Source organism: Neolamprologus brichardi, chromosome 18 (assembly GCF_056152115.1).
Source record: "Neolamprologus brichardi isolate AB-2024 chromosome 18, ASM5615211v1, whole genome shotgun sequence".
Lineage (NCBI taxonomy): Eukaryota > Metazoa > Chordata > Actinopteri > Cichliformes > Cichlidae > Neolamprologus > Neolamprologus brichardi.
The window spans coordinates 10,980,819-11,222,377 of NC_142121.1; the positions used below are offsets into that span (position 1 = coordinate 10,980,819).

Genomic DNA, 241,559 nt, shown 5'->3' on the forward strand with positions numbered 1-241,559 from the left:
AGATGTGTTTGCAGTTACAGCCTTTACATTATACTCCAACCAGACTGTGAGTCAGCCTTGTGAGATTATTATAATTATTTACCGCACACAACCAAAAATCACAAGATTGCTTTAAATGATTTTACTCTCTGTACAAGAGATAAGGAGGAGGAAACTGCTAAATTTGGAAAACCCTATATATCTTGACTCTGGTACTTTGGGCTCGACCCTTATTTGACCACAGTGGATGGATCTGCATGTTGATTTGACATATTTTTTTTTACACGGGATGCCCTTCCTGACGCAAACCCTCCAATGTACTGCAAGGCTGCATTAAATACACCAGCTTTGTGACCCCTGAGGTTGATTTTGTGTCTTCCGGTCTCAAACCAGTGGACTTTCACAGCTAAGATGGACATGGGCGATTTTTTTAATCTGTGAAGATGTGACATAATTTGAGTCAAAGTCATCTTTTAAAAAAGCTGTTTTTATTGAATTGGTGAATACAGCTTTAACCTCATCTCATGGGTATGAATGTGTAACTGAAGCAATTTAAAGTAGGACAGTCTTTAGAAAGAGAAAGAATGCAAGCTCAGCTAAACTGTTTTCCTGGAAGAATGAAGGTGTATTAATGTGGGGCTTGAGATAAGAGCAATTATAGAGAATTCAAAATTCTGAAGAACTATGTGCATACACAAGGGCGTAGATTTGGCATGGACGGAAGGGACGTGTACCCACGAATATCGATTATTGAATTGTCCCCACCAATAATTTGATCTCTTCGAGTAAAGAAAAACAAACCCGATAGAAGGGAAAAAAACGATCTGTCAACGTCTCATTCACCCAGCGGTGCAGAGAGAGTTAAATTACGTTCTCTACTGGAGTCCTACCTCATGTGACCTACCTCTGTTTAGTTTTAGCGGCGGCAAGCCTGCGCTGCAAGGACCTGCAAGGATGGGAGGAGGACGGCAGCAACAAGGAAGAACCTGGATACAAGAAAGTATTTTTCAAAGAAACCTGCAAGTCACTTAAAGCCAAGTTCACTCATAAAATGTGTCCGTCATAATAACGTTACAGGCTATGCTAGGCTTTGGCCCACATCAGTCTAAAATTGTATGTAACCATGAATAACGTGTTTTGTAAACTAACTGCACAACAGGCAGCACTATTAGTTATCTCAGTCCCAGAGTAACATTTCTAATTTTGATTGAAACTGTCAGAGAAAACTGCAGCCTCGAGCAGCCAGGATATTAGTTTACAGAGGCTGTTAAAATTATATGTCTAACGTTAAAATGTTGGTGACACAATAATTTCATCCTAATGGCACTGACATATTCATAGGGTTGATTTTTGAGACAAAATATCATGAGGTAGTCATGATTTTGCAAATATTCCACCTTGTAGTGCAGTTTGCACAAATTGTTTTAAAATGCACTCACCCTACAAACATTACTGACGAGTCAAGATCTGCACAAAGTGACAGAAACACTGAAGCAGCTCCACATTTTATTCTTATTGTCATGTATGTCCTATTTGTCAGGTGACAGAGGCAGCTCTGCCATGTTGTAGCTCAGAGGTGAAGAGGTGAGGTCACAGGTGACTGACTGATGATTTGGTGCTATAGATTAACTAGTATTTATCATCATGACAATTGTTAGGCTGCTGATGTAAATTGATTCATTAGTGTATATTTGGCAAAGAATCTGAATTGACACGTCTCACTTTTTATATGGCACGAATCCATGTGTTATTTTATCAGGTGGCAATATGTCCTAGTGCAGTCAGAGGGGAAGAGCCAAAGGTGAGGCACATCAAGCACAGAATAATAATTTTAATCTGAGGATAAAACGCATGTACTGGGGCTGAAAGAAGCTTCAGTGCTCTCAGAAGACTAAAAAGATGGCTAAGGTCAACAATGACTCAAATGAGATTAAACAATGCTGCTGTGTGTCCACCAGGAGAGACTGGACAGTATAGATGTAAAACAAATATGCCAGCAGTTTATCTCATTTAACGAGAGAAGCAGGCATGTGTTTGGCTCCTTCACATAGTGGACATTGAGTTGTTGTGTGGGTCACCAGTAGTCCATGTCTGTTGCTGTAACAGTAGTTCATGTTTAGAGTAAAAAGTCCCAGCTCACTGATTTGATCGGGGCAATAGTGCCTAAAATGTTGCATAATTTTGCTGAGAGATCTTTTACTTTGTGGTAATCTTAGATGAGTAGTTTTATGGTCATTCAGTGTTCCCTTAGTGCTAATGTATCAGAGATGTTGGTGTACTATAACTGAAGTAATGTTGTTAAGTCCTTAAAGTCATATTATTTTATTGTCATGACTGTATTTGAAGCTATTTTTATTTTTGTATGATACCTGATTTATATGGAATATGGCTGAAGTAAACTAAACTCTAAAATACTTTAGTCAGTCATTTGTTTAATAGTAATTTAACATTATATAATTCACATATAGAACTATGAATTGTAATTTTAAATGGTTTAAAAGCCTGCAGAATAACATATGTATGCAAGTATATTTCTCCTTCTTTTATTAAGAAGCAAAGACAAAAAGGAAAAAAAAAAAGAAACAGGGCAGGGTTCAGTGGTTGAATCATCCATCCCCACCAATGCCAAAACTAAATCTATGCACTTGTTCATACATGTCCTTCATGCATGAGTTAACCTCTGGCTCATGCATGTTTTCATAAAAAAAACAAAAAAAAAACACGAGTCCTTTTTGTTGCCCTTTTCATTTTTAGATGTTATTTGCACGTGTCACATGGACAGTATCTTTTCCTTCTGTTTTCCAGCAAACAGCGGAGCAAGACGACTCCATCTGTGTGCATGTTGATCCTTTTTTAAACACTGATTAGTGCGAACACAAATCATCCAATGTGTGACTACAAAGCAGAGGTGTCAGCCTCGATGACCTTGATATATTTCTAATTAAAACTTCTTCTGTTTATTTCCCTGCTGAGTAGCACACAGACTGTACATGACCTACTCCTGGAATCATTTCTCTTGACAGTAAAGTAGCGTATATAAAAATATCCGCTCAGTTTCTGTGGAAAAAGCGTTCTGTCTGTCTGGAGTTTCTGACATGAAATGCTCTCGCAGGTTGTGAGCTGGATGTCTGTACAAGCCTGCACATCATATCGGCAGAGTCACAGTTTCTGAGCTGCATGGATCTGTCTGATCTCCACGTTATTTCACACGTGTCTGCTTCCGTGAGTCCTGCGATGGGAGGTGTGACTACACCTCTGGCTTCTGGTAGATAACTTCCCCTCAGGGTTGCTGTCATGCAGAGGTTTTGAATTATAAAACTAATCAGCATGAAATCCTGAAGCCTGCAGAAGTGCAAAAAAAACCCAAGACAACCTAAACTATTTGAAATAAAAAGGAAAATAAAGCAGGTCTGTGGCTCCTCACTCCTCTCCACCAGGTGTGTCTCATTAGCAGGATATTCACGGGTGTGATTCATCACCTTAATTAAGGCTTTGTTGCAGTACAGTGCTCCGCTTCTATAACCCCACTGTGCACACTGCCTGCTGGCTCCATGATCAAAAGCAGCCATTGTTGAAGTCATTAGTTACGTATTGTTTTGCTGCAACAGAAAGTCAAAATATCTCCTGTAAAAAGCCCTGCCCTGGCCTATTTATGGGCTCAAATTGTGGTCATAAATATTTTGTACTTCAGTTTTGTATTTGTAAATCAGGATTTGTGTGTGCATAAAAACAGATTTGTGTGTGGACTTAGCCAAAAAATACGTGTGAAACTCTGCACTCAAGTTTCAAGTTACAAGTACGGATTCTGACCCCTATTTTTCTTCCTTTCATCTGATTGGCCAATGTCATGTCAATCACAAATTTAACAATCCAATCACATACACATTACACATTTACACATACAAATCTTTTTTATGCACACACAAATTCTTTTTACACATACAAAACTGATTTGGAAGTACAAAATATTTATGACCACAATTTGAGGCCATACCTATTCTGACATTTTTATACGCAGAAAATGTGAGTTTAAATGTCACATTCTTGACACTGTGGAGGAAATAAAATCTATGATAAATAAAATATATGAACTTCTGAGAATAAAACTAATCTCACAGAAAATGAGATTGAATCAAATATAAAGAATAAATACAGACTTTTCATAAAAGATGATCAACTTTCTGGGTCTGAGAACTGACTCTGATGTGGAAGTGTCTTAACCCTGCAGTTTTTCTAATGGCCTGCAGGGGGCAGAGCCAAAAGGCTGATTGGATACAGGCCTACTGGGAAAACAACCCTTTGACTTCATTGATCTGAGTGCTCAGGAAGCAATTTCCTGATGAGTGTATGGTTTTTATTCCAAGTTTTAAGTCTTATTTAATGCAACATGTGATATATTTTGCAAATTATAGTCTACATTAGAGTAAAAAAGGACAATAAAGCTGGGTAGGTGTGCCTACTTAACTGGTACAACCCCAATTCCCACCCCAAAAAAAGGATCTTGTGTGAAATGTAAATAAGAGCTGAATGCAATGACTTGTAATGTTTAAACTTCGAACATTTCCAATTTTAAGACTGAAGAAAATGTTACCGCATTTTAAATTCGATTGCAGCAACGTCTCAAAAACGTTGGAATGGTGTTAACAAAGGTAATCGGTACCAAAAAGGAAACAGCTGGAAGAATATTCACAAGGTTAATTGGCAACAAGTCCAAGAGCAACAAAGTTTCTCAAAAGTACAGATGTGCAGACACCCATCATTCCACCAAAAATGGATCTACAAATTATGGAAAACCTTCAGAATAATGCTCAACAAAAAATGTGGCGAGTTTGAACATCTCATCCTCTATACGACATATCATCCAAAGATTCAGAGAATCTGGGGAAATCTCTGTGAGCAAGGAGATGCAAAATGGATCTTTGGGCCCTCCAGCCCCAGTGCATAAAAACAAGCATGAGTGTGTCATGGAAATCGGTGCGTGTTTCAGGAAATCCTCCAGAAACTATGAGGGAAGTGGGAGGACAGGGGTAAAGACCATTGTGCCACCAAAAAAGAAGTTTTCGAGCTTTACCGTGAAGAAAAAGAAGCCATATGTGAATATGATCCCACCGCTATCTTCCATTGACTGTTACTCATTTGAAATGGACGTGTGGCAAAGTGGAAAACTGTTCTGTGGTCAGAAAAACAAAACAAAAAAACAAACCAAAAAAAACCCCCAAACAAACCAAAATTTCAAATTCTTACAATTCATGGATGCTGCACCTTCTTGAGTGAAGATGAGGGACGAGGGTTCTCAGCTCTTGGTCCAAAAGAGGATGGGGTGCATATATTAGTGTCTATGGAATTGGCAGCTTACACATCTTGTGAGACACAAACACTGCTGTACATTTTACAGAAATATATGCTCTCATCCAGATGTCTTTTTCAGGGAGAGGCTTTTATACTTCACGAAGTTAATGCTAAACCACATACTGCACCTTTATTACAACAACATGACTTCACATAGAGGAGTCTGGGTATCTGCAGTCCAGACCTTTCATCAGCTGAACAAAATCTGAAACAATCATGAAACCAAATATTTGACGCAGCGACTGAGGACTGTTGACTACCTGTCACACAAGAATAGGACACCATTCCTCTCCCAAAGGTCAGCTGGTCTCCACAGTTCCCAGATGTTTACCGATCACTAAAAGACAGGTAGATGATTATGAGCATGCACCGTTTTCAGTTTCTCACTCACAGATCCAAACAGCAAAACTGAAAATCCTCAGCTAGAGTATTTAATAACCAGCTGATGATGTCACAATTGCCATGTCCATCTGCTGCTGAGTTTTAAAAAATGGTCCTACCCAGCCCTCTGTGTTGTGATGCGGTGATATCAGTGGTCACTAAAATACATGAACAAGTGCAAAATCAACAAAGAACAAAGCTTTAGAGTATCTCTTATTTGAGGTCTTTAATTCAGTTAGACGCCAACAGTACTGACTCAAAGGTAAACCTCCACATCCCAGTTCATAATTTTATTTCTCAGGTCTGTTGGTTACACAATGATCACACAATAGTGATTTCTCCCTTGCATCATATATATTTTTAACACTCCAGGCGTACTTATATTTACTATTTTTACAATATATTGCTATTTAATTCATTCATTCATGAATCCATCCACCCTCCCCATTCACATGCACACGCACAAACACTGTACAATATCGTTAATTTGTTTTGTCCCCCCCAAGATGATGTTCTGCCCACTGTTAGATGATTGGAAAGGTGGTGTGCAGATGCAATACCGGAGGCGATAACCTTTATGTGTTCAGAGGACCTTGGTCCTGTTTCTCAGCAAGAAAATACAGAGAAGCAGATTCAAAGAGAGGGGGGACGATCCACTTAAACTAAATGTAAAAAAAGAAAAACTAAACAAACAAAATTAAAAAAAACAACAACAACAAAAAATATTCTTCCCTCCTCTTCTTGTTCCAGCGTCAGCATGTTTCACCTTTTCTGTCCGAGGGTAAAGAGTCCACAGCTTGGTTTCCTTCTGTTGGTTCCTCAGTGTGGTTCATACAGGAGTGACTATACAGGTAATGAGATTTACAGTACAGTACATACAAGCTGCACCCAGCATCATAAACCTCCAATACTGCTGCCTCATCTGTAAATACAGCCTACTGGACCTGCTGCTGCTCCTTTGGCCTCAGTCAGTCTGTGCAGTAGTTCAGGCTAGCTTGGCCCAGTAAGTAATAATAGTTTTAGGAATCCAGTGATAGGACAGAAGGATGCCACCTTTGCAGTAAAGTGGCACAAATACAGCTGCGGGAGAAAACGAGACTGAAAAGTGCAAAGAGTCCAAACTTTTTGGTCGATAATTATGGATTTTTTCATCGTATATTTTCAGTTGGCTTTGTTGGTCTAAGATTTTGAAGATCGGAGAAGTCAGCGACCAGAGAAGCCAGGTTGGTAAGAGTTCAGGATAAGCTGGCCCAGACAGGGTGAGGCTGGGCCGGGTCGACCCGAGCCGGGCCTGCCACGCTGGGTTAGGAAGAGCTCTGCACTGGGAGAGGAAAAGGAAAAAAAAAGGGAAGCTCATCCTGTAGCATCTACCTTCCAAAAATGCTCTCATACTCTAGCAGTATAAGCTCTACAATCTGGTTCTGATAGACCATGTGGACCGCCATGTTCAACGTCTCCGTTTCAGGCCGCAGCAGCGTGGGGCCGAATACGATGGCGACGCTCTGGGTCGTCATACGGTTCTCCTCGCCGTAGTCAATCACTCTGGAAAAACAAGAGTAAAATAAACCCATTGTCAGTTATTTACCGTGCAAGGTAATATGGAAGCCAAAGAGTGCTCAGTACTCATTTGTTAATTAACTGAGCAGTCATCAAGTAGATCAATCTTTGTTATTTTCTTCCATTATTTAACACCTTTGAGTTTGCTCATGTTGAGAATGAAGCCCTCTTATGATTGAATATGATTTTTTTTTAATATTTAACTTTTGTTTTTCTAGGAGGGGAAAAAATCAATCAGGGAAAAATCAATAACATGGTGTGCTGCTCTTACTTCCTGAGGTGTTTGAAGAGAGCCTGCATGGTGTCGTGGTTGGGTTTGGGCAGCTGTCTGACCAGCTCTTTGATCGATTGAACTCGATGCTTGTGGTCAGATATTTCTGCAGAACAAAAGACAAAATCCATCAAAGTCTGGATCCATCACAAAGTTACACCAGCTCACCAGCTCACCATCCAACATATCTTTACTTTCAGTGAGACAAAGATGAGGAAAAGTGCACTTCAGTTCACTGAAACTGATTTTTAAAGCGTTTTCAGAGAGAGGTTTGGCGACTGCAGCTGACCCTGCCTGTCTTTACAGACCCTTACAGCAAATACAGATGAGTCCCTGGATAAAAACCCAGGAGCTGTAGTCCTTGACTGAGTTTGGGGCTTTGCTGTTTGGGTGCTGTGAACCAGCTGTTTAAAAAGTTAACAGGATTCCACTTAAGGGATACTACAGTGACACTGCATTTATTTACAGATACATACTGATGGCGCTGACAAAGTCGTTGAAGAGACTGTAGGTGAAGAGCGGCTCCGGCAGCTCTCTGAATAACATCTTCAGGGCTCCTGTGGTCACGTGGATGTCCTCCCACTTCCCGTCTGACAGATTCACCTTCTCATCTGGTGACAAATACATGTGAACACCCCTTAAGTATTTTATTGAGAATAAAAGAAAGGAATTCAAGTCAAAGTATCTTGTATAACACTGTATGTAAAATATTACGTTGATCTATGACCTGAATTAAGCAGTTTTAGCTTTCTCTTCCTATCTGTTTAGCTTTTGTCTGGTTGGTTTGAGCAGAAGGTCAATGGAGCTTCTAGAGAGCTGTGTGCTTGGAACGTCAACACCATAAAAATCATAGGGTTGAAAAAAAAAGTGAAAATGAGCTCCGTTTGGCTCATAGGGATTACCAGATTACCTGCTGTACTCCTAATGTAGAACTTTGACAATATTTAACATGACTTTAAAAAAATATTTAATGCTTTTTAAAGTGTTGTTCCATAAATAGGTGATGCATCACACATCAAATCGTGTTTTTAAAATCGTGTTAAAAGCTCTTTAACTGATCATTATTACAAAAAAGTAAGTTTTGAATATTTTTTGGCTTTACTTTTCATTTTTACTCCATTATTCACTTCAGTGGTATCTCTGCAATTAATGGCAGAGGCAGTTTCACTTACCGTGATTGATAGCAAAACGGAGTTTCTGTATGACTGCCAGGTTCCCGCTAACTCTGTACAGCCCGTCTACCGACAGACCTGCAGGGATCAACACCAGTTTATTAGTATCTGTAAATTAACCTTAAAGTCTGAGTAGCAGAAAAGCACAATCAGCTAAAAGGAGACCACAGTCGCACCTTATTTCAACAGGCAGTAAACCTCACCTTTCTTTTATGACAGGCAGGAAAACAGAGACTAGAATGATTTTCTCTTACCAGCAAAGTTACTCACCGTTGTTCTCCACATTGTCAATGCACATTTTGACAAAGTTCGGCACCGTGGTGTTCTCCCTTTGACATAAACTGGAAAGAGCACAGCCAAACACCTGATCTGGAGACACAGAAAATAAAGAACGGTACTTCAGTGCTTTTAGTTTTTATTAGAGGTTAAGGTACAGAAGGCGAAAACGAATCATAAACTCCTGATTTATGTGTGAAAACTGGACTCTGATGTCTTAAGCCAAAAGTCTTAACAGTAAAATAAATAACAAGAAACGCACCAAAGCACACGTGATGCATCCAAATGTACGGCTCTAATTAACTTTAAACGGCAAGCAGTGGTTAAAAAAGCACTGATGTGAGCTTCTTTACTGCTGTCATCTATCAGCTACATTTCCAAACCTTTGCTGCTTGTAATCTTTTCAACTTTCCTCAGAAGAAATGAAACCGAAAACATTTCGAGTGTTGCTGTTGTTTCTTTGGCACCTTTAATGTATCCCTTGTCCTTGACGGTCTGAAGGGTGGGACGGCCGGTCAGGAGCTTCTTCAGCTTGTGCTTGGTCTTCTTCTGCTCGGCGGAGTCCATGCTGGTTGAGGGCTTCATGGCTGTGGAGGAGACACGAGACAGGACGGTGTTATCCACCATTCGTCTCAGCACGCTGATCGCCATGATGTTTTGGAGGAGTGAAACTGATAAGCTATTGTTTTATAGGGTAAGGAGGGCAGATGAGGTTGCTGAGGCCTTTGACCAAATAGGCTTGTTGTTGTACTTTGTGCTTTCACTCATGTATCCCTTCCGCTCTTTGTTAGAGGAGTCATGCATGTTAGTCATTTACTGCTACTGTAAATATTTGGCATGAGATGATTTGTGGCTACTTTCAGTCATTTTTAGTCACGTTTTATTTCTCGAATCACACCCTGAACGAATGAATCCCACCATTTAACAGCATGCACACCTTTGGCTTTCTTGGAGTCTCTGCGGTCTTTCTCTTTGTCATGTTTCTCCGCACCAGGCGACTCGGGCATGTCCGCCTCTATGGGGTCATCAGACTCACTGGCCTAATACACACAGAAAAAAAATACACACACAAGGAAATAAGATACAACCGCTTGTAAAAGTCTCAAAAGGTGCTCTTTGGCCTCTGGAAAGGAAACAATAAACGCTCTATCTTCTCAGTTTAATTTTCACGCTACTCTGCCTTTATGTAGCTTTGAAGTGTTTATTTCCCTTACAGTTGCTGGTTGTAGGTTTTCCATAAATGTGAAATTGCATTTCATTCAGACCATAAAGCCTATTGTTGGTTAACGTTTTCCCTCAGTGGGTAAAAATGAGCAGCTGCTGTTTAGTTTGTGCTCAGAGCAAAAAGGTAACTGTGACACAGCAGTCCTCTTTGTTTCTCTTATCAGTCACCCGCACAATGTCAAACCCGGACGTATTCCTTCATGCTGAACCACAAATCTTCTCACTGCAGATGATTTAAAATTGACGTTATTCTGTTTGAAACAGATGGAAACTATATTGACAGAGTGAAGGTGTTGCTACTCACATGGTTGCCGATGGTTTCCTGCAGCGCCTTGAACCAATCGTTGACGACGATGTCGTTTTCTGACTGGATCAGCAGGTCTGTGCCCTGACGAGTCTTCAGCTGCAGAGAGGCACAAATCATTTTTCTCATAAATATTTTGAGTTTGTGAGTGCAGCACTGACTACTGACTAAATCACAAAACATCCAAATCCACTGGAGCGATTTCTATAGTTTATTCTCTAAACATTTTACAATAACTGCTGGATGTCCTGCATATGAGAAATTGTGAGACCCACCAGAGAAGCTTAAACCAGGAAAAACCTGTTATACTTCATAACTGAGAAATATTAACATGACTCAATGCTTTCTCCACCTGAATATGAAACATTTACTTCAATCAACCAAGCCGTCATAATCTGCAATAACATACATGTTACTGTTTCAGTAACTGTCTGTGTTTGTTTTGTCATTTATGTATTTAGATGCTTTAGCAACTCACTGGGGACAGCAGAGGAAAATTATAAAACTAATTATAGCCAAATCTTGCACATTTACAAGGCACAGCCAAGCACTAATGTTAAACAACATGCACAATCGCTTTTTGATACAATAAACAGAAATATAAGCTCAGGAGTAAGTGCTGGATTTTTTTGTTTTGCAATTTTGATTTCAACGCTGTAGCTTTTTCAATAGTTGAAGTTCTTTAAAATGTTTGCACAGATGTATAATATGACAGAGGCGAACAAGAGATTTTGGTCAGCAGTTAATAGATTGTATTTTGATTTTGAATACAAAATGATATGTAAACAGTGACGCCTCATAAAAAGCGATAAAAGCTAAAGACTGGATGTTATTTAAGATCTCCCTCACCTCTATAACGTGCTTCTTGCTGGACTTGTCTTTGGAAGCCCATTCCACTGAGCCGCCCTTCAGATCCACTGTGAACTCTGGTTTCGACTGACCGCCTCCAAACTGGACAGAGACAGAAAAACAATCATATTAACAAACGGAGGGCCTGCTTATATACAGTGGTCTCCTTTTTCTTTGATTGTTGAACCATGCAACAGCTCACATCAAAGAAAAGAAAAAGTCAAATGATAATGGTGCGCACGTCAGTCAAGTTTCTGCCCAACTGTAAAATTTTCTTAGCTTTTAAAGTTTGAGGAAGAAAACAGAAGAATAGTTTCAGTCGAGGCCAAACACTTAATGTATTTTCAGCTTTTTCCTTGCAAGTGTATTAGATGTGGTCGTCCTAGTTGCCTACTCAGTGCTCTGCTGCCTAATTTACTGCTGAAAACAAAGGCTTAAATATGCACTTCCCTTCAAAGCAAGACAAGAAATAACATTTAAAATGTCCAACTGCCTTTACAACAATGAGCCCCCCAAAAAAGCCCTGTGCGACAGAGTAAAGATAGAGTAAAGTGCCCATCACCACCTAAATCAGTACTAGGGACTCATTGTAATTGCACACACCCTACTTCAGTATTTTCTTTACTTGTCACACCAGGTGCCTTCACCCTTCAGCCAATCAGCTGACGAGACTGATGAGACTTTTTGATAGTAGAGTTTTAAAAAAAAAAAATCAAAACAATAAGAAAAACAAACAAACAAACAAAAAAAACATGCATTTGATCCAAATTCACATGCATATAAAATGTAACTCCAGTGATTGATCTGAAGTCTTTCTGTGTGCTAAACAAAAACAAAAAAATGACAAAATCCACCTTTCTGTAGCACTCGTTTCACATCAGGAGCTCATAAACCAAAGGCAGTCCAGAAAAGACTGGTTTGCACAACTACATCTAAAACTCAAGGTGATCCTGCTTGTGTGTGAAATCAATAATTGTGATGCCCTGCAGATCTCCATCCCAGTTTTCCATTTCTAACCAAACAACTCTATGATTAAATTAAATCTACATCCTGTTTGTCAACTCAAACAGTAAAAATACATCAAGTCAACCCAGAGATTAGCAAGTAATGACAGCAATATTGTCCCTTTTTTTCATGCCAGTGAATATTAGTCAGAGCATGACAGACAGCAGAAAGATGGCATGCAGAGAAGTAGGAAGAGTTGGAAGCACGCATAAGGAAGGAGGAAGAACATACAGAGGAGGCTCGGTTGAGCCTTGAGCAGCCAAAGGAGACATCAGGTCGTTTCTTAGCTGACGGCCTCCAGTTACTCAACAGTGACAGGAGCAATTCAGGGAAGTAGCCACTCTGATAGTATGGCTGAACAGAGGGATGGAGGGAGGAATGAAAGAAAAGGATGATGGGAGGATGAGGCCAAAGGTAAAGAGATGGAGGCATGGAAAGAAAAGGACACATACAGAAGAGAGAATATTCAACTCCCCCTCAGTGACCTAACAAACAGCCTGAAAAATGTTGTGCAAATTTTGAAGAGATGGGGTTTATATAATAACCCCAGATGCAGGGGAATAAGTACAGAATACAGATTATGAAGCAACACTTGACAACAAGGAGAAAAGATGAACCTAAATGTTAACAGGAGGTATGCTTAATTAATTCAGAAGTTTAACCCGTCACCGAGTTTCTTAACCACCAGCTAACTATATCCAACAGGTAAGGGAACAGTTAGCAGCCAGGCTGCCCTTGAGACCGAGATAACAGAAATCAGATAGTCATCCAATTCAAAAGCTTAAATGCACACAGTGTTTCTTAACACTCCTACATCTGCCCTTCAGATCAAAGGAACTGACCTGCACTATAAATAAGCAGAACGACCTTTCCACTGAGATTGACCTTTTTCAGGCCTCACTGAGTTAGTGAGACTTCACCAAAAGGAGAGGTTACCTCCAAAATATTCCATAATGTATGAAGTTATGTTATGTTATTAAGTTATATAATGAAAAGTACACTGCTGCGCATACATCTAATCATGAAAGTCGGTGTTCGATACAGGCTGTGTCAGAAGCGTAAGAAAGTGAACTCAGATGACAAAGTCACTGAAGGAGGTCTTTCAATGCAACAGAGCAGCAGAGCCAGATTAGTAGCTCTTTTCAATGGTCTTTAATGTTCACAAAACAGTGTGTGGCTCTGTTTTGATACGAAACGACAGCTTTTAATGGCAGCAAGTTTCTATCACTCACCCAGCTAGTTCCACCTCCCTGTCCTTTGGCAAACAGGAGCGTTGAACCTTGGAGGACGGTCCAGGAAGAAGTCCAGTTCTTCCTGTAATGGATTTAAATAATAATAATAATAGTAACAAAAAAAAACATACTTCATGTACTTTAAACATGTGCTGAGATTAGAGACAACTACATCATGTACATGCAAGACAGAAAAGAATTCAAAGTTGCCCTGTGAACTGGAGAAACATTCACGGGATCATTTCTATCGTTAATTTACTGAGAGTACTTAACTGCCTCCTTTTTTGTTTTTCAATCTTTTTGTCCTCTACTCATCCGACAGGGTAAAAGACAGACATAGTAACTTTAACATCACCCACAAGTTTATGAAGTCAAGTTTTAAAGTCTTGAGATAAGCATCGTTGCCATCAGCATGCCGTCTTGCTTTTGAAGCGAATGTAATGAACAAGCAGTGGGTCTAACTGTGAAACTCTGGCCAGTGACTTGCCCATCAGAAACCGAGTAGTATAACCTGGATACGTCCTTTCTGACCCTTAGAATGACCAGCATGTACCAAACAGACTTCAGTATAACCCGAGAGGAGTGACTGAGGACATTAAATCATCTGGTATCTCGTATACTTCGATAGGATCTTAAGTCTTTTTGCAGCCTTTTATTAGCTGTCCTCCTTGTGACTAATAAAAAGAATACAGGTTCAGGTTCTTCTACATTTGCTTCACTTTTCATAGAAAGAAGCTACGTCCATTTAATTAATTTTTTTTCTAATGGCGTCTATAGCCTGTATTTCAACTGGTGTAACAAAATAATTTCCAAAATATTGGAAAAACAGTATCTTGTGTCATGCTGCATTGTTTGGAATTTATAAAAAAAAAGAAAAAGTAATGACAGCATGCATTAATTTTGAAGTCACTCAGTTTATCATTACAAAGAAACCCTAATGTGGTAAATAAAAGAAAAAAAATAAAACATGACAGCACATCTGCATGGGCTAAACGCATTACATCAGCGTCGCATAGCAGGCTGTGATACTTATATTCATTTGGGAAGAAGTTCAAAAAAGCTTCTAAGATAGACTACCGTGCCCTGGATGACTCAGAACCTACACAGACAGGCTGTGAAATATTTGACAGTAAAGAGATGTCCTAGCAGCAGGATGGTGTCCAGAGACTACAGAACGTCAAACATTCAATAATGATGGGCAAAATAACCTCTGCTGAGCAGGTAGGTCCTTTATTCAACTTCCTCTCACAAAAAGTGAGAGCAAAGGATACCGCTGACTGACATTACAGGGCTGGTAAATACTTTCAAGGGTTACCTAGGCAACTGGAGTCTGACCAACCATCAGCCACAAAGTACTACATAAGTTAATTGTTTCCAGTGTGGACCCTCTTTGAGAAGGCAGATTAATTTGGACAAATTGTGACCTATTTTTAACAACACAATGATTCCTGGTGCAACTTACAGGGAAATGTGCAAAAAAGCATTTATTATTATTTTTTAAATCATGAGGGGACTAGCTGATGACAATAATACTGAGTCAGTATTACTCACTGGGGTTGGATTTTCTCTATAGTTCAATTGTCGTATCATGCCCCTGCGGCACTGCTGCCATGGCGGCAGAGAAGGTCAATGTACACCTAATAAGAGTAGTGATATCCAGCCTCCATAATGCACAACGTGTAAGTGACAAACAGGAGCGCCGGGTGTTATGAAACATTTACACACTGACAAACAGTACAATGTTGACTGATTTGGCTGACCACGATTATTTGATGTAGTGGTAGAGATATCAGCTGAAGAGCTAAAATGGTGTTAAGTCACAACATTAGCTCGTTCTGTAGTTTAGTTCTACTAAATAATTCAGTTTTTTTCACTGTGTAAAATATTTCACTCTCCTACAGTCTTCATTGCACCATCAATACACACAGCAGAGTCGTTCACCAACAAAAATAAAGGAGACGAGTTAAACGAGTACCTCTGCAAATACATTGTCGCCTGAAGCTCCATTTAAAAAGCAAATAAATAAATCCAACAGTCATAAATAGGAATCAGCTTTTTCACACACACTAAAGGACTGAAAAGTCCAGGTAGGAACCCGTTTACATGTGAGCCCATCTGAGCTACAGGGGTGGGTCAGATCAGCCACTAACCAGAAGGTCGGTGGTTCGATCCCAGGCTGCTCCTTGCCTGCATGCCAAATATCCTTGGGCAAGATACTAACCCCATGTTGCAATCCATCGGAGTGTGTATGAATGTTACTTAGAAAGCACCTAGAAAAATGTGCTGGTGTGAATGTGTGAATGCACAAGTTGTGTAAAGTGCTTTGAGTGCTCAGAAGAGTAGAAAAGCACTATATAAGAACCAGTCCATTTACCATCTGTGTCACAAATGTTGGTTATATGTGGAGACATGACCTGAAACTATGGCGAGGCAGCTTCAGTTTATTTTTAATCTTATATAATGAAATTCATTTATGGGGAATGGAGAAATTGACTGGCAAACTCATCAATCCCTTTAACCATAATCATCATGCTACTTACTACTACTTACCGCACTTTCTTGCCATTTTCAGTGATCTTTGTCACATTCAGAATTCCACATTTTTCAGATGGCTGCAGAGGGGGGAAAAATGAATGCACAGTTTTAACATTGATTAATTTTGATAATTCCCACAAAAAGAGACAGAGAGAGATGCTGTTTAATCTTGGTTGCTACTGCTGTATAAAAACACCACCACCGCCACCACCAAATATCCCACCACCAGAATAATAACAGCCTTCAGCTTGGAGGCAAAAAATCCAAAAAACTACTATACCACTTTTCTGAAAGGCAGAATTCACACACTGAATTAGAATAAACTAACGTTAAAACTACTTGTGCAACATCCAGACAAACAAGGTGATTTTTGGTGAATTAACCAACTCAGGAAAACAATTTCTGACAATATAAACACTTCTGTGTGATTAACCAAGGTCAAGAAATGCTTTTATAATCCACAGTGCTGCTTATTAACAGGATTTCCTACACAGGTTTAAGGTATTTGTTCAATTGGACTTTAGTTTTCCTTCAGGATGTTGAGCTTCTTTTATTTAACTGGGACAAAGACCTGTGCAGGAAACCTGCCATACAACATGTGTCACCATCCAACAATCTGAGACCACGTTAAATCCCTGCAGGAGGTGAAGAAGGTGAGGTTAGTGGTGAGTACTAACAGAGGCGGGGGGCTTGGGAGACGAAGGGCAGGAGTCAGAGTCAGGAGAGGGGGGCTTGAGACCCAAAGGAGCGTCCTGGTCAGGAGACAGGGATGAAAAAAAGAAACAATGTCAAATGGGCTAACAAAAGAAGGTTAATGAGAAAATGATGCAAGGTTAAGGAGACACGGACAACTGAAAGAGGGTGATGGTAATTAGCAGTGAGATTATAATGTGTGTCTAGTACCTGTGTGTTTTCCAGGAGACACAAAAGGATTATTAATTAAGATGCGGATGCAACTACAGTTTCTATGAGGTTTCATGCATCTATAACTACTTCACGTTCAGGCTAATCGGTACATTTTAAAGACAATCATCCAACATTGCTGCAAAAGTCCAGTTTGTGATTAATACAAATTATTTAAATTAAAAATAAAATCAACTGAGAGTTAGAAAGGAGGTTTAATAATCACTCGGTTGTGTGATTACGGTCATGCAGGCTGAAGGAACAGACACTGACTTGGTGTTTGTATGGATGTGGGCGTGCAGAGCCTGATCGGAAACGCCTGGTTTTTAACAGCCGCTGCAAAGCAATCAGTCTACAACTGAAAATCTCTTAACTCAACAAATATCTCAGTCTATTTTTAAATCCTGGCGAGGCAGGAAACCTTAAGGATAAGTAAGGTGCATGAGGCTAATAGTACAATTTGTTGTATAGGGGTGTCAGACCTTGTCAACTGGGTCCTGGACGTAGGCACTATGTCTCCACTTGGTCAGGACGATGGGATCCACATTTCTTCTGTCTAGACTGCGGGTCTTTGGAGCATCCCCAGAGGGTTGGGGAGGGGAGTGGTTGTACTTCATTGAAGAAACAAAGAATTGCATGACTTCAGTATAGCCATAAAACCATCTTTTCCTTAACAAAAAGAAAAAAAAAGCCCTTGCAATAATATATTAAATTATTAGGTGCAGTAGAGGTGTCGCAACTATTCTCTAGTTATCTCTTGTCGCATTGAAATATGAAGCTTTACCGCCCCATCACGTGTGGTCCATCCCGTGCGATTGTGCAGCACGTACACTGTGCTCACCTGTACGACACGTCAGTACGCCATTAATTCTCATCGCTCGACTGTTTTAGCGTCTCACCTTTGGCAGCTCCCATTCTGACCTGGAGCCGTCTGCACTGTAGTAATAAGGTCTTCCCTGGTCATCAACGTGCTTTAACCACTGAGCAGACACACCGGAGAAAAATCATTCAGTGGTTTGAATCCTAAAAATGTATTTTATTTATATATTAATTTTCAGCCTTCTGTTATATTGTCTTGACTGAGATTTTATTAATTTATTTTCTGAGTAGATTTGACCTAATTGGGTTTCCTTTTAGTTACACATAAAAGCCATTAAAACAAATTATGACAATAAGAAAATAATAGGTAAAAGTGTGTATAGTTTGGTATCATCATAGTTTCCTTGTTAACAGGAAACATTTGTGCTGTGCCCCCCAAGCAGAACTTTCCTGCAAATCAAATCAAAACCTGCTCCCACGTGGAGTCCCAGAAACCCCCCTGCAGTAAAGACAGATTGGAGCGGTGCAGCCGGTACCTTCTCGTTAGTATAGTCACTGACGTACAGCGTGTGACCGTACTCGTCCATCTCCTCGGACCAACCACGTGGCGGCGAGCCATATTGGCTGTCTGACTGGCTAGAGTAGGTGGAGTAGGTACTGAAGCAGGTGTCCTCCGATGACAGAGGCTGCAGTCGACCGATAGAAAGCGAGAGAAAGGGGAGGAAAGACGGCGAGAGCGAGAGAGGGGTGGTCTGCCATTTGTTTAAAAAGAGAAAGAGACAGGAGAGGGCAAATTTCACCACAGCGTTGGAGAGAAGAAAAGACAGTCATGCACCCAGAAACAATAAATCATCAGTAAAACACCCAACACCAGTTTGATTCAGTACAGAGACCCAGAAACGTCAACAGAGCGCTAAAAATGTTCATGCTTGATTTTGGCCAGTGATGAAGGCAGCTCCTGCACTGTGGCACAGAACAGATGAGGGGACAGTGCCTGCTTTGGGCCTGCAGGTGGCAGTGTGGTGCAGTCATTTAATGAAACAGAGGCTGAGTCAGTATTAGAGATGACTCAGGGGTATGTGGTAAGTCACTAGTGCGTTTATGTGTGTGAGCTGATTATAAAAATAGTCATTCACTGTTGATCAGCTGTAGTCATCTCATTTGAACTGAAATACAGCATTGTGGACTTTTACTCATAGCTTTTCGAGGACAAATCATTCTGTTGTTCCGTCAGAAAGACAACAAGAACTTTCATTATCTCCGAGATATATTCTGTCTGATAATCCAAATCTCCCAAAACAATCTGGCGGGGCTGAAAGAGCAATTTTGCAGTTGCCTCCATCTGTCTACGCGTATAGCAATGTGAGTGAGAAGACAGCCACAATATGTGATGAAGTACTGCCACGGCATATTTGTTTTCAGTTTAATATTTGTCTCTGACTCATGCTCTGACGCTGGGTGAGTATATATGAACAACTTCTGTGTACAAGCGGGTTTATGTAACTGTGTGCTTGTGAGAACCAGTTTGACTTTGTCAACATTTTTGCAACATCAGGTAATTGATGGCTCACCTGTTCGAAGGTTTAACAGTAACATTTCCAAGTTCATGTTGTTATAAAAATTGATGCGATAACAATTGGGAATTAATTTAGATTAAAGGATTTAATAAAATATAAACTTTGTCAGAAGAGCAGTATAAAGGCTGGCTGCACCTGCTTTATTTTAATGCTTATTTAAAAGGGACAGTGCATATTAATTATGCAGTGATTGATCAGAGGCTTACATGTGTGGAAAAAAAAGAAAAGGACCGGACCCTTTATGATCTCTACTTTGCACTTCTCATATTCTTACAGCCTGCATTTTTACCTGACTTGTAGACTGCTGTCTACTATGTTTCTGCTGATTTTCAAGATAAAATACCTAAAATGAAAAAAAGTATTGATTTCTGTAATGTTTGTAACAGCCATCTAAAGCATTTTTACAGGGATGGGCAGTTTCACGTCACTTTTATGTGCTCTTGCTGGGTGTTAAACAATTTGAACTTGCTCCAAACATTTTGATCATCTTACAGGCTTACTCATAGTCCAAACAGCTGCTTATATTTCTATTTGTTACTGTTTACCAAAATATCTATGGTTACAAAAGTGTCATATATTGCATTTACAAATCAGACTGGATTCAGTGAAACTGCTGCACATTTCACAGCGACACAACTCATTATTAAAATGTATTGTTATCCATCATTTCACATATTAAGCATTTAAAATGATGTAGATAAATATATCATCTGTAAATATAATTTGGTAGTTTGAGACTGTCTCCATGTCCAACACAAACTGTATTGATTCATTTCTTAGCATTAACTTGTACTGTCTACTTTTCATTCTAATTTGATGACTTGACTGTGACCCAGCTCACAGTCACTCCATGTTTTCATGCCTCAGTTTCTTATTTTTCTCAGAGAGCCGATCCTCAGATTTCTGCACAACCACCATGGAAATGCAGTAACGACACTGACATGCACAGAGGTGCCTGCATGAAAGGACCCACTCTGTGAGATGTGTACCATAAAATGGTTTCTTTGATATTAGGGGGGAAAAAAAGTCTAATGTTATGTCACTGCTTGTTAAAACTCAAAGTAATGCATCCTGATGCTAGGGCACATGGCTCAGGAAAAGGCAACCCAAAAGTGTTGCCAATGCTCGCGATACTTCACGAACCTCCACTACGGTAAATTGCGTTTACCTCTGAGCTCTCTCCGGTGCTGTGGCTCTCTCCTTGCAAGTTTCTGGTGCTATTGTCCCTGGTTCGAGGTGGCTTCCAGGTCCTCTCCTGGGTGGCGCGATTGTAGTAGAAGTGCCTACCATTCTGGTCCTTATGGGTCTCCCATTCTCCAACCACATGGAGCGGGGAGCCAGAGGGCAGAGGGGGCTGGGTAGACTGGGTGATCTTCAGTTCCTGGAGGTTGCTGTAGACGGGTGACTCGGGGCGGCCCTGGCCAGAAGACACAGTCTAAGGAAGGGAAAAAAGAAAGAGGGAACTGTGATTCATCTGTGACCGGATGTTACATAAAAGTTCCTGGACAGTGAATGAAAGGGCATGATGTAAAATATTCACAGCTTTCAGGCTGTAAATCACCAGCTGCACGCACAAGCTGGTAGACATTTTCATTTGAAACCTTTTAGAACGGCACGTACATCAAACAGCTCACCCCCACACTCCATTCCTACAGAGTTTCACATGAAGTCAATCATTTAATCTTCACAGTAGATTTGAGGTTTACTCTACTCTCTCAGCTGCACTGGAGCATTGAGTGACTGACTAAAGTCAGAGAGAAATTACAAGCTCTACTTCAAGGCTTTGTGAGCCGTGGAGGAGCAGATCATTGAATGAACTTGGAGAAGGACAAGGGAAGGAAGTTGCTGCTGTTATACAACCGGGAGTGCCAATAACCCATGTCAGGTAGAAAAGAGGAAGTTAAACTAGCTCAAGATGCATCCTAAACACTGGGATGAGAGTTTGTCCAACCTCATCTGAACAACTCTGAACACAGAAAAGGACTGTTACTGGTTACTGGCAAACCCTAATGTGTTGATTGACATTTTTACTTAAAAACTAACTGGATAACTGCTAACGATAGGAATTCCTTTTTAACTTGCATTGTCCCCCCCGTACACATCATTCAGAAGAAGTTTCTGCAGACAGTGAAAAATGATACTGGCTGGACTGAGCTATTCAAGTTCACAAGGAAAATATGAGTTACGTTTCAGATCCTGTTTTAATTTCAACATGCAGCAATCAGGTCATGATACTTATACACTTACAAAAATGTTCCTGTATAACAAGCTGGAAAACCTGACCAACCATGACCCAAATGTTTTTAAGGGTGAGTCTGTAACCGTCACTTTAACCAGTGGCAAACACGATTACAACTCTAACCTCCTAAGAACGTAAAATATGGTGATATTCAAGTGCCATGTGAACAAGAGAGCTCCTGTTCAGTCAAAGAAGAACATTTCTATTGCTGTGTAGTACAGCTCTGCTCTAATGACAGAGCATCCTTTAAAACCCAGATGAACCAGTGATCCAGTCAATGGGCTTCTTGTCATGATTATTTCATGTTGGCATTACAAAGAAGGAGCGCGGCTGCAGAGCGACAGGGCAGAGAGAGGCATGAATAATGACAGTACCCTGAGGCCTCCCAACGTTGGCTCTGTGATGTTTTTATTGCATGGCAATCAATGGGGATGAAATATGCAGGAGCCAAGCAAACAGCTGGAGGCACCAAGGAGAACTTGATATTCAATAGAAGTGCTAGCTGTTCAATACAGTATCACAGCACCACAATATACATACTGTATCTTATTATATAATTTAAACAGTTTCATCCCTCTATTTGTGAAAACATTTCACAGAAGTCCAAATTTTCTTTAAAAGTTTCTGACCACGCGGGTTATCAAGCAAAGCTCTAAATTTCAGTTACAGCCAGCATTCAGTAGAAAGCCTCTGCAATGCTGAGCAAATTTACACCCATTAATTAAAATGCACGACAAATTACCTCCAGTGGTTGACAAATAGTAAATACGTCATCCTCTTCGTGGACTGAAATGGCTCGCGAAAAACGTTTCATCAAACGGATCACTGCCATCGTCCCTGTTTAGTATTTTGAGTGATTTGATTGAAGCTGTCAGTCTGCTTTACTGCATGCAGCGTGCAACACTGGTGACTGTTCTGTGGTCTTCCTGCATAATGCTGCACAAACATGTGATTTAGTGCATGGATCTGTGAAAGGGGAAGTCCTGGTAGTCAATCGACCGTTAAAAAGCCACAGAGGTGGTCGCCCACTTCAGTTTTGGCCACGAAAAACACAGTTTCCTCAAGGCTGCTCGGAAATTTAAGCTTATGTGGAAAAAAAGACAACTCTGCGAATTCAACAAAGCAGTGTTGTTTTGTTTTTTCTACTAGCAGTACAGCAACAAGCCACATGCGATCCATGCATGTAATGTAGGTAAAAAGGCTATTTTCCTTGATACACAGCAACTATCATGTCTCAGTGCCTTAAGTGCATTTATTTTGTTTCATTTGTTTAATTGAAGCTGGATCAAACATTAGCTTCACTGCACTTTGGCAGGCCAGAGTCTTCTTTGTTATTATAGGCTTTTGCAATCGAATGAAGGAGGATATTTAGATGATGGTGATTTTTGTCATTTCTGATTATATGTGATATACATCCACATCCTTTTACTGCTATTACCTCCATGTAAATGACTATATGCGTCCTCCATCAAATCTGTGCAGGACAAGTAGACACTTTATTATATTGTATTACTGCCAGACCAAAGGGTTGTATTTTTAAAAGAGATAAGAAGATGAAGATGAGTTTGTTTTTGTATCAATTCTGTAAAAACACAAGAATAAAAATCCCCTTCATGCCTGTACTAATCTGACCATCTCAGCAGTACAGAAAAGCTGTATATGCTCTATCAAATAGACCCCTATTATGTAACTAAAGTCTTTACTGCCAGGTTGGCTCATTAAAAATGCACAGGGAGTCTCTTAACTCTGTTAAAGCAGCAGTATATCCCTGAGCAGCTGGTGCTGGACATCTGGTGTTATCAGACTGACCAGCTAATCAATACGGAGCTCTGAAGCCACTGAACATTAAGCGGTTGACCTCTCAGTATGAGGAAGCTGCTCTCTTTGTCAGTACACTGTGATTTAAGTACAGGTTGCAATGGAGTCAGGTGTCAGCGCCTACGCACATTTTCTGCACAGGGATTCCTGCAGTAAAATATCCGAAATAAAGTGCTCGCTGTGACATTTTTATGAAGCATAAAATTAGGAGGTTGTGTATTTATGAGTAACCCTAGTGTTTAAAGTGCTATCTTATAATACAGACAATAAGAGGAGAGCTTGTAGAATGCATCCGATGCAGCTCAGTGGGTGAACAGCTGATTAAGTTTGCTTTGCCACAATAAATCTGAGCCACTTGCGAGTCAATGACAGGAACACAGAAAACCTCTACAGTTTACAAGCTGGTAAAAGTGGAAACAAGTGTGGCCTTTGTAGTTATTGCAGGTGGGCTGTGAGAAGTATTTTAGAACAAATGATAAACATTTTTAATGTTTAATACTTTAATTCTGTCTGAAATGACCATGAACATTTATGATTAAATAAATTAAAGTAAAACAAAAATAAGGAATCATGGGAAATTAAGCAGGCAAATTAAATTAAGAAGAAAGAACCCATTTTAGTGTGCAGCACTCCTGAGTTTGGAAATGCTACACTATCAGAAACATTTAACGATGTTTTATGTTCTTCCTTGTGGAGGAAAATCAAATATTTCCCAAAACAAATATTTCAAAATATGACTGTGGTCATTTTCAGAGACGGCACGAACAGAAATCATTAAGAAACCAAACTGTGGGAAGAAAGAGGGCGATTGTGGCTCAAGATTTGGGAGTTTGCCTTGTAATCGGAAGGTTGCTGGTCCCCGGCTTGGACAGTCTCGGTTGTTGTGTCCTTAGACAAGACACTTCACCCGTTGCCTACTGGTGGTGGTCAGAGGGCCCGGTGGCGCCAGTGTCCGGCAGCCTCGCCTCTGTCAGTGCGCCCCAGGATGACTGTGGCTACAATGTAGCTTGCCATCACCAGTGTGTGAATGTGTGCGTGAATGGGTGAATCACTGGATGTGTAAAGCACTTTGGGGTCCTTAGGGACTAGTAAAGCGATATACAAATACAGGCCATTTTACACAGAGCCGATGATTACACAGGCTGACCAAACCACAGTTCCACCAGAAGTTAAGTACAACCACAACACCCGGTGTACAGGCCACAGTCTGAGCCTGAGGGTTCACTACACAGCAGCAGCAGCCAATTAACAGTTCTGATTGCAGCTCAGCATCTTAATTTCCTATTATAGGCCAGAACACCGCTTAATGGGTGGAGAAACGAAAGGGACTCTGAGTGATGCTGCCAGTTCTAAATGTACAGTCTTATCAGCACAGCCTGCAGTCTGAATAATAACCACCCGGCCCAGTGTTATTCAGCTCAGAGATAAACCGCATCAGGACCAGTAAAAACAGAAGAACCTAAGACTCCGCTTCAGGCAGTGAATCCATCAGCGCTAACACTGGAGAGAACTGGCTGCAGATGCTTTGGCATCACACTGTTTATATTTAGACTCGTCTGCTGAGAGATTCAGAGCAGTGTGTTCATTTTATGCAAAGTTATCCTGGTTCTCGTAAATTTGGGGTCAACTGTAAAACTGCTCAGCTGCTTTTTTAAAAACAAATGTCTGGTGAAGTTAGTTTCATTGCTCAATTCTGTTGTTTGTAGTCAAATCATTTCAGCAACACTCTGAAAACAGATCAATGTGCAACACTGTGATCATGACTACAAACTGATGGTTAGTTATATATATATATATATATATATATATATATATATATATATATATATATATATATATATATATATATATATATATATATATATATATATATATATATATATATATATATATACACATACCACAATTATTCAGTGGTGAAATGTAAATGTAATGTATCATTAGTTTCAGCCATTTATGAATTTTTTGTAATATTCACCATTCTGTTTCCACAGTTGCGGAAACACAGATAATCAAAGGTTAAGGTCGCACCGTCCTTTAGGTGGCAGTCTGACAACAAAGTTAAACCTAAAGAGACGTAGCAGTGATGCAGGAGGAATAGGAGGCAGAGGTGTGTCTGTCCACGTTTACCTCTTCTATTTGACACAGATGAACCTGCTCTGCCACATACCTGCAGGGATATGGGCCATGCAAACACAAACACACACAGGTACTTTGATGTGAATCAAGTGTGCGCGCTTGACTAGTGTGCATACATACAAGTGTGCACATGCACAATCATGCCCACAAAAACAAAAATAGACAGGCCGGCCCTTTCCCTCTTCTACTTCCTTGTCCATTCAGTTTTTTAGTTTCACTGAAGGGGGTTTTCACTGCAGTGCTTTACATGGTCAGGTTGGGTGGTTACAGTGTATTGCATAATGTAGTTGGAAGGATTTTATAACATTTCTTTTTGCACTAATGTAGCTGACGGAAGCAGGAAAACTCAAGGTTTCAAGTTACAATGAAAAGTTCACGTTTTAATCATTTTTTTGATCCAAACAAAATTACCTTAGAGTGTTAAACAGTATGTGGCTGTGTGCACATGCCAAAAAACACAGCTATCATAATAAAAATAATAGCAGCTGAAGATAAATCCATGATGTTAGCACAGGTTTATTCCCCCCCCCCAACCTTATGCTTTGTTTGTATTTTAGCTTAAGGTCCACTTTTGGATCAGTGTAGTTACTGGTATACTGGTAAAATTTAATTCACAGCTACATGTGACAGGTGAAACCAGCTAGGAAGCATGACAACACCTGATCGAAACAGGAAGAAAGGAGGCTATGTTAGAGCAGAGCTGATTACATCACAGATACTGCAACGCAGTGAGAACTTTACAGCACGAGCAGTGAACTAAACTTGACATTTTTTCTTCTGTAGGAATAACACAGAGGGAAAGGGACACAATAAAAAACACAGAGGGAAGGAGCTTGCAATCAAAAATAACATTTAATGTGTCTGGAAAAGTTACAAAGACACCCGGACAAACCCCAGGATTGTAAAACACATGCTCATTGCAGCTTGATGCCTATTTCAGTCTAGTCTGAGGTAATCTCACCAAATATGACCCAACTGAATAATAAAGAACAGCAAACCATGGACAAACACACAGAAAGGCCTTGAAACACAGGCCCCACCCAAGATAGTTACGCAACCCAAGAGAAGTGACATTCAACAGGAGAAAAGAGCAGACAATGCAGGGACAAAAAGAGAACAGCCTGAGGTGGGTTCAAGACCTGGGTGAACTCAAAATGCCTTCAGTTTGTGGTACAGTTACAATGTTGCTTTTAATCACATGCCAAAAAAAAACAAACAAAAAGAAGGTATAAATCTGTACTTTTCCCAGCATGCTACAGGATGTTCATTAATATTATTAAAGTCACTGATTTACAGTTATAACTTCAGATAAGTGTTCAATTCCTACAAATGGTCAATCTTATCCTTTTCAACAATACTATCCTACACCTTATAAATATCACATTTACAAATCTGTCTTTCACTTAAAAAGGCTTCTTGGTATTTTATTGCAGATAACTGAGCCGTCGTCTATTTGTCACATTGGTATAAGCAAGGATTCATAAACTATTATGTACAGTCTCCAAACTCTTCTACCTAAACTCAGTCTCCTGTCTTTTTCTCAGTGCCACCATCTCCAAGTACACATCATGGCTGGTCTCACCATCAGTTAAATTAATAATGTAGGCTTAAAAAAACTAACAAGTGAAAAATGCTTACTGCAGATTCTTTTATCTTGAGGTAACGTCTCCAAATTACTCATTTCAATTAATTTAACATGATAATAAGAGGAGAAAAAAAGCTAATCCTTACATTTACATAACTAAAACCAGTGAACCTGTGTAGTTTTAAGCATTTTTCCCCAGTGATTAATTACTAAAACAATGTCAACATTCTGAATCAATTAATCATTTTAATTAATTAATTTATTTATTTTTAAACATGAGTCCCCACTGGGTTAGGTGCTGGATTTAAAAAAGAATTACAGGGAAATAAGTGGAAAAATTACCTTGTATAATTAATCAGTCAATCAAGGACGACCAACTACTTAAACACAGTCCAATGGATAAGGCTGAACGTTATTCAAATTTTGATGCCAATCTTTTCCATAGGGAACTAGGGAAATCTCTACAAGCTGATAAACCAGAGAAACTGTGAACATGTTATTTATTTTTTTCATCCAATGCAGTAAAGTTCTCACACACATTAATGAGATTCATAAACAGAGGAACAAGTGAGCAGAAACAGCCTTGGTGTTACTCAGGGTCATCTTTTCACTCCCTGGGCTTGCAGCTGTGCCCACATTAACACATGTGTTCTTCTAATAAAGACTAAAAATACAATGGGTAATATTTGAAGAGGTGCCTTAGGATAAAGGATGTGGATAGTGTTGTTTTTAGACTCTGCAGATGCTGATTAATCTTCTAATTTCATGTACCTGACTGGTCACAGCTGATGATGCTAATAATCCAGCACAGCAGTTGGCTGAGAGCTGGAGGGGTCCATTAAGGACAGCTGGCATGTATAAATATTATAGGTGTGTGTGTGTGTGTGTTTATGTAAGAGGGTAGCAGGGAAGGGGGCAGGTGTGGTCACTGCTCAGGACACATAATGCAAATGGATGTGACTTCCGAAGATGTGTGCTCTATGTAGCTTTCTTCTCCAATCCGGGCTCCAGCAGAGGATTTAATGTTGTTATCTAACACACAGACATCGAGCCAACCATCCTGTTGCCAGGTAGGAAACGTTAGATATTCAAAGAGGGATTTTAAGAACAGCTAAGAAAGTAGTGTTTTTTTAGCCTGGAAAGTGCATTTGTTATCTTGGTTTTGAAAATGTATCAAAAAAAGAAATCCTTTAGACAAAAAGCATAAAAGGGAAAAACCAGATTGAAAAGATGATGTTTTCACCGCAGAAAAGCAAGCCGTGGTTGAGATTATCCTATTCTGGGCCGCTTCATTGTATCTTAAATAGATAAATGGAGGACTGCATCATAGCAGGCTTTCAGACACTATCTAAATCACAACTGACTGATGCTGACATCTTGACGCCTGTTATCTCAATCCAGCTCTGTCAATCCAGCCAACACAGATGAGGAGGATGAAGATATGAAGCAAAGATACAGAGACTCTTCCTTATCTGTGCCGTCCTACTGCTCAGCTAATCCCAGTCACAATATCATCCCACAGGCTTAGAGACCAGTTCACTGAATCGGATTCTCAGCCACAATAAACAGTTATGAACCTGAGTAGGTTTCCTAAGAACACTAAGCTTATCCAGAGTCTTTACAAAGTTTTGACTTTTTCCATAAGATTTTGGATTACTGCAAAAAAATAAGGTTTGAGGTAAATAAAACTTTTTGATACATGTGCTGTACTGCAAGATAACCGCACACTGACGCCACTTTTATAACATTAGGCTATCACAACTACTAACCGCCTGTGTTTTCCGTAAAGCCAAATATGCCCAACAACATCTTTAGTCTTAGCATTTTTTTTTCAAACAAAATTTGAAAATCTCTAAAACTTGAATCAACTGCGAATCTTACTCATATTACCACAGTAGCCAAACTGAAAGAGCCCAGATCGAGATGTGGGAACCGGAAGTGCAAATATGCTAACTCAAATCCAGGTGTTCACACTCAGGTCTGCTCCACTCTATTTAAACTACCCATTTAACTTAAGACGCTACAGCTCAGTGGACTGGATCTACTTTTATCAACCTGTTTTGCATTTATAAATTAACACACTCTCAGGCCTGAAGTAACAGTTTCCTACTGTTTGGTGCTTTTAAAAAAACTTTATTAGCACAGCTGGGCATTCAATGCTTTGCTTAAAGACTCATTTAAGTGGTGATGCATGGTTCACGAAAGAGAGAGAGTTTCTGGCCTATTTTCAATATTTTTTTTAACCTCATTATCTTCTGGTTACAAGACCACTACTATTCCAGCTGGCCTTAAAAAGCTTCAGCCACAGAGTTGCCTTAAAAAGCTAAAAAGCAAACAAAGCAGTTATTATAAGCCATCTTTTAAGGAGAGATTCTTAATTAATTCAACAAATTTCTGCACTGTTCTCGTATTATGTATAATTTACGTGTGAAATTCTGGTGACTTTATCTCAATAAGGTGGTTTCACACAGTGTGTCCCAGTGCCAACACTTTCCTTCGAATAGCTTGTGTGATGCACAGCAGCAGGCTGCTGCTATGCTGAACAAATCACTCATGCGCCTTTAAATTAACCAAATTTCAACCTTAACCGTGAACTGTGAAAACTGCCCATGCAGACACTCTGAATGAGTCATGTCATCAGCATATATCAGTCAACTATAAATTGCAAATTTGAGCTTGTTTAGGAGGAAAGCAAATTTTGGGAATGTGTCCTTCCATGTAGATATGTGAGGTGTGGGTTTTAACTGGTTTTCACATAGCTTGTTGTTGGCAGTCAGTGTGTTTAAATGAACTTTAAACCTGCATTCCTGTTAATTGCTGCCAGGGGCTGACTCCTGTGGTTGTGAAAAGACCACAGAAGGTCAATGGGAAAATGGCCCCAGCCCAGACTTCTGTTCCTGATGAACTTATGGGCTTAGTCACTCCTTTAGGGTCATACTGAATAAAACATTTTCCAAACGTATTGTTTAGGTAATTGTTTATGTTAGAAAGGAGGATTATCAGGGGTATTTTCATTGGCTAATGACCTGTGTGACATGACCATGAAACAAAGCAAACGGAGAATGTAACATCACATTTGCAGGGGGGAGATGAAATGAACATATTATATATGAAAATCAAAAGAATCTATAGTATTTTTTTAGTTAACATAGATAAATTTAAAAAAAAAAAATCTATCTATAATTTACATTTATTCATACTCCAATGACCACATGAGCTACAGCCCAGCCATTATTGAGGAAATAGGACATACATATACACATACAAAGGCTACGATCATTACAGTAAGATGATGTAAACACGGTTTAGCTTTACTATGGGTTTCTTACACAAGCTGTATAGAACTATTAAAGATTCTTAGTTAAGCTCATTTGGGAAAAAAAGTACAGTTTTTCCTGCAGAAAATTAAACCCCTGAAAATTCTGCCTTTGTTGGTGCTATAATGGATTGCAAGTCAAAAGTTTTATAATTTCTGTCAGTGGTTTTCTGCCAAGATGGACTTTTTGTGGTTAACGTAACAAATGCAGAAATGTCAGGGACAAAGCAAGCGGAGGTGGAGACAGCTACACTGACGAAAACATTTACTCGTCACTGCCAGCAGCAGAAAATGTCAACAGAGCTGCCCATACAGCATGCCAAACATTTCCTGCTGAACTGAAAATGGGAAAATGTGGTTTAAAGGGACCGTAAGAGAGGAAACCTGCAGCTTTGTGCACCTGTCTGATCCTTTCTCTCAGCCTTTTAGGCCTTTTTTGTAGAACCGTTTATCACTGGTGCAATAACTCAATCTGTGGACCCCTCAGTCTTTTATCAAGCAAAAACTGACAAGCACATGCAGAATCAAGCTTGTGTGTGTGTGTGTGTGTGTGTGTGTGTGTGTGTGTGTGTGTGTGTGTGTGTGTGTGTGTGTGTGATTTACACCATTATAAATGAGTGTTCCGCAGACAGAGATTATCATTTTCTCGTAGTCAAGATAAACGTCTAACGTGCCAACAGGCTGTTGAAAGCAAACGAAGTCTTTAATTCACTGTCAGATACTGTTTAACCTCAGTGTGGCTGCAGCAGAACTCTGAATTGATTTGTGAGTGATGAAGCAGATGGCTGTGCATGTGTGTGCGCGCTGTTGTTGTAGTAATCCTTCGGCGACAGGCAGGACACGTTCGGTTCATTTCCCATTCAGCAGCAGAACATCAGAGAACATTAACGGGACACAGCCTGTTCTTCAACTAGAGTCCACTAAAACAACAATCACAGCACATCTATCACAATTTGATCACATAAAACAACCAGTATGTAAACTATATGAACATATAATTCCCTTAAAATGCTCACAGTTAACCATGAATCAGACACGTTTCCAGCCTGGTACACTGTTCTAGTCTACATGGGTAATTCTCTGCCTTATGAAACTATGTGGGGTTAACACAGCCCAAAAGCCCATCCAAGAAATGTGTGCTTGGGTCTTCTCAGCAGATTAAATTCTAGCACTATTTTATTTTTATGTTAGCAGTAACCAACAGGTATCTCTGTCCATGTGATATACAAATACCATCTATGGTTGCCTTTCACAAGCCAAGTCACCTAAGCTAGCTTTGTTTATAGCATTCCACCTTCTTATGCCAACACTGTAACATCTGGCTTTGTAAAACAAAGATAGTAAATGCCACACTTTGACTTGAAAGGTAAATATACCATCTGTAAACACAGGTGAAAGGTCAATCTGAAAAACCTTACATTTTTCATGTCCAACTAACATAAATCACTAACTTTTTTTTGAACACCGAAACTTATTACAACTTTTAAAAAAAAGCTAAAAATAAAGAGACATAAAATTTGATAAACCACTGAATACTGTACAGCCACGCTGTACACGTTTTGTCTGATCTTATTATGGACAGACACAGCTTCACTGTTGTGCACTCTGACCCAGCTGGGCACACTAAAGCATTAAAAAACAAATCCAGACAGGACTGGGTATTATTTCTTCAAACACTGACTGGGGTCCTTCAAGCAGTCCAAATGTGTTGGGTGTCCATTCACTGACATTGAATGAAGCTATGCATCCATTAACCCAGACAACAGTGACAGACCACAGCCATGAAGCACTTGATTCAGCAAGAGTGAAGATAAAGAGGCTTGGAGGGGAGCTGCAATTATCTAAGTAGACTTTATTCAGTCAAAGCTAAATGGCTGACAAAAAACAAAAAACAGAAACAACACTGAATACTTACAAAGCTAACTGAACTAAAAGAAAAACATGCATGAAACAGTTAAAATGTCAGTTAAATTTACCAACACAGGAAGCCTGAGAAAGCATCAATACATACATTTCTTTGAGACTATTATACTGATCTGTCAGTCAGTGGCCTTAAGCGTTGTTTGTCTTGTAATAGAGAGTTGGAGGTTTTTTTGGGTTTTTTTTTTTAAATATAGGCCTTGTCTACTCTTTTTGTGCTTTTTTTTTTGTATACGACACTGCCATATAAATATTCACATATCCATCCATACTGTTCATCCAAACTAGGCTGCCTTCATTTACCACGCACGTCCAGAGACACTTCAACAACCAGACTGAATAAGTCAGTGATCGAATCCTCTGATTAGTAAATGACCCACTCTACCTCTCGAGTCAAAGTTTTCCCAGAGGGCAGGAAGTCCTTCAACAATCTCACTGGGAATTCCTTCTTTCGTGGGTAATGACTGCAATCCCTGTCACACATGGACTTCAATAGTTATCTACAGTTCACCAAATACTCAGTAGTACATCATATCTATTATGAACTTCTTAAATTTTGTCCCAATGAATATTTTAAAAAAACTGACTGTTAAACAAAAATAGCAAATAACAATTAACTTTTCTTATATTTAAGTCAAATTTGACATTTCACAATGTTAATACAGCCTTATACGGCTTTAGCCTTCTATAACATACGTGTGATGCTAGACACTCTATGAAACAAAATGTACATTAATAAAACCAGGCCATCTGAGATAGAAACAACACGGAGCTTTAAAATGTATAATTTAGATTTTTAAAAAGAATAAAAGTGAACATTAAATAGTTCTATTTAGCTGATTGCAGGAAAGAGACAAAAGTATTTGGATCTTTTTTTTAACTATTGGTTTTATCATCTGATGGCAATATATAGACTAAATGATACATGAAAACAGTAATCATGAGAATCAACCACAATTAAAATAGCAGCCTCTCTACTAGAATACAAAGGTTGAATCTGAACAGTTCTCTCATACTAAAAATATAAAAATCCATCATTGGTCATAAACCTAAAGACTTCCTGGAGCAACTGCAGAGGTCAGAAGAGCCTCTAGAATCACAAGCACAATGCTAACACTGATATAAAAACCTTGAGGTCATTACAAACAACTGTTTTCTATCTCAGGAGTCATAAAAAACAAAAACTCCTTTCTTCCGTGATACATCGACAACGTCTCTAAAGTCAAACATGTGGGTGAGAAATCAATTGGAGATAGGGCTGATTAAAGAGGCGGTGTTCAGACTAAAGCTACATGAAAGACTGCCTACATACTGTAAGATGACTCAATATTGCCACTAAAGTACAATATTAAAGTCACATAAAAGGACATCTATGGGCAAACATGAGATGAAAGTAATAACTAACCAGCTGCAAACATTTCAGGGCTGAGACAAAAGATAGAGGACAAAATAGTAGGAGGAAGGCGATGATTCACAAAGAAAAACAAACATGAAACATTAATATCTTAAATAAACTGCAGATTCAATGCATAAAAAACATTTTAAAACAAGAAAAACAAGAAATCTAAAAGAGCTATAGGTGTAATGGGCACTAAACACAGTGGACCTCAATAATGAGTGGGCACTGGAAAAAGAGTGAGTCATGTCTGAGACGTGACAAATGTGGCCTTTTCACTGGCAGCACACCCCCCAGAAAACAACAAGGCAGCACACAGAAGTTTAAGGATTACTGTAAATCAAAGGAAAATACTGCAGAGGAGCGGGGGCTTATGTTATAGCAGCACCATATAATACCATTTGTTCCTTTCCTCTTCCCCACAGACTTTATTTCAGTGACACATTTGCGCAAAACAAATCTGTCATCACCACCTGATTACCAGAACGCCCGTCAGCGTGGACTAAAAATAGGTTCAGAAGCTGATAAAAATTATCTGTGATATTTTTTCAGATGTCCAGACAACAGGCACAGAGGGTAGACATTCGATAGGGCACAGTGCTCCATGACTAAAACATCTGGAACAAAACACACCAAATCAAGTATAAACCAAATCATATCAGGTCAGTTTCAACTTTGCTTTCCATTTCTCAGACAAATCTGCAGTGGTTAAATGTAATCAACAGCCTGCATTTAAGAGGTCATTACATCTTTGGCCTGATTAGGTTAACTAGGTTACTGGACTGCCATGTAAATAGGACATTCTTATGGAAAAACCTAAACTGGCTTTATTTAGAAAGCCAAGAGTCACACACATCTCTCTGACTCTAACTTGGACTGAACATATAAAACAGCATCCACTCTTCGTCTACTGTTAATGTAGACACAGTAGTTCGGCACTGGCTTTTAAGTAGTGTTGACCTTTCCAGATTATGTAGTGAATCATCAAATCAATACTTGCTTAAACTTTTTTTTTGTTATTTTATTTATATATATGGTTTAAATGGGTGGGTTTATGTTTTCGAACCTTCAAGTTTAAATGTGCAGTGTAAACAAATTGACCTCAATTTACTTGGAAACGTCTTGCAAACAATCTGTTCCTCATACTCAACACAAAAATAAAATACATGGTCAAGAAAATATGTCCACTCACAACACAAACGTGAGGTCATGATGTCAAAGAGAGAGGATGACTATTATATATTATCATCAGGGCCAAAAAGCTTCAGCTGTTTGAGTATCTAAATCCCAGCCATGTGCTTCGAAAAAACCTTCTGTTTATGAGATGTAGCCAACCAGAAGAGAGCTGACTTAAAGAAAGTGGAATGAAAAACAGACAGAGAAAGAACTAAGGAGCTGCACCAAGTAGGGCTGTTCGATATAACGATATATATCAGATGACGATATAAAAACATCTATCGTTTCATTTTACGCTATCGTTTGTTTCGTGGTGTCGCAAAATAAACTGTTTACGGCAATATTTTTTCATCGTTTTGATGGTCACTGTAGTGGCTATATTAATTTCTTGAAGTTCTCTCTTTCTCTTATATTTAATACAACCACACTACGGACGGACAAGCGCCTGTTTTTATGCGTTGTGGTTAGCAACAACGACGGTAACACCATCGCATGTCCGCTTGTTTATGTTCCACATAAACCTTTCACAATAAAGCTCAAGATCCTGTTGAGACTTTTCAAAATAAACCGAATCACGTGAAAAAGTATTATTGACGGATGAGAAGCAAAAAACGAGCCATCAGGTGCTAAAAAATAAACCTTAGACTCAAACGTTAGAACAGGCTTTTCCCCAGAGCACGCTGTGTAATAAATACTCACAAAGAAAACGGCGGCCGTTACAACTTATGTCTAAAAATGTGTAGTTTCATGCATCGGTTAAAACACTCGACTCCAGTTACATGACGCCCAGCTGGACACCCACCCGAGATTCACAGAATTTACAGAAAATATAAAATTTTTTGTGATTTATATCGTTATCGGACGATAGATGTTTTATATCGGGATATGAGATTTTGGTCATATTGCACACCAAGGCCATTATAAGATGAATAGAGTGAACTGTGAACCCTGCAAAGCTACTTTAGCAGAGCCTTAAATAAAACCATGAAGCTAGAAACTATGTTCAGCTTAAACTCACTGTGCTTTTGAAAGCAAATATAAATTAAGTGCATTTCCTGATATACATTTATACACATATTTATACATATACATCATTAACCATAAATATTATAATATAGGGCAATGACCTTATTATGTTTCTGAGATGGTTTGAGTTTTTTTGCCATTTAAACAAAATGAAGCTGGAATGACCTGAAGTGAAGTGAAATTAATGATCTACAACTGATAGGAATTCACCATGAGACCACTCCATGCCTTTAGGTCCAGTGAGCCAGTTAAACACTGCATTACAGCTAGTGAAGGAGCCAATAATTGTGTGGCAGAAAAGTTAAGCAGCAGCATCCAACGACAAAATGACAGAGCAATTAGGAAAGCTCGGTGTAATTAAGCTCAACAATGCGCCCAAATGCTCCCTCCGAAGCCTTTTACAAGGTCAACGACAGTGCAGAGTAATTGGTGGAGAGTAATGAGAAAATAAATGTACAACTAGAGCAATCAGTCCAAGGATACAACACATACTCCCCAAATCAGATGCAGAGGCAGAAATAGAAACAACCTGATAACTGCTGGGAAGACACAATGAAACTGCAGTCTAGTTTAAATGCTGTTTTTTTTACTGAGATTGAGTCCATATAGGTTAGCCTGCCACAGTTCCTGCTGAAGCCTCATTAATCATCATCGTCATGTATCCCAGATAAGAAAACACTGAACATAGTTGTTTTTTCTTTGGAAAACAGGCCAACGTAACAGATTTGCTCTTAAAAAGGAAACTGCAACAGTTTTTAAAAAATGTTCTCTTTTTATGTTTCCTTTAGTATTAACTGGAGAAAGCTGTTGTTTTTCAGTAAAGTAATAAATCATTTTCTCATCTGATGAGGTGGTTTCACAAGTTGATGTGGTCAAGGATTTTGAATATCAGCAGAAAAAAAATCTTCTGTTTTGTAATCCTTCCATCACTCTGCATTTTTCCTAGCTCATTTTTCACACTCTGTTCGCCACAGAGCTGTGTATCGACCTGTTTTTACACACATTCAAGAGGTGTGGTGAAGAGCGAGAAAGGGAAGAAAATATACCCTCAGATTCTTCTCCCCTCCTCCAGGCTACAGAGATGAGGCCACGAGTCCCAGTTTCCTCACAGAATCATGCCTCAACAGCACACCTCTTTATGGAGGAGGAGGAGGAGAGTAAAGGCCAGGTATGAAGAAGAAAGAGTCAGGAAGAAAGATCCCTCTGGCTAAGTACAATCCTGTAGTCAGCCCGTAGCATGCCAAAACTCCTTTTAAAAATGACTTTGTGGGAGAAACTTGTGGAGAAAAACGAGACAGACGGTGATTGCAGTGAATTACTAAAGCAATTAAAACTTCTATAAAATAGTAATTAAGGCAAAATAGGCCTTTAGAATGTTATAATGTTAAAAAACAAACAAACAAACAAACAAACAAACAAACAAACAAACAAACAAAGATATCTTTGGTTTCTCTGTCCCAACATGAAGTAATAACAATGACCATGGAAGTAAATGAGGCTCTATCCTCAATTATCATTTATTGACACTGACTATTATACAATGATCATCTCATTATAAAATAATACACTTTGCAAGCTTGGGTCCTTTTATGTACGTTGCTGTTAACAACCATCTAAACACTGATGCAAACAAAGCACCCTTGCCTAAAAAAGGAGTGTAGTGGAGGACCCCACTACAGGTCAATGGCCCAACTAAACAACAGAAACTGCTCAGGAACAACTCAAGGAACATTATAAAGAGACCACACGACTGAGCTAGGCTTCAAAGTCCAGAGATCCAGTCTAAATTAACATTCAACCCATCTTGAAATTCAGAGGACTCAAAGGATCTGCTGTCCCTGCCGGTTCAGGGCTAGGCTGGCTGCATGAGGGGGCCAAACGTAAACGTTACTTTTAATGTTGCAGGTGACCGGTGTAGCACACATGTAGAGCATCCCCATAACAATATTTGTGCTGTTAGAAAACTAAAATATCGAGAAATCCTTTTATACATTGACCTCTTTGATTCCTAACAGGTAACTTTTTACTCACCTGTTAAAAACTAGGCTGAGCAAGGTGGCAAAACCCAGCAGTGACAGCTAACAAGCAAATAAGTCCACCAGATACCATGTTGTGAAACTAGAGTTTGGGAATGCAAAGCAGGCTACAGAAAAATAATATTTGATATTCAGAAAAGCTGCCCTGCTAGAGTAAACGTAGGTATTATAGTGAAGTTCTGGTAGGAAATGACAAAAAAGGAGTGGAAAATTGCATTGCACAGGTGCTGTAAACCACTGTAGCTTGTCTTCAAAATCACTCCTGGCAGTTTTCCATCTACTCTGGGGAAGCGGTGAAGCAACATGGAGAGAGAGAGGAGCTGCCTGCTGGCTGTGATTATTTCAATGACCATGCAAATTCTGCAAGGTCACTGTGATAGGCAAGCAGGGAGGCAGAGACATAAAAGGAGAGGGGGAAAACATCCACAATTTTATAAGGAGCTTGTAGAAAACTGCACAGTGGTATAAGTCAAACATGTTATAACACAACAAAAGTGAAGAAGTGGTAATGAGCTAAGAAAAAAAGATTTTGTAAAGGAAAGCTCCAAATCTATTACAAACTACCAAAGAATACTTTTTCTCCCCATATGAGAGATACTACAATCTTAACATTTGTGGACAGTTTGTTTTGTTCTTAACATTAACAGTGAAATTCTAAGAACAGTGCGATGTGAGTTAGTTTTGTCCATGAACAATAAAGGGTGGAATATCAGCTTCCTGCAATTGTGACTTCCTTTTGACAATCATAACTTAAAAACATCTGACTATGTTCTAGAAATCTGCACAATAAAGCAGCCGAAAGACAAAGTTCAACAACGAACTTCTTTGGTAGATGTTCAGCAACATTGACCCTAATGTTTTGCAAGTCATGTCAAATTTTGGTCGTTTTGACTACCCCTCATCCTTTATGATAATAATGTAAAGTTACTGATAAGCTTGGGAAATATGCAAAATTTCAACAAAGCCAGATGGGGCAAAGAACATTTACTTGCAGATACTGCGTGTGAAACCTCTATGATAGGCTCTCAGTACAATCGAAAGGCGTTTGTATACAGCTACAGTAAGCAGAAAAGGGTTAGCTAATTTACAGCTGAGAGTTTGTTTACCCGTTGCTACATCAGCAGTTCACAATTCTTTACTTTAAGAAAGCACTGACATTTAAAAGGAGCAGTGGCAACTACGACAAGAACAACAGCTTAACTTTAATGTTTATTTTAGCAATCATTAGGCAAACACTAATCCAATGTTTTCAGATTTGACATCAGTACAGACACCTTTAGCCTTGGTACTAATCTGAAAGTAGTGCTAAATTCATTAGGTCTCACTTTCTCACTGAGAGGAAGACTACAGATCTTTTATTTTTTGAAGGCTTGACTTAAACATGATCTTCAAAAGAGTGATAAAGTATACAGGTTACTTCTACTGGAGAATGTGTGTGTGAATGGGTGGATGACTGGATGTGTAAAGCGCTTTGGGGTCCTTAGGGACAAGTAAAGCGCTGTATACAAATAAAGGCCATTTACCATTTACTTCTTTGATTTCAGCTTGGTGTGAAAGTCTTTGCAGCTTGCAGCTATTGTTTATGGCCTTACTAATTTCCTTTTCCCAGCCCTGAACCTCACTGTGAGCTTACCTCCTCACATGTGGGACAGCTATGATGCAGATGAAGATTATGATAACCAAGCTGATGGCAACTTGTTATATTAACTTATAAGAGCTTTCTGATAAGTGTTAGACCAAACAACACTATGAAAGAAGGAGAGAAAACAGAAGAAGATTTGTTGCCAACCAACTTAGTCTCACTGCAGTTTGTGAAACAGTCACAACCTCTAATCTACTGATGCACATTTTTGGACACATTTTTTCATGCCTGAACACAATTTTAATCCATCTGTTCTCTCTCGTATGTGGTGATTTGTCTTCATGTACAGGAAATGAATAATTTCCACTTTCAAAAGATAAAAAAGTCACAAGTAGGGATGGGTATCAAAACCCGGTTCTTGTTGAGAACCGGTCCCCACTGTTTCAATTCCTTGGAATTGTTTGCCATTTTGCAAACGATTCCCTTATCGATTCCAGTCGCCCCAAATGACGTCACCACGTTGCAGAGCGTCATTTACCTGGCAGGAAACACAGCGCCTAAGCGGCTCAAACGCTCAAAAGTTTGGTTATACTTTACGAGAACGGATGACAACAGGGCAACTTGCAATACTTACAAAGTAGATATTTCATTTAAGGGAGGAAACACTACGAAAATGCAAAAGCATTTGCTTACAAAACACGCGATGACCTTAAATGAATGTTGTATTTTTAATTCCGCTCCGGACTCGTGAATCTCAACCCAGCAGCAGCGGTAACGTTTTGCACGTCCTCTCCCGTTCTTGTTCAAAGAGAAGATATTAAAAAAGTTCTAAGCTAATCGACCTTAGTGTTCCCTTTTTTAAAAAAATAAGAATCGATAAAGAATCAAATCGTTAAACAGAATCGAGAATAGAATCGGAATCATGAAAATCTTATCAATTCCCATCCCTAGTCACAAGAAAGTTGGAGGCTGGAGAGGTGGATGGTGGAGAAGTTAATCATTCTGCCTCTCACACCCAAGACCCAAGTTTGAGTCATATGCATCATATTTTCACACATAATTTACTTTTAATACATTATTATTCTAAAATATGTTACACAGTTAGTTAGTGCCTAACCCCAATCACAGATCACATGTCGGGTTCTTTAAATGTTGGGTTCTTTAAAGCTCAGTTCTCTTGATTACCATGATGAATTGTCTCCACTTTGCAACAACTATCTAGTTGTCGACGTGGTGAGTAAAAATTACCTCATAACTGATTAGCCTTTGCTATTAGCCAGCCTTCAGCTACTGGTGCACTACTACTGCCAAATGTCTTAGTAAACGTAGAACTAACCTGAAATTAACTGTCATGAAATCCTTATCCAGCTTTTTAAGTCAGGATTGGACTAATATCTGATGCAAATATCAGTGCATCCTTAGTCTGAATCTCTTTCTCACATGTTTTGGGGATTTCTTCTGGGGGGGAAAGAAATATGTCTTTGTTATGCCCCTCAACTACAAGTCTGGGTAAAAATGAATCGTATTTTTAGTAACATTTTTCTGTCTGCACACATTTTATCTCCAACCATGCAGGTAGTCAAAGCTGCAGAGATTTGCACAGTGGAAAGATTTAAGTGTCCCGCTCGACACTTCCCTGATGCACTTACTCTAATACAATGTGAAGTAGAGCAAGAACTACAAGAATCAGATTAAGCTTGCATTTTAATAACCACCTGAATACAGTGAGCCAAACCGTCGACAAAGACAAGCTTCTGTGAAGTCACAGATAAAAGGTTTGTGTATAGGAAAATCCAGTTGTCCTTGGCGAAAAACTCCTCCTTTTTATTCTACTCAGAATACCAGCACTGGTGCTGAACCTGTATTACAGGTCTTGAATGCAAATGAACAAAACTGTGGATCATGTCTCTGACTTCTCAAACAGTTAACCTGAGCAAGGCACAAAAACCTGCTCGAGCAAAACCAGTTTGACAAAAACAAAGGGGGTTCACTGGTTTTTCTCTGAGGAACAAAAGCACAACATTATACATACAATGGGTGCTTTGGTGTATTACATCTGCTTTGTACTTATTATTGAAGACAGGAAGAGCAAAAGCAGGAGGGAAGCGCATACAGGTCTCCCAGAATAATCTACTAATCTAATCTGAAATGGAATTACTGCAGGAGCCCAGTATAAACAGGAAGTTAAGGAGCTTTTATCCTGCAGGAGAAGAGCTGACAGTGTGCAGCCAGCTCCCCAGAATGACCCTACTCCTTCTGTGTGTTCATTTATGTTTTATTAATCCAAAATTAAACAGGACATCCCACATATAAAGCAAATTTCTTTACCAATTGTTTATTTAGAAATGTGCAAACCGACATTCATGAAATTCAAGTTCAGAGCATGTGTATAAAACTGTATAAAACTTGTGTATAAACTGTGAATGCTGGAAGAGTTACCAACACATACCTAGCACAGTCATCTGAGCAGTCAGCCAGCCATGCAGTTGCCCTTCATAGTTCTAACTTGTTCCTAGCTTCAAAGTGCAAGATAAAATCATTCAGGATTAATTAATCAATCTTTGGACTGCACTTTAATAATGAAACTTGCTGAACCACATCTGTCTGATGACAGCAGATAAGCCTGATTTCAAGAAAAGATCTCTGAATTTCAATTACTAACTCTGCAACTCTCAGACAACTATGCCTACGCTACAAGCTGCTAACTCAGCTATGCCAAGGCATTTCAGCAAATACATGCCTAAACCTGTCATAGATACATCAGGTAAATAAGGAGGCCTTGAGCTATGAAGAGATGTTCGAACCTGTCGAAATTCAAGTACATGATAACCAGGAAGAGGCACAGAGTATTTCTCTTTACCGGCAGTCTGGCTATTACGATGAACTGATAAGCTAAAAGATGTCTGGCTATTATTAAGCTGCTATTCTTTAAACCACCCTTTCTTTGTCAACCTCAAACAAGCAAAATTTTTAAATTTCTCCAAAAAACTATTCATCTTTTGGCAGATTTTTTTTTAAGGTTTGAATGATCAGGTTTCATTTTAATCAGACAGCATTTTTTCCATCAAACCTTCATACTGACGTGGTTAAACAGAGCATCGTCAGGCTGTGTTTCAGTTGACTGCCTAAAAAAGCATTCCCATCCTCAAGAAACATGCAGGCATGCTCTTTTTGCTTTTGTGGGGAAGAAATTATACTAGGTGCATGTCCCAACTTGTTTCATGAATTTGTCAAAGGTTTATATAACTACAAAATAAGAACCCGATGCCACCAGCAATTTGCCATTTAAGTTCAAGCCAGGGTGACTGTAAGAAGACAGTTAACAATCAGCAGGGGCTCAACTGTGGAGCTTTGTGTAAGAGTTGAAAAAGAAACTCATTTGCCGAGAATACAGTGTCCCACTGACACATTAGAAACCCACTGTAGACTCTGAAGAGAAAGTAGGTCTTTGTTGGTACAGACTAAAGTCTGACTCCATTATCCGCATCTAAGCTTTAGCTGAAGAAACGCACTGTATATACAGCTACTGTATATGTGTGTTCTGTGAATAAGGAAATCTGGCAAACAGTTATTATAAAAATTGCAATAAAGACATAAAATCTAGAAAAGCGAAGACACAACTTTGATAAATTGCAGAGGATGAAAAGGCCCTTAAACACATCTTATTGACAACTCCTGCACCTAGAAGCTTTCTTTGAGGGGGGTTTAAAAACAGGACAACGGCAGACGTTACTTAGTTATAGATCTGTGAATCGGCAACTAAATGCGTGTTGTTTAAGATTATAGGCAGGGATGTTGATTCTTTTGCCATTCTGGGCTATGAAATGAAGCTGTGGTGAACTACAAACTCGATGTTATTAAAATAAATAAAATGATAAAACTTCTATAAAATTTCTGTATCAGTCTAATTGGTTTATCTTTAAAAAAAATTCACATTTCTTACGGTCACTTTATTTCTAGGACTTCTCCTAAATATAGCATGCAAGGGCTACATTTCCTCATAGACCCACGCTATATTAACCCGACTGAAGCTGGATGTATAGAACTATAAAATCATGTTCCCATGCTGCCAAGTTAATAATCTCTGACTGTGAGCTTGGCAGAGGGCAAAGTTCACACACAGGTGGTTCACTCTACTGGAAAGTCAGAAATTAATAGTGCAAGCAGTTCTCGGCCAAACAAGCACACATGGGTAGGGCCACAAGCAAACCTTTATTTATATTGGACCAAGAGATTACATACCGTAGCGGCTCATTGCGGTTCGGTGGCTGCTCGGGTATACATGGTGGTTAGGAAATGACTGATCATCACATAAAGGAAAGGACGTTTTAAAAGAACGGTCACAGGTGTGTTTCGTCTTACTGTACACTTTGCTTTACTGAAGCCTCCCCTTACAGAGATAGAGAATCATTTATGTATAGTTTCAATAAATACTATTATGATGCCAACATGAGAAGGCACGAACGTTTAATCATCCTTTTGCTTAGTTGGGTATATCCCTAATTAGGAACTGTGCCATGTTAACATAATAATCTGATGTTGCAGTTGTGGAAGAGGTATACAGTTTCATGTGGCCAGGCAACCAGAACCCACCCACTGGCAAGTCCACTGGATAGATCTGCAGAGTGTGAAAGCTGCAGTGCAAGCTTTTACTTTCTCATTTTTTCTTCATAAAATACACTGCTATTCTAGGTGCAACGATGCCAGCATGACTACACGTGAGTGAAAACGTGAAAGTAGAAAAATAGTTTGGATCACAAATATTACTGCTTGTCAAACCTCAGGCTCTCCATCATCTTTGTTTTTAAATGGATGTTGCATTAAATGTGAAAATTGTAATATTTTCTGAAAGTTCATCTTTAAACCTAGTAAATGAGACATTTTAGAGGGGTATTTATTGTCATATAGGTAAATATGCTATAGTATTTGTGGTCTGAGAATTCATTTAATGCATGTTACAGTTACAAGGGAAAAAAATAAATAAATCTTAGCTGCTGATTGTAGCGTCTTGTATGCATGTTGTATTAAAGGTTTAGGGCACAAAAAAAACAAAAAACAAAAACAACCCAAATCACCCACTACTCATGACAATCAATAAATGGCCAAAGATTCTTATTTAAAAACATAAGATTAATAACTTTCTTACTAAGCATTGTTTGTTAAACTATCATTCTAAAATACAGCGCATCTATAATCGAATTACATGTCACAGGATACTCTGCCCTGTCTGCCACCCTCCTCCCTGTCCTCTCTGCCATCATCACTGCTGCCCCGAGCTCGTCTCACAAGCCAGCTGTCCAAACAAATGTTACGTAGCTGGCGCTTATGTAATGAAGCATACCAAGTGCTTAGCGCATCCTCTTAGCTATCCTGCCCCATGGCACCATCAGTTCCAACATCTCAGGATAAGACTGAAACTCCCCTGTGTCCCTTCCGGCTACTGAGTTTACTGGATCAGTGGGAGTAAAAAGCAGCTAGATTTTCACTAATCAATGGTATGGATTACTGTGAACACTCACACTGAGAGAATGGATAATAAACACAAATCTGCCCAAAGCTTGTGAGCTAAAGCTGCAAGATCACCTGCTTTGTGAATGGAAAGAAAAACAGCTGTGAATGAGAATGTATGATTATGCATATAACTGTAAGAAAATAGATCCTTGAATAAACAAGATAAAACTAAATAAATAACTAAATCACTACATGCAGCAGCATGACTGATGACATTCAAAACAGGCAGCACTTCACTTAAAGACAATTTACTCTTTGCAACAGACTCTGTAAATGCAGCAGTGCCTGCTGGCATGTGTGCTTCCTGCAACCCAAACAGCTTGATGCTTTATCAAGAGTTTCATTGCGCTAGTAATATGTGCGAGCATTAATCACTGCGCAACACATTACTTTGGTACAACAGAGTATAACACACTGCAGGCTATGCTGACTAGGCAAAAAACGTGCATGTAGTTTTACAAAAATTCTCTATTCAAGAGCATCCCCCCTGCCGGTGTATGCACACATAAAGCGGCAGTCTTACCGTCTCATTCTCATCTGGGTACATACTGTCCTGTAGCTGAGTTGCCGCTGCAGAAGAATAAGTGTTGTAGCCGGCGTTGCTGATGAGAACAGTGATGGTGCAGAGAAAAGCAGCCGCCCCTGCCTATTCACCAACTCTCTGACTGACATGTCACTGTGGCAAACCAGATAATGTCACTCTGTGAGCACATACACAAACTCCAATTCACTCACACATCCTTACATAAAAAGACAGGGAGGGAGGGACAGAGAGAGAGAGAGAGAGAGAGCACACACACACACACACACACACACACACACACACACACACACACACAGCTTAGTGATGCTCGCTCTCCCTGCGCTTCCACGACACACGCCGCTTGACCTGCCCTCCCATAATGCCGCTCTGCACAGCACAGGACATCGCAGCTGACATAATAACCAAACACACACAGAAACACAGATATCCAATTGAAGCTCCCAGAGGGATTAAGAAAAGCTCCATGAAGTGCGTGCACACAAACACAAACACACACACACACACTCTCTCTGTCTTCTGTTTCATCTGTCTCTCTAATCAAAGAAATACAGAGAATAGCAATGGTTTACATTGGATTATCCCTGAAAGTCAGTATCAAGGAGAGTATTTATACTTCGGGGAGAGTCGCATTTCTACAGTGTCTAACTTCAGTCATTCATGGCTCATCAGTCTACAGTATGATGTGGCAGAGAGCAGCTCTTGTACTAAAAAAAGCCTGATTTTGCATCAATGTGGAAGCTGCAAATACTCGCATCTTGGCTGTGAAATGTAACACAACTCCTACAATTCTGATCAAATTCTTGTCACACAACTTTCCTAAACTAGACATCTGACTTTGTGAGAACTGTGGATGCACCAGTCTTTAATGCTGAGGTGACATGTCACCAGTATCGACTCTGGCTATGACTCTACACAATCACAGTATCATTTTTCAATGAAAAGGGACTTCATTTTAGGCTTACGTTATCATCCATAAAACTTTAGAATAGGTGAAGGTTTTAGTGCATCAGATTGGATACTGATGAGGCTTAAAATTAGGAACACAGCTTCTTTGACTGATAGGGGCTAACACAGGCCAATGCAGCTAACTGCAGCCAAGTCTCTGAATAACTGAGCTGGACCTCTTATGATGCTGGTCCCTTTTGGAGCATTTTAATTAAATTCTATAACAAACACTAGAACACAATGTGCTCCAGGTTTGATGAGTGAAATTCTACTGTACTTAGCACTAATTATTAGTTATCTATGTCGTAATGATGCAACCATCAGAGTTTATGAAGGTTTATGAATGCCTTCTCCTCCAAAAAAACCAGCAAAATTCACCCTCTAAAAGTCTCATAGCAAAGTAGCTCTCTCTGAAATCACTGGCTGTTAAAGACCCTTTGCAAATTATTCTAAATTAATGAGCTTGACAGCTTTATGGCAATATTGGATTTAAGTCACCTAATTTGTGAGTAAAAAAAAAGTAATGATTTTTCAGTCTTCTTTTAATGTGTATAGGGATTTTTATAGAAAGAAGAAAAGAAAAAACTTATACTGGAAATGCATTTTTTTTAAAATTACTCAATGGCCTTACTGGAAGCCTTTTTATGTTTCAAGTCGCAGGTTAATGTTATTACTTTTAAATGTTTTAAATGTTAGTGAGAGGTAAGACTGCAGTGTATCAACATAAATAGGTAAGTGGAAGCAGCCAAATCAGAGCTTTGAAGAGGCCCAGGTGAATCTGACTGAAGGCAAAGGTAACAGGATAGAAGAGTGTTAAGAAAAACAGACAGCGACACAAATTAAGTGTGTAAAATCTGGCCTCGCCGTTGCTCTGTTACACAACAGCCAAACACACTGCAAAGGGTCAGCTGCCAGACTGCCTGAAACTCTGTGGGTTTGTGTTTGTGTGTGTGTCCCAGGCTGAGAAGAGTACTATAAAATCCTCAGGGCTGCTTCATAGCATCGGTGATGAGCATCCAAACTGACATCACAGCTATCTGCAGTACTCCACAGAGACTTAACCTTCTTTTTCTTCAGATGATCTGCTGTTTACTGGCTGAGAGTTTCCTGAAAGGCCACATCTGTGAAGTCATATTGAGGTTTGACTCCCATTAGAAATTAGTATCCTCAAGAAACACAGGGCAATAATTGCACCAAAGACACCTTTTTCATTAAATCATGCAAGCTAGGACTAGGACTAGTAATTTGGTGGGGAAAATGAGGTATAAGTTTCCTCTGTATGCTGTAGCTAAAAGCATGCAAGTGGCAGAGGTAGGTTTAGCCTCTCTAAACTGTGACAGGCAATGGACGATTCAATAAAACCCTCAGTTAATTGTTAATAAAAGAAGTATTATTGGTTGAAGCCATACTAAACAACCTGTCATTGAGCTACCAGTCATGTGGATGGCTGTATGGTGACCTAGATGTATGAGAAGTATGTTTCTGACAGAAGGTCAACTGTAATCCACTAACAATCTGGTAGGAAACATGATGGAGTACGATGAGGTTAAAAAAAAGAAGAAAGGAACATACAGCAGAGGTCAGGGGAAAAACGGTGGAAAGTAGGTGAAAATAACAAGTTCTTTTTTTTCAGGGAACCTTTCCCTCAACTTTAGTTCAGTAAAGGTAAGCAGATGCTGTAATTCAAGAGCTGTAAATCAGCAGTGAAAGCTTTTTATATATATATATAGAATTTATTATAAAAAAATATTATTTTATTTATTATTTTAATCTGTTAATAGAAAAATATATTCTCCAGCAACTAATTCATGCTTTATTTAAAATCCTTACAAGGTAGAGCCCATTTTTTATTATGTTTCCATCTGGGGTCCTAACCCTGAAAACATTTGGGAACTGAAAGACTTTGGATCCTCCTGCCAACATTTGATATAATAAGCTTTTTTAATAAGGCAGAGAAAGAGGTTTAACAGTAGTGCAGATGGCCTGGCTCCTATTAACAGATCTCTCAGACGCTGTGTGTGTGTGTGTGTACAAATTTGTCTGTTTGAATGTGTCTTTGCATAACTGAACAGAAACAGGAGTCCATGCTAATGAGAGTCCATAGACTGTGTGTGTGTTTCTGCTTGTGTAAGTGTGCGGAGAATGACTAAAATACTTATTTCATGTGCTAAAGATGCACATCAATGTTCAACCCCGTCGTGTAGAAACAAGGTGTGACAGTGTAAAGATACACACTTGCCATCTCAACTTCCTGCCACACTAAGTAATCAAAGAAATGAGGAAGTCCTCCAATCAATCATCCTGCTGAGAGTCATTACAGGTTTTTAGTTGATTACAGCTGCCATTTAAGAACGATGGTGGTCTGCAGGGTTGCGTGGGTGTAATTGACTGTGACAATCAGAGGAGGGGGTACTGAAAGGTGGTAACTCTTAAGTGTTACTTTTAAAAAGTGAGACAGCAAAAGAACAGCTGATTTACATAATTTTAAGACCTTCAGCAGAGTTTCTAGATTAAAGACACCATAAAAAGTTGCTGAAAAGTGTTGTTTTTTTTAAAGAGGTTCTAGTTTACATAAAGAGAAACACAAATGTTAAGAAGCACTAATGGAAACAAAACGAGTTAATTTATAACTCCAAGACAATTGAACTAATTATTTGCATTTTATTAATGTTAACTGCTGGTCTTCAGATGTTACGCAGTCACCCAACCAACAGCCAGGCCTGCAGCAACACCCCTCTATTCTTCTGATAGAAAGTTGTAAACAAGCGAGATGGTAAGACAGGCAGACGACAGCGACGCTAACCCATTGTGGTTTTTCGCTGCTTTGATCAAGAAAATAACTGGCCGCATGTTATTGTGTAAGAATAAACTGGCAAGCAATCCCTTAATTCAGACATTTCCAAAAAAAAATCTAACATTGACTGTTATACAAATGCCACAGATTACAGCGGCATTTAAAAATAATTCATTATCAAAGAATGTGATCAAATATCTAAAAGCTAATAACACAATAGCTAATAATAACACAGGCAATAACTGAGCTGCAATGTTTAACCACAATGTGTCAATGCGTCACACAGTCTATACCACACACACTTAATGTCCACTGACACAAAACAACATTTTGACTTTCAGCACATCCCTTTTCCTGCATTACAGAACTGCTTCATTGCTGGTGTGCGAGTAACGTAATTTTATTATCAGTTACAATTTTGGATTTCACTGATCGCTGAAACAATATTACCGAGATGAAACTACGATTCGATGGCATTCTATTTTGCCTTCATCACATCCTTTTGTTTTACTTCATTCTTAGTGCTGTACACATTTATTTAATTTGAGTTTGAAGCATTATAAATGGAAACCCATTCAGTAAATTTTAAAAAAGGATTTCAAACTCTACAAGATTACAAATTAACACCCCTCACTGTCTTTTCACTAGAGAAGATGTCAGGGTGACCAGGCTGGACTAAAAAATGCTTTTAATATAGTAGACATATAGTATGTGCTTCAGTTTTTTCCCCACATGGTGACCGACGATCAAGATCCCGACGGAAGGGGGATGATGAAAGGCAACGGATGAGAGTGCAGTAAAGCAGCAAATTAAAAACACAGCAAGATCTGACAGCCATTATATTCAGTGGCAGGAGGGAAGCATCTCCTTCCGCGAATACAATGACCAATCCAGTGTTGCCAGAGGTTTTAACTGCATGCATGGAAGTACCGAGTGATATCTCAGCTGGAAACTGCGAGAAGGAATGGAATACTATTGCAGTGACAGGTCAGCGATGTTTTGCAAACATACCTGCATTGTTTCTCTTACTGCTCTAATAGTATTGCAGTACGTCACCTTTCAACTATGAGTTTCCGCTTTGGATGCAGTGGCTAGTGTAATATAAGGAAGTATGAGAATAGTTGTTTACCCTTGGTTCTCTGAGATTAACTGAAAAAAGTTATTTTTTTTAACCAAACTAACAGTCAACCTTCTAGCCTCTGCTAACAAATGACATAAAGTGTAGGAAATGTTTATCTTGCAGTAATCAAACTGTGGCTTTGGAAAATGTTAGACACATAAAAGGCAAATATGTAACTTCATCTCTCCCCCAACAAAGCATGCCTTTACTGTAAAGCACTTTAGAGAGATGTTTAATTAAAATTGGATGGTGCAACACAGCTAATAAGCTATTACAACAAAGGTCTGCACAGCCAAGGCAACTTGCTTTTGCACAACATCACACATTTATGTCATAAAAAATTTGCCTGGATTTCTTTCTCACTACTGAATTTCTCAAGCTTGCAAAATGTCGTTGTAATTCACTAGTCTTGGAGCAAACACTCAAGTGACAGCTAGAGGAGTAAACTCTTCTTCTTGCAGATGAATGCGTCTCTGAATACATCTGTACTATTTTGGACAGACAACATTCCCAAACTTCATTAAAAAAACGTCTCTGCTGTCTGAGATAATGATGAACAGATGAAGTAATGATGAAATACTGCCAGTAGTTTAAAGGAGGACATGTGACAAAAGTAGTGACAAAGTGGGCCTTGGTGTCAGGTCGAGTACAGCAGATAAGTGTTTGGCACACTAACTACAGCTTACTCAAGTAGCTTGTCAAAAGCTGGATGAACTGGGAATAAGAAACAGGACCTGGCAGCAGGACACAAACACACAGCTCTCCTTCCTGCATTCAGACTGCGGCTTTGGCTTTATATCCATTACTTCTTTCTTTATACTTTAAATTAAAGGCTGCAGGGAAGCAAAAAGGCGAATGTGCCCAGTACACTCTTCATACTGACAATGAGTGAACGGCACTACACAAGCCATACTTTGGTGTCATTGCGGTCAGTCATGCACCTCTTGATTTTTGTAACCTTACTTTTATGCTGCTGCGGCACTGCCAGGTTCAAGATACGAGTATGTTTTCGTGTTGGTTTTTATTGTAACTGTAATGGTATATCAGTGCAAAAGATCAGAGAGTCAAATTATAGAGACAAAGATAACAGTTCTGAAAACCTCCTCACCTCCTGGAAAATGACCTTAATTCAGGTTTTGACTTCTTCTCTTCCTCCTATACCTGCTGATTTAGGCCAGTTTTGATTATGGCAATGCCACTGTTTAAGACAACACAACCAATGTGGCGAGTATAATGGACCTTTAAGGCACAACATGAGGGCTCTGCTTGTTTTAGGAAGTCCTAACTCAACCCTGAGTTTGTGTCACCAGCACCCTGCTGCCATGACTGAGGAAAAAACAAACCCACTAAAACTGGATGAGTTTCACATCACCGGATTTATGTGGGAAACGTCCACCTTCTGGCTTTCATGAGCTTTGCAGGCCTGAAGAATAGTCAATCACTGAATCATTACTATGTTATGGGTTGATAGATCACATTGATGACACTGGTTCTGGTCCATTATGAAAAGCCTACAATCATAGCAAGACACTACACCACAGAGCGAATCCAGATTTTCAGAGATAACACATCCTTATAAAGCAAAGGCAGGAAGTAAAGAACACCAGATCACATCTTTTCCTTCCAGTAGCAGGACGCCTCAGGCCACTTCTCTTGCCCTACATATTTTGGAAATATTGCTTTTGCATGTGTGTCTTTAGAGCTTAACACTAGAGCACATGATGAGTCAGGGGGGTCTGATCGCTACCACAGTGGTGGAAAGTTCTCAGGAGACATTCATCGTGTCGTCACCTATAAAGCTGCCACTGCTGTTATGGTCACAACATACACGATACCATTTCCTCCTCGAGTGTCAGTTTCTGTTGTGCAAAGATCTGTTCTCATAAGGAAGATATTTCAGGAATGATGCTGATGCAGTTTGCACAACAGTGGTTACACTTTTTAATCTTGATTCTCACAACAAGCAAAAAGCCACCCTGAGCCTGCTACTGCTGGCAATGTTTTTCTATGAAAAGGAAGTTCTTTCTCCCTGCCATCACCAACTGCTATGAGACTGTCAATTACAGCATAAAGTAAATAGCAAGACGGCCAATGTTGTGAAAATCACTGAGACTGAGTTGTTGTATTTGCCCTAAGAAAAAGAAAATCACAGAGTTTACTGGCACACAAAGCCAGACTGGTTGTATACATAACCAAAAACAAGCTTGACTGCTTTGACCTTTGTCCTTCCATTTAAATACACACAGACACAATAACCAAGGAAGGAGATCTATTGAGAACTGGGCTGCATTCAGAAAATACATGGACTTGTAAAAAAGGACTTTCCTTCAGATAACCTTTTTACGCACAACATACTCAAACAATGCTTATGTCAGTGCGTGATGCATCATACTGAGATCCAAACCTATGAAACTACAGTTGACAGATTAACTAGATAAGAGAAGACAGTGTCTTTATTACTCAATACACGATCAAATGTGTTGCTCATGGGTTCAAACCGAAACATGTGTTTTTATTGTACTTGTAATGATGCTGCTAATGAAGGAGCTGATTTTTGTGTATGTATAATGCAAATAATTACTTAGAAATGGAAAATAAGAACAGGAAAAGAAGTTCAGCTGAACTCTGTTCATGGAACAGGAGATGTGTGTCTTTTAACTGGATATACCTGCAGTGCACGTTCAGCATAGAGCTGTGTGTGCGGCCAAAAAAACAAACAAACTATGAGTTTCCGCTTTGGATGCAGTGGCTAGTGTAATATAAGGCAGTATAAGAATAGTTGTTTACCCTTGATTCTCTGAGATTAACTGAAAAAAGTTATTTTTTTTAACCAAACTAACAGTCAACCTTCTAGCCTCTGCTAACAAATGACATAAAGTGTAGGAAATGTTTATCTTGCAGTAATCAAACTGTGGCTTTGGAAAATGTTAGACACATAAAAGGCAAAAAAAAAAAAGAGGGCAAAATTTTCTTTTGGGACTTGGTTTTGTCTTTAATTTTTGAAGCTATCAGAACACATTAAAGGTTTTGAACAAGTTTAAGTAATCCAGGACAGGTAAAGATTATTAGGTTATCCAAAATAAAGTTTAGAGGCAAAAATCAGCTGGCACTGAACAAATTAATGTTAATGTTAGTCATTTGGGCATACCAACAGTTTAAAACTAAACAAACACTTTATGACCCATTTCTGTTTAACAGATGACTGGTCTGGTTTTATATTTACTGGGGTCTGCTGGGGTCAGAGTGACGTAAATTCATCACACTTTGGACAGTGACCAAGAAGGTCTGTGACAACGTCCAAGTGCCAGCCAGTTTTTTGTTATCATGTGACTTTACACTGCAGTGCACCAATACACGTTACTTTGTTTTTGTGCTTGAAGTGGAAAATAACAGGAATGCCTACTTAGCCATTATGTCGCCAGCTGCCCGTGTCTATGCCCGCAACAGAGTATAAACGAGGGCTCAGATACTGCTCTGTAGCAGGGTGTGGCCGGTTCAGGTTCCCTTTTCAAGTTCTTCATAACACTTTATGAAGAAAGTAGGATAATTGATATACTAGCAAACCTAATAGCATCCGCTCAGAAATAGTCTGCATATGTTAAACACTTGATGTGAAAAGTTTCACAAACACCTAAAACAACAAAAATAGTTGCTACATTTGTTCTATGGCTGTAATCAAGGAACAAGTTCCCAAAATTCTTGTATACATCACCGCCAACATTAACACACACACACACAAAAAAAAGCTTTGACGTTACCTGGAGATGTTCAGTGGAAGAGCTGCTCAGTTCGTCTCCAGACTCAGAGTCATTTGTACGTCTATCTTCGCCCGCAGAGTCACAATATTGGGTGGTGTCCACGTCCAGCGTCGCCCTGACCAGTTCTGGGGATCTGGCTTGACTGCGGGGCAGGGTGCTGGACCCACCTTTGTAAGGGGGTGGTGGGACACCACCACGGAGAGCTTCAGCCAGAGCTTTGTCATGGTCAGTGGGAAAGGTGGGGGCATGATGGTGGTTATTGTCCCTGCGCTGAATCGGGGGAGTGAATTTAGCCGTGTTTCCAGTTTGTGCTGAAGGGGAGCGCTGATAGTTGGACTCGTTTCTGTGAAGGTTCTCAGCGGGATGATTGTTGAGTCCCAGATCCAGATTGTTTGGTTTTACCCAGCGTGCACCTGCACTTTGTGAAGATGGATTACCAGTAGCACTCGGAAGATGTAGGATTGGTTTAGGGGGTGGCATGAGAGCTTTGCGGACTTCTCGGACATATTGAGCAGGTACATAAAAAGCTTTAGACGCCTCCTCTTTTTTCACCTGCCACCAATCCACATTAGTTTTCTTGACTAGCATGTAGCATTCCCCCTGCTGGATCTTAATGAGCCGGTCTTTAAACTTATACTCATAGTCGTATTCTACCTCGATGTAGATCTGGCCCGGGGCAATAGGCAGATCTGCCATGATGCCTCTTACTATCCACCAGGCTGTTCACCCCAAAAGAAAAATATTTATTACCATGTCTTCATCAGTAGACCTTTGAAAAAACAAAGAGAATATATTAAATATACATTTAATTTCAGTGTGAATAACTTTCCTATTTTACTTAATATATATATATATATATATATATATATATATATATATATATATATATATACATATATATATACATATATATATATATATATATATATATATATATATATATATATATATATATACATATATATATATATATATATATATATATATATATACACCTCGGGTGCCATGATGTTCTAATGTTCCAGTATATATAACATCTAACTAAGTTATCACCTGTGAAGTCTAAGACGACATCCTTTTTCCATTTTTCCCCAAATATTGAAATTAATTATTAAATAACAATGTCAATAAGGAGCATCTCTGCAAAATACTTTATAACCTTTAAATGGAGTAATATAATCATAATCTCAGTTGTCTCATTAGTGAGTTTTTTTTCCTGAAAATGTACTCTGTCCACTCTCTTGGACTGCAGCTGAACAAAGTCTATGTGGCAGCAACTACCAGCTATAGTCCAAGGTGGTGGAGTTAGACTTAAGTCTTTCTGGAGAGGCAGCCAAACAATTTCTGGGACCACCATTACAGGGACCTGCCCACAGAGGTGGTAGACTTTCTCACCAAATATAATTTGGCATACCTAAATATTCCTGCTTGTGCCACCTAATTAAAGTTTATGTATAGAGAAACACTCTTCTTATTACATTTTTTAGTTTTCCTTTTTCTGTATTAGTGACCTTTGAAACAATAAAATGAATAAAAACTTTGAAAGGCTTTCTAAAGGTATCGTATGCATTTCTGTTTAAATTGTCATTAAAACAACATGTTTTCAACTAACAATTTTAAGGAAAAATGAAAAAAAAAAGTTGTGTTTTTATGTGTGAGAGAAAATAACTTGAAGAAATAAGCTTAAATCAAAACTAACAATGAACATTAAAACCATAAAAAAAAATCTTGAGATATAGTTAAGTCAGAAAATACTTATTGCTATCTCCTCTCATTTAATCAAAATAAAGTCAAAATTAAGAATGCCATTGAAAGCCTGACACTCACATGCTAACCTAATCAGAACAAACAAATAAGATATAAACTGAGAAGATTTAATCCTCTTCAAGGGTGAATGTACCGTCCAGCTCAGAGCTTCAAAGCCGCACGTAAGATAAGACGGAAGAAGTGGAGACAGTAAGGAGGAAGAAATAGAGTAAGACATAAAAACACAGTAAGTGGGAGAAAGCAGCGTGACTCATGTTACTAAGGACAGCTTGTCCAGCAGCTATTAGGGCATCTTGGATTAGCTAAGTCACACACATAGTTTCCTGTTGAAGTCACACGCATGTGCGCACACTCTCTTACACAATGCTGTAGTACACCTTTTAAAAAACAACAAAGACAAAAACATCACCAACGCCAATATGATTTATTTAATGGAGTCAAGGCTTATATTAAAAGAAACATCTTATCTGTAGTGAACTTCGCGGCCAACCTTGAGTTAAACAATAATACACCAAAACTATTAGATTAAATAAAATTAGTGTTTCCTGGTTGGACTTTACTGCTTCAGGGTACGACTGAGCACGGCCTATTTTGATAGAAAGAGGTACCTCAGCTGTTTAGATTTTAAATTAACAGGAAAATAAATATATTATGATCAAATAAGTTTAATAGTTCAAAGAAACCACAATCTTAGGCTACCCTCAAGTCAACTCTCACTGCAAAAAGAGATTTAGTCTCAGCTCTCTCTTTCTGCCTCCGGTACATGACAAAAATGACTTCTAAAGTTCTGACTAGTCACTTCAGGAGACAAGTGTCAGCTGAATGCCTCGTATGTACAATGTAAAAACGCAATAACTACAATGACAAATTGTTGCAGACTGCACAAATTTACTAGCTCACAAATATTCAACTGGATATAATGTTTCTCAAATGTTGGCAAACTTGATAAAGCAAAGAGACATTTAGAGACCTATAAACTTTAAGCTATCCCAGCTGCCACGGGACAACGACCGGGGTACGCCCTGGACAGATCGCCAATCTATCACTGAAAGACAGACAACCATTCACCATCAATTAGACTAACACGCAATTCTTTTATGAGAAGAAAGACGATCTATTCTTTTTGTATTTTTCTTTATATTTTAAGCAAAAATGCCAGTCACTTACACAAAACTAAACACTTGAAAGAAAACGAATATTGATTTTATTTTTAAAACTCCAACTTTTTTCCCTTTTTTTGCTTTTGAAACTTTAGATCTGCGCATAAACTGAGCCTGAGCTTGGTAACTGATGAAAAGAAACAAGGAAGATACCAATCAGTTGTATCTCTGGTAGTAATTAAAATACTAAAGCCGCTGGGACCTCAGTGTTTATATTTGCAGTATTAAATAAAGTATGAAAAAAAATCATTGCAACTCATTCCTTCCTATTTAATGTAATAGTCCAAATCAAATTAGTCTACTGTCCCCAGGCATCCAAAACCACGAGATGGTTAAAGGACCTGTAATGTCAGCCGTGAAACAATTTCAAACAAAGTGCGATAGTCAAGCAGACTCACTTGATGACGATACAGGTTACTGCAGAATGAGCAGCAGGATATTACAATGACAGTCATAACTGCAATCCTACAAAATTATCAGAGAGTTACATCATTATCAAACCAAGAATATGCCTCCAAAGACAAAGAGTGCATTGTTGCTATTTTTTAACCCAGCAGCACTGATTTCTCTTTAGTATCAAAGTCCTATGGTCCCTGTGAGCCACTGGGGCAGTTAAGGAAATGTCGTTAAACTAACGACACCCTCCACAAACACACGCGCGCGCACACACACTCACAAAAGAAAAACCAAAAGCACACATACATACCAAGAAAAAAGAAGGTGGGGAGAAATTTGCATCTCTACAATAGTAACCAACACACCTCTGTGTGTTTCCTCTCGTCTTGAGTTCATGATGAATGATGAGCATCGCTGCACAACACATGCAGATTCACTTAAGAGACACCCATGATCCATGAAACTATAGCGAGGCCACCATCTGCAGCTGGTGATATAAGCCCACAAATTCTGTGAAAACTGAGTGGGCACCAGACAAAGCGCACAACAAATAGTGGTCACTGTGAAGACTGTTGTGGTTGTACGAATGCTTAATGAGCATATCCCCACACACATTAACCAGCATGAGCTACGCTATTTTAGAACCACTTGATTAATCAAAAAGTAGTTTCCACTGGGTGTCACCATTAAAGCTGCAGCTGAACATTAAATGTGCGGTTGGCAGCTATTACCTAATAATAGCATTGCGCTTCTGTTTACCTTCGGTCGTGCATTAGCTTAATAAATATCTGTGATTAGGCGAGCAGTGCTGGGATTACTGCTGATGCAGTGACTGGCGGGATAATATCGCCACAGATTAACTCGAGGGTTCAGGCTAACAAGTACTGAGGGAAATCTCACCGAATCTATCAGCTGAACAGAAAGTCCATTAGCCAAATGAAAATAAAACACTGCATCTGGTGCTAATTCACAGCTATTCACTGAATAACAGCAGAGTAGCGAGGAATAAGACTGTGTGATGGTTATAGCATGAGTAGTAGTGGCAGCTTTCCTTGTTAACATCCTCAACCCTCATGCTGAAGGCATGGAGTCGAGTGGCTAGAAATTCTTTATATCATTATTTTCTATTTTATTTTTTAAATGAGAAACAGTGCTTGTAGTCAAGGAAAAATATGATGAAACCAAATGTGGTAGAACACTAATAAAAATATAGTTTTAAAAGTATTTAATTTAAACCTATTTCTTTAATAAAGAAATCAAAAGGTAGGAAGCTTAACAGTGCTTTTGTCCATTAGTTTTTGAGAGCTTTTCCCAGCTCAAAATGGGCCTTTGTAGGTTTACAAAGTGTCTTTGTTAACATACTTATCATAAATCTATGCATTTTTCTGTAATTTGGGTCCAAAAATATGGATTTTAATAACAAAAACCCACTTAAATTAACTGCTAACAAAATATTTTTATTATGATCCTGAAGATTTTTCCTTGGGGGAAGGCCAAAGACTCTTTGGGGGACAGTCAAGATTTGCTGGAAAAACCCAGAGTATATATAGTGTAGCTAAGAATTCCTTAATGGGCAAGACTTTGGTGATAGTGGTGAAGGGAAAAAAACTAACTCAGGGTGGGCAGTCAACTTGGCACAACCAGTTATGGCTGGAGAGAGTGGAGAGGAAGAAAAAAAAGAGCAATAAACAATCAAACACTAAACAGGAGTCAGATAAAAAGTTCAGATGCACGACCGCCTTTCTGGGAATAACTGAGAAAAATGGCGTGCCTAACCTGCTAATATTAAGGGGCTCTACAAGCATCGTTTGCCCAGTGAAATAATCACAGTGGCTGGAAGGTTTGGGGACTCAAGACAGTGAGATGACATTTAATTTCCTGCCATCCTTCCACCCCTTGCAGGGTTTTGGTCTTCCCTCAAAGAAAAACCACATGGGTCATAAAAATCTAATCTTAACCAGTTTGTTTTTCCAATGTGAGGTTTAATTTACTCAAGCATGAAACATATTTTTGCTCATAATCAGCCAGAAATAACAGGAACAAATTTAGACAACAGACTCTTTGTCTTACATATGTGGACCAGTCGAACGCCTGTTTTCCCACTAATACCTACTCAGATTTTACTCTACTTGACTTGGTTTTGGTCTTATTCCATTACAACTGAGTACCACCTTAATGTGCTTGGGGTCATTGTAGCAATGTGACCAAAAGTCCCATGACGTTGTAGCAGTGGTATACCTGCTGCGCTTTCTGTGGCTTTTTGTCAGACTCAGAGACCACAGTGTTGGTTTTGTGCAGCCATTTCCCTCGTTGCTAGGTTTTGAAAATGGCAGTTTGAGTTTTGTGAAGAAGTCGTTCTCATGACTCGGCTCACTTGGAACCTCAGCCAAGGTACCAAAAAAATACCTCTTGCAAAGAAGACGCTATTTTGTCCGCAAAGCTTGTCAACTACTCAACAAGCAGTAGTGAAACTTGTAAAAATGCAACACAAACCAGAAATGGAGACCATTCACCTTCAGAGTAAAAGTTTTGCCTTTTGAAACACCCTTGATGCAGCTTTAGGACACAAATTTGACTCTAAAGGCAAACTTTCTCCATTTCCAGTTTGCATCACAGTTTTTCAAGTTTCACTACTGCTCGGTGGGTAGTTGAAGAGTCGGGATCTTCAGTGGAAACTAGAGATGACCTCAGCAATTCTGTAGAAACCAGAGATTGCAACAGGTTCATTAATCAGGCTCTATGCCTGTGGCACTGAGGCCTTATATGCCAAGTGACCCTTGAAAGAACAATTTTGATTCAGAAAAATACATACCTTTGAATGTTTCCTTCTCACCGTTTTTAAATTTAAGACTGATTTTAAACAGCTATTAATTACTAAGTTAGGTAATCCTCAAGTCATACAACGTGAAACATGTAAAAACTAACAAATCATTTAAAGTTTGTGGGTTCCTTTTTAACATGTAGCTTTAAAAAAAAGTGATGATTAATTATGAAAAAGGTGTCAAAAATGCAATCCCTCTATGAGAGAGTCTGGCATGTTGGTTCTGAAAATACCCTTTGAATTAAAATGAGGAAGACTACAAACAAAACAGACAATCAACTTAATGCTCCTATTCGTCATACGGGAAGGTCTTTGGAAGATTAAGTACTTGGGGGTTGTTGTCTCTTTCACTTATCCCCCACTAAGATTAAGCTACAGCTTCAGTGCTGCTATTTAGCAAACAAATCTTCTCAGAGTCCAATCAGCAAAATCAGAAGACGACCCTTAATTCAGAGTGATGGTAATAAGATTTGCAGTGGGAGATAGAGTGGATGGGTGGGTCCCATGAAAGCAGGACCTCGGCTGAAGTGTGTGGAAGTGTTGGAACTGATATGTATGTTTAAAAATCCGCTGTTGTCAGCACATGCAGGAAACACACCCTCACAGTTTCTCTTGCCTCAGCAAAACAGAAATCAGCACACTGCAAATACTCTCTCATTGTGAGCACATTAAATATTTCAACTGAAACAGGGATGAGTGAAGCACCAGCAGCAGCAGCGGCGGCAAAATTCCTCTGCATCGAGTCTCACATGACTCTTGTTAGCCAAGTTCAGACTGTTGATTCAGAGCCGGGCCACTGGTGATTGGTTTAAGTTATTTTCACCAGAGAAAGCAAATTCCCATTGTGGAGGTATTTAAAGGGAACGGGGTTGGGGAGAGACGGCAATCAGCCGCGCTTTCTTTATTTAAGCACTAATACAGGCTGAGAACATGAACTTTTCAGAAACAGTTACTCAATTTATTCAGCATCATGGTCTAAACTTCTGACAGCAAGTGTGACAATGTTTCTGCTTCCATGCCCCCACTATGTTCCCCTGATCTTTTATATTTAAACAAAAGCCAACACATTTACTTTCAATATGTTTTCTTTGGTCTTTTAGAGATGAAATCTTGCTATTAATGACTTGCCATTTAGACTATGCTGTATATAAAAAAGGTAGGTGTAATAAGCCAGAGCTTCAACCCACACCTTAAGTAATGTGTGTTCAATTCAATTTAAGTCTTTGCTGTTGGACATTTATTTTTATACCTTTGGTCACTTTGTCTCTTATTAATGAACAAAGAAATATCATTATCATTATCCCGTCAGCCTCACAAGCATCGTGTGGCTCAAAAAGATGTGGTAATAAACGGGTGTATTCTACACTATGAAAATGAACAACTTTAAGAGTTTTAACAGTCATTGGAGGAGGAAAAATGGACATGAATCAGGCCATGAAAACAAATCTGAGCTTCCATTTATCCTTAATAATGCTTACTGCAAGGGGAAATGTGAGAAATATACATTAAAATAAAATAAAAAATACTGATTATAACAAACCAGCTTGTTTGTGGTTTTTAAGTTGGATATATAATATGGAGAGAAATATGTCTCATAAGGGTTACAAATGCATACGACATTATCCACCAGCGTAAACTAAGATTAACAAATGTGTGCAGTGATTTGTGTGTAATGTTTGAGGACTCACAAGCACGTGCTTCGATGAATCAAATAAGCTGCTGCTGCATCCTGAAATGTTTTTCTGCTGGGGAAAGTCAGTGAGTGCTCAGCTGCAGATGTGGAAACACTGTGGTTGTGTTGATGTTAATTTTACCATTGTACAATAACAGCAGGCTAACATTAAGGAAGGAATACAGAGGAAGCCCAGATGATGGACACAGCTTACATTTGTGGATCTGCAAAGCTGGCAGCATGAACTTTGTCTCACAACCCCACACGGGCATGCGTGGGGTCATTTACACTTGTGGATGATTCGTACGCATTTGTAACCCTTTCGATACATTTCTGCATGATATAAAAACTGCCAATGAACTCTCAGCATCAGTTACGTGTCTCGTGCAAGCATACTCTTTGCTCCACATTTAGTTTGCTGGGATGTGATCTGCCTCGTCTTAATCTGTATTTTTATTACAACTGGTGGCCCCACAGTACGGAAGGTGTGAACATCAGGTAGGTGGGATGTCAGATCACACATATCTGCTCTCACTGACATCATTCAGAGCCAAGGAGAGAAAAAAAAACTTCAGAGTTTTTAGAGCCGTCTGAAATGTGAGCTTTTGGCTCTTAAGTAGTACAAGCTGACCTCATTTGGTCACATCTATTAGAACTATCCAACTTTGTAACACAAAGCGCAAATCACTCTGGCCTGTGGGCGCCGATCAGATGTAACAGAACATTAGCATGAGTCTCGCAAAGCACTAATTATTTTCCACTGGGTCATTCACTGTTCAGATGTCAAGAGCACATGTGTGTGTTTGCTCTTGCTGCCAACAACAGCTAGCAAAAGAAGCTGTGATGATGGAAATTATGGGTGGACATGGAGGAAGTTGCTCAAGGTTGGATGGTCAGTCTCTTTGGCAAGACCAAGGCTAAGGGCAGTGACTGCATATCTGTGACACTGCAACCTTATAGACGTCCTGATTGCCTGTTTACAGGCACAGTTTGTTAAAATGGGGTATGGGTATTTACATTTATGTCCAGACCCACTTCACCACTAGAAGAGACACGTAGCTAATACTCTTAAAAACATGGTGATAATCAGGGATGCACCACATATCAGATATTTGGATCCAATATCAGTCTGATCCCATCTCACAAAGGTAGACTGGTAACAATGAGCTTATTTAAGGAATCCATCTATTGAATTAAATTCTGTGTTGTTAGCTCCAGAACGATGGTTGTAAAATGGAGAGGTAAGTTAGCACAGAAGAAGCTAAAAGCAAAGCTTTAGCAGTTTGGAGATATTTTAGAGGGATTTGGGTTCAGTTTGACACTTGGTAAATCTTTACTGCGATCATGTTTTGTTTTTTTAATCATCTAAATTATCATCTAAATGATGTATGTGGTTCCTCTTACTTGTCAAGCTCTTTGTTTAGCTTTCTGGCTCTTAAATGTCCTATTTCAGGCCAAACAGCTTAAAAAAAAACCCTAAAACTCACACACATTAACTGACCTGCAGCAAAAGAAAACCCAAAAAACAAAAAGAAAAACAAACTCACAGACACACAAAGCAACCCAGTGGAACAAAAACTAGTGAAAATGTTATTTGCTACAGAGCCAAACATTTCCCTCAGGAGTCGGTAGGAACCAAAAATATCGGCGTTACATTCACCAGAGGACCACAAACACATCTCCAAATGAACCATAACTCTATCAAATAAGCAATTGTTTGTGTCCAGATTTATGTGTCAATGTTTATACTGCCCATATCTATATTTTGCTTTTCACTTGTTTGGAGCAGAAAAAACACAGTTACCAGCAAACAGCTAACAAACAAAAGTCAGAATAGTTTCAGAATGGGGGATAAGTGAGGATATAAAATAGACCCTTTAACGTGTAAAACTAATTCTCGATGTATCTATTTGTAACAAGCAGAAGCAGTGCACTGTGCCCCGTGCACAAAGAAGCCACCAAATATAGGCCCAAGCTGCCTCAAACAGCCTGGATCTAGCACTGGCTGTCCTACTTTTACACTGACTCTCACCATAATTTTCTTCTAGAGAAATCAAAATCAGCTCCCCACGGCATCCCCAACCCTATCACTGTTAAAGCCACAACCTGAACCACTTCGACCAACTACGGCCAGCTGCAGCTCCCTCAATCGAGAAAGAAAGAAATCAGAGTACACATTTTAAGCAAAACACAAATAAAGAACATGTTAAAGGCATGCTGGCCACAATAAGACCAGGAGGTTTTATAGAAAATCTCTCTTCCGTTCACCACGTGAAGCTCTGTCACCAGCAAGGTTTTCTCAAGCCCATCATTACAAAAATAAAGTAAATAAAAACAGTAAAAATGCTTTAACAGTCTCTTTAAATTGGTTGCTTTTTCACTTCATAAACAAATATTGCTTTATTTTCATAAATGGCAGATTTGGGGGAGATTATCCAAACTCTTAAATAACTAACTACTTGCTCAACTGACACTCACTTATGCCCTTTAAAAAGTACAAGTTTAGTTTTAAGGTCAGAAAGACTTTCATTAATCTAAATCACCTCAAAACATAAGAGAATGAACATTTTTGAAACAATTAAAGGTTCTTCATTATAATTCATGATAGGACTGTGTCGTTGAGGTGATGATTACAGGCTCTACTGTGATTTAAACGGCAGCTTTCAAACCACGAGGATCAGATCAACTTTAAAAAGCCATTTATCACTATTTTATATATTTAAAAAAGTGTGAGCAGGAGGATTTCTGCTCTATGGCAGATCCATTTCACTGCTCTCAGGTAATAAGGTTAACCCTGCCAGTCAAAAAGTACTATAACACATCTGTTTAAGGCACTCCTTAGAAAAGTAAACACTGATTTCTGCGCTTTCTTGACGCTAATTTAGAAGGTGTTCCCAAAAGGATTCAAGTTTCTCTGATTTCTTTTTTATATATATTAGGTCTGAAAGTAGCTTTGGGCTCTTTTGTGGATTCAGAGCTTTAACCTTCACCTTAACGTCACGTTTTGTGGTCTTAACTCTCAGTTTCAGCTCGCAGGTCTCCTCGGTCTTGCTTTAATCTGCCCTCTAACGTTAGCTAGCTAATTAGCTTTCAGGGCTACAGCATTCCTCAGTGTCCCGCACTGAGGCACAGATACGCACCTTCACCTACCTCCTCCGCTGGCTCCCAGGGGGGAACACACCGACACGACGGTGCTCCCGGGTGTAGTTAAACTCCCAGTAAACTTCCCCGTCGACCGGCCACCGTGTGAAACTATTTCCCTACTTGTCAGGTTTGTCGGAGAGCGGCGTTCCAGTCCGTCCTGCTCTTCCCTAGCCGGTGTGTAATCTACAGCAGTGCTCGCTCCCGTGGAGTCGCTTGCCCCGAGAACTTCGCAACTACCTTCAAGCAAAGATCGTCTATGCAGACAAGACGTGCTATTCTATATATTTTCCGGAAAACACAAAAATAAAACTTTCCGGTTTAACGAATTGTAAGTTACCATAGTCACCGGTCTTGTACATGCACATTTAACAAACTAATTAAACTTAGCACTATTTTCTCTGGCAATGCTGTAGTTGTAAGTGGCTAATGACTAATCACTAGCTATCGTAGTGAGACCTCTTCTCTTGTTTGTGAGTTATACACATGGTTCGAACTTTCAGGTGTTCCGGAAACAAAAGGGGATTTAGCGCAACCTGGCGGTGATGGCCGGAAACTACAAATACATTGTGCGTAATTGTGTCTGCTTTTAAAACGAAAAAAAGGTGTGTCAACTTTTAGTTCATGGCACACATACAATGTGCTAATCAGCCCAATGTGCTGTCAAGTGAGCAGCAAATGAACAATCAATCAACTATCATTTTACGGTTTACAAAATGCCCATTCCTTTTCCCTGTGTGTTACAATTCACAGCCCATCTACAAATGGGACCAAAAGCTGCACTGTTCTGAATCAAAGGTTTTACACTACTTTTAACTTTTTCTTATTTTTATAAACACTATAAAGACAAACTCGTCCAGTTGGCTGGTTTGAACCCTTTAGTGGGCCATTTTGGACCCCAGGCTGCATGTTTGACACCCATCGCTTGAGGCAACAACAGAAATCAAAGTCATTGATGTTTATAAGGCACATTTGACCAAGATTTTACTTCAAATGAGCCTTTAATGAACCATCTATTTAAAACGAAAAAAGCATCAGTATTCCCTCAGGAGTTATTACAGGTTTGTTAGTATGCATGGATCACAGCAGCTCTACAAAAGCACAAAAACTGCAAAGGTTTTGTAAAGATACAGTATCGCAGAAAGTTGATTCTGCTGATCTGGACATTGTGTTTTCAGTGGGAGAAATGTTTCATTACTCATCAAAGTGACTTCTTTAGTCTCAGCCGACTGCAGGTTTCCCCAACTTTATAAACAGTACATTTGCATAAAGACCAAACCTAGCACCACTGATTAACAATGGGGTCATGAGGTCAGTTTCATGATCATTAACATGCAGACTGTCATGACCCCCAATCAATGGCCAAGAAACAATAGAATTTTACTATTTACAACGTTAACACCCTGAGTCTGGGGGAATCAGGTGTCCCACTGTGGCTGGGACATCCCCCGCATCCTACATACTGAGAAAATGTCCTATATTTTCACTTGTTTTAGTTGTGCAGGGCGACACACTGCACACAGGTTTGAATCCACCAGCCGACCGGCACCTTTCTGTGTTTGAAAACTTTTCATTGTACTCTGGCAAAGATGGGTTCAGTCATCAGGACAGCAAGTATATCCCCTGTCAGTTCTTAAATATAATGGGCAGCAACAGTTGCTTCTCTAAGACCACTGCTGGTGCCTCTCCTCCTCGGCCTTGTGTTTACACACACCTAAATGCTTCAGACCAGCAAACTGCCAAGACCTTTGCTTTAGTCGAGGCGCTCACACTTGCTACTTGTCCTCTTAATTCAGGATGAAGCAGTAAGGTGTACTGCTTCTGCACTTTGGCTTCATCTTCATGCAATACGTCATGCATTTCATTCATCCGAGGTTGTATTCACCAAATTTTAAGCCCTTCTTTAATTATATGTAAAACCTGAACTGACAGAGGGTGTACTTTCTTTTTGCCATGACTGTAAATTGGATTTATTGGTGATTCTAAAATAGCTGTAGGTGTGAGTTGCTTTCTTTCTGTGTTAACTAACTGCAGCTTTCGTCACAGCAATTTTCACACTTTGTAAAACCATCTAGTGGGCTGATGCCAGTCAGTGGCAAATCCTTCCACTTAAGACTGGGGAAATATTTTATATGTACCTGGATTTGCTTGAAGTGACTGTGTTAAAACATGAGAGAAGACCCCATCTCTAATTCCAAGAGAGTTCTCAGAACAAAGCCACAAACCAAAAAAAGTCGACCAGTGTATGTACGTAAAAGAGAAACAGCCACGTGAAACCCATCTCCACATTCACAAGAGTCAAATGACAGAACAGAGGGGGCAGTTTTTTTCCTCATAATTATTTAATCACACATACATTTACATCATGCAGTCAATCCAAAACTGTGATCTCATTAACGTCCCATCTCCGTCCGTATCAGAGCCCAGCCATTTGTGCCCCAGTTCTCCAGGAATGATCCAGTACCTTGTCCACTGATGGAGCCCCAAAGCTGTCCTTTTAAAAACTGACCAACTATTACACAGTAATAAAAAAAAAGTGGCTACACTTTTAATTTAGAATTAATGCAAAATTTAATTTAGGTAAACACACGTATTTATCTTTTTGCTGTATTTATTCCCCATTTCGTGTCCAGTTTTGGTGGGAGGTCAAAGGATGAACATCTTGAGGTCCACGCTGCAATGTCTCAGCTAAATCTAGAAGGTTACACAGAGGGTATAAACCGTCTCCATAAGACATCAAACACTGTCCTGTCATAGATGCGAGGGAGCTACTCCTCCCTGCATCTTGCAGAGCGTAATTATTACAACTGAATACACTTCAGCAACAACAAGCAGTTGTCAAAACTTTTCTTCCCCTCCTCCACTCAAAAACAGCCACATGCGGAGTGTTTTTATCTGAGTGCAGCTAAACAAGTGCTGTTTTACACCCAGCTTTCCTGTATGGAGATAACAGGTTTTAGCCAAAATCATTTCCCCTCCTTTTGTTTTCCAGCTACATTCGTTCCACCAGTCTCAAAACACATCCTTTTTCAGTAGAAGTTTCTTTGACCAGTCTTCCTAAAAAGCTTCAAACTCCAAACTTTGGATCATATGTGATTTTTTATACAATCTGTGCATTTTTGTTAACTTTCCATTACAGCAGCTGCAGTAGATTTGATATAGAATATGAGGTTTATATAAAACAAAACAAAAGATCTGCAACATGTCTCAGCTTTTCAGAAAGAGTGATCAAAGAAAGAGAGCACACACCGAGGACTCGACACCAGTGAAAGTAAACGCAACACAAAAAGGAGGATTGGGCAGGTACTACCACTGCAACCACACCCTGATCACACCTGCCGGCCGACTGATATACAGTGTATTTTACAGTATATTGCACTTGCACAAGATGTTAGTGTTCTCATGCTGGGGTTACAATCACAACAAGCTCTTTGCCAAATGCAGTGGGGCTTCACAGGGTTAAAATAAAGATGTGATGGGAAATTAATAACAATTTAAAAAACCCACTAAAAAAAACAACAAAGAACAAAAACACAAAAAATCTACACCCCTGGTTAGATTTAGTTAAATAGACCCTTCCTCCAGATGATAACAGAAGATCATTGTGCAATTATAGACCCCGCTCTCCCTGACTGGCTGATCAGCGGCGAAGGTTTAACCCATCAACTGAACGATCCCACTCCACCCGCCCGTCGTTACCCCCCACTTTGAAATAGAAATCTACACCATCTATGGAACAAAGAAAGAGATACAGTACATAAAACCCAGCATGACACTCTGCTAATTTATAACCGAAAGGGGGCGCATACAGTTACAGGTCTTTTAATCTATAAGGTGTGGGGAGGGAAGACGGAAGAAGCGAGGCACCCTTGAAAAAGAAAACATGACACTGCAGGGATTCAACAGTCAAACTAGTAACAAGAACCAAAAAAGAAGAGGTCCTGAATACACGAGTGAAAGGAGACGAGTTACCGACGGGGACCCAGCGAGGACAGGACGAGCTTCGTGTGCTATTTCCATCTATACACTTGCAATCTATGTGCTCCAATGTGCAGAGAGATATTAAACAGCTTCCATTAACACATCATTATTAACCACCGAGAGAAGTAAAAACAGTACATTTAGCTACGTAGCATAGGCTATGCTAAAAGGTGGAAGGCTGTTGTGTTAACCGGATCCTCCTCCTCTCTTTTCCCTTCATTCTACATTCTTTGCATCCTTCTCATGAAGCCACCGTTAACGAGTATAGTTTTTTTTTTAACTTAATATTAAAAACAGTTGGCCTCCACAGGTATTTAGGTAAATACACCTACGGTGCACTGTCGCACGTCTTCTTGGCTTTAGTTTGATCCTTGTGTTTAGCCTCGTCTCTCCAGGGAAACGTGTGCAGTAGTGCCAATTTTACAACTGTACAACAAGATCAGACAGAACAGTAGTGCTCGACGCCATCTAGTCAATTCAAAACATTTTTTTGTACTTTTTTTGTATTTCCCTTAAAGAAGCATGTAAAATCTACCCAGAGAAAAGTGTGGTTAACAGCCAATGATAATAATAATAATTATAATAATAATAACAATGAACTGTACAGAGGTTAGCTTTATAGGGTCAAGCTGTTTCTCACTGTAGGGTCTCCTCTTCGTTTTTTTGGTCTTTTTTAGTATTAGGTGTTTATTTCTATGAATTTTTTGGATCTTTCGACCGTTACATTCAGCTTGGCACAGTGCAGAACTACTCGCACGACGACAGATGACGACAGACTGTGCAAAACGAAAAAGAAAAAAACTAAACAAAATCAACAAACCCGAAGCTACACATTCGAGTCGCGCCGAGGCTTCGCTCGCCGAGGCTTCGCTCAAGACTGCGTTTGGTTGCCTGAATAAGAATATTATCTTGGCTTTTTGTAAATTAAAACGGTTGTCTTCTTTCTTTTATTATATCCAGTAAGAGAAAAAGAGATAAGTCATGATTAGAACGTTGGGGAGAGGGGGTGGGTAGGTGGAGGTGTGATGGTGGGGGGGCTGGAGCTGTACAAGCTGGGAATATTTATATATATATATATTTATATTTCAGAAACTCCTTCGTGGTTCCAAAGCAGCGACGAGGAGTCTGTTCGCTGTAATGGAATGACAGGTTGTCGGGGTGGGCGGGGGTGATATTGGCTTCTTCTGTGGTGTCGTCCTTCTGTTCTGCTGCTCTTCAGCTACATAATAAAAAAACATATATATATAAAAATTAGTGAAGTGCATTAGTGAAGACTACTTTCATTTAACTTGAGAAGAAGTTTTCAGTTGTACAATAAATAAAAATGATTTTTAACAGGATATCTTTAGTACTCCTGGATATTAAAGAAAGTCTACCATGCCTGGCTTTAGATGCGTTATTGTGTACTTTTAAGAATTGCTGTGTGAGAAAAAACAAAACAAAACAAAAAAACTTAACAACTACAAACTACTTACTTCTTGTCAGGCTTGCTGCTGCCCCCTCCTCTGATGGACACCGTCTGGCTGTTCTGGTAGAAGCCTCCTCCACTGCGGTTAATGTTGGGGTGGGTGGGGGATGCCACTGGCTGCTGCCCAGGCCTGATGGGTTTGGCTGAGCAGAAGAAGAAGACAAGTTACCTTTAGAAGACAACCGTTTGCTTTATGACAGGCAGCCAATCAGACAAAAGCTACAGTGGAGCCAAAACAGCAGGAATGCACCGAGGCCTGGTATAAGATGAATGTGGATTATTTTGAACTGTCAATCATACAAAGCTAATCTTAGAGAACTTCAGGGGGAAAAAGCAGAGACATAAGCCTAACAGGTTCCCATTAACGTACCTTTCAACACATAATCTAAAGAGATAAAAAAAGAAATACTCATATTTGGTATCAAATAATTGAGAAATCCAGTAGATAAAAAAAATACACCAACACAAAGCTATTTGCAGGTTTCAAAGTAAATTCAGCTTTCTATTTAAATGATATTCATATACAGGTTAGCAAAATCTTCTGCAAAACAGCAACACGATGTTCTCCTTTGAGCCACCATAAAATTAAAATGTTGACTTTCTGTCGTAAATAAAAGGAAGAATGGTGAGGGGTGTTCCTCGCCCTGTTCATTCCTACTAACCAATCTGGGCTGAATGTCCCCTCCTGGCCATGTTCTTGGCTCTGACGGCCTCTTTGATGCGGTCCACTTCCTGCTGGTAGCGCTTGCGATCGCGGGCGGCGTTCTCCTTGGCTTCCTTCAAAGCAGACTCCAAGGCCTTGACCCGCTCAGCCGTAGCTCGAAGACGCTTTTCCAGTTTAGGAAGCTCACAGCGCAGGTCTGCATTATCACGCACCAGCTGTGGGACAATTTGTGTGAAAACGTGGAAATCATTTAGTCACTTTAGCTTCATACATAAGTGCCAACAAGGGAAGATGAGTTGCGCCACAACAGGCAAACAAAAATATGGCATGAACAACAACAACAACAACAACAAAAAAAAAAAAACACGTTGGTGTGCACGTCTGTCTCGTACCTGTTTGTGAACCTTGGTGAGTTGTTCAAGATTGTTCTCAAGAAAGGAAATTTTCTGTTTCTGAGCTGCACTCCCACCTGTGTCATCTGAGTCCATCTCAGCACTCTGCACAAAATAAAAAACATACAGATGTGACTCATGAACAGAGATTAATATACACGCCTCCCATCTGTCACCACATCCTTGTTTATTGCTGCATGTGATTTTTGGTGTGCTCTCCCTCTCTCTCTCTTTTTTTAAACTTCTTCTCTACAGACATAAATATTTCTTGGTAAGCTGCCGTCATCCTGTGAATGCTCACCTTCTTTACTCGGGTGGCCAGGTCCTGGACAAAGAGTTTCCTCAGGTTGTGCAGAGTCTGCAGCTCTTTAGCCTGAAATAAAAACAGAAAAGTGTATTATAAACTCATTTGCAGGAATAATGAAACAAACAGTGTGTTTCCTACAGAGGTGAATCCCATTTTTAATGGTCGTGTGTATGTATGGAAAAGTAAGACACAAGCATGCCAAATAATGCTGTTCATAACTCAAAATATTTTAACAGCAGCAATAGAATCGGCTTCCCAATGTTTCTTCTGCACCACAAGTCATCTTCAACTCCACAGTACTGGACTGCAGGCTTCTGCTCCTCAGCCTCGGAGAGACCTCAGCATAGCACAGCTCTCCATCTGTTGTATGTTCTGATTAGAGTGGCCTCTAGCTTTCAGAGGACTTCCAGAGCTGAACAAAGACTACCGAGTGCTGCAGTCCAACACTGTGAGTTGGACTTTGGTAAAACAGAATAACAATGACGACCACAACAGCGAGCCAGCGGAAGAGGAAATGGGGACTAGACTGCTAAAGTTTCAAAATAAGAACGAGGGAGTTAAATATAAAAGCAGATGGCATCCTTCTATTGGGATTAAAAAGAATACTAAGCTGAGTAGTCAAAGACACCTGGTCAGACTGTTCAAACCCATGTACTTTATTTATCAGACAATTTCAATGAACTCACCACTGTCTCTTCCAGACCCTTCAGGTCCTGTCTGGCCTGCTCCCTCCTGTCCTGCATCACCCTGAAGAAGAACAAAAGAACAATAACACATCACATATGAAATTCTAAAACACTATAACAAAACTGCGCGTTGACAGAGTTGTTTTTTGTTGCATCTTGAAAGTGAAGAGAAAAACAAACAGAAAATGGCGGCCAGTGGACAGTAAACATACGTGAGCTCGTGCAGCTTGCGGCTCTTCTCCTGATCGGTGGATTTGAGCTTCTCATGCTCCACTCTGAGTCTCTCCTGCTCCAGCATGATCTTCTGATTCAGACTAGAAGAAACAAAATAAAATCAGAATCAGTACGTCTCAGTCAACATATCCAAGTCCTGAGTGCACTTTTTCTACTCTTCTCATGAACCTCCATGCAGTTTCAATTAAACTTTGCATAAATATTTGTTGGACTGTGGGTTTCCATGTCCCACTACTGCATCTATGTGCACAGACAAAGACTGACGACAAAGGCAGCCGGACATTGTAAAGCCTTACTCCTGCAGCTCGGTGATGAGCTTCTCCTTGTTGTCCAGCTCGTCTCTCAGGCTGCTGATCTGTTTCTGATGAGCTTCACGATGGGAGTGGATCTGCTTCTCCACTGCTTCCTGAACACAGACATAAACGGATAATCAGATTCAAAGGAAAGTTTCACTGACTAATAAACAAGCAAAATGATAATGGGATACAAAAAATTACCAGGATGACATTTAGCATTAGCATGGGAGTGACATATTTTAGTAACAATAGTCAGCCAAAGGCCGCCACTGAGAACATTTTATGTAGCATTTTATGCACCCACAACTGATCTCACACTATTATATGGCAGGACAAAATGAGACTCAAAGGACCACTTGTTCTTAATGTCTCATCTGGCCATCATCAGCCGATGTGAAACAGCCAGCCCAATAAAGGTAAAAACATACACCAACACAGAAAGAAGACAATAAAATTAAGAAATAGAAATTAAAAATAAAATACATGAGTGTGTAATTTTCCTCTGGAGCTGTCAACAATAAAATACTTCCCTAAAATAAAACTGATGTTTGTTTGTTTTTTAACATCCTGTTTATTGGGAATGAGGAACACACCTTGACTTCATTGGCAGTCTGGATCTCGTTCTCTTTCTCCATAGCATGGACTTTCTCTGCATAACAGAAAACAATTCCCCATTATTCACCGACATCAAAAGGACAAAGTGCTGAATGCATTCTACAAAAGATCCTCAAAGTAAACTCATTATTTTCTGTAGGAAACCACACTGAGTTTAACCAGCCGTGAAAGCTTGTTTATTTCTGCTAGACTGCACGTTGCACGTTGTCTTAACCTCCTAGGACCTGGCGTCCACATATGTGGACATCACATTTTGGGTGATTTAGACCAAAATACTGAATTTTGCTCTACAAGGTCCTGATATCCACTTACGAGGACATTATACTGCTACTGTTCTATCAAAATTTTAAACGAATATCCTCATATTTGGCTCTTATTTTTCTTAAAAACAAAAATAAGGTAAAAAAAAAAAAATCTGGTAATTCTTTGTTTTTACATTCATCTGGCCCCAATATGACCAAATATCAAAGAGAAATTAAAAATGCATGCTGTGGAAGAGTTCAAGAGTTCGGGTCGTAGGAGGTTAAAGCAGACTTTGAGTGAGTGCCAGTGTCGGTGCTTTAATTCCTGCCCTTCCCTCATAAAGTGACGTACCTTGAGCATTGAGCTTGACAAGTTCCTCATTGAGAGCATCCACATTTTCCTCCAACTGCCTCTTCTTCTGCTCCACATTTTGCAGGTACTCAGTCAAGGACTTGATTTTAGCCTCGTGCTTTGGGCGGAGGAAAGAGGCACATGTAAATACATAGGTGCCAGTGAAAGCCGTGATTCACTGTGCCGTTTTTGGTTCGTTTCCACATACCTGGGAGATGCGCAGCTGGCAGGCAGCCAGTTCCTTCTCGTTCTCATCCATCTTCTTGTTGCTTTCTGCCTGGGTTCCCTCTAGCTGCTTGCAGCGTTTCACCATCGTCTTCACTTCTGACTTCATCTTGCTGATGTACAGACGGGCCACTGTAAACTCCTCATCAATCAGACCACTGCCACCGTCATGTTGCTGAAATGAAAAACGACGTTAAGACCACATAGTGGGAAAAGAAACGAGAAAAAGAGGAACAAAAACTGGAAAAGATGGATAGAAGCTGAACCAGAAAGTGCAGAAATCAGCTCAGTACCTTAATGTCATTGCTGCCTACAGCGATGCCAATCTCAGCTAGGTCTTTAAGCAGTGATGACATCATCTCAGTCACCCTCTTCTTCTGGTGGTTGGACATCTCCTTCAGCTTCTGAAGCTCAGAGTCCAGAGATGACAGGATGGACTGCAAGAAAAGAGAAAGTATTAATACAAAGTTAACTGCTATTGAACTATTCAGCACTAAAGTTGTCACTGCTCCTCCTTTTCTTCTCTTGGCTGATCACTTTTAGGGGTCGCTGCAGATAAACGACTTCCATCTCACCCTATCCCAACCCAACACCAACCATCTGCACTTCCTCCTTCACTACATCCATACATTCTGTGGTCTTCCTCTTTTCCTCCTTCCTATCTGCTCCATCTTCAATATTCCTTTGTCCAATATATTCACAACTGTCTCAAAGTTCTTCAGCCTCAGCTGTCCCTCTTGCTTCTTAACCAATATTTGAATGTAATTCAGTGCTATTCTCTATAATACAACAATACAACCGGTGTATGCGTGTTCATCTTTCCCTGTCAGGCATCTCTCTATCACTGTGTTCAAGTATAGCACATGCTGGCAATATTTTATTGCACTTGCAAGTAAAACTTGTGCAATTAATATTATTTCAGCTGTATGTGAGCAGGTGAACCTATAATTAATAACAGCAACTAGTGACCTACTGACTCTCACACTGAGCTAAAATGAGAGAAGCATGTTATTTATGTTTATGTTATTATGTTATTTATTCTATGCATTTTGATCTAATTAGCATACTGATAGATATAAATTCCATAAACTTATGTTGTTTTTTTATATGTGTCTGTTAGATTAAAAAAAAAAAAGTCAGGGAAGAAATATCCAGACGGATTCTGCTGTACAGACACAAGAATGATTTCCAGTCTGCAAGTGGAAAAAACTGGATCAGTGCATGCCAATTAAAGTTTCCTCCACATTCTCTGACCCTGCACACGACAACTTAAGTGGCCAAAAGGCTACTACTACTACTACTACAGGCATTGCTCCCTCACTCCTCTGCTGCTTTTTCAATACATTCTTGTAAACAGACATTGAGACTTATTTGAGGGTGTAATTACCTTTGTAAAATCATAAATTAAATGTTTTTGCCTTGAGGCACGTAATAAGAATGAAGGCATTTAGTCAATCTGCCAAGTACTTCTCCACTTTATGGAACATGGTTCAGTTACTTACAGAAATAAAGGTTCTGCAGCACCAATTAATATGCACATGTTTGCCGGGTGAATGTGTCAGTTCTAGTTTTTAATCCCCGCAGGTTTTAAAGGCTTTAATTATAGCGCTGTGTTTGTGTGTTGCATATTAACATGGCCACTATAAAGGACACGTAAAAGGCACCTGAATGAAATTAAGGTATCACTGAGTCTATGAGCATGCTGATATCTGTTCCGGGCTCACCGATTTCTGGCTGAGCTCCTCGCTGATGGTCTCAAACTCCTTGGTTTTATCCTCCACCTCTTGGCTCTTCTGGTCATAATTGACAGCCAGCTCTTCCAGAGCCTGCAGCACCTCCTTCACCTCCTCCTTTGAGGCTTCGTTTTCCGCCTGGAGGCGGTTCAGCTCTGTCTGGAGGTTTTCATGATCACGGCGGGAAGAGGCTAGAAGCTGGATGAAGGAAAAGCAGCTTAACTTTGTTTTATTCTTTTAAACGTGTCATTGCAACAATAGGGAAAGCTGACTGCATTTTAAGTCCAATAAAAACATTTTTCATAGTGATGTGACAGCTTCACGTGTTTCCTCGCTCCTGTGAAGCTACAAAGATCACGAGTTCACTCTGCATCTGTGCCTCCACGCCACCTGTTAGACCTCCAGTACTCACCTCCTCCTGGTCCAGCATCTGTTGCTTCAGCTTCTCAGCCAGCTGGCTCTGCTGGTTGATTTCCTCATCCTGTAAAGGGTAAAGACAGACAGCAACATCAGCATTTACGCCAAGCCAAACACCACAAGTAGACAATTACAAATAATAAATCAATTTTTATTTATATAGCACCTTTCAAGACAGAATCACAAAGTGCTGCACATAAGATTACAAGTCATAAAAAGATTTAAAAAGAGAAAATAAAACAGGCAAAAAATTAACCAAACACAGTTTTAAAAAGGTGAGTTTTGAGTTGTTTTTTTAAAAACAGCTACTGAGTCCACAGTTCTTAATGTTTGGGGGAGAGAGTTCCACAGTCTCGGGGCCACAGTGGCAAAAGCTCTGTCACCCTTAGTCCTCTTAGTATTTTTTAAAGCAAGTAAGCCCTGATCAGATGACCTCAAAGACCTGCTAGGGACATCGGGCTGTAGCAGATCAAAGATGTAGGCTGGTGCCAGTCCGTGCACAGCTCTGTAGGTCAAGACCAGGATCTTAAAATTGACTTCAAATTTAACAGGAAGCCAGTGTAACTGAGATAACAACGGTGTCACATGTGAGTACTTGGAGGATTTTGTCAAAAGCCTAGCTGCAGCGTTTTGCACAACCTGCAGACAATCCAGAGAACCTTTGCTTAGACACATAAACAGCGAATTACAATAAACCAGGTGAAAGACCACTGGTTAAACAAAGAATGGTCTGGATGATTAAAGAAACATTTTTCTCATTTAATAACTGAAGATTTTCAAAAGAAGACTCAGACTTCTACTTTCCAATGAAAAGGAAGCAGAATAAAGCCTAACTGTTGTTGCATTTTCACATTTACTAAGTAGTAATTGTTTAAAACCTGTCACACACAGGTTGACAAACGCACCTTATCATCCAGCTGTTTATAGAGTTTGGCCAGCTCTGCTTCACACTTGTCCTTCTCCACGTCAGTGAGCCGAACGCCGGGCACGTTGGGCGTGGAGGCCGCCTTTTCGTTTATAATATTGTCCAGGGCCAGCACCTCGGCGTTGGCTTTCTCCTTATCAAACTGCTCCTCCACCGGCACGCTCTCACCTGAGGAGGAGCAGGAAAACGTGTGTTCAGTAGATGGAAGAAGAGTTGTTTCTTTCATGCGCACATAAACGGCACTGAGAAAGGATTAGACGACAGCCTCACCATTTCTCCAGCGGTTCAGCTCATTCTCCAGCCACGTGATGGTGTTCCTCAGGGTCTTGTTCTTCTCCTTCTCTCTCTCATACTTCTGCTTCCACTGCTCTGCTGTCAGCTCAATGTTCACTGTCACTGTGTTCTTGATGGTCTTTGCTCTGGATTATGAAGAAATACATTTTTGTTTTCCACCAGAGAAAAACCTCATGCATCATTATTCATTACAAGGAAAATAGCACATAAATGCACCATCTGGGACTTAACAAGTATTTTTTTAGAACTTTATATTCTGCTTTGTTGTAAATCTGATATTTATAATTACATTTTCTAATGTAGTTGCTTAATTTATATGAAAACATTTTCTGTAATGTCAAAGTGGGACATGAAGCTGATTTGTTTTGACAAAACCAACACAGTTGAAAACTTTCCATCAGCCTACTGACCTCTGCCCGAACATTAGGGTGGTTTTGGTTTCAGCCTCATTAAAGGACGAAGGTGAGCAGCAGATGACAATGGTGGTTCGACAGTTACCGCCCAGCGAGTCCTGCAGGATACGGGTCATCTTGCTGTCTCGGTAAGGGATGTAAGCCTTGAAATGGGCAACAAAAACCATAAAAATCAATGACAGAAAAGCACACTTGTATTCAAGGTGACAGGATAAGATATGCATCTGGTTCTCAGAGAAGGTGGCATTGTCAACAGAGATACTCAACCTCCTTTTCGACAGAGGACACTTGAAGGACAGGCGCAGTCAATTAATATATTTACCAGAAATTAAACAACCAATAAAAAGTGAAGAAACATTAAAAGGCCTGGAAGTCAGCTTTTTTCAATATGATTTACCTACAAATTTACAGAATATATTAACAATACTAACTAGGTAAAATTTCTTATTCTTTCGGCCCCTCTCTTATTAGGTATGGCCACAGTAGATCACCTACATACTCAGCCTATCCCTAACACTCTCGTCTGTCGCACCAAACCTCTCAGGTCTTCCTCTTTTCTTCCTGCCTGATCTCATCACACACAAAGATAGCGACCAATCCTACAAGTTTCTGGGCTCAGTCACTCAATTTGAGTCATATTGAATAAAACATCAACCCTTTAATGTTCTGCTCAACCATTTGGTAGGGCATTTTGAGTCCTTATATTGTTCTGAAACAGCACTGACATTAACTTGACGTGCCTGAGCAACTTCTACCACTTGGTTTTGATAGGTTATTTTTAAAAGAATCAACTGGATGTCAATATGTCTTTTAATGGTTAGCAATGATAAAGCTAACCACTAAAAGACATATTGAATGCTTGACACGTGGACAAGTTGGGTACATTGTTTTGGGCATGAGGCATGGTTTAGGTTAGAGACATCGCTGTTGATGACAATACCCCCATCAGCCTTTTACAGCTGAGGGTTAAAAACCTTTATCTGCCTATATTACAGGTCTCACAAGTTTAGAAAAAACAGACATTTAAATAATAACTTGATATATGATTCACATTTATCCAAATGGCTAAGCTGAAACAGCCTCCTATACATCACACTCCTACACACAGTAGAGGTAAGCAAGACCTCTGTGGACAATAGCTCATTTGTTTTACACCATTGCCCGCCTCAGGTTGTTTACGAAGCCACAAAAGCTACATCAGACCAATCGTTGATCAAAATGAAAAGGGTGAAATCAGAATGAAAATTGCTGGGAGAAATGTTTTTGCTTTTTTATTTTTTATTATTAAATCTGCTTAAGTGTTACTGCAGCACAAAGAACCTGTAGAAGGCTGAAAATGTTACTTTCACATCAAGACCACAGAAAAGGACTGTGGTTTTTCAACAAGCACACCAAGCCTGGGGTTGTGCAGCTGGTCGGTACCGACTTTGCTTCTGTTTGCTACAATAATAGTAATGCCTGTCTGCTTCAAAATGCAACAGAAGCATGAGGCAAAAGAGCATAGCCTGAGGTTATAACAGATTTAATGTTTATTATGCTGAATACACCACATTATGCTGTGAAAGCCAAATTATTTTTCATAATGTTTTGAACCAAAGACAGACTTCAAATATAAAAACACCTTTACCAAACGGATAATTATTCATCCAAAATAAATAATAAAAATCCTAAACACAATCAAAAAATACTCATAAACAGACCTCTTAAAAAGGAGAAATTGGCACACACTTGAAGCATTCCTAAAAGCGGGGCTTTTCATAGCATTTAGGGAGCCGGTATATGACTGAGGGCCACAAGGGAACTTTTAGTAAATGTCTCAAATGCTTTGTTTTTTGTGTCGTTTTTGCAGGTTTGTAGTTCTTCAGTGTGTGTGAGGTGACTACTACATTCTTTGACATCAGCTGCATTTGCACGTGTTAGGAAGGTAAGGACATTCAAGTTTAAATGGAAGAAAAAAAATACTCCTTTGTTTTGTTCTACACTGCTGAATCACAGTAAGAGTCTAAAATCTATAACAAAGTAGTACTGACCGTTCCTTCAGCCAATGCAGAGATGACATTTCCCAGGGATGACAGGGACTTGTTGATGTTCTTGGCTTCATCCAGCACTGCTCCCTCAGCACCTGTTTTACTGACCTGAGAATCACAGAGAATAAATAAAGTTCAATAGTCAACAAAAAGAATGGATTGTAGCCTGAATTATTTGCCACTACATGAAAAAAAAACAAACAAACAAAAAAAAACAACAACAACAAAGGAACAATTTATATTACAATAATTTATCACTAAGTTACTGCTAGAGCAGAATGAATACCACTGAGGCCAATATGTAACAAATGTTCCAGCTTACCTTTTCACTACCAGCCAGATCTACCAGGTAGAGCTTTCCACTGAGCTTCTGCTCTGTTTGAGTATTCTCCTGTTTAACGTTAATCAGGAAGATACTGTGACTCCTGGAGCTGTGCTCGTTCATGTCTGAGGGAGAAGCGACATTGGGTCAGACATTGTCAGCCTATAAAATACAAAATCGACAGTAAATAGATTCATGACAGAGGGTGGCAGCTTACTTGTAACTGCTACATGTCTGTTAGCTTTTCCTTCATCAATTGTATCCATGACCTCCTCTGGGCTGCAGACAAATCTCTCAGTGCAGCCCTTTAAAAAAGGAAAACATGAGGTTAGACTCTTGGTCGTCTCTTTCCAGCAGGTTTTACCAGTTTGTTGAAATCTGATATATATGAGTAGGTCTCACCTTGACATAAGGTACTCTGTTTTTGTCTTCATGCACTGACAAATTGGTCTTTGACACTGGAAGTAAATTGGAATAAATCAGCCTTACAAACTAATTTTGAACTACAAACAATTTGAAATGGAAACATTTAATTCAAAGGCATTATAAAAGACAAAGCCATGACATTAGAAAGAATCCTGAAATGAAATCTATAGACGCAACAGAAATGGCAGAGAAAAAGCCTTTAAAACCATAAAACAGCAAATCAAGTGCTTTTTGTTTTGTCAATATTTGACTGGTTTCTCTGTATACGTACATTCCAGTGACCTGTCAAATTAAATTAAATTTAGATAACATTTCAAAATTACTGTCTAAATTAGTGCCGTGTGGCATTTCACAATGCTGCCAAGTGGCGAGACTCGTAGATGTATTGAAACTTATGGACCCATTATACTCGCTGCTCCTGCGCTGGCCATATAAAGGCCCTTTATCCGACCAGAAAGTTTTATTATTCATATCTTCATGTGTGTTCAGTCTTCTGCCATTTCTACATCTATCTTCACTGTCTTGGACTTCTAAACCAGTTCCTTTTAGATCGTTTACAACAGGGGTGTCAAACTCAAATACACAGTGGGCCACAATTCAAAACTGGAACAAAGTCGCGGGCTAACGTTAATATTTATTGAAGAAAAAAAAAAAAATCTTCCTCCAGATATAAGAATGAATCTTTTCTTATGGACTCAAACATGTTTTGCTGAAAAACTAAATATGGAACAAGCAAAGCTTAATACTAAACAATGTATATATTAGCTGTATAATACCAGTAGGCCAGCTCAAATAGTAATTTGGTATGGCTACGTGGGCCAAATGTAATTAGGCTGCGGGCCAGAGTTTGACACCTCTGGTTTACAACAAACAAAGCCAGAAAAACTCAATCAGCAAGAAATATGACAACCTGTAACTTTTTTACAATTAATAATAAAACACCTAGTTTATTAAAATATGACAACAAAACCTTATTATGCAATGTAGGGCAATATAAGAACTGGGTACTGTGAGAGATTTAAGGCACAGCACAACTGACACAACAAAACACTAAGGATCAGCTTCTGCAGCTCATTTTGATATGAATATATAGTGAGTACTTGTACTGTTAGCATAACACGCATGCTACGCACTTGTGTAGTAGTGATTTTTGATAATATAGTGCATCTTGAATTAAAGATGGCAAGTTTCTTTCTTTACCTTTACCTGCTATTTTCACTGAGACAGTGAAGATAGCAATTCAAGATACGTAAAACAAGGCCACAAACTCACATGTTAACAAGCTTGCTAGACCTCAGTAAGCATCAGTAAAATCGCTTGTCCTGACTCTGCATCCTCATGCAACCAACTAAAAACTGCCCCTCCCTTTGGTCATCTTTCTATTTCTGCTATCCTGAGTCAAGATGGCAGCGACTTGGTAAAGGAAGTATACATCATCCCACTATTCATAGAGCACTTTATAAAGTCGTATTTGATAGTGTAAACATATGACTCAAAATGTGTAAGCATGGAAATACGTGATGAAGATAAAATAAAATACAAATAAACAAAAGAAATATTTCTCTTGAAACAGCCTGCTCCTATGCTTAGTTTTTAGATGTTTTTATACATTGTTGCACTTACAAAATTACCTACATTTGCAATTCTGTACATATACAGCTAACAACTGCCACACCGTGCTTCTAACTGCTGCTCATTAATTTCCATTTCACAGACTCCTTTGACATGTGTACCAAAGTTTGGTACAATTAGAGGAGATGAGAAATGTTTAACACTTACCATCCAAAAGGTCCCGGATCTTGTCTAAGTAGATTTCAAAATATGAAACCTGTAAACAGATAAACAATCTCATTATGCAGGGCCAAACTGAAGGAACAAACTAGACAATCCAGATGCACACTCATCGATCTGCCTTAAAATCTGGTACTTAGTACAGTTTCACAGTAAGGGCTTTAACATAAGAGCAGAGCTTAAAGGAGGTGGGTCAAACAGGAAATATGACATTGCAGTTCAAAGCATATCACTCTTCTCCGTCTCTTATATTGTCTCAGGCAAAAGAAATGCAGAATAACCGCAGACTACAAAAAAAGAAGGAACTAAGCAGCTTGTCTCTTGCACTCATAGTCTCAGATCTTAACCATATATCTGAAAATGTAACTTCAGTTTTAAGGAGTAAAAACTGCACTTTTTATAAAAAACTTTTTATCTGTTGGATCACTGTATTGTGCATCCCGTCTTCTTACTTTGATATGAAACTCTAGGTTTTCATCCATGGAATAGATGTAGTTGAAGATGTCTTGCACTATCCTGGGGATAATTCCCATTGAATCTGTGTCATGGAGATTCCCCTGGGAACAGAACAAATTACTGTAATGTCTCAAAGTCAAATGAAAATTTTATTGAAGACAAGACTTGGAGGCCATCCTTACCTCCATGGTGTGTGTTTTACCAGATGATGTCTGCCCATATGCAAAAATTGTCCCATTATAACCCTCGAGAACATCTACAAGAAAAAAACAACAACACAACTCAGAACTTAGTAAAGCAAAGATTCAACTGATCTGCTGTGTAAATGCCTGTAAACGAGCAAATATAAAATGATTACAAAAATAAAAGCGACCCCTCACCTTTTACAATCTTTTGGGCGCAGGCGTTGTACACTTGTTCTTGTGTTGTATTTGACTGAAACACTCTGTCAAACATGTAAGGTTTACCCTGCAGGGGGGAAAAATAAGAAAAAAAAGGATTAGGAGTATTAATGACAGTAAAAAAAGAATGAAAGCCAATAATCTGCAATCTCTGAAAAATAAACCGACTTGTGTTTTGTAAACAGATGTGTGTACAATAGTTTCTTTCACTAACAGACACAATAGGAATTCACAATGGACGATGTTCCCACCCAGAATCGGATAGGTGTTTCCTGATGGAAGCTGTCCAGCAGGCTGTAAGTTATACAAACTCACAAAAATGTCCAGCAGCAGCAGCAGCATAGATTTATCTATAGTAACTCAAAGATAGACATGGGGACCCACCACACATTATTTACTTGGATTACTAAATAATACTTTGTTACAATAAATAACACACGAGTAATTAGCTGCTTATCCAAACAGTTTCTTGCTACAGATGTTCTGCACTTGGTGACAGTAGTTCTTCTTCTGCAGTCTTTCACAGCACAGTGGAGCAGCCCACTAACCGCCTCTCCACCTGTGGCAAAAGTTCTGTTTTTTGTGGCCTTCTAGCTTAGAAGACCTACCATCATAATGGTAGATGGTGATGTCAGGGTGGACCCCTGATCGTGACACAAGAGACTCGCCAGAACATGGATCTGATCAGCCTGCCAATAGCAGAACATGACACCAGAAGGACCAGGGCTAGCTGGTAAGCAGTAACTGAACCTTAAAAATAAGAGTGGCAGTATTGTTCACCAGTGAAATCATTAATGGGCGATCGTGGCTCAAGACTTGGGAGTTCGCCTTGTAATCGGAAGGTTGCCGGTTCGAGCCCTGGCTTGGACAGTCTCGGTCGTTGTGTCCTTGGGCAAGACACTTTACCCGTTGCCTACTGGTGGTGGTCAGAGGGCCCGGTGGCGCCAGTGTCCGGCAGCCTCGCCTCTGTCAGTGCGCCTCAGGGTGGCTGTGGCTACAATGTAGCTTGCCATCACCAGTGTGTGAATGTGTGTGTGAATGGGTGGATGACTGGATATGGAAAGCGCTTTGGGGTCCTTAGGGCCTGTATTTAGCTATATAAATACAGGCCATTTAATGGTTGTAAAGTCTACGTGTGGGGAAACACTGTTAATTGTACTTTAGGTGCGTTTCCTCAGTTGTTAAGTGTTTAAAAGCATTTTTTCCCCAAACACATTTTCCTTTTTTTTTTTTTAAGAGAAAAAACTGCAAGATACCACGAAATGTATTTTAATAGGAGGGATGACATCTGATGTTGGACAGATGTCCAAACCTAAACTAAAACCTTGGCGGCTTTTATACTGTTGTATTTTTTTACTCTCCACCCAATTCATCCTTTGTCAGCTGCACTCTAGTTAACCTCTAAATGCTTGCATTTCCCACCTAATATAGCTTTTCTCATCCCACATCACTCTCTCCCAGCATTTGAAATAAACTAAAGTATACCCTGAGCTTTTAGTGCTAATTTAAGAGCCATCCTGCTTCAAAAAAGCCAAGTGTATCTCACTCTGACCCACAGGCTAGTCAAAACTTCAAAGTAGACTTTCAGTCAGATAGCAATCAATAGCTGGCAAGATGACGAAGTGCAAGATGAGGAAGAAGATGATGAGCTGCAGGGCGATAAAACTAATGATACAAGCAAATCTGAAGTTCAGCTGGGATGGCATGCTATCTCTGAAGGTTTGGATCTCTCATCTTGTCTTCAGCTGTACAGGCGAGGACGTAGCTGTGATGTGTTAACAGTCTGAGCACAAGAGAGCCTCATTAGTGATAGCCCAGGTTAAAAACAGACATGGCAGCAGGTAAGTTACTGTCAGATTCAGCGTTAACACCTGTTTAGGAAGATGAAAATGCCGACAAGCAGCTGCTGTCACCTTGAAGGCTCCACTTACTAGCTTGAGGCCAAGAATAAAAGCAAACACATTCACTACTCAAGGTGAAGTCACAGATACTTCGTAGCCTGGCAGCAAACGCAACAGCCTGTTTACTGGTGTTGGAATCATTCAGACGACTGCAGCTGTGCTTAGATGTCCTCAATTTGCACACCGGCTCATAATCCCCTCCTGACAGACGGTCACATCTAAAGCACAGCTCTGTGCAATACCTACCGGCAGCATCTTAAGACATTTGTAATTCACTCCAGTTAGCCGCATCCCGGAAACTGACCCAAAACAAGAGTGCTGAGCCACTATCAGGACTGCCAGACGCTGTCAGCAAACAATAGAGCTTGACTTTAAAGTCCTCATTGTTACCTGCACTTACGTCTAATGGGATTACTGTCTGTAATTGTAACTGCAGTGAAATGTATTGTTAGAGTATTTATGAGTGCCCTGTCACACCCCTTGCTTCCTGATGGTTTTCTATGAGACGTATTAAGTTATATCTTAGACAATAAAGCTACAATTAGATTATTCTACCAACACCCAATGCGTCTTAATATTCGAAGCATGATACAACCATGGGGTTTTTTTTCCCCAAATCTGGATTTTTCTTACATATGGCAGAAAAAAATAAAAGGTGTTGACTGCTTTCTCTCTTCTCTGTCATCTGTTTAAGTGCTTCTGTCACAAGGACAGAATATCTTCAAACCATTTCATATCATTTCTGTTTCAATTTGCTCCTTTTGCATATTTTTTAACCTGATTTCGCTGTTTTGTCCAGTTTTATTTTACTTAGCTTTTTTATGTTATTTTGATTTTTTTTGTTATGGTTAATGTTTTAGCTGCTGGAACACAGTAAGTTCCCATGGTTTGGGATAAATCCAGTATATCTGATTTATCTCATCTTACATATTGCATAAGCACTTTTATTTATCCTGTGTTTCTCCATACTAGGGTTTTCACAATTAAATACATAAATATCACTACTCCTGTATTAAGTGATACTAAAAATTTATATCGAATGAATATACACCTTTGCAACAGTATCGATACCAACAGTGGCCTCCTCCAGCCGATTCACAGCTTCATACAACACTGCTGCAGATAGACGATGAATGTTAACTATGTGTTTATTCTTAACTTTTTCATACTGTTCTTCTTCTAAAATAATTCAATTATTTAGAGAGTAACTATTTTTGGTGTTTGTGACCTAGGTATCAGTGCCTAGGTTCTGAAACATTTTTTTCACGATCTGTGATAAAATGATTCAAATACTCTGTAAAAACTTCTAAATACTTATTTTATTAACTCTGACTTGAAATTGGGAAAGAAAAAATTAAAATTAACAGGTTAAATTAACAAGTTTTCGAGAGATGACTTCGCCATTACTTCGGTTGTTGCAGGGTGGGGTCAAAATCTTCCCCTTTGTGAAAACAATATGGTATCAAATATTTCCTGAGGTATCAGTACCGAGTTTCAAATTCTAGTATTGTGACAACCCTACCAAACACATCAATATTACTTGGGCAGACCATCCAACAATACTAGCGACTCATTTTAGCGTTTACATGCGTAATCAAAAAGTTCTTGTTTAAGAGTTTAGTTGCTGCTAACCAGCTAGCCCACATCATGCCAAGATCGGGTTTTCCTACCGTCTAAGAGTCCTAGGACGTAGGACCTACTTCAGTGCTGCCACCTTACTCTACAGTTTGCGTCTGTCCTTGGAAATTCTATGTGAGCTGGAAGGTTCCTCTAACAGCAGGTGAAGGACCAGGTGTGGTCATGTGGAGCTCACCATATTTGCAGAGCAGAACTATCCACCAACTGCCACCAGCAGCTCACTTGAGAAGCATCTTATTGTAATGTTTAGTTATTTCCCACAGGGAAAAACAAACAATTCCAAGAGGAGAAACTAGTGTGTAGCTCTTTATCCACCACACATGTACTCATATGTGCATTATCCTCTTTTGCATAATTTCCCTCCCATTTATCTTTCACGCTTTTGCAGTACTACACTTTGTAAAAGTACCTCAAAGCTGTTGTTGAGGGACATCTGAGGCTAATGTATGAAAATAGCAAACGTAAAAGCAAGGGGGTGACGACTTGATCTTTCTGTGTACCACTGATGGAGAACGAAAGCAAGCATGAATAATTCACCTGCTGCACACTCACACTAGGATGGCAAAGCTTTCTTGGCAAATCAAGCTAGTTACGACACCCATACCACCTCATCTGCAAACTTCATCTACCTCTCGCTTTCAAGCCAAAAGACTGGGAGTACCTAAAAGTGAGCTACTGGGGAACTCTGATGTATTGCATAAATTCCTCCAAAAAGTGTGCTGGTAATCAGCAAATATCAAAGCTAAAAAGGAGCATTAAGCACTATCAAAATGGTCTGCACTGGTCTAGCTGCTTCTCTTTACAGCTGGAAGTGTGGGCACTGATGCTGAGGTATCAGTCCCAGCTCAGAGTCCACGCCCTGAATTGTTTCAAAAAGGACATAAAGTATGAGCTAAGAGCATCTGCAAAACAAAGTACATCACCATAATAATTACCCTCCCCACCCGCAGTGGTTGCCCAGCGCCCACTTGCTCTGATTGGTCCAACAGCTGGTAACCAGGAGAGAAAAACACCAGGGGATTACACAGGATCCCTGAGCTGCTGCCGGTCCTGTACTTCTCGAAGCAGATTTACCAACAGAGACGATTCGCTTCTGGCTCGCAACACTTGCGTCTCTCAAAATCTGCACTGGTATTTTGCCACTATGACTGGCACTCTGAACTGGGCAGGGCCGCATCATGCCTTAGCTGCACAGACAGTGTGCCTGCTATTAGCTAGAGGCCTGAAGTCATTGTCAGCAAAACTATTCAAGAACTCAGCACACAGCTCTAACGGCCATCTCTGTTTTTGCATGACAGGAAATGAATGGCTGTGTTGTACTCTACAATCACCACCTAAATTAGTAGTTTTACTCGAGAAGACGTGACTCAAATTCATGACAAGTTTCTATTGCCTTCTAATCTCTCTTAAAGCTGTACTTCAATTGGTGACCACATCATAAAGATAGCAAAGTCCACAAAGAGTGAGGCAGTTCGCCGTCAAGAAAAACTAATATTTAACCACGTTTTCTTCAAATAATATGCCACTCCCTTTCACCTGTTGAGCATACACTGTAAAATTTATATGTCAGTTCAGGCTTTAGGCTGTTTGCTTCTTAATTACAAGTAACTGTGAAATACATAAAGATCGGGTAACTTCCTTTTGTGTAGAGGCATGCAATGGCAGGACATCAAGTTGTGTGAACAGCTCCTGCTCTAGACATGCTTTACAGGCCTGCGATGACAAAGCATCAAGTGCACATTATTTGCAAATGGTTCTCAAGTCAAGTTCTTTGTTGGTTTAGTAAAATGGAGGTAACGTGGTACTGCAAGGCATTTCCTTCTTTTGTTGTGATGGTAACTGTTCCAAAGCCTTTTATCCTTATCAAGTGCAAGGGGGGAAATTAAACTAAAGACAAAAAACTCTAGTTTAAACATCCTGAAAAGAAAACATGGATTTTATAAGATAGCACTGCAATGTGTCCAGTCACTTTAGTCCAACAGACTACAACTGGCCTGCATGATAATGGACATTTCCACTCCCAGTTATTGTGTGTCCACGTTTCCTCTTCCTCATTTCCACCCTCATATTCAATACTCTGATAAACTTCAGCATGGTCTGCAGAAGGGTTGGTTCTACAGCCAGCTGGTCGGCTATCTGATGTTAGCTCTGATTAAGCTACAGTATTAATACTAGCCAGCTAGCCGAGGCCAGCTAATCTGTCAACTACCAGCTGGCCTAGCCTGCTAGCCACTACCAAATCAAAGCTGGCTTACGCTTTATGCTGACGCAAACTGTTCATAATTAATAGAGTTATCGTTACAGATGCACACTCTATGAATAATTTATATCGTTATAATATTGCAGTTTGTAAGGGATGGGACTGGCAGGCAAGCGCGCGGCCGCCGACGACATTTTAACCTGTCGCTGTTTGTGGCTTTGTTGAATGACAGCTCGCTAGCAATGACAGGGCAACCGCGAGTGGTGACATTTTTATGACAACAACTACTGGGCTTTGTTTCCGAAACGTGGAATTAAATCCTGCCGGAGTCTGTATATAAAATTAAAGCTGAAGACTTAGCACGTTATATGTGAGCCACTGAATCGAGGCGCCAGCCGAGGGCCAGCGAAACAACGCAACCGTGAGCAGGTTAGCGCCGCTAGCTACCAGGCTAAGGTGCTAACTGCCGTCACCGAAAGACAAAAATGGCGTACGGCTGCCAGTGCCGGAGGGCTCTGTCAAACAGGTAGCAACACAAATCAACTCACCCCGATAATGACGGTATCTTCCCCTTGAAACTTGGGAATGTACTTGTCGCCCCTGGTCACCTCGGAGCTGTTCAGGGGCCTAAAACGGCACATCACTTTGATGGTGCACTCCGCCGGGTCGGCCATCTTCCACGGTTCAAGAATGGAAATTCACGAGAAGAATTAAAGTATATACTGGATCTCAGGGGCGGCCGTGAGAGGCGAAAAGGGAGGCCGAGCCCCTCTGTCCCAATCTTAGGTTCTAGAAAGGGCGATGATCAGTTGGACATTAGACAAAAATCCTTGTTTTTCCACTCAGTCACTTCCCCCCGTCCTGTTAGGAAGCCATGATACCGGTGGATCAGCGGCTGGCCACCTCACCCCTCCTGCTACCGTGGATGTGGATCACAATGACGTCACCCGGCAGGCGCTCCCCTCCTTACTGTTTTTCTGTAGTGAAATCGTCATTAATCAGCAAATACACACAAAAGCTCACAGCAGCTGCCCAAAGTATTTAAAGTATTTGTACCTTGCTGCCACTTTTCACTTGTACTTAATTTTAGATCATTTCTTGTAGTCATCACTCAATACTTTGTATTTTAAGTTAAAAACATGCCACACCTGTAATTATTTTCAATAGATGAGAAATTAGAACAATACAGAAAGCAATCAGCATTAAAATGATGTATGAATAAAACTGGTGACACAGGGAGCAGTAGTTAGCTCCGTCTCCTCGCAGAAAGAGGATGTTGTCAAATCCACCTGTTGGCTGAGTTCCTTTTGTGTGGTGTTCGCGTGTCCTCCCTCAACTTGCGTGTGCATCAGTTCTCTCCAGGTTATACTAGCTTTCTCACACAGTCCAAAGATATACTTGTTATTTGGTGAATGTGCACAATCATTCAACCAAACATTCAACCATTGAACTGTGTGCTCCTTGAGCCACAGTTGCACACAACCACAATAATGTTTTATATATTATGATTTTACTATAAAAGATATGTCATAAATTAGTTTTGGTCTTAAGCTCAATAAATACTTACCCCTGTGTTGCCATAAAAATGGCATTATCATACACTTATAAGATTGCCTAAAATTTACTTTATGCCTCAGAAGGGAAAAAAATGGATGCAGAAAATGTGTTTATATATCATCCATCGTGGTTTTTAAACCTCTGTAAACCATGTACATAGACTATAAATGTGTCAAATTTAGCATCATAACATTAGACTTATTCTTCATTCTTAGATTTGAATGTTTCACTGAATATTTATGAGGTTCAATAAAACAGACAAAATGTATTTATGTTCCACAGTGTGGGAGTCTTGTTTATCTAATCTGCCAGGGAACTATTAGGAACAGTAGTGCTATTGTTACTTCCGAGAGAAGACAGAATTACGGCATGCTGTGAAGGTTGCGCTGTGAGACCTCCTCATAACTAAAAATTCATCATGCCTGACCTCACTCAGCAGATGCCATATAATGGAGCAAAAGCCGTGGCAAACCGCTAGCGGCTGGACACATTTCCAGGCCACTCCCTGAAACACTGAGTGATATCCTTTTTCATGTTAGAGTGCTTAGCTAATCCGAATACCAGTTCTACTGGCCCACTTGTGTGTTCACAGAGGGATGAAAGGGTGTGGCGCTGCTGTGTGAGCTAACAGGGTAGTCTGGCTATAACTGAGCAACAAGTCCCCACAGACCACATTGTCGACTATGTCTACTGTACTGGTAATAACAACAGGAAGGGCTATTCAGTCATATGAGCTCTTATTATGTCCCTCTTTATTCAGCTAAATCTGGGATGAGTCTGGCCTTTCATGGTATTTAAAAATGAATGCCTTTACGCCTAAATTTGATTGAAACATGAAAAGTCAACACTTGTCTTTTGATGCTGTTAAAAACTCTTAAATTCATCCTCATTTCAAAATGTTTACCCACTGAATATCCTTGTGTTGACTGGAGGTATGAATGGTACAAAGTCATGAAAGTTTAGTAGCTATTTCTATCACAACTAGTCACTGATTCAAAAATCTTTCTTTCTTTTATAGAATTTTATCATTTTGATTTCACATAGCATAATGGTGTGGTAGGACTGTTGCCTCACAGGAAGAAGGTTCTGAGTTTGATATACCGTCTGGCCTCTCTTTCCATGTCTGTGTGGGTTCTCTCTAGGAACTCTGACTTTCTCCCACAGTCCAAACACATCCAGATAGTTAAGTGGTCATTCCAAATAGCCCACAGGTGTGAATGTGAGTGCAACTGGTTGCTTGTCTCTCTGGGTGTTAGCCCTGCAGCAGACTGGCAACCTGTGCAGGTATACCCCGCCTCTCGCCCTATGGCATTTTGGATAGGCTCCAGCCTTGGAAGAAAATTGATTAATGGAATTTGATTGCCATTTATTCTTATCTGTCTTATCAGGCAGATCCCAACTTTAACTCCAGGTACACAGACTACTATTACTAGATGTCATTTGATAATATATAGGTAAACGCATAAAAAAAAGTTTATTCCAGCCATGTGCATCTACATATACATAGATATCATGGTGAGTTGCAGTGTGGGTTTACTGTATTAGCCTCTTTCCAGTGAAATGTCTTGTTTTCACTGAGTTTTAAAGTGTTGTTTGAGACGTTTCCAGAAGTGTCCATGAGGAAGAGATGTCCTTTCACATTTCAAAATATATTTAGAATCATTTTTCAATGACCTGATGACCTTTCACATGTCACATTATCTAACCAGGAAGTGAAGCTCATGAAATCAGTCTCTTTTGTGGGTGTTTCCTGGGCTCACAAAAGCCTATAGGAATTTTTTTCCCCAAAAGAGGGAGAAACCCAATCTCCTGGACACAACCCACGCAAGCATAGAGAGAACATGCACACTCCACACAGAACAGCCCTGCCTGGGTTTAAACTCAAGATCCTCCTGCTGTGGGGCAACACTGATCCACCATGTTGCCAAAGGTTTTTCAGAGATTTTGCTCGGTGGCACTGTAATACACATTTATTTGAGCCCCCTGCCTCTCAAATCACATGTGTACTGAAGAGCTCAGCATCCAGCTAAGCCTATTAGTTGACAGCTGTGTCTTATTTATTGTAGTCATGTAGTGTGTAGGTTTAGTTTCACTGTAAATGCCTTAGGCTTTAGGCATGGATGTGCTGATGAGTGTTTGCACAGGGGAAAACAACGACACTGTCATTCACGCAGTTACATCCAGTCATTTTATGGGAAAGACATAAATTAAAAATGGGTGACATAAAGTCTGTCATACAACTGCCTCATCATCATGTGGTGAAACTGAAAACTAGAGCAACAGTGTTTTTTCAGATCTTTAAAAAGACACTTTTACATCTAAACACATTAAACATTTTACTTAAATATATAATAATTAGTATCAAAATATATCCAGAGAAGCAAAAATAAAATACTCATTATAGGAAATGTCAAATTTCAAAATAACAGGTACTATTTCATCAGTTAATGTGGCATCTGATACTAATTTTGGTTCAAAGGTGCAAATCCCAAAAAGTTTCATCACTTATCCAAGTGACTTCAATCATACTTATCTAATCTGACCGTCTTCCAGTAGCTGTTACCATGAAAATCAGAAACTCATGAATTTTCTGCTGTGTTAAGACTTGTTCCATCCTAAGAATGAGAAAAGGACAGACAAATGAGAAAAGGTCAAACTTGACTAAGATTGTCTAAACATGTCAAAAAATCTGTACCACACAAGAAGAACATAAGGTTTTCTGAGTAAATGATTAAACATTTCATCGTAAGCCCAACCTAACTGAAAGTACCAGCTGTCAAACACATCTGTCCAGCTGCCAGCAGTGGTACCATGAACATTGTGGATGACAGAGGTTTATAATCCATCATTATAATGGATTATAAACCATATCATAAACTGGTACATTTATCACCCAGTCGTGATAAATGTACCAGTCATTTGTCTAGAGGTGTCGGTAATTGACAGGATGTAGGACATCTTTGAAAGTTTGCAAAACTTGAGAAATAAACCAAAACTAATGAATTAAAACGGTTCATAGCAATTAGATGAAAATGAACTGATTAAATAAGTTGAGAGGGCAAAATGTTAAAGGTTTTTTTGTGATAGAATGTGTGACATCCTTTTGTAAAAAGTTCATTATTTTGTACAATAAATATTTTTCATACTGTAACTGGTTCCCTTGTGCAAACACTGCACACATTTCCAATACTATGCAGCTTATACCCGGTTATACTGATCTATAAAGCCAGATGACACACATCAGTTAAACTACAGGCACGACTTAAATGCACAATGGTCTAAATGATCTGTAACTTTCTGTTACTGCATTTAGCCCCAAAGAGGCTAGAAACACTGTCTAACCACTGTGACCATAAACTAGGATTACAATACAAAAACTTTTGAGACAACTATTGCTGTGAACTTGCACTTTAAAAAAAAATAATAGTAAGCTTAATTAAACTATACATTTTGTAACTGTCAAGCTGATAACAAACTTACTAGTGACAGAACAGTCATAGATTCAGTAATGTTACTAAATGATGGTCAGCACCGGCTGGAGGTTTAGATTTGCTATTGTTCAGTTTTTTTGCATTACAGATATTTGATTTGGTTGCACAAAGTATAATTGAATTAAAATCAAATTAATTTCATTTATATAGACCAAAATCACCACAACTGTTGATTACAGGCACTTACAGTTGCACCTTCAATTCAGGTATACAAAACTATAAATTTAAATAGTATTCAAATGTGATAAAATATGAACGCTAACTTTGTTTGCCACAAATCAACTCTGTAAAGTTTTCTCTTTTCTTGGGCATTCCTCTAGCAGCTTCCTTTGCACTGGAAAACTAAAGTGTGTGATCACAGGTGAAGTGAAGGATATTTTTCCAGTGCAGGGTTTAGAGTGCTTTATTTGGTGATACCTGTTGAGCAACTTTTCAAAATAATCTCTAAGGATCCAACTGTTGAAGAAAGATTATTTCTGTTTACTGTTAGGCTAAAAAGCTTCATACAGACATAACAATTTCTAGTCTAAGCTAGGAAAGAGCTTGGAAAGAAAAGCGTGTGGACATCTTTAAGTTTCTTGAAGACTTTTCACCTCCCATTCAAGAAGCTTCTTCAGTTCTAAGAGAAATTGGTGGAGAGTCCTAGATTTCTAAGCCCTATTAGGAGTGTCCCTAAGAGAGTTGTGGACCCCCTATTGAGCCTTTGCCTAATCACACGAGCCAAGGTGTGAAAACAGGTATACATCTGCTGTACAAAGTATGGAATTTCGGAGTTGTCTTTCTTTTCCTTTAGTCTTGGGCCTGCCCGAAACATCTCCAGTCCAGAAGCTTTTCTTTCTAAGCAACTTAGACTACTCTGACCCGTATGACTGAGAAGCTTCACGGACATAACAATTTCTAATATGTCAGCAGCATCACATTATATGCCCACAAGGCATATAACACCCCTACGCACCAGCACTGTGCTTATATCATACTTTAATCACATTATATTTATATTTTTATCACATTAGCTCAATAGTGTCTCAAAAATAAGCCAGGTACTTTAAATGACTTGCTCAGCATAACATAAATCACGTTTTCAACAAAGGTTAGAGTGAAGACAAGAGCAAAAATTTGTCTGTCTACAAATGTTAATCAAATATTCTTATGTCCTACAACATGGACATAATGATAAATGGGCTGAGGCGAAAATGACCTTTCAATAATCTTACAACTGTAGTCAGTTAACTGGGAAATTAGTTCATGCTGGTCAGCTAGCTAACAGTCTTTACTTTAGCAACCCAAATCAGAGGCTAGCATTAGCTGTCTGAGGCTAAAACTGGGATTAGTGGAACTCTGTCTGAAACCCTTCAAAGTCTGCAGTAGAGGCAGCTGTAAAGCAAAAGTACCATTATAGAACTCATTAGAGTCTTAAAATTATTTCTTCCTGCTTATACATTAGTAGAAACATGAAGTTTTCACTTTTCCCAGTTATTTATATCACTGACTTTAGCTCATTAGCCAGCTAGCAGTCACAGCTGTGTAAAACTCAGAGAGAAGCAGACAGCTAACTGTCTTATGAATACTTGTCTTTATCCTGCCACTGGAGGCCAAAACTTATAGTGTCATAGCAAAAAATAACCTTTGTATTCACTAAAATGGAAAGCTTAAGTAATATTAAACCTAAATCACGATTATTTTTAAAATAAGTCAAGAAAATATTCCTGACTTTTCTGGTTACAGCAGACAGCAGTTAACAAACAAATTTAACCACTCTTTCTAAATAAAAACATATATTCTTTTTAAATACATTATTTTAATAAAAGCTTTAATATTCACCACATAAACGTGAAGGCAATTTCTGCAGCTCCAGAGTACAAAATCTAGTGTAATGGCTGGCCTCGCTCTTACTTTTCCCTCCTTTTGGGGTTCTTGATCCCACAATGCATTGTAGTAGTTAAGAAATACAGGAGGATCACCTGTAGGTAACTCATATGGTAAGTTCCTTCTCATTTATACAGTACATTGTACTGTTTTCTGTGCTCGGCAACTGGGAGTTACCAGAGAAACCTTACTAACTTTAAGTTAAAAAAGAAACAGCAATTAGACAAAGGCATCTGGTCGAAAAAAGGAGAACAACAACAATTAAATCAATTTATATTGTTTTATCTTTTCAAGAACAGGTCACAGTGTTCATGTAAATAATCGCACTGCCAGAGGAGGGAGACAAAAGCTTTTGTCACAGTTATGAGGCAATTCAAATCTGGTTACAAGTTGAAGGAAATCCCTTCCCAAGCTAGATTTAAGCACCTGATGAGCAGTATCATGTAGGGAAAGGTGGCTGTGAAATATGCAACTTTCAAAAGAAAACATTAAGACAATATTTTAGTTTCATGTTCATTAGTCTAATCACTGCTGTGTACCACAGCTCTATTTTTTATGGATCTGGAACCTTTCCAGAGGACCTGATGCTTTTTCATAAAATGAAGGACCCAGCACACCAAAAGACACCTCACAGCTCCTCAGTGCAGACATGGCCAGTACAGGTTTTATCAGGAGAAATTTGTCATTAACTTTATGTAAAAATTGAAAGAGATGTGGCATTATAATGTAAATGCTATGAATTAAACTATTTTTTAGATTTTACTATAAAGCTAATTTATTATTGTTGTTTTAAATAAACTTCATGTTTATTGAGTAATGTTAAAGTACATGTGGAAGTACTCCCAGAACTAAGTAACAGCAGAGGTGGTGTTGGTGATGGTGGTTTGACAGAAATCAGAAGAACTGTACAGCTGGCCGATTTGGAGAAGAATTTAAATAGATTTGAGAAAGACTGATAAAACTATACACTTGAGGAATTACAGTTTTAGACAGTAAGGAAGAGTTGTTAGCTCCACAGTCAGTGTCCCAGAAATTATAGCTTACCCTACCATGGAGTTTCATTAGACTGCTGGTAATGGATAAAGCATGACAACTTCTGGCTTTGTGCAGCTGTTCATTACCGGCAACTGTAGCCAGATCCAAAAATGTGTGCCCTTATTGCTATGCTTCTTTTACTTTACTTTGGCTATGCATTATTTTTTTTATTCTTTGTGGGCTTCACTTCTTCACTGCAAAATAACTGCAATGTGCCATTTAGAAAAAAGAAATAACTATATCTGATTTGGCTCTACTTTCTCTACATGGTAGCTGATCTCTGACCCTCCACACAGCTGGAAGCAGCACTGATGATAACAATATCTGTAAACTGTTGCAATTTACAAGACTCTCAACTTTATTTTTGAATCATTTGAACACACAAATTTAGTTTGTGTGGTTGTCTGATGTTACTTAAGTTGCCTGACTGTGTGTGATTGATTTTTTACTTCGGTATAGTTAGAAAATGGGCAAACTGAGACACTAAAGTCAGCGGAACTATAAGGTCAATCTGATAATACAAACCACATGAATGTCAATTTTCTTTAGGCTAGCCCAACTTATTATATAAGTCCATCACACATCATATTTTTTTATAACAATATGCCAAATTATCGTGACCCAAAGAATTCCCTGAAGTCTAAATATGCAATACCTACTGCCGCTGTCTACACTTGGCAGAAAAACCCTTGTTGAAACAGAATTTTTAAAAAAAATAAAATTTAAGAAAATCATATTTAAAATAGGAGTGTAGAAACAAAGAGAGAGAATCTATAACCATAACTATAAGAAAGCTATGCGTGAGTATTTGGAGTATGTCTCAGTGTGTGGTGGAGACTGCAGATAGAGACAGAGCACACCTGTTTACTCGTCAATTTGACTCTTCTCCCCCCTTTCCAAAACATCTGAAAGACAAAAAACCCCATGAATTTACATTGTTGATAATGTAAGAAGATAAAGTCAAACCACTTAAAGCTCTCAACAGCACACTATCAACAGATGAAGCCCTTCATCTTGAGATGAACAAAGGAAGAGGAAAAAGAAGTGAGAACATTGTTGGAGACAGGACGGTGGGCCAGCAAAACAGAAAATCTGGTCGTTGCAGGAAATGTGGTGGATCTTGGCAACATGTGGAGATTTCATTATCTCTGCTACAAGAATGGTGGAGGTGAATTAAAAGGATCATTGCCTTAAGTAGCATACAAATAAAAATAAAAAAATCACATATTTGATACTACATGAAAAAGTGGTCATTTAAATATATAATTTTTTAATTTCATATGTCATGGTTTGAATATTCTCAGGTGATTAAACATAATATTTAGATTTAATATTTAACATTTAGATTTAACATTTAAAATTGTGTTTTAAATATGAAAAGTTGCAAATATTTTACTAAATGTTGTAAAAAATGACTCAAAAAACAAACAAACATGTTTTTGTAAGGTTTTGAGCTAAATGTGGAAAAATGTTGCCGTTAATTTCAGCATGTTTCACTTTACAAACAGTGCCCCATACCAAAACCCATGAATCACAATAATCAAAGAATATAACTAAAACACACAAAAACACTGGGTCACAGACCCAGTATAGATCCTGGGATATGTGCTTTTGTTGTTTGGATTTGATCAAAATTTTGAAGCACTTTGTGATTCTGTTTGTTTTAAAAAGTGCTATACAATCAAATTATTATTACTGTCTAAAATGGTCAGAATTCTTCATTTAAACATCATTGCCACTACTGTTGTTTAATAAGGGAATTGCAGATTTATACATTTAAGCTTTCCATAAATGGTTCAAATTCAAAAAAGGTTCCATACACTGTAAAATCAAATTAGTTCCCAGAACTCAAAAAAATTGAGGAAACTCGTTGCCTCAAAAAAATTGAGTAAAGCTTAGCTAAAAATGACTAAATTAGGATAACTTATTTATTTTGAGTACTCTGTACAAGCTCATTTGTTCCCAGAACTCAAGAAAATTGGATCAAGTTTATGTAAGATGACCAAGTTAGGGTAACTTACTCATTTTGAGTACACTGTACGGCCTTGTTAGTTCCCAGAACTCAAAAAAATTAAGGAAACTCATTGCCTCAAAAAAACTAAGTAAAGCTTACTTAAGATGACTGTTAGGACAACAGCCATCATTGCAAGTCTGCAGTATTAAGAATAACTTGATATTTCTGACTGTACAATACTAATTGTTTACTTACTGACAAACATTTCAAGTTCAACTAAATGAAAAAACAATTTGTGGTAACCTGAATATGACTAAAAATAATTAACAACACTTTTTGTAATGATGTTAAAATGAGCCCAACTTTTATTTTCAAACACAACAAAGTATAACAGCCAACATACTGGACATTGTTCTGCTGAACAACAAACAATTATATTGCCATCACTGTTATAATCTTACAATGAAACAAAGTCTCAGAAGTAATTATTCTGAAAATAAGTTTAGGCCTACCTCAAGTTTGTTTTGTACTTACATTACTTATATAATCAAAATAAAATATTTGTTGTTCTGTCACAAGTGCAGTCTCTAATTTAAACAACACATTTGTTTTGCATTCCAACACAGGAGCTGGAATGTTGTATTATTTTAAGGATGGCTTTTTCCAGTCCAGGCATTACTGCCTGAATGACTGTCATGGATCGAGGTGATCCAAATGTAGGTGCAGAAGAAAGTCTTTAACTTCCCTTAAGTACAGTGGCAGTGGATGTGGGTTGGAGATGCAATGAGCTTGAACCTGCAGGCGACCATCTTCACTGACCACACCTCTGTCACACATCTGTGACGGAGGACTCATCTCTCCTGTTGTCCTGCAAGCAAACAATCATATTTTTTGGAACATGAACTGAATTGCTTTCTTAAAACATTTTTTTCTGCATTTGGTATAAAACAGACTCCAATTTACACAATCTCAGGCTCCCTCCCCACCAGAGAGGTGACATTCAATGTCCCACTGTCAGTCTGGATAGCCGTGACCACCACTCAACACACAATAATGTCATGAAAGCATCATTTTAAAAAGGGCTATGCAAACATGGCCAATAACTTTCATTCTAATGATGTGAAAAATGATTTGGGCACAAAACAAATTTTGCTGTTAGAAAACTTGCAGACTTCACTATATACAGTGTAGACCCTCTAAACTAAGTTTGGGGGATGTGATCTTTCAAGAAAGGCAGACCAAACTGTTGTTGTTTGTTTACTTACACTGCATGTCTTGTAGAATTAACTGGAGTCACCAGCAACAGCATAGTGCAGCCATATCTCAAGTCTAATAACAGAAGACAGGAAAAGATCAGTACAGAAACAACTTCCCCAAACCAAAGAACAAATAAAACAATAAGTAAAACAGGCTGATCTAAAGTATGATTAAAGTTCAGCCTGATTAATATAAATGTCACTGACAGTTGCTAATATATTGGAAAACCAAAATACTTACCACTGAGTTGATGTCTTTCTGTCCAACAGCAGGAGTGCTGGTCCCGAGCCTCAAAGACAGTAAGAAGCAAGCAGAGGGAGAAAAAGCAGAACATTTTTCAGAAACTGATTTGATCCTTAATGGCTGTGCAATTATTGTAACATAGAGTTTGCTTATGTTGTTAAATAAAAGGCTAGATTTGACATTAATAGATGCCACAGGTGTTCAAAAGCTGCCACAAAGCATGAAAAAAATGGACGTCTCTGAAAACGTTGGAGCATTTTTGCAAATATGTGATGTCTTGATAAATTGAGCATATATTTGAACTTTACACATCTACATTGTCGCCTGAAAATATCTTAAAAGTTTATTTTGTGACCCAGAAAAAGTATTACGTTTTTTAGCCGCGCTCCTCCGCCATTGCTGCACTTAGGCTCTGACTACCAGCCGACAAATGCGATCCTCCTTTTCCCCAGACTACCCTTTCTGGGTCACAAAATAACCTTTTAAGATATTTTCAGGCGAGAATGTAGCTGTGTAATGCTCAAATATCTACTTAATTTATCAAAATATCACATATTTGCAAAAGTGCTTCCACGTTTTTGGAGAGCTCTGTTATCCACCAGCGCGATAGCTGACCGGGGGAGGTCAAGGCTCGATAGAGTCCGCGAGCACAGCTAACTCCTGGCATATTCTTTTCAATCCCCCTGCACTCTTTTGCTACTCAGGTTAAACATGATATATATATAATTAGTTAGTTAGTTAGTTATGGCTATGGATTGAAAACACCCCCCACACCCCACCCCTAACGGCTGCACCTCCCGAAGAATTTTGTCTGGGCTCTTATTTCACTTTTTTATTTCAAACAATCAACAGAAAATTTCACAGACATAGTTTTATGTAAGGTTTTTTAAGGCTGTGGTGTTAATTTTTAAGTAACATGAGCCCAGCGGCAGCAGCAACGCTAGGCTAACACTAACTAGCTAGCAAGATTATAAACCTGGTGCTAAACTAAGAGAAGCCACAAAATCAGTTTGAATAAGAGTAAACATTTACTCACCAAGTCAGTGTATCAGCTAAAGATTCACAGCAATGAAAACAATAATATCCTGAGCTGACGCTTTTCCAGGTTTGCTCAACATATTCCATAACAAATGCTGGCACCGTGAACATGCGGACTGATCCGAGAGGGAGGAGGACGGTAGTGACAGGGCATTTTCAAAACACATCTTTCATCCTTCCGCACTGAGAAACAAAACTTCCATCTTACTTAGTTCCTCTAAGTTAAGACAACTGAAATAAATTGAGTTTATCAGCATTTTTGCATAAAAAGTACTGGTAACTTATTTAAATTGAGTTCTGATAACAAATTGATAAAAACTGAGTTCAGCCTTTTTTTTTTCTTTTTTTTTGCCTGTCCCGTTTGGCCTTTTTGCCATCAGAATTATTGTCTAAAGGTGAAGAAAGATGCCCAACGGATTTTCTTTACCAAATTGACCATCCCAGCTTTGCCGTAATGGTCCATTTGATTCACCTTTTATTATTTATTTTATTTTCACTTGCTGAATACGGGACAGACTTGACTCGGGGAAAGAAAGAGGGAAAGAAAAACAGTTGAGAAGAGGGACGGGGGAGAAGGGCAAAAAACAAAAACCAACAGAATAAGCAGAAAAAAAAATACATATATCGATCACCTGGATCACCTGTTGAGAAAGAAAAAAGAAAACAAGCAGAAGAAAACGAGAGTAATAGAATAAACAACATCACAATGATATATGGGAATATGACAGTAAATACTAAATATTAAACATTATTGTGCAGCACGTAAGATCGACAGCACAGTGTGCTTTGAGGTAGGAGCCAAAAAGGGTGTAGTTTGTGTGTGTGATCACCCGTGTGTACACCTGTGAGCATGGACGCGCTTGTTTTTTAAAAGGTTCCTTCATGTAATGATCTGCTAGAGTCTAGCAGATCATTACATGAAGGAACCTTCATGTACAAACTCTGGCCCGCGGGCCAAATTTGGCCCGCAGCCTAATTACATTTGGCCCGCGAAGCCATACCAAATTACTATTAGAGCTGGCCTACTGGTATTAAACAGCTAATATATATATTGTTTAATATTAAGCTTTGCTTGTTCCATATTCAGTGATTCAGCAAAATGTGTTTGAGTCCATAAGAAAAGATTCATTCTTATATCTGGAGGAATAAATATATTTCAATAAATATTAACGTTAGCCCGCGACTTTGTTCCAGTTTTGAATTTTGGCCCACTGTGTATTTGAGTTTGACACCCCTGTGCTAGAGGGTGTGGGGGGCCACTGCCCCGTCCTCCAGGGCATGAAGCAGGTATGGAGGAGATCAAAACTCCAGACATCCAGAGGCCCCCAGAACACAAGAGACCAAGGAAGACCAACAGAGGGGCAGCCATGCCACTGTCCCAGAAAGAGCTGAGGAGAGTCCCAGATGAGGGGTCATTCAGCTGAGTTCAGCCTATTTAATATTTTTAATTAAACACAATATTACATTTTACAGTGTACTATAACTTTACATAAACCTTTGAACTTCCAACAGGTGCTGAATGCTTCTCCAATATGATTCAGGACATGGTAGGACAGAAACCATCTGCCTTCTTTAATCTATGCTGGAAATGCATCATTTCTCTGTTGACACTTGTGAGCCCAAAAATGTAGATTTACTGACATAATCAGCTGTTCCTCATGCTTCTAAACAAGTGCAGGAGGAAATTGAGATTCTTGTCTGTGAAGGTACTCAGTCATCGAGGTCATAGTAGTCTAAGGAGCTTGGAAATAAAAGCGTCTGGGCTTCTTTAGTCCAGATGTTTTTTGTTCTAAGCTCCTTAAATTGAGATTCTTGTTAATCCAATTCTCAAGAGGGTGCAGTAGCAGGAATAATATTATGGTTTGATCCAGGATTTGAAGCTGCATCATGACTGCTGTGGTACATATTTCAGGATGTCAGCTCTTTTTGGCAGAGTTGGGACCACATCTGTGAAGGCAAAGAAATAATTCCAAACAGCGTGATTGACCCAGAGCAGCTTCTAGCTGTGTGTAAAATAGTAGTGTTTTACTATTTCGCTACATGCCTACTTCTTGCCAGATCTAGAGGTCTGATTGGTGAGATCTCTTTATTGACATGCAAAAATAAGAAAAATCTGACTCTGAAAAAGTAAATGCCATAAATTCGTCCTGCAAAATTGTGCAGTCTGTGTTAAAAATGAGTTCAAAAAATGTTTTTAACGCACAAAATATTTGAGTGAATTTTAAGGGTCCAGTGTCTAAAGGCTTTAAGTGACCGTGCTATTACTCACTAGGCTAAGACTTGTTATTGTCTTTTAGAGACGTCTTGATTACTTCACTGAATGACGTACTATAATGTCATATAACCAGGTAACAACCACATATAAAGAATTTTGTGTTGTAGTGTCCCTTCATCTTGTACCTCCTGATTACCAACACCTCTAGATGAATGACTTCTACGTTTACCCTGACTGGGGGTACACACTAGGATGGGCCATGATTCTGTCTTCTGTTCTCTTGGTACCACTATTTGCAGCTGTACAGATGTATTTAACACCAGGCACCTTCAGACAGGTCAGTGCTGAGTCAAGATACTCGTGCTATTTTGCTTAAAACACACTGCACTGATTTATCTGTGTTATTATAATTTAAAAACGTATTCACGAATCGCTAGTCCTTCCCTGTGTTCTAGAGTTTGCACGTATACTTTGTTGTCCAACTGAAGAACCAGTGACGTGCATAGAAATATAAGCAGTCAAACAAAATGTTGACATTTGTAAAGCTGAAGACCTTTTTTTTCTCCACGTTTTTGCGAATTCATTTTATAATTTAATGAATCATTTTTTTGTGAACTCATATTTCTGTACCTCTTTGAATGTGGTAAAATAAGATGCAAACATAAAATAGTCTCAGCATATTCTCTTGTCATAGCAAACTTGCTTTATACTTCATGCACAGTTTTGTTTTGTTTCCAGTGTGTGCAAGTATAATCTAAGTGCTTATCAAAATATGCAACAGGCAGTAACAGTTTCTCTTTAACGTGTCTTAAGAAGAACACTTACTGAGTTTACTGTCATTGCATGCTCATTAAAATGTACAGATTGCAGCTGAAAGGTGTAAAAGTTTATGTGTTGATGCAAGCTCAATCATCCAGGTAAGGAATTCCCAAAACGTCCAGATGAACAGAATCAACTTTTTGGGGTGTAAAGGTTTTGTTTTTGTCTCTAAAACGAAATACTTCAGATTGATTAAACACTTTTTCTTACAAGGAGTCAAGATTCCCCCTGTTATTCAGCAATGATACACTTAATTGCTGAATAACTGTGGTTGGCATAACATCCTGACCTTTTCAGATAGCCTCCATCTTCTACCTGGTTGATTAGAAACAACTTGTACATTTATCCTGCCTAGGCGTAAGCACTATGATGGAGCAGAACTTTATCCTATGTTCTCTTGGACCGAATGAAGGCAGTTAGACAGATTTGTTTGTATAATAATTCATTTCAGATCTCTCACCGTCTAAGCTCAACGTGGTCCGTTCCTCTTGCTTCACTCCAGCGCGTGTCTGTCCTTTATTACCCTGCTGAACATCAGTCGTATGATGACAGAAAATATGATGACTTCCCCCTCCCCGTGTTTAATGTTACCTGTAGCTATAACTTTCAATCAATAAACCACTAGATTATTCAGCCAAACGCTGAAAAGAATCCATCTTATGTGCGTATTCTTCTTTTTTCCTTGCTTTGCGCTTTTATTGTATGCCGCCAGATCGGATTCTTTTTTAAGCTTTCTTCTATGCCTTCATTATGTGCCTTTAAATGCTCTGTCAGAACTAATAAAAACTTTCAACACGAGAACACAGCGGCCCAGCTCTCGACTCCTCCCGAACAGATCCAGTGAGGCGGGGAACAGGGTTGCGCCCCGGGGCAGAGTGTCGAGTTGCTGCAGAACGACGACCTCGGTTCTGGCTTGATTCCGTGAAACGCTGAGTTGAGAACAATTTTGCATGAGCGGATCGAAGGAACTCATCGAAGCGCTCAAATAACTGGTGGGTTTCTGGGAGCTGCTGAACCACGATGTTGCCTGAAATTGCGCGTTGACGGTAAATGTATTGGGCGCGTGGGGTCAATGGGTTGACCAGATCGTTCTGTCATAAGCAATGCTCAAGGTGACCCGGAAAGCAGACTCAGACACGTGATGAGTGTATTAAAAGGTTTATTTACAAAGTAACATAGCACGTCTGACTAAATTAGGCTTGCGGAGTGGAACTGCTGCAGGAGAGTAACTGGAGTGGTCTGCGTGAAGAGGGAGAGTAACTGACATATTCATAGGTTAATTTTTGAGACAAAATATCATGAGGTAGTCATGATTTTGCAAATATCCACCTTGTAATGCAGTTTGCACAAATTGTTTTAAAAATGCACTCACCCTACAAACATTACTGATGAGTCAAGATCTGCACAAATTGACAGAAACACTGAAGCAGCTCCACATTTTATTCTTATTGTCATGTATGTCCTATTTGTCAGGTGACAGAAGAACCAACACAAAGCTCAGAGAGTAATGGTGACACAAGATCACAGGTGAAATTGGATGACTTGTTGGTTCATGACTGTATTTGAAGCACATGTGTGACTGCATGTATTTGGAATGTCTCACTGTTATTTGTCAGGTGACAGAGGCAGCTCTGCCATGTTGTAGCTCAGAGGTGAAGAGGTGAGGTCACAGGTGACTGACTGATGATTTGGTGCTATAGATTAACTAGTATTTATCATCATGACAATTGTTAGGCTGCTGATGTAAATTGATTCATTAGTGTATATTTGACAAAGAATCTGAATTGACACGTCTCACTTTTTATATGGCACCAATCAATGTGTTATTTTATCAGGTGGCAATATGTCCTAGTGCAGTCAGAGGGGAAGAGCCAGGGCCAAAGGTGAGGCACATCAAGCACATAATAATAATTTTAATCTGAGGATAAAACTCATGCACTGAGGCTGAAAGAAGCTTCAGTGCTCTCAGAAGACTAAAAAGATGGCTAAGGTCAACAATGACTCAAATGAGATTAAACAATGCTGCTGTGTGTCCACCAGGAGAGACTGGACAGTATAGATGTAAAACAAATATGCCAGCAGTTTATCTCAGTTAACGAGAGGAGAAGGCATGTGTTTGGCTCCTTCACAGGGTGGACATTGAGTTGTTGTGTGGGACACCAGTAATCCATGTCTGTTGCTGTAACAGTAGTTCATGTTTAGAGTAAAAAATCTCCGCTCCCTGATCTGATAGAGGGCAATAGTGGCTAAAATGTTGCATAATGTTGCTGAAAGATCTTTTACTTTGTGGTAATCTTAGATGAGTAGTTTTATGGACAAAACCCACCAGGTCATTCAGTGTTCCCTTAGTGCTAATGTATAAGAGATGTTGGTGTAATATAACTGAAGTAATGTTGTTAAGTCCTTAAAGTCATATTCTTTTATTGTCATGACTATATTTGAAGCTATTTTTACTTTTGTATGATACCTGATTTATATGGAATATGACTGAAGTAAACTAAAGCCTAAAATACTTAGTCAGTCATTTGTTTAATAGTAATTTAACATTATCTAATTCACATATAAAACTATGAATTGTAATTTTAAACGGTTTAAAAGCATGCAGAATAGCATGTGTGGGCAAGTATATTTCTCCTTTTTTTATATATATATCAAGAAGCAAAGACAAAAAGGAAGAAAAAAAAGAAACAGGGCAGAGTTCGGTGGTTGAATCATCCGTCCCCACCAATGCCAAAACTAAATCTACGCCCTTGGTTTAATGTTCACACTGAAAGCAGACTTGAGGGCAACTCGTTTAAACATACAAATTCAGGCAGAACTGTCTGTTAATTAATAATTTAAAACATTCTAAAGATCAAATGTTGGACTTTCAGCCCAAACACGTACCACGAAAAGGCATTTAAAAAGAGGAGAGCCTAATTCATCAGCAGTAGACGCTTGGAGTTGAAATCAGGGTCAATACTTCATCACTTAACGAGCAGGTGAGAACCTGGATGTTACAAAGTTCAGGAAATTTAATTTTCTTTGTGTGTGTGTGTGAAAACCAGCTTATGTTTAATATTCCACGTGTCTGTATTTATCCCTCCTCTCGTGTTAGGGTCGTCACCGACCCATTTTAAATTTCAAATGCATAAAACAAATCACAAACATTTGTTTATTGTATCAAGGCTTTTTGACTTTGTCAGGAACCTCTATTTCTACAAAATAAAACAAAAAAAAATATTTTCACTAAATTATAAAATGCCCTAGTTGAAATTATGACATTTGTGTTGTTAGGGTCGGTTTCGACCCAGGTATAATATTATGAGTATAAAGCAATAATTAAAGCCAAAACTGAAATCATAAGTGCACTGTCAGCTAAAACATTGACAGCAAGCTCCTCTCCTAATCATATGAGCTTTAGGGGATTCTTAATTTGCGTGTTTTTTGCAGTATACCTGCACAAAAACAAAACAAAATAAAGACGGGACATGTCAAGACATGTGAGGTGAATTCACTCATTTGAGTGGCCATTTGACTTCCAGAGTGCACATTTACAATTTGCAGCATACAAGAATGAGAAGAAGATTCACAGTGAGCCAAGTTCTGCATCATATTTTTGGTGAAAATGAAGGAGAGGACACAGAGCAGCATAGAGATTCAGATGGGCAGGTTTCTAGGAGGAAGACAATGTGGACTATCATCCAGAAGACACAGACACATCTGATCATTTTCTGGGCAACGATGTCACTTCACACATTTGATATCATTTTGATTCAGGAGTCCTCAGATTTGAGACCAGACCGAAGTCTGACAAGCTTGCTCCCATCAGGGATGTCTGGGAGAGATGGGTGCAGCTTCTTCCCCTGATGTTCATCCCAGGGCCAGAGGTGACAGTGGATGAACGTCTTGTCCACTTTTCGAGGAAAATGCCCCTACCGGCAATACATACCCAGTAAGCCAGGAAAATACGGCAGAAAAATCTGGGAAGCCTGTGATGCAAAAACCAACTATGGCTGGAATGTACAGATTTTCACAGTCAAAGCTGTGAGTGGCACCCCTGAGAAGAAACAATGAAAATGTGTGGTCCTCGATATGACCACTGGACTGCAGGATCACAATATCAGCTGTAATATTTTATTTTTTACCAGATATGACCTCGGACAAGAACTTCACAAAGGAAACTTCACAAAGATGTAGCTGTATCATTGGGAAGTGATAAAAAGCCCACAATTACCCACGACTATAACCAAAAGAAAGGAGGAGTGGACTTTTTCTTTTTTTCAGTTTATATTAAAGGTCTACTGCTAAAAAACAACAATTTTTTTTGTCTTTTCTTGATGTAAATATCTATGGGTCGAAATTGACCCGTAACACCATAGATGTCATTTTAGTAATTAATCTTAAAATGAAAAAAATCAATAAAACAGATTTATTTAAGAGATGTGTCCTATACCCCTCAGTAATAGTCAGGTAACACAAAAACCTTTTATTTATTAATATGATTCTCTTGAGGTTAATTTTACAATTTTTTTTAATCGAAATCGAGGGGTATAGTGACAAAAAAAGACCCACAGGCCCACACCAAAAGCATTAAAACCAACATTTTCATGGATAAGGAAGCCTAACAAGATAACCAAGAGATGAGAAACAAATTGGATGATCACTTATTGTTTTTAGTGTATTTTATAACTGATTTAATTCACGGGTCAAAACTGACCCGTTAACACAAGAGATGATAACAGAAAGCTAACACAAGAGGAGGGTTGAGAACCTGGATGTTACAAAGTTCAGGAAATTTAATTTTCTTTGTGTGTGTGTGTGAAAACCAGCTTATGTTTAATATTCCACGTGTCTGTATTTATAGTAGGTGCCTTTTCCCCCAGCAGCGAATACATCCACAACGCTAATTAATCCTTTCAGAAAAATCTTTACGATGTTCAAAGATGGCTTGACTGATGTTTATCTTTTTGGGTAATGATAAATAATGATAGAATTAATAATGAAAACACCTTGAAACAGTCTGAAGATATTTTGAGAGTTGTTGAGAGTGAGTTTTGACAACATTAACAAAGGGAAGTGTCACTGCAAATGTTTTTGGTTCATTCACTCATTTCACAAATACCTGTGAACACTCGCGTTTTCTCCGGGTCTGCTCCTTCTTTAAAGCAGTGTTACTTTTGTTGACCAATATTAGTTTTGTCAACGGCCTTTTTTTCCTGACGAAAACAAGACGACAACTAAATTAAAAATAGAAATGACATGGTTTGGCTCTTCAACTCAACCAGTTTCAGAAATCTGTGTGTCTTTATAAAACTGGCACCGTCATCAAGGTCTGCAAACATTAAAAAAAGATGGTTAGCTTCCTCCTGTAAGTGTCTGTAAGTCGTCGAAAAGTCCGTAATTTTTTTTGTCTTGAAAATAGAATCAAATCAGACTTAAAGCCAAACCTTTAATTTCAAAGGACGTAACTGTCTTTTTCGTCTTTGTCTATGTGACATTATTGTTTCAGTTATCTATGTGTATTGTTGTTTGGTTACTGAAAATGCAATTATTTTGAAAGTGCAGGATGTGATGAAATTTCACACTTTCGTCAAAGAATAAAAATGAAATAAAAATGTTCTAGATCCAATCAGATTTAATTCATTTGCGTAGAAAGGCGAGTCGAGTTTCGAACCTCCCGAACATCTCCAATCACCAGTTTGCAGGCGATCTTTGCGCAAATGCACCCGCAGGATGCTGAAGGATCTAACTGCTGTCTCGGCTGCTGTTTAACGGTTTCAGTTCTCTTCATTGCGAAAACTCCATAAAAAGCGACAAATTCCATGTGTGATTTTTCACACAAGATATCTGCAAACTGGGGCGGACTGGGACAAAAAACCCGACCGGGGTGTTCTGGGAATCCGTCCTGACAAACCATCCTACCCGTTGTTTCTGCGCAACTTTATTTTAAAACCCAATTTTAAAATAAAGTTAAGTCGCAAACCGTCCTACCTTTATGAATATGAGCTAGAAGCATACGCTGATGGGTAAAGTTAAGTGGCAAACCGTCCTAACTATTTAAATTTATGCTGGAATTGTGTGACAGCAGGAATGTGCATCAAGTACATACGGTAGGACGTTTTGCCAACGCAGGAACACATATCTGGTAACTCCGATTATGCAAAACACCAGACTGTTAATATTCCAATATTAACCCTTTCATCACACCTGGCCAAATTACTGTGACCCAAATGACTTACTAAAATCTTGTTTTTGTGATAACTGCACAGATTTCGGGGGACAAAGGGAAAAAAAGTAAAGTCATCGCGCGTAATTGGAGTGCAACAGAGTGCCTGATGCATGACTGTTACCGGTCAACTGCCACGCGCTTCCCAAAGCGTTATAATAATTTATATTGTTCTATTTATATTGTTCATAACTTAATGAAACTACACCAAAACACTTAAAGCTCTCTACTGCACAACAGGCGAAATCCTTCATCTTGAGATGAACGAAGGAAGAGTAAAGCGAAGTCAGAACACTGCTGGAGACAGAGGACGGTGGGCCAACAAAACAGAATATCTTTTGGTCGTTGCAGGAAATGTGGTGGGTCTGGGCAACGTGTGGAGATTTCCTTATCTCTGCTATAAGAATGGTGGAGGTGAGTTAAAAGGATCATTGCCTTGAGTAGCATAAAAAAGATCACATTCGATGCTACATAATCATCTTGGTTTGAATATTCTCAGGTGCCTTTCTGGTGCCATATTGTCTCTTAGCTGTGGTGTGTGGGATACCATTGTTCCTAATGGAGACTTCATTAGGTCAGTACACTCAAGAAGGATTTATCACCTGCTGGAGGAAACTGTGTCCACTGGCACAAGGTATATTTGTTCAGTTAAAATATTAAATCAGCAGGGAAAATAAGAAATTATATGTGAAGTTTTAAATGCTCATGTTGTATTAGGTCCACATATTACAACATTTTAACCATCATTTTTATTTCCATTATAGGAATTGGATATGGAGCTTTCATAATGAAACTTTATGACTTTAGCTACATTTTAATACAAGTCTGGGCTCTCTTCTACCTCGTGTTCTCATTCAGCTCCCAGCTGCCATGGGTCAGCTGTGAGAACACCTGGAATACAGGTAAGGCAACATTCAATCGGCAAAAAAGGCATGATATTAGCAACAGTTTTAGATTTGTAAATATATAAAAGTAAGTTGCAAGAAATGACTGTAATCACAACATTACCCCCCACCCCCACCCCCCGGAAATAGAGGTCAACACTCATAAGAAAACAGTATAAGCACAAAATCAGTCTTTCCATTTTCAGCTTTGTACATTTTTATCTATCATCTTCTTTTATCTATCAGGCTATTACTGTAGTATATTACTGTAGTATAGCATAGTATATTACTGTAGTATAGTATATATAGTAGTATATAGTATATAGCAGTATATAACAGTTTACCTCACATTAATGGTTAAAATGATTGTTTTCGTGTTCCACCTGGAGCATCTCTTCAGGGAAACTAAACCTATTATTCATACAGACATATATTTTAGTCATAAACAACATCATAAACAAATTATATTCTTTAACTATAAATATACATCAACTATATATATATATATATATATATATATATATATATATATATATATATATATATATATATATATATATAGTTTATTTAGTTACTGTTGTTAATCTCTTGGAACAACTGTGGCCACATCTGCTTACTACACTAATATTATTCAGTCTGCTGAAGGAAATATATGTAGTTTGTTTTCCACATTCAGACAGCTTTAACACATTCTGGTGCACTCTGTAATAAATATATGGACTTTTTTTTATACCAAATTATGAATGTTCATCAACAATTGCCTTCTTCCTGCAAAGCAGGGACGTGTTCTGCTTGCACCTTTTCACCTACCCGACTGTCATTTTCTTTATCCAGTTTTGAGCTTACTTCAGTATTTCAAATATCTTCCATTATTAGTAAGGTAAAGTCAATGACCTGTCCACTTGATCCACTGCCTTCCAATCTTGTTAAACTTTCCTTCCCCTCTCTTGGCCCACTTACTACTAATGTTGTACACTCCTTCCTTATCTCTGGTTCTGTTCCAGTACTTTTAAAAACGGAAATACTTACTCCAGTGCTGAAAAAAATGGTTCAGACCCAAACAATTTAAAAGTTTAGAACATGCCTTTCCTTTCCAAAATTCTTGAACAGTTGGTTTATTGGTTCATAAACGCCTTACTGGAAATAATTTAAATGAAGAGTTTCAATCTGGTTTATGTTAATTTCCAGTGTAGAAACAGCTCTTGTGAAAGTTACAAATGATCTTTTACCTGTAGGTGATTCCAGACTCATCACTATTCTCATTCTCCTTGATCTTAATGCAGCTTTCGATACAATCTCCCATCATATCCTACTCTATAGATCAGCCTCTATTGGCATCAACAATATGGCACTTGCTTGGTTTCCCTGATACCTCTCCAGTTGTTCACAGTTTGTGCAACTGCATACACAGATCACAATCCAGTTGATTAATTCAGTTTATCTCTGCCTTTCTGCAATAATTTCATTTAATTTCACTGTTATGCAGATGACACCCACCTCTATTTGTATTCCAAACCCACTGCCACTCTCCCACCCACATCTGTTTTTGAATGTTTGTTTGAAATTTGAAATGAATATTAGGGCAGCACGGTGGCACGGTGGTTAGCACTGTTGCCGCACAGCAAGAAGGTCCTGAGTTCAATTCCAACATCAGGCCGGGGTCTTTCTGTGTGGAGTTTGCATGTTCTCCCCGTGTTTGCGTGGGTTCCCTCCGGGTACTCCGGCTTCCTCCCACCGTCCAAAGACATGCAGCTTATGGGGATAGGTTAATTGGATAATCCAAATTGCCACTAGGTATGAATGTGAGTGTGAATTGTTGTCTGTCCCTGTGTGTTAGCCCTGCGACAGACTGGCGACCTGTCCAGGGTGTACCCTGCCTCTCGCCCTATGACAGCTGGGATAGGCTCCAGCGCCCCCCGCGACCCTGAAAAGGATAAGCGGAAGCGAATGGATGGATGGATGTTTGAAATTAATGGTAATAAAACTGAATGTTTTCTTATTGTTACAACATCTACTCTGTCTAAACCTAACAGTTTTTCATTATCTATCGATAATTCCCTTTGCATACCTTCCCTACAGGTTTAGAGTCTGGATTTCATCATTGATAGTTCTATCTCCTCCACAGCACCAGTGTTGGGAAGGTTACTTTTGAAATGTATTCCACTACAGATTACAGAATACATGCCCCAAAATGTATTTTGTAACATATTCCGTTACGTTACTCAATGAGAGTAACGTATTCTGAATAGATAAGATAGATAAAACTTTATTAATCCCTCGGGTGGGTTCCTCTGGGAAATTTGTTTTCCAAAAAGCACAGCACCGACAGAAGTTACAGAGTTAAGAATATTATATATATATATATATATATATATATATATATATATATATATATATATATATACAGTGTTGGGGAGTAACGGAATACATGTACCGCCGTTACGTATTTAAAATACAAAATATGAGTAACTGTATTCCGTTACAGTTACCGTTTAAAAAGGTGGTATTCAGAATACAGGTACTTTGTTGAAATAAATGGATTACACGGCGGTACTTCCCTGTTTCATATTGTCGCGGGTCAGGACTGTTTGGGTTTTGTTTGACAGCTACGTTCTGTTGTTCCAGGCAGCAGCGTTACGGTTGCCATGGTTACAGGATGACGCTCTCTGTGCGTGTTTCCTGGGTGAGAGAGCGCCAGTTGTTGTTGTGCTAAGCTAATAGGGAGAATGCTACAGGTATAGCTCTAAAGAATGTAGCATCATGGGCAGTGTAGTCCGTGCTGCAGGGAGAATGGACTGCCATACACGTTATGTGTCTGTGAGCGAGGGAGGGAGAAAAAGGAAAAGTACGAGCTGTCATTGAGCAAAAACGGGAGCTGGAAGCATGTAAATATAATAATAACCACTACAGCCAAGAAGAGAGCCTGACGAGCCCAGTTGTAAGTAAGCTATTAAGACTCGACTGTACACCGTGTTCGTGTTTTCCTCCAAAACAATAAGTTCCGTCGGAGCAGCCTTTCAACGCCTCTCTCTGTCTCTGCTAGCAAAGTTGACCCAGACAACAAAGTAAAGCTAGTTTTCAGCTACGAGCCGACACAGAACCCACCGTATTAGCCAGAGGTCCTTTACTACGGTTCGGAGCCGCGGACCTTCAGTAACAGTAATAAATCACAGCAATAGTACATTCACGTAGTTGTAAACAGGATGATAATATATTAAGTAATCCAAAGTATTCAGAATACGTTACTCTCATTGAGTAACGTAACGGAATACGTTACAGAATACATTTTGGGGCATGTATTCTGTATTCTGTAATGGAATACATTTTAAAAGTAACCTTCCCAACACTGTATATATATATATATAAATACAAAGACATATATAGATAAAATATACAAAGGGGATAAATAGGAATAAAAATAAAAATAAAAATACAAGTGAATTGCACATTTCAAGTATGGAGTCTATTGCACCGCTGATTATTAACAAAAAGTATTGCACAAAAGGTAATTGCACAGTGAAGTGGAGAGGCACTACAGCTTAGTTGTTCCCCCCTCCTTTGTCCTCCTGTTTCCCCTCCCTCTCCCCTCCAGAGAGGAGTTAAACAGTCTGATGGCGTGTGGGACAAAGGAGTTTTTAAGTCTGTTGGTTCTTGTCTTTGGGAGAAGCAACCTGTCACTGAACAGACTCTTCTGGTTGTTTATGGCCGTGTGCAGAGGATGCCCAGCATTGTCCATAATGTCCAGCAGTTTCTTTAGTGTCCTTTTCTCTGCCACTGACACCAGAGTGTCCAGCTTCATGCCGACCACAGAGCCAGCCTTCCTGATCAGTTTCTCCAGCCTGGATGAGTCCTTCTTTGCTGTGCTGCTCCCCCAGCACACCACAGCATAGAACAGTACTCCAGCAACCACTGACTGGTAAAACATCCTCAGGAGCTTCGTGCAGATGTTAAAAGACCTCAGCCTCCTGAGGAAGTACAGTCGGCTTTGGGCTTTTTTGTACAGGTGCTCTGTATTGCATGACCGGTCCAGTTTATTGTCCACCCACAGCCCGAGGTACTTGTACTTGTTGACCACCTCCACCTCCTCCCCCTCTATCTGAACCGGCAGTGGACCTGCTCTGGACCTCCCAAAGTCCACAACCAGTTCCTTAGTCTTTGAGGTGTTGAGTTGCAGGTGGTTTGTGTGACTCCATGCGACAAAGTTCCTCACCAGACTTCTGTACTCCTCTTCCTGGTCATCCCAGATACACCCCATGATGGCTGTGTCGTCTGCAAACTTCTGAATGTGGCATAATTCAGAGTTGTAGCAGAAGTCAGAGGTGTACAGGGTGAAGAGAAGAGGGGACAGCACAGTTCCCTGTGGTGCTCCTGTGCTGCTGACCACAGTGTCAGACGTGATGTCCTTCAGCCTGACGTACTGTGGCCTGTCGGTGAGGTAGTCGGAGATCCAAGCCACCAGGCAGGGGTCCACCTCCATCCTGTTCAGTTTCTCCTGGAGCAGACAGGGCCGGATGGTATTAAAGGCACTGGAAAAGTCAAGAAACAGGATCCTGACCGTGCCTTTTCCCCCATCGAGGTGTGAGTGGGCTCTATGCAGGAGGTACAGGATGGCATCCTCCACTCCGACGCCCGCCTTGTAGGTGAACTGTAGTGGGTCCTGGGCATGTTGTACCTGTGGTCGGAGGAGGTTGAGGAAGAGCCGCTCTAGAGTCTTCATAAGATGTGATGTCAGTGCCACCGGTCGGAAGTCATTCAGCTCATTGGGCCGGTTCCTTTTGGGGACCGGGACGATGCAGGATGTCTTCCATAGGGCGGGCACTCTCCCCAGTCGCAGACTGAGATTGAAGACTCGTTGTAGCGGCTCCCCAAGTTCAGCAATACGCCTTTAGCATCCTCGGACACACCTTGTCCGGACCTGCTGCCTTTCTGGGGCGAAGCTTCCTCAGTTGTCTCCTGACCTGATCCACTGTGACACTGGGAGATGATTGGAAGGAGGGGGGGGGGGAGGGGGGGGGGAGATGTCCTGCTGCTGAGAGAGGGATTGGAGGAGGGGGGTGTCATCATAGTTAGGGCTGGGTATCGTCACTGATTTCTAGAATCGATTCAATTCCGATTCACAAGGTCCCAATTCGATTCGATTCGATTCGATTTGAATCTGGGAAATTTTGACAGTCAGAAATATTATAATTCAGATCAGTACATTTACATATTTTTGTATCTATAAAAAGGAAGCTGACACACGCAAGACTTTATCAAAGGTGTGAGCATCACAGCAGATGCCTTTGTGTCAAAGTAGCTGAGGATAAAACACAGAAAAACATGAAGGTGGTTTTCCTGGCCTGGGATTTTATAAAAATATTCTGCAGTACATCAAAAACGAAAGAAAACCATTAATCAACACATGAACGTTACCTCTGAAGTTACAGCGGTTTTATGAGAGACAACGCTAACCGTTTTGCATTTTGCATAATTTTAAAAAGTTTAAATTTGTTCAGAAGCCTATTGGGGAAATTAGGTTTTCTTTTCGGAAGTATATAAAACGAAAAAAAAACGTCGGGCAACAGTGCTGTAAACTACGGTAGACTTGTGAATAACAAGCAAGCGAATAATGAAGAAAACAGATTTTCAGACGGGAAACTGTTCTTGAAGTACAGAGAGAGAGAGAGAGAGAGAGAGAGAGAGAGAGAGAGCTGTGGTCAAGCAAAACAGTAAAAGTCAGAGTGAATTCATGACGATGTTTATGTGAAGCGTAGTTTGGATCTTCTTTTGCTGCTGGTTCGGTCAATATTGTTTGGAGAGACATCAAACTAACAGCTTTAGAATCAGCGCATAAAGGGCGTGAACACAAAGCGCGGACCCGCCGAAACATCGGAATCAGCGAGCTGTCGGCTTTCAGCCCCGACTGTGAGAAAGGCGACATCTCACTGATTCTGATCCGCGGGTTGCGCTTTGTGTCTTTGTGCAGAATCCGTGTTCCTGCTCTCATTTACTGTCTTAGCTGTTTGGTGGTTGTTGAAATTTTGTGAGATTTCACCAGAGATTCTGGCATTTCGGGCAAAATAAATTTATATTAAAAAAATCGATTCAGGATTTTAATGAATCGATTTTACGTTATCCAAGCCAGAATCGATTTTAATTGATAAATCGATTATGAAAACCCACCCCTAATCATAGTGTCAGGAAGGGGGGGAAGCAAGGGAGGGAGGAATACTTTGGATTACTTAATATATTATCAGGCTTTTTTACAACTAATGAATGTCCTATTCCTGTGTGATTCATTACTATTACTGAAGGCTACTCGCAGGCTACTCAATAGCAACTAGATTTTTAAATCTTAATATAAAATGAGTAACAGTAGGTGGACATTAGGTGAGGCTGCACTTTTTGCAGCGATCTCGTATAGAAAACTATTCCGCGTGTATATAAAATAGGTCCGCGGCTCCGAACCGTAGTAAAAGGACCTCTGGCTAACACTTCGGTTTCCGTGTCGGGCTCGTAGCCGAAAACTAGCTTTACTTTGTTGTCTTGGTCAACTTTGCTGGTGAGAGACAGAGAGGCGTTGAAAGGCTGCTCCAATGGAACTCATTGTTTCAGAGGAAAACAGGAACACGGTGTAGGGGAGACCGGGGATAGTTGTAACGTGGGTCAGTTGTAACACTTCCAATTTCTCCAATCAGTGCTAAGTTTCAAATGATGTGACTCATCCTGTGCATGCCCAATTCAGAACTGCTATCACATGTGAAAAATCAGCACATTTTTTCAAACACAGACAATTTTACACGAAAAAAAGTAATTTGTATGCCAAAAAGTAAGTTTTTCTACTTTATTTCAGTTTCTAATAGCATTATCTGCTTTGCAGTTAAACTCATCAAACCTAAATTATGTTATTTGTATGTCTATGGGGATATATTCTGTGTAGGTCTTTAGTGCTAATATTTTAGCCGCTGGCTGTAATGTTAGCTAGTTCATGGCTATAGGAGTCTGGGTCAGTTGTAACAATAATGCAGATGTTACAACTTACCACACTATTACTTTAACTTATATTAAACAAGTTGGGGCAACGACATCAGCAGAGAGAGGTTCACTGGTCGCTTTTGTATATGCGGTTAATGCCATTGGCAACAGAATTCCTCCACTGTTTGTGTTCCCACACATACATTATGCAGACCACTGTGTCAGAGATGGACCAGTAGGAAGTACTGGTAGTGGAAATAAATCAGGAGGGTGCAAGAAACAGATTTCCTCATCTTTCTGAAGCACTTTGCAAACCACACCAAGGTAAGCTATGAAAAAATGTAATGGAATTGCGATGCTGGTGAACAACTACATTTTTTCAGCTTCATTGTTATGTTCAAAATTGGTGCAAGAGTTGTAGGTTATAATGCCCACTGAGCCAATGAGGCCAAACTCAAGGAAGACCAACCAAAATTAATGAAATATTCAGTTGCAGAAAATTCCATAATTTGTCTTTTTTGGGGGGTTGGCATATGTTCAAAAGCTAGATTTCTGCATTCTGTCACACACACACATAGCTACATAAATGGCTCTAAGTGCAATCATGTGTTGAATAAACAAAGATTACATGTTAATGTTTTGTTAGTACCCTTATTTCATTGTGTTACATTTCACCCCAGGATATGTTACAACTAACCCAGACTATGGGGTTAATTGTAACATTTCACTCTTTGTGTTTGAGACCATACCATGCAATGGGTAATTGTGCTGCAGAGAAAACAGCTGCACTATTTAATAGCCGAGACATGTAAATACTTTGCATTACATTTTGAATCCACTACCTTAAAAGAGCTCTAATTTACAGACAGAAATGTCAAAAATGTTACAACTATCCCCGGTCTCCCCTACACTCGAGTCTTAATAGCTTACTTACAACTGGGCTCGTCAGGCACTCTTTTTTGGCTTCAGTGGTTATTATTATATTTACATGCTTCCAGCTCCCGTTTCTGCTCGATGACAACTCGTACTTTTCCACTCACCTTTTTCTCCCTCCCTCGCTCATAGATACATAACGTGTATGGCAGTCCATTCTCCCTGCAGCACGGACTACACTGCCCATGATGCTACATTCTTCAGGGCTATGTCTGTAACACTCTGCTATTGCCTTCATATTAAATCATTTAAAAAAATATTTATTCATGTCATTATGAGACTCGAGATTGAGACACGGACATTTGAGCCTCTTAATGTGTGTTTTGTTTGGGTTTCCACCGGTGTGGAATTACAAAAAATAGAGAGGGCATAGCCCAACATATGAAACAGGAAAAGACCGCCGCGTAATCCCTTTATTTCAACAAAGTAACTGTATTCTAAATACCACCCTTTTAAACGGTAACTGTAACGGAATACAGTTACTCATATTTTGTATTTTAAATACGTAACGGCGGTACATGTATTCCGTTACTCCCCAACACTGCACAGCACATATAAACAATATCACCCAGTCGGCCTACCTTCATCTTCGCAATATTAACTGCTTTCATTTCTCACTTACTCAAACAATACTGCTATACTTGTCAATGCTCTTGTCATATCTAGTCTTGATTACTGTAAATCTCTTCTCTGTGGTTAGAATTCTAGAATTTTTTTATGCTTTTGTTTTGGGGTTTTAGTTGTGTATTTAATTTCCATTTAGTGGTGTGTGTGTGTGTGTGTTTTTAAATTGCTGTACTAATGTAAGGTGACTTTGAGGCTTTTGAAAGGTGCCTATAAATAAAATGTATTACTATTATTGTTGTTATAAGTTACTTATCTCACCCCAATCCAGCTAACTGTCTTGGTCTTTACTCATCTAACGGGACTGCAAATCTAACCGACGTCACCTCTGCTGCAGTCGAGTTCTGGGAGTGAGTTCAATTCACTTATACTTTAAAGAGCTCTCATGAGTAAAATTTGAATTCTAATGCAATCGCTGCAAGTTTCTGTATAAATCCACTAATTACTTTAATTGAACATAACAAATTATAAATTAATTAAAAACATGATTTTTGTTTTTCCTTATTTTCCCTCTCTGAGGCGTCGGATGCTGGGCATGTCTGCGGGTATCGAGGAAATGGGCAGTGTGAGGTGGGAGCTGGCTCTTTGTTTACTGGGCAGCTGGGTATTCTGTTACTTCAGCATTTGGAAAGGTGTCAGATCTTCTGGAAAGGTCACTGGAAGTATTTTGATAACTTTAAGCTGAACTCTTTATTTTGCATCACAAGATTTTAAATAAACATGTTTTTTTCTTTTCAGGTAGCCTATGTCACAGCCCCATTTCCCTATGTGATACTCATAATACTGCTCATTAGAGGGCTCACTTTACCAGGTGCATGGGAAGGAATTTACTTCTACCTGTATCCAGATGTGAACCAGCTGGCTAACCTTGAGGTATATTGCTTACCTAATTTCATGTACACCATCCTGGTTAAGCATGCCAGCATGACAAACTTGAATAAATATCATTAATTTAAAAATACTGATTTCTACTTATTTATTTATTTTTGTACTCTGCTGTAGGACCTTTAATTGAGCCAATCAACATATAAACATTCCCATAAAAAACAATTTCAAGTATAATACAGCCTTTTCTGATACATGCATCTGATATATATATTTTTCTGTTACAGGTCTGGATTGAGGCAGGCTCTCAAATATTCTTCTCCTACAGCCTGACGATGGGGACTCTAAATGTTGTGGGCAGCTACAATGATTACAACAATAACTGTTATAAGTAGGTACAAGTTACATGAATTGTCACCTTTATTGGATTTAAAAATAGGTTTAACTATTATATATCCAATTATATGGAAAAAATACAGACTTTATGATTGCTTTACTTTGCCCCCCAGAGACTGCTTTTGGCTGTGTCTGCTGAACAGCGGAACCAGTTTTGTTGCTGGGTTTGTCGTCTTCTCTGTACTGGGATTCATGGCAGAGAAACGGGGTGTAACTGTGGATGCTGTGGCTGAGTCAGGTATAACTTCTTGTACATATAAAGATTCAGAGTGAAGTCAAGGTTTTAGGCTCTTTCAGCTCTGTTGATGTATTCTGAAGCAAAAGAGTACTGAAGGCAAGTATTAATTCGAACAAGGTTTTGTATTAATGTTTTATGGTGAGTATAGATGTCGTTCTTGTTTAACTGTGATTCACAGGTCCAGGTCTGGCCTTCATTGCTTATCCTCAGGCTACAGCGATGATGCCTTTGCCACAGTTCTGGACCGTCTGCTTTTTCCTGATGCTCATTCTGCTCAGTGTCGACACACATGTAGGAATGTTGTACTGACTGTTTATTAACTAACAACTGTTCAGTTGAATATAAACTTGTCACTCATAATCCTGTCTCCAGTTTGTGACAGTAGAGAGTGTCATCACCTCCATCAGTGACTTGTTTCCGACGTTGTTTCGTGCTCCGGTGAGGCATGAGATCTTTGTCTTTATCTTCTGTTCAGCCTTCTTTCTCATCCATCTGACCATGGTCACCGAGGTAAAAAATAACCAGATAGATGCTTAAAATGCTGGTTGTTTTTCTAAACTTTGTTAATTATTAAAACCCTTTCTCATTCTCCGCCAGGGAGGAATTTATATATTCCAGCTTATTGATTACTACGGTTGCACCAGAGCTTGTCAGGATTGTATGGCTGTTTGTCAGTGTGTGGCTGTAGCCTGGATTTTTGGTGAGTATTTGACTACATAGACAAGAAGACATTACCGTAATGAGCAGATGGTCACAGATGTTCAAATGCTGAGTGAGTAGCCAAGTAGAAAAATAGACGAAAAACCCAAATGCAGCACATAATTTATTTGATTTTCAGACAAAATGAGTAAAAGCCACACTGAGCAAAGTAGGATGACATTTATACTCAGTGTCTTTCTTACTGTTGAATTATAAATACTGAGCTTAACTGAGACATGTGGCTCCTGTAGAGGTTGCTCTAGGCTTTTTTGTGACCTTCCAGATGAGTCACCAGTGTGCTCCTGGGGTACTTTTGGTAGGCTGTCCACTCCTGGGAAGGTTCACCACTGTTTCAAGTTTTCTCCATTTCTAAAATCGGCTGCCCCCGTGGTTCACTGGAAACCCAAAGCTTTTAAAATGGTTTTAACTGCTTTCCATAAATGGCGCAAAATAAGAAAAGGGTTTTATACCATATCTTTACATGAACCTCTGAACTTCCAACAGGTGCTGAACGTTTTTCCAACATTATTCAGGACATGGCAGGACAGAAACCATCTGCCTTCTTTAATCTGTGCTGGAGATACATCATTCCTCTGCTGACATTTGTGAGTCCAAAACATTTAAATTCACTCAATAGATTATTTGTAAGTGTGCACCTTGAGTATGGCCTGTGAATTATGACATGCATCGTCATAGTTCACCAGCTGGAATTCTGTTACTATAATTTAAAGTTGCATCTCCAGTTAATTCCATGCCTGTAACGATAACGGATGGATAGATGGTGATACATTTTAACAAGTTGATCACAATTTATGTTTGTTACAGTTTCGAAATTTAACTGCATCAAAGTGAGATGGCAATTATTCACTAGTCTAATACTCATTACTGATTTTAACGTTGCCATCGTCTCTTTCAGTAATTATTGTAACTATGGGATATAACCATGTAAGAACTATGTATCTAAATTTTATTTTGTGATTCACCCAACCTTTCCAGTCTTCCTTCATCTTGTACCTCGTTGATTATCAACACCTCAAGATTAACAACTCGTACGTTTACCCAGACTGGGCGTACACGCTAGGATGGGCCATGACTCTGTCGTCTGTTCTCATGGTACCACTGTGCGCAGCTGTACAAATGTATTTAACACCAGGCACCTTCAGACAGGTCAGTGCTCAGTGAAGATACTCCTGCTATTTTGCCACACACTGTTAACACCGACCTTTTTCTTCTTCTTTTAGTAGAATCAATACATAACATATAAAAGAATAAAGCCAGCCAGCTATTGTAATTCACAGATGTGACACTGCGTGGCTTAGTTCAAAGTTAGTTCAAGTTCAACAAAACTTGTTAACCCATTAATATTGTTTAATTTTACAAAGCTGACAAATAGGCTCTTCTTTCAGTGATGGTCTTTTGTCCTATTTTTCATGGCTTGAGAATTAGAAAAATGTAAATATTTATCTTCGTTATTTCATGTTATGATGGTTCGACCCTCAAATGAGCACAGGTATGCACTGGGAGTTTATAAAACTGCAATATTTTGTAGAGGTAAAGATGCAGGCTTGATTTTAAAGAAGCATGGCTCTGAAAATCTGGTACCTTTTAGTTGTATGTACAGCTGTACACTATGATTATATGCTAGCAGTTTATTATAGAGTTTTAGACTGTTAACCATATTACTGTTGAATTCAATTCAATTCAATTTTATTTATATAGCGCCAAATCACAACAACAGTTGCCTCAAGGCGCTTTATGGTGACTGTAAGGTAGACCGTACAATAATTCATACAGAGAAAAAAACCAACAATCATATGACCCCCTATGAGCAAGCACTTTGGCGACAGTGGGAAGGAAAAACTGAATTTTAACAGGAAGAAACCTCCGGCAGAAACCAGGCTCAGGGAGGGGCGGGGCCATCTGCTGCAAACGGTTCGGGTGAGAAAAGGAAGACAGGATGAAAGACATGCTGTGGAAGAGAGCCAGAAACTCATGACTCACACCTTACATAATCAATCACATAAACCTACCGCAGTCATAGCTGAATGGCTTAATATATAATCACAGGCAAGTTTTCAATGTATTAACTAATCAGTCGTCCTTTTCTGTGTTCCAGCGTTTGCACATCCTTTGTCGTCCTGTTGAAGAGCCAGTGAGTTAGACAGAAAATGAAGGAATGAAACTAAGAGGAAACAAGTGTAAAGCTGAAGCCCTTTGCGGGACCAGTTCAGTTCACTTAAAACTTAAGGTTAAAAACCTTTTCAGCTCTCATGACTTTGTAGTAATCAGCAATGATTTATTAATAAATTCACAATTAAATGAAAACAAACTTTAATGGTTGTTCATTTCGGACATTTCTCAAGTCTTTTGTTTTAGCACACTGTCTATACAAAGAACCAGTTACATACTCATGTTGTTAGCATTTTATAAACTTTGTAAATTAGAAAATTACATTTAAAAGGCTAAAATTTTGATGATAAGCAAACAGGGTTTCAGTATTGTCTGAAATAACAGCAAATGTTGATGATACCAAAAGTATAATTAAAGTGAACTAAGTGCTAATTCGATTTTTGACAGCAGAGTTAAAGTAGCCTTTGAGCCTCCCATTCGCCAAAGATTTACATGGGAGGCATTTAGATATCTGCAGATGTCAGCTAACTAAATGGTTTTAGTTAAAATAACATTGAATGAGCGAAGTGCACACACAGTTGATTATATTATTAAATTGATGTTTTTAATATACTCTGCACTGTATACTGTAAATATATATGAGATATATATGATATATATATGGGGGATGTGTGATCGTGTCACACATCCCCCAGTGTGATTTGATTGGTAAATGAATGAGCTTGCATATCCAGCCCCTTATTGTACCAGGTGAAGTCTTTGACATCAAGATGAACAGTGGAAAAAGAACAAGGAGTCAAAACAAAAGACAGAGGATGGCGGACCAGCAGAAACATATTTAATTTTTGCACAAAATGTGATGGATGTGAAAGATTTACTCATCTCTGCTACAAGAATGATGGAGGTGAATAAACTTTTTCACAAAAGGTGCCGTATGATCTGTTACACAGTTACTATAGTTTTGTAATTATTATCATTTTTTATTCTTATTTTGTCTTTATTTTTAATTCGGTTTAATTTCAGTTAGTTTCCAGAGTGTTCTTGTTTAGTTTATTTTATAATGATTAAAAATGTTTAGTTTTAGTTTATTTTTAGTCGTTTCAGCGATAGTTTTCATCTTTTTAATTATAAATGTGAAGGAGGGCATATGTCAGAGGCGAGATTTAGAAAAACAAAACAACAAACAGTACAGCTACAATAAAACACAGATTGTTAAAGCAGTTGACTCACAGTCTTGTAGACATCCAGAGTCTCAATAAACCACCGATCCCTCATCAGGCAAAAATAAGGATATTTGGCAATATTATATTGTTTGTTATTTTTATTTTAGTTAACTAAAATGTTGTTTTCACAGTTTCAGTTTAGTTGGCCAGTACACCAAGAAGGATTAGTTACACAATACAAGAAACGGTGTCAACTTTAAAGGTTAGTCTTACGTGACTGAGCTAAAAAAATAAATTGTCAGTAAGAGCCAAATATGGCTCACCCAACTACTGTTCCCAAAAATCTTTAACCAACCTCCACAGACAAAGTAAACTTATTTATTTCGATAATCAGGCATGCAAATCATTAAACTTCATGACTTCAGCTACAGTATAATCCAAGTCTGGGCTCTCGTCTACCTGCTGTTCTCATTCAGATCTCAGCTGCTCTGAGAACGCGTGAAACATGGGTAAAATTAGATAATGGAGTTTAATTTGGGAAATAATACTGTTTCATATTAACTTCTTTCTAGGTACCTTCACCCGTTGCCTTCACAAATAACACTGTTTATTCCCCAAACCATCTGTCTGGGGCTCAGATTTGCCATCATTCCTCAGCAAATTAGCAAAAACTACTGTAACACACAGAGACTCTAGGTGTGACCAGCCATTGCAGCCGTGGGCAAAAGATGACAACCAATACAATTCTAAAAGATAATTTATTAGTACAATGACCAAAAATATGAAGGGACAAAACAGTCCAGTGTCCCACTTGCAAAAGGGATAAAACACACAGTCCAAGGCCAGAACCAGCAATGCCACAAGTCAGCTTTATTTTACATGTCAACCACTTAAACTGGGATCAGTGGTCGTCCTCCAAGACCCACCAACCTGTAAGTAGAAGGCCGGTAATCACTCCGGCTTCAGCAACCCAAACCTGCCTTTAGGCTTTGCTATATAGTAGGCCCTGACAGAGAGAGAAAATATCACCCCATCTCCATGATACAATTCACAGAGCAGAAAACTGTCATAAACATATTTAAATCAAGTCATCTTAGATCTGGCCATATGACACACCTGCGCAGAGAGACAAAATATCACAGCAATGTTTGCAGTGTGGGATTATAAATAACTAGAGTATTCAAATACAGCTGTCCTCAATTAATCCACCCCCATCACAGCCATTGGCTCACAACAAATATGACGTACAAAATTGTCTAACCCCTCTACACCCTCTAACCCCTCGCTTTACCAAGCTCACTGGCTCATTTTAGCTTAAGTTGTCTAAAAAAAAAAGCAATTAAGCTTCAAATTTGTTCCAACTCAGAGTCTAACTTATGACCTTGTTATGGATTTTATTGAGCACATGACCAATTATTTTCTTCAAATTTTTTCAGAAGTACATCCTTCCTGTTCTGGCACTGGTCAGTCAAAACAAGGAGCCTTTAGATCTTAAAAAAATGAAGCCAATCTAAAGTGCCCTGAATTCTTTCTAATGACCAGTGAGGGTCATCTCCTCTGTGGAAAAAAGAAGTGTGATTGTGTCAAACTCATTTTAGTTCAAAAAACCACAGACAGCCTAATTTATTATCTAGTGAGTTGGACGAGTTGAACCCAACCATCCATCCATTTGTTTTTAAACTATTTATCCATTTCAGGGTCACAGGGGGGTGGAGCCTTTACCAGTAAAACTATATGTGAAAAAACATAATGACAACATCAATAAGAAGAAGAAGAAGAAAAAAGAAAACAAAAATGTAAAGCTAACAGTTGAAAGGTGTCGAAAACACAAACTCATAGCATTTTACTGAACATGCCTAACTCAATATTTTTACCTTTTCTTTTAAACTTCTTTTCATTGCTTTTTCAATCCTGTGGTGTAATGCTGGCTTTGCATCACCACACCCGGAATATTTATGCAGTATATTAACAATACAATTATGTCACTTTGCAATGTTATCCAGCAGGACGAACAAGACCGAGGGCAGTTAAAAAGGGTTCTTATTTATGTTCTTATTTAGCACTTTTATGCACTTTGTTACATCCCCTAGGACAGGGGTCGGCAACCTGCGGCTCCAGAGCCGCAAGCGGCTCTTTAGTCCTTTTAGTGCGGCTCCACGTGGTTTGGGAAAATAATTTTTTTTTTTTTAAGTAATTAGCTGAAGTGTATTTTATTTATGTTAGCTCTTTTTTTAACTTGTAGTTCTAAATTGGAAGATTATTGTGATATTGAAATATAAAAATAAAATTATATTCTATTATTTTTTTAATCGTTCAAAATAAGCGTCACACTTGCGGAAGCCGATATACCCGCCGAAACGCCGTGCCTTTATCGAGACTTTCAACCCCAGGTAAGCGAATTATGGATCTTCGGATCCACATTATGTCAGCAGCTGTTTTCCACCGTGAACTATGTTAAAAACAAACACCGCTCACGCCTCACAGATGACAGCTTACACTCCTGCGTGAAGATGAAAGTGACTTCGTACAGCCCGTACGGCAGAACCGACGCTGTTATGCAAACAGCGTCGGTTCTGCTCAGGTGCGTCCGCCTCCCCTGCAGCGGCGCTGCAGACCACGCCCCGCCACACACATTAATCAGATAAAATACATATTTAGGCTGAATTTTGCAAACATCTATTTTTCATTTTTTAGCAGCATAGTGCTTTTTTTCCAATTTTTTTTTTTAAAAGTCAGGTCAAGGCTCCAAAAGCCCAAAGGCGATATAAAGGTGGCGGCTCACAACAGTTTTTGTTTGCTACATAGATCATTTTAGTTCAGCTGGGTGTCTTTCCTTTTGTTATATTTCTTTAAGAGTTCAAAATGTGTTAATAACATAAATAAAATGTAATTTTCTCTGTAGCACTTCATGGATTCAAGCAACACGCCTTAGTTGTTTACACAAAGCATAAAGGTAAAAAAAAACAAACAATGTATACGGTGTTATCTTCATGTCAAAAAGTATTTGCGGCTCCCGGTGTTTTCTTTTGCATGGAAATCGCGTCCAAATGGCTCTTTGGGTGTTAAAGGTTGCAGACCCCTGCCCTAGGAGGATGTCTCTTCTCACTACTAACCCTTTGTTTTGTCCAGGCTCCACCTCCTCTGTCCTGATTGGATGCTGCGCAGAGTCCGGCTGATTGGTAATCAGCCGAGCACTATTTAAGGCCTGTGGAGCTGTGCTTCTGGGCCCTCTGGCCATTTTGGTTGCCATACTTGAGCAGGCTTGCATGCCTTTGTAGCTGGTATGAGCATTGTTGTTGTCATGTCCAGACTGCTTGTAAGGGAGAGCTGCCTTTTGCTTTGACACCCTGTTTTTTCCTGTTTATGTGCTGTTAGGTAGGTTATGGTTATAGGTTGTATATTTTGTTTCTTTGGAGTTAGGTAAGTTTCTTTTATTTCTACATCAGGGATGTTTTGTTTGTTATGTTGGCCTTGGCTCTCCCTGACGTTACACCTCAGTCTGGACTCAAATCCCATCTCCAATGTTAAATAAACCTACTAAAATTACCATCTTGGCTCCTCCTTCTCTATCCACCTTTATGTTCGTCCCTCCAACCCCCTAGACTAGCCAGGGGACGTAACACACTTTAAGCAACTTGCAACACAGAAGCATCTTTTTCTATTCTGTTTCTATGTAAGTGCTTTCTATCTAACACTCACACACATTCACACTCTGATGGATGCAACTCTTGTCCAAGGATATTTGTCATGCAGACTGGAGCAGCCAGGGATCAAACCACCAACCTGTTAATTAGTAGATGACCTGCTCTTCAGCCCCATGTTTGACACTCGTGTTATAGAAGACGTAATGAGCCTTGTCCTTATTTCATCTGCAGCTTCATTAAACATTTTCCTGATGGAGCTTCAGTATTTGGCTGGTTTTCAGCAATAATTCATTCCAGTGCTGAATAACTGTGGGTAACACAACCTCCTCACCTTTTCATCTTCCCTCCATCTTCTCTGTGTTGATTAGCAGCACCTCAAGATTAACGACTTGTACATTTACCCTGAGTGGGTGTAAACACTATGATGGATCAGGACTTTGTGCTGTTTTCTTGCTGCCAATGTTGGTATTTGAACAGATGCGTTTGACAGCTGGTACCTTCAGACAGGTTAGTGTTATACGCATGCTTTTCTGCTGTATCTTCCAAATAGATCAACACATTTATTTTATTCCATGATCACCCCCCAGTCGGTGATCTGCAAGATCACGATAATTTCAAGTTACTTATTCTTCACCTGGGTGCCAAAATATCTAGCTAGTCATTCCAGAGTTTGTCTTTTCTTCGTCCCCCCACTGAACATCTGCCCTGGCAGAGGAGACCAGTGGGACAGGAGGGAACAGCTGCTGAAATGATGACTTAACCAGTGACAGCTTAATATAACTTGTAAAATCACATTACCAATTAATCAACTGATTATTCAGCCAAATGCTACAAGGGCAGATGGCCAAGTAAAATCGATCTTGTATGCATATTTTTTCTTTTTTCTGGGTTTACAATTTTAGTCTAGATTTTATTTATTTTTATGCTTTGTTGCATATCTTCAAGTACCTCAAAAAAGTTCAACTTTTCAGTTTGCACCTACTAGCATCAGCTAGCACACCTAAACCATCACAGATATCTGTTTTAATTTTATTTTATATCAAATGCTTCTTTATCTCATATGAATCTTGTATGAATCTGTTTCCTTTAAATATCCTGTCACTGGTCTTCATTAAGCTGCCACCTTTTGATCTCGATCTTCAGTTTTGTGATAATCAGATTTAATAGTAAACATGAAACAGTCCAATAGCTGACAATCTCTAACTAGTTCTAAGGACTCCACTATTTTCATTTAATATTAGTCAAGTCTAAGATGCTTGTGATTTTTGTGGAATCTACTCAGATTACTTTCTTACCGCTGTTTCAGTTTCGTCATTGTTTCCATATTTTCTATATAACTTGTGTGCACTGCTTGTGATCACAAAAGTGTAACACAGAGTCAGACAGACCAACTTCAGGGAAAACAATCTTTCTAGTTAGGAAGCATAAAACACTGCAGCACAAAGCAAAGTGGAGAAAAATGAGTCAGGAGGGATTAAACATTTCCTTCTTTTTGAGGGCTGTCTTGTTGCCTGCTGCCAGTTTCATTTGCACCAAAGCAGGTGACTGAATTTGTAACTGGACAGATTCATGTGTCTAATCTTTACTGACATTTATTTTTGGAGGTGAGGTATTTATTTAAATCTTTTATCATTTTATCCCAGGGATCCATACATTTCCTTTTTCATTGAGATCATTTTTGTATTTTTACTGTCATTTTTATGTTTGGCTTTTCATTTTAATCACGTATGTTTTTGTGTTTTGTACTTTAGATTTTTGGGAACCCGTTGAGGAAAATGTTAATATATTTTCTTAATGGAAACTAAAAGTGACTCCACATGCTGAATATTACATAAAATTCAAATGCAAAAACAAGACAGACCACTAATGGCATTGTTGTTGTTTCTTTTTCCAAACGTATTAATAATTATTTTTTAATAGAATAATATAACCCATCTAGGTTATTTTCATTGAGTCTCTGAGTCAAGAGGACAGGGGAAGCTTGCTTAAAGAGATCAAGGATGTGCAGGTGTGTAGAAGTGCGAAGAACGGAGGTGTCACAGCTGGACTAAAGAAACCAAAATTACCCTTTCAGTTTTGACTCATGTTACAGCTATTTAGAATAATCAACCTATCTGTTTTTCTTTGTTTGCACTAACTCTTGTCACACTTGTTGCACCTTAATTAGTAAGTTTTATTAAAAGTAGTGGTTTTAATAGTTTAGGATCAGTTGTGTCAAATGTCATATTAACTGACATCGGTTTAAAATGAGCCTGAAAGGTGCTCATTTTAAACGAATCAGTGATTTGACAAAATTACTGAAGCATCCATTAGGAGAGGAGCCGAGGAGTAGAATCGAGGACGCACAATGAGGGAAATATAAAAGGTCAGTAAACTAGATCTAAGGTTCTTAACTTAAAAACGATGACAAATAATTGACTCAATAACTTTCCAAAAATCTTTTGGATACACATAGAAAATGCAGACAAATCAGGGAAAACTTGAAATAAAGATCAGTAAAGTAATATATTCTAGCTGCTAAAGAACCCCCCCCCCCAATTTCAACGTGCCTGTGGAATAGTAATGACTTACTTAGACTTAGATCCTCCCGCGCCGATCGGCGCATCGGGCGAAAAGAGAACGCCATCGAACTCGGTCTATCGCGGCAGTTGTTGCTTCATCCCATGGCAGTTCGACTGAACGTAAATCTTCAAGGAAAGTCCTCCTCCATGTTATTTTAGGTCTTCCTCGCCGTCTCTTTCCATTCTTCGGGTTCCACAGAACCGCGACACGGGCAGGTCTCGGGTCCGGTAGCCGAAGGACCCGAGTAATGAGCTTTTTATATTATTAGGAAAATGCAAAATAGGTGCAGTTATTGACTGAAACATGGGCAAGATGGAAATGTGGTATATGAGACAAAAAACAGAGTTTGCACACTTGTTACCAGCTGGCAAGTCTGTAGTTCATATGTCATCTTTATTCTAGAACTCTACTTTTCAATGTTTAAATTTCATGAGCTCATCAAGATTCCTCACACCATGAGCTGAACCATCACTGTCGTATCGCTCTCCTGAGCTCCACTCACTAGAAACAAAAATCCCAAATTTGGAAGAATTACTCCATAAGACCTGTAGCCACTGATTTTTAGTCCAGGTCTTGTGTAATTTGCCATACATAAGCCTTTTCTTCAGATTTCTGTAAGAATGGCATCCTGACACCTTTGTTTGAGATCATTTCTGCTGAGGTTTTGGTAGTGCTAGCAGTAGATGATCAACTACAATTAAGAAAAAAAACCAAATACAAACAATTCCCTGGTTTGGTCACATGATATATTAAAAGGGAGGCATAATAATAACAACTCAATTTGCTACTGCAGTAATAGGTGAAGTCTTTGACACGAACAGAGGAAGAAAAAAACGACGGGATTGGTCCATTAAAATGTGGTGGTTTGGTTAATGTGTTCAGATTTTCAGGCTTGTGACGGTTCTACATTTCTGAAAGTGAAAACACATATTTAATTTTTTAATGTTTATTGAGTTGGACATGTATTCATAAAACAGAAACTAAAATGTAATTTTTAATGTCCATGTGTTGAAGTCCATTTGTCAAGTGTTCTGAGTTGTTTCAGCTGATTTCAGATACGCCACAGTCTCATTACAGGAAGTCTACAGCAGTGCTCGTTTGTCCTTAGTGAATGCATCCATCACCATCTGTTATTTCTTCTGGAAAAATCCCATTATGGAAGCTTGTTTGGTTCCCTTATTTGAGTTTGCTGATGCTTTCTTTTGAGTTTTCTTCTCATCCTCTTTGCTACTTGATGGTTTTGCTTTAATGGGATCTCTTGACGCTTGTTTGGAGGGTTTAAAATCATCTTCGGATTCAGAGTAAGATTCACTCACGTAGCCTTTTTCTGTCACTGTGGATGAGAAACAACCTGGAGTTACGAATTCATACATAACTAATCAATCTACAGTGGACAAGAGGACACTGTAGATTCAGCCTAGATTGCTGCGTTTCTCTTGGTAAGACTGATGGAACAGCAGCAGCGAACAGGATGCTGTCAAAGAGCAACGACACGTTGCCGTAAAAAGAGTTCAGGTGGAGTGAAGGACAAAAAGTGATCCTTGTACTTGCTCTGATCTACCACCGTCAACAAAATAAAACACAGCTCTCTGTATGCAGAAATGATACTAAACTATAATCTTAGGCTACGTTTACACTGCAGGTCTTAATGCTCAATTCCAATTTTTTGATCAAATCCAATTTTTTTGTCTGCTCGTTCACACTACAAATAAAATGCGACAGCAAACGCGCTCTAGTGTGAACCTTCAAAGCGGCCCGCATGCGCAAAAGAAGATGTCACACACAACGCGCTCTGTTTAGACCCAGAGCAAACAGTATTGTTTGACTAATGGCCCTTAATATAAAGACTTCGGACTTTACGTTTCCCAATTTTTGCTTTAAGTTATTTTGTTATTTACATAATAATGTAGATAACCTAATAATGATCCTTATTGCTGTTTTAGAGGAGCGCTGCTTCAAAGGATAGTTGCAGATTTCTGTCAGAATCTGCAGATTATACAGTACAAATAAAATGTTCACGTTTCTCCAACGTTGTCTTCCCAGCTGTTTCACCGGATGGCCAGGAAGCATTTGCGATGTCTTCGCCAGCGCTGATAATTGGTGTCTGTCTTGTGTCAGTGACGTAAAAGACGGATTTAATGCGACTTGACCGTTCACACAGCAGTCGCTTTCTAAAACATCGGATATGTATCGGATTCAGTACCACATACAAAAGTGACCCAGATCGGATTTGAAAATATCGGATTTGTGCCGTTCACACTGTCATACCATGATCGGGTATGGGTCGCATAGGGTCAAAAAAAATCGGATTTGATGCGCTTTCGCCTGCAGTGTGAACGTAGCCTTAGTTTGCTATGATTTTAAATTGCGCCGCTTGCTGCAGGCTGACAACCGTCATCTCACTTAGTGTTGAACTGAAGCCTGCTGCATGCAATGATGAGTTAATGTAATGGATGGGGTGCACTCAAATAGATTTACCTAAAAGATTTAGTAACTTAGCTTGCATATTTAGATTAATATTAAATATAATTAAATCATATTAAATATAATAGTTAGATTCGATTTTATTATAATAATAAAAGTCAGACCTGTAAAAATATAAAAGCAGCTATTAAATCTCTCAGAGAAAAAACATTAAGCTGAGCACTGGCTAATGCATTTTTAGAAAGTACACATTTCTCACAGAATATTCCTGCTCTTCCTTGGATGCATAGATTCCTCATAAACAAGTATAAACAAGTGAAGCAGCTGAGCGCCTGAGTGTAAGCATATAAGGAATATCCTTTCTCCGTAATAACAGACAGGACTAACAACAGCAGCAGAAATCCAGCCCTGAGCTTTTGTCTCATATCGATTACTTGTACAGACCCTGATCTCTTTATTTAAAAACAGTCACATATACTGTAGCACTATATATAAATACATTAAAAGTGTTTGATTATGATCTGCACTGGTTGGATTTTCACTGTTGTATGTTTTTCATACCCATGCATCCATCATCATCCAGAAAGGTATGAGACTTCATGACTCGTCTTCTCTTCCTTATTTTCATTTCAGAACTGCTCGGCTGTAGAATAACAAGACGCATGCTCAGAGTTAAATACATAAAAAAATACATTAAAAAAAATGAATAAAAGACTACCAAAGTTTCCAGTTATATCAAAACTAGAGTATCAAACACTTACATGAGAATGTCTGTCGGGTTCAACCTCCTTTTTAGGACTTGGTGATGATGGTTCTCTTGTCACGACTGGCTGTGGAGAGTCTGGAATAACTGGAAGGGGGAAAACAGATTATCTTATCAATTTTGAAACGTCTTCTTTTTCCAAAGACTGAAATGAACTGAAATAAAAGTTTTGTCCTCACAAGCTGTTTGCTAATCCAATTAATTACAATGTTTGGAATTGCTTTTAGTGTGCCTACAGCAGCAAAACTAATACAAAATGTACATTTATATCTTTAATCCAATTATATCACTGTTTGTTCACTTTTAAAATTAATAGGTTTTCAAAATAGAAAACATCAGAATAAGAGAATAATATAAAATAAAAGTATAACCATCTTCATCACTGCTATCTGGCTCTGGTTTCTTAATCCTCCTCCTCTTTTTCTTCTCCATCTTCTCCTCTTCACCGTCAGAATCTTCTAGCCGCTTAGTTTTGCTATTAATAAAAATAAAAAAAAGGAATTAAATAATTTAAATTAGATTAAAGCCAGAAATAAACACCCTTTATAACTTTTGAAATTACATTTCTGAGTAACAATTAGAGACAGGGAAGTGGATTCTTTTCATGATTAGAAAACTATTTCCTCATGTACTGAAAGGAATATTTAATTCAATTTGTCACATTTCCCACATGAATACCAGCACACACCTTCTGGAGTCTTTCTTTGTGTCTTTTTGTGGCTCCACTGGAGCAACGGTTTCTTGCTTTTCCTCTGGTTTTGACCTTTCAAGCTGCTGCGCTGCTCTGGAAGATGACTGAGGTGCTTCCTCCTCCTTCACAGGTTTCTCTGGCTTCTCTGAAGTAGTGAAAAAGAACAATTATTCAGTAAACACATTCAAATCAAATAATTACTGCTCATCTTCCTGGGTTACTTTTGTATGTCGCAAAACAGCATGCACATCGATAAACGTGGAAACTTGATTTAAAATTCAAACTCAATTATTCACAACAAAACACTGAAAACATCAGATCAGCAAAAAAAGTTGGCACGTGGCCTCCATGTTTTCCAAATAAAATGTAACATTTTGATTTATAACCAGAAAGGTTTTCCACTTTGCCTCGGACTATTTTAAATGAGCTTTGGCGGAGAAGATGGCAGGGTTTCTGGGTCGTGTTCACAAGTGGCCTCTGCTTTACAGCCTCTACATTCAAAACCTTACACTCTATGCAAGACAAAACCGGTTTTGCCGATTACAACCTGCAGCACTTTGGTACTTTTTTAAAAACTTGTTGGCTCACTCGCTGATTATTTTTCACCATGGCGAGGAACACATTCAATTATGATGCTTTTACTAGGTTTATGTGAAATAAGAACATGACAAAGACAACATTTATTTATATAATGATGTGATTTGTACAACTGCTCTGAAAGGCAGATCGTGTGTCAAATAAAGAGCAAAATAGTACTACTACTACTACTACTACTAGTAATAATAATAAAAACAAACTATGAGCACAACAGTTTCAAGGTTAAAATAGAAACCTAAAACAAAATAACAGCAGTCTAAATGGAACATATGAATTTTAATCCCCCTTTTAATAAAGTACACCAGACACACAATACTTTAATTATTACTCACTTGATGTTTGAGTCCCAAAGAAGTTTGCCACTGGATTGGCTTTTGCGACTGGTTTGCTTTTGGGTGCTTCGATCTAAAATACAAAAAACACACTTATAAACAAACAGAGCAAAAACTCGAGCAACTGACTGCAGCACAAGGACAAAGTCGTACATCCTCTTTCTTTTCAGGCTTCATCTCTTTGGTTTTATCCTGACTCTTAGGAGCAGATTTGTTAGCAAACATTCCCATGATGCCTTTTGGAGGCTTGGCGGATGATTTTAAAACTGGGCTGGTGTCTCCATTCATGCCAGCCTTTTTGTTTTCAGGCTCAGGTGTAGGAGCTTGCTGGACTTCCCTCGCCTGCTGCAGCTCCACAGAAGACATGGGCACTGCGCTGGCACAGTGGATCGCGCTGTACCTGAAAAGCAAAAGAAAAATAACTATTAAATAATATAAATAAGATTATACATTAATTATGTTTTCATTCTAATAGTGGCTAAACTAATCTTTACACAGATGGTGTAAAAATGCTGATCACTGGTCACTGCAAATCAAAAAACACCATGATTAGTGTACCTGCTGCAGTTTTTAAGATTGTCTTTTACAGCGTCGTAGTCCACAGCGTAAAGTGGGCCGCTGTCTCTAAGCAACGCTCTCTGGACGCTGTAGACGTGCACGCTGACTACCAAGCTCATCTTGGCTTTGAAATCTGCAGAAGAAAACGGCAAACGTGACTCACTGCTGCTTCATTTACAACAAATATGTCATTAAATAAAACAAAATACAAAGAAAATCAAGACTCACTAACATAAAAGCGTACTATTTAGTGATGGTGATGATTATGAACCGAGGATATTACTTTCGAAATTAGAATCAAACAACGAGCCAACCTTGCTTTTACAGAGCAACACAACCGAATGATGTCATGTGAATTAATATTTACACACCTTCCAGCTGGTCCTCTCTCACAACAGACACCTTGTGACTCTGAAAAGCAAACATGGTGTAAAAATAATTAAAGCTGCAGCTTTGGGCATGTAGAAAAAAAAAAAAAAAAAAAAAAAAAAAAAAAATCACAAAAAATGCTACAACAGGGCTCACCGTTTGACCGTTGTCCACAAATTTCCCTGACACAAGGTAGGTGGCATGCAGCTGAGCTGAACTCTCCTTCCTCTTGTGATCCAGGTAATGGTAGAGCATTCTGAACACAAGACGCAACTTAAATGTACTTCCCACACCCTGAGCCTTTACCTGGGCCACCTGGGTAAATCTGTGTTTATGGCATTTATGTATTTATCAGCCAATGACACAAAGTGTTAATGATCTTTTTTAAAAAGAAAACACACGGCACCTTTTTTTGCATGCACACACATGCCAAAACATGTGCATGTCTTCATCTCACTACCACAACAAAAACGGTGCAACTCAAGTGCAGAAAAACTCAAGCGACATTCCACTGGACTATTACTGTCAAATGTAGTGCTTCTTTGGCGCTAAATACAGCAAACCCTAATTAATTTAAATTTGCGATTGTTGCTTGGACAAACAAGACAATTTGAAGATGGAAAATTTTTTATCATATATTATTTTATTAGTTCCTGGCATGTCAAAGTAACCACTTACTGTTTTGCTGTGTTGACATGAACTCCAAGAGTGAGACTCAGCCATTTATAGGTTACCTGGTGTAGAGAAAGCACACAGGATACTTGTATTTACACAGAGACTATATGACGGATAATAAATATTATCCAAATATTGTCTTTGTTCTTTAAGGTACCGATTATTGTTGCTTTCCATTAAGCTACATGAGCTGGGAAATATCTAATACTTATCAGATATAAATAAATATCGACTTCGTGTCAATGTTTGAAATGTCTTTACTACAGCAGTGCTTGTCACGCACTTGGCGGTTTCCAGCAGTAACTGAAATTGGTCAACTAAAAACAAGCTTTTCTTCAATTCAACTGCCATTTATTACATCATAGCAGAGCCGAATTAACACGGAGACCCCTGAACATCCCTAAAACTGACAAAAATGCCCCTGGATACACATAAATTGTCGTGAAAACCAGACAAAGATAAAACGGCAGTTTTTTTGAGCGGAGTTCAGCAGCCAATCATGTCGAAGCCAGAGCTAATTCACGCTCTAGTTCAGCCAGAAAACCTCATCGCACAAAATGAAATACCGCGAATTAAGAAGGCACTTACTATTTTATTATGGTCGTTGACGTATTCGTCAATATTATCCAAATAAAGCTCATCCATTTTGTTTTATTCTCCTTGAAAGCAGACGACTTGCTGTTCCAATTTAACTGCGCGGGAAAGCAGTTTATTTACTTCCTGTTGCATGTCACGTGTCCGCCCGTCTTTCCTGTGAGGCGAAAGGCTTAATGCTGCCCTCTGCAGGCCAGACGGGGCTGTGAGTCACTCCCTGAATCAAATGAATGATAGAAGTAAAAAAAACCAAATCAAAACAAAACAAAAAAACCAGGAGCTTCATTCATTTTTTTTTACTATATTCCACATAGATTATCACTATTAATACGTTTTTTTGTACCCCAAAACCAACACGGGACAGTTAAAAATCAGTGCAAACTGTCTGAAACAGCAAAATCCACAATGTGAATGCAGTGGAGCTGAGAGAGCATCAGTTCATTATGGGCACTATAATGCACCTATGTATGTGGAAAACAATAATGATGATGGGTCTCCAGGGGCCACTTTAATGCTATCTCTTATTATAGTAGCCCAACAATGTGCTTCAGTTTCACCTCACCGTCTATGCGGGAGGCAAAGGAACAGTTTGTAGAAAATAAAGCAACCTTCTTACACCGCCATCATATCAAAGAGCAATAACTACAACAGCAGCAGCCTCAGATTGTTCAGTAGAGAAGTCCATTCTTTCCTCATGGGGAGTCTGCATTATATTTTTAACTCAGGCAACAATAAACTCTTTTGAAAATGACAGAACAAAAATGGTTTGCCCAGTGTGTCTTCAGCTTCCAGGCAACTTTCTCAGGTCACAAGAAAAAAGGTATGGTGCTCAAAACATAGGATTCTATGATGTGATAACATCATATGTTAAATAACCTTAGGCTCGTTAGGAAATAAAGTAATCTTTCTTCCTTACTGTACATCGCCTGTATATGGGTATTCCAGTCCAACTTACTGTTGGGCTGCACACCAGGGTATCTGTGGTTGAAGACCACTTCCATATCAGTGCTCCTTATAGTTATTGGTGTTGATTGGCTCCCTCTCCCACCCCTAGTGTACTCTACAATGGTTTTTGTGACATTATGATGAAGAGGTCCGAAACTGTTCCTCTATTCTCTTCGTGCTCAACTGCTGTGTCGTCAAAAAGTTTCAGCAACAAAGTGTCACTGTTGTGCTGATGTCTGAAGCCTGCTGTAGACATGGTACATGGTACACTCAGGACTGTGCTAGAGACACTTTTCTGCAGATGCACATATTGTGGTCGGCAGGAGAGATACTCCAAAAACACAAGACCATTGAAGGATTGTAGTAAAGGCACTGGAGAAATCAAAAAATATGAATCTCACAAATGCATCGACGAGATATATATGTGGCCTCTGGATCGACACAGCATTGGTGTGCTTCATTTCTGTTGCATCAAATCTGAAAGAGTAGGTTCAAAAAGTTGAAAGTTATTTATTTCCTTTAATCAAAATGAAGTGTACTGACTCTCCCATGTTGATGGGGAAAAAAGAGACTTTTTGTCTCTTATGGATCAATCAAGAAAATTATGAATAAACTGAATAAATAAATACATAATGTACCAAAGGAACATTTTTAACCCTGAACAAATGTGCTAAACAAGTAGAAAAATAAGAATGGTTTTAAACAAGCGAATCCATATTATTATCTGACCATTTCGATTTCAACTCTAGCACATGCAAACCTATTGGTCCAAAAAGCCTTGTTAATGAGATGTAGCTGTCAAATCTGAGTGACACGCTGTATCTATGATTATCTGAGGTGTGTTCTCAGAGTCTATCTGATGTAATATTTAGATTGAAGTAGCTCCGAGTCAGCCTGCACGGTAACTTCTAATAGAAATGTCAAACAGAAGGGCAGCGACGTGCAGCAGAGGAGGGAAAAATATTCCCATAATGATGACAAAGTACAAGAATAATTGTCTCACCTTGAAGACAGAGAGCAACACTGAAATCCTCAGGTGGATCAGACTTGGTTTAAATGAAGAAACATTGTGATCCTCTTTGTCTTTCTTCTCATTGTGCTGCACACAAGCACGTTTACCTTTTTTGTGGACTCCTTTGCAATGGTACGAGTGCAAAAACGTAAACAATATATGAAAAACTGAAATTAAAATCCCCTTAAAGATGATGGAATCTACACTTATATTTGGACAAAGACCTTTTTTTGCAGTTTTGCCAATGTGCAGCACCACAGATTTTAAATCAAAGAATCAATAAGCAGTTGAAGTCCAGATTTTTAGCTTTAATTTAAGTTGAACAAAAGAACAAAAGATTTTTAGCCAGTTTTATACATAGTCCTCCAGTTTCAGAGACTAATAATAGTAATTTGAAAATTGAGTCATAAAAAGTTTTATGTGAGGTCTGTTCCCTTGTTAGTCCATGATAACATTAAACAGATAAAAGACCTTCTGTTTATTCCAGGTTGACATTTTCACTGGAATTCTCAGAATTCCAAAGGCAGAAGTTCAAAGGCAACTGATGTTAACGCAACAGACCAGGCTTTTTAGTTAGTGAAGACAAAGCTTAAGGCGCAAACATGCAGCAGCTGAAAATGGCTTGAGTAAAGGCCTGAGTGAAGGCAAGAGGATACAATACAGCATTTGTTAATTTCCATGAGCTTCTAGATTTTAGTCATTTATTACCGTATTTTCATTCTAGTATTATATTTTGTACAAACAAATTTCATCGTCTGAAAATTGAAGATATATATGTATATATATTTCAAAAATAGACCAAAAATAGACAAAATGTGCTTTTACATAAAAATCCTAATCTATGAAGGTATACACACACTTGGATGTCAAATCATAAATCAATCCACTATATTTCAAAGAAAGATGTATTTATTTTTTTAAATAGATGTATAATACCAGTCAAGTACACTTTTACAAAATCAGGTCATTAAACCAGGTCGGGTTAAACAAGGTTTGTTGTTTTAATGAAAGGATTCAGATTCAGTCAGCAGATCTGATTCACTGTAAGCAAAATCAGTGAATTGATATCAAACCGCAGCCCTCCTCTTGTCACACCAGAATGTCACTTGAGTGTCCCAGTGCCCCCCTCTGGTTGGCTCAAGTGCCTCTCTGCTATGAACTAATGGGTCAAAAGTAAACCTCTGTAATCCAGCCCTGCACGTGAAAGAAAATCTAGATCTTCTTTGGTTGCACCTCTAAAAGCCAATGCTCATCACAGCTGCTTTCAGAAACGGGGTAATGTTTGATACAGTGTTATTGCTCCTTTTGCTGAAGCGTTTACGATACTTTTTATATTACATTTGTTACTGTTCACTCCCCGATTACATCAACACCGTGACTGGCTGTTTTTGTGTGGATTAAGAGGTTTATTATTGGTTTTATTTTACACTTTGTTTGCAAAACAAACAACATTGGACGTGTCACTCTAGATAAGAAATTCAGTCCAAAGTTGTACATTACAGATGCAATCTCTTTGTGATGCAGTGGCTGTGCCATATTTAACATGCTGGTTCACGTGGACAGAAAAATACGTTTATGCTTGTAACACCTGGAAATGTTGATAAGTGTCGGCAGTACCTGCAGGTGTCTGACTCTCTGTGGCTGCCTCCTGTGCTGCCAAAACATCTCTGATCCATCAGGGCGTGCACGAGGTACTGCTGAGGGTGGTCTGTGATGTCTGGCACCAGGAAGTGGATGTTGGCTTTGGGTCCTGTGGTGGTGCTTCCTTAACTGAGGTTGTTCAGGCGCGTCCTGAATGCTCAGCAGGATTCACGTGTGGTAGGTTTAAAATCTGGATCAGGGCCTTTGGCCATTTTGTTAAGTTCTTTGAACAATTCATGAACATTTTTTGCCGTGTGGTGCATTGTCTTATATGGGGAAATGATTGCTATCAGGGAGTGACTTTGACGTTAGATACACTTGACCTGCAGCAGTGGCATCAGTGTAGATGCTACCCTGACATGCAGTGCTCCACATCATTGCAGAAACTCATGCAGAACATTAGATGGTATCAAATCTTTCTTGTTTCTTACACCTTTCAGTGGTTTTAATGTTGTGGCTGAACAGTTTATTTGTGCGGTGTTGTGCAATCACACAAGTTTTGTTTTGTCACTGACGTGACTGTGATCTTCATAACATTCCTCTATGACATAATACGAGCTTCTATGATTTTAACTTTTTAATGATCCTCAGAACTTTTAAATATTGAAAGAAAACAGAGAAGAACTTTTGATTGCAGCAAGAAAGAAGGTAAACCAGGATGATTTTCCAGACACCGGAGGAGAAATACGGTGGCCCTGAGAGGCCAAACGGACTGCAACTTCAGAAAACACTTGCAAAAAAAAAAGTGCTGCAAAAAGAAAAACGCTGCACTGCAACTTCAAGAAAAATGCTGCTCTGCAACTTCAGAAAACATCTGCAAAAAGAAAAACGCTGCAAAAGCACACAAAATACAACGGAAATAGGAAAAAACACAATGGAAATGTTTCTGGGGAGACAATAACCCGACGGACCAGTGAAATTGCAGTCCCTTTGGCCTCTCAGGGCCACTGTAGAGAAAGGATAAAATATCAAACTAGCCTCGCCATTACTGGGATGCTCTTTTTGGCTGTCTCCTCCCACCACTTTCACAGCATTTAAGTGTATGAAAAACCAAGCCCATCCTGACCTCGCTGCCATGGCCCCCAAAATGTAATTAAATTCATTTTTTTCTAGTTCCTGTGATATAATTTGATTTGCTGGGCCGCTTTTGTCACGAATCCGACTCCTATTGGGTCCTAACAGGTGACTGAACAGCTTTCAAAATAAAAGAATGTAAATAAAAAAATAAAAATAAGCAAATACAAAACAATAAAAGGTCCATCTACCAATCTACAAAGAAAGACCACACCGAATAAAAGAAAGTGAAAAACTAAAATTGCTTTCACATCATCACAGTCATATCAGTTTATGTTTATCTTAACTTTGACTGGCCTAGAGTTTATTTTGGAAAACTAAAAGTACACAGTATCTACACGATGCGTTAACACACAGAGGTCACAGTTTCTTTTTTATGTATATATATTTACATTTTGGAACACCGGAACAAGAACCTTGAAGAGGATCACACCACACATACCACATTACACATCCACAAAATCTGAACCCAAATCTGAACCACCAATGCAGTTCAGTGTATTTGCAGATCTGCACAAAATCAACAGAAAAGTTGCTCTAAGATGAGTAATTTATTCATCCATTAATCAAACTGTGGGGCGGACTGTATGCGGATTGGGGAAAAGAGATTAAAACATAATTCACTGTAAATTTACTAAAGTTTGACTTGAATCCTTTTTCAGTGTTAATCATGGGAAAATTCTGGTGTGCAACGAGTGAAGTTTTTTTGGCTTCTGAAATGGGGCATGCCAGAAAAAGTTTGAGAACTGGATTAACCCTTTAAAACCTACCATAGAACCAAGTCCGCCAGAGCTTATATTATTTTTTTTACATGTTGTAGAGCCATTTTTGGGAGCATTTCAAGTTGCTATACATCAATACAACTGTTATAGCCCATATTTTAATAATATGTTTGCATTAAGTCCATAGTAACTACATTAATTGCAAAAAAGTGCAATAAACTACAAAAAAATTGAAAATCGTTTTTTTTTTTTTACATATATTTCTACTTGGAGAAATTTAAGAGGCTTATCCCTCAAAACTTTAAATACAAAAAAGTTGCAAAAAATAGTTTACAACAACAGGAAATTTATTTTGAGTGTCTTCATAGTTTTATTTTGGAGATATAGCAATTTTTATATACTGCAGGAAAAACAAAAAACAATCCTATGATGCAAATTTGCAAAGAAAACAGCATGTGCATCAAAATAAACTATTTAAAGCAGTGCAATTCGAGTTCTAAGCATCCCAGAAACTATTCAGAAAAGTATAAAGTCAAACATGACTTATAAAAACACCAGTATTGGCTTTTAAGGCCTACAAGTAAAAAACTTCATTTTCCGCGAAAATGACGTCACTTCCGGTTTCAGGCAGGAAATGGCGGACATGCGATAGTTCGTGTTGACGTCTTGTTCAATGTGGGAAGTGTTACGAACAGCTGATCGGATCGGCAAAGCGTATTTCTGGAAAATTATGTTTTTGTTCCTGCAAGCACTATTTATGCAATTTTTGCAAAGCTATATGTGGAAGGAAACTGTGACCTAGGACAAGCTGATGGCATAAGATGTAAGCACAACTCCTCTGGTTTCATACGCAAAAAAACTATTGCGCTAGCTTACGCGGTTCTGGTTCTACAGGGATTTAAAAATAGTTACACAAAACGGAGCGTGCTGCTCTGACCGGCTTTAAAGGGTTAACTATTCAAATGTGACCTGAAAACCCGCAGTCATGCCTCAACATTGTATTTTTTATTTTAATGTCCAATGGTTCTAGTTCTACTTGAAAAAAACCCATAATTAAACACATTTTGGTCATCCCATTATCACTGTTTTTTCTTCTTTGAGTCTCTGTGAAGCCGAGAGGGAATGATCTCTCTAATAGTTTGCAGACAGATCTCTGCAGTGCTCTGCAGTGCTCTGCAGCGGCAACACGATCCATTAGTCTCAGCACACTCAGATACTCAAAGGGACGTGTAAAATATTTGACTTGCGTGTGTGTGCTTAAAGAGCCCATGCTTTGGTATGGTTTTTGGATCTGATCAAATCTAAAATCTAAAGACCCAGTTCAGACAAACATCAAAAGGCAGAAAACAAACACAATTTTCAAAAGGAGAATTACAACAAAAAACCAAAATCAAAACACATCGTATCAAAGCACAAAGTCCTTTTTTTATGTTTGGACAGTAAAATGGCAGCTTTAGAAATCAATCTGATGAGATCTTCTCTGTCTGGCCAAGGTTAAACCTTGATAATGGATTCTTTTATTAGCAATATCCTGGTATAAGAAGGAATCTTTTATTCAGCTCTAAGAAATATCTTACATACATTTCAAAGGATGGTAACATTTCTGATTTTTTTTCTGCTGCTGTTTTCATACCCTCAGATAACACATTCTGACTCTGTTCCTTCAGATCAACAGGGAAGATATCTGTTCTCAGAAATGCATAATGAATGTATTAGATATCTATCATGCTGCCTGCAGGCTCATTTTTGAGGCCTTTCCTCTACACGAGGTTTTAGGTTTCACTCAACACAAATCCTAGATTGGTTTTAGGATCTAAAATCGATTACTGATTGCTCAGAGGAGAAGATATCTCTGCAGATGCATAGACGCCGACACCGACGCCTCCTCAGAGTTTTTGACAGTGGTCACACACCCCATTGCAACTGTCAGGGAAGAAGATGTGTGTGAAACAACATGTAGAGATCAGACAGATTTCCACACATCAACAGCAAACAAGTGACACACTGTGCAGCCTCCTATGGGTGCCTGGTTCAAAAGCTTCGACTGCTTGTCATGTCAGGAACCCCACGCTTATGTGTTATGTTATGTTTTCCTCACAGCCACCTACAGAGAGGATTGTAGTCATTAGATAAGACGTTAAGTCTGAATTCTAATTGTCTTCGCTGCAGGTGGGGAGGTACTGGAACAGTGGGAGTGATGACATTTATCAACAAAACATGCTTTATACATTCACCCAGCATGCTGCTCAGAAACATCACAATAATAATAGTGGACTGTAGTTTGAGAAGAAACCTCTTAAGCACATGCCACTTTAGTCGTACAGTAAATGGTCCATAACAAAGGGTGGCTGCTGAATTTCATTCATTCATTCCCAGTTTACAAAACTGTAAGCTGACTTAACCAAAAGCAGGTTTCGTGAGTTTTTAGCTGCTTTTTAAAAGACTGAGTCCACAGTTCTCAATCTCAGTAGGGGAGAGTCTGGGAGCCACTGCTGCAAAAGCTCTGTCGCCTTTCATTTTCAGCCTTGTATCGTGCACAGCCAGTAGCCCTTGATCACATGATCTCAGGGAACTCACTGGCGATGCTTGGATGTAAAAGTTCTGTGATATATGTTGGTGCTTGTCCATGCAAAGCTGTACAAGTCAAAACCACAATCTTCTGAAAGTGGAGTCTGAAGTTAATGGGGTGGCACTGCAACAGAATTAGCAACGGTGTGACGTGCGAGAAGCATCGCTGCAGATCAAACTGCACATGATCCGAAGAGGTTTTGTTTAGACAAGTGAATAATGGAGGAATGAAGGCATGAAAAATAATCTTGGAACAATGTATCAGAGATTTCACATGAGCATCCAAAGTCAAAGCCGAATCAGTGATCACCTTAAGGTCCCAGATAAATAATTTAGCAAGATTTCAATTATATTAGGGACATATCTCATCAGAGGGCACAAGAGGGACCTGTTTATCGCACTGTTGAAAAAAGCTGACAGATATCTACCTTTTAATGGTCAAAACATATTCGCAAGACCCTTAACTTCTTTACTCTTTAAAGATCTGAGAGCTTTAAAGAGTAAATTTTTCTTTTACAAATGTGCTGTAAAGAGAGCAGGTATAACAGAAAAAATAAAGACGCCAAAACAGAGCATTGTTGCACACTGTAGGCAAGAGAAGTGCAAGAAGACCTGACCTTTTTCAAGCAGACACACAAAAGGAACATTCTTCATGTGGTTTGTCTACAGTCTTTTTGAAAAGCTTAGCAATAAACAGCAATGAAGGCCAAATTGTCTGCAGATTGCAGACCCAAATGCTGGACTCGGGAAGCAAAAAGTAAACTAAAAACCAGTCACAAGAATGTGAAAAGATCAAAATATTTGCAGAGCAGGAACTTAAAATATAGTCTTTTGGGGAACCCCACCCCACCACCACCACATACATACACACACACAACTGTGATGGATAACATGACAAAGGACAAGGGACAACTCAGACAAAGTATACAGGCACACACCAGATGATGAGGGCAGAGGTGACAAGTGAAAACATAGCTGAACTAGAATTGAATTGAACACAAAATTGAACAAAGTAAATACTGACTAAACAAGATATACAGAGACCTCTGAAAGATAAAAATGTTACAAAGGAAATAACCAACAAAGGAAGAAACAGCTCCATCTTCAACCTTTGGTCAGTATATCCACAATCCCTTCTCTGCACATGTCCAAACTATCTCAGCCTTGCCTCTCTAACTTTGTCTCCAAAATGCTTGACCTGAGCTTCCCTCTCATGTATTCAATTCTAATCTTGTCTTTTGTGACGGCTTTAACATCTCCAACTCTGCCACCTCCAGCTCACCCTCCTGTCTTTTAATTAGTGCCAGAGTCTTCATAGCAGGTCTCACTACCATCTTGTAAACCATTCCTCTCACTCACGCTGCTGTCCTTCTGTCAGAAATCAATAAGTAATTATTATTAATAATTTTTTCTCAGTATGAAAATATAATCCTTCCAGCCAGCGTGGGTTTTCTCCTCTGGTTTCGTCACACAGCCCAAAAATATGCGAGACGTAGGTGTGGATTTGAGCGAGAGCAGCTGCCTCCCTGTATTAGTCCTGTGGCGGACTGGCATCTAGAGTGTACCGTACCTCTTTCCCAACGTCAGTTTGCTCTGAGGCTGCAAGCAAACTGAGTTAGACAAACAGTTTATAAAACCAGAAACTGGTATTTATGAGATTTTATTTAAATAAAATTAGAACTGTTTAAATGCTTCAGAATTTCTATGTGTAATACACATTAAATATATTGCACATTATCTGTGCACTACAGTGTTGGGGAGTAACGGAATACATGTACCGCCGTTACGTATTTAAAATACAAAATATGAGTAACTGTATTCCGTTACAGTTACCGTTTAAAAAGGTGGTATTTAGAATACAGTTACTTTGTTGAAATAAATGGATTACACGGCGGTACTTCCCTGTTTCATATTGTGGCGGGTCAGGCCTGTTTGGGTTTTGTTTGACAGCTACGTCTGTTGTTCCAGGTGGCAGCGTTACGGTTGCCATGGTTACAGGGTGACGCTCTCTCTCTGCGTGTTTTCTGGGTGAGAGAGGCCTTTTTGTTGTTGTTGTCGTGCTAAGCTAATAGGCAGAATGCTACAGGTATAGCTCTAAAGAATGTAGTATCATAGGCAGTGTAGTCCGTGCTGCAGGGAGAATGGACTGCCATACACGTTATGTGTCTGTGAGCGAGGGAGGGAGAAAAAGGAAAAGTACGAGCTGTCATTGAGCAAAAACGGGAGCTAGAAACATGTAAATATAATAATAACCACTGCAGCCAAGAAGAGTGCCTGACGAGCCCAGTTGTAAGTAAGCTATTAAGACTCGACTGTACACCGTGTTCGTGTTTTCCTCCAAAAACAATAAGTTCCGTTGGAGCAGCCTTTCAACGCCTCTCTCTGTCTCTGGCAAGCAAAGTTGACCCAGACAACAAAGTAAAGCTAGTTTTCATCTACGAGCCGACACAGAACCCACCGTATTAGTCAGAGATCCCTTTACTACGGTTTGGAGCCGCGGACCTTCAGTAACAGTAATAAATCACAGCAATAGTACATTCATGTAGTTGTAAACAGCATGATAATATATTAAGTAATCCAAAGTATTCAGAATACGTTACTCTCATTGAGTAACGTAACGGAATACGTTACAGAATACATTTTGGGGCATGTATTCTGTAATCTGTAATGGAATACATTTTAAAAGTAATCTTCCCAACACTGGTGCACTACTACTAAAGACCTTACACGGATGCCCTGATTATGTTGCATATAGCAATGAAAAGAGAGAGAAAATAAAATGAAATCGACATGAGACGTGTGGTAGTGTTCAACATAGACATGAGTTTGAAATATACATGCAGAAACACAGACTTGTATTTTTTTTAATCACATCTAACTGTAGCTTATAAATGTCTAACAATGTTGAGACTCATATTCATGTGATACAGACAGTTTTCCATAATGAGCATTTTATTTCAAATTACTGCATAAACATGTTTGGCTAAAAAAAACCCAAAATAAATACAGTATCACCAATTTGAAACTTGGGATTTCAGCCAGATTTAGCACAAAAAGAAATGCTTACTGACTGCTACAACTATTATACTAAACAAAGTTCAAGGTTCTTTATTTGTCACATGCATAGTTATACAAGTAGAACACACAGTGAAATGTAACCATAATGTTACCAATGTAACATTATATATAATATATACATTAGGTGAATGTGCAGTAGTAGCATGTCTGCAGCAAGCAGGTGAATTCTGTACATTAAGTGAATTAAATAAGAATAGACAATCTGCCTATTTTACAAAATAGACAATATGAACATATTTAAAATTAAAGGAATTTGAAATGTACATTGTGCTGGTGGGTTTAGAGTTTCTAGAAGAGAGTCCTGTCTCAGTCACTTATGGATGATGTGAGAGGGTGTGTGTGTGTGTGTGTGAAGATAACAAGAAGTTGACATTATAATGACATTATTAAAACAGCAGTCCTTCACAAAAAAAGATATATGGCACTTACAGTGTCCTCATTACTGTACACAGTTCTGATGAAGGTAATTGATCATTTTGTTTCCCTTTAGTGTCTGTTTAAGTCACATGCATGACTTGACACAAAGTCCATGTCATTTTATCTGTATCAAGGTTTTGTTTCCCAGTGTTGCAAAGTCTAAAAAACTTCTTTGCAATGTTTTCTGCTTTCTGATTTATGTGCACAATGAAAAAAAGTAGATGAAAATGTGCTTGAAGTTCTTACAGCTGTCACTGCAGGTGCAGAAGAAAAAAAAACATAGCACTTTAAATCCGGCAACAAACCGTGTAGGTTAATCCAGCCTTCAACAAAGTGCCTCTTACTTAGGAGCTAAAGTCTCCTGAATTCAGCCAAATTTACACTTTTTGTACATTTTTGTGGTAAAAAAAAAAAAAGCTGCTGTGACATGCAGAGAGTGAAAAACATGGAAGAGAAATACAAAATAATGAGAGGGTTTTAAAGGTTATAGACTCTAATGGTCTCTGTTGAAGACAAAGATCAAAAGGTCAGGACCGACAAGACAGAAACGAGGAGCTGCATTTGTGGAGGTTTAGGCCAAAAATATCATATCATACAGAGTTCAGCTGGAGAAACAGACTGGTGCATATAAAGACCTGCCAGACTCCACACCAAAACAGTTGATGACACTTGGTGACAGGAAGTTTAGCACTTTTAAAAGTTAGCAGAACAACAGTCAGTTTATCTATAAGACCAACAACATTCATATGAGAAGAACCACTATGAATGTCTTTGAGCATATATTTGGTAAGGTTGGTACATATTGTATAAACATCAATAGTCACCATTTGTATAATGTAAAATTATGAAGTTTGAGCTATTTATAAGCACATTTGACAACAGCAAGCACCACAACAGTAAAAGGAATACAACAACAACATCACCATTAAAGGAGGAGTGAGCCTCGGCAGGTCTGAACAGCATCAACTGTGTTTTTTGATTATTCAGGTTCAAGAAGTTTAAAGTCATCTATGATTTTATGTTAGTGAGACAGACCAGCAACATTTTCTAAGGGAGGTGTAATATGATATTTTTTTGGTAATTTTTTTTAACGCTGAAAAAAAAAAACAGAGTCATGTAATAAAATCTGTAATGCTCAGAATAATCTTTCATAATGTTACCATTGACAGGGTTAGCTTTGATTATTTTCTTCATCATTCAAGATAGTCATAAATGAATATAATTACTGTGTCATTGTTACCTGCTGTCTGATTTTAATCCCTTTCTGATTCATCTCCAGACCTCTATAGAATGCCGACCCTGTGGGTTTAATTCCCTTTAAAACAGCTCCTTGAGGAAGGAGATGGTTTATTAGGGACTGAGCAGCTTTCTTTGCTTTGATGACTGATCCAGCTTTCTTGGATCAGTCCATCTTGGAAACAGTCAAACCAAGCTAATCATATAACCTCCATGGCAGGGAAAAATACGAGAAGCAACCAAAAAATGAGTTCATATATTCAAAACGTGCCCAAAACACTTGGATATAGACATAAACACGGTGGAACATAATGGCACAACACTTACAGAAAACCCAGCCAGTTGGGAAGGATGTACTTGCAGAATATGCACAGAGGAAGCCAAGTGGGGAGGGGGGCCGCAGCTAAGCTGACTGGGAGGACTGGCAACCTATCAGGTGGTTGTGTGCAGACAGGTGATTGGGAAGACTGGAGATATCTGGTGTTGATGGGGTGAAACGCAGGAAACAAAAGCAGGACTGGATGGTGGTGACAGGATAGTTAATTTAGCTTTGGAAGGTTCCTAACACAGTGACAGGACCCAGGAAAGGAAGGAAAATAAGAGCTGGTCAAATTCTCCAAATGTTAAAGAAATGCACTGTAAGAAATGATGTATCATCCTTTAAATGATGATACATCATTATTTGCTTCGAGCCCTGTGTACAGGAGCTGCATGCTAAAAGATCTTTTGTTAAAAGGGTTGGCGTAATAAGCAAATGCTTCAGCCAATACCTTTTGATTAGCCTTGTCTCATGCTTTTTTGCTTTGTGGTAAATCTTTGTTCTGTCTTCACTGAGATATTTGAATGCTAATCAATAAACATATCAAACAAATAAGGAAAGGAAATAGTGATTACACAATTCACTGTGATGTCCACAAAGGGGTGACTGGATAGTGTAAATTATTGCTTGCATGACCATACCAAACAATAACCTGCTGATACGTTTTAAACCCACAGGTGAACTCTGAATGCACCTCTATTTTATTTAGTTATTTATTTATTCTATCTATTTTATCCTGTTATGATGTTGTTTTCTAGTTTGAGGGTTTAGATGTGTGGGTTGGTCAGTCAGTCAGTTTGCATTGCTTATGTCCTTATTTGGTACATTAGGTGTTATTAGTGTTTGGTCACCAGTTCCATCCTTTGGTAATAAAGGGATATTTTTCAACAGGTTGTGCATGTTGGTTCAGCCAGCATAAAACATCACAGTAATAACAGATCGTGCAAATAATCTAGGATGAACTTTTGGTAGGTCATCTTCAGGCCAGTGTAGTTTCACTACAGTAGACCCATAGCAGCAACGTCTGATACTGTATTATTAAGGAGCCTTCTGAAAGTGATGTTTGGTTCTGTTTTCCAAAGTCCTTATGAATTCTCCTGCTCATATTTCCTTGACTTCATTGAGTTCAAGGAAAACTGATAAAACCCCCAAACAAATAGGAAGGACGTTTTCAGGTATTTGACGGCAACCTCAGAGAAAAACTGCACATATTTAAACTCACTTCAGTCCATTCAATATGAAGCAGTAGAAATAATTCATGTCTGCATCTCATAGATCCCCCATTCAATCTGATCCAGTGACCTTGTAGTTATTAATCTTGTTTTCCAAACAACCAGCTGCTTCAACTCTGAATTATAATTATCCATTCTGATGTCACAGATTTTATGTACCCGGGATTTTCTTGATGAGATTTTGCTGCTAACATTGAAATTACACAGTAACTGTCCCTGGCGGTTCCTCCGCAGAGAGGCTGTTGTGGCTGCGCCCCAGGCCCAGTGTCAGGCTCTGTCAACGGGGACAATCATTAGCTGCCTCCCCGAGGAGCTTTGTTTCCCCTCTCAGCATCCGCTCCACTTCACCCTCAGCCCTTTGTGGTGCCTGCTGATAAGGCCAAGCTAATATCTGCACGGCCGCTCGCTGCATAGAAAATGATAAACGCGGGCTGAGCTGCCGTCCACAACATCAGGACAATAGACAGCGGATTCTAGCCCCTAGGCTATTGTTATTCTCGCAGAGGATGGCGTATGCACAGCCAAAACCCTGGCCAGGTGGTTTACACAAAACATGAGTTGGTGAAAGGGTGACAGATAGACTCAGCACTTACAATGGCTGTGTCAAAAACAAAATGTCACGATTTCAGCCCGGTGTCCACAATCTCAACAGGGCCCTGAGAATCATAGTATAGCCACTTCATAACAGCATATGTATATTCTAAAGTGTGTTTTGGCTTGCCCATCAAAAAACTAAAAATCGGAAATACGAACAATTTAATAAGCTCTAGGATCTGACTCCAGTACATAGGTGTATTTGATGGGCTAAGCCAAGCTATTGTTCAGATAAGTGTATTAAAAAATTGTACAGCCTTAACAAAATGTAAACAGGAGGTTTCAAAAATAAATTGATAAAATAAACCTGCATACATAAACAGGCAAACTTAGCTATAGAGAATAAAACCTTCTGTAGCAGCAAGGCACTGGAGAGTCAGTGTCAAGTGGCCATTAGAGGAAATGCAATTTCCACAGAGGGGTAGTGCTAACATGGGGTGCTTTTGCTTGTAATGAGAATGTGTTAACTCCTTTAGTATGAATCCCCAATTTGTGGCACTTCCACACTGACTTAATTTTTATTTAAGCCAAACATTGTATTTTTGTTAGTCAATATATGTCTATGTGTCTGTAGTAGCAAGCTGAAAAATGGTCCAGCTTGGGTTTAAGTCCAGGTCATTCTGTGTGGATTTTGAATGTTTTCCCATTGCTTTTGTGGGTTATTTCTTGGCTAGGTTAAGCTGTGATTCTAAAGAGTGACTGGGTGTCTGTCTATCTTAGCCCTGTAACATACTGGCAGTTTTTACTTTGCCTCTTGCCCTGAGACAGCTGGGATAAGCTCTAAGTCCCAGTGATACTGAACTGGGTAAGTGGAAGAAAATGGATGTATGTAAATGTATGTACACTTGTATAGCTTCCTATTTTGTGGTAAATTTAACAAAGGGTAACTTTGGACAATATCAAGATCAGAGTGTGTTCTGCCGTTCTTGTGTTAATTATTTTCCTTGTAACCCTTAAAATGAAGCATTCGAAGATCCACTTATCCATCCATCAGTTTTCTTACAGTCATGTAGTTCAGGGTCACTGGAGCCTATCCCAACTTCTATAGGGCAATAGTCTGGGTACATCCTGGATGGGTTGCCAGTTTGTTAAGGCTAACACAACCATTCACACTCATATTCACACCTACATGACACATGAGCAATTTAGAACCACCAGTTAACTTAGCCCACTAACTGTATGTTTTTAGACTGAGAGAGGAAGCTGGAGTATCTTTAGAGAACCCGCGTAGAAAGGCTCCAGCCAGATGGTGAATTCAAGCACAGGGACACAGTGCTAACCACCTCAACACTGTACTTCCTGATCAGCTTGAAAACAGACTTTAAAAATATCCCCAAAATACGAGTAAATCTTTAGTCTCCTGGTATGTGTTTTAACCTCCCAACATATCTCTAAATGATGACTTCATTGCTCTTTTGAAGTGGAACACTTATATTGGTGGTTTCAGACTGTAGGAAGTAAAAAAACTGATACGATCATGTGATTAGAAGACTTGCTACCGTTAAATCTCCCACATAAAGACGGCTTTATGATTTGGGGGATTTTTACCCCTTGCCCTGCCTGTGATGTCCTTTTGCTATTATCGATGCAAAAATGGCAACAAAAGGAACAATAACCATAACTCGACGCAGATGACCTCAGTTTTATCTTGATAAAATCAGAGGAAAAAAATCACTTGGAAAATAATCCTACAGCTACAGGTGATCAAATATTTCTGGCTAAGAAAGGGCTTTAGGGTGAGGGGGTGCTGAGGAAGGAAGAGGCAGAATAAGATACAAGGATTTGTTGTTGTTGTTATTGCATTGTTGCATTCATCAGTGCAGGAGTTCTGAAATTGCTTTTCATATTTGTACAAACAACTCATTACCATTTTAGCAAGAATGGTGCAATTTCCAAACAAGATGGGGCATATCATTCAGAAAAATAATTTGTGTGAGCTCTGATAAGACAGTTTTGCCTCTTTACAAAGAATTTAAAAACCTTTTGAATTATTTCCTCACTCTCATTTAGCAAACACCAAAAACAAAGTCTTGTTTTGTCATTTTAATTATCTGGATGTGAATGTAAGTGATTCCTTGGCTGTGTCCCATTTCAGGGTCTGCACGCTTGAAGTACGCGCACTACGTGTACTACGTACGGTGCGTACTATAAGTACGAGAAGTGCGGAAGTGAGAGGCTTGTGAAATTGGACGGTATATGCTTCGTCGCGCTGTTCAGGTTGCCTAGCAACCATGATACTAACCGCGAGACACGTTACATACAGCTTTGTTTGACAGAAATGAAGGAGAAAATTGTTTTGTTGGTCAATCATTTTTGTCATGACATCACTTTGATTAGTTGAGTATCTGAGGCTGAGACCACAGGACTGTAAAACATGATTCAAGGGCTTCATTTCTGTACTGAACAGTCATTTAAGATTAGCTAGTAAATAATAATTAGTTAATGTTGTTCATGAGACTAAAGTCATCTCACTATGGTAATGTAAATATAATATGGCCAATATTATAGTATTGTCAGATTATTATGATTGATATATACATATATATATATATATTTTTTTATATATATAATCTATATCACTGACTTTCAGCTTGTTGTGTTTGTGGATATATGACTGACTTTAATTATCCATAAAATCATCAGATTCTCTGTAAGATTAAGGTCGACTATATGTATATTTAGAAGTAGAGGCTTTAAAACCAAGTTAATGCTGAAAGTACGAACATCACTAGTGTCACATAACTTTGCCGACATGTGGCCAACAGCAATGTTTTAATGTTCTTCATTATTAAACATTCGCACATGAATAAGTGAGGTCATATTCAGTACTTACTTTTGACAGTTCACTCTTCGGCCGCTCCCTTCTGCCGTATTTTGCGGCAAAATTATCCACACCCACCGCCGCGCTATGAATTGTGGGATATATGGGACTACGAAGCGTGCACCGGACCACGCTTGATATTTGGGGAAATCGACGGCGCATTTGGAGTATGCGTTTGAAGTACACTTCGAATTGGGACAGCCGTCGTCGCGTGGCGGTGACGTAACCGCACTTAAAATGCGTACTTCAAGCGTGCAAACCCTGAAATGGGACACAGCGCTTGTCTCTCCAAATTCTTGGAACAGTGGTGGCCTACAGACAAGCCTCCAATGCAATGCCTCGTCTATTATTACATATACAGCTTGATGAAGTCCTTTTACATCTAGCATAAATCTTACACAGCATTTAATTAAAATGATATCTTACCAACAGTCAAACATGGTGGTGGTAGTGTGATGGTCTGGGACTCCTTTGCTGCTTCAGGACCTGGACGACTTGCCCTAATTGATGGAACTGTGAAGTCTGCTTCTGGGCCATCAGTTCACACCCTGAAACTTAGTGTTTCTAAGTGTTTCCTGTAACCGAAGTCTGGATCAAAATCCATCTGAGATGCTGTGGCACGAACTTATACAGGCTGTTCATGCTTGAATGCCCTCCAGTGTGACTGAAGTAAAACAACACTACAAAGAAGATTGTCAAGAGTAAGCGAAAGAGAAGTAAGAGAACAGTAACACAACCAATTATAAGGTTTAGAGGGCAGTGACTCTTTCACACAGGGTCAGGTAGGTCTGGATAGCATTGTGCCTTTAATAAATGAAATTATCATTTAAAAAACTGCATGTTGTCTTTGCAATATTCTAATTGGTTTGAAACATATAAGCATAACAAATAGAAAATTCAAGACAGGGCCAAATACTTTTTCCACATCACTGTAAAAACACAAATTGGTGGAAGATATGTAGAGTATGTATTTATGAACAGAAACAGAAATAAACAGAAATAAATCTCACATTAGTAAATAATTTACTTACTGAATCTAAAAAATAACAAACAAAACAATGTTGTTATTGTAGGACTAAATCCCTTAAAATCAGTGTTACAATTAGAAGCTAATTTTTGAACTGACATGTAAGTTTCTGTTGAGTAGGTTTTAAATTTTAAGGATTCCAGACACGTGTTTAAAGTTAGTGTTTGAATTTCAATGTTTGAAGAGTCTGAAGCTCATAGGAAATAATTACATTGGCCAACCTTATTATTTGGAGCACCAACCATGTGTACAATGAGCTTTGTAGACTTTGACAGCATATATAACATAAAAAAAAAGAAAAACACACATACTATAGGTAAACTTTAAACTACATTTAAGGGATGAAAAACCCTCCAGTGTGAATAACACACGTTTCTTTGTCCCACTGGTTGCTCTTTGAAATTAAATAAAGAAAAAATAAATTTTTGGAATCACACACTTGATTAGATTTAAATATTTGTGAGAAATTAAAGAGTCCCCCAACGATTTGTTTACAGCTAAAAAGGGTCATAATTGGTAGATCTCTGGCAGATATTTCCTTCATGTCATTATCTCTGATTCCTCCAACCATGAAGGTTCAGTCTCCAGCTCCACTGACTCGCACAAAGTCATTATTAACATCTCCTCTTCTATGAATGCTAATAGTTTCTTCTAATGAAGTTGGCCGTCTGTCAGTCTGCTCAACTTTAATAGAAATATTTCCACATTTGTTTGGTTTTCATTAAGCGGCTGAGTGCAGAAATCTTCAAACAGAGGAGCGCACATATAATTTTAATAGTGGACAGGAAACACAGACTTCTCAGGGCTGTGGATATGTTCTCACCCACTCAGGAGCTGCCCCACAGCCACACGACCTCTTCTCTGACTCTGGTTACTAGGTCTGCATGGTAATCACACACTCTTAGAGCCCAACAGGCTTCTTTGCGGATTTCTGCAGCCAGATCTGCATGACGATTATCCTCCTCAGAGTGAGCTGCATATCAACTCTCTGCATGTCGTCGTGTGGCTCACTCATCCAGAAACCACATCAAATGAAAAACTGAGAATCTGATGCTTAGATCTGTCTGCACAGGGCACAGGGTGGCTTTAACTACTTCCACTGCACTGTGGGGGGTGGGAGGAGGCTGCGCAGCATAAATCTGTCATCTGTGCTCTTTTCTGTGTTTATGGAGCTCTTTTGTGGCATTTACATCTGTGAGGTAAGCTAATGAGTAAGCTCAGAGTTAAACCTTCATATGTTAATGCCAGCCAGCAACTTCAAATGTCAAATTCAAATGTTTGCAGTGTATAAGTGGCAATTATAATTTTTAATTACCAACAAAGATATTCTGAACACTAAGAAAAAAACACTAAGAAAAACAAAACAGTTGAGCTAACCTCAAAAAGGCCACTGGAATTATGTATATATAATCCCAACCCTATCTATCTATCTATCTATATATATATATATATATATATATATATATATATATATATATATATATATATATATGTTAGTCCTGTCAGCGTTAATCTCGTTGACGTTAATGTCATAACCGCATTATTGCGTCAAATCTCAGTTTGCGAGTTATTGCAGATCGTGGGGCTGGACGGCGCTAACGTGTTAAGAAGCTAACCACGTTAACACATTGACACCGTGCAGCCCCACGCACGTGCCAACTCGCCAACGGAGATTTGCTGCGTCATTTAAACGAGATTAACGCTGACAGCACTAATATATATATATGAGAGGTGCAAGGATACACAAAATTCACGGTTCGGTTCGATACTTTGGTGTCACAGTTCAATATTTTTTTGATACAAAAAAATGTTCATGCTTTTTTAATTTGTCATTTATTAAAATTATAAATATATATTTTAACTCAAAAGTACAGTTTTTAAATTTAATGTTGCTGAAACAACAAAGTAATAAAAAAATAAATCTATCTGATTGAGGAATAACTCATCTTTGGAAAAGAGAGTTTATTACAGAGAAAGGGCTCTTTCCAAAATAAAAGCTATACTATACGCTTCTTCTGGGCTATATTCTCAGCAGCATATTAAACATATCAGGTCCCCATAAGGAGAATCATGTGCTAACAGCTGTCTAAATGTAAAGTTTGTAGCATGCATGCTTGTTGTTTTTGTCTGCTTCCACTTGTCTTTGCACTAGGATGCTGTCGGCGTAAATGTGTAGTCATATTCGTTGTGTTCCCACTAGTGCTGTCAGCGTTAATCTCGTTGAAATGACGTTAACGCCACAACACGGCAAATCTCCGTTAACGAGCTACCGCGGATCGCCCCGTGCGTGGGGCTGGACGGCCAACACGTTAACAAGCTAGCTGCGCTAACGCAGTAGTTCCTACCCATGTAATTGAGCATTGCGTGGCACATCCGACATACTGTTTTACTTTAGTCCATAACGCGCTTACCTTCAGGGTCATACGTCACATGAAAACCAAAATAGTTCCAAAGGCCAGATCTGAATGAGGGTGGGGGAGGTTCAATTTGCCATGTTGCAAGGAGAGCTTAACGTCTGTCTTGCTAGCTTGCGCTGTGCTCAGTGGATCTGCGCTTGACAGTGCAGCCTAGGCGGAGTAGTCGAACGCAGATCCACTTAGCTCTCAACACAGACAGCATTGTCAGAAGAAAAGTTGATAAAATAAATTAAAAATTTTGTATTGTTTGATACAGCACCAAACCGAAAGCACTGTATCGAACGGTTCAATATCGATACGAGTATCGTTGCACCCCTAATATATATATATATATATATATATATATATATATATATATATATATATATGTATGTGTATATATGTATGTGTATGTATATATATGTATGTATATGTATATATATATATATATATGTATATATATATATATGTATATATATGTATATATGTATGTATATATGTATATATATATATATATATATGTATATGTAGTTAAAGAACAAAGTGACCTTCCCAAAAATGTGGATGCGCTGAGCTGACCTAGCTGCTTATAAGCCGACACAAAGTGCCAGTGTTGGGATAGCTCTTTTCTAAGTTTAAAAAGATGTTGCTAAATTTCAATAAGCTCCCTGCTGTCTGACATGTTGAGCTGATTACTTTCATTCCCTCCCATTTAACAACGTAATACGTGGCCACAAGCTATTCAGAAATTACCTAGATTTTGTGAACTGGTGCTGTAAAAATAAAACTAAATTGAACTGACTTCTTTCTCATGAAATCTGTGCCAGGTTGAAGAAGAAGGCTCATGTCTCGATAGGGGAACTGGTGTTACTTATTAAGGCTCTGAATACCAAGCTGTGCTTAAGACCAAGCATCAGCATGGCTTTTATTTTTAAACCTTCCGGTGATTGCAGCTTATTGACAGCTCTGTGGTCCTTTTCTCCAAGAGGAAAACACTACAGTGTAGCACACTTTTACATATAATCTTTTAGAGTTTAGGTAGGTACCTTTGCAACTCTTTTAATGCAGAGTTTACTGAAGATTATTAATTGATTGTTGCTTATACTTTATACCCTTTCTCTTGTAACAGAGTGGTAAAAGGGGACTGCACTTTTCCCATTAATCCCTAAGGAAATTATGTGGTTACAGTTGCTCCAAGACAATAAGAACAGTAACAGGCTGAACTACTATAATACAATATATTACAAAGTTACAAAATATAAGAAATAACTCTAATAGATACAAATAGCTCAATTATGAATATCCAGAATATTACAGGGACTGAATATTTACGATTGACTCAAAATGAAAGAGAAAGTATCCGTTAATAAAATCCCAGAAATCTCTACTGACTCTCTCTCTTTTATTTTTATTTTCTTCTGCCAGTTTGTTGCTCAACTAACTGCGCAGCCATTCAGTTAATTAATCCGAAACTGTGTTACTATTCACAGAAAAGATCACAAACTATACAAGAAGTATACATGTACTATAACCAGGGAAAGTAAACAAGGAGGATGGCTGCAAGGCTTGACTGCATTAGGTAACAAGACAATCTAGCAGGTGACAGAAAGAAACACAGGAGCCGGAATAACACCTGGATAATTGAACACGTGCGAGACAAATTCAACACTGGTGGAACAAATGAGGGTGGGACCGAAAATGAAAAAGGAGGAAAAATTGGTGACAACAGGAAGTCAAATTCACAGTAGTGCTAAGTGACTTGAAAGTACAAAATAAACAAGAAATGATTTTAAATAGGAACTCAAAACCACGATAAACTGACTGAAAGCTGAAGGAAATGTAACCTCCTGATTGATTGTTGGGTTTCCGCTCACTCTAACTGGGTCATTGTACATGTGCCTTGGATGTTTAAGAAATAAATGTTCCTTGGAAGTCTCAGTTGACTTCCTGCCTACACATTTCACATTTTATTAGCTACGAGTCAATTTCAAAAGGAGTTGGTTGACTCCTCAACCAGTTCTGATGATTCAGGAGCATTTCACATCCAACAAAGCCTCAAATTACTCTACTTTGCATTTGTCTAACAAGCCTAAAATTTACTTAAGTATCCCTTAACGTCCTGCAAGTGTTTATAGCTGATGACAGGTGTAGTTTTCTTACCAGAAGAGTATGATGCTTTTATGTTTTAAAGTAAGATGGGCATTTTTGGAAGTAAAGAAGATTTTGAAGAATCACAGGAATGGGTTGGCCCACTGTCTGCAGGACATACATCCAAGAACTGCAATTCTGTTGAATACTATAAAGTCTAATATGCTAAATGTTTCTCAGGGAATTTGGGCCAGGTTGACAGGTCTGTTGTGCTTCGATTATTCTCACAAAGAACTTGGTATTAGAGGTATTTAACTTAAATGCAGTTTGCCTGTTTGAATATTCATTTTCTGAAGGGATTAATGAAAACTAAATTGACCCTGACTAAAGTGACCCAGAGTGTTTGAAATTCATGGTCTCAATTCACTCGTTAATGAATGGAAATTTAATGCTCAGTGTAGCTCCGCTCTCCCATCTTTGCTAACTGAACTTACTTCACCGTGAAATCCGGTGACCTCTGATTCATTAGCGGAATTACCATTTGTGTGTGTGTCAATGCTCTTGGTAGTAACTTTTGTTTTCAGAAGGATTTGCTTCCAGGAATAGAGGGCTAATCGCAGAAAAAAAAAAGTCAGGAAAGTCTATTAACTCCTTCACCTTAAATCTTTCCTTTTAATTCCTTTTAAAACTAAGAAACATTTTCCCTTTTGTGACATTTAACCACCTTTAGATGCATTTACACTGATTCTTTGAATTAAATTATCAGCTACACAACATGACCTTTCAGTAGAGTGGCATGAATTTAACAGGATCCAGCTGTGAACTGTTATCACACACGAGCTCTGGAAAATGTTAGGAAAAGTTCTCACATGTAGCAATTGAGAGAGAGTTTTTCTCAGCAGTATTCTCAATATTAGAGTAAAACCTTTACCTCCTTGAGTGTAATATAATGCAGTTTTGTAAAATGCCATGTGCATATCCCCGTTACACACACATTTCCACTCAGGTTTGGGTTCCTTGATGCACAGTGCTGAGAGAGAGAACAATCCAATCCAAAATTGGATGTTTGTGGGGGACAGTCAAGACTGTGCTTCTTATCCTGTATACTGTATGTAGTAGAGTCAGAGGCAGACGCACATTTAAGGTATTTATTTAAAACAAAAGTGAAAGGTGAAAGCTGAAAGAAGAGAGACCAGCAGGCGAATGGTAGAGAGTGGGCAGACAGGCAAGTATGGTGGGTGAGAATGGGCAAATTGGCCAGGATGTCAATCGGGGACTATTCCAGGCAGGTCTTGCACCTGAGTGGTGTACTTTGAAGCACGATTAATGAGTTAGTGAACTACGTTGAGCTTAGAGTAAGAGCTTTCAGTGTGACAAACTTGTAAAGTCATAGCAGTGCAAGTATTATCACTGGAACGTGCATCTAATCTGTTCATGTGGTGATGCAGAAAATATAGAAATGTTGTTAAAATTGATTACAATCTGCTGCTAAGTCTTTTTTTGTAGCTACTGGACACTGAACCGACACCAGGAATAGCTTTTACATCAGTAAATGAATTGATTTCACTTCAATCTGCAGTAAACTAAAGTGATTTCCACGTCTCCTTGAATAGGCTACGGAAACTACCATTTAATGTTTAAATGTATTCAATTTAAAGTTTCACAGCTGCAATGTGCAGCTCACACCTTAGAAATACAGCACCAAGAGTGTGTGCTCGGCATTATAATAATTAACATTAATTAAAATGTTTATTTTACAGCCTCGTGTGTTAAATTGCAAGATTAATGATTTTCTGCAGTATTAAAGCTACAGAACATAAAATATCACCTCTGTCAGTAAATTGCAGATTGGATTAAACTATATTATGTTTTTTTTTCACCTCTCCCAATTCAAAGAATCCTGTGAGTGTAGGCTGCCATTTATCTCAGTTGATGTCCATCTCTATTTATCCTGGAGGAGACACTTAAAATGAGCCTGATACCAGTGTAAGAGTCAGTGAAACTCACTTCTGTCCAGTGATATTGATCCTGAGGGGAGTCGTAATTACAACAATAAATAAATATAAAAGCATGTTTATGCACTTTTTTGTGTTAGAGCCCTGACTTCTGTGCAGGAGATGAGGCTTAAGGTGATGATGACATAGAGAAGGGGGATGAGAACGTGCTCTGGTGGAGGAGTACTAGTCGTACTACATATGTGGCCAGTCTCTGGTCACATATATAAAATGGGACAAGGTGAAATGACGATGTCCATCTTGGCCACTATTTAAGATGGCGGGGCAATATGGCAGTTTCCACAAACTGGAAATGTTTTTAATGAATTAATTCAATGTTTTTGAGAATGTATCAGTTTGTTGGAAAAAATAATCGGATACTAATAAGTATATATTTATTAGTATATTTGTTTATTTGTTTAAATACTTACTGTACCTTTAATCACTTGTCTTGTTTGCACCAATGAGGACGAGAAAGAGGTAAGGTAGGAGGAGGTAGGCTAGATGCATCCAGCACCATGACATCTTTGTGTTTTGCTTTTTCCCCCACTTGCTTTTTACTTTTGCCTTCACTGGCATTTGATTTAAACAAACAAACAAACAAACAAACAAACAAACAAACAAACATCCTTTTGCATCAGTAACCCTTGCAAAAAACAAGAAGACTGGAGAGTGACAGATCCATCTCACTAACAGCGTAACCTGGCACAGATGCCAGATTGTGTGTATAAATTTGCAGCATCGCTGGCTTTGACAAAATGACAGAGAGTGATGGCCTAGTTATTAAGTTGCCTGATCTTATTTATACATTTATTTGTTTGTATTGCCTTTGTCTTCCCCTGGCTTGGTTCTGTTCAGTAATCTAATACACAGAAAATAAAGAGACATCAGTCTCAAGTTTTTACACCTGATGCTTAAATCCACAAGCACACCACCTGTTCTCTCGTTTCATGATACACACTGATACTCCTGCCTTTCATTATTCAGAATGACAGATGACAGATGAATAAATCATAGAAATAAAAACAGAGTTTGTGTTTTATTATAAATAATCACCTATCATCTAACCTAGGTGTCTTATATAGATACTGCAGCTTCATATGCACCACACTGCACTTGAGGTTTTGTGGATTGATGTCCAGTTAATTTTTCACTTCAAAAAAAATGAACAAAAACAAGCCAAATAAAAAAAGAATAAGAAATTGCACATGACCTGCTTATCTCCAAACAGCAGACTGACAGTCAGTAATGAACTGGTAAACACAGCAGAAAATTTGGTTATGACAAAGAAAGATATTTTGTTCAACAGACCAAAAACAGAGACAGGTCTTTAGTGATCCTGGACCTGGTTGGGGCCAACAGATTAACTAGAATTACCACTGTGTGTTTGTACAGTTCAATCAACCAGCAAAAATATGAATACTTTACACACGTCGGCACCCAATCAAAATCACAATCAAAAACCAAGCCAAAAAGAAAAGTAATCACATTCCCAATGTTATGCTGTTAAATAATGCTTTGCAAAACATGACTTCAATATGACATGATGCAATAGTGGTATATAAATGTTATAGAGCTTACTGCAAGGATTATTAAAAAAAGGAAAACTTGAAGCCTAATCTGAAGTAATGTGTGCTGAACACAAAACTAAGAGTTGGTTCACAGGAGAGGAGCCTGAGAGCTTGAAGGCTCTGAGGTCCAATATGAGCATAAAATGCTCTTACTGGAGCCACTGTCCAAACCATATCACGTTCAGGTAGCGGCATTCCATTGAGGCAAGCAATGCTTGTCCAGTGAAATCTAAAATTTAAGCAATTAAAACATCAACTTAACATTAGAAAAGTTAAAGTGTTCCCTCTATTTGGATCTCAAACAGAATTCTGTAAATTAGTGCCATCTTGTGGTCGCACTTGGCTATTGTCTCTGAAAGCAGGTTTGACTCTGCTTGACTCCGATTCCATTGAAAGCTGTAGGATCTGACTTCTTTTTGTCGCTTAACAAACAGTTGCTCTGTAAAAGTCAGTGCCTGTCACTGGATAAAGGACAGATGGAAGTCACTGAGACATCCTAGGTCACCCCCTGTGTTAAAAGATGTTCACTGTCGACACTGTGGTATTCTGCACCTTTTGTGCAATAACTTGACATAAAAGGGAAAAAAAAATCAAGCTACAGTTTAAACACTGATAGAAACCCCAGAAACTATCAATGACACCATCTCTAGTACCAAACTATTTTGTAGTTTTGGATGACAGAGCTCATACATGTAGCGTTGAAACACAGATCAGTAATAGAAGGCACAATATCAGATCAGTGCTAGCATTTCTTCAGCTTGCCTGAGGGTGCAGCTGTCTCCATCAAGGACGAATGGAGGCAAATAACGGAGTAAAATTTGTATAAAGTGTCAGGCTGAGCTCAGGGATTTGTTGCCACACAACTCCTGCACACTCTTTGCAGTAAATTTAGATATTCTGTGCATAAAATAACACAAGGAAAAACACATCCTGAAACTTGCTTCAAGGTTGAATGTGCTGTTTTCTTTTTGTTGTTATTTTTTAAGGCACTGGGAGCAAATAACCCTCCATTTGAATTTATTCGTTACTAAAACCTGTGGATTGTGGCAACATCTGTGAACACAGCATGCTTGAGCTTCCTGCTCCACAGGGACACTGTTGCACAAAAGCTGGACGAATGCCGTGTTGCGATTTTACATGCTCAGTTAGGTTTGTCCACCGTGTCAGCTTTGAGCTTTTCTGCTATGCCTGATTACTTTCAACAAGTTCCACTTCTCCAGTCATTTGATGTTGACAAGTTCCAGTGGAAAACATCACATGCTTTGATTTCTCGATTGATTTGCATAATAGCTGCCCTCTCTGTCACTTTTCTCTTTACTGTAATTTCTGAGGCCCTCAGACTTAGTGAAATAGAAGAAAGGACATTTGATAAATTTAACTACCATTTTTTTCCACACTATAAGGTGCACTTAAAATCCTTTTCAATTTTCTCAAAAATCAGCAGTGAGCCTTATGTGTAAATTCTGGTTGTGCTTACTGACCTTGAACCAATTTTCTGTGCTACACGGCGCTCAAAAAATGTTTTAGTACGACTTTGGTAAGCTACGAAGCCGCACCGCTTGATGGATTGTTGGAGCATTACGGCTACTGTAGTCAGGAGCCTCACGGAGTAATCTGGGTCCAAAACTCCGTCTGCTTAAGGTCCCAAAGTCAAACAAATACTGCGGCATCACTGAGAGTTAAAAACTGTCTAAATTCTTTAATCTTTAATAAAATGATCAGTGTTGCTGCTTTACCAGGTGTAACAATTAAGTTTAACATCCAGGCATCCATGAAAACAGAATTTATTAAATTTAAGAGAGTTAGAAGATAGCAGGAAGTTAGCTCGCTAGTTTCCACCTAAAGATGATATAGCATGTTCTGACTGAGAGATTTCTGAAAAAATTAAAATGTACAGCTCTGCTATCACTTCCAACATAAATGAAGACAGAAAACTAAACAGCAGTAACTTTTGTAGGGTTACTGAAATTGGACTAGCAGGTATATAATGATGTGCTACGTGATCGCTAGCGACACAGCTATGTTAGCATAACATAAACGCAGTGAAGCTGGAGGATGAACGCTAACTTTGTTCCACTGGATAAAAGTTAACCTGAGGGCTCAAATGCAATCACATGGCAGGATGCTGTAAGCGGACCAAACTTCAGTCAGGAGAACAACTAAGATAATCCACCCACAATACGAGGTTAGTCATTAAGTCATATTGTTGTCTACTACAACAATATGGGAATAGAGCAGCTGCAAGAGAATTCAACATAAATGAATAAATGGTACGGAAGTGCAGGAAGCAAGAAGAATGAGTTAGTCAAACTTTCGCTTAATGCACGAAAACAGACCCGTTCATCAACAGTGCACCTTATGGACTGAAAAATATGGTAATGATAAATCCAGTGTGAAACCTGTTGCCTGTGAGGAGAGAGGAGGTGTGCTGGCAGGGACAGGAAATGTTTGTGTTGAGCTTCTCTGGAAGGAGAGAAAAATGTGTCTTCATATTTGCGCCAATAATTATTGCTTGACTCAAACCTGCAACAAAAAAAATCAAGAGTCCTGGAAATCACTTCAGTGTGAGTTACCGCGATAAAAGTAACAGGAACAATAATGCAAGTTAACAGGTTTCACTGAAGCTGGGAACAGCTGCAGGATTCCAAGAGAGAAAAATAAAAAGCCGAGATGTAGAATGAGAGAGACAGGCTTTCACTCTGAGTTATATAAATTTCCAGAAGTTGTTTCCAGTAATCGTTTCCATTGTAGATTGTGGTGTAACTGTGCTGCTGTTTACTGCTGATAAACCTTTGGAGGAGTCCAGTCTCCACTGGATTCTATCGAGGGCTGTCAGACAGAAAGTGTTGGCTGCACCAGGCAGCACAGGGCGTTTGTTTTGGGTAGCAGTCGCTTTTACTCTTTGTCTCAGCAACAGGAAAATGATGCAGCATGTAAAGAGAAGACAGAAGCAGCAGACGGAGACGAACATCGACACCTCCGTGTCATCATATGCACATGCAGCTCGCTGGACGCTCTTATCTGCTGCAGCTGGCGGTGCTGAGAGTGCACAGCCTCTCACTTTGAATGGTCCCAGTGGAAATAAAACCACTGACTGTGGAGCAGCTTCTCCACTCGATGAACTTCGCAGGACTTCTGTTTGTGTGTCTCTGCTGTCCGTAGCCACGTCAAAAACTTTTTTGACAGCTTGCCCAGCAGTCACTCATCAACACTGAGGAGATAGAAGAGGCAAAGTTGGGACAAAATTTAAATGTATATGAAACTATAATAACTAGCAATTCATTGAAATTCTTCTCATTATTAGCTATTTCATGCATATAAGCTGGATATTTCCCTCAGCAAAGGCATAACACAAAGTGACAGGTGACCATTCAAACTCACATTCACACCTTTAAATCAATTAAATTAATCCGATGTATGTCTTTGGACTACGTGAGAAAGACAGATTACCTGGAGAGATATGAATTCTGATGTTGCTCTATATCCGTTTGATGTCTTACAAGCATTTTCCAGAAAGTTTTATAATTAAAACTTGTTGCATTGCTCCCTGTAGGAAAAAACAAAACAAATCTTATTTGAGCTATAGCGGATTTTAATGCAACATCATGCGCACATTGCTGAAGAGTTGTATGCTATATTTGATGTAATGCAACTAGTGAGTGACAATGCCAGCTACTAATAACAACTAAGACAGAGGTTAAGCTCAAAGGTCACATCACTTAGATTCATGCCAGCCATTGCAAGAGGAAAAAAAAAGTTGACACTGAGGGAGACAACAAAGGTGTACGACGTGCTCTGTCCTTTCAACCTACAGCTGCGTTGGAACGGAAGAGTGAGGGTGAAAAAGCACCCTCCTCCAACAAGAGCGTGCCAAGCCTCGACTAAGTGACGGCAGAGTGAGGCTCTGTGTCACCCACGAGGAATCAAAGATGAAACGCAGACAACAGCCAGGCTGGTGTGTGCGTGTTTTGTCCAAATGGCCTTCATTGCCTGTTTGTGTGTATGTTAGTAGGCTGGTTAATCCCCTCTCTGTCTGTGTGTCTTGTTCTTTTACCTTTTACCTCTTCTCGACCTCCGCCCTGAGTCAGACAGCCTCAGTTTTCTGCTTTTTCAGGACAATCATTACTCAGTGTTCTGTGTCCTAAACCAGCGGTCCCACCTTTTTTGCGCCACGGACCGGTTTGTGCCCGACACTATTTTCACGGACCGGCCTTTAAGGTGTCGCGGATAAATACAACAAAATAAAACCAGTACCGGTACCCAAAAAAAGAAGATTTATTCATAACACACGTGAAAAGACCCAGGAAAACCGAGTTAACGAAAAAACCCCAAAACAAACGATAACAAAATAATGCTAAAAACCGATAAAAACCCTGAAAACCATATATTTCACACCCGAGTCTCACTCTCGCGGCCCGGTACCAAATGACTCATGGACCGGTACCGGCTTCAGTTTTGTCTGTTATTTTCCCAGCGTGGAAGCCCTTTCACTGCCCTTTCTTGAAGTTGAACTTCCAACTTTGGTGATTTGAGAGGCATCTCCTCATCCATGCTTTGACTCTATTTTCTATCAGACAGTTTAAATAGTCCATGTCTGTCTCATTTTCCTATTCCACACAGGTAGACACAGTCCCAGTCTGGGATATCAATGTCAAGGCAGTTTCTCTGGAAGCGTCTTGTGCAGGCTGGAGGAGGTTGCTTGATGAAGCATTTTTTTCAGGGTCAGAGTAGGGTGAAGGTGAAGCTTTGTAATATTTAGCCAATACTGGCCCTGGATATAGGGCTGGTGATTTTGATAGTGTTAGGCACTTTGCTCTGGCCTCTGTGCTCATGCAGGCTGTTGTTCTACCTGCTTCTGACACACTGAGGAATTTGATTAGTGTCACTTTTCATCCCTTCCTGTCAACACTTTCTTTTTCTTTTCACATTAATTTCTCTTATAAATACAGAAATACACACTTTTTTTGGAAATATAAGTTCATTTATTCACAGATTTTAAGGCTGCTATGTTTTTCAAATAAACTGGACATTTTGACTTTTTTAGATCGTTAATTTTAAACGGCTTTCTGTTTTGGACTTGACCTCCTCATATTAGTTCCTGCCGGTAACGACGTTTAATCTCAGAGACTCAATTTCTAATATTCTCACTGACAACCAATGTGTATTTGTGAATTCAGACTCAGTAAGTCATCACGTATGTAACCCACAATAACCTGTGTCTGCCTGTGGCGATCAGTCTAAACTAACTGTCTTAATTTGTGTCTGCCGGTGGCGATCAGCTCCAGTTAACAGTGCTGATTTGCGCCTGCCTTCTGGCTGTCAGTCCAAACCAACTGTGCTCACAGAAATTTTCTGAGAATCGTGAAAACAGAATTATTTCAAATTCCTAAAACGTGTCCCTAAAAATATACAATACAATTAGAAATTCACGTTGGTCTTAGCTGCTCTCCATTCAGGGCTCTTTATTAATCTGGATTTCAGCTGTGAATCTATCTGCTCTCAGTTGTCAGGCACTTGTCCCTTCAATAATTTGCTTGTAGGTAAGCACTCTTTCAGACTCAATGGGTCTACCTGCAGGTTTTCCTGAATCAACATGAACGCAGAGAAGAAATAACTTGAGAAAACCCATCCTCGTCCCCACGATTGTTGTGGAAAAATAAACCAAGCATCGAAACCAAACAGATTTTCTGAGATTTATTGAAAGAAACCTTTGAAATGGGATCAATACAGCACGAAGAGCATCTGTACAAGCATTGACAAATAGCAGCTTCTTTATGCCCATTATGTGGATACAATCTTTGTCCACTCAGCGGTCGGGAGTTTGGGAGAAACTCTCACCAATGAAGTTCATCTGTCAGAACTGCAGTTTTAAATCATTTTTTATAGCAGCTGTCCACTGATTCACGAGTCCAGAGCTCCAAATAATATGATTTTATGGAAAAGTTTAATTAATTTAAAAAAGTTAGAAAAACAAAAATGTCTTTGTATGTTTACTTATTGAATAATTTTCCTGTTTTAATTTAAAATGAGTAGTTGCATATTGCATCAATGTTCTGTGCATGGATGTTTTCCATCACTATCGTTACTTCTGCAATATTTTATTTAAATACAGTAGCCTTATTTCCAGTATATTTATGTAAGTAAGTATGTGTTTTTGGAATCTAAGGAGGTATGGCAATGAAAACATATTTATTTGTCTGCCAACGAACATTATTTTGTTTAAGTGTCATTAAACTCGACAATCACGCCTGAAATTTGCCGAGCGAGAGACAAAATGATGACTGCTGCTTTGTCACCGGTTATGATTTTAGTTTAAGTGGTCCCTTTTGCCCCCACGCAGTGATCATAGGTGAAGGTGAGCCTTACATCATTATGACCTAATTAGAGAATTTATCATATACAACGAAGAACAATGTGACATTTAAAGTGGACTACTGAGGCAGAGTCCTCAAAGTTTGGCCATCTGGTCTTCTAAAAAGTGACCTGCCGTCATTGTGTTTACAAAATGTAAATGTTACAAATATATATATTTAGAAATGCTTATGAATCCTTATTTATTCTTACAGTGTTGTTCTGGAACATTTTAGATGATACGATAAATGAAATATATAAACAAAACAAAAAATCCCTAAAGTTCACATGGTTGAAATCTCAGGTGGATGCAACGTTGATGGTTTCTTATCCCAGTGTCAACCATGGGCAGTATGTTTATGGACTGAGACCATAACAACCATAATAATCTGCTAATAAAGCTACCTAACGTTTGGCTCCCAAATGTGTCAAAATGTGGACAAATAATTATGTTGTATAGGTTGTTTAACATTAGTAAAACATGCATGTAGTGAAAAAGTGTATTTTTGAAGTTATTAAAGGGAAGTGCCAATTATACCTGTAGTGATAACAGAAGGTAAATCTTTTAATTCATGATGCAAATCTTGAGTGGAGCCAACCAAGTGGAACCAAAGTACTCTAAAGTGTTGCACCTGGACTTCTTAAGGTGAAGGACCCCGCCCTCCCCTCAGATGAAATTTGGGAAGCAACATATGCGGTTCATGTCTTCTGTTTCATCTGTGATTTCAGGTTAGTACACTATGAAACTACACAAAAACCTATCACTGCATGCTAAACTTTGAGCACCACTATTTCTTTTATGGACATGATTGTTTATTTTAGTTTTGTTTTGGCATCATAATGGGAAACACTGTGTTATGAACAATGCATTTCTTTCCTAGGCTTTGAAATGTGCCAGTGCTGAGGCCCAAGGTTTAACATGTGATTCAGATCTTTGTAATGTCTATATTCAAAAGCAGTCTTTTTGTGATGTTAATAATCTCTGATTAGAAAAGTAATAGGTTACCAAAATATCTCCAGTTTGCGAGGGTGTGATTTATGCCTTTAAGTGAGATAAATAATTTCTAACTGGCTGAATTGTTTTGTGTGACTGAAGCCATGATACTTTGAAGTTTTGACACACCTGAATTGATGTCAATGATCATTTAATCCATACAGTTTGAAACTGAAGAAAACCTGTCATTGACGTACAGCAAGTGAAAACACAGGGAAAGGGAATATTTGTGCATTCATTTAGTTTTTATGAGTCTTTGTAATAAGAGGAAATTTTACTGTGATACAACCAGTTTTGGAACCCGGAACATGAGCAAGCGGTAAAAAAGCAAAACAAAGTAAAAAAACACAAAGGTCTCGACAGGATAGAGACTGTGGTCTCCAAGATAACAAACCTGCAACCTCCAACCGTTTAACCACAGCCAGTGCGTCTTATGAAAGAGAAGTGCCCCAAGATAAGAACAGGTTGGCTATTGAAAGCATTCTGAACTGGAGAACATTGACAACCTGACCAAAACACACAATGCCATAACCAGAGTTGACTTGGAAATGCTCCCGTCGCTGATACATGTCTTTGTCAAAGGTCTTTATAACTAAAGAATTTGGTTTCTCTTTTTAAGGGAAAATCAGAAAGCCCAGCTCCAGCTAAGTGCTTCAGGCTGCGTTCTGCCATCGTTGCTTTCACTAATGTAGAAGGTGTTTCTTTTGTTCTTGTTACATGTACATATGTAGTATATATGGAAGCAAGGCCAAATGTTCACATTGAGGGACTTGCATGCTCTAATGTGCATAATAAACCTAGCTCAAACAAATTGAAAACGTTAATGAAAGAAAGTTAATTAACCTGTATTTAATTCACACTGAACAGTGAACCACAGCATCCTCAGAGTCTCCTCTTCAGTCATTTCTTTAATCCAACATGCTTTAATCAGTGGTTTTAAAAGAAAATCCTCCTGACCAAATAAGTCCGGTTTACTCAGGCATTGTGCAGAGGACCATGTACTTTGATGACTTGGTGGCGTTAAGCCATTTCCAGATGAATACTTATAATTACTCCAAAGGACCAAAGAGATTTCAAAGGCTCCTAATTACACAATGAAATAACGTTTTCAGAAATATGATCTAAGAGGATTTGCTCACGGTATTTAAAGTTGATGCAGCTCAATGAGACAAAACAGAGAATTAGTCTATACACAAATACATGGAAAGAATGAATCACACATTAACTACCCAAAGGCAGTTTTATGTGGTCTACATAATGTATAAGCAAGCATTTAAAATACAAATTAAACTAAAAACAACATTCAGATTTAAGAAGAAGAAATGAGATCCAAAACGAGGCAGAGGTAGATGCCTAAAAGTTGCCTCAGGCTCTAAAGGAGAAGGCTCGATGTTTAATGAGATTTTCTTTTCTTTTTGTCATTTTGTGTCTTTACAGTCATAGTGTATCAATTTGATGTTTCCTCCAAAACTCCCAAGAAACTCAAAAGGCATCCATGTATAATACTAATCTGAATAAAGATATGCTCCATGTGTTGCAGAGCCACTCCTCATTTTCTGCAGGAATACATCCACAGAAACATAAATGTGCAGATTTCAGACCCCACGTGGAGAAGCTTAGAAACTTCTCAGCCGGGGAGAGTCAGTGAATCACTTCAGAGGACAGACAGAAGGCTCTTATTATCCAACACAGAGAGACTATTAGCAACCCACCCAGTTGGGTGTGAGTATAGGCTGATTGGATCAAAGCTGGCTCTCCGGCAGTGTAGTGGCTAAAATAATATGAGCTCATTAAGAGTGTAATTTAGGATAATTAATGGAAACTAATAAACTCTCTCTGATCCTCAAGTAAATCAGTTTTACACTTTTTATCTCACTCTACAGTCACAGTCACTCTGGGCAATCAAAGTGAGAGCGTGCTGAACAAGCTCAGCAGGTATTTGTGATTTCAGGTTCGCAGCCTTTGAGGGTTGAACCTGTAAGGATTCTTGATGGTGGCCTTTCAAAGTGGCTTCAATAAATATTTTTTACAATACCCTATAAAATGACAGTGTAACGATGTTGTGTGAAGACACCTACAGGCGTAATTATTACCTAAATCCGCTCGTCTCCACGTTTCAGCTGTGTGGAAACGCAACAGTTTTTGCTGATGTCGTATTGCTGCCCCAGCAGGCAGCTGCTTTTAGAGTAAAAGCCCTAAAATACAACCTGCTCAGTATGAAATGTCAGACAGACACTATCAGGGGCCAACTGGCGAATAAAAGAGACACATTTCTCACATGGGTAGAGACCAAACAAAGTGTTAAAAGGGAGGGTTTAAAGGTTTAGGGCTTACATATGTCAGCTGGATACAAAGACAACAAACAAATAAAAAAAGAAGACCAGAAAGCTTTTCATTTCCCGCCAGCAGCTCTTAGAATGCTGTTTCTAACTGTATTAAGGTCAAAGGTCAACTAGAGTGCATGTATGGCTAACTCAGGAGACTTTTGGAAACATGGTAGAGCACTAACTGGAAGGTTGGTGGTTCGATCCCAGGCTGTGGTGTTATTAATATGTAGGTGACATCAAATACAATGGTAATACATTCATGTAATAGTGATATAATAAAAGTTGTGATTTTTGTAGCACAAAAAGTATGAGTCTAGGATGCAGGCAGCAATAGGTGGCAGTTATGCAAGGCAAATGGATGAAGGTGAAGCCAGGATGAAATAATTCCAAAGGCCCTGGCCATAAAGGGATGTGATAAAACATGGTGTTGAAAGGTTGTCATGGAAAGTGGTGGGTCAGAAGATGAAACTGTTGACTGACCTGGGCCAAATCGTTTTGAATGAATTGGAAAATTTAGCAGTATTAGTTTATCATCTTTTTGAGCATTTAAATATTTGTGTCCAGCACACGGTGACTTGGGGAGCTGTATTGTACAAATCTTTGCTTAAAGTGATGCTACATATGGGCATTGCTAATAATTAAAACTGTACAACAGTAGAGTGGACAGGACGCTAAAGCGTTCAAGATTCATGCCTATTTAACAAATAAGGGACAATGCACTGCTGGCTGTTACAAAGGCAACAGTCTGAACCCCCCTTTCATAGTCTTTTTTGTAAAATACCTAAATTTTATAGTATTATACCAGAAAATGGCCTTCTGTGTATTTTTTTTGCATGCTTTCCTTTTTCGATTTCATTCCAAACTCTATGTAAATTCCCAGAATGAAACTACATATAGTTTAATATAGTTTAACTGCGCCATTGTCACTTTCACATACTCTGGGGGTTGTGAGTCTAAGCAGATTTCTGAGACGCTTCAGCACCATGGACAGAGACAGAGCTGACGCCGTTATTAACTATCACCTGCCTCCCATTATCTGTTAAGCTGATAATTATGTCATTAGGGAGCATGATTGGCAGCTAATGGAGCAGCTGTTTCACCCAAGTACTAAACACCACACCTGCAGCTCAAAAGTTAAAGCTGAAATAGACGGTGGATGTCGGGCTCTCTGAGGAGTCTTTGCTACACCTGAATGTTGACAGCAAGCATTAAAAAGCTTTGTTTCCAATTCTCCGTGCACTGAAAGTCCAAGGTCATTTGACACTCGGAGCAATAAGAACAACAGGGGTTGTTTTTGTCCTGTGGGAGTTAGACTTGTACTGCGACTGGAGCTTGTTGGAGCGGACGGATGTCCTTGGCTAAACTCCAGCTTCACTGTCTGAGCAAACAGGATGCACTCTGATAAAAGCCAAGCTGGCTGAATTTAAAAGTCAGTTAACGTTCATATGTGCACTAAGAAAAAAGTATTCTGAACACAAGATCACTTTAATCTTTATTCAGTGCATTTTTAGAACTTTAGTTGCAAACCAAAGTCTTTTTGCTGCAAAGTGAAACTGATTCTGCAGCCCCGGAGAACAGACGGAGGATGGTAACATATCCCAGACCTGCTGTCTGCCTAGAGGAAGCCAGAGGCATGTTTCTGTTTACTGCAGGGCAAAGTCATTATTTCATAATTACTTAATGTGTAAAAATGTGTCGACCGCCGCTGTGATCTAAAATAAAGAAGGAGAAAAAAAGACTCACAGAAAAGGCTAACCGTGTGAAATTAAAAACCACGAAGTGCTGCAATTTCAGGTTTGAATTAAACATCACTTAGATTGGAGAGTGGGTGGAAAGGGTTCAGCTTTTGGGGGGAGTGCTCAAAGGAAAGATGAGGAGGTTATTGTAGGGTTGAGAGGAAGCTGCAGCAGTAGCAGTATGCTGAGCAATGGTGAATTTAGATTATGCAGGTCTAGTTAAACTCAGAATATCTCAAAAACGTCTGAACGAGTTGTCTTAGCAGACATTTGTAGTCTCAGAGGAAGAATCCTCACTGACTTTGGTGATATTGTGACTTTTCTCTAGTGCTGTAGTTAATATAAGCAGTCATGCATGTTCAACATATAAACAAAATGTGACAGAATACAAGCAAAACAAAGCTGCAAATAATAAAGTCAGCATATGTACAAATAATCACTATCAGCCAAAAGCTCAGGCTTCAGAGCTGCAAGTGAGAGCAATAGTTGACTTCTAATTAGATGCACTTTTTGTAAGCTGTATCAAGTTATAGATGAAAATTTTAAGTAACATTTTGATTATTACAGCCAATAAACCGTAATACCATAATCAGACGTGCTTTATCAAACTTTTGTAATTGATTTAAAATGAACTGACTACAGAAATTTAAATGGCCTGGCCTCCATTTGTATAGCGCTTTACTCAGTCCCTAAGGACCCCAAAGCGCTTTACACTACATTCAGTCATTCACCCATTTACACACACATTCACACACTAGCAATGGCAAGCTACATTGTAGCCACAGCTGCCCTGGGGCGCACTGACAGAGGCGAGGCTGCCGAACACTGGCGCCACCGGGCCCTCTGACCACCACCAGTAGGCAGACATGGGGTTAGTATCTTGCCCAAGGATATTTGGCATGCAGCCAGGAGGCAGCCTGATTACATTACCCACTTTTTTCCCCCCAAAAAACATCCACAAAAGTATTCTTCACCTTATTTTGGTGACTTGCAATTTGGCAACAATTACAACTTTGAGTCTTCTTTGATAAGTCTCTTAAAGCTTTGCATAACTGGATTCTGGCACTTTGTCCCATTTTTCCTGGCAGATCCTGTCAAGCTTTGTCAGATTACATAGGAACCATCTGTGAACTGACATCTTCTGGTCTCTCCACATTTCTTCTTGAAGGTTTAAGTCTGGACTTTGGCAGGTACACTCAAGGACAATCTTTCTTTGAAGCCACTTCAGTCGAGGTGTTTCCTGTGCAACTTTCTCAGCTCGGAGTGACGCAAATACTTTTTTATTTTTAATACCTTCGCAGCATTTGTATAAACTAATGTGAATTTTTATTGCGAAATGAACAATATTACGTGTACACAAATTAAAACAGTCTGAACACTCTTTGAAGTCAGCTTACCTTGAATATGAATTACATTTCTGCTAACTTTGATTGATCTATGATAGGTTTCTGTTGAAGGAGTGACATTGTTTTTCTCTTTCTCTCTATCTGTTCAACACATCTGCATCCCCTGAACTTAAAGAAGTATATCTGCAATCTTCAGCTGCACATGTACTTGCAATCTTGACATTTTGGCCTTTAGTTTGGTTTTTTATAACAGCATTAAGAAAAGATTTTTATTTATCCGTAAATAGAAATCTCAGAAACACAACGAGATGGTGGTGAGGTGTGTGTTGTAGGAGTGACAGATGGGTTCATGGTGGGGTTAGGATTACATCAGGGATCAGCTCTGAACCCCTTCTTGTTTCTGATGGTGATGGACGGCTGACAGATGAGGTTAGGTGGGAGTCTCCGTGGACTATGATGTTTGCAGTAGCAGAAGTAGTGAAGGTAGAAGAGTTTAAATACCAGGGGTCAACAATCCAAGGCGATGGACAGCACACGAGAGAAGCGAGGAAGAGATTGCAGGCAGGGTGAGTGGGTGGAGACACGTGTCAAGGTCTACAAAATGGTAGCGTGAATCACAGTGATGTATGTTTTGGAGACGGCGGCATTGATAAACAGACAGGAGGTGAGCTGGAGGTGGCAAAGGTGAAGACAATCAGAGGCACAGCTCACTGTTACGGATGACTCGTTGGTTGTGATCTGTTCCTGAGTTCACAGGGGTCACCCTCTGATGATAGACATGTGTGAAGTATAGGGGGTGTGGCCTCCTCCATACCCCTGCCTCTCTCCGTTGGCCTCACTTTTGCTGCCCAGCCTTTGTGCTTGGTCTCTATTCTTTTTTGGTTGCATGTTTTTCTTCCTTTTGTTAATAAATGACATTCATCAGAGAGTAAACAGCTCTTATATTCCTCCTTGTGTTGCGACCTTATGAGCCAGCTGTAACAGGTTGACAAGTTTGAAGACAAATTTCGTGAAGCATGGCCGATATGGTTTGGACATGGAGAAGTGGGCAAATGTTGGCCAAAGGATGCTGAATATGGAGCTGGCAGGCAGGAGGAAAAAGGGAAGACCTGAGAGGTTTATGAATGTAGTTAAGGAGGACTTGAAGAGGATTGGTTAGTGACATGAAAAGAAGAGGATGCTGAGAATATGGTGAGATGGAGATCCATGTGTAAGAGCCATCTATTAACCAGTTTTGAGATCCCTTCCCAGGTGCCTTAACGCCCACTCACATCTTGGGTCATTTGATCTCAGTCACATGATAGTGAAGTTTTCACAATGGGTAAAAATGGCTGATTGTGACCCACACACGTTTTCACACCTTGGCTCGTGTGATGAGGCAGAGGATCAATAGGGGGTTCATGACCCTCTTAGGGACACTCCCAATAATGCTTAAAATCTGCGACTCTCCATCAAATGCTCTTAGAAGTGAAGAAGCTTCTCAGATGAGAGGTGAAACATCTTCGAGAAACTTAAAGAAGTCCAGTCGATTTTCTTTCCGAGCTCCATAGACTATGATGATCTCAGTAACTCCTTTGGTCTCGGCTCAGCCTCAGCTGACTACCACTACAACTTTCATCTCTTTGTTGTTGCTGCAGCTTTTCTCTCACACCTGGTCAGACCCACTTCTGACAACAAAGCCACTGGGTTAGAGTGAGTCACTCACACAGGTGTAGTTAGCTTGTTGCATTGCTGCGTGCAGTGCTAGAAGGAGGTGAAGTGCTGAATGCTTAATTGTATGCTTTTAAACTGCAGTGCTGTCTCCGGTGCCTTGACTCACAGGGGTTTTAGAGTTCGTGGTGGCCTTTTCAGGCTTGAGTAATGTACATACTCACATTACTGCATAAACAACTGCATTAGAGAAGGGTCATGCAAAACATTCCTTTTATTTGTTTGTAAAATACTTTCAGCTGTTAATATTACTGAAGTATATAATGAAGTCATGCAAAATAGTACCTTACTGTAATACTGTTAAAATGTTCTGAATTACAGACCCTCACACTTTTTAATCTGTATGTTTTCTAGCATTTTCTTTAACTCTGATAAATTCATTAGTGCAGGAGAAGATGGGATTTTCAAGACTGAAAATCACATTTAGGGTCCATTAAAAGCTGCAACCAAATCAATTTACAATCATTCCAAGTTTTTGTTCAGGACAACTTTTTCTCTAAGAAACTTTGAACATCACTATGATAGGATATATAATACCTTTGATAACAAAACTCCACAAACTTAATGTCTATGACGTAAAGTTAAACAACAAAACAGCAAAACACAAAACAAAACCATGAAATCTTTTATCTGTGTTTTATCTGTTTTCTATAAAAGGAATCACTGGAGAAAACTTTCAATTCAACCACATTCTGTTTGGACCCTTATGGTCACATCACCATGTGGGAAAAGTGGCTGATCAAATAAACTATAGCATAGATAAGGTCTCTTTTTAACCAACATTTGAAATTTTACATTAATAATTTGACAAGAGTGAACATGTCAATAAGAAAAAAACATTCCAAAACCCAACTCTAGAAGAAGACAGTAAGGGAAAACTTAATAATCAAGTTATCTGAATAAACAAGTAACATAAATAATAACTAAAATAAATAGGACCAAATACTCTCCACTGCCAGCCTCTAAAACTTGTCAGATGATCCTTTCAAAGTTGATCTCTTTATCTCCAAGTGTACGAACTGCATTAGGTCTCTGATCCATCAGTGTAGCAAAGGCCATCTGAGACCTCAGCTCATTTTCTAGACATGAGTCATTTTCTAACATAGTCATATTTTAACACTTGCCAATTTGTTAAATATGAGATTCTATTTACTTAACCTCCTAAGACCCAAACTCTTCCATGGCATGCATTTTTAATTTCTCTTTGATATCTGGGACCTGATGAATGTAAAAACAAAGAATTACCAGATTTTTTTTTACCTGATTTTTGTTTCTAAGAAAAATGAGAGCCACATATGAGGATATTTGTTTAAAATTTCGATAGAACAGTAGCAGTGTAATGTCCTCATAAGTGGATATCAGGCCATTGTTGAGCAAAATTTAGTATTTTGGTCTAAATAACCCAAAATGTGATGTCCACATATGTGGACGGCAGGTCCTAGGAGGTTAAAGAACAAAAGTCCCCAAAATACTGAGTAAGTGAGCACTATAAAAGGTAGACAAAGGCACTCACTGATTTTTCACTGAGTGAGCTGCTGGTGATGTTTATTTATCCTGGTTTAGCCAAGTGATAGCACTCCTGCTATATTTTTTGTCCCATGTTATTTTGGCCTGTTCAAACATCACTTCAAAAAGAGTCACAGAAAACAGCTAAATGGTCATTCAATGAGCGATACATGCTCTTGTCATATTAACACAGTAGTCGTGGAAAAACATTCAATGTAACTGGTTCAATATAAGTGCTGGGACCTGAATTTCGGGCCTCTTTTATACCTCTTTATACCTCTCTGAAAATAAATAGATAAATAAATAAATCAGCGCTAAGCCCTCTGATGTTGACTGATAAGGACTGAATCAGCTAGCCAGACGCACAGGAAACAAACACTCAGGACGAGGAGGAAGATTAACATTGATGGTGGAGCTGCTGATGAAGAGCTAAGTGCCCTGCTGAGCTGATGTGAGTTAAATGCAGTTCTTTGTTGCCGCTTTAATCTCTAAGTAACTGAGACTTTGATTTTAGACAGTGGATAATTAAAGAGGAAAAAGATTCTGACTTTGATTGGATTAAAGCTCCCCTGGGATTTTTTTAAAATACTGTGACATCTCAGAATCAGTTGAGTTTATAACGTGTGGGGTTTCTTACAGCATTGTGCAAAAGTTCTGAGCCGATCCTCATTCTTTATTTTTGCTTCCAAGAAGTCAGACTTTCTTGTAACTTTTATGGTGGTCTTGAACAACAGTTCTCCAGGCTTTCTGGAGGTATCACACATTTTTCTCCCCAGTCCTTATACCTGAATATCTTCAGGTTTTTGTTTGTTAAGCCACTTAATGCTGACACATGAATCTTTTCAAGCATGAAAACTGCCTGAGTCAAGGGATAAACCAGTGTCGTCTACAGAAAGTAGACAACTTGGCAAAAATCACTTTTAAACTGTATCTTTAGGCAGCCTGTCTGAAAAACACGTAATTTTTTTAAAGTTAACCTGGAGCTATTAGTTAACACAGGTTGACACATATAAAATAGTATTTTTGCACCAACAAGATAATTCCCAAAGAATTATAATCCATGCATACAGTACTATGAAAAAATACTTCTCATACTATAATGTCTTAATGTTTAACCATATCAGTGTAAGCATCCCTAGAGTCTAGACCAGGGGTGGGCAACTCTAGGCCTCGAGGGCCGGTGTCCCTGCAGGTTTTAGACGTGTCCTTGAACCAACACAGCTGATTTAAATGGCTAAATTAGCTCCTCAACATGTCCTGAAGTTCTCCAGAGGCGTGGTAACAAACTAATCATGTGATTCAGGTGTGTTTACCCAAGGTGAGATCTAAAACCTGCAGGACACCGGCCCTTGAGGCCTGGAATTGCCCACCCCTGGTCTAGACCCTGACATTGTTGAAGCAATGTTGGGTCATCTTGACAAAAAATGGATCAAAAGGCAGCCTACATCCAAAGAAGAGCTTTGAATGTCCTGCAAGCCTGGAGAACTCTTCCTTTCTACTACTAGCCAACGGTAGAGTAATTTCAAGAAAGTTTGTTGAAGAATAAATGTGGTCATATTAAATAATGAATTTTAAGCTTAGTAAAGTGTTTGTTGCCTTATATACTGTATTTCCATGTATGTTTGCACGTTTCAAAAAATAATTTCAAATTTTCCCAGAAAACAGAGAAAAGAGGTGGCTCAAGACTTTTGCACAGTATTGAAACATTTCATTAAATACTAGATGTAAATGTCTCAGTTTTCCTCTAGCTTGTCTAGTACGTTAAGGTTTGAAGCTTTGAGTGATACGTCCTGACAGCTTTGCGGGTTACAAACTGAACCTTAACTTGAATGCAGTGCGTCTGGTGTGTGTACCAGCAGGCTCATATCTGCTTGTTTCACTAGTTCCCTGCTGAATATTTGGCAGTGTTACTAAACCTTCCACCTGACAGGGAGATGCTATCATTATGTGTTGGAGGTTATGAACATTTCACCCCAGAAATTTCTAACTTCACTTTTCCCACTGCATTCTGTGAGGTTTTATCTTATCAAATGTTTCTTATTCTGGGATTTTGGGTGGGTCACTCTTGTCTGATTTACCATGTTCGCTGCTAAACCTCAGTTATTGGCTCGCTCTGTTTCCATGGGAACCATGAATGGACAGGAGCACGGCCAGAGGACCTTTCCTTCTTCTCCTCCTTTCTTTTGTGGTGGCAGATTATTTTTATCACGTTATGGGCTCGCCAATCTCATCAACTAATAAATAAATCAGCGTTTATATTTTATATATATATATATATGTGTTGAACATTGCACTTCTTCCCTCTGTATCATCCTTTTTCTCGTGCTTTGAAGTTTAAAGCCAAGACAAGCGACCACATACTCCGTGAATTAGATATGCCCCCATTTAGCCTACAGCCTGAGTTTCCACCCACATTTTCTTTAACCACGTTTTCCCACTGGGGCTGCAGATCTCTTTCATCTGCCATCAACATAAGCGGGAAGGTGACACATGTGCAGCATGCAGCAAATCACCACGGGCAATCCAAAAAATTCATATTCAGTACTTAGTAATTTAGCATTTGAAAATAAGTTTGACCAGCCAAGTGGTAGAATCAGTGGTACAATCTTCTGTCTTTTATTTCCCCTTTGTGATGTTGAACATGACAAAAACAAGTCTTGTTTCCTTGTTTTACACATTTTAGTCCCGCATCTGCTTCACGTTTAATATGATGACTCAGCTGAGAGCCGGCAGGAAAGAGCTGAAACGCTGCCTGTGATTAAAGCAGTTTATTTCAGGTCTCACAACTATTAGACAGTTGCTTAGAGGAGTAAAACAGTTGATGTTAAATGATTATGCGCTGCACGTGAGAGGTTTTGGAGATTTGATCAGTCAGTTTTAAACATGCTGGTGAAGTATTCTTGGTGTTGGGTGTTGCAAATACCAAAGCTGCTGTTATGGATAACACTGTGACCTTTTCATTGCAAACAGGAAAATTTGAAAAAAAAAAAACTGCTGTTAAAGATGTTTCAGAAGCTTTGTAGATAAATGTTTTCTGTACATGTAGGGTCAAGCAAGAGGTATACACTTCCAGGATAAGAATTTTATTGTCACTGGAATTACTTACAGAAAAGCAGGATGCAGGGGACAGTGACTGATAAGAGCACAAATGTCTTTGGCACCTTGAGAGTTATTATTATTCCAAAGGAGATGTAAGAGGTGAAAGAAGAAAGAAAAACAGCAACACAAAATGTACGCCAGCAAACTAGATCAAGCAGAGGGAACGTGGCCGGCAATGCGTGTGCCGCCAACACAGTCTTGTATCCAAATGTAAGAGCTACATGACTCTGAAGTTTTCTTTCGTTGCAAAAAGAAAGTGAGCAACAGATTTCACATGATGAGTAATTGAGGCAAAAAGTGTGGGACCATTATTTTTTATAATTTCTTAGATTTGTTTTTGATTTCTGCATAGCGTGTATAAAACCTTGATGTAACACCCACTGGTTTTGGTCTCAGCATTTTGAACCAACCTTAGTGGTTCGGCTGCACGAGTGGTGGAGTGCTCAGCTAAAGCTATGGAGCTTGGTTAGCAAGTTACATCCATAAACTGTATGGAGCAATGCACAGAGAAACACACCGGCTAATTAGCTAATTAACTGAAAAGCATAAACTTCTTGGATGATCTGCACCTCAAAAACAACTGACAGTATGGCCCAGCAGGTACTAATCAGCAGACTATGTTGGAAAACCAGAAACCCGCCTTTTACATTGACTTTGTTTGTCACCTCTGCTTGGTATTCAGTAACTCTTTAGTTAGGCACAAAGATTTCACCAAGAAAAGGGTATGAATGGACCAACCTTAGTTTTCCACCCCAACTATATGCCCAGAACAAAAGCTGTGTCGCACATATATCCAACCATTTCTGTTTCCACCATTGGCAAATAACCATTAGGCCTGAGATACACTGCTTACCTCGTATATGAGTGACATTCAGGCTTCATGCTTTTTATTTCAGCATCCATGTGCACAACCTTTATTGAGCAGGATGATGACGCTTCACCAAATGTAATGTAACGATCTTGAGGCGATCATGGCTCAAGAGTTGGGAGTTCGCCTTGTAATCGGAAGGTTGCCGGTTCGAGCCCCGGCTTGGACAGTCTCGGTCGTTGTGTCCTTGGGCAAGACACTTCACCCGTTGCCTACTGGTAGTGGTCAGAGGGCCCGGTGGTGCCAGTGTCCGGCAGCCTCGCCTCTGTCAGTGCGCCCCAGGGTGGCTGTGGCTACAATGTAGCTTACCATCACCAGTGTGTGAATGGGTGGATGACTGGATATGTAAAGCGCTATATAAATACAGGCCATTTACCATTTAAAATCTTTATTTTAACCTGCAGTGCCAGTAGTATATTTCATCTACCCTAACACTGGAAACAATGGTAGAAACAGACGCACAGCAGCATGTCATTATTTGTCTCACATCTCAGTGATCAAAGGGAGTTTTCATTCTCGATCCTGCAGCATAAATGACCAGGACATAGGCTAAAAATGTCCTTCACACCTTCTCATCTTAATGCTCTTCAGTTTTGTAGGTCATTAAAAAGTTTTTCGATGTGTGTAATTTCGTAATTTGTGCCCACCACTCGGTTAACACGAGCTTACAAGTGAACTATATGAAACCTTTTTTTTTTTTTTACTTTTGCACAGAAAGGAAATGTCATGGTTTGCATATAGCTGGAGTAAATCTCATTAGGTCGCATTGAAGTGGCTTCACTACACTGTTCTCATACAAAAAAAGCATTGGATACTACACAGTAACACCTCCGCTGAAGTAAGAAAGCTTTGACGATCAAAGGAATGGATTTTATTTCCATCTACAATAGCAAAGGTAGTAGTGGCTTGATAACAGGGTAGTTCTTCCAATCTCAAATCTGATCTTCTCCTACTTAAGTCATAAATTTGGCCAAAAAAGACAAAACAAAAATATACTACTGCGAGATGAGGCGCACACTGAGGGCAGTGAACCCCAGGAAGGCCGCCGGACCAGATGGGGTAACCGCAAAGGTCCTAAAAGAGTGTGCAGACCAGCTGGCTGGGGTCTTCACTAAGATCTTTTTTATTACTAAGTTATTATACTGTGTTGTGTTGTTTGTTTTGCGTTGTGATGTGTTATATGTAGTCCCGACGTAGGACAGTTTTCCAATTTCATTGTACTACTGTACTATGTATGACTGTGCAATGACAATAAAGAGTTATCTTATCTTATGAAAAGCAGATTTTCTCTGCCAACATGTCCTGATGATTGACGTGTCAGATTTGAAATTGTGTCATTCTAGAAGAAATGGACAAACAGAGTTTCTTGTTCAATATAAACGGCTTGTTTGCAGGAAAGTGGTAGAAACAAGTTGGCATGAAGGTATCAGCAGAGCGGTGGTGCTAATTTTTAAGTTATGAAGGTGTCTCTGTACACCTGCACCAGAAGGATAGTTTCATGAATAACAAAATGAGAAAAGAAAAAAGGTGGGGGGGACGGATGGAGTTAGGCTGAAAATAAAAGAACAGATAGGAGAAGAAAGAACAAAACGGCAACGACTGAGTAGGACGAGTGCACAGTGGGAGGTGATGAGGAGAGTAGAAGCAGCATGTTGACTCCAACCCTCTCATTATAAAGGTCATTAGTGGTTCCACTGCTCCGGGTGGTGATTTATAACATAATTTAGATCAAAAGGCCGCTTAACTGAAAACCTCTGAATTATAGTTTAGAGAAAATAAGGTCATCAGAGAGCGAAGCAATGAGTTATGAGGCAGTTCTTTCCCTGCAGTGAGCATAGCTTTCTACTCTTGAATGTAAAAAAAGCTTTTATCTTCAAACAGTCAGATTTCCAAATGTCTGAAGCTACATAATTACAAAACTATGGACTGTGTTTAATCAGTTGGAGCCTTTGTAAAACCCAGACACTTAAAACGAAAAACAATTGTACAAATGTTTGAATTAGAAAGCAGCCAACTGCTCTTAACTACACTAAACATAAAGAGAAATTTTCTTTTGTGTTCTCATCTCTTTGTATCCATCACCTCTCCTGTCTGATCTGGAACCAGCCATTGATGAAGAGAAATTGAAATTCATAAAGTGTCAGGCCAATTCCCACCTCTCTTCAGTGTGATTATTTATTCAGTCCCACCTCTTGGTCATGCTTTCTGTCTAATTTCATAAACTTGGCAACACATTTGACTCTTTCCCTCATTCAGCAGTTCACCTGCCTCACTTTAAATTTTAATTTCTCCTCTTGGCAGCGTTCATTATGTGTGTAATTGTCCTGTTTCTTTATTGACTGACTTTGCCTGCAGCTCAGAGTGCAGAACGGAGCTGCGGTGGAGTTGTTAATGACAGCAGAGAAGAGCCACACGACTGAAGGTTCAGTAGGCTCGCTGATAAACTGCTGTTAGCTAGCGCACTGATGTAATCAGCCGTAATAGATCCAGATGTTTCAGCACGCTTTTTCATGCTGCACTCCTCAATGCATGAACCTTTATTCCCATTATCCTCTTCTGCTTCAACCAAAGCATTTACACATTAGAGTAATTCTTTGTAGAAAAAAGAAATGTGGCATTTCTGACACAAGATTCAAGAAAACTTTCCAGGTGATAAGCAAAATATAAGCCAGCGAATTAGGGTTTTTTGTTTGTTTCTTTTTGCAACATAAAGTCAGTTAAACCCATTAAAAGTTTTGATATAGAATATGTAAAGATGGAAAAAAAAGAGATGAAACAAATGAAACGCAGCAGCCAAAAGGCAACGTACCGTTTGCTGATCATATGTGAGGCTTGAATTATGCAAACTGAATAATTTATATTATTCAGACAACAAGAGAAAACAATAAAAAAAAATTCAGTTTTTTTTCAGTGTGATTAATAAATGCACAGTATTTTACCACACTGTGTGATTTCATCTTTCGAGTTCATGACAAATCAAACTATGACATGGATTTAACAACCACGAGTGGGACATCTAATCTGATGTATGTACACTGTTTGATGATAATACCCAGTGAAAACCAAGACGCACAACTGTTCTTTCTTTGCCGCTTGTTTTCATGCCACTTCCTCGTGTCAGCTCGTGGACATATTGTCATGGTCCCTCCTGACCTGACGAGGTGCAGCACCTACCTTTCTCCTTCCTCTGACTGCTGTTTCTCTCTCCTGTCTGTGAGTGTGGGCGTGACTGGAAACTAACCAGTCTCGGTACGGGGGACCTCTGGTGCATCGGCCCAACTGGAGGGCTCGCTAACTGGTGGGGAGGCTGTTGGGATGCGGGGCCTCCCTGCTACTGCAGATAAGGAGGCGGTCTGCTTTCCTCTACCCCAGAGAGAAGGGTTACATCTCCTGGGTCCGGGTACGGTTTGCCCCTCTGGGGGCAGGGGTACCCGGACCTGGGATATAGAGTTTGTGGAGTGTGAATGTGTGTACAGTGTCTATTTGTGTCTGTCTCCACGTCGGGTGAGTGCTGAGTATTTGTTTGTGTATATGGGGGTGGGAATGCACATTTGTGTCTGCGTGCACCTGTTCGTCTGTGTCTATATGTCAGCACCAACACACCTCAGACGTTGGTGTGTTGGTGGTTTTTGGTGTCTGGAGCTGGGCGTCCGGGTACCCACCATGTATGTACCGACTCATTCCTGGTGGCCGATTGGCGGGACCTGGCGCCTGTGGCCCGGCTGGGCCCCTTCCGGGGGGTGGGGTGCCCTCAGGCCTCTGGGCCTGTTTTGCTTTACTTACCTGCTTCTTTGAATCTTCATGAGACTTGTACTTACTCCTCCTTCTCAGGAAACCCACTGGATAGTCTGTCTCATGGTTACCTGCATACCTGCTTGACTGCTGAATAACTTATCTGCTCACAAACTAAAGACCCTAGGAAACAGAGGAAAACTGTAACTGCATCCAAGTTAACCCCATTACCTGGAAAATTACTTATCCATGTATCTGTGAAACCAGGCCCGGATCCCGACAATTTCTGAACTGAAGGCTAACTGTAAACAATACTTACCTGATCTGAATCCCTGTTGTTGTGCTACCTGATAATATTCCTTGCCACTGTTCATCAAAGTTGTGTATTAAAACTACATTTGAGTATTTCAGGCGAATCTTGACACATTTATTACAAACAAGCTTTTGGTGCCACACCTCACCTAGAGTTTTTTCTCAGTTAGAACTCCAAACGACGAGCACACCATTTTAATGTTGCATTCCCAGCTGTGCCAAAGCTATAATTTACTGAGCGTGTTGCAAGACAATTACAACAACCGACTTTAATCCTCTCTCACTGTGTGATGTAGAACTGCCATGTTGATTGCCAGTTATTTAGTCATATCTCATCGAAGTTAAAGCAAAACTGCTAGTGTACAGCCAGCATTAGGGGGTCGAGTGGTTCAGCTTTTTTCCTTATGTTGTTCAGCATAAAAACAGTTGGGTTATAGTAAAGGACATGTCCTTTGTTTAGTTGCCAATCAGTAAGCTGTAGTGTAGTGTTCAGATTTTTCTTCTCTTTCTTGTTTCTCCTAAGTTATTTCATTTATTTATTCATTCATTTATTTTTGGAGCTGAGCATGTGTTCTTAGAGTTTGAAAGCCGTGAAAAGCTTAAAAGTGCTTAATGGGATCACAAAAAAAGCCTGACTTGATGTGGAATTGAAGAAAAAAGAGAAACAGCATGTGTTGGAGCAGGTGCAGTGAAACGCTTCATATTCAACACATCATATTAGCAGCGAGTTTAGCTCTCTGCTTTCACTCCTCATCTCGAATTCTCGCCTTTCCCCGCATACCGTTTAACGCCTCAACAGTTATGAAATCATTAATTAAGCCTGCATCAAATCGACTCCCACAGAGCCCAGGCTGTGTGTGAGTGCTTGTGTGTACGGACTCATGTGTTCTCATTTGTGGCTGTGTGCTCGGCCCTGCAGCTGTGAACATACAGAAAGTTCTCCATGTTGAGGTCTGGTGTTCAAAGCTCATTGACACAAAGCTTGACTCCTCTGAGGGGCAAATGCAATTAAATTGTTTTATACTATGAGCTGAATTAAACATGACAAGGAGCTGTTTCTGACTAAATGACAACAAACACATAAATCACTTCTTTGTACTGACAAGCAGGAGATCAAACAGACCTTTATGATGGCAAAATATGACCTTACCTTCAAAGCTGCTTCACGTTCAGACAAATCACTAGACTCCTTGTAGATTTATGTTGGCCTTTTTTGGCTTAAACCAGACCAGGCCTCAATCCAAATAGGTCATCTGTCAGAGAAATTGGCTAACATGATACCACAAGCTAAAGAGACACTCGGAAACCCAATCTACCTCTAACAGAGTGCTGAATCTGGATCAGCGGTAGGGAGACAGTTTGTTGGACTGTGTGGGAAGTGTCTAATGAGTCAATAGCAGAAAGTTGGTGCTTTAAAAAAACAAAAACAAAAAAAAGTGCGTTGTGCTTGGTCTAGATCCCACAAATGGTAAAAAACAGAAAAACAAAAACATCAATCAAACATTTTATGATACATCAGATTATAAGTACAGCAAATTTGTGCAGATATGAATGCAGTTGTGGAAAGTATTAAACCATTTATTACGTATTTTGTATAGATATTCATTATTTTCACACCAACCCAACTGCTTTTGGGCCAGATGATTAGCAGGTCTTAATGCTCAATTCCGATTTTTTGATCAAATCCGATTTTTTTGTCTGCTTGTTCACACTACAAATAAAATGCGACAGCAAACGCGCTCTAGTGTGAACGCTCACACACACAACGCGCCCTGCTTAGACCCAGAGCAAACAGTATTGTTTGACTGATGGCCCTTAATATAAAGACTTTGGACTTTACGTTTCCCAATTTTTGCTTTAAGTTATTTTGTTATTTACATAATAATGTAGATAACCTAATAATGATCCTTATTGCTGTTTTAGAGGAGCGGTGCTTCAAAGGATAGTTGCAGATTTCTGTCAGAATCTGCAGATTATACACTACAAATAAAATGTTCACGTTTCTCCAACGTTGTCTTCCCAACAGTTTCACTGACATCTACACTGGATGGCCAGGAAGCGTTCACCATGTCTTCTCGGGCGCTTCTCTGGCACTAATAATTGGCGTCTGTCTTGTGTCGGTGACGTAAAAGACGGATTTAATGCGATATGACCGTTCAAACAGCAGTTGCTTTCTGAAACATCGGATATGTATCGGATTCAGTACCACATACGAAAGGGATCCAGATCGGATTTGAAAATATCGGATTTGTGCCGTTCACACTGTCATACCATGATCGGATATGGGTCGCATAGGGTCAAAAAAAATCGGATTTGATGCGCTTTCGCCTGCAGTGTGAACGTAGCCTCAGTGTCTAGGGGTTATCTGCCATGAAACATCCAAAACATTTGTTTTGGACTATTTATCTTAACATGATGCAGCTCTATTACCTTTGTATTTTGTATTGTGAGTTCAGCACTATGAAGCATTGAGATGTAGTAATTAACTCTGCAGATTTAAAGAAAAAATCATGGAAATGATTACAAAAAAACCCCCACTTCCAATTGCTTTGATTAAGGTTTTGCCACCTTGTTGTTAAGTCAGTGATTCCTTCAAACTTAAGGGGATTAACTGAAAAAGAACCATATTCCCCAAAACCACAAACATTCATCTGTCAGCATAATAATTAATTGGAAAGTAAAGAGCAACAGTATTCGGACCATTTCAGATTACAGCTCTGTAAGAGAGCTGTTTCAGCAGGAAATGTGTTTCTCCTCGCTGCCTCACAGATGCTACACGCAGAAAGTGTCATGCTTCAACAGACCACGCAGACATTCTGTCAACATGCTGGTAAGCAGTGCTCAAACTGAAAACATCTGTCAACACGGCAATAAACAAACTCACTGATTCACTTTTAGCCTGAATCTCTGTCATCTGACTGGATGTAGTAAGATGCTAAAGTGGAAGATAATTATGAGCTTTGGTGTAATGATGGATATATATAATCTCCAGCTGCTTATGTCCTCCATTCCTGTGCAACAACATTTATGTAATAGAGGGTATATAGAGAGGGTAAATCATATGCAGTTTTTACGCCATTGTTTGTTTGTGGTTACAATTGAGCTTTTATGTGATTCTTTTCCCCTGACTCTTACATCACAGTAGTTTAAGAGATAATCAGGTAAGTTTGGGGATAAATAGTAACCCTAACAAGCAGCTATCAGGATCAAAGAGTTAAAGAGATTAAAAAGAAAAATGTTGGCTTTAGCTATGAGCTAACGGAGGTTACACAAAAGCAAGTGCAAGTTTTGTTTTTATTAAAACCCTGAATGTGTCAGCTTGCCACAGCATGAAGATTATTTGCAGTGAGCTTGTCTCACTAGCTGTCAGTTAACCCAGTATTAAAAAAAAGGATGTTTTTACTTTAAAAAATCCTTTCCAGGCTTTTTGTTTCCTGACTTAAACAAATATCGTGCTCGGTATACGAAATTCACAGACACTAAAAGAGCTGTCATATCCTGCAGATTGCCCTCAGATTCGCCATGTTTTATTAAAATAAAGGAGGCTGAACTTATTTTTTGTATGATATTGTTTTTTGTTTTCAATAAAATCCATTTCATTTTTTACACTTTTTTGCAAGTAAACTCTCTTTCAGTTTAACTTAAGGACACAAGATGTCATAAAGTAAAGTGATGCAGCAGCTTGAAGTGAAAACAGCCGTGTATACTGTATAACCTGTAATATCATGTATTTTGCATGTAACAGTAAGTAAAATCTATGTGTGTGGGGAAGGTTTAATGTCAAACAGGGTGGTAAAGCTCAGAATTGTGTCAGAATTTAACACCAGAATTCAAAATTTTTATATGGTGCAGATAAATCTGTCTTCGAACCACATGCAAAATGATGGTTGTTTCATTGGTTAATAATAATTTGCAGAACAGTTAAATTCATATTAGATTCAAGCTATTTTTATCTTTCAAAAACATTTAATTAAGAATCAAACCCAAGTTGGCTTAGTTATAACTTGTTAATGTAAAATCTATCTGAACTGGTCTTGTAGTTTAATATCTGATCCCATCACGATACCCCTTTTCTCAACCATAACTATAGTGACCACATAACCACAGCCTTGCATGCACATTTATTGTAAAAGTGTAAGAATGGTTGACTGTGGTGGACCTGTTCCCATTAATAATTAATGGTGTTAGTTGTGTAACAATTTAAACCTTCAGCCCAAGAGGGCAGTGAAACCCTTCTTTCAATATTACTACCATCTACATATCAAAGTGACACATTTTACTGTTGATACGCAGCAATATGTTAACACTCTGCCTTAAAGAAGGAAAGCTCAAAAGGTGTTGCTTTGAAAGAAATAAGACCAGACTGACTAAAAGTTCCCATCAAGCTTAGGATTATGCTGATTATCTTGGCTTTCCAATAATGCAAATCAGCATCTCTGAAACTTTGCCTGGATGGTGAATACCCATGCCATTAAAACTCAATTTGCAAAGATTTGTAGACTTTAAAATGAAACCTGAGAAGCTTGATGACAACATCAAGGTTATTTTTCAGGCTGAGTGGCGATCCCAATCACGGGTTAACCGAACTGCTTGTCTATTATCGGCGGAGGGTCCTAAGAATCTAACAAGAGATGACGAAGATGATGAAAGAAAGTTTTAGCAATCAGAGAATCTAAAAATACTTAAATCTACAATAGAATCACAAGCACAACTCAGAGCAGCTTCTTTTTCAGTAGCACACACTGCAGATTTTTTTTTTCTAAAATGTAATCAGAGCTCTTTGATTGAGCCAAACCTCTAAACTGACACAGAGCCTCTTCTGTCTCAGAGGACAGAAACTGAATGTTAAACTGCCAAACAAAAGGATGCCAGCAACCATTCAACACAAAGGGGCAAGGACAAAGAAGGGAATGATCTCAGGAACAGGTGGAAAAAGATTTTTTTGCATCTGAAAATATTTTTATGCATTAAACAAGATCCGAGAAAATCTGTTAGGACTCTGTCATCACATCCTAAAGTGAGGAAATGGACACAAATGGTCCAGTGGGAGCTTTTTGCGTAAGCTTTGGCCATTTCCCAGTGAATGAAGAGTGAAAAGTGTAGAAAGCATTTGCGTGTTTCTCCAGGTTCACCCTGAATGAAGCCATCATAAGGATTCCTAGTCAACAGAGAGCCCTTGAAAGAGGCTTTCCTCTATAAAATTAGACACGGGTGGGGCTTGATCCCACAACCTTTACGTGACATCTCAGGTTGTCAACTAGAAGGCCAATGCGACACAGAGCCAGTTGGCCCAGACACCCAGGGCCAAAAAACACTGCTGTATGACTCTAAACCCCAGACTTAGCATTTTGGTTTTTTTCAGTTCCTTAGAATCAGTTTTAAAGTATGATGTTTGTGCTGTAAATGAGCTTTTGAAATTCTCACATTTTGTTGTAAAATTAATTATTCATAATAATGAAGAAGCAAGTTCAATAACAAAGATCTGTATTTACTCATTTCGTTGCTTTCTTGAGTGTTGAGGCTGCTGGTTTATTCTTTACATGACATTTAGTTTGCCACACTGTCAGACTTAGTAGTCACATTAGTCTAGTCCAATCTTCTTTTTTGCTTGCCTTCTGTGAGCTACTCATCCTCTCTTTTGTGTTCTTTAACTCTCAGTGCTCTTCTACCATTCTGCCTTTCAGCCCACCTCCTACCCATTTCCACCTCACCTTGCTCTCCCAGAGCCTCATCTAAGTCTCCATCTTTATCTTCACAGTCACCAGCATCTAGACTCCGGGGGGTCCTGTCTAAATTCCTGTTATTGTTGGAATGAGCCCTTCTGTGATGGTTGCCTTGAGTCTAATCCCGACAACCTTTTACTTGGATTCTGTATAGAGCATGCTTATTTTTATTTTTTGAAATTTATTTGCATTTCATTAAGGAGCAATCTTTAATTTTGAAGCTATTATGTGTCCCTGAGAAGGCATTTGATTAAAACAAATAGGGCTATAGAAGTTGTCAGGTATCAGACGATGTTGGTTGCGAGTTGTCACTGTCCTTGTCATTCTTACACACTGTCTGTCTCTACGTGCTAGCTCGGAGATAGCCTGCTTACCTGTCCAGAGCATCCCCTGTCTCCTGCTAAGATAGACTCCAGCCTCACCGGGACCTTTAAATGGATAAGCAATTAACAAAACTGAAAGATGGACATTGCTGCACATTTATGTAAATAAATCAGACACATCATCCAATCCTCTTTTTTAAAGCTCTTGTAGATTATTTCGTGTTAATGGTGAGTCAGATTTCATTGAAAGGCTATCTCATGTAACTGCAGTCGGTAATGTGTTTACAGTAAAAGTGTTTATAGCAGCAGACTGTCTAGACTCGGTGAGATCTCAGGTCTTTTCACTCCAACACAATCACTGCCTTGCTTCTGGGTTCACGGGGAGCTCATCAGAGGATTAGATGACTGAGATGTGACCTTGATAAACGTGAGAGAGAAAGAGAATAAATGTGTGTGTGATCTCCCCGTGGAACTCCATTCACCAGCTGAACACACAGCTCCAGTGTCCTGTCTCACTTCATTGACCTCCTGCCAACAGATGAAATCTGCTCAGTCTTTTATTTCCACACAGGCACCTTGAAGGCTGATGTGTTGCACAAAAACAACCTTTATTCCTCTCCTTCTGTCTCTTCTGCGTTTCTGTGACTCTTTCATCCTGTTCATGTTGTAATATATTAAAGGAAAGTTGGCTGAATGTTGTCCTTTTGGTGTCTATTTCTTTCTCTTATTACCTGAAATCTGTGCTTTATCCCTTTCTTTCTCTACCTTTCCTCCGGTTGGAAATCCATTATTATACCTCAAAGCAGTAGGAGTGTGATAGAGTTGTGGGGCCATGGCTGTTATAACCCACATTAGACACACATGTTAAAAAAAACATGTGTGAATCTGCTAAAATGTCTTAAAGTATACCTCGCTAGAGTTTGGCAACAATGTTACATGTCCCACTCAAATTAGCCACTTTTCAGCAGATTTTATTTTATTTTATTTTTAATGATGAATTAACTTCTTTTGTATTCTTGAACAATGAAAAAGAAAATGACACATATATACTGCAACATGGAGTACTACATCATAATTTGACACCAGTATTAAGTTATTTAAAATGATATCACACTGCAGTGACTGAATAATATAATAACCAGAAGTGTAGGGTACAGTTGATCTTCTTTCCAGTGAAAAAACAAAGTTGTTTGATAAAATGCCAAATAAATACAGGCTCCAAAATACAGCCTCAACAAAAACACCTAAGTACACTCATGGGACATCTGTTTTTAGCTATTTGTTAACACAAAATTCTAAGCAGCTAATCAGACATATTGCAGCAGCTCGGTGCATTCATGGATGTAGACATGCTCAAGGCAACCTGCTGAAGCTGAAACCAGGAAACAGGCTGGTAAAGAAAGTTGATTTTAGCCTGGTTGTTGGTGCCACAAAGGTTGATCTGAGTATTTCATAACTGCTGATGAGCAGTTTCTCTGTTAACTCTAACCCACCTCTAGGGTTTACAGAGAACAGTCCTAAAAACGAGAAAATATCCACTGAGCAGCATTTTTGTGTGAAAGAATAAGTTGTTGATGCCAAAGATCAGAGGAATAACTTCCAGACTATCTAAAGCTGATAGGAAGATAACAATAACTCAAATAACTACTTACTCTAATGGAAGCATACAGAAGATGCCAATCTGGACCGGTAAGAACAGGCTCAGAATAAAACATTACCTGGTCTGATGAGTTTCAATTTGTGCTGCATTCGGAGGGCAGGTTCAGCATTTTGGTGTAAAGAACAAGGGAGCATTGATCCCTCTCACTGTATCAGCTGTTCACGCTGCTGGTGGTGCAATGCTGTGAGGGATATTTCTGACCCCGTAGGTAGGTTGTGGCATTTAAATGATGCTCAGTTGGAACTGAGTATTGTTGCTGATCATGTCCATCCTTTTGTGACCACACTGTGGTCACCTTCTGATGGCTGCTTCCAGCAGAATAACGCTCAAAGCTCAAATCATCTCAAATGACCAGGATATGTCCTTCAACGCACATATTAAACAAATATGTAAGACTGCGTTCTTCCATTTGCGCAACATCTCTAAAATTAGAAATATCCTGTCTCAGAGTGATGCTGAAAAACTAGTTCATGCATTTATTACTTCCAGGCTGGACTACTGCAATTCATTATTATCAGGATGTCCAAAAAACTCACTGAAAAGCCTTCAGCTAATCCAAAATGCTGCAGCAAGAGTACTGACAGGGACTAGAAAGAGAGAGCATATTTCTCCTGTTTTGGCTTCCCTTCATTGGCTTCCTGTTAAATCCAGAATTGAATTCAAAATCCTGCTCCTCACATACAAGGTCTTAAATAATCAGGCCCCATCTTATCTTAATGACCTTGTGGTACCATATCACCCTATTAGAGCACTTCGCTCCCGCTCTGCAGGCCTACTTGTTGTTCCTAGAGTATTTAAAAGTAGAATGGGAGGCAGAGCCTTCAGTTTTCAGGCCCCTCTTCTGTGGAACCAGCTTCCAGTTTGGATTCGGGAGACAGACACTATCTCTACTTTTAAGATTAGGCTTAAAACTTTCCTTTTTGCTAAAGCATATAGTTAGGGCTGGACCAGGTGACCCTGAATCCTCCCTTAGTTATGCTGCAATAGATGTAGGCTGCCGGGGGATTCCCATGATGCATTGAGTTTTTCCTTTCCAGTCACCTTTCTCACTCACTATGTATTAACAGACCTCTCTGTGTTGAATCATATCTGTTATTAATCTCTGTCTCTCTTCCACAGCATGTCTTTTATCCTGTCTTCCTTCTCTCACCCCAACCGGTCGCAGCAGATGGCCGCCCCTCCCTGAGCCTGGTTCTGCCGGAGGTTTCTTCCTGTTAAAAGGGAGTTTTTCCTTCCCACTGTCGCCAAAGTGCTTGCTCATAGGGGGTCATATGATTGTTGGGTTTTTCTCTGTATCTATGAAGCGCCTTGAGGCGACTTTTGTTGTGATTTGGCGCTATATAAATAAAATAGAATTGAATTGAATTGAAAAATAATCTCAAATCAAATGGCCTCCACAGTCAGCAGATCTAAAGGCCCCTCTGTGATGTGGTGGAGCGGGAGATTCATATGATGAATGTGCAGCCATCAAATCTGCAGCAACTGTGTAAAGAGGAATATTTCCATCACCTTGTTGAATCTATGCCAGCAGTCCCCAACCCCCGGGCCATGGACCGGTACTGGTCCGTGAGTTGTTTGGTACCGGGCCGGGGGAGTTGAGGCTGGGTTTTAGGGATTTTATCGTTAACTCTGTTTCCCTGGGTCTTTTCTCGTGTTGTAGTTGTTTGTCTTATCTTGAAAGAAATATTTACAGGTTACCATAGCAACCAGAGAGCATTAAGGGTTGGAAAGGAGGATGTTGTTGGCACATTTCAGGAGGATGCTGCTGATAAAGTTACACAATTACACAGTGAATTCGTGTTTATTATTATATTTACAAAATACCACAGTTTTTGTCTTGGTCGTATCATTTTATTTCGTTGTATTTATCCGCGACACCTTAATGGCTGGTCCGTGAAAATGGACATGAAAAAATGTGCAAAAAAATGTTGGGGACCGCTGATCTATGCGATGAAGAAGTAAGTGTAGATTTTAAAACAGCATCACTGCTTTTCTGTGATTGTTGCAGTGTGTTTGGGATCAGAGCAAGTCTTTCACATGCCAAGCGTCTTCAGACTGGAAGCCTGTTCTTTCAGTATTTGGGTAAACAAATTTGTATTCACAGTACTATGTATTTATTAATGTCATCTCACCAACACCCCATTTACACAGACAGGCTCGCATGTGCACACACTCCTGCTTCAAGATGATGCCACTGCGGTGGTCACGGCCGGGTCCGTGCCATCACTGAACCCCATTTCATGCTAGATTTTTGTTTCCTCTGTCCAAACATAGTGCTGTCAGTATTCATCAGGCTTCTTTTCATGTTTTCCAGTTCATATTACACTTTTGTGACCAGTGTTTTTCTTTTTTGACATTATCTGCAGACCTTGTCCTTGTAGCTTGTCATTCACAATGACCAACCAATAAAACCCAAGTTTCCACTGACAGTATTTTTGGCAACAAAGAGCACTTACAGGTTTTTTAAATCCCCAAGGTTCATAGATTGCACAATGCACAATGTTTTCAGAGTGGTAAATCTAAATTCTAATCTTGGCGATATGACTCTTCTTGCAGAACCACTGCTGCAGCTCTGTTTTAGCTTATGTTTGAAAGCCCTGTCATTCTCAGACAGCCTGTCCCATCTTTATCAAGTATCTCACTCTGGTTTAAATCTTGTTCAGGAAGTTCCTTAACATGATGAATTACGCTCCTTTAAAGGCAACATTAAGTTATTTTATAGCCTTGCTTGTGCATTCATTCTTAATTGCAAATCACCTGTTTTGACCCTGTGATGTTGCATTTGTGGGTAAATATTTTATAGCTGTTTATTTACATTTAAGATCAAACATCCCATACTTCAGCTTACCCATATGGAAAAGAAATAGTAAAAACTTATATGATTTACTCATGAAAGTGGCCACTTTCATGAGTAAATCATATAAGGCTTACATGATTTACTCATGAAAGTGGCCACTTTCTCATTACTTTCATATATTGTTTTAGTAAGTATCCAAAACATACAAGTTTCATTATATAATTTTTCAAGGGATCTTATACAGGGAGTGCAGAATTATTAGGCAAGTTGTATTTTTGAGGAATAATTTTATTATTGAACAACAACCATGTTCTCAATGAACCCAAAAAACTCATTAATATCAAAGCTGAATGTTTTTGGAAGTAGTTTTTAGTTTTAGCTATTTTAGGGGGATATCTGTGTGTGCAGGTGACTATTACTGTGCATAAATATTAGGCAACTTAACAAAAAACAAATATATACCCATTTCAATTATTTATTTTTACCAGTGAAACCAATATAACATCTCCACATTCACAAATATACATTTCTGACATTCAAAAACAAAACAAAAACAAATCAGCGACCAATATAGCCACCTTTCTTTGCAAGGACCCTCAAAAGCCTGCCATCCATGGATTCTGTCAGTGTTGTGATCTGTTCACCATCAACATTGCGTGCAGCAGCAACCACAGCCTCCCAGACACTGTTCAGAGAGGTGTACTGTTTTCCCTCCTTGTAAATCTCACATTTGATGATGGACCACAGGTTCTCAATGGGGTTCACATCAGGTGAACAAGGAGGCCATGTCATTAGTTTTTCTTCTTTTAAACCCTTTCTTGCCAGCCACGCTGTGGAGTACTTGGACGCGTGTGATGGAGCATTGTCCTGCATGAAAATCATGTGTTTCTTGAAGGATGCAGACTTCTTCCTGTACCACTGCTTGAAGAAGGTGTCTTCCAGAAACTGGCAGTAGGACTGGGAGTTGAGCTTGACTCCATCCTCAACCCGAAAAGGCCCCACAAGCTCATCTTTGATGATACCAGCCCAAACCAGTACTCCACCTCCACCTTGCTGGCGTCCGAGTCGGACTGGAGCTCTCTGCCCTTTACCAATCCAGCCACGGGCCCATCCATCTGGCCCATCAAGACTCACTCTCATTTCATCAGTCCATAAAACCTTAGAAAAATCAGTCTTGAGATATTTCTTGGCCCAGTCTTGACATTTCAGCTTGTGTGTCTTGTTCAGTGGTGGTCGTCTTTCAGCCTTTCTTACCTTGGCCATGTCTCTGAGTATTGCACACCTTGTGCTTTTGGGCACTCCAGTGATGTTGCAGCTCTGAAATATGGCCAAACTAGTGGCAAGTGGCATCTTGGCAGCTGCACGCTTGACTTTTCTCAGTTCATGGGCAGTTATTTTGCGCCTTGGTTTTTCCACACGCTTCTTGCGACCCTGTTGACTATTTTGAATGAAACGCTTGATTGTTTGATGATCACGCTTCAGAAGCTTTGCAATTTTGAGACTGCTGCATCCCTCTGCAAGATATCTCACTATTTTTGACTTTTCTGAGCCTGTCAAGTCCTTCTTTTGACCCATTTTGCCAAAGGAAAGGAAGTTGCCTAATAATTATGCACACCTGATATAGGGTGTTGATGTCATTAGACCACACCCCTTCTCATTACAGAGATGCACATCACCTAATATGCTTAATTGGTAGTAGGCTTTCGAGCCTATACAGCTTGGAGTAAGACAACATGCATGAAGAGGATGATGTGGACAAAATACTCATTTGCCTAATAATTCTGCACTCCCTGTATATGTTTTTACTCTTGTATGCTTTTCATACAAGTTTCACACAAGACAGATACAAACTTTATAAGATTTATATATATCTTTTCCATATGGGTATAAATAATACAATTGTAAGATGATTCAATTTTGAAGATGATGTTGGTATTTTAGGGGGAAAAATCTAGTATTGTTGTTTGTATTATGTTTTTTTACCAAAGCAATTTACAACAAGTCCCATATGTTTTTATGCCAGAACTGTTTCACTCTAGAGTTAAGTGAAGCTTCTCAGCTCAGTCTTAACAAGAACAACAAAATAATGTCATTTAAAATGTATTTCCATTTTTCTAAGTTTCTGTTATACAAATATTCAGCATGGCCCAGTGTTTCAAACAATGAGATCTTTTTAAGTAAGCAACAAAAGCCCACAAAGGGGGAAAACAAACCAGAATTCGATTTAAACGGACTAAACACTACAGGTGTGAAAACACTCTTAAGATAAATATGAAGCAGTGTATGATGCAAAGCTAATCCAGTAGAGTTCCAAAATAAATATATGGGTCCACAATAGGTCCACTTTAAGAAGCTAAATCTCAATTTGCAAGTAAAAAATCATAAACTCTTTGTTTTGCTGTCAAAGAAGGGGCTGAGTTTTGTAAGAAAGTACAGCAAAAGCACCAGCATCAAATGTACATTCCCTTATCCTGTACTTATCCACAACTATTAAACTCTGCACAGGAGATGGAAAAAGAAAGAAAGCCACCTTTACAATGGCTTCAATTTGATTCTCCACTCTTTGCCCGGTCTGTTTCCTGCCCCTCTTCACATGTGGAAAACTTCTCAGATTTAATCGCTTCTGCCTTCAGACAGATGGTTGGACAGAGAGACAGTGCTGTGTAGGCTGGAGCTTGGTGGATAAAGGTCATGGTTGAGATGAAGATGTAATGATTTTGTTTTGCTTCTGTACCACATTCTGCTTGTCTGGGATTTATTTTAATTCCTCACACAGTATTAGCTGTCTGTCTTTTCAGCACTGCTGCAAACTCTTCTGCGCTTTAATTGGAAAGAGACAGACATTTGTCTGGCTTAAAGTCTGTTCAATCCTGGCATAATCTCTTCTTATAATTTTAATTGTGCTTCAGTGTGTGTGTCTACATCATCTGTTTGCATTAAATTTAATTTGGCAGTTAGGTTTTTGGACTTTCTAAAATTTATTTGTGTTTTTTTCCCCTTAAATTTAGTCCCTCAGCATCTGAAGTGTTGCATAATCGCTTGTTTATTCTTGTCAGCTCAGTGCTGATGTGCAAGGCAGGTGAATGTGTTTATGTCAAAACTGGGGTGTATTTATGTCCATCGGTTGAATGTGCTTACTGTATACTGAATCCTGTAGAATTTATATCAGCGCACACTTAACACCTCTCTGTGAGGCTGTTCTGAGCACAGATCAGGCTGAAACCACACAACTGACAGTGTAAACAACAATAAGCAGCCAAAGTGTCAGCAACTCTAACAGCTCTGCCAATATGGCCCGGGATGAATGTCATTTATTTTCCATAAACATTAAAGCATAACAAACAGTGTGGGCTGTGTGTGAAACAAGAAGTCTGTGTTTCCAGCCTCAAAAGTGTTTGAATTATATGACAGGAAATATAGGCCTGAGCTCCCCTAGAAAGCCCGTTTTGGTCCCTGTGTGAATGGCATAGCCACTCCTACACTTAAGACTATCATAGTGAAATGAAAATCACAACTCTTACCATCACATCCAGGATGAACAGTTTCCTTCTCTGTGTTTTCATTTATTCTGTTTCTTGTGACAGTTTTCTTGTTGGGGGTTTTGTCATGGTTCCTCCACCTCCTGGTGCTTGCCTGCAATCACTCTGTCCTCGTTTTGCTGGATCCTTGACCCAGCGTTTTGTGTACTTTTGGAATAGAATAGAATATAATAGAATAGAATTCAACTTTATTGTCATTGCACATGTCACAGGTACAAGGCAACAAAATGCAGTTTGCATCCATCCAGAAGGGCTTTAGCCATGATATAGATATATTACAATATATATTAGCAATAATATAGATATGTAAGTATATTACAGAAATGGGTCTATTATGGTATATTATAATGTACACAGTCTGAAGTATGTTATGAATATGCTTTAACTATAAGTATGTACAGGCTGTAGTGAGTACAAGCTATGAACAGGATATAAATATGAAAAACTATACAGAATATGAGATATACAGCTATACAGAAATGTGAACTATGCAAGTTATAAACAGTTGTAGGATTAAAAATTATTGTATTGTACAGAATGATTATTTACACAGAATTATACAGTAGTGCAGTTAAGATAAATGAGATATGTGGATAATTTCTACAGAGGCTATATAAAGTGCTGGTGGTTGTGAGTGGTGGTTCAGTCCATGTTATTATTGTGTGTAGTTGTCCAGTTGTCCATTGTGTGTGTAGGTGGTTGTGTGTATGTCCAGTCCATGTGTTAACGTGGGTCAGATGTCAGGAGGCAGAGTTCAGGAGTCTGACAGCTGTGGGGAAGAAGCTGTTACGGTGGTCTTAGTCCGGAGGCTCCTGTAGCGCCTCCCAGAGGGCAGGTGGGTGAAGAGTCCATGTGATGGGTGACTGGGGTCTTTGATGATTTTCCCAGCCCTTCTCAGACACCGCTTCCTGTAGATGTCATTTATGGCAGGAAGTGGTGCTCCGGAGATGCGTTGGGCAGTTTTCACGACCCTCTGCAACGCCTTCCAGTCCGAGGCAGAGCAGTTCCCGTACCAGACTGTTATACAGTTGGTCAGGATGCTCTCGATGGTGCAGCGATAGAAGTTCACCAGGATGTCTGAGGACAGGTGGTTCTTCCTCAGAGTCCTCAAGAAGAAGAGGCGCTGGTGAGCCTTCTTGACCAGCTTGGAGCAGTTGGTCGTCCAGATGAGATCCTCGGAGATGTGGACTCCCAGGAACTTGAACTGGCCTCATCCCTGTGTTAGGTGTCATGTTTTTGTCTCAGTTTTTGTATTCAGTTACTTTCCTCTAATCTTGTTTGCCCAATTATTTACACTTGTGTTTCCTGCATCACCTTCTCTGAGTGTCTCTGAATGTATAGTACCCTTCGTTTGCCTCTGCTTGTTGTAGCTTCATAGAGTTTCTAGTATTTTCCCTAGTGTTTCCTCTGATTAACCATGGACTTTAAGTGCTCATCTGGAGTTTATAAATTTGGCTCACACCATCTTGATTTGCTATGTAAACTTCACCTTGCTTTGTTACCATTTCTTACCTTTGCTTGTTAGTGTGCCATAGGAAACCTACATGCCACACCGGTCTGTCTGCCTTTCTGCCTTCCACCTCGCCCGACTTACCTTTGCTCCCTGCCGAAGAGCACACTTGCTGGAAACAAATCTGTGTAGTGATTTTGGAAATTTGCCCACCTTTGGGTCTGTGGAATCAAAATGAAGAAAAAAGAAACAAACAAGAACGTCACTGATCAATTCATTTGCTGAAAATATATTGTAAAATATTGACCTGTTGTGCTTGTCTCTTTAAACCTGTTGGAACAGGTTTTCTCTTCAGTAACAAGTTTACATTTACCACATAATAGACAGTCCTATTTTTTCCAGCTAATGAATAGATGTGGGACCAGCTCAGTATCAAAAACAGGTCAGAAAATGAAGGACAATAACAACAGTATCCCTATGGTTTAAAACCTTTAGTCTAGTTCTAATTCTTTTGTTTTTAAATATTTGATAGCAAATTTACGCTAAGGTACAAAATTTAACAATCTCAGATTTTTTTTTCTGCGGTATTGCAAACAAAATGTGGTGGTCCAGCTGAAGTACCTTCAAGGCCCATGAGTTTATGAATCACGTCCTTAGCATTTTTAGTACAAATGAATGCTAAACAAGGTGAAACAACACCTATCTCACCTTAACCATATGTAACTTTAGCTCCTTTTTTCCATCCTCCTTTTTTGTGTTAGGCTTCAAACATGTTAATTTCTGCAGTAAAGTTGAGTTTTTAAAACAGAATTTATTGGGATTGAGTGACTTTTGGAGCCAACCTCACGCACCCACTCTGGGAACTGTAGTTTTTGTCACTCATATAAGCTTTGGGGCCTGCTGCTTGACTTTTGATGTGGCTCTGTCTCAGTCAGTGCACGACTTTATCTGCAGTCGATGATGCCTATAACATGATTGATTAGTACATGTACAGCATGTTGATGGCTTGCTGGCTGCTTTCATGGACTGTTCTCTGCAGCTATGCATAATTATTGTTCATTGATTTTGGTGTCAGCAATTTTTAAGGAGTACACCTCCCGTCTGTGCATCTGGTTCATCTTATCAGCTCCCCCAATTCCCACCTATGGCATTTTTTTTCATATGTTTCAAAATGAATCATGAAAGTAATTAGTTATGAAACTTGAAATATGTCCTTTCTTCTCAGGAGTAATATCTGATATTAGAGACAGGAATAACTTAATAAACTTTCTACCCTCCTGAGGCATTTAACTGATAACTGAAGTGCTGGAAGCATTAATAATACTACTAAAATTAAATTGTCTCACTCATTTTAAATTTAGAAATAATGTGAATGGCTCTATACTACAGCTGTATAACATATAATAACAAGATATGATGCTTAAGTATTGTATGAAGTATTGCGACAAGCTGCTTGTTAACGTTAAAAAGTTTCCCGCTTGCCTTCTGTGCCAATGCAGCTCAGACAGCTGATAGTAGCAGCTAGTTTCACAGTTTGATGTGTGTTAGTGCAGTATTTTTGTTTTTTAAATATCTAGTTTACAGTCATGATTAAAGGGGACATTTTCTCACTAGTACATGTCCATGCTACAGTATTGATTGGCATGTTTGTTCTGTTTGGTATTGATATACTTATTCACAATGAGAAAAGTAAAATATTACTGTTGGTAAACCTTGTTTACATTAACAAGATAGAAGATGAATATTAGAGTGCTCACCTTAAAGCACTTGTTGCAGGCTGCTGAGTTTGCATTTTTGCTATGAAGTCCGGCCAGAATTTGACCGCTTCGCCTTGGGCATTTTTATTTTTTGTAGCTCTGCTCTAAAAGAACGTACGTACCTGGGCCCGCCTACTACGCTTGCAAAGGTAAAATGATTGGCTAGAATTTAAAGTGTATGACATCTCAGTAAAAAAAAAGCACCGAAATAAAGCACCGAAATGTGCACTGCTTTTCGGTCTGGTTACTACCGTTTATGTCGGCACCGGTTCTGATACCGGTACCCATCCCTAATCATAACAGTTCAAATAAAACCTAAGCCAAACAGCTTATTCTACTACTGACTCTTGTTCGGTGTTGTTTATTGGATTGGATGTTTGGAATAAAAAGAAACAAGACATTTAGCAGTTTATTAATTTAACAAACAGGGGCCTCGGTGGCATGTGGAAGAACCATATGCATGGCACCAAGTCCTCATGCTGGTCGCCAGCTTGGTCACACACCATTATTGAAAGGCATCCCATTCTTCAAACAGCATTTGTCATCAGTCAGCCATTGTGGTTGTGTTGGTGACTCTGGCACAAACATCACACTCAAGCTGATCCCACAAGTGTTATGTTGGGTCGAGGTCAGGAATGGATGCAGGCCATTCCATCCTCTCCATTCACAAATTATGGAGGTAGACTCTTAGTTTGGGCCCAGGCTAATGATGACAAGCCTTGTTTTTCCAATTAGGGAGATGCCCACCCACACCATCACACTGTCTCCACCAAAGGCTGTTACCGTATTAGTGAAGCAATCAGCACACTTTGTTCCTACAGTCCAACTGCCAAGGATAGAATTTGGACTCATCACTGATAATGTTCCTCCAGATGTTCAGATTCCAGGGCACATATTGCTGACTCAAGTGCAAACAGGACTGATGGTAAAGGGCAGTCATGGCAGGCTTCCTGGCAGCCCTGTGATACTGAACATTATATTTTACAGTTTGCTCTGGGTTGTCTGGGTAGAGAGTCGTTGACCTGCGAACCTTAAATGCAAATCTATAGAAGACTGTCTACGATTCTTAAGTGCTGACAGATTGAGAAAATGGTCTTTTTGTGGACCCATCAGTTTTTCTGGCCTGCTAGTGCAGCTTTGCTTTGCTTAAGCTTATTATTTAAGTTCTATGGGTTTGTGTGTTTAGTACTTAGCTTCCTATTATTTAGGTGGTTGTTGTTTTATTCCCTTCTGTTTATAAGATCTATTTATATTGTGCTTTGTATGGGTTCCTTGTAGTTTGCTGCCTTGCTTTGTTATTGACGTCTTCTGTTACTCTTGACTTTAGGCTGGAATTTAGTTTGTTGCTTTTTGTGTTTCGACCTTGTTTTACTTTCTGTCTTCTCTCTGCTTATTTTTCAGCTTTCCCTTGTGTCTGTCATCATGTGTAGTCTTCATGCATCGTATTCTGGTGTCATGTTTAGTATTTGGTCTCGTCTGTGTTTGCCATCTTTAGTTAGTTCCTATATTTACTTTGTGCACTTCAGTTCTTGATGTGGGTAGTTTTACTAACTTTGGTTGTTCTCCTTGTTTATGTCCCATCCCACCCATTTCCTCAACCGTTCATTATTTGTTTCACTCTCCCATTCTTTATTGTTGTGTTATCCCTCATAGCCGTGTGTGTCCTCTGCAATCTCTGAGAGTATGTACCTCCCAGCAATTTCAGTTTTTTGATTTTCTGCTGTAATAATAACCTGTTTTATAATTCTCAGCTATTCTTACTAATCATCAGTCAGGAATGAGCAACTACTTTCTAAGTGTGATAGATAAAGTTTGTGTGAAACAGCTTTGACTGTTTGTACCACAGCAAAAACAAATCCACAGCCATGAGTCTGTAACCTAAAACTGAAGTGCCATGTGGCCCAGCTTGGCATTATCATAACGCAGCTGGTCCTGTTGGTGGGTGGGAGGCTAGTGAGGAATGATGTCCTGGGTTTTGCGAGTGTTGCAGTTATTATGTTACATAACAGTCATTACATTGGGAGTTTTTGCAGTGATGCATGTGTCATTAACTAATGAGAAAACTTGCATATAAAATTTGTTACTGGAATCTATCATTCAGCATCTGCTTAATCAAAGCAAATAAACCTTGTTTTTCAGCATGTTCCCAATACAAGTTTTTTTTGGTTTTGTTTTCTTTGTTAGGAGTGGTTACTCTTCATTACACAAACCACAGCACACAGCAGCATGTTGATTCTTCCACCATGCGTGTGCTTTTTTTCCGTGTTTTTTTCGATTGCCGGCCAAATTAACTTGAGACATGGCATCCTTCTAATTTTCATTCTCTGAAATAGAAGCTTCTGAGGTCCAATTAGCCAGCAGGGCCATTAGCCTGCCAGTCCGGCCTTGACGAGGCAGCGGGGGCCTTCCGCTGTTTTTCACTGCAGGGCCTAATGATGCTTGTCAGAATCAGCTGATCTTGGAAATACATTATTTCTTAAAACTACAGTCAGAGCTGACAAAGAAAAAATAAAAAAGACTAATTTAGGACACGGTTTTAGACGGCGATGGTTATAAATCTTTCTGAAAATACCAGTGGTACACATTATTCTGATACGTCTTTCAACCTTTACCGCCAAAACAGCCACAGCAATTAACACGCTTCCCTTCAGCTACTTCAAAAGCGATTTGGTTTCTTTTGTCTGGTATGAGCATTTAGAAGAAGCTGAAACCAAAGGATTTCTTTTACAAGGCTGTCTTTGTGGGTTTTGGATTAGCATATTTTACGAAGGTCAAGGCTAAAGAGGATATTTGAAAGGCCTGATTTCTACTTTGGCTTGTCAAAGGTCAGCATGTGACGACAAAGTGCTTGTAGCTGACCTCTGATATGTGGGAAACAGATTCCCGTGAGACACAACACACACAAATCATTAAGCTCTTATTAGCTGCATCACTAAAAGCTTTTCACATCAATAGCAGGTCTGGGCTTTGTGCCATACAGCCTCTCCAAACCTGCAAGACTGCCTGATATTTAGGATTTACAGCAGGGATTCAACTCTCAAAGGAAGTAAATGACCAGCTTGAAGATGGACGGAAGCAAAGTGGCCACAAATGAGATAATTGTTGTGTGTTAGAGAACGCTCGGTGAGGACAATGATGGGAGTCGAAGCGTTGATAATTCTTTCAGGTATAAGGCTCCGGTTCACTGTGATCTCTGTATTTTTATCTTCCTCATTCACATTCCAGACGTGATGCTCAGACTGTGTCAAATGGGTAATAATTGCACAGAGCGGAGAGAGTCCCACAGCCGATGTGATGTGACTGAGCCCTGTCCAGCACTAAGGATGGGAGGAGTAGTAGAATACCAACAGTATGCAAACCATAGCTATGTTTCATTGCAGCAACAGACTGCCATTGGGTGATTTCAGATGAAGCTGAGACTCATGTTTTCTGATATTTTCTGTGTAGCTTAACATTTATAAAAAATACACAGCCAGTCAAAAGCTACTGATTGTGGGGAAAAAAACAATAGCTTTTAATTACAGTATGAGCTCAGTTCTGGCCTAAAGTTCAGTATAAACTGGCACTACTGGTAGCAGCAAAGAAAAATATATTTCTGTAAGCAAAGCAAATGCCACAGTTAGTTATTTTGAAAAAGGTCTGTGATTTGCACATCCAGCACAGCAGTGGGATCTACTGGTAGTACTTGTTTATGATGCTTGAACTCTTTGTACTCTTTTCCTTTTATCCAAGTGTGTGGACTCCATTAATTCCTGGGCAAAACATTTTGCTCTTTGGCTGTTAAATGCTCAGCTAACTTGTCTTCAACTGTGTCTGTCTGCCTTTTGGTACTGATGAGGTGGAGGATTTATCTGAACCTGTTTTGCTCAAAGCAGGTGCCTGGAATTGACCCTGATGAGCGAGGTCAGAGTAAACCAAAACGCTACATTTGTGAGCAGAAAAAGCAAAGTAATGAGTTCAAATATGCCAAAAGCTTACCACTGAACTTCAAAGAGCTGCTGAGTTATATTTGAGACGTGTTATTTTAGAATTACTCATAGAAAATGGGAGTTTAATGCATGATGTTCAAAAATGCAACAACCTTTTTCTAGTTCCAGCAAATATAGTGTGTTTTGCATCATTAATTTAAACATTGTAAACTTTTAATTAAGGCTGGACGCACCACATCACAGCACTCCAGGTCAACAAAGCCAAAAAAGGTGAGGTAAAAAAGATGCAGAAAATTAAAGAAAATAGTTAAATAAATGGCACCCCTGTGTACTTTTAAATAAACTTCAAAATCTCCATAATGTATTTGAATTACCATACCATGAATACCATGATCTTTTCACTCAATTTACAAGTGATAACATCAGTGCAATTTCCAATTATTATCATTCATGCAGCTGCTAGCAGTCCCTTAAATTCAACATATTTCTGTACGTAGTACTATCACGCAAGGTTCTGGGATGATAAAGCCTTGGAGTGGGGCATACAAAAACACACTGCAGCACTGCAGCATAAGTCATTACCACATCTGCAACAGGGAGAAACTTGTATATTCTCTGAGGTTAAGGCAGTAAGCTGATTTACTGTAGAAGAAAGAGCTCTGATAAAACTAGAAGTATCTGTGTGGCAGTACTAGTGTTTTTGTTGCCTAAACTAGACAACAACATGTACGTGCCCAAGCTTTTCTGTAAACAACTTTTCAAACATTTTCAGTTAAAAAGCACTAATAAAATCGGAGGCAGGTTGGGGTTTGAGATAGAAACGTTTCTCACTTTTAACACAGAGACCGGAGTCACATTGGGAAATATTTTCAATTTTCTGCAGCTGTGTTACTAGGCAGTAGCATAAGCAGAAGGACCTTTCCCCCAGCCACCTCCTCCAGCTCATTCAGGAGAACAACAAGGTGTCTCAAGGCTAGCATGGTCCCTCCAGCATCTCTTGGGGCTACCCCAGGCCTCCTCCTTGTGGACATGTCTATTAGTCTCACCCAAGAGGCATCATAATGAGATCAGAGCAACTTCAAACAGCTTCTTTAGATGTAAAGGAGGGAAAAGAGGGAGGGAAAATTGTACAGCTTCACTTGCAGATTCAGCACCAATCCATCTGTCAGTCTCCTTCTCCGCTCACCCCTCACTCGTGAACAAGATTCCTAAACTCCTCCACTTTGGGCAGCAACTTCCTCAACCGGATTGAGCACTCCATCCTTTTCTGGATGAGAAATATGGCCTCAGCCTCGGAGGTGCTGAGTTACTGCTGGTTCGTACTTGGCAGAAAACAACTCCAATGAAGCCACCAGAGCAATGTCCTCCACGAAAAGCAGTGATGAGATCCTGAGTTTCCTTCACTTAGCTCCACCTAGCAGTGCTGTACATTGTAAATGTATTTTAGGGTTTAAGGACTGTAGTCTGGGTGAACTGACCCTTTAATATTTCTTTAAGCTTGCTCCATAAAGCCTTGAGCTCGCAAGAGTTCATTCCAAAATCACTTAAACGAGTTCTTAATTGTTGAACACAGCAGTCATTCAATCACAATTAGATTCTGATCTGCTCAACGTCAACATAATGGTCCCAGCTTTCATTTCAATATTTATTCATTACCGAAAGAAACAGATGACGTGGTGAAGGATTTTTTTCCTCTTCGGTTGGGTCAGGGCAGCAATTAATTCTACCGTGACAAAAAGTGAATATTAAGCAGCTAATTAGTCTTTGCAGAGCATAAATGAGTATAGCTGTGATTAAACGACTTGCTGAATCTCAGATGTTATTCAACACCTTATAGGAGACTGAGACGGAGGAAACTTAAGATAATATTTTAAAGAGAAGATGTAGACAAGATATAAGACTTTCTCATGGTTTTGTCTGTGAACTGTCTCATTTCCTTGGTCTTCAGCACATGATTTTCCTCCCTGGATCCATAGAAGAAACAATCCTTTAACACTGAACCTGTAGCTACCGAAGCACTAACAGCTTCGCTCTAATTCAATATAGTCCTTAGTATCTCTATTAATTCAGCAATAATTAGTTCAGTTGCTGCAGACCACAATTCATACGACCTGTGGACTAAACAAGCAGGTCGGCAGTTACTGCCAAGGATCATTACAGCAAAATAATTTACTTCTTCTGAACGTTGGGCTTGGAAGGAAAGTCACAATTCAAATACAGCAGTGCAGGTAAAATATCATGATGCTGAATCAACAGAGGAACGGTGACATTTTGATGCTGTGGCCTGGGACAGACCAGAGGGCTGAGAAATGGTGCAGATTGCCCATAAAACTGCTGAATTTCTCTATGATTGTTTGACCTTTTGTGGGAAAGTGCTGATGGAAAATGAGGTGTTTAACTTATTCTCTGTCAGTCTGAACATTAGTGTCAGCATAGATTGAGTCTGACCTTTGGCGGGCCTGAGCTGCAGAATGACAGAGACCTGACAGTTTTACAGTGTTATCATTTTAAAAGCATCACATTCTTCTTCAAAGAAACTGCAGTGCAAGGTGTCATTACCCCAGGCTTCAGTAAAACCTTGGGCTTAGTGAGATCCTACGTACAACAAAGATGTAAATGTTTTAGATGAACTGGCAATGACAGCATAGAATAAGGAGGAGCAGATAATCACAACAGTTTTCAGAGTTTGAGGCCATCAGTAAAGCAACAGATATTTTTCTCACAGTCTTAATCTTATTTCTAGCAGCAAACTCGAGTCTTTTGGCTGTAAAAACATGTGTAGTTTGGCATCAAACTAGCTTTAAAGCTACTCTAATCAATATTTGATATTCAAAAAGAGCTAAGTTTCCCATGTCAATTGCGTTACTTGTTAATTTCATAGTGAAACAACACATCTATGGACTATTTTAGCATTCATCATCGCACTATTTAACTGGAAAGCAGCAAATAATACCATTACGTTCAATACACACTGATTTCTCATAGATACGCATAAGGTGTGCTCCTCCGTTTACGACAACGGTGAAGTGGGTTTCTCTCACTCCTGTCTCTTTACATGTGATTCTTTTAAAATACCCCCTATAATATATATTTAATTGCACTGGGAAACTGTAATGTCTAAGTAGTTTTCCAAAACATCCAGTTTGTAGCCAAACACACAACTTACCTCAGTTTTTCAGTCTTCTGGTGTCACCAGCTCCCATGCTGTTCTTCCAGGATACCACAGCAAAGTGCATTGTGCTCACTACAGCTGACCAGCTGTGGTTCAGTCTACAGTAGGGCTGCCACAAACGATTATTTTGATAGTCGACTAGTCACCGATTATTTTTGCGATTAGTCGACTAATCAGATCATGCATCCATTGGACGTAAAACGTACAGCTTATTGCTCCAGCATGCATCTGCTCTTATATAACTATCATTAGCTTACAGCTTGAAGTGTTTAAGGTATGTGCTAACTAAAAATAAAGACAAGATGATAGTTTATTAAACTTTTAATGAAATTTGCCGATTGTCTCGGTAGAGTTTAATAAACTCAGCCGTCTGCTCTTTGGTCCCGAAAATTTAACAGGACATTGGAGTAAAATCTCTACCATCTCACATCTCTGTTTAATCAGTTTTCTATTTGACGTTTATTCAGCTGTGAAAACTGTAACTTTAATCTCAGCCAAACCGATTTACTCAGGAACAAATAAAACATTAAAAATAGCCAAACAATAACATTTTTAAGTTATCCAAGTGACTTATATATCATGTTTAACCTGAGCAGCGAAAGATCGCGGGGGGTTTGAAATACTTTTTGCCGGGAGTTCGCTGTTCTCGCCGGATCTAGTGAGCCTTGCCCCCGGCTAGCTATCGAGCTGGTGGGTAACAGACGTCTCCGAAAACGTCGGAGCACTTTTGCAAATATGTGATGTCTTGACACAGTCTTGACATGTCTTTACACAGCTACATTCTCGCCTGAAAATCTGTTAAAAGTTTATTCAGTGACCCAGAAAGAGTAATAAGAATAATATAAAAACTTAGTACCGCCCGCCATTGTTGGAAACTGGAAATTGGCTGGGCTGCGCTATGAATCCTGGGATAGGTTGGGCCACGCTGGGGAAATGAAGGACGCATTTGTCGACTGCATTTGGAGGCGTCTTCAAATTTGGACAGCCTTCGTCCCGTTGCTGTAACGTAATTGGCCTACAAATGCAGCCTCCGAAGGATGCAGCCCCTAAATTTGTACACAGCTACCGGAGACAGCTGCTTCTTCTGGGGGTTTAACAGCAGCTGGCATCCTTGTACATGCAGTGCTGCCACCTTCTGTTTCAGTCCGTTATTACACTCTTAAATCCTACTGCTTATTCCTGCGTCTTTCGAGATCTTACAAAGCTTCAAACAACGTGTCGCTATTAAATTTGTCGTTGACGATTTTGATAGTCAACGTAATCGTGACTAGTCGACGAATCGTGGCAGCCCTAGTGTACAGTTTTCTTTGTTTATTTGTTTTTAAATGTAGTAATGTAAAATTATCTGCATGATGGCCAGATGGAAGAACAAAAACATCAAGTGTCCCTTTTTCTTCATGCCATCAGGAGAATCAGCTGATTTCAGTTTGTATGCAAAGATGGGAAATCTTTAGGAAATAGAGCCTGCTCATCTCTTCCCTCGCTGTTGGTTTTCATGTCCTGCATAACGCAGACAACCAGGTACTTGTACTCCACCACCACATCAACATCCTGCCCCAGGATACACCACGCATAATACTCAATCTATCTTAATATAAATGACAGACCAGCAGATGTGTCTCTGTTGCTCTAATAACTTTATTGTTTCGGTTGTTATACAGTATTTTCTAGTCATCTTGTCATCTCTTGCCTTTTCTTTTGCTGCTGCTGTGTGTGTTGCCTCTGTAGGCAATGACTAATGCTAAGAATTTTGATAATGGGAGCAGAAACCTTCTCACCTGCTGTGGAATTGAGGTCAAAGCTTTCAAGATTTCATGAGATGTGTTTTGTGGAGTACACCTGAAATCACATCAGCAGTGCATGGACACCTTTTGACATCGTACATCCCCCAGTTCACCCCAACCCCCTCCTTTCTCGGTGGTCAGTAATGGATGTTTACACGGGAGAAGGAATGGTTTGCTCAGATCATCTCTATTACTGTCAGTAGAGAAGATTGGTGAAGGTGAGACAAGTGTCTGCTGTGACAGCAAGAAGCCCGACCGAGAAAAATGACAGACAGGAAGACAGGAAAAGGAGGAGTGAGGGAAAGAAGAAAAATGAGCTGATGTGAGAGAGACAGAAAGACAGTAAAGAGACAGTGTAGACGGTGCAACAGGAGGAGAGGCACAAGAGGAAATTACATATGCAAAGCAGAAATTTAATCTGAATGGATAATGTAGCCTAAGGCAGTGCAAAATGCATTAAGAGTTAGTGAAGAGCTGGACATCATGTTAATACCAAAGAGTCTGAAGCAGGTTATTAGAATGAGTAGCTGTCAAAGTGTGTATGTGGGCAATTTCCCTTTCATAGGTTTGAGGCCTGAAACCAGTCTGCCAGTACTCCAGCTTTATAAAATAACTCCAACCACCCTGTCATGCAACACCTTCTGAACAGTTTGACTACAGGACTCTTCCAGCCAACACTTAACAGTCGAAACAGCTTTTCTAATTATAATTTGTAACATGGTTAAACTACAACAGCAGTCAAGAGCAGTTTGTGACTTCACATCATGAATGGAAAGTGCCGGGATCTGGTCTGCGAATCCACAATAATCTAAGTAAGTAACACTGCTAGGTAAGTGACAAATCAAACCAATCATATAGCCCTCTTGGCAGAGGTGGCACGCATGCCTTAGGTGAACGCTATTACAATGAACCTCTATAGAAGTCAGTGATATAAAACCTTTGGGTGCCGTGCTTGTGTTTACTCCCTTTTAGCTATTTTTAACACATCAGTGAGACCATTTCAATGAATCAAGCACTATTCTGTTTATCTGTAGTCTTCTTCACACGTTCAACCATATTTTAATCAAATACTATAACTCTTCACCTCACCCTTGCTGTCACTAATGGCCCAGCAGCAACATATGCAGTTACTACTAAGAATACATTGAACAATCAGCAATCCATACCTTCAGAATGAAATGATTCCCTTCCTCTCTGTTATATTAAGTGCATGAGTTTTGTTGGTGAACAGAGGCTAAGGTTGAGACTCTACAGACCTATTGCTACACTAAATAAGCCAAGTGATATGTGGATTTTTTCTTGCTCACTTGGCAGGGCTGGGATAATTTCTATCAGACTACTAGAAACTAGAGGTTTGAATGCAACTTACTTAATTTGAGTGGAGCCAGCAATTTACTTTGCACAGACAAAGAACCTTAGTACACTGGTCCAGTGTTGACATTTCAGGTGGTTTAGATGAATAGCAAGACAGGATGCGCATTATTTATTCATGTGCAGGATTAATGTTGTTAAGACATATTTTGACCCAAACCACAAGTTTTTCCTAAACCTAACTAAGTAGATTTTGGTGCCCTAAACTTAATGAAAGTAGTAATGTAATAAATAGCTACTTTCAGGTGCTTTTTACTATAGAAAAGGAAGGAAAAAAAGGATGCAGAAGTAGGACACCATGGACACAGTAAAGGTTCAGCAAAGAGCACTATAGGAAGGTTTCAGGAAAGAGGAAAACAAAATCTACCAAGGCAAAGAGGAGACCAACGAAAGAGCAAAAAAGAACTGGTGGTCAATAACATGGAAAAGATAATTGGAAAGCCGGGGCTATTTATACATATGGTGGCTGACTGGAACCAGGTGGAAAAGATTACAGTGGGGCAGACAGTTAAAAAGGTAGGAAACAAGACACAAGGAGGGAGCAAGAACAAAGACACAAGGTTAGTAATATAAATATATTTTCATGTGTACCTTGTGTTTATATATCAGAATAAAATAGGAAAGCAAAGGATAATAAATTCAAATTATTTCCCAAATGGAAAACTAACCATGGCCTCCTGAGAGACAACCTTGAGATTTACTCCACCAACAGACCTTCAGTCTCCAAATACAGATCTTATTGCTCTTTAAAAGATGAATGCTGTCACAATATTGCTTCAGCTGTTGCTTAAAGGCAGTTACGCACCCTTTCAACCATTCAGAAAAAAACAGTAAGGCCTGTGTTGAAGAAACCTGTGACATTAGTTGTGTCCCACAAGCCAGTTTCTTGTCCTTACCCCCATCCAGTGACAACTGAAGTTTTCTCTCTTTTCAGCTTGTGGGAGCAAATCTTTTTGTAGCCATAACTTGACTTGAAAGTATTCGCTACATCAAAAACCACTGTTCCACTTCCACTTCTGTCGTTCTGTGGACACTGTCCTCTTAGCAGGTTTATAGCCTGGTCTTGACCAAATCCACCAGTCTTTTCAGGGTGCTCAATAACCTGTGGACAATCACTTTCCTAATAGCAGGTTTGGTCCACTCACCAACTTCTTGTCCTTTCACACTTTCTGGGCAGCTTCTCTCTTTTAGCAGAGTTTTGTTTCAGATGAGAGCAACCGCCAGTCACAGCTGACAGGCTGGAGATGCTCAGAGGTTGTTAGGACTCTGAAGCCTCCTGCTGCGAACCTCAGGGTCTAATATCACGCTTCACAACACTCAACAGGCGCCCCAGCTGGATACAAACCTCAAAAATCAGTCAGTCAAACAGGCAGTCACCCGCTCAGTCATTCACTCAGCCCTGCAGTGAAGCTCAGGGCTAATGTCATGCTCCACAACACTCTCAGCATCCTGCTGCCATGAAAATAGCCAGTTATTTCATTCATCAGTCAGAAAAAACAATGATATTAAGTCAAGCTGGTGAACTATCATCCTAAAGCACTGAAAATAGCTTTTCCCAATTCAAAAAGCAAAATATGGACTGTAATTTACACAGGGAAAAGACCATTTATTTTCATAGAAGATAAAGATAAAATGACTTCTTTATATAGGATAGTTTATAATTGTATATATATTTCATAGATAGAGATCTTTCAACACATGAAAGAGTTTCTAAACTACACTTGTTTTCTTACCTACTGCTCCATGAATCCATCTCAGCACGAATCCATCTTAACTACTATTTTAGGTCAGGAAGACCTGCTTTAAATGTGAAATGTTTGTTAGTACCAAATAGGCTGCTCTGAATCTTTTAGAAACTGCTGATCTACTGTGGTTTTCCCACAACTTTCTCAAAAAAAAGAGAAAATGTCCAGTGAGCAGCAGTTCTTTGGGTGAAATTGCCTTGTTGTGAGAGGTCAGAGTTCTTTGAGCTAATAGAAAGGCAACAATAACTCTAATAACCTCTCATTACAACTAAGAAATGTGGTAGAGCCTTGTAGCAGATGGGTTACACCATCAAAAGACCATACGGATGCCAGTCTGGACAGATAAGAATGGAAAACAGAGGCTACAACTCACATAGGCTCATCAAAAAATAAGAACAAGATAAGACTGAAACCATTGCCTGGTCTAAGTCTCTATTTCTGTTGTAACATTTGGATGATCTGGTCCGAATTTGGCATAAAAACATGAAAGTAGGACCCATCCAAAACCAGTTTTGGCTAGTGGTGGTGGTGTACTGGTGTCTTAGCACACTTCGGACCCCTTAGTCCAAACAAGCATTATTTAAATGCCACATCTTTACTGATTATTATTGCTGTTCAACCCTTTATGGCAACAGTCTACCAATCTTGTGATGGATAAGACGCCATGACACAAAGCTCAAATAATTCGGGATGTGGAGGAATCCGAGATTCAGCCGACAAATCTGCAGAAACTGCAACAACGACATAAATAAGCCAGTTCTGAAGGCTAAACGGGGTCCAAGCCAGGACTATCAAGCTGTGCCTAACCAAATGGCTAGTGAGAGTATAAATTCAGAAAACGTTGGCTTCATTCCAGAGAAAAGATAAGTGGAAATACATTTGTCTGTCCTCAACAGACATTTTAATTTATCTGATCTCATTGTCCCCCACAAGCTCTTTAAATAGACAGGCCTAGTTAATGGTAAATGATTGGATTTATCTAGTGCTTTTATCCAAAATGCTTTACAATTTGCTTCGTATTCACTCGCACTCACACAGCTCAATATGCTTAAATGACTATTGGGTGCAGTCTGTGGTGCAGTGTCTTGCCCAAGGACACTTTGACAAGTGGATGAAAGGAACTCGCGATCGAACCTCCAACCTTGAGCTATAACAGACCATCCGCCCGCTGAATATAGATCAGTTAGTTTTTCAAGCAACAATTAGTCTTTGCAGGACTTGCTGTTTATGAAAATAAATTTTTAGTCCTAATAGATTCAGACTAAATCTGCATGTAAAAAAAGCACCTATATGCCCATGTGCCCCTGCTTGTAATCAATTCCTGAATGCTTAAGAAGGTAAAGAATGTGTTTAGTATTTCAAGCACACTTGCACAAACAAGCTTAACCTGATTTGTTCATGCAGCTTAGTTATTCAAAGAGAACGCATACTGAAACTGTAAGAGCAGTGATGCACCTTCGTTTACTATCTCACGATGCTCATGGAAAGCATTTGATAGTTTGCTGTGGTACTGTATGAAGAAGTGAAGCGTGACAGAGAAGTATGTGAAGGTGGTGCAGGACATGTACTGTATGAGGAGAGTGAGACAGAGGGGGGTAGTTGTGCGGTAGGACTGAAAGATGGGTTCAAGGTGGGGGTGGGCTTAAATCCGGGATCAGCTCTGAGCCCCGTGTTTGAAGAGTTGATGGACAGGCTGACAGATAAGGTCAGGCAGGAGTCTCCGTGTATTGAAAGTGTGAGTAGGGATCAGATGGGGGAGAGCCTGGAGAGGTGGAGGTATGCTGAAGTATAAGAAAAGAAAGAAAAAAAATAATGTGTGTGTGAATGAGATGAAGGTGTCAAGAAGTAGAGAGCGTTCAGTCAGGGTGGAGTGGATGGAGATGGTTGTCAGGGGTGATTTGTGATGAAAAGCAGCAAGAGTGAAAGGGGAAATTTGCTAGAAGGTAGTGAGACCTGCAATAATACCTGGTTTGAAGACAATAGCACTAACAAAACGACAGGAGGTGGAGTTGGCAGAGCTTGAGATGTTGGGCAAAGATGGAGTGAAAAGGAAAGGTAAGATGGAGGAATATGATCTACTGTGGTGCCCATAAAGGAAGTGGCCGAAAGAAGATTTCATGCTGATCATCATGCCTCTTCTCTGCCTAGCTAGAAATAGCTTATCAGCGGTTAAATCTCTACCACTCACTCTCCCACCACCAACACACTCATGAGAAATTTTGTAAAACTATTGCAACATCTTATTTTCTCTGTGGAAAACATCAAAATGCACCTTACCAACTCCATATCCGTTTTTATCTTTTTCTGCCCTGAATGTCCCAGGCAAAAAGCATTCAGCTTAAAAGAGAGTTTAATCCAAACAGCTAAATATAAAAGTACATGGATAATAAAAATGGAAAAAATAGATGACGCTGTTGTGGCTGCAGATACACATGTTAATGCTAAATCCTTTAAACCTCAATTCAGGAGTCCCCTTTACATCAAGAGAAATGAAAGTATTTTGCACGCCGTGAGATAAGCTTTGAATCAACATGACATTTCAGCCAAGCACCAGAAACTCTGTCACATTACCTGATCTCAGACAACAAGAAAAGTAATTGTATATCCTTCATATAGTTGAGAAAGCTTAGAGAGCTTTACTGTCTCTTATCTTGAAAGAGCTGTCAGTGTGTCATGCAAGATAAACCAAACACTGCTTCTTACTGTAAGTCAATGCGCACCATTCTCATGTATATTTTTTCACCTCTGGACAGTGGATGATTAAATCTGATATGATTGAAGATCTGAACCACAGCTTTAACAAATAAAAGAGCATTTCCATGTCTGAAGCCTTTCAGATTAAATCAGATACGTTTGTAGACCTGCAGCCATTTTTTGACATTTCCCTGTTTAGACTGTTTGAATAAATTCAATAGATACTAATAGTCTTCAGAAAATAGTTTTTAATAGTATACAAGAGGAATGATAACTTTTTAGACAAACAGGAAAACACATGTCTAGTATCGATGTAACTGAGGTCATCTCAGCTGCAAAAAAATATATATTTAGAAATACTTAAATAGTCCTTTTCACCTTCCCTGAGTCAGCTGGATTACATCCTGTTTGGGTAATAAGCTAATGAATGGTTTGCAAGCTGCATTGGTAATTCATTCAGATATTAACAGGGATGCTAATTTTAAAGAGCAACAGACACACTTAAAAACCACTCTACTGAATCCTTTAAGCAGGCACAGCCTTAAAAACTAATAACTTAATGCTTTAGGACAATTTAAAGGGTTGAGATACAAATTAAATAACTACATGCACAATGCACAATTTTCAGTCACATAGCGACTCACTACCTTGGCGGGCAAATCATTACTCCATCGTGATGGCCAGTAGTGGAGCCGAGACTACTTGAATGATCTATCCGTGGAGGAAAAACAAATACGTGAAGAGAAACTACAAATTTTGTGGAGTTATGCTCTATATTCTGCCACAAAAGCTTTATTTAAATCCCTTAAAGTGGTTACATCTCTCCCAGTTCAGTAGTTACTATGTATTTTCATCTTGTAGAGAATCTCTCTTCTTATACTGCATCCAAAAGGAAAGCTTTCAAAGTACAGACAGCTACATGTATTTCCTATTTGGATGGGTAAACAATGCTGCCGTGTGAGAGGTGAAGAACAACAAATTGTTCATGATTAAAGCAAAGGTAAGCGCTATACGGCTAGCTTAAGCAAACTACCACATATAAATCTTTGAAATTTTGTTGACTTGGGCTCATAAGAAGCAGTGTTATGTTCACTGGGGTTGTAAAAAGCAGGGATTGACTTGACTTTAACCTCTTAAGCCCCAAGCCAACTGATCTCCTCCTGCCTTTTGCCCCCGTATCAGGGGGCGTTGAGGCTTAAGAGGTTAAAGTGATTAAAGCGGGATTTATGCTGCTGTGTTAAACTTACACCATAGGTATAACTTAACCACAAATTCTTCTGAAATCTACGCCTTACCTTTCTGGGTAACCTGAGGTGAACTTCCCTAGAAATACTGAAATTACAATGACTGTGGCCCCTTCAGTACCTTTCTTTTCCTGTATTTCCGGTTACTTCTTATTCTGCAATCATTTTTCGAATTGAGTGCAACAAAAAAACAAAACAAAACAAAAAAAACAACATAACAAAATTTCAGAGCAACAAACAAATATGAATGTTGGTAACGGCCTCAGTTACCTCAAATGGCTACATCAGGCTCTACATAGATTCAGCACAGAAGTACAAATTATGCTCAGTACTCACCTTAACTGCACCTGGACCTGTAAACATGGACAAACGCTGTTTCAGCAGTGTGGTATATTGGAGACATGACTTGAAGAAGAAAGCCTCCTGTAGGAGCAACTGTGGGACAAACACGCATGAATTCCTAAGCCCATGCATGCGTACTGTGTGTCTGGTTTGCTGTGCATCTGTCTCCTATTCTGTCTGGTAACAGTATTTTTTTCCCTTGCAATAATCCACTGTATATGTCGACTGATGATAAGATTGTGGCAGAAATGAATTGAATTCCTGCAGAATAATTTCATCCATTCCCGGCTCTGCTGGCTGCCCACCCATACAGCTCTCAGTCTATCTGGCTTCTTTTCAGTCCTCCTGCATGTCTGCTCCCCATGTTAACCAGCCAATATTCTGGGTAATTGAGCTATTTTGGATAAATGTTTTTTCTTCTCTGCAATATGGCATAGCTGTACTGATAGTGAAGGGGAACTGTAAAGTAGCAGCAGTGACTGTAACGAGGAACAACATCAACAGTTTAAAAAGCATCATGCAATTAAAAGTTAATCCATATTTAATGTATGCAACATTAGACACACTCACTTCTTTCTCTGCATTGACTGTTGAGACACAGAGAGGGAGATTACAGCCAACATTCAGGTGGATCTGCATGGGTAATTCCTTACCAATGTTAAGCTGTTGCTCTCAATAATGGATGATTTGTTCTCAGATTTTTAATGAAGATGGTAAATTGAAATGCTATTTCGGGGTTAGTGAAAACCTATTTCCCTCCTTTTCTCAAATGAGGTCATTAATGAATAAAAATAGCGAGACGCAGGTGGAATCAAAGTAGGCTACAACCTAATGATTTATATCTCCTGTATTAGAATATATTACATTAACTGCATGTTGCTGTGAAGGTATTTATAGGAAAGGAGAAAAGTACGTATATAAGGTTATGAGAAATTGTAATATTCAATTTTTATAATGATGCAGAGCTTCCTGAGAGCTTTATCATCATAAGATGATAAAAGTTATATTTTTTATGTAATTCTCCTGAAGAGAAACTGTGTCACTTTGTAATCATACAGTGCATTGGCAAGGTATTCAGTCTTTCACATTTTGTCATGTCACAGCCTTATTCTAAAATAAATTAAATACATTTTCCCCCTTTAAAAATATAAACAATACCCCACAATGCCAAAGTCAAACATGTTTGCTTAAAATTCTTGCAAATGTATTAAAACATGCAATAAAATATAACATGTACATAAGTATTCTTTGCCTCTGCTCAATAATGTGTTCAGCTCCTTTGGTAGTAATTGCAGATTCAAGTCTTTTTGAGTACAATATACAAGCTTGGCACACTTATTTTTGAGAAGTTCCTCCCAATCTTTAAACTCCAGGTTGGGCGGAGACTGTTGGTGTCATAGACATGTTCAAATCTCTCCAGAGAGGTTTAGTCGGATTCAAGTCTGGGCTGTGGTTGAATCACTCGAGGAAATTCACAGGGTGGCTTAAAAGCCACTCCTTTGTTATCCTGACTGTGTTGTCAGGGGCTGTTGTCCGGTTGGTAAATGAACCTTCACCAATTTTCAGGTCCTCTGGAGTCCTTTGGAGCAGGTTATCATCAAGGATGTCTTTGTATATTGTTGCATTCATCTTTCCCTTGACCCTGACTAGTCACCCAGTTCATGCTGCTGAAAAGAACAGAAACCATCATCAAACTGAACAAAACCTTTTTTAAATTTTACTAACTTAAGTTATACTTCTGTCACCATCTCTCATATTTCAGTTGAGGATTCTTCAAATGCCATGTATTTTTCCTTCAATGTTGATGGCAACACATATTTGTAAAAAGAACCTTAATTTTAAGTAATATTCAAGTACACATATATATGTTTTTATATACAACATAGCAAGCCAGCTGATGATAGACAATACAGGGTGAGTGAGCACACCAGAGAGTTTAGTGGAGACAGGGATGAGCAAAGACGTAAATGTATATCAGAATTGCTTGTGGGAATGAGCTACACACAATAAAAAGCACAGGCAGGTGCTAGAATGCACAGAAGAAATAGAAAATACTGAAGATGGCCTGAGAGCAATAGACAACCACTATGGGTAACATAAGAGTCTGGCAAAAAAGTGGCTGGAAAAGCTGGGGTAGAAAGAACTGCAGGAGCAGGAAATACAAGCAAAGACACACAATGATAAAATGCTTGTGTGGGAGACAGAGAGAAAAAACACACAATATTCTGACAATAAATCATACTTTTGGTCATTTAGCTCCCTTTTGTCACTGTCAGAAACAAAGGATGACATTTTGTATTTATTTATTAATGGAAACAATAAATAAACGAACCAACTGGATTAACATTATTGTATTAACTAAGAGAAAACTATCAACAAATTATTCTATTAAATTCCAGCATCATAAAGAATTAATTCTGCTTTGCTCAGTCTTTCTGTTTTGTAATTTTGATATTTGTTTGTTTAGGATTACGAATGCATGGATTAGACTGTGACATGTTGGCTTTATTACAATGTGAGACGTTTGTACTCTGTGATGTGTAAGAGCTGCTGTCTGTTGCTGTGTAATCCATCAGTAAGCAATGTTAATTCCTGGAAGAGATGAACTGCGGTGAACCAACCAAAACCTCAACTGTCAGATGTTTCTCGGAGGTTGCTGCCAATCACATCAGCTTTGTTTCGAAAACAACAAAATCCACCTCAAACGCTCGGAAAGACAAACCAACAGGATTAGCGAAGCTGCCGTCTGCAGCTGGCTAATATCAGTGTTTCGAGGATAAAACAGAGGAATGTTATACCAAGATCACTTCTAATGCCTTTTGGATCTCCTGTCTTTTGTGGCCTGGTTTCGTAAATCCGGGCTTACAAAACACCTTCAGGCTGTTTTTAACAATATCATGTTAAAGCAATATACATATTTATAGCAGCAGCCAGGAGCAGTTGTACAAGGTGAGGGAAGGTCAGGGAAGATAGTGCAGTCATGTTTAGTGATTATGGTCAGCCTCACCTCCAACAATCACAGAGCTACTTCAGTTTCATATATGAGGAAACGTTTGTAAAATATTTATTGTTTGTTTTTTCAGTTGAGTATTACCTTTGCTTACGTTGTGTTTTTCCTAGTCCGCGTGTCTATTAGGTCTCACAAGTTTTTTGTCAGTTCGGTCTGTCAGGTTTGTGCCCTAGTGTCCCAGTGTTTAAGCTTCCTCTTTTATTTTGATAGTCTCTCGCCTCGTCTATTATTATCAATTTTGCTTCCCTTCTTACTCATTAATTGCTCAGCTCCCCTGTTGCTCAGTTTTCCTTAGTTATTTGTTGCGTCATCCTGTTTGTTTGCCTGAGTGTTTTCGCCGTGTATTGCGTTGAATTACTTTTGATCCCTGCTTTCTTCAGCCACCTGGAGTTGCTGCCTCACTTAAATAAAAGTCTGTTTTGTTCATTAATACCTATCTTGGAGTCTGCATTTCTTGGGTCCAGATTTTCCATAACGTGCTAGTGCAATGCAAAAAGTGCAAAAGATGGGAATTTTATTCATTATTTACATATGTTTTCATCAACAATGGAGCCCCTGTCATGGTCTGGGTGTGTGGCTGTAAAATTTCATTGAAGGTTTGGACCTCCCTGGTATCCACCCATGGGCAGGACCTACAGCCCCCCTCACCTGAAGCTGATTGAGGCAATCAGGTTGGAGATTTAAGCTGCTTGCTGACACTGCTTCCTTGCCAGTTCGTTAACTACCCTATGTTGGTAACCAGGCCTCACGCTTCATGTTCATGAATCTCAAGTGCTCTACTAACCTTGTAATCTCGTGTTCTAGTTACTCCAGGAAAACTCCATCACACTAACCACTCATCTTGGAAATCTGGTTAACCCACCAGCTCTTGGAATCATCTCCTTGCCTCACCTGCCTGCCCTCCTGCCCTTACACCACCTCGGGACCTTCACCACTCAGGACAGCTGCCACACACCACCTAACCCACCTGGACCGCACCACCTCTCCCTCAACGCTTCCATCTCCCACCTGCACAGTAAGACGAAGATTTTCATAGCTTCCACTCTCTCCAGAACTCCTCACTGGCTACCGCTCTAACACTGCTCTCCTCTCTTCCAGTATTTACCTAATCACCAGTCAGCTACCGTTGCTTTCTTGGACCTGTCCCCTTGCTTGTCCCTCTCCCCTGGCCAAGACCCTCACGCCCCATATATCAAGCCTTAAATCAAGTACTAACGTGAACGTCATTTTGGTGTTAGTTAATAAACCTTTGTTAAACCCTTTACTCTGCCTCCGCCTTGGGTTTCCTGCACGTGGGTTTGATTTTTGGTGCTCGGCCTCCGGCTGTTTTGTGACAGCCCCAGTGATAGTAGTAGGGTTAACTGATAATAAAGTTCAATACAACTCATAGTAAAGTGTATCTGCTAAATTTCATAATAATTTGCCAAATTGTTGTTGACCTAACTCCTTTAAAATCACAAACTTTTGTCTCATGGTGGGTCTAAGAAAGAATCCATCCTGAAAGCATCCATAAAATCATTCCATGGCAATTAATTAAAGCTGTTTGGGTCTTTAACAAAGCTTTATGTTCTTATTTATGATAAAATTCACAAAAGACATGAAAGGCACAAACTGGAACATGATTATTCTTGGGAAACCCGTATTAAAGCTGTTCACTGCTGACATTTAGGTTGGATGTATTGAACTTAATCTTCTTGTTTGGTGAGCATAAATGAGTAATACCATGTGTCAGGATCCTTGTCATTATTGCTCTGCTATTTACTCTGCAAAGTAAATAAACTCAAATTTCAGGCTCAGCAAGCATCTGACATTTAAAAGCAAAGTCTGGAGCAAACCGGAGCTTTGCACCATATTTTCTTTCAGAAATTGGTTGGAGACAGGGAGCCACTTTTCATCATATATTGTTGATATGCCTCTTTGTACTTTGGAATATAGTGTTAAAAGACCATCAAATCCAGATGCACTATTTATAGGAAAATATTGTTGGTACCAAGAAAAGAAATGGTTTCATTGTTATGTGGGAGGTTTGGGAGAACTTAAAAGGCAAAAATAAAGTCATCATCTTTACAATTATTGTAATAATAATTGTTTTCATAATAATAGGGATGTACATAATATCAGTACTGAAAAATGACTATGAAAGTTTATGGAGTTACAGTTACACCTCTGTTATATCCTTATAAAACACAAAACTAGGGAAGCATGTTTCATCGATAAATATATTTCCTTGGCATTATAATTAAATAATACATTTTAGAAAGTTGTTAAAAATGTAAAATGTTTCATGTGAAATATTATAAATATATTTGTTATAAAGTATTGAACTCAGTGTTAAAGTCCACCACACCTTTATCATCTCTTAGTCATTATACAACATCTGCCGATGCCGAAGCATGTGCTCCCGGTGCTCTCTAACTACCCCTACACCGTCACATAAAAAGATGTGAGCAGAATAGAAATACAAGATCACAATTGTTTTGTCTGTGTCTGTAGATGAAGCATCAAGTTCCCCAGACAAACTGGAATAATGATCGCTGGCTTGTTGTTTGGGTTAGTAATACATCCCCTTAAAGGTGTTCACTCTGCAGGCTTGCAAAGATTTCACATATGACTTTCTAAAGAGATTAGATTTTCCCCAGACTCCTTCCACATTCAACCTCCCACTCAAGCTCGAGGCAGCCAGGTGCCCCAGAAGTCATAGGTGCGGTGAAATCTTTTGGTGATTGGATTAGCTGCAGATTTGCTGGGGCATTATCAACCAGTATGCCAGACTATACTAGATAAACACACAGTATGAAAAGTAAATGTTAGGCTGCCACTGCAGAAGTAACTGCGTACATGCTTAAATAGTGTCCAAATAGCCATTGCTGTAGTGTCCACATTACATTTCCACATCAACCACTAAAAAACATTGTCCACACCAACAAATTCAATAAAATGTGGATTTTTCTTGTTTTCCTATAGGATGGTTCATTGTGTTAGCAGTGTGCAGAGGCAAGAAACAGTTGTTCATCCTTCACTGTGTGAAACAGCAAAATGAACATGAGTGTTCAATCATGACACTGAAGCTAATCACAGGTTATAAAGTGCTTTGAGGCACTACAAATCACAAGTTATCATTAAGCAGTTAGTGTTAATAAGGCCTGCCATATGTTGCCTTTCACACCATTTTTTTTAATATATGTCCCACATGACATTTTACCCCCCTGTGCCTGAATTCTGCTTCATTAAATTGCGGGAACTTATTGAGTTCACATTAATGAGCTTGCAACCTGTACTGGGAGGTCAAGTGTCTGATCTATGAACCTGTTAAACTAATCTACTTTAAGGTCCCCTGCTGCGTAAAGTACAGTTTTACAGACAAGTGCTTTTTTATTTTAATTATTATTTTTGATTTACTGCACTTTGTATATAATTCACCATTCATGGAATATATTTCTGAAAGCATCATTAGTTTGCTTTCAATAACTAAAAGTTTGGATAGTACTGAATTTCTAGCCAGGAAAAAAAAAGACAGAAATTATTACATCAAAGTGTGTTGGCAGCCAACACTGTGACTCTTGGGCAATTGAATGCCAGTTGGAAACTTTTTGTACTGTTCTGCCAAAGTAAAATCTGTAACATGAATAAATTAATTATCTCTTGGTAAAACTGGAACAAGACTGCCTGAAGATTCACAAATGCACTGTAATGCTTGGAAACTGAATGACTTTTGAAAATAATAACAATAATTTAAAAAAAAAAAGGGGGGGGGGATTTAAATCACACGTTGGACTTTTGTGAATGAAATATTCAAGTTCTTCACTAACATAAACTACACAATTTGTTGAGAACAAAATGATGAATCAGGCTTCACTTAGAACCAAATTACACACAAAATCAACGTTGAGATGACTTTTATGTCATGTGTAGGTCATGTCTTTATCTCTTTTTAAGTCTAGGACGGTTTGGAGTTGTTTTCAGCTCTGTTTCAGGTGGAGTCTTGGTCGTTTGTCAGCTGTCACACCTGTGTCTCATTGGTCTCATCATCTGCTGATATTTAAGGAAAAGCTTCACCACCCAGTCTCTGCCAGAGACAGTACTCCACAGCAGACTGGTAATTGGGCTCTTTCATAGTCCTTGTACAATTGTGCAGCCCAAGGACAAACTACCTGCAACTCCTACTCACCTGTCCCCGCTGAGCTAATCCATACCTTCTGGAAGTCCTTGGCTAAAAACACACATCACCAGCTTACTTGCCTGTCCACCCACCAACGATTCCAGCAACCCACAGAGATTTGACCATCGGCTCTCTGCACCACCTTCTCCTCCCTCTACCCAAGTAAGCACCATCACTAGTACTCATAAACACGAGCTGGAACCTTTTATAAGTGCCTCATCTCTAGATTCAGTGAGGACCGACACTCTTCTCTCCCAGAGTAACCCCTCTGAGTTGTCGTCTTTGTTCCTCTGGACCCTCCCTGTTGCACAATTCTTCTGTTGTGACAAAACAGTCACACCATTATACTTGTAGGGTCTAATTATAGAAAGTAATCACAGATTTAGTTGCATGTTGTGAGCAGTTCAAACATCGGCTTTATACAGTATTTCACATGAGAGAAATAAAATTAAAGAAAAAAAAAAAGCCAAAAAATATATAGAAGTGTTTTTTTCCATGTCCTATACATTTTATTTAGAATTTTTTTTCTAATGGTCTTCGATTTGGAGTGTGTGGATTTTTAAAAAATGTTTTTTTAATATTCTTTATTTGACTCCATGTTTATTTACATCTTCATGTCCCTTAGCATTTTCTAGTTTCTAGTTCTTAGTTTCACGTGGTTTGTATTGGACTTAAGTCTATGGCTTTTCCCCATGTTAATTTTCCTTTTGTCTGTGAGTTTCCCTGTGAAGTTATTGTTACTTACTTCCTGTTTTACTTTGCTGCCAGTTTGTTGTCCGCGTCTTCCTCCTCTGTGATTATGTTGATTATGCGCACCTGTGTCTTGTTTCCTCCTTGCTGTGTCTAATCCCTATTAACCCTCTGTGAATATATATAGTATATTTAATCATATAGCTGTGAGTGTATTGCAGGTTCAAACAAAGAACTATGTTCTTACTGCAAGGAGACAGTGGGAAATAGACAAATTAAAACCTTAAAATTATAGGTTGCCTCGATGGAACTAGACAAAAAGAAAGAACCGACACAAAAGAGTGAAGCATAAATATGCACTAAATTTCCAGCATTGTGTAGCATATGCATTATTGGCGAGGCAGCAGTTCTATGACGTGACCTTCGTGTGACGGAAAACTTGAAGGAAATTTTCAGCCCCTTTCCACTAGTACCTTTTATGGCTCGGCTCAGCTCGACTCAGTTTTTACGGTTTACTTAGTAACGACATAGTAAGGCTACATCCAGATGACCAGAATCAACTTTTTGGGACTACTTGGCCTGGGTTCAAGTGATCTGTAGAGATCGAAAAATGTGATGTGAACAGACTGCATGCTACCGATTGGCCAGTCAGTGGCCGAACACACCAAACAGCAGGTATACCACAACTCAACGTCCTCCGTTGTTATGTTGTGTTTGTGTCGGATACAAATGAGAGGGATTTCTGGACTTGCTTTAATGACCCCATGCACATGTACTCAGTTGTTTGGAAAATGACCAAACCTGTTTTACATCTGACTGCGCTTTTGTATCGCCAACAATTCAAAGTGTGTTTGGCTGTATTTGTCACTTCACTGTCATGGCTAAAACCACCTCCCAGTGCCTGACATGCATCTATCTGGTACTTTTTAAAGCAGCCTTGTATTGTTTTCCTAGGAGGTTTAACATGTCACTGCTGCCCTCACACTGCTATATGTTTGATAGCCTGCAGTTAGCATCACTTTGTACCTCCTGCATTTAGGAAATCTGTCATGAAATCGACTCTGGCAGGCCATTGCGTAATTACAGGTCTAAGCTTCCAACACAAGTAGAAAAGCCTTAAAGGGTGTCAGTGTACAAAGGAACACTGGTCACAATAACTGTGGCTTGAGTTGTTGTGGGTTTACGTGTTCTATAACAATATGGGACATGGCGTATTTATTCATACAAGTGTTGGGATGTTAAAATGTAAATACAAACAGAATGCAGTGATTTGCATACTATAACACAAAATATCAAATATTTGAATATGAGACAGCTGACTACTTTACAAAATGTGATCAAAAGATTGCAGGGATGGGATTGGCCTATGAAGATCTTCTAAAGATGATCAACAATTCAGGATCATCATCTTATGCCACTCTCAAACATTTGCATGGTTAATATTTTGAGGTCTGTAGAAGTCCCATTCTGTTCCCTTATACTTTCCTCCAATATGTCAAAACAGTGACCCATCAAATCAAAAATAAATTTTCTGGTTGTGTAAAAATACTCAAATACAGCACAAGCCATTTCCACCAAATATTCTCCTTGGGAAATTTCATCAGAATCATCCATTTACAGTCTCACCCTGGGAGATCCATTCATTTACTTAGTGACAAGACTTACTTCTAAGTGGACTTTGGAGATAAGGCAAATATCCATTCATAAAATGCAAAGGTTTACAGTAAAGACTTGAATTTTCTCTGAAGCTTGCTCCTCTTTTCTAGTGCACAGTAGCTCGATCTTAGCCTTAGTCTGAAAGAAACTCTGAGTGTCTCTTTTTGTTGTTGTTGTTCCAGCCAACTGGCCGGCCGGTCAGGCAGCAGGCCTCCAACAGGCTGCAGCTGCTGCTGTGAATATAAAGCAAAGTCAGAGTGCATTGATCACCAGCTTGTTCCATCTGGTTCTCAACATAAATACAAGTGTGGGAAGAACAATGAAGCAGGAGATCAGCAACAACTTACATCATTCAGCAGTAAACTGACTCATGTCAGAGTGACTTTTGAGTCTAAAACTAATAGCTTTTCTCTGAGCTTACAGTGGATTTGGACTGCCAACACTTCATTCTGGTGGCTTTCTAAGTTGGAGGTTTTAAAAGTACTTTTGGAAACCCAGTTGGAAAAATGTGAAACAGTTAAATCTATTAAAAAAAGAAATACTCTTCATTCGGTGCAAATGTGATTATAAATGGTAAATGGCCTGCATTTGTATAGCGCTTTATTCACTCCCTAAGGACCCCAAAGCGCTTTACACTACATTCAGTCATTCACCCATTCACACACACATTCACACACTGGCAATGGCAAGCTACGTTGTAGCCACAGCTGCCCTGGGGCGCACTGACAGAGGCGCCCCAGGGCATTATAGATATGATTACTGACATATTTGAGATCAGTCAGGATACCGTAGCAAAATCAAAACCTTCTGTTTGTAATTAATATTAATTCAGCAAATTACAAGGAATTTCTAATAGCCTAATAAATTCTAAGTAAGGATTTTCTCAAGCATTTACACTTCATGAATAGTCAGCTTTCTCACTATCAATCAAAAGTATTCCCAAATCACACAGATCAAAACCATCATTATATCACTCAGTCAAACTTTGTTGCTCCCCATATTTCCATTTGCCACTCTGCTCAGTTCAGCATGTTTTGAACTCTAAGAAGTCCCAAGCTAACATGCCCCCTTGGGGTCTGCATGGGGACACTGTGGGTTGAAGCAGATAGCCCTCAGTGAGCCCATGGTGGAAAAGAAAAAATAAGTACTTTTAGCTGCTCCCTTACTTGCAAGGGGTTACCATAGTAGGTACCACCACCTATTTGATTTAGCTAATTTTTTATTTTTTTTTACAACAGATACCCATCCTTTGTGGGTTTTCTATATAGGAGTCCCAAAGAATAAAACTGATGTGGCCCCTTTGGAGGCACATCTACTTGAGCATATATGGGATAGATTGCCCACCTCATACAGCCCCACAGTTCACCCACACCTATCTGCTGTGGGCCTGCATGGACATGTTTGCTGGGTCAGTTGCTGATTAAGTGTTAAATGAGATAAATGGTGGGAATACTTTATTTAATCTAGGAGTCTTTTACTCGTTTAGTTTGGTTCATTTGGCAAAGTGAGAGTGAAGTCGTTTTACTGCAGGGGCAGCAATTAACAGATACACCTGCAAATTCAATTTAATTTCCTCTTTTAAGAGAATTGCTGTGTAGTTTGACAAACATGAGAACTAAAGAGACAAGTAATGATATTTTACAGCTAGCAAGCTTAGATATCTCACTAGGAGTTTATCACATTTACTGGGATCTCATTGGTGTATTCGAACTGTTGGCTAAATCGCAGAGTAAATTTGTAGAGTCAGGACTAATAGACACACTGTCCTAAGTGGATATATGATTTGACAAGTCCTGCTTGGAGACATAAGCATTCGAGTCAGTTTATACTACCATTTCCAATATATCCAGGCAGCTACTGGGAGATTTCCAGATGACAGAAAGGGAGATTGTTGCAACAGCTGAAAGGATGTGATGTTCTACAATAAACTCTGGATTCACTGCCATTTCATTGATTTCATTTTCTTCATATACTAGCATTGATGCTAACGCTGTCTTTTTTTTTCATCTTAAACAAACACTGCAGCCTTAAGTGTCAACATTAATAGTTCTGAGGTTGTGTTGACATCACAGCTCCCACAAACAATGGCCAGCATGTCAACCAAGCAGCTTAATGTGACCATAACATTTGGCACACACATGCATGTAACATAATGTTAGGATACATTCTAATTGTTTAGGATTTTTTATTTGAGTTTTAAATTCAAAATAATACAAAATAATTCTTATTTATCTAATACTAGGTTTTGCTGCAGTCCTTCTGTTCAATTCAGTTCAGGTCTTTAAAGATTTTCAGCTGTACTAGTTTAATACAGATAGGTTATGCGTAATAAAACTTTATCGCAAAAGCATGAGGAAAGGAACTTTAAGCAGCTAAGCTCGTAAATGAAGCAACATCATAGATTTGAGTTACAAATCAAAGTAAGCGACAGAGACTGGAACCCTGGAGCTCAGATGTTGTGGTGGTGATGCAGAATAAGAAGAATGATGAAAACTAAGGATTAGCCAAATGAGATGGCGGAGGGACAATAGATGGTCTGGAAGTTCCAGTAAAGACTACAATAAATATAAAGAACAGTAAGTAATATTGTAATCAATAAGCATGTGTAGACAAGAGTGGTGTTATTTTGACAGGGAGAACTGATGTGACTGAGAGAAAAAAAGAACATCAAGAACAGGTCATATAACCAACAGAAATTCTAATCGTACCCATTAAATTCACACAATTACTTAGTCATGGTGATGAGATAAATTAAGATGGTGAACTTGGTAAAAATCATACTTGTTAAACAAATGTTTTCCTTCAATTTAGTGGGTTTTTTTTAAAATCATTTATTAACAGAAGATAAGGCACCACATTGACGTGGTGCATGTGAACATGTAAACATTTGTGTTATTTACCTTAGTCACACTTTACATTTTTCACCGTTTTAAAACAACTGTCTTAAATAATTCTTGCTGATATGTCCTGTTAAATTCATTTATAATACAATCATATCAGTATATATGATATAACTAGCTTATCACTTTAGCAAAGGAAAGATAGTGTAATGTTATGCCCACGTTTGTCACTAAAATATTTTATATTATCCAGCTGTTTCCTGACAAACATAGCTTCAACATGAAAATGTGATTTTCCTCCTTCAAGTTAAAAAAGAAGCCCCCAACGAGAGTGATTTGAGTCCTCAAAGCATTCATTTCTGCAATTTGGCTTTTAGGCTGTGCTAACAGAAAAATAACAAACTAAAACTAAATGAGCCAGAAACCATCTTGCGAGGGGATGACACCAGCTGTGAAGCCGATGAGCCTTCATTTTGATGTCAGCTACACACCTGTCACGTTTTGCAACTGCAGGTTGCAAGGATGTGACAAAATCTGTCTACACACACATAAACACCTGCCAAAATAGTCAAAACTGCCTTTGTGCTTGTTCCAATCACATTATGTGTCTCCAGGACCATATTTTGCCATGATGGCAGAAAAAATAAATGTGCATGCACTCAGATGGTGATAACAATTATATTGATGCTACTGTGATTACTTCTGCATACGGAGAGTTGCAGTAAAAGTTCAAAGTAAAGTTGGGTAGGGGCATGAAGCATGGAGCTAATAGTCTCTTGGCCCTCTTATTTCAGTCCCATTTACTGTGTGAAGTACTAATGAGTCACATCCATCTTCAGGCATATAAATTTCTTCCAAAGCACACAAAACCACCTTTGTGGTAGTTGCTGTTCCAGTAAGTGGAAAACACACGCACATGCGCACATGCACGCATGTACGCGCACAAGACAGAGACAGACAGAGAGAGAGATAAAGAGATTCTGATGCATGCTGACTTTAGTAAATGATAGTTGAGTGAAAGGAATCCACAGGAACTGGAGGATGTTGGCCTCTGACCTGTGGCTATCAGACTGGAACCATAAGCTCCAAAGACAGATGATATGTGAAAATGGGAAAGAGACATAGAATACAACGTAACTAACTACTAGAGTAACACTGGATATAACATAGCAGTTGTACTCTGAGGTAAAAATCCCGTACTATTCTCATAACATGCACTATATTCAGTGATCGAAACCCAGACCACCAAAAAGCTATTATAGGATCCACCAACGGTTTTCCAATCATTGTGTTCCCAAGACAAACCAACCAAAGCACACCTGCATTTATATCTGTGCAAAACAGCATATATGGAAAGGTTGTCAGCTCTTTTGAGTGTGTTGTCAGACGAAGGCACTTTTAATCATCTAGACCTAAAGTGGCAACTGCTACTTCTTTGGTTTTCTACAAGTTCCACGAATATACACAGTTCCTTCATTAGATACCTGTGAAGAAACTTACAATCTTCATTGTCATTCTGTGGCCCATTTGGCCTCATTCAGCTTTGACTGATTCTGCTAACAGTCTGAATGTGGCTGCTACAAGTCAGCCAAAGGTCTAACATACATCGTCAGTTGTGTTATGATATTTAGTCATGGCCAATCATTTGGCCAGCCCTGCAACTGAGCCATAAATTGTAAATATTCCCAGATTGGGCACAGATGGTGTCTAGGAAGATTGGCAGCTCTTCACAATAGTTTCTACTGATTTTTTTCCCCGTTCTTTAGGTTTTGGGTCATACTTGTATTTAGCTGTGGTTTACAGTTTACTAAAAACAGAGGTTCCACCACACGGATATAGACATCCTCTTTCATAACAATCAGCGTCTATGACATGTCATGCTGCAGTAACGCTCATCATGTGGCAATAAGACAAACATCTCTTTTATAAAAGGTTTTTAAACCAATTTTCTGCAATTTGCTTCTGTTTTCTAACTGAACATCAACAAAATACAAGTGTAGGATTATTTTTATTATTTTTTCTGCAGTTGTATATATTCCAGTAATGATGTATGTGTGGCATAAAATCCCGAGGCACAAGTGAACTTGCCTCAAAGCATTTATCACATAAAATAAAAAGTAGGTTTGGTGTTCGCGAGGCAACCGGCTCAATGCTTGACTTCACCAGGCTCTTACATCTTCTGGAGCCCTTATCTGTTAGGATATTCAAAACCTTAACTGGCACTTTGTAAATCACAGCACTCTCCTCAGGCTTTGCTCCCTATCGACCTTAGTGCACCAACAAGACTGACATTCTTGATCCATCTATCAAGCTTCTACTTTGTGAATAGGCTTGCAAGAAAATTAAACTCCTTAACTTACTAATCCAACCCCTTTTTTTCTGCAGAGAGTCATAGCCTCACAGTTTTGGAGTTGCAAATAAACTTCTCCTCAAATGACAAATTTCTGAGAATCCATTAACAAAGTCATTACCCAAGGCTTAATGGTGACAAAAATCCTAAAGTCTTTTGGTCCTGATGTCATTTTGCACGCGTTTCCATGAAACCACAGCTCAGGCGGCTACGATGTAAAGGACGTTTCTCTTTGAAATGAAACACATTGTTTTTCCCACATTCCTCATTGTGGCTCAGTCACACACAAGACCGCCAAATGATTTTTATCAAACCTTTGAGATACACCAACAACTAATCTTTCCCAAACAAAACAGAAACAGCTCATGCTGGGGTTTTTTTCTAAGCTAAAGATTGTGAAATGATTTTTCAACACTAAAAGACGAGAAGAAGTAAACAAAAACTGACATCGCCTTGTTCCGCTACAGACATCAGCTTCAGACAATAAAAGTGACAGAACCATTAAATAGCTTGTGGCATATCTCACATTCAAATCATTTAAAACTCTCTTATTCGCCTGATGTTCGCATTAAAAAGCCAGATGGTTTCTCCGTATGAGATGTGTCCACAGGCCAACCAGGGGTCAGACACTCATGTTGAGTGTTGTCCACATGCAAGGTGTGGTCCTCTTTCTCCCTCCCTCAGACACTGACTTCAGTGTTATTTGATTCCCCTGATGTCTTGCTGTTTTCTCTCAACAGGTTTTTTTATCATCTGACTCCCCTGCTGTCTACGCTCTCAGTAGGTTTTCATTATCAGATTCCCCCGCCGACAATCTCTGCACGCCTTCCCCTCTCGTCTTTGTTTTCAGGGCTCTTTCTTATGTACAAATCCCAGTGAATGCAACCAAGAGCTCCTCTCCCGTGTAGGTTCTCAGTTACCCCTCTTGTCCACTGAAAGGGGTGTGCATCTGAGCTAACACAGAGCTGTTTTATTCAAGGTTTTCACGGCCAACTCCGTGAGCTGCATGAAAATTGGGGTGCATTTTGTCTTTTTTTTTTTTTTTTTACACAGGACTATCACTCCATTTGCATTATTCCTAATGCTGCTACATGCTGCGCTTATTTTGCTGGAATACATGTGCAATTCTGTGAGATGTTGGTCCAGATACATACAATTTTAACATAATTATTTTCAAAATGACATGAAGAAAATAATAGGCTCAAAGCAGTAAAGAAGAATAGTGTTTATATTTCATAACAGAAGCCTTTAGAGTTATATACAATGTATTCTGGAGTTTGAGCTGCAACTATTTTTAAGCTTGCAGTACAATTGTGGCTATGTTGCTACCAACAATTCAACAGTCATCTCCTGCAGGCTGGATAAAGCTAGTAATTTGCAGACTACTTGCTGACTTCAGCCTTTGCAGAGAGTATCTAATCCACATTTTCTATGCTTATTGTCAACAATGTCCTCACAATAAACATAGCCTAAGTTTTCAATAGTGAGCGCAGGCTTCAGATTGTTCTAAACATTTAGTTTCAATCATTTTTTTTTTAATCTTGGCTGTGTATGATGTCACTGGGAGCAGCTATTGATAATTTTGTCATCTCAGGCACTCGGCTCTGGCTGTCAGCACAGCAGCACCACCCACCTGCTGTTAAAACTTTCTGTTTACAATGTGCAGCCAGGCAAAAGAACATTTTCTTAAAGGGAACTTAATGGAAGAGAAGTTCAATGATCTTGTTGCAGATTGCAGGTGAACTCCGGGGCTGGGGATGTTAATCATCCAAAGTTCTTATTGTCCAAAAACATTAAAAAATGAATCTGCAATGATCCATAAATTATCCTAATATGTCTGCATATTCAGCCCTCACGGTTTGGAATCAAGTGGTGTGAAAGGTTTCTGTGGTTCTTTTGTGATGACCAATCTTTAAATATACAGAACTCAACTGAATTTAAATTGAGCAAAGCCACTTCACCCTTTCAGTGTTACTCAGCAGGCAGTGGTGAATAATTATGACCACAATAAGGTCAAAGGTCTTCATTGGCATTCATTTCATTTATGTTCTTAATCTGTAAGGAATCTGATTCTTGTAGAAGAGAATATCTGCATAAAGTTGCCGCTATCAGGCCGTGACAAATGATACAGATTGACACTTGATTTCATCCGCCAGCAAAATCCAACCCTTCCCTTCATGACATATAACTGCTCGATTTATTTAGCACAGTTGGTTTTATATTGAACCCATCTTCCTTTGTTTCTGCTGTTTCTGATCAGAGAACTGGAATCTCTCACGACCTGAATATGACAATACAAATCTTCTCATTTCGATTCTAGGTTGGTTATTTCCTGAGAAGTCTGTATGATCAGCCTCCCACTCACTGTCACGCTCACTGCCTGCTATTGTCTTTCACACTGCTGTACATGCTGTACATGTCACACTCAGCCTGGGGTTATACAGTCATGTACTTCCTCTGTTATCTCTTCCGAAACACAGTCCTCAGTGTCCCTGCTGCTCCCATTGTATCTAGTTTGCACTAAATGCATCGTAGGTTATTGCTTGTGGATATTATTCACTTTCATAAGACACCAAACTGCTACACAACTCTGTATGAACACGTGTTCTTTATATAATTTATTTTAGCTGTTTAGGGCAACTGGTTTATATACAGTAACATTCAAAAGGGTTTAGCCATCTCTCATTTCTTTATATTTTGGATTTAAGGGGCCAGATTTTCTTGTAATCTTTAAAATTGGTGCTGGGCAATAGTTCTCCAGATTTTCTAAATGTCTTCAGAAACCACAGGAGTGTGTTTTTTTGTGTGTGTGGATTCAAATTGGACTGATAAAGGATACTTAAACATGCAGACTGGAGAAGCTGACCACCAAAGATCTGATTGGTTAACAATCTGCTCTACCTCCTGAGCCATAGTCAACAAAAATCACTCTTACAGTGGGCAGCTAAACATAAATGAGAATGACTATTTTAGCATGGTGATATTAACATATAGCTAAAAAAAAATACCACTCTTTAAACACGGTCCCACACAAATTCCTTGCTCATTTTTCATCTTGTAGCTACCCCTGTAAATGTTTTTATTCATTTATTTCTTTTGTAAGTCGATTATTATTCATGGTGTAACACAAGTAAGCCTAATTTCTCCCTCTGTGGGGGCTAAAGGTTCC

At 39.2% G+C, this 241,559-nt stretch overlaps 4 protein-coding genes and 1 long non-coding RNA gene across 16 annotated transcripts; 1 reads left to right on the forward strand and 4 right to left on the reverse strand.

The window, feature by feature from the left end:
* Nucleotides 1-5,916: 5,916 nt before the first annotated feature.
* On the reverse strand, nt 5,917-65,515 carry LOC102798797 (rho GTPase-activating protein 12-like). 8 transcript variants are annotated; one of them, XM_087831381.1, is made up of 20 exons: nt 65,295-65,515; nt 54,339-55,107; nt 20,602-20,868; nt 18,393-18,608; nt 17,937-18,017; nt 17,520-17,648; nt 17,311-17,373; nt 16,812-16,886; nt 16,150-16,211; nt 13,600-13,681; nt 12,599-12,721; nt 11,363-11,464; nt 10,514-10,612; nt 9,923-10,025; nt 9,453-9,572; nt 8,980-9,078; nt 8,710-8,787; nt 8,014-8,148; nt 7,538-7,643; nt 5,917-7,251 (listed from the first exon to the last, which is right to left on the reverse strand). In XM_087831381.1, the coding sequence occupies exons 2-20, from the start codon at nt 55,032-55,034 to the stop codon at nt 7,077-7,079; spliced, it is 2,811 nt and encodes a 936-aa protein (XP_087687507.1). In that variant the 5' UTR covers nt 55,035-55,107; nt 65,295-65,515; the 3' UTR covers nt 5,917-7,076. The 8 variants fall into 8 exon arrangements, with proteins under 8 accessions (XP_087687507.1, XP_087687501.1, XP_087687500.1 ...); XM_087831375.1 differs by lacking the exon at nt 12,599-12,721 and having other exon boundaries at nt 65,305-65,515; XM_087831374.1 differs by lacking the exon at nt 12,599-12,721.
* Nucleotides 65,516-67,618: 2,103 nt separating this feature from the next.
* LOC102796728 (kinesin-1 heavy chain) lies at nt 67,619-90,761 on the reverse strand. The gene is made up of 26 exons (XM_035915307.2): nt 90,250-90,761; nt 83,942-84,029; nt 83,744-83,817; nt 83,558-83,662; nt 83,094-83,142; nt 81,291-81,346; nt 81,106-81,193; nt 80,889-81,013; nt 80,570-80,674; nt 78,537-78,682; nt 78,103-78,251; nt 77,813-78,000; nt 76,903-76,971; nt 76,482-76,688; nt 75,051-75,194; nt 74,741-74,932; nt 74,533-74,650; nt 73,917-73,972; nt 73,324-73,433; nt 73,006-73,107; nt 72,794-72,854; nt 72,102-72,173; nt 71,801-71,905; nt 71,407-71,623; nt 70,752-70,887; nt 67,619-70,495 (listed from the first exon to the last, which is right to left on the reverse strand). Exons 1-26 carry the CDS (start codon nt 90,373-90,375, stop codon nt 70,492-70,494), a joined length of 2,892 nt encoding a protein of 963 aa, XP_035771200.2. The 5' UTR covers nt 90,376-90,761; the 3' UTR covers nt 67,619-70,491.
* Nucleotides 90,762-100,083: 9,322 nt separating this feature from the next.
* LOC148097676 (uncharacterized) lies at nt 100,084-101,379 on the reverse strand. The gene is made up of 3 exons (XR_015716797.1): nt 101,102-101,379; nt 100,870-100,933; nt 100,084-100,472 (listed from the first exon to the last, which is right to left on the reverse strand). It is a non-coding gene; the product is annotated as an uncharacterized LOC148097676 (long non-coding RNA).
* A 4,616-nt stretch (nt 101,380-105,995) lies between these two features.
* On the forward strand, nt 105,996-125,266 carry LOC102797029 (sodium- and chloride-dependent GABA transporter 3-like). 5 transcript variants are annotated; one of them, XM_006807762.3, is made up of 15 exons: nt 105,996-106,168; nt 111,625-111,798; nt 111,884-112,018; nt 112,149-112,286; nt 121,051-121,129; nt 121,299-121,431; nt 121,518-121,652; nt 121,892-121,995; nt 122,114-122,238; nt 122,417-122,529; nt 122,611-122,748; nt 122,836-122,938; nt 123,442-123,542; nt 123,934-124,104; nt 125,054-125,266. In XM_006807762.3, exons 2-15 carry the CDS (start codon nt 111,645-111,647, stop codon nt 125,096-125,098), a joined length of 1,674 nt encoding a protein of 557 aa, XP_006807825.3. In that variant the 5' UTR covers nt 105,996-106,168; nt 111,625-111,644; the 3' UTR covers nt 125,099-125,266. The 5 variants fall into 5 exon arrangements, with proteins under 5 accessions (XP_006807825.3, XP_006807826.3, XP_087687868.1 ...); XM_006807763.3 differs by having other exon boundaries at nt 111,914-112,018; XM_087831742.1 differs by lacking the exon at nt 105,996-106,168 and adding an exon at nt 106,996-107,059.
* Nucleotides 125,267-133,366: 8,100 nt separating this feature from the next.
* On the reverse strand, nt 133,367-139,586 carry pold3 (polymerase (DNA-directed), delta 3, accessory subunit). Its single transcript, XM_087832260.1, has 12 exons — nt 139,434-139,586; nt 138,849-138,904; nt 138,327-138,426; nt 138,173-138,212; nt 137,802-137,934; nt 137,397-137,643; nt 137,244-137,316; nt 136,312-136,459; nt 135,995-136,098; nt 135,622-135,710; nt 135,422-135,503; nt 133,367-133,769 (listed from the first exon to the last, which is right to left on the reverse strand). The coding sequence occupies exons 1-12, from the start codon at nt 139,488-139,490 to the stop codon at nt 133,567-133,569; spliced, it is 1,332 nt and encodes a 443-aa protein (XP_087688386.1). The 5' UTR covers nt 139,491-139,586; the 3' UTR covers nt 133,367-133,566.
* Nucleotides 139,587-241,559: the final 101,973 nt, after the last annotated feature.

Coding starts and splice junctions, on each gene's coding strand:
- pold3 (XM_087832260.1), bottom strand. CDS start 139,490: ATGGATGAGCTTTATTTGGATAATATTGACGAATACGTCAACGACCAT. Junction 138,427..138,848: donor CATGTCAACACAGCAAAACA/GTAAGTGGTTAC, acceptor TCTTGTGTTCAG/AATGCTCTACCATTACCTGG. Junction 135,504..135,621: donor AACCCGACAGACATTCTCAT/GTAAGTGTTTGA, acceptor GTTATTCTACAG/CCGAGCAGTTCTGAAATGAA.
- LOC102796728 (XM_035915307.2), bottom strand. CDS start 90,375: ATGGCCGACCCGGCGGAGTGCACCATCAAAGTGATGTGCCGTTTTAGG. Junction 83,143..83,557: donor ACCTAGAGTTTCATATCAAA/GTAAGAAGACGG, acceptor ATCTGTTTACAG/GTTTCATATTTTGAAATCTA. Junction 78,683..80,569: donor CTGCATTGGCTGAAGGAACG/GTCAGTACTACT, acceptor GCCCATTTCAAG/GCTTACATCCCTTACCGAGA.
- LOC102798797 (XM_087831381.1), bottom strand. CDS start 55,034: ATGGCAGATCTGCCTATTGCCCCGGGCCAGATCTACATCGAGGTAGAA. Junction 18,609..20,601: donor GCACCGGAGAGAGCTCAGAG/GTAAACGCAATT, acceptor AACAAATGGCAG/ACCACCCCTCTCTCGCTCTC. Junction 17,374..17,519: donor TCCAGGACCCAGTTGACAAG/GTCTGACACCCC, acceptor ATTGCTTTGCAG/CGGCTGTTAAAAACCAGGCG.
- LOC102797029 (XM_006807762.3), top strand. CDS start 111,645: ATGAACGAAGGAAGAGTAAAGCGAAGTCAGAACACTGCTGGAGACAGA. Junction 121,432..121,517: donor GTGTCAGATCTTCTGGAAAG/GTCACTGGAAGT, acceptor TTTTCTTTTCAG/GTAGCCTATGTCACAGCCCC. Junction 122,939..123,441: donor GGCTGTAGCCTGGATTTTTG/GTGAGTATTTGA, acceptor AACTTCCAACAG/GTGCTGAACGTTTTTCCAAC.